Genomic DNA, 253,695 nt, shown 5'->3' with positions numbered 1-253,695 from the left:
AAAAGTTTTTTTTCACTTCTGCCTAGAACTAAAGAAACTTCTTGGATGAGAAGCGAAACGTTTTCAAGGAAAACAAAAAAAACCCAAGAAAGTCCAGTTGCATTTTGAATAGCACCTTTGGGACAACTATGACCTGGATGATTGAAAATCTATATTTTCTTAATTTACGTTTCATTTCAAGTAGAAAATGTGGAATTTGTAATACTTAAAAGTCTGTGAAGCAGAAGTCCGGCAATATAAAAATCCTGGGTTTCCGAAATGTTTTACTATGTTTTAATTTTCACTTCTTCTCTAAAGCCCTCCACCACCCACCCCCACCGCCCCTTTACACAGTTCCCATCCTGATGGTGTTCATGGCTCTACAAGCATTGTTCTCCCAGGCCTTGAGATGGGGTGGATGGAACCCCCCTCCCTTTTTAAAGATGACTGACATGTTTTGTTTTTGTGTTGATGTTTTTTTGTTTTTTCCACTGATGTTCCTTATTAAAAAAATTTAATTCTTTATTTTTGATATATTTGTATTGAAGGGTTCTGGAACAAAGCGAAATTGTTTAGTCTAACTTGCTTTCTAGATTTTTGTAATCAGCTTTTGCATCGGGGAAATCTCATGCAAGCGTGGGAAACGTACATGGATGCGATGAACTGAAGGAGGGAATAAGGGAGTGTACAGGAATGATTTGATGTCTTCCTTATGATGTAATGGCTCTGTTGTCTGATTTTCATTGGCTAACAAAGTTTATAAAGCAATGCTACTAACTTTCTAAGGTGTGGCACTTCTGGATGTAACTGCCAGCGTTCCAGATTGTTTGCCATCCAGCTGCTTAATTTGATCAAATAAAGTGCTGCTTGATCAAGAAGTCTCCGCTTATCTGATTAGATTGATATGATATCTCAAGTTCAGTCCCTTACTGTATTCTGCTTATATTAATCTTGCTAACCTCCTAGCCCAGGGGTCAGCAACCTGAAACAGTGAAAGAGCCACTTGGAACCGGTTCCCTCACAAAAGGAAAAACTGGGAGCCGCAAAAAAATGTGTGCGCATGCGCGTACATGCACACATGCGCAGAACAGGGTTTGATTGAAGAGTGGAGCCAAGGCAAAATATGCACCTACCCTGCATATTTGAATTGATTGGTTGAAATTTTTTAGTCCCGCCTTTTTTGGGGGGGGGACTGCACATGGCAGAGAACTGGGAGCCGCGGGAGATGGCTGAAAGAGCCGCATGCGGCTCCGGAGCCGCGGGTTGCAGACCTGTGTCCTAGCCTTTTGAATTTTGAATTTGTTTTTTACTTTTACTTGTAAATTTAACCTGTTTTTAAGTCTGCTTTGAATTTATGCTTTTTTCATGCATTTATATGGTTTTATTATGATGTAAACCGCCTAGAGGTGAGATGAGCAACATAGAAATTTAATAGATGCACAGGGTTGTTCTGGTGTCAGGCAGTGCTAAAATCAAATCCAATAATCAACAAATAAAAGCTATTTAAAAATTATTCTGGCAAACTAGGAGTGTGAGTTGAATACTATACAGTAGATCTATTGGGACAGCACATTTAGAAAATACAAAGTACAGTAATGCGATTTTTTTACAACAAAATGTACACACTTTAGGCCAATTTGCAGGATTGCAACAGACCAATCCAGGATACCTTTGAAAATTGTTACATTATTCTTCATTGCTGTTTTAGGTAGACTTAATCTTTAGTGCTCCAGAAACTCTCCTTGTAAGGATTGTTTTGGGTTCATCATGATAGATTTCCATCCACTTCAATTCTGAAAACTGGAGTAGTCAGAGAGGGGTCTTTGAAAACCTGATGGTGTAGTAGTAATATTAAGGCAACTTCAGCAGGGACCTGTAGTTGTTTTAAATTATTCTATCACTAGCCATTTCTGTGGCTAAAGGAACAGCTAACAAAATGAATTGTCCTCATTCGTTTGTTTGTTTTTATCCCATCTTTATTATTTTTATAAACAACTCAAAGCAGCAAACATACATAATACTCCTTCCTCCTCCTATTTCCCCCACAACAACAGCCCTGTGAGATGTCTTGGATTGGGAGAGCATGACTGGCCCAAACGTCACCCAGCTGGCTTTCATGCCCAAGGCAGGACTAAAGTCAGTTTTCTGGTTTGTAGCCTGGCACCTTAACCACTACATACATCGACATCATACATATCTGAAAAGCTGGATAGCTATTCTGTAAGTAAACCATATCCAAATAACATCTTTTTTAGGCTTTCATTCATAATTTATATCTTCACTGCATGTATTCATCAACTCACTCCACAAGATCAGATCATCTTCATTCAAATTGACTATATTGTTTCTCTTCATCTCAGACACATAACATTTATTTTTTTTCTCTTATTGCATTTGTTAATTTATGTTCTTTAATATTAAGCCATAATCTTCCATGTGCCATAACCATTACTGATACTGGTTTACACTGCCCATCATGGCTTGGTCAATTCAATCTTTCACATAACACTGTAGTAATATAGATAGAATTTTAAATTAGGTTATCAGCTTATTTGTACTGTTCATTATACCTGAAACATGCTTATATTATTCTATGCAAACTAGGAATGAGAGGCTACCTTTCAAGACAAACATACTGCTTCTTGCTTCCTGCCACATAGTAGGTATATACAATATAATGCAGTTCATCTGTGTTAGATTGCATTGTTTAGTAGTTTATTTTCCTGTTGCACAGATAACATACCCAGCATAGAATTTATTTTTAAATTTAGAGTGTGAACATTAACAGAAGAAATATATATATTCAAGATAGAAGACCATGATAAAACAAAAGCATCAGAATGAATTCATATAGTATGCCAAGTTATAATAGCAGCAGAAATAGCAATAGCACTTAGACTTATAAATCTCTCTATGGTGCTTTAGAGTATTCTCTTAGTGGTTTACAAATGTCAGCATATTGTCCCCAACAATCTCTGTCCTCATTTTACTGACTTCAGAAGGCTGAGTCAACCTTGAGCCAGTCAGGATCAAACTCCTGGTTATGGGCAGAGTTAGCTTGCAATATTGCATTCTAAACACTGCACCACAGTAGCTTCCATAATGTGCTTTGACTGGTTTTAGCTTTAGTGTACTTGGTGAACAGTTAACGTTCCATTATGACCAGTGAAAACATGGGTCCAACTGACACAACACATCCAACCAGGTTAACTATTTTTGGTCCCTGTCCCAGATAATTAGACTAATCAGGAATAGTGCTACAGTTTGTAGAATCCAGAATCCAACCCATCCTTCTGCCCTGCTCACCTCTACCCTCCTATGTTCCTTGGAATACTGACAAAGCTTCAGGAAGATGTAAATCATCCCTTCCTTTTTGGCCAGGCTTGCACTAGTGTGGGGAGGGGGAAGCTATAAAATTACTCTGAGCATTAAGAAACACCAAAATGTGTAACATCCACACACTGTCCACATTTCCTGTTTTCTTCCAATTGATAGCACCCTTTTTATTATTTCACTTCCATTTGTTACCCCACCTCTTCTCTCTCATCTGTACCTACCCACAGTATATATATTTTTCCTTCATTCCAACCCCCACTCCCTTAAACCCATCCCTTGCAGATGGTATTCAAGGCTCTCTTCAGCCATTTCCTTTGATCTGGGCAGAAAAACAAAACAGAAAAGGACAGCCACACCTTGGAAGATACAAAGCTTCTTTACTGACAAGAAGCAAGGGAGGTAACTTTCCTGCTTGGTTCAAACCTTACATGAGGGAAGAGGAGGAGGGGGGAACATGGGAGGATGAGTAGAATAATAAGGACACATGCTAGCAACCTGTAGGAGACTGTGGGACAGCTGAGAAAGTAACAGGAAAAAAGTTGGATGTAGACAACCAAAAGACAGGAGAGAAGTTAATTAATAGCTATTCTCATAAATGGCAGCCCAGTCCAGGTTTCAAAAAGTTAAGGAAAGAGATTCGAAACAAAGGGCTCCTGCTTATTGAATTAGATTGGAGACTCCTATCACGATTGGTAGAGGACAGGAAGGCTTGGAGGAACGTTGTCCATAGGGTCGCGATGGGTCGGACACGACTTCGCAACTAACAACAACAACAACATCACGATTTTCAAGATTCTGTACTTGCTTGCTTTTTTAAAAAAAAATGAATATTTTAAATTTTCTTTCTTCATTGTGCTCTGCTGTGAGAGGTTTCATACAGTACATCTCAGGACACATTGATGCTCTATTCAACACATAACTGAATTAGCGGGGTTACGTGTTAAATAGCATAGCATAGCATTGGCAGTCCATGCCCACATATCCTAAATACTAAATCTATACAAGCAAAATGTAGATTGCATTGGTTAGAAGTTATTGTAGCTTGACACTGAAGACAAGGCACTCAGTGAAGCTTAAATGTTCACTCTAGTACCAGGTCCTGTGACAATTGTTGGAGGTCCCTTGCTCCCACATACTATATATAGGTAGCCACAGATACTATTTTCATTCCAGAACACCAGAATTTCACATGTTCACCTGGCCATCCTTGACTAGAGCATCAAGCTTAGGAGAGTAGCAAAACGCACATTTGGCAGTTCATGACTATCTCCAATTATACATCCTTAAGAATTAGTACTTTTCTGGAATGCCTTCTTGCATCCATCAAGCCTGTAGCAACATGCAATATCTGTAGGGCCAATATCTGTTATACATTCAGGACCATACTTTTCTGAGGCCAAGGCACAGCACACTTCCTGTTAACTGAAAGCCTTCTTCTGGAGCATACATCCTTTTCATGCCCTACTTTGACATTATCTCATGCTGTACTTTGAATCATAACATTCAAGTTGTATATAATCTTACAGAAGATCTAATAGGAAGTGTATTCATGCCAAATGGCTGCTTAGGAGAAGGTGGTAGTTGTAGTAGCAATAGCACTAGTAATAATAATGCATTGTGGTCGATCATTTACTCTTTCTGTGTGGTTCATGAGAAGGGGCATCCAAAAAAATTTTTCCCTGGAAAGTCTAGGTTTTCCTGTTTGTAATCTTTGTACCCAAATAGCTTCTAGTTATACAAAGGACTAATACTTCTCATAATTAGTTGATTTTTGGTGGTCTCAGCAGTAACCTCTGAATAACTCCATTAAAAGATGGGAATACTCATTAACAAAGGGTTAACCTTGCATGCTGACTGTGAAGATAGTTGGGAATTGTTCACATTCCATCAATGTGTTATGTATTCTAAGAGCGAAGCAAATCTGACATTTCACTGCATTTCTCGCTCACAAGGGTTATGTTCTTCAGGATAATGATTGATCAGGATTCCCAACGTAACACTGATGTCACCTGCTAACCTTGCCTGAGTGTAGAGAAAGATGTGTCAGGGAAAGATACAGCTGGAAAATATACAGTACCCATGGCAACCTCTACTGAGGAATATGGAGATAACCTTGAGGAAGAAATGTAAAAATGGTTAAGTAAAGATTGTCATAGTTTTGGGAAACAAAACAGGTGAGGGGGAAAAAAACCCTGCCTTGATTCTCTGATGTAAGAGCGGGCAAATTCTCAGGCTTTCAAAATTCTCTTTACAGTATATCCTATAAGCATAGTGTTCCAGTATCTGGCTTCCCTTGAAGGACTGAACACCTGAAAGAAATGTGTGTTCTCATCAGCCTCCAAAGGACAGTTCTGGGGATCTGGCAGAAAATTAGCCATTATTCCTGAATGCTCAGGAACTGGGTCCCAACTAAAGTAAAGAGTAAGAGGAGATCAGTTACAAACCATCCACGGTGATTGGTTATCAGAATCATATATTTAGAGATGTGATCCAAACCGTATTCAGAATGCTTAAAACAGTACCACCTCTATTAGTTTCATGTATAATAGCTCAGAGATCAAAATAATCAAGCCATCAGTCTTAGCCAATCCTTTCTATGAATCTTATTGAAGTACAGTAGCTGCAGGCCATCTGCATTCTGGCTAGGAAATCATCCATTAGCTAAAGGAGTTTCAGTAGGCAATTGGATCAACACTATCCATACGGAAGAGTGCATTGGCAAGGGCCTCCTCAGTCAGATTAATTGCTTGGTAAATGCATGTAGTAGGTTCACTGCAAAGAAAAGGAAGTATTGAGCACAAAAAAACAAGTATCCCCAACATCCCAAATCCATACAGCTTGCAGGGTGTTCTCCTCAGTGCCAGATATTTTCACCATTGCTTCCTGGTAGTCAAGTAATGTGTAAAATCACAGGAATATATATACAATAAGTGGGGAGTCTTATCCTAGGGCTGGTCATCTAAGACACTTCCAAAAGGGTTCTCTCTTCCTCAGCTTTGTCCTCAATGCTCAGAAATCTATGGCATCTCTGACAGAACACTGCAATGTACCAGGTGGCTAGTGAATCCAAGTCATGAACCTGGAACCTTGAGACTTTCTTTATAGCTTTGTGTGTTACAGTGGAGCAGCATAATGTTCCAGCTTGGATGTTCTGGGCATGAATGGATAATCAGACTCAATTTAAGAATTTATTTTTAGCTCATCTAACATGTCATCACATCACAGTGTCAGTCTTACCTTTCAATGCTGTATTCTTCTTACTTTTCCAAATGTGTAATTCCCCCAAAAGAAATAAAGCAAAAGAGTTACCATCAGTTCTTACCAGAATTTGAAAGATTATGCTGAACTGCTATCCAAAGAATGAAGACTACTTATACACAATTGTTCTTGAAAGAACTGTGGACCTCAGCCAGAGCCATTTAGGTATTCTATGGCTTGCTAGTTTATGCACACTGGGTTGATTCCACTCTCTGCTCCATTTATTATTGCTACTCTGTACATCATGTTCAGTCTTGGCAAGAAGCAACATTTGTCAATTTTGCTTCCCAAGGACAGTGATTTTAACTTGGCAGAAAAGGCTATAATACTTATGCCAAGTTGGAGGAAAAGAAGAAAAAGTCAGTAGCAGACAATCTTAAGAATCTGTCACTAATGGCACATAAAATTCTACTTTCAATTGCAGTGACATATCAGGATCAAAGTCCTAGATAACAAGAGAGAAAAACCTTTCATTCTTTTTCCTCCCTTCAATCTGAAAGGATTTGAGAATCCCTCAGCTGGTACAGTTTTAGAGTCTTATTTAAATAAATCATTCTGTTCAACCACTTATTTCTGCTAAATATGCTTAAAACTACTGCTCAAGGACTGATCTTTCTGCCCATTCTTACAACATCCATCTTGGTATCTTTGAGATGTTCATAATCTGTGCAGGAAGGGTACAATATTTGTTATGATACTACAGGAATATTATAATAATAATAATAATAATAATAATAATAATAATAATAATAATAATAATAATAATAATAATAATAATAATAAGAAGAAGAAGAAGAAGAAGAAGAAGAAGAAGAAGAAGAAGAAGAAGAAGAAGAAGAAGTTGGAAGGGACATTGGAGGTCATCTAGTCCAACCCCCTGCTCAGGCAGGAAACCCTATACCATTTCAGACAAGTGGCTGGCCAGTCTCTTCTTAAAAACTTCCAGTGTTGGAGCATTCACCACTTCTGGAGGCAGGTTGTTCCACTGGTTAATTGTTCTAACTGTCAGGAAGTTTCTCCTTAGTTCTAGGTTGCTTCTCTCCTTGACTAGTTTCCATCCATTGCTTCTTGTCCTGCTTTCAGGTGCTTTGGAGAATAGCTTGACTCCTTCTTCTTTGGGGCAGCCCCTGAGATATTGGAAGACTGCTATCATGTCACCCCTCACCCTTCTCTTCATTAAACTACACATACCCAATTCCAGCAACCGTTCCCTATATGTTTTAGCCTCCAGTCCCCCAATCATCTTTGTTGCTCTTCTCTGTACTCTTTCTAGAGTCTCGACATCTTTTTTACATTGTGGTGACCAAAACTGGATGCAGTATTCCAGGTGTGGCCTTACCAAGGCATTGTAAAGTGTTATTAGTACTTCACGCGATCTTGATTCTATCCCTCTGTTAATGCAGCCTAGCACTGTGTTGGCTTTTTTGGCAGCTGCAGCACACTGCTGGCTGATATTGAAGTGATTGTCCACTAGGACTCCGAGATCTCTCACACAGTTGCTACTATTGAGCAAGGTACCACCTATACTATACCTGTGCATTTGATTTTTCCAGCCTAAATGTAGAACCTTACTTTTGTCACAATTGAATTTCATTTCATAGTGCCCAGTGTTCGAGTCTGTCCAGATCCTCCTGTATCTTAAGCCAATCTTCTGGAGTATTGTCTATTCCTGCCAGCTTGGTGTCGTCTGCAAATTTGATGAGTTCCCCATCTATCCCCTCATCCAAATCGTTGATGAAGATGTTGAAGAGCACTGGGCCCAGAACAGAGCCCTGGGGCACCCCACTACACACTTCCTTCCATGTAGATGCAGTTCCATTGAGGACCACACGCTGAGGACAGCCTGTCAGCCAGCTACGAATCCATCTGGTGGTGATGCTATCTTAACCCACATTTTTCTATCTTATCAAGTAATAGATTGTGATCTACTTTATCAAATGCCTTACTGAAGTCCAAGTAAATTATATATACAGCATTCCTCTGGTCCACTAGTTTTGTCACTTGGTCAATGAAGAATGAAGGCTACTGCTAAGCTTGTAAGCCGCCCCGAGTCTTCGGAGAAGGGCGGGATATAAATGGAATTAAAATAAATAATAATAATAATAATAATAAAAGAATGCAATAAGATTTGTCTGGCATGATCTGTTTTTGACAAACCCATGTTGGCTTTTAGTGATAACTTTGTTCGCATCAAGGTGTTCGCTGATTTGTTGTTTGATTATCTTTTCCAGAATCTTCCCAGGTATTGAGGTCAGGCTGATAGGTCTGTAGTTTCCTGTTGATGATCATAACATTTTTGTGGGTTTATCTAGTCAAATAGCTATTGCTATGAATCCTTTTAAACTGGCATTGTATACTTATGTTTTGGGGAGTATATTCTATTAAATATTATAAAATGCACTATTTATTACATACATTGTTAATCCCAGTGACAGATTTTATTTTCCTGGGCTCCAAGATCACCGCAGATGGGGACTGCAGCCAAGAAATTAAGACGCTTGCTCCTGGGGAGGAAAGCTATGGCAAATCTAGACAGCATACTAAAAAGCAGAGACATCACCCTGCCAACAAAAGTGCATATAGTCAAGGCCATGGTTTTCCCAGTTGCAATGTATGGCTGTGAAAGTTGGACCTTAAGAAAGGCTGAGCGCCAAAAAATTGAGGCCTTTGAACTATGGTGCTGGAGAAGACTACTGCAAGTCCCTTGGACTACAAGGTGTTCAAACCGGTCAGTCCTAGACGAGATCAACCCTGACTGCTCCTTAGAAGGCCAGATCCTGAAGTTGAAACTCAAATACTTTGGCCACATAATGAGAAGGAAGGATTCACTGGAGAAGAGTCTAATGCTGGGAAAGATTGAGGGCAATAGAAGAAGGGGATGACAGAGAATGAGGTGGCTGGATGGAGTTACTGAAGCAGTAAGCGTGAGAAGATGCTGGAGGACAAGAAGGGCTAGGCCCTAGAGGAACGTTGTGTATGGGGTCACGATGGGTCAGACACGACTTCGCAACTAACAACAACACTGTTAATCCAGTGTATTTTTACTTTTTAGTTTGAAATAAATTCAGGTGAACTCAGTATAGGTAACATCATAAACTGCATATACACTCATTTTAGAAGAAAGGGAAAATAGCTTTCCAAGATTGTAATATTTATAAATCTTTACCATGTTTCTTCTCAAACTGTTTTTAATATTTCAATCTATTATTTTTCACTATAATTTCTATACAGCCCATCTAAAGACAAGATATTTAACTGACCTAATCGTGTTGATGAAAAAGTCACTGACTAGCTTGGTAAAATTGTATTCGCTGGAACATTTATGATTTGGTTCTGTTTACTTAACACGTTTTATCACACAACTTTATTCAGTAAATAATAACACTTGATACAACACATTTTTCATGATGTGTGAATAATTCTTTCAAGTATAGATATACTTTTTCCATAACAGCCAAATTCTATTTAATTTTATATTGTCTTTTCTTCAATGAGTATGAGATCCATAATGCCACCAAGGATGCTTCAAATTTCAGCCTTGTTTTCATTTTCAGCCCAATGAAAACCAAAGTCTAATACAAACCAAACTGTGTAAATTCAGCCTGGATGACGTTTATTGAACCCTACACTAAAAAAAGTGAATTTTTTTTTTTCATTGGGTATGATACAAACTAGTTAATTTCTTATAAATTTCCACGAAATTTAAACTTACTTCACTCTAATTTTAGTCTCCATAATATAATTTTCAATTAGCATTGTATCAAAGAATAGCTTTAGGATACTTTTGTTTTCATGTTTGTAGGAAATTATGTCATAGTGTCAACAAATCAGTAATATCAAAACACCAGGAGTCGCGAGATAACTAAGAACATATATTAACATCATTTTTTTTAAAAAATGCAAGCAAAATTAACTGCAATGCAGTTGTCATTCTTCCGAGTAGCTTCCTGACAAATTTCTCCGTGAAATTTTCTCTATTGGGCTGTTTCTCCTTGACAATGACACAGAAAACCTGCGTTACATTGTACCGATAGTCCCATATTTCACAAACGATTCCCGTACACATTTCACGCGCCCCTTCCAATTTCTTTAAAGCAGGAATGGCGACCCAGATGTATATTCTGCCAATCCCGACACAGCCCAAAGCCGCCGAGCATTTTGTGCGACCCCCCAATCACAATTGCTTTTGCAAACTGGCCAACCTCTCCCATTCACTCCCGCCTCTTTCCTGTCCTTCAAAAAACCGCTGAGATACGCACCCAATTAGAAAATTCGAAGTGATCGCCTCTGGCCAGTGAGATAAAAGCGACGAAACAGTTGTCGGGCAGTTTTGGGGCAGCAGGCCCAATCGGGACGCTCTGCCACTCCTGCGCAGAGGGAGGCGGCGACAGTGAGGACAACCGAGAGAGGAGGCCGAGCCGGCGGGAGAGGCCGAGCGGGTCAGCTCGTAGTTCTTTAAGATCCGGGATGCCCTACAAGCTGAAAAAAGAGAAGGTGAGGGGAGCAAGCGGGTATGCCGGGAAAATTCTCTGTTTAGGCAGACCAAAATGTAGTGCAAAAACATGCCCGGGCCTGGCAACGACCGAGCTCGGGGCCTCCGCCGGGAGAGGAACCTCCCCACCCGCGCGTCAGGGGCTGAAGCCGCAGGCTGGCAGGGCGGGTACAGGGGCTGCTGCAGCACTTTTTATTTGCAAGAGTCATAGCCCTTTCGGGCGACGCGGGATCCGTGTCGTGCAACAGTTCCAGGAAGCGATCGAGGCACCCCCGCGTGCAAGCAGACTTAGGTTTGCCACATGCAAACGTCGCTGCTACTGACACTCACGGTGCAGACAATGCAGTTTAGGTTACCTCCGGCAAAGGCCTTTCTTTGGTGGTGGGGTTGTAGTGCGAGAGGTTTAGAGGGAAAGCCGGCTTTACAGCCGCCGTCATTTTTCGTGCACTCTCGTATGGGGATCTCCGCAGAAGAAAAGCGAATTGGAAGTTGTGCGTTTCGCTGGCCTGGTCATAAATAAAAAGTCAACGGATGTGCCTGCATCGCAGGATGGAAAATGCCAGTACTCGTATGATTACAGCTCAAGATTCAGAATATGCAAGCTCCAAAAGCGGGGCGAAGGGGAGGGGTGAACTGCACGATGCATAGACAATTGCGGAGGTGGGGAAGAGAGAAGGAGGTTGGTTGCAGAAACAGGAGAGAGGATTTAGTAGAGATTGTCTCTGTGTAGATCATGCTACAAGAGTAAAAATGAACACGTCCCACTTTGGTAGTTCAGATTTTAATATGCAGGTAGTTGCAAAGCACTGTTCTTTGTTAGACGTGTATCCACTAGTCTTCCACATCCATGCAGATTTTTGTATGCAGATGGACACTATGACATAGGCCTTCCATACATCTGTAGGGAAGATACTGTAGATAGGCTTAAAGAGAGTCTGCCCTCTTATCCAGCATTACGCTTACTTACAAAGTTGTAGAATACATTGGATCCATTGTTGCCATTCTTACTATATTGTGCAATACCTAAATATAGACAAAACTCTGCATTTGTTCCAAAAACATTGCTAAGTAAGCAGTTGGAGGTTAAGCAAATTCAAGGCCTGTGCATGTGCAGGCTGACATAATTCTCCAATGGTGCATGTACTTGATCAGTATACAAAAAGTTAGAAGTGTGTGGACATGTATATCCATTCCTAAGTTTGTGTGTTTGAGAAAGGAGCACTTTGAACAGATTTTCTACGCCATATGTGCAGATGCAAAATATATTGTATAATACTGAGGATAGTGGGGCACAGTACAAGTGGACCTTAAGGTATGACCACAGTTAGGACTTGAATTTCCATCACAAAACAATGTGGTTGTTTAGTGAGTCACACCTGATTTTACAACCTTTTTTGCTGTGGTCTTTAAGTGAATTTGTCTTCCCTCCTAACTTTGCTTGTTGGAAACCCCTTGAGAAGGTTGCAGATAATGATCATGTGATCCCAGATGCTGCAACCATCATAAATGTAACTCACTTTTTCCAGCGCTGTTGTAATGTTGAATGGCTGTTAAATGGTTGTAAGTTGAGGAGTACCTGTAGTTTTTAAATAGGCACGTCTACAAAATCATGTCATTGACATTACTTATACAGTTGTGTATAGCTACAAACAGATGGTAGGCTTTGCTTCTCTAGGTTGCAGAAATCTACAAAAAGTACACCAGGAAAACTCAGAGTATAAGCACAGATCTGATCAAATAATAAAAAGGGCACACCAATAATTCACGTTTTAGTGGAATGTAAGTTAATATATATGTGAAGTTCATGAATGCATATGCAGTACATGATATAAATACATGGATCAATTTCAGAAAAAAGATAACTCTTGTACAGTACATAGACATGCTGAGTCTAAGATTGAGAAATATGGCATGTCCAGTAATGGAAAATGGTCATGCTTTCCTTGCAGATTTCAGGTTCATGTCTAAGTACAATAGCTCTGTCTAGATCTAACAATAGTGCTGTCTAGGTTGTAAAAACCTCAGTGTGTCCTAGATAGCAACAAATATGTCTTTGTATTATTTAGAGGTCAGCTGTGTTTTTGTATTCTAGCTTGGAAAGAGAGGTGTTTAAAACCTGGAAAACTGCATCTTAGCAGTGTAGAAGAGACTATTTTAAGTTACAGGCATCAAGAGTTTGAGCTGGCAAAAAATTGCTTGCTTCAACCTACGATATACCTTTCTTTGACTTTGTATGTAAAACATTTTAAATTCAAACTTATCTGATATCATTTAAAGTGCTTTGAGTGCTGAATGGCCATTTTAACTTCAAAGTAGGTTGGAATAGTTCTGGTAGGATTGGAAAAGCTTGTTTCAAACTTCAAACAGGTATTTCGAGCTCAATACATTTTGCATGTATTCAGTCTTGACACATTTACTTTTAGTCTTTACACATTTTTACAACTATGCTCAAGCAAGGCTTATGTCTGAGAAGACCTCTGTAGGTTTCATCTGCTAGTGTATTGTGTGTGTCCTAGAGTTTTCTTTCTCCTGCATCTTATATTTTTCATCTTTTAAATATGGTTCTAAACTTTGTACGCTTTTGTACAGTCCTAACATAAGATGGGTGCATCCTACTATAGAAGAAGAATACTGGACGTTTAAATTGTAACTAAGGAAAAAAGACATAGTTCATAGTGCCTGAATGACATACTTGCAGTTTAACCCACCAGTAGGGTATGTTGTAGTCTGCAATGTGAAACACAATATTCTGAATTTTTGAACAAAATACAGTAACGTTATCTTTAAAATACTTAATAGAATTGTGCTGTTGCCATTTTTTAAAAATCATTTTTTTAAAAATAGTGGTGTACATCTGATGATGTGTTTAAAGTACTTAGAGGGCAGCTGGAAACTTTTTTACCTTTGCTTGGAATGATGGTAGTTATACTTTGCTTTTTTCTTGTCATAAAAGTAGAAGTGTGTCTATTCTAGTTTCTCTATATCCACAGCAACCAGTAGTAGCAATTCTTGTGTTATATATGTTCAGTTTATACTATTGCTATTTTCATTGCATTGCTCTGTTTGGCAGCCAAACCTATCACATCTCTTCTGGCAATACGTCTAACAGATTTATTATGGACTAAATTTTTGTAGATTGTAGTTTACTTCAGAATTTGCATCTGTTATTTACCTTGTGAGATTTAGAGGTGACAAACTTGATAAATGTGTTGATCTTTTAACTGCCGCAAATTTCTCTCTCTTAATTTTTTGCTTTCTAGGAAAATACAATTATCCCTCTGAAAATATCAGCTAAATTCACTTGTCTTAGCAGAGCCCAGCAAAGACTCCACAGTTTATTCTAAACTACAGTCAAACAGGCGTTTTTACAGGTGGGGTAGAGGGCAGGGCTTAACAAAATTGGGTGACCATTCTAAAAGGAGAAGAATAAATCATTCTGGGGAACTGCTTCGACAGTGGTTTGCTTTGGACAGATCTTTCTCCTATGCTGGGAAACAGATTTCAATTTGCAAGAGCTTGTGCAATATGGTATAGCAATTTTATTTATAGGAAAGTATGTTTCAGTTGCGTGGTACCTATCTTGAGGACAGTCTTGTACATCACTGCATCTAAATAAATGCTTTGTTGGTTCTGCATTTGTATCTTTCATTTCTTTTGCCTTTCTTCTAGGAGCCCCCAAAATCTACTAAAAGCACTACAAAAGCTAGCAGCAGCAGTGGAAAGGATGGAGGTAATGCAACAGAGAATTCAGAAGAGGTAATGGATTGAATTAATGTCTTTTTTTATTTTCTAGGTTTATTTTGTGACTACTGCAATTTTATTTTCTTATTTAAGGATAAACCATATTTGTTAAGATAAAAATTGAGAGAATTTGGCAATAATTCCACAGCATATTTACCTATGGTTAAGGTAATTGTAGATTGTTTGTATCATTTTTTTCAGTTTATATTACATTCTGAACATTAAATTAACCACATTGCCTCAGTTTGCACAAGACACTAAAGGACACATGATATCACGTGTTATACAAACTCAGCCTCTGATAAGGATGGGAAATTGATTGAGAGAGAGGGAAAATGACAACTATTCATTTTCTTATGAGTTTGTCTTGATAAGGTTCTAACCTACCTTTCCCTAAATTAAAACTTCTATCTTAGCTGCCTACTTTGCTTCTTGAGCAACAATGTGGCTTGTATGGACAGCATGGCTGTATATTGGATTGGTTGTTGTTTTTAATTAAAGCAAAGAATGAGTCCAGTTTTCAAATAGCCAGCAAAAATGGCATTGTTTTAATGCTGTTTTAATATTTTAATGCTGGTTCTAGAAGTAAAGTTTTACTGCATGATCTCTAAACATATATTAAGCAGTTATGAACATTCTGTATAACTGATAAGCTTTAAACTGGAACTTTAAGAAAATTATAAAAGAAAAAAAATGAATATAAAACTGGCTCAATATTTAACTTATTATATCTAGATCATATAGACACAGCTATTCAGATAGGAGTTGCACCCATTGTTTTCTGCAAGTAGAGGTTAATTGTTTCTGGTGTAGAATATTTAAAGTTTTTAGATCTGTCCTCCAGGACTTTTTTACAGTTGTTATTTTATGAAATCTATAATATTTCATAGCTAAAGTTGGGGTTATCAGACGTAATCTTGCTAGCATGATCTCACTTTAAAGCAATGATTGAAGCAGAAATGGAGGTATTCGGTCTATATGAACTATGGCACACTTCAGAACACTAGAACCACTTTGGCTGTTGGAACAAAGGCCAATGTCAAGGCAAGAACATTCGATGTTAGCAGCGTTGACATCGGCCTTTATTTTCTACATTCTCTCCAGTTTTTCCTTCAGTTTCTCATACTGTTACTTGGCATCACTACATCTATAACTACCACTGTCTTTTGGTCCTAGTCTGGTTGATTGGCCAATGCTTACTTGTTTTGCTGGATCTTAGCTTTCTTATTTTTCATTATCATTTGTGGGATCTTTCATCTAGATTTAGGAAGGTCTAGCCCATATTCTGTACAGATATTCCTGTACACAATACCAGCTACTTGATTATGCCGTTCAGTGTATGCTGTTCCAACCTGCATCTCACACCCTGCTACTATATGTTGAACTATCTCTGAGGCTTGTCTGCATAGCCTGCACCTTGAATCCTATGAACCATTGCTTCTGTGGATCTGGTCCTGTCTTTTTAGTCCAGCCTTTTCCAGCCACTGGTAGGATTTCCCAATGTCTGCCACCTCAGCTATCTGTCGATGGTACATTCCATCTTGTCTTGACATGGCACTTCTTCTTCTTGATCTTCCTCCCACATCTGCTGCTGCCTCAGGCATTCTCTCAGCAGCTCATCTTTGGGTGCCATCTTATTGATGTAGTCCTGCATGTTCTGGGTTTCATCTGTGACTGTGGCTTTGACACACAACAGATGGCGAATGTATATATTATAATTTTGATTATAATAGTAAAATCTAATTCTAAAAATAAAGTTTAAAGAAATAATAGAAGGAGTAAAAATGCAGGTAAGAAAGAAAGAGAAGAGTAAGAATATAATAAAGAAAAATATAACGAATGACTTCCAATCTTCATCACAGTGAATTTATTTAAGGCATCTCATTAACCACTATGTGCAACAAAATTCAGCAGGCCTCTTCCATTTCATAATCTAGTGTAAAAAGACACATTTCTTTTTCCAAAATAAAAATGATTCAAGGAAAATAATAGCTGTAACTGTACACTGAGTCATTAAAGGTGTATTTAGCACAATGGTAATTTCAGAATGCTTTGAATTTTAGTGCTTTTTTGAAGATAATGAATGATAACTTTAGAAGGGGACATGTGGCAGCAAAAATCTGGCCTTATAACTTGTTAGTGCATGAAATTGATCCTGCTGATAAAGAGCAGCCAGTGTTTGAAAAGGTTTGGAATAATTTTTCAATTAATATTGGAATATATATTCTTACGACTTTATTTGTTTGGCTGACTGCCGAAAATAGCACAAGCAAGTAAAGAAAGCACTGAAATCTTAGAGTAATTCTAGGGCAGTCTTCCCCAACTTGCTTCCTCCAGGTATGTTTGAAGATTAGAATTCCCAGCCAGCATGGCTGCTGGTACTGGGAAGTGGTAAGGAAGGCAACAAAGGCAGAGCAGTAGCTTGCAAGGTTCTGTTAATATAGCCTTACAAGAAAGTAGAATTAGATCATATTGTCCTCTTTCCTATGTAGTTTACTTAGGAGGGGTGATATCTACATAAAAAGCAAGCATACATTAGTGTCCAACGAAAGCCACGTCAAGCCACGTTAACAGAACCTCGCAAGTCCGAAGGCATAAACTTCCTGTCTCCACTTTTTACTGTTTGAACCATTAGATTGAGTCTTTCCTAAATTTCTTTCTCTTACTGTGAAGTGACTGCAGGCTCTTGCCTCTCGTGACAGAATGTTTCCTAGACTGCCTCTTTTCCCCTAATTTACCATGGTCATGCATAAATTTCATTATATTAGTACATGGTGTGGTTTGCTTATTCATAATTTGTTCATTAATCTGAAACTTACTATGTTCGTGCTGCATGCTAAACTTTTAGAGTCAACGTTCACAAGCTAAGTGCATGAGATTGAATAACACACTAAACCAGAAGCAACAGCTACCTGTTGATTTGAGATAAATAAGCCTAACAGTTATACAGTAGAGTACTATCTGGATACCACCTTTTATTTAAAATAAAACAAAATACTTCCCTGTATTTTCAAAGCATGTATAAGGGTAGGGTAGGGTAAGGCAGGGCCTTATCTCCTTGCCATGACCTTTCTATTGATCAAATCACTGTTGACTGCTTTGCACTGACTTCTGGATAGATCAATCCTGGGATACTCATTTGTTTTTAGGGCAAGTATAGCCAAGGAAAGTTTTTCAGAGCAGAAAAGAAAGCTTGGCTTTTAAAAACAGGTATGGAAAGAACGGTGGATAAAGGCCCAAAGGCACAAGTAAGGGCGAACGTTGAAAAGAAAGTCAAGAGAGCAAAAGCAACTTCAGAGCCAACATTGATAACAAGGCCTTGTTTGTCTTGGACCCCATAAGTGAGAGCAAGATGCTGGTAAAATGTAAAAAGTTAGAAGAAGGAATCCAGCCTCTGCCAGGAGAACGACCATTTCTTACTGATCTGTCAATTACTGCATTCACGGTGCAGTTTTTATTTAGTTCTTTTATGTGGTGCTGGAAATCTTCAACATGACGTTGTACCTCCTTTCCCCAGCAGTGAAAGAATATTCTCAAACAGGAGTGCTGATGAGGATTTTTGACTTTTCTGTTAAAAAGAAATAGTTCCTTTTTCATAAGTTAGGGATAAAGGTGGCATAGGAAATGCCCTCCTGTGTAAAAAGGATTGAAGGATACTCTATCCTCTTTAGCTGCTTAAATTGGGCAGCTTGTGGCCCAAAACGCTCTTGTAAGCCTCTGCCTAACTTCCGATGGCTTCCGTAAAAGATTGGTTTGAAGCTTCTGAAAGCTATTTCTCTCTTCCCTGAAATCTGCTGTTTAGAAGCGATAGAAGAAGGTAACGAAAAACAGGCATTTCCAACCATGTTTGGCTCTGTCTGCACCTGTTGTTTGCATCAGTCCTATGTGCACTACAATCCCCAACAGATTATGTCTAAGGAAGTATGGCCTTTGGAAAAAAAAAAGTTTGTTTACCAAATTAGAACCCGCTCATCTCCCTCACAGAGGGATTGTGTTGTACATTTCTGAGTTGTACATAAATGGTTTTTTTGGAATCCAGAGGCTGTTTACTAGTTGTTTTATCCTGAAATTCTATAGCCATCTTAATTCCTTCCAGCTGCATCATTGCAGAATCATAGAATTGAAAAACATCTCAGAGCTCATCTAGTCTAGTCCTCTGTTCAGTGCAGGATGCTTTCCAGACTTAGTTTTATTGTTAGATGACCTTACAAAAAATAAGCAATATTACATATTTTTTTAAAAATCAGATTATTCTTTACATAACATAAAATGTATTTTATTATAAAATGCTGCACACGTATATGCTGTTCTAATTCATTTTCCTCCTATATAAATCTCTGAGCTTTCGGGGTAGAGTAGTGCAAAAATATTAATTAAAAATATTTAAATATAGTTCTTTTTTATTCTCTATTACTTCCAATTTTTATATGATAGGAGATAGGAAAAAAGAGGAGAGTTCCTTTCCTTCCCTACTTGCCTTGCTGAGAAAGGGGTGGGTTTTTTGTTTTGTTTTGTTTTACTTTTCTCCCCTGTTGTGGCCCTGGCAAAATCCTTCTTCCCCCTTTGCAGCTCCTATTAACTGTGGGCAAAAACTTTCCTTAGTTCCATTGAAATGGACTGTCAGCGTGGTGGGATGCTTGAGGCTGGGAAATTTCAATTCAAATCACCTTCAGCAATGGAAACTCAAGAGAGTGAATTGGTGCTAATCCTAATACACAGGCTGCTGTGAAGAAAAATTGGAAAAGAGAGTGCTATTTACTGTATTTCACCTTGTCCTTGCAGATGAAATGTGGGAAAGAAATCTAACATTTAATTTTAAAAATGAACTATTTCCCCTATGCAATTTATCCTGATTAGAACCAATCCTTCATCGTCATAGAGGGTGAATGAGAGCAATATTCTAATATCTCAGGGGCTGCCACAAAGAAGAGGGAGTCAAGCTATTCTCCAAAGCACCTGAGAGCAGGACAAGAAGCAATGGATGGAAACTAATCAAGGAGAGAAGCAACCTAGAACTAAGGAGAAATTTCCTGACAGTTAGAACAATTAATCAGTGGAACAACCTGCCTCCAGAAGCTGTGAATGCTCCAACACTGGTGGTTTTTAAGAAGAGATTGGACAACATTTGTCTGAAATGGCATGGGGCTTCCTGCCTGAGCAGAGAGTTGGGCTAGAAGACCTCTAAGGTCCCTCCCAACTCTGTTATTCTGTTATTCTCTTATCTGTCTGTTAGTATGTGCTGCTTTTTAAAAGAGAAAGTAGAAGGAGTATAGACAGTTTTTATTTATTTATTTATTTATTTCTTATATTTTTATACCGCCCTTCTCCCAAAGGACTCAGGGCGGTGTACAGGGCAATAAATACAAAACAGGATACAAAAGTTAAAAGCGATTAAATAAATGCCCAAGGTTAAAACAATAATTAAAACGTATTTAAAACCCCAACCCTAACCCATCAGACCAGGTCAGACTGCGCAAATAGATACGTTTTTAGATTGCGCCGGAAGGAGCGAAGGTCGGGGGCCGTCCGGAGCTCAACCGGCAAGTGGTTCCATAGGTCTGGCGCGCCCACAGAGAACGCTCTCCCCCTGGGGGCCACCAATCGACATTCTTTGATTGCACCCTGAGGAGGCCCTCTCTGTGGGAGCGCACTGGACGGAGGGAAGTTGACGCCGGCCACAGGTAATCCGGACCCATGCCATGTAGGGCTTTGTAAGTCATTACTAACACCTTGAATCTCACCCGGAGGGCAACCGGTAGCCAATGCAGCTCGCGGAGCAAAGGTGTAGCATGGGAGTATTGGGAAACCCCCAGCACAACTTGCGCGGCTGCATTCTGCACCAGTTGGAGCCTCCGAGTGGACTTCAAGGGCAGCCCCATGTAGAGAGCATTACAGTAGTCTAGACGAGAAGTCACGAGCGCATGAGTGACTGTACGCAAGGCATCCCGGTCTAGATAGGGTCGCAACTGGCGCACCAGGCGAACCTGGGCAAAGGCCCCCCTAGTCACAGCTCCGATATGCTCTTCTAAAGAGAGCTGTGAATCTAGAAGGACCCCCAAGTTGCCCGCCCTATCTACGGGGGGTAATAGCTCATACCCCATGGCCAAAGATGGGATAATCGGAATTTCCCGGGATGCTGGCACGAACAGCCACTCAATCTTGTCAGGGTTGAGTCGAAGCCTGTTCCTCCCCATCCAGACCCGGACCGCCTCCAGGCAGCGGGACATCACGTCGAGGGCATCACTGGGGTGGTTTGGGGTCGAAATAAAAAGCTGGGTATCATCAGCATATTGATGATACCCAACTCCAAAACCACCATGTGTATCTGTAGCTTTGGTTCAAAAGAGGCCATCCCTTCTATTTCTTGTTCTCAAAATAGGAGTATTTAGCCAACAAACTTTGCAAAAGTGTATTGCTGAGGGAAGTACAGTAATTTACATGAAAACACTTCAAAATATTCTGAACATCTCTTAAAAATAATATATCCAATATATGGACTGATTGTATCAGAAATTCTCTGGTGAGGTCATATTAGTAATGATATTCTAGATGTTAACTGTTTTGACATTTTGACTGCTTAAACCAACACAGTGTTTCTCTCCCTTTTTAATGCACTTTGCTCAAGTTTCTGGAATTGAAAAAGTGGCACAAGACCTCTTTGGATTTATAATGAATTGGCTGTGGTGAATCTTGTTAATATGCAGTGGACAGCCCTGTAGACTGGCAAGCTGCCCTATTGTCCTTGGAAAAGGAGAGCAAGTATTATGCAGGAAAAAAAATGTCCCTGGAAAGTATCCTTTTGTGTCAATTGTTCCCCACAGTATTTTCTAGTCTAGGGAATCAGTATGTCCACCCCCACCACCACCACTTTTTCTTATACCTATTTTTCATTCTAGTTCCTAACCATGTGGACTCTATGAAGACTTCTCTGCTATCCATTGTGGGAGTGTTTATAGGGACAGCTGCTTCTATTTGAAATTTCTTTATTGTACTGCTTTGAATTAGCCACCAAGTTGCTAAGGGATAGATTTGTTAGGGGGAAAAATGAAGTCAGAGCCATGGGCATAATTCCAATAGATGTTTTGTCAGCGTTGGTCACTGAGTCTCTGTTGCAAAATGAGGGCAGCCTTTGGGAATAGGTCCAGTTGAATTCTTTTTCATTTGGTGCTGGTATTTTTCGTCTCCTCAGTTTCCATGTGCCTGTCACTTTCAGCTTTTTCTTTTATGGATGTACAGGTAGTCCTAGACTTGCAACTATAATTGATCCAAATTTTTCTGTTGCTAAGCAAGATAGTTGATAAGTGAGTTTTGCCCCAATTTGCAACCTTTCTTCCCAGTTTTTAAGTGAATTGCTGCAGTTGTTAAGTTAGTAACACTAATTGCTTTCCTATTAACTTGGTTTGTCAGAAGGTCACAAAGGATGATCGAATGACCTCAGGACACTGAAACCATCATAAATACATGCTAATTTCCAAGTACGGAACTTTGATCACGCGACTGTGGGAATGCTGCAATGGTCTAAGTGTGAAAAATGGTCATAAGTCTATGCTGTTGTAACTTTAAGCACTCAATAAATGAATGGTTGTAAGTCAAGGACTACCTGTAATTGTTATGCCAAGTCCTCTTTAATTCCCTTGATTTGGCAAGATTTTGAAAAAGTTGTGTGGCAGTCATACCTATTTCTACATAGAGTTTCATGTTGATAATTCCCTTGTGTCATTTTATTAGTTTATGTGTTCTTGGTGTGAACTAAAAATTAAATTACAATCTTCTCCAATATTCTTCCAAGAAAAACCAAATAGATACTCACATCCTGGACAATGTCTGTAGGATTCTGGAATACAAGTCCCATTAATGAGAAGGTATCCAACAAATCTGCTATGGAAGAGCATAGGACTGTGATAAGTGGCACTGTGTGTGTTTATGTGTGGGGCTGATGTGATTGGGTTGCTTTGTCCAAAGGCAAAAGGAAATATGCTGCTGAAAATATATATTTGCTATTGATACAAGGAAAGTCAGAACCATATCAGAGCGAAAATGCTAGGACTGAATGCTGAAGTTCTAGAAATCGGTTAACTCCAATGGGTCACTTCAAAACAGAAGAGCATCTACTGTGGATATTAAAATTGTGGAAGCAACAATAAATGTCATGATTAATAAACAAGTGTTAGAGTCAATGAGAGAATTATGTTTAATACTTTGGATATTACAGTGATTTAGGTCTGTGATCTAACTGCAGGTGAAAGTGATGTACAACGGTTCTATGCTCATTTATGGTATCAAAAGAAAACATAAGTAGTGCTTGATTTGTGACCATAATTGAGCCTAGAATTGCCGTCATAAGTTGAGGCATCACATGACTGGATCCAATTTTTTGGCTTTTTTTTCTCCTGGCAATTGTTAAGCAAAAGTGACAGTTGTTAAACAAATCTGTTATACTCAATGGGCCTTTTTTGCCAGAAACTGGAAGTAGGTGCCAGAAACTGGCAAAAAAGTAAAAAATTGCCATCATGTAACTGCAGGACACTGTAAATAGCCGTAAAGGTGAGCCAATACCCAAAATATGATCACATGCCAAAACTCGCGTTCATTTCTTACTGAATGAATTAAGCAGATTCAAGAAGAGTATGAACTCTTTTCCCCCCAGAATATGAGACTGAAGGACTAACCATCCTCTTCCCAAATAAAGCATTGAAACTTCTGTTTGCTTGTCTTTATTTATGTTTTATGTTATTGTTCATGTGCTAAGTCATGTCCGACTCTTTGCGACCCCATGGCCCGTAGCACTGCAGGTTCTTCTTCCTTCATTGTCTTCCAAAGTTTGTCCAAATTCATGTTCGTTGTGTCGTTGACACTAACCAATTAATGTTTTAACTGTTTATTTCCTGGTCCTCTATTGCAGTATCAGGTCCAAGCTAGAACCAGATATTTTAGAACATATATTTATTTATTAGATTTATACATTGCCCATGTCACTATACAAGTGACTCTGGGCAGCTTAATTTGAAATTAAGTGAGCCCCGGAAAATATTGGTATTCAGTAAGTTGCAAGAGTTTATAGAATTCCAGTACAACAAGATTTCATTCATTCATTCATTCACTCATTCAATCAATTTCTTTGGCTGTCCATCTGAGTCAATGACTTTGGGCAACTCTTGATATTGCTCTTGAAATGCTGCTTGCAGTTTGTAAAGAATGGAAAACACAGAAGTGGTCAAAGGGCTAGGAAATTAAAATAGTCCACTACCAAAAATAGAATGCTTAAACTTTTGAATAATTGCATTTATCTCATGCTTAAAGTTTTAGAGTCCAGATTTCACCAATATATCAAGAACTACTGGAGGTATAAGCTGGATTCAAAAGGTGCAGATCACCTAGAATCACATTGCAGACCATCCTATGGGTAATGGAAAAGACAAGAGAATTCCAAAACATACTTCTTTTTGCTTCATCGATTATACTAAAAATTGGAGTGTTTAGACAACAAAAATTGTAGATTGCATTTTAAGACAAGGATGCATACTGTTACTCATCTGCATACTGAACAATTCATATTCTCACCAAACAGAACAGAATATGGAGAGACTCAGTGGTTCAAAATTAGAAAAGAAACATGTCAAAGATACACAGTGTCATCATATCTATTTAGCTTATATGCAGAACATACCGGCAAAACTGGAGGAGAAAATCGAAAATTGAAATTAAAATTACTGGAAATAGTACTAAGATATATTGTTGATATTATTTGGGTGGCTGTGAGGAAGACTTAAAGAATCTTATAGAAGGTGAAAGATGGATGTGCAAAAGTGCTGTTATGCTCTGTAATGATATTAATTTTTGAAAGCCAATGTTATAACAACTACTAGTGCCAATCCCATGCAAATTAGTGAAGAGGTACTGTGGTAAAACTAATACTCAAAAATCTATGGAGATTATGACTTTAACCATGAAACAAAGATACTGTTACTTGGGATAAAGACTGACAAATCAAGACAAAATATTGAAGATCATAATGCCAACAAGATTATTATTACTATTAACTACATGGTCTTGGTTATAACATACTGTATGTCTGCAAAAAGCTAAATGAAGAAAAATCAATGCCTTTGAACTGTGATGCTGAAGAAAACAGAACAATTTCCATAGTAAGAAGAACAAACCAATCATTACTGGATACACTAAAATCAGAATAACTCACTAGAAGCACTATTGATGACAAATGATGCTGAAGCAAGCCTTTAGAGATGCTCCTGATGCTTAGAAGAATTGAAGACAATAGGAAAAAGACTTGCAGAAGACAAAATGGCTAGATATATTCAGTGATATCACAAAGTTGAACTTAGAGGAACTCAAAAAAGTAGTTACTGATGAGTAAGCCTGATGAAATGTTCATTGGTTCACAAAGATCAGAAGTAATTGACTACTCAATATTCTGTAACTAGAATGCCAAGTTTGTGTTTTTGTTTGATTTGTAATACATTTTCAAAAGTATCTGTCTTGGAAGACTTCTTTATGAAGTGTCAATTGAATTTTCAGTAGAAATTTATAAGAAGAATTGAGAGGTTGTTGAGAGTGTGGTGGCGCATCAGCTTCCTCAAGTCCTGGATGAAGCAGATTATCTAGACCCGTGCCAATCGGGTTTCAGGCCGGGCTACAGCACGGAGACGGCATTGGTCGCTCAGATGAATGATCTCTGGAGGGCCCGGGACAGGGGACATTCCTCTGTCATAGTCTTATTAGACCTCTCGGCGGCTTTCGATACCATCGACCATGGTATCTTGCTGCGGCGCCTCAGGGGACTGGGAGTGGGAGGCACGGTTCTTCGGTGGTTCTCCTCCTTTCTCCTGGGACGCTCGCAGTCGGTGTTGGCAGGGGGACAGAGGTCGACCCCGAGGTCTCTCATTTGTGGAGTTCCTCAGGGGTCGGTCCTCTCGCCTCTCCTGTTCAACATCTACATGAAACCGCTGGGTGAGATCATTCGTGGTTTTGGAGTAGGATACCATCAGTACGCTGATGACACCCAGCTTTTCATCTCGACTCCAAACCACATCAGTGATGCCCTCGACGTGATGTCCCGTTGCCTGGAAGCGGTCCGGGAATGGATGGGGAGGAACAGGCTTCAACTCAACCCGGACAAGACTGAATGGCTATACATACCGGCATGCCAGGATACTCAGAGTATTCCATCCCTTAATGTAGGGGGTGAGTTATTGCCCCCCGTTGATAGGGCCCGCAACCTGGGTGTCCTCCTAGATTCACAACTCTCCTTAGAAGATCACATAGGAGCTGTGACCAGGGGGGCCTTCACTCGGGTTCGCCTGGTGCGCCAGCTACGACCCTACCTGGACCTGGATGCCTTGTGTACAGTCACCCATGCACTTGTGACCTCTCGCCTTGACTACTGCAACGCTCTTTACATGGGGCTGCCCTTGAGAGCCACTCGGAAGCTTCAGCTGGTACAGAGTGCAGCTGCACGAACACTCTTGGGGGCTTCCCGATACTCCCATATTACACCTCTCCTCCGTGAGCTGCACTGGCTTCCAGTTGCCTTCCGAGTGAAATTCAAGGTGCTAGTGATGACATACAAAGCCCTACATGGCATGGGTCCGGATTACCTGCGGGAGCACCTACTGCCAGCCTCAACACCCCTCCGTCCTGTGCGCTGCCACAGAGAGGGCCTCCTCAGGGTGCCACCGGTCAGAGAATGCCGGCTGGTGGCCCCCAGGGGGAGAGCATTCTCGGTGGGTGCGCCAACCCTTTGGAACTGCTTGCCTGCCGAAATCCGGATGGCCCCCAACCTTCGTACCTTCCGGCGTGACTTAAAAACCTACCTATTCCAGCAAGCTGGCCTGGCCTGATAGATTCTGGGGTTTCATTTGTTTTACTATTGTTTTACTGTACACTTACCTTGCTCTGTACACCGCCCCGAGTCCTTCGGGAGAAGGGCGGTATATAAAAACAAATAATAAATAAATAAATAAATAAATAAATAAATAAATAAATAAATAAATACATAAATAAATAACATAGTCAACACACTTTAATACTCAGTGATCTGACATGAAGGCCCTGCATTCATACTTTTGCAAAATTCAGTGTAAACTGCTATGTTAGCTTTTTGTCCAAGGTCCTGGAGTCACTTCTGGACATTTCCAACCAGAGCTGGGAATTTGTGGCTGAGACTCAGGAAACCTAATATCAGTCAGTATAGAGATAATGTTAGATAGTGATCTTGTACAGTTTAAGATAGCTAGCTTCCTAGATAGAGTTTGGTCAGCTCTGCTCTTACTATGATGTCAGACGCTGGTTTTGCAATTTGACCTATATAATTCCTTGGAGAATCAATACGAAAATCTTATTCTCTGTGTAGATACTTGGGTTTTTATTTACACTTCTCACAGCTGACAACTCTTATAGCAAAAAGAACTTCAAAATTTATATTGTCTGTGCAATATAGTTCTCTTTTTCCACTATATCTTTTCTATTTTTGGTGTCATTTGATATGAAATTAATTTCTCAGATAAGAGACTGCTTATTAATAATCAGCAAGGAGGAACTTAACACATCATGGCTGAGTCATGTATGGGATGCTTGCCATTACATTTCTGTTATTTTGATGACTTTCAGTTGGATGCATGAATTGCCTTTTGAAGCACTGTATTTGAATTTATCTGGAACTCTTTCTATAAAAATCTGCTAATACATATATGCATCAAATAATGGTATGTTGTTTTAGATAAGAAATAGGGATATGCAAATTTGAACCAACTATAAAGAAAAAATACAGAACATGTTGACCTTTTGGTGAAGGGTATTATTCTTGCCTAATCTTTTCCAAAAATGCTGGTGTATTTAAAAATTCTTTTTAGTAGATTGATTATTGTAATATTTTAAAATGAAATACAGTTCTTAAAGAGAGTGCAGGAAGATGAGCTCATCTTAAATTACCCTCCCATGCATATTTCAACATTATAACACGAAACACAGGAAAGTCAAGTAGGTAATGTGTTTTCTGATTTCCTTCCCCCCCCCCATAGGTAGCACCATATGAGCTTCTTTAGAGGTGGGGTTTCTTAGTGTTGAATAAATAAGGTAATGTAGAGTAGGCAATTCTGGATTATAGAATAATGTAATACATGAACTTTGGCCGTATGCTATAGAAATTGTAGTTCAAAACATTGGAAGGTACTAGATTTTTATCCTTAATTTAGAAACTCAAATGTCCACATTGAATATTTGCTGCACAAAAAAAGAGGGTGTAAGTTGAATAAATAAATCCAGAGCATGCTTTGAAATAATTTTGTTTTTATTATCTGTAGTGACAGGAAATCAAACCTTATTAAATGTAACGTGACTGAATATAACCAGAATTCCAAATTAATTAGCACATTTCTCATGTGTTGTGGGCACACCTTGATAAACATCATATAATGGAACTACATGTAATAAATATAATGTCATGGGTCCGATAAATGAGACAGTTCAAACAAATTTCAAGCATTGTTTATCTGCAAACGACGTATAATTTCACTGATCATTTTTATAAAAGTATTGTTTTGAGACTAGTACGCTTCTTGTTTGTATAAATTGCTCTTTGCTGTACAAGATAAAGCAAAGGCATTAGTCTTAATACTATTCTTTCCAATTTATTCCCTCATATATTTTAGAATGTATGTATTTTACTTTCAAGAGATCAATAGGCCAAGTAAATGGTATTTTTGATGAGACTGCTAACTTTCTCTCATCTTCATTGATAGGAGTAAGTACAGATGCAGATGTTCAAGCAAGGTACATAGTATCACCTTAGACTTGGAATTCCAGCAAGTATCACACCAGGCTGCAGCAGAAGGAAAGATGGATATAGGTCTTGTCTGTTGGCTCTGCTGAGAGACCAGTTTCATTTACTGTACTTCTTTTCTATATTGTTTCTATATAGTAGTAACTGTGAGATGGATCTCTGAGTCCTGGTGGACAATCACTTAAATATGAGCCAGCAGTGTGCTGCAGCTGCCAAAAAAGCCAAAACAGTGGTAGGCTGCAAGAAATAGAATCAAGAATAGAATCAAGATCACGTAAAGTATTAATATCACTTTACAATGCCTTGGTAAGGCCACACTTGGAATACTGCATCCAGTTTTAGTCACCACAATGTAAAAAAGATGTTGAGACTCTAGAAAGAGTACAGAGAAGAGCAACAAAGATGATTGGGGGACTGGAGGCTAAAACATATAAGGAATGGTTACTGGAATTGGGTATCTCTAGTTTAATGAAGAGGAGGACGAGGGGGGACATGAGAGCAGTGTTCCAATATCTCAGGGGCTGCCACAAAGAAGAGGGAGCCAAGCTATTCTCCAAAGCTCCTGAAGACAGGACAAGAAGCAACAGATGAAAACTAACCAAAGAGAGAAGCAACCTAGAACTAAGGAGAAACTTCCTGATAGTTAGAACAATAAACCAGTGGAACCACTTGCTTCCAGAAGTGGTGAATGCTCCAACACTGGAAGTTTTTAAGAAGAGACTGGACAGCCATTTGTCCGAAATGGTATAGGGTTTCCTGCCTGAGCAGGGGGTTGGACTAGATGACCTCCAAGGTCCCTCCCAACTTTATTATTATTGTTGTTGTTAGCAATGAAACTAGAAAGCTTCAAATTAACTATTGTTTCCCATTTTATCTAAACTATAAGTCTATGTTTACTAGCATTGGATCATACTATTTTATTAAACCAACTTCAAATTCTATGTTACTGCCTTCCTTTGTTCCCAAGCTGGTACTGTAACTATATTTTTTTGTTTGTTTGAGCAGGATAAGAATCAGTGCTTAATTAAATCACATACAGATAGTCTTTGGTTAATGACTGGTCAAAGTTTCTACAACATTGAACAACTAGTATTTATAGTCCAATGCCTGTAAAGTTAATTTTGCAGCTCTCTTGCAGTCATATTAGTCAAATGTCAGAATTTGGGCCTCTACTTCAGATCCAGTGCTGGTTGTGCCACCATTTTGATTTAGGAGTGCTACCTCAGTCATTGTGTCACAGCCAGCCATTACAATTCCACAGTGCCAGCCCAAGTCAACTCTGCTGCCCTGCACTTTGCCAGCCCATCCTCCCTAAATGACCTTCAACTGTTTGTTCTTCTCTTTGCTGATAAGGTGCACCTGGCCCAGCCCTATGAAAGACAATTGCTGGCCACACCAGGCCTTCTGCTGTTCCCCATATTATACACCCATGCAGTCTTCTTTGTGATGCTTTGAAGGCCTCAGAAACCTCGTGAAGCACCACAAAGAGGCGGTACACAATTTGGAGAAGTACATGCAGCTTGGTGAAGGTCTGTTGGGGTGGCAGGGCCAGTGGAGTGCAGAGCAGCAAAAGTGGCTAAGCTTTGCTCTGGGATGGCTGGCTTGAGGTGGCACTCTTTGTTAGCACTGGAATTGAAATAAAGGCCTCAGGATGGCAGCAAATGGCTGAGATTGCTGAAAGCTCTGGACCTCTGCCTCAGCCCCAGTGCTGCTGCCATTGCCACCAAGGAGTGCTGCTATGTAGGGTGATCAAAAGGGCAGAGATGAGGGGGGAGTTCAAAAGGAGGCAGTCTCCTACCTTATTAGGCTCAGGGCTGGGACAGATGAAGCTAGGAATGGCTTGGATTGGGATTGGTCCTCACCTAACAACTGCTCACGTTTGATTAATTATGGCAAGAGAGACTGTAATTATGGCAAGAGAGACTGCCAGGATTGTTCTTGTTATGTGGTGTGATCACGTGATGATGTGATTTATGACCACATTGCTTAGCAACTGAAATTTTGGTCCTAATCACCGTTGTTAGCTGAGGACTGCGTGAATAGAAGAAAAAGGTGATTTTCATGTGAGAAGCAGTGGTCAGACGGATTTTACTACAAATCACAGATTCTTTGATTGACCCTAGACCAGGGGTGTGAAACTGCTGGCCTGCGGGCTGGACGCATTATGCGGAAGTTGCGCCCACCCCATTGCCAGCAATGGCAAAACCGTCCCGATATGTTGTGTGACGTCACGTGTTTGACGTCTGCCCTAGACTGTTCCTACATTTTTCACATATGTCTATCTACGTGAGTTGTAGTTTTGTACATCTCACAATTGCAGTATAAAACAAGTAAGCTGGGAAATTTGTCTTTGATTTAGAATCTTTCTAGTATGATTGCTTGAACTATGAAAAGAGAAATGAATACATATATAAACAGAAGACATACTTAATAATACCAATACTATCTGGACTGGGCCTCTGAGCAGTGTTGCCATCTAGATAGGAATAATACTGAGCCCTTTTGGGGGTTGGTAAAATTAGTACTGTATTGTAGGCACTATATATATCTAAAATTAAAACAACTCCAAAGTTGAGCTGACCTCTCCTCAAAGAAGAATACATAAGAAAGATACATAAGAATACAATCCAGCCGAAGCCACCTTTTAGTAAATATGTGTGTGAGAGACACAGCTATATATGTGCTTATAAATGTATTTTTTCTATATATCTGCTAGAAACTACATTAAAAACTGGCAGCGCTAGGCAAAAAGCCCCTGCTAGTTAAATTTAGTTATCGATATGCTGCAATTCAGTAACACAATATAACAATAACACAAATCAAATATACAGCACCAGGGAATTATGGCTTAACTGTCAGTTTATGGGGTGGATCACAGCTCTCAAATCAAGCTTGAAGTGGTTCCCTGTGGAAACCAGATCTTAATGGCTTTTCCAAATGCCAACAGGGCCGATGCTGATGTAATCTTAGGGAATGCTGTTACACAGAAGGAGATAATAATTGAGAGACACATCTTCATGTCTGCAGAAGTTAATGCGCTCTTAGAGGGACCTGAGCCCTCCCTTCCAGATTTATTTTATCAGCAATGGGTGTTTCTGAAAGGCACTACTCCATACTGTGTGAGGACCTTCCAGTGGATCATTCTCCAGGAGATTTAATTCCAGGCTTTGAACCCCAAGTGGCTACTCCTGGATGTTCCACAAAGTAAATAGTTTTGAAATCGTAGTGATATAATTTGGATATTTTTTTTAAAAAATGTACAGGTTAAAGAAAGCCTGCATTCTGTGTTTTTCTTCAGATCCAGCAGCAACAGCAGCAGCAACAGCAGCAGCAGACCTCAAATAAGCGTCCCAGCAACAGTACCCCTCCACCGACCCAGCTGAATAAGATCAAGTACTCGGGGGGACCCCAGATTGTAAAGAAAGAACGACGGCAAAGTTCCTCTCGTTTCAACTTAAGCAAAAACCGGGAGCTTCAGAAGCTTCCTGCCCTTAAAGGTGAGAACAGATCTTCTGGGCAATGGCAATGGGTTGTTAGGAAGATTTCAGCAGAGAGACAAATGGCTTTAACAGCCATGCTAATTTGAGTGGTTGCAGTAAGAAAGGGAAATACTTCTTAAGTCTGGCAAGATACCACATTGCATTAAATTTTCCAGGGATCTCTCATTTAGAAGATATAAATAATTGTAGTTATTCTCTCATGAGGTTAAGGAATTTACAAGCAGGGCATGGATGAGACAATCGGTCACAAAGCTGAGGTTATGAAGTTGTTAAGATAAGGTTTAAGGTTTAAATCCCCAGTCAGTAATGCAGCTCATTGCATGATTTGGGGTCAGACATTCTTAGTCCATTGTTTTCACAAAGTTATGAGGATAAAATGAGGGGAATTTCCTATATGGATCACTTCAAGCTCATAAGGAAAAGGATGGTCATAAATAGACTATATTATGGATTAGCCAGATTCCATACTCAGCACTGGTTGCTTCCATATATTTGCTGAGAAATAAAGTAGTAAAGTGTGTGAAAGATTTGGATGTCAGAGACATTTTGTTTTGGGAAATCCCTGGAAATCTCTATGCAGAAGATACTAGGACCTTGAATGGAGATGTCTCATGCCTGGGATGTCATACGGGTTTTGTATTTGCAGGGCATCATATTCCCAAACAGGAGACAGACTGTAATGCCTAGTTGTATAAAAGTGACTAAATACTTCTAAGAGGTAGACCACATAGCTCACAGGAACTTCATAAAGATTGCTTAGTATTTTGTGTGAGCTCTTAGTGCGGAGGTTCTGTATCTTCTGCAAGTATAATTTCCTTGCCATGAGTTCATTTGGTTTATCTGAAAGATCATTTTCACAACCAGAATACTGAGTCCATGCCAGTGTTATCTGATGATTGTGAAAGAAATCACAAATAGTACTGCTTTAATTATTTACTAAGATTTAAGGTATGGTTCTGAAGGAAACACGGAAGATTTAAGGTGTGGTTCTGAAGGAAATTCATGGAGGATAGGGAAATGAATTGAAAGAGAACTATTGAAAAAATTGTTGATTAGACAGATGGACAATTGAACTGACTTGAGAGAACAGCTCTTTTGATGAGAAATAGAACAGATAAGTGATACATTTATTATTTGAAGCATTACAATTGTTTTATTTGCTCTTGCTACTATTAGCTTATATTTCATGGCTGTTTAGCCTATTTTTTCAAGACTATTTATTTCTCTGTTAGATAAGAGAGGAGCTGGGTGTAGGAGACAAAACTTAAATTCCCACATGGTTGATAACTGAAGAGCAATATGAACATCTATCACAACAGTATTGTCAGTGAGCCTGTGGAAAACAGAAGAGACCTTATAATGGTACAAGGAAGGAGGAAAAAAAGCTGGTGTGTGGTCTATTTGGATATTGGAACATCAACATACTTAGAGCAGAAAGGAAATATTTTTGCCTTTTATCTTCTCCCTCAGATGCTCCTCCTCATGAACGGGAAGACCTCTTCATACAGAAGTTACGACAGTGCTGTGTCCTCTTTGACTTTGTTTCTGATCCACTCAGTGACTTGAAATTCAAAGAGGTCAAACGAGCAGGACTCAATGAAATGGTGGAATATATTACTCATAATCGGGATGTTGTCACAGAAGCTATTTATCCTGAAGCAGTTATCATGGTACATATTGATTTACTTCTGGCTGCTATTCCTAGTAAAGCAGCTTAAAAGAGGGATGGGCAACTTTTTTTCAACTTGAGGATACCACTGTGCTTTCTGATTTAAGGCACCTAAAACAGATAAAACAGATGCAATAAAAGATGATAAGGGACCAAAAACTAAGACTTATAAGAACAAGCTAAGGGAACTGGATAGCTAAGTTTTGAGAACAAATATAATAGCATGTAATAATAACTTGGGAATCTAAAAATACTTGGCAAGTTCTTGAAGGACTGTTACCCAGAAAGAGGCCAAATCTGTTCATCCCAAACCACAGGACAAGATCTTGAATTACAGGAAGGTGGTTATCAGTTGAAAAATAAGAAATTCTTAACAGTAATAACAATTCAATATGAGAAGTAGTGAACTACCGTTTTCTTGATGTGTTCAAGCAGAAGCTAAGCAGAACTTTCATTGGGAAGCTTTAATTTGGATTTCTATGGTAAAAGGGAAGATATTGATGGCATAATGGCCCTCTCCTGTTTTAATTCTGTGAGGTCCAAAAACTTATGTTCTGGTGGTTCATTTTAGCTCTTTTTATCTGGCTTTTTGAAGTGTGAAAAGAAAATAACCCCCCTTTCCACTTCTGACTTCTGGGCAGGGAGATATGAAATGGTATTGCAGCTAAGTTTGGTTGAATGAAGTTATAGTGCTTCTTTGATGCTGTTTCTTATAATAGTTGTCAGATACTTCTGAAATAAGAAATTCTGAGCATTAGAAAATTCTCTGTTTGGCATAGAGCATCATACAGATGGTCCTCAAATTACAGTCATTTGCAATACATTTATGTCCATTTGAAATGACAACAACGCTGAAAAAAGTGACTTACAACCAGTCCTCTCACTTCTATTTGAGTGCTTGGCAATTGGTATGTACTTATTATGGTTGCAATACCCCAGGGTCATGTGATCGCCATTTGCAACCTTCTCAGCCTGCTTCGGACCAGCAAAGTCAATGGGGAAAGCCAGCTTTGCTTAAGGACTGCCTGATTCAATTAACAACTGCAGTGATTTATTTAATAATCATGTCCTAAAAGATCATAAAATCAGGTGTCACTCGCTTAACTGCCTTGCTTAGCAACGGAAATTCTGGTCCCGATAGTGATCATAAGTTGAGAACTATCTGTATTCTGCTATATGTCAGTGAGAAATCATCGTATTGGGCAGAAGAATGGACAATTTATGGTATCCGTAGTGGGACAGATTTTAGGAAATCAGTGCAGTAAATAATTTTAGCCTCTTCAGTTTAAACCTCACTGGAGGGTTGTCTTTTAGACCAAAGTCTCTCAACTTGGCAACTTGAAGATATGTGGGCTTCACCTCCCAGAATTCCCTGGCCAGCTATATTGGCTGGAGAATTCTGGGAGTCCACAAACCTTCAAGTTGACATGGTTGAGAAACCCTGTTTTAGATATTAATGGATGCTACTTCTGTTCACTTGACTGGATTTTTTAAAATTTTTATTCTTACTCAGATGATGTCACTACTTCCAATGGTCAAACTTAGCAATGTTGAAAAACTGCAAAATGCCAGGGAGAAACAACTTGGATAGCAGGCAACTCCAAATGGCTTGATGTGCCTTAGTAGCGTGAGAGATGGGTACACAGTAAGGCTTAAAAATAAATAGCAGTAAATCATGGAACACTGAGAAGAATGTCTCTCATTATAGACTTAGAAGCTTTTTGTATTTTTAATCAAGCTTTCTCCTTCCTGGAACTGGGGAGAGTGTGTGCCTCTGGAGAAAATTAATATTTGGTTAGCAATTTCCTAATAAGGGATTGCACTGAGTCATTGAGTCAGTCTGCAGAAACATCTCAATTTTATTGTCACATTTCTCAGTTTTCAGTGAATCTCTTCCGGACACTTCCACCATCATCTAATCCTACAGGAGCAGAATTTGATCCTGAAGAAGATGAACCTACGCTAGAAGCTGCTTGGCCTCATCTCCAGGTATTAAAATAGTTTTTTTGCTATGTTACTGTTTTTTCTCCTAATGGAAATGTATAAGCAACAACTTGAGCTAGAAATTTGATGTTTAGAAAAGTTGCTAGCTCATATGAATTTAAACCACAATGGTCAATCTGAAGATTGCCTCATATTGCTGGCCTTCTACCCAAGTGTTTTGGCCTTTTTGCCCAGGAACGGCCAAGTTTTTCAATACGTTTATGCCCATTTATTTGAGATTAGCTGTTAGCTTACAAAAAGCTATTCACCTTACTTTAGACCTATCTGCTTCTTGGATCAGTTGAGAACTAGCTTAGATAAGAAACTATGCAGTTTTATTCCGTCAGCTGTGGTGTAGCATCAATTTAGTTCTAAAAGGAGAGGATAGACCGTGTTACAATCAATATGGAAGATAGACCATGTCACAATCAATATTATTTGTTGGATTTATAAAGCTGCCAAATCAAGGCACTCTGGGGAACATGCAGAATTTAAAAAGTGTATTTGCATACTTTTAGCAGCAAACATATTTTATTAGGAGTATATCTTAAAGAAAGAATAAAAATCCTTCATTATATTTGTTAAAGAGAACCAGACCTTTATAAAACACTGTATAAAAATGCAACTAAAAATTAAACATATTATACAATGTATGGGAGGAAAAATACAGATAAATCTTAGCTCCCCAGCCAGGATCACAAATTATAAAGATGCTAAAGAAATTGCAAGTTATAATACATATTGTAAGGATGTTCCTGCCTTTTTTATGGCTCATGAAGATACATTCTAATAATAATTGGTGAAAATTGGTGGCATCATTTTTAGTACTTAATACTGAATCAACTGAATTTACTCAAACATACTGAGGGGGAAAAAGGGATGCCCTGCCCATGGATGTGATTCAGCTTTACTAATTTTTACTAAATCACCCAACCCACTGCAGTTCCCTCCCCACCCAAAAATTCCTCAGACCTGCTTGGGGGAGTGGAGAAAATACTTTAATAATTGTCATAAGAACTAGTCACTCAGTACTTTTGTCCTGTACTTTTGGCTATTTAGGGAGGTAGAACTGTGATTGTCACAAAAACTGGTCAAGCTATACATACCGTAGGTTTTTTCTTCTAAAAAGATAAAGTTTTTCTAGGGTGTAATTTAGAAAGTGTAATTGGAAAGTGTAAATTGGAAAGTGTAAATTAGTTCCGAAAGGAGAATCGTGACTCCATAATGGATTAATGTTGTATACTTACATCTTCAGCCTAAATCAAGAGACCTTCTTAAGCACACACCACTTAGGCATTTGTTCAGGGAAGGTTTTCCATTTTCAGATGCAATTATCTTTGTACTATGGAAACACAACTCTCAGGGCTTCGACTAGAGACAATGAATATCCATTGATATGAGGTAGAATACGACTTTTATACTGAATCCAAAATTCTGTCAGATACTCTTGGGTGGGTCCTAGTACCTGAACTTTGATTTTGATATCTCATTTGCTAACTGAAAAATTGATGACAAGCAGCAAATCCCCAAGCTGCCTTAATCTGATTTAAAAAGCAAGGATGGACAGATGGTTAATACTTAGATGGGAGACCACCAGGAAATCTCAAGGCTAGTCTGGAAAGTTGAGAAAATATCCTAGAAAATAGCAAATCTCTTCAAGAAAACAAAACAAATGCCTCTGTGAAGTACACATGAATCAAACTCACAAGTCATACTTGACATGAAAAAGATATTGTAAAAATCCCTTTTGTGTCTCATTCCTTTTTAGCTGGTATATGAATTCTTTCTGAGGTTCTTAGAGTCTCCAGACTTTCAACCAAACATAGCCAAGAAATATATTGACCAGAAGTTTGTATTGTCAGTAAGTAATCATCATTTCCTTCTTCCTTTTAACTCCAATTTATTTTGCACCACAATTGAAATAGAAGTGGTGAGGAGAGTGCAGAGAAGCAGGCAGAAACTCTCTTGGGAATCCTATAGCAGATAATTTTGTAGCTACCGATCCTATAGCAGATAATTTTTGGATTATACGGCTGAGTTGCTTATTTTTCAGTTTAGCAATAATTGATATAAAAATGTAGGTCCTCCATGATTATTTTCTTTTGTTCTTTGTTTTACAAGTAATTTACCTTGATAGTGATATGTATTGTTTCCTAATTATTTTTGTTGTTGCACAGTCAACTAAATGTTTAGACTGGATTGCTCATTTTTATCCACTTATTAAGTCCTTCCCAAGAACCTGGGATAGGCAGATATTGTTGCTTGATTTTCTAATTATAATTGGTGTATCATTATTATTATTTAATTAAACTTGTATGCTGCCTTAAGTTGTTTATGACAAAGAAATTACAATAAAACCAATACAAGTTTAAAAGGTTATAATTTTTCTTGTTAAATGAACTCTCTCCCAGCATAACATGATTCAGTGTATTTTAAATTTTACCCAAACTGGGAAAAATGGTTTAAATTAATGAAATAATTACCAACAAAATATGTGTACTTATTTAAAAAATCTGTGAAAATATAACTATAAATTCATTTGTCTTTCCAGAGGGCAAGTGAATGCAGATTGCCTGTGAGAATACAATTGTGAAATTATATAAAAATATAGTTATATAACAGGGACGCGGTGGCTCAGTGGGTTAGGACGCTGAGCTTGTCGATCAGAAGGTCGGCAGTTTGGCGGGTCGAATCCCGAGTGCCGCGTAACAGAGTGAGCGCCTGTTACTCGTCCCAGCTTCTGCCCACCTAGCAGTTCGAAAGCACGTAAAAATGCAAGTAGAAAAATAGGGACCACTATGGTGGGAAGGTAACAGCGTTCCGTGCGCCTTTGGCGTCTAGTCATGCCGGCCACATGACCACGGAGACGTCCTCGGACAAGCGCTGGCTCTTCGGCTATGAAACGGAGATGAGCACCGGCCCCTAGAGTCGGAAACGACTAGCACGCATGTGCGGGGGAACCTTTACCTTTACCTTATAGTTATATAAAAAAAACTTTTCTTAATTGTTTGAGCTGTTTGTGAATGAAAATATCTGAATTTTGATCTGTAGGGTTCTTCTTTATTGTTTTAACGTTTTCCTGTTTTATATGGTTTTTTAATTGTATGACTGTAAGCCACTTAGAGTCATCTCTGTGAGATGGGTGGCAAGTCTAATAAAAAATAAATAATAAAAAATAGATGATTATTTTGTCATAAGAAAAGGACAAAGGAAGCTAGAGATACAAGAGACTTGTTGATGTATTTCTCAATTTGTGATCCATCAGAGTTTTAAGTAAAGTTACTTCATAAGAGTTGCAGTGTGTGCACTATTGGAGTCTTTTGAAAAGTTTCACAGCTAGTTTTCTGGATAGTTTACGAAACTTCATGGGGCTAAAGATGTTGCTGCCTCCTTACGTTGGCACCTTTCAGCTGTGTTTATCTATGGATTGTTAACCCAGCACAAGATGAGTAGTCTGGAGTAGGCTGGGATAATGGATTTTATTCAATCCTCCTTTTGCAGTTGCTGGACTTATTTGATAGTGAAGATCCCAGAGAACGAGACTTTCTGAAGACAATTTTGCATAGGATTTATGGGAAGTTTTTGGGCCTCCGTGCATATATAAGGAGGCAAATAAACAACATATTTTATAGGTAAGTAGTAATAATAGATAATCATTTACTTACTAATTAGATTAAACATCTATCTAGAATGAGAGGGTGAGTTAAATTTATTTGGGATCCTTTTTAATTAGCTCCATAAGTTAAATGAGAAGGTAAAAACCTGTTGAATAAGCTGACCTTTGGTAGGGATAAGCAAACTGAAATTCCCATAGCCCTGTGTTATTGGTTATTCTGGCTGTATTGGGGGATGAAGGAATAAGTTACTTATGCCTAGAGAAATGTGGCAATATAATTTTTAAATAGAATTTTTTAAAAAAGCATACTGACACCCGCCAGGAATGATGTAGTCTAGTTTGTGGGAATTGGTTGGGGCAGTGTAATTTTAAATTGGATACAGAATCATATACCAAATAAGTCTTTCATCTTGAGGTAACATTCGCTTTTGTTGTCTATTTATATACTGCATTTCTGTTCAAAAGATAGCTTCTCATCCTTATGTGAGATTTTACCGATTTTCAATCATCAACTTTCAGTTATAGGAGTAACCGAGCTCTTGAACCATCTTATGGGATCATATGATAGGACCCTAAAGTTGTTCACCTATATTCCTGTAAGAGCAGATAAGTGAAAAAAGTGTCACTTACTTCACTTACTGTATGGAGCATCTTCTTAGAAAAATCTCTAAATCACAGCTTCAAATAAAAAATCTTCAAATAGTTGGGCAGAACTTGACACAAGAGTGAGGAGCGGAGCTAGATTTTATTAGAGTTCAGCTTTTCAAAGTTCAGTGCATTTTCCATCGCCCCACCTGGTTCTTTTTGCCCCTTTTAACATCCTGTCTCTGGGTCTTCTTGTCTTAATTCCTTGTCTAAACATAAACACGTCCTTATATATCTCTGCATTGGAAACATAAGGAAGTCAGCAGATGTATGCACGTGTATTTATGCAATTTGGGTTTTCTGCACTAGAAAATGAGAATCATATCTACTGTATTTCCCTGAAACCTGCTTCTTAGTAGCCTAACACATGCCTCCTCTATATTCCAGGTTTATTTATGAGACAGAACATCACAATGGGATTGCAGAATTGCTAGAGATTTTAGGAAGGTAAGATAACTCTGTGTTACTCTATTTTTTATCAGTACTTTTTTTTGTAATTTTATGATTACTGCCAGGCAGTTATGTGAGTTTTCTGTTTTTCATGCTGCAAGAGTCTCTCCCTCCTGCACACCATGAATAATGCCCGGAATTCTTGGGGAATTGTGTATATATTTTCTATAGGATATCCTAATGATGAGGCAAGAGCATGGTGGGAGTTGGGAACAGTTGCTAATAGGTACATATACACAGTTGCACACAAGCCCTTGATATTCATGATTCTTTCCTTTCTCAGTATAATCAATGGATTTGCTTTGCCCTTGAAAGAAGAGCACAAAATGTTCCTCATCCGGGTCTTGTTACCATTACACAAAGTGAAATCTTTGAGTGTCTATCACCCTCAGGTAAGGCATTACATTCTGTAAGTGCTCTGAAATGACAGGTAGATTTGGTCCTGTTTGCCTGTCTTTAAGTTTTGGAAGCATTGTTTCTAAACCTTTTGGGCTTTCTGTAAAGTAGCAGTTTGAACTTTGTCCAGAACATCTGCTTTTGTTTTTCCAAAACAAAAGCCGAACTTCCTCAGGCTCTCCAGGTGGCTTGTCAACTCCTAATGTTATTTCAGTTGATGTGATTACATTAGAACTGTAAGATGAGACCTGTTGGATTAGATCAGACATGTCAAACACAAGGCCCGGGGGCCGGATCCGGCCCGTGAAGTGGTTTCACGTGGCCCGCAAAGCCATCCTGGAAACAGTGAGGGAACGGCCCCCACTGCCTTGGCTCTGGCCCAGAGACCCTCCTTCTGCCAGAGACCCTCAGATCTGTCCCACTCCTGCCCAAGGCACCCATAGGCACCCTTGATGCGAACGATGTAGAGCTGGCCACGCCCACCCAGCAGGCCATACACACTCTAGCCACGCCCATCCAGTAGGCCACGCCCACCCAGGCCATACCCACCCGGCCCCCTGAGGGCAACTGCAATGCCGATGCGGCCCTCAATGAAATTGAGTTTGACACCCCTGAATTAGATTAAAGGTCTATCTAAGTGCTATCTTGCTTCCCATTAGAAAAATATATGCATTCATTCTACAGATGCCATATAATCTTGATAACTGGTAGATATTTTTTATCCTTACACTTCATGGATTTATTTAACTTTTTTTATAGATGTAAGTCAATGTCTGTTATTCTGACACTGGATTCCGTACTTTGGGTCCAGACCTAATCTTTAGTAAACATAAGAACTATCTAAAAGAATGACCATGATCCAGTGATATGTCTCCTGAAGGTGGAAGGCAGAGATTTTCTTTGAATTTTTAATATTAGTTACTTCTTGGCTGCTCTAAAGGATCCTCAAACTTTCTGATCCTCAAACTTTTTATTGGCAATGGTTGAGAGTGATCTACATCAGATCTGGGATCTATTAATGTATATGATTAATAGATCCAAAAGTATTAGGTTAACAGATGTTTAGCAGTCAATGTCAATAAATAATTAATACAAAGTCAATCATAGGAGATAATTTTTTTAAAAAAAATCTTTCAATTTTATCTGTTGAATGATGAGAACTTCAACAATTGTACAGGTGAAACTCGAAAAATTAGAATATCGTGCAAAAGTTCATTTATTTCAGTAATGCAACTTAAAAGGGGAAACTAATATATGAGATAGACTCATTACATGCAAAGCAAGATAGTTCAAGCCGTGATTTGTCATAATTGTGATGATTATGGCTTACAGCTCATGAAAACCCCAAATCCACAATCTCAGAAAATTAGAATATTGTGAAAAGGTGCAATATTCTAGGCTCAAAGTGTCCCACTCTAATCAGTTAATTAAGCCATAACACCTGCAAAGGGTTCCTGAGCCTTTAAATGGTCTCTCAGTCTGGTTCAGTAGGAATCACAATCATGGGAAAGACTGCTGACCTGACAGTTGTGCAGAAAAGCATCATTGACACCCTCCATAAGGAGGGAAAGCCTCAAAAGGTAATTGCAAAAGAAGTTGGATGTTCCCAAAGTGCTGTATCAAAGCACATTAATAGAAAGTTATGTGGAAGGGAAAAGTGTGGAAGAAAAAGGTGCACAAGCTGCAGGGATGACCGCAGCCTGGAGAGGATTGTCAGGAAAAGGCCATTCAAAAGTGTTGGGGACTTTCACAAGGAGTGGACTGAGGCTGGAGTCAGTGCATCAAGAGCCACCACACACAGACGAATCCTGGACATGGGCTTCAAATGTTGTATTCCTCTTGTCAAGCCGCACCTGAACAACAAACAACGTCAGAAGCGTCTTACCTGGGCTAAAGAAAAAAAGACCTGGTCTGTTGCTCAGTGGTCCAAAGTCCTCTTTTCTGATGAGAGCAACTTTTGCATCTCATTTGGAAACCAAGGACCCAGAGTCTGGAGAAAGAATGGAGAGGCACACACTGAAAGATGCTTGAAGTCCAGTGTGAAGTTTCCACAGTCTGTGTTGATTTGGGGAGCCATGTCATCAGCTGGTCTTGGTCCACTGTGCTTCATTAAGTCCAGGGTCAACGCAGCCGTCTACCAGGAGATTTTGGAGCACTTCATGCTTCTTTCCACAGACGAGCTTTATGGGGATGCTGACTTCATTTTCCAGCAGGACTTGGCACCTGCCCACACTGCCAAAAGCACCAAAACCTGGTTCAATGACCGTGGGATTACTGTACTTGATTGGCCAGCAAACTCGCCTGACCTGAACCCCATAGAGAATCTATGGGGCATTGCCAAGAGAAAGATGAGAGACATGAGACCGAACAATGCAGAAGAGCTGAAGGCTGCTATTGAAGCATCCTGGTCTTCCACAACACCTCAGCAGTGCCACAGGCTGATAACTTCCATGCCACGCCACATTGAGGCAGTAATTGCTGCAAAAGGGGCCCAAACCAAGTACTGAGTACATATGCATGCTTATACTTTTCAGATGTCCGATATTATTCTATGTACACTCCTTGTTTTATTGATTGCATGTAATATTCTAATTTTCTGAGATTGTGGATTTGGGGTTTTCATGAGCTGTAAGCCATAATCATCACAATTATGACAAATCACGGCTTGAACTATCTTGCTTTGCATGTAATGAGTCTATCTCATATATTAGTTTCCCCTTTTAAGTTGCATTACTGAAATAAATGAACTTTTACACGATATTCTAATTTTTCGAGTTTCACCTGTATGATCTCTGTCTTATTTTGGATTACCCTGGCTTAACAGAGAAGCAAGACCAGATTCTTTATGGCTGGAACCACATTCAGAACCTTACTGCTGAGAAGACTATGATAGTATAGTTTAATTTAACAATTTAGAAGCTGTGCAATTCCACAAGACTCTGGGCAACTTTACAACAAAAAACACTAATAAAAGAACATAGATCATAGACGACTGGGGGTAAACATTACAGATAAAACATTCTATAAGAGGTCAACATTTACCCACCTCAGGGCCTGGGAGAATAACCTGGTTTTCAGAAAATTCCTGAATATTATTGGAATGGGAATAATATGGATCTCTGGAGGGGGGAGTGCTGTTCTGGCAAGTAGGTGCTGTAATGCACATTTCAAAAGTCCTACTAAATGACATTGTTTAATCAAAAGGACCTGGAGGAAGCCCACTCTAGCTGACCTTACAGAACAGGTGGAATCTCTTGGAGATACGTAATTGTTTAAATGACCAGGCCTTATGCTGTGAAGGGCTTTTACAGCTGAAACCAAATGGTAATCAGTGCAGCTTCAGGAGCAGTGACATCCTATACTGCCCTTGCTGCCACAATTTAGACCACAGGTGTCAAACCCGTTCACGTCACATGATGTATTGTGACATATTGCAGCATTTTTTTGCCTTTGCGGAGCTGGGGTGGGCGTGGCCTGTTTGTGATGCATCCAGCCTGTGGGTCACCAGTTTGAAACCCTTGATTTAAACCATCTGTAGCTTGCAAGTGAACTTTGAGGACAGCCCAACCTAGAGTGTATTGCAATAATCCATTCATGACTAGGGCATGAATGACCCTTTGGAAGGCCTTGTGAGCCAACAATGAATGCAATTGGTGACACTATATGATTTTGTCAACCCTCTTTGGGTCAGGGTTGTTACTTATTCTTCAAGCAGAAGCTCTGAGCCCAAAAAGACTCCCAGATTGTTCCCTAGTCTTAAATGGGTAATTGCTACCCCCTCCAAGACTAGAGATAGAAAGTTTCCCAGACCAGGGACTGGAAACTACAGATGGTCAAATATCCATAATCATTTGGTCTTGTTAGGATTAAGCTTGAGTTTGTACTTTTACATCCAGACTTGCATATCATCTAAAGAGTGGAATAGGGCATCCACAGCATCACCTGACAAAGATTGAGTTGCCTTGAACTGGGCAAATGCAAAAAGGGCAAAGAAATAATGATGTTTTGCTGGCCTTATTGTCATAATATAATATAATCCTGAATCATATTTATTCCTTATCTTCCTCCAGTGGAACTCCAGGCATCTTTTTGACTGTTTGGAGCTTCTCAGAAAAATAAGGGCATTATAGGATCAGTTTAGAGGGAGACACTGCAATAATGCAATCCAAGGCCTCTGTTGTCAGCCTATTCAAGACTGTGGCCTAAAGCCTTGGCAAAACTACCTATCCAGTCCTGTGGGAAACCCCCAAGTTCCCTATGGAATCCAAGATGATTTGTTAAGCTGTCAGTCTAATTGACCCTGTCTGATCAAACTTCTTTTAGTAAGCTGCAATATGTATTTTTCTAAAGTACTGTGTCCTTTTTCTCCTCCAAACCCATCCACCCACCATATCATCCTTTTGAACATTGTCCACCTCGTTAGCCAAAAAATTAATTAGTTCCCAGATTAAATGCCAAAATTATTCTTAGTACAGAACCGTCTCCAATTGCTTATCCATCTGGCTATAAATGCAGGCCTTCTGAAAAACAGTCAGTGGCTGGATAACTAACCCAGAGAATTCTCAACTATTTCAGAGCTGGTAAGCAATCAGGCTTCTACCTTGAGGCCAAACAGGCTGCAATCCAAGGAGCCTTGGTGGAGCAGTGGGCTAATGCCTCCTTAAGTAACACCAGCTGCCTGCAGTTAGTGCAGGTTCGCATCCCACCAGGCTCAAGGTTGACTCAGCCTTCCATCCTTCCGAGGTAGGTAAAATGAGGACCCAGATTGTTGGGGGCAATAAGCTGACTTTGTAATAATGCCACTGGGGGGGGCGCGAAAGCCCTAATAAGCAGGCATATACACAGAATGAAGGCTATTGCTAAGCACATTGGTTTGTGCTTAAATTGTAAGCTGCCCTGAGTCTTCGGAGAAGGGCGGGATATAAATGGGATTAAAAAAAAAGTGGTTTGGAGGAAGGAGCAGAAGTAAAAATAGAGAAATCTACTTTGCTGGTGTTTCCCATTGCACCTACTTCTTTCTTCTGCTGGATAGGTTTTATGCAGAAATGAGATCCAGGTAAATGTATATAGAATTGCAGCCTTAGCGGGCTAGGAGACATAGGATTGCTAGGAACAGATTTAATTTGTAGTTTAACACACACAAAAAATTATAAATAACATATATTTATATCACAATACTTATAAGTTGTCCCTGGCCATTCATTTTCACAATACTTGAATACTGTGTTCTTTCTGCAGTTGGCATATTGTGTTGTGCAGTTCTTGGAAAAAGACAGCAGTCTGACTGAACCGGTAAGCTTTTCTGTGTGATGCTGAGATGGTTGTAATATTATACTTTGTAGATTTTAATGGATATTCAGGAAAATACAGTTCAGAAAAAATTATATAAATTAATGTTATTTTTTTAAAAATTTTCCATTAATGAATAATAGAATGGAACACTTTGGAAACAGGCACGAAGGTCCTATCTACTTCTTGAAGCCGCTTCTTGAGACATTTGTCTGTTTTTCAAAATTTCTGAAAGTTTTATTAAAACAATTTCTTTGAAATAAGTATTTGATGTATAATCTTTCTGTATTATTTGGCTTAATGGTTCTACACCTGCTGTTTTGTTAGGGTGTTTTTTTTTTGCTAATCTTTAATCGTTTGATATCACTGTTTTTAATATGTTGCTTTTTAGAAATTCTAAGCATAAGTGACAGAAAAAAGCAAATATTTTGTACATAGTTAAATTAGTTCTTTGATGATCAGGCAAAAATCATTTCCAAAATTATCAATTAATATTTGACTAACAAATTCATGCACAATTTTGTTCCATTTCTGAAGAAGAATAAGGGGATGGGGAAATGCTCTACTTTAGACACCTTGGAAAATTTCTGTCAGTAGGTTAGATAAATCTATTTTTAATGTTCTTTTAGACTCCTGTTTGTCAATCGGGTAATCTATTGGTTATTCATGCTGAGATAAATTCTATTCCTATGTAGCTTGATAATGTTTGTGTACACTGCTGCTAAAATTCATAGTGTAAAAGAAATTGTAATCTTTTTTTGTTCTCGGATTGCTGTCTCTAGCTGGAAACTTTGAAAATTAAACTAGTAAAAAGAATTGAGGCTTGGCCATTATTTATATTTTTCACGTAATGATGAGTGAGGAGAGAGAGTGAGAGCAAACCAGTGTTTTCTAATAAAATTCAATAGGAGAAAAAGGCAAGAAAGTAACTAGAGAGGTTGTGTAACCTGAGGGGTTGTATGCTCAGCTGAGAGAGTGAAGGAAAAAAAAGTCTGATTAGTTCCTGATAGGAAGCATTGTGTTCTGAAATTGATGATTGTGTGTTATGGATGACTACTGAAGAAACGACGACTGTAGAAGGATTGTAAAACAACCAGATTTCAGAGAATGAACAGAGAGAACAAATAGATTCCATTTAGGAATCCTTAAGTAAGTTCCCCTCCAGTTACCAGTACTTGCTTAGTTAACCTGAGAGACGGAAAAGAACAAGAAGACAAGTGAAGGTGGTAGATTCTGCGTTCCTGGATGTATTCAAACAGAGGTTGGACAGAATAATTAATAATAATAATAATAATAATAATAATAATAATAATAATAATAATAATAATAATAATAATAATAGAGCCTTGGTGGAGCAGTGGGCTAATGCCTCCTTAAGTAACACCAGCTGCCTGCAATTAGTGCAGGTTCGCATCCCACCAGGCTTAAGGTTGACTCAGCCTTCCATCCTTCCCAGGTAGGTAAAATGAGGACCCAGATTGTTGGGGGCAATAAGCTGACTTTGTAATAATGCCGCTTGGGGTGTGTGTGAAAGCCCTAATAAGCAGGCATATACATCGAATGAAGGCTATTGCTAAGCTTGTAAGCCGCCCTGAGTCTTCGGAGAAGGGCGGGATATAAATGGAATTAAAATAAATAAATAAAATAATAATAATAATAATAATAATAATAATAATAATAATAATAATAATAATAATAATAATAATAATAATTTTATTTATATACCGCCCTTCTCCCGAAGGACTCAGGGTGGATAACCATCAAGGATGCTTTAATTTAGATTTTTGAGCAGTAGATTGGGCTTTATAATTGAAATGGCCTTGACCAATTTCATTATTCTATACTGTAGTTCTCTATTTACTTAGGTGAATAGTTAATTACTTTTTAACAATATACTATTACGTTTAAGTTTATTATTTAAATAAAGTTATGAAATCAATTCCCCAGCCATAGTATACATTGAATTTTGGAGGTATCATAGAAAAGGATTAGAACCTACCATAAGTTACATTAAAGTGTTAGTACCACTTTATAATGCCTGGATAAGACCACTCTTGAAATGCTACATCCAGTTTTAATCACCATGTTGAGAGACTGGAAGGAGTGCAGAGAAAAACCAAGAAAGATGATTAGGGGCCTGGAGGTTAAATTATATGAAGAACAATCGCAGGAATTGGGTATGTTTAGTTTAATGAAAAGAAGGACTATGGGTGACATGGTAGCAGTATTCCAATATCGTAAGGGGCTGCCACAAGAAGGGGGGTCAAGTTATTCTCCAAAGCATTTGAAGGCAGAACAAGAAGCAATGGATGGAAACTAATCAAGAACAGAACCAATCTAGAAATAAGGAGAATTTTCTTTACAGTAAGAACAATTAATCAGTGGAATAGCTTGTCTTTAGAAGTTGTGGATGCTCCATCACTGGAAGTTTTAAAGAAAAGATTGGACAATCAGTTGTCTGAAATTATATAGGCCTTGTGCTTGAGCAGGGGATTGAACTAGAAGACCTCCAAGGTCCCTTCCAACTCTGTTATTTTGTTATATTAAATGAAAGCTACTAATAATGATTGATAGAAAGTTTCTGGGCTTTTTTTTTACCATTAAGGAGTGAATAGATTCTTAGGGTACTATAATGTCCACAAATATCTCCAGTGGTTAAAAATCCTATTCTGTTATATACAGAAGGAGATATACAAGAGGCAGAAATGTTCTATAAATATTGTATACTGTATATATGATATATCATGCTACATGAGATGTGTAAAAATGTTGTAAAGGTTTCTTCAAAATTAAAGGCTTCTAGACTACAAAATTGGTTGTATATAATATATTTAATCTGCTTGCTTTTTTCTTTCAGGTGATAATGGGGTTGCTAAAATTTTGGCCGAAAACACACAGCCCCAAGGAAGTTATGTTTCTGAATGAGCTGGAAGAAATATTGGATGTCATTGAGCCTTCTGAATTCGTAAAAGTTATGGAACCTCTGTTCAGACAGTTGGCCAAATGTGTGTCTAGTCCACACTTCCAGGTGAGTTAAAAGCTAGATGACAACAGGCTTTAGTATATGTACTTGGACAGTAGACAGTTTCAGTTTTTCCTAGGACATTGGGATGAAGCGGATTATCTAGACCCGTGCCAATCGGGCTTCAGGCCGGGCTACAGCACGGAGACGGCATTGGTCGCTCTGATGAATGATCTCTGGAGGGCCCGGGACAGGGGCCATTCCTCTGTCCTAGTCTTATTAGACCTTTCGGTGGCTTTCGATACCATCGACCATGGTATCTTGCTACGGCGCCTCGGGATTGGGAGTGGGAGGCACGGTTCTGCGGTGGTTCTCCTCCTTTCTCCTGGGACGCCCGCAGTCGGTGTTGGCAGGGGGACAGAGGTTGACTCCAAGGCCTCTCGTTTGTGGAGTTCCTCAGGGGTCGGTCCTCTCGCCTCTCCTGTTCAACATCTACATGAAACCGCTAGGTGAGATCATTCGTGGTTTTGGAGTAGGGTACCATCAGTATGCTGATGACACCCAGCTTTTCATCTCGACTCCAAACTGCATCAGTGATGCCCTCGACGTGATGTCCCGTTGCCTGGAAGCGGTTTGGGAATGGATGGGGAGGAACAGGCTTCAACTCAACCCGGACAAGACTGAATGGCTGTACATACCGGCATGCCAGGATACTCAGAGCATTCCATCCCTTAACATCGGGGGTGAGTTATTACCCCCTGTTGATAGGGCCCGCAACCTGGGTGTCCTCCTAGATTCACAGCTATCCTTGGAAGATCACATAGGAGCTGTGACCAGGGGGGCCTTCACTCGGGTTCGACTGGTGTGCCAACTACGACCCTATCTGGACCTGGATGCCTTACGTACAGTCACCCATGCACTTGTGACCTCTCGCCTTGACTACTGCAACACTCTACATGGGGCTGCCCTTGAGAGCCACTTGGAAGCTTCAGCTGGTGCAGAGTGCAGCTGCACGAACACTTTTGGGGGCTTCCCGATACTCCCATATCACACCTCTCCTCCGTGAGCTGCACTGGCTTCCAGTTGCCTTCCGAGTGAAATTCAAGGTGCTAGTGATGACATACAAAGCCCTACATGGCATGGGTCCGGATTACCTGCGGGAGCACCTACTGCCAGCCTCAACACCCCTCCGTCCTGTGCGCTCCCACAGAGAAGGCCTCCTCAGGGTGCCACCGGTCAGAGAATGCCGGCTGGTGGCCCCCAGGGGGAGAGCATTCTCAGTGGGTGCGCCAACCCTCTGGAACTGCTTGCCTACCGAAATCCGGATGGCCCCCGACCTTCGCACCTTCCGGCGTGACTTAAAAACCTACCTGTTCCAGCAGTCCGGCCTGGCCTGATAGCTCTTGGGGTTTCATTTGTTTTTTACTATTGTTTTACTGTATACTTACCTTGCTCTGTACACCGCCCCGAGTCCCTCGGGAGAAGGGCGGTATATAAAAACAAACAAAACAAACAAACAAACAAACAAACAAATAAATAAATAACAAAAAACATATGACTGTTATATATTTAACTGGTATTAGAAAAAGCAGAAAAATAAAACTCTTTTCCACTTACCGTAGTTTCCTATTCTGATTTGTTAGCAGATGAAATTTCAGTTATAAGCCAAGCTAACAAAATCTCACATAAATAGATTGAATGTTAATTTTGATAAGTATCTACTAGCTGTTTGTGTTATTTAAAAATTAGGTCAAATTCAGGTGCCTACTTTATGATGTGCAACATTAAGAATGTAAAGAATGCCTATTTTTTTCTATTTTTAACTAAGTCATATTTTCATTATTTATACAGGTGGCAGAGAGGGCATTGTATTATTGGAATAATGAGTATATCATGAGTTTGATCAGTGACAATGCAGCCAAAATCCTCCCTATCATGTTTCCAGCACTCTACAAAAATTCCAAAAGTCATTGGAACAAGTAGGTATTTCAGTGTGGCTTGGGAGGAGTGAAATTTTAAATTAGGGATGATTGCCCTTCTGTCAAGAATTATTGATGATAGGGTGATAATATTGCTATATTTAGTTTAGGCTCCTACATTTTCATCATGGGAGGAAAAAGAGAAGAGTATCAATGGCAGTAATTGGAAATATGCAAGTTAAATTCCCAAAGAGAAAAAAATATGTTGCCTTTGTCCTATTTGCCTAACTGCATTTTTTCTTGGGTTAATGGGATATGAGTTTGTACACACTAGCTTTGGAGGTAATTTGTAAGTATATGTGCTAGGAATTTAGAGTATGGAACTTCCTGTTTTCCTCAGAGGGTGTTTTTAATCTTTGCCAAAGTGTGTTGGAGACATTTTAAATAATTTATCATAATTTCTGTCTTCTGCAGGACAATCCATGGGTTGATCTACAATGCGCTGAAGCTGTTTATGGAGATGAACCAAAAGCTATTTGATGATTGCACACAACAGTACAAGGCAGAGAAGCAAAAGTAAGTGTTTTTGCTGAGAAGTAGATTGATAGTAGCTAATCTATGAGGGCTGAGATTCTCCTTCTTGAAATAGAAGTTAATAACCAGAATGAAAAATCTGTAGTCTGCTTAAAACTCTGCAAATAAGACATGCCACTTATTCTTATGGAACAGGAGAAAAGATGGGCTGGAACAAAATATAGATCAAGAAGCCAATAATTAAAATATTTGATAAATTTAATCAGTTATAAAAAGTTGTGTGAACATGGGTTGTTTGGAAGTATAAAAGAAGCTACTAAAGACTTAAAAAAATAAAGTTTTTTAAATGTAGATCTTAACTATAAATCTAAAAATATCCCAAAACATTGTTAAACAACAGCATAATATTATTTATGTTTGTTTATTTATTAGACTTGTATTCCACCATCTTGCCTAGAGGCGATTCTGGGCAGCTTAGAAACATTAAAACAACATCTTATGCCCTGCGGCGATACCTCTAGCACCATCAAATATCAACATCTGCCTTTCCGAGGTCCTTGGGAAGAAATCGATAGGTAGATAAAAATGCCAAATCCACATCTGACTGACTTGTGTGACAAACCATAATAATAATTTATAATTTAAAGACAGGGAGAAAGGGAGCAAGATGTACACGGGGAGGTGTGGGGACGTATCTTAATCTGGTAGCCACCTCCAGATTGATGTACTCCTTTATACTAGCTGTAATTCCAGTTGAATGATGTCCATATTAATACATTAAATCAATTTCAAATTTGTACTACCAAAATGTTTGTTTGTTTATATCTCGCCTTTATTATTATTTATACAAATAACTCAAGACAGCCAACATATCCAACACACATTCCTCCTCCTATTTTTCCCACAACAAAACCCCTGTGAGGTTATTGGGCTGAGAGAAAGCAACTGTCCCAGGGTCACTCAGCTGACTTTCATGCCTACAGCAGGACTAGAACTCACATTCTCACCAGGTTTCTTAACCACTAGTGACTAGACTAAACTGGCTGCCATTTTATTTTAAATGAAAATATCATTTAAAAACTGCTGTCCGGGGGGAAAAAATTGGCCCTCTTGGAAAACCTGTAAAATGAAAATCCATTTGCAAATTAATAAGAAAGGGATTCCACAGTGAGAACTATGTTTGAGATGGCCTTCTCTTTCATAACTACTGTCCTAGTTGATCTTTATAACAGACCTTCACACATAGCTTCAACATTAAATATGTAGATGGAAGATTGTTTAAACATTCAAGATATTTATATATGAATGAACGCAGCATCTCCAGGGTCTTGTGATTTACATTCAGATGCTTGGCAACTGATTCATATTTATGATGGTCACAGTGTCCCAGGGTCATGTGAAGTCACCAAAGCCTGCTGCAACCACCCAGCATATGGGGGAGAATAATAACCAAATACCCCCCACCCCACCCTACCACCGCTGCCAATCCTCAACAGAAATGATCACAACAATGAAAACCTCGGACAGGAGGAAGAGCGCCGCCGGGCAGGCAGATGTCTTACTCGGCTGTGGCTTGGGGGGGCACTTTTTTCAGTGCCATTGTAACTTCGAACAGTCACTAAGTGAACTGTTGTAAGTCAAGGACTGCCTGTACTTCATCACTTTTTTCCTTTTTTTTTTGGTCATCACGTTTTTGACACCTTGCTAGGTGACTGGTGGTACTCAGATGTTGCCATATCCTAAAAGTGGTACAATGGGTGAAAAAGTTGAAAAGCCCTGATCTAGAGAAGTCTCTGGTTCTGTGGAAACCCCAGGCATGGTCATATGACCAGGTTTTAAGGATCTTTCAGAATATTAAATGTGATGGGGCCAGTCTAATTTCAGGGGGAAGGATGTTCCATAAGATGGGCGCCATGGCAGAAAGGGCACAATTTTCTGGGACCTACCAAAAATAGGTTCCCAGCTAATGATATCCACAGCATGCCTTCTCTTTGAGATCTAATAGAACAGACTGAAGTAATTGGGGAGAGGCAGTCCCTCAGATAGCGCCATCCCATGCTGCGAAGGGCTTTAAAAGTTAAAACCAACATTGAATTGGACCTGGAAGCAACTGGCAACCAATGCAGCTTATATAGCAGAGTAGCAACATGTGCTATTCGAGGAGCACATACAGTTGCCCCTGCGGCTGCATTCTGTACCAGCTGAAGCTTCCAGATATTCTTCAAGGGCAGCTCCATGTAGAGTAGTTAAATCTGGAGGTGACTAGAGCATGAGTGACCTAAGCAGGGCCTCCTGATCCAGGAACAGGCATAACTAACATTTTCCTATCTGGTAGTGCCTTGAATTATGTTGTACTTCTCAACCTCAAACAAATTCCATATACCTGATTCCCTTGAAACCTTTGAACAGGTATCTGGTAGCAATTTTGCAGTTGCAAAAATAGCATATAAATGTTTTAAAAAAGAAAAATAGAGGCAGCACCCCATGAATCGGAGCATGCGCGCGCGCACACACACACACACACACACACACACACACACACACACACCTAGAAGCAGGTCTTTAAAACCTCCAGAAATTGTTATCAATATTTTATAATATGATATATAGTGAAAATTATTAGTGATATGGCTGGAGCCCAATCATATTTACTATATTTAATTTCATTTTAAAGGTAACTGAAAATTAAATAAAACCTAGTTATAGTTTTTCCTCTGTGTAGTATGTTCTGGAGAGAGCATCTCCTAACATAATATTCAAAATTCAAGTAAAGCCTTTGATTAAACAAAAAGTTGTGTATCTCTGCCATAAGCAGAAGATCATGGAAACAGAACAGACATTTTCCAGCATTGCCTTTTATGACTATCTCTCCAGAAAGGACAGAAAGACTACTTTTTCAGCTGAGCCTGTTATGGTAGTACAGAAGGCTTTACGGATGGTATGGAAAGCAGTGAGAATAACCTACAAGATTGTAATCCATCTGAGCGAGCAAATTAAGAAGAACAAATACAAATAAGCAGTTTGGTGTGGGAATTCAGTTTAGGAAAGAAGCAAGAAAAGCTAAGGAGGGTACTAATAATTGCTCACTGTGTGATTGGACACACACACACTTGGTCAATAAAGAATTCTGTTCTGTTCTGTTCTGTTCTTGTTCGTTACTTAAACTAGCTCAGGCAACTTTAGGGAACGTACAAAGAAGCGAGTTTCCAGAGAGTGAACTTTATTTGATCAAGCAAAAAGGAATTTGGTGGGAAAAGCATAAAAAAACCTCCATGTTTTCTCTAGTAATCTAGCAACTAGGGACAGTGTGTGAGCATTTTATAGATCATTGTGCAGAGGATTCTACAAAGCTAGGTTTTCCCCCCTTTTGTTCAGCTGAGGCATATGGGAGACGGAGTTAATTACATTCTGCAGGGAATATTTGTTACACATGCGCGCACACTGGTTGGTTTCGTGTAAGAGGAAGTGAACAGAGGTAAACGTGTCTATATCCCTTCGGTTATCAGGAAAAATGATTAGATTAAACAAAAGAAGTGCTTGCAAGACTGAGAGATGGGTGAATGTAACTCAAGGAAACCAAGTTTATATAGATTTTTTTCCCTTTGGAATTTCAGAGTAGATTCCACAGTCTCTCTGTTGTTGCAGTTTCAGGACCATGAATGAAGAGCAGCTACCACAAGCCACAGAGACAGGAAAAGGATTTTATAGGCCCTTCAAATGGAAGGATTCCTGTCTCTGCCTTGAAGAAGTGGAGAGGGAGAGGAGGAGGACTAGTGACTCCTTGCTAAGAGGGACCAAAGCAGTAGTCCAGTAGTCTGTCAAGAGATGAGTACCTTCCTGGGGTTCATATTTGGCATAGTATGGAAAGACTTTCAAGATCTTTTCTGTGGGAAAAATGACACAGCCAGATCCTGTGAGCAAGCAGGAGAATGAAGGAGCTGGAGCCACAGATGGTGTTTTCTTCACTCTTTCCTATCAAAGGAAATGGCTCTGGAAGAAAGAAGAATTTTGGAAACAGGATCTGCAGATGGTTTCAACAGGAATGGTTGGGATTTTTTGATTATAGGATAGATTTCTGCTGTGAGATGGGCTATGCTTCATCAGAGCTGGGAAGAACATATTTGTAAGATATCTTATAAACTTGATCAAAATTGAAACTGAATTCTGTGGGGACCCCAGAAATAGTTTTGACACCAAGTACTGGGAATGAAACAGAGGTGTATCCTCATGGTGAAAGCATCCAATAATGAGAGCATAAATACAGTAAAAATAGGCTTAAGGATATAACCCAAGGTTTACAGAGTCTACATACACAAATTCACAGAGTGAATGGGGAACAACAGAAATAACTAGAAATGTTAACACAGGGAAACAAATATTTACTAGGTATCACTGAAGCCTAGTGCTACAAGCAGAATATGTGGATTGGGAGAGATAGAGGGATCCCCCCAAAATGAGCATGGGGCCCAATCAGGGGTATTGAGAAAGAAGAGAAAGAAGAGAAAATGAAGCAGCATTTGTTGGAATGTGCTGTATTAGATCACCAAACCAGATGAGCCATATTACTGCTTTCAGGGAAGAGGTAATAATAGGAAACTGCTCAGATAAGTTGAAAAATCAACTTGGGCAGAATTGTGATATCCCAATATTTTCTCAGTGGTCTTGCTGACAGTTTCATTTTCCAGAAGGTTGAAGAAATAGATCTCTCCTAGTTCAGAACCTAGCCAATAGCAAAACCTGGTTGAAGATATGCAAGCAGTAGGACCTCTACTTCCCCTCAGGAGGAAGTAACAAACCATCTTAAGGTAAAGGTAAAGGTAAAGGTGCACATGCTTGCTAGTCGTTTCCAACTCTAGGGGCCGGTGCTCATCTCCGTTTCAAAGCCGAAGAGCCAGCGCTTGTCCGAGGACGACTCCGTGTCATGTGGCCGGCTGTTACCTTCCCACCGTAGTGGTCCCTATTTTTCTACTTGCATTTTTACGTGCTTTTGGACTGCTAGGTTGGCAGAAGCTGGGACGAGTAACAAGCCCTCACTCTGTTACGTGGCACTTGGGATTCAATCCGCCAAACGTCCATCTGATCAACAAGCTCAGCGTCCTAACCCACTGAGCCACCGCATCCCTAACAAACCATCTTAATTTCAGCCAGTTTAATTAATCTTGGAGAATTATTAGGCAGGCAAAAGGAATGTTTGGGATGTCTCAAAAACAAAGTACTAAAATATAGCTGTACGCTATTATACTGAGACAAAACATGATATATAGGGAGATTTTGGTTGAACCAAAAGTTAAGAGGGACAGATTTAGGAAATGAAATGAAGATATGTGAGAATGGCCTTGGGAGAAGGGGAAAAGCCACAGTCAGAGGGACAGTTGGATAAGATGCAGAAGGAATGTGGGCACGATAAAAGTTTCAGAAGAGTCCCTTTCTAGTTTCTTGAGCTGTCAAGGCAACGGGAGAAACATATTTAACTTGCAAGATTCTGTTACTGTAACCTTACAATAAAGTAGAATTAGTTCATCTGGGTGTGCTTCCTGTCTGGACTACCTTGCAAGACTGGCAGAGGACCAAGAAAGCACATCAGCAAGTTGCTAATGTTTACAGAAAGGCTAAAACTCAAAAGGAACTTAGATTTGCAAGTTGCAAGTAACAACATAACTTTTTTGGTTATGTCAGTAGAAAAAGGAAAGGGTGGGCCCGCTGCTTGGATAAGATAGCAGGATGGTAACAAACTACGGGGAGAGGGCAGAGCTCCTCAATTCCTCCTTTGCTTTGGTCTTTTTCTCAAAGGGGAACTGTGTTCAAATGGACCTAAGCAGAACAGTTGACACAAGAAGGGAGTGGCAACCCAAGGTAAGTAGAGATAGTTAGGGAGCACCTGACTAACATGAATTTATTTTCAGAGCCTGATTAATTCCGCATAAGAGTCTTAAAGACCTTGTGGATGTTATCTTGGAAGTCATTTTTGCGATCTTTGAGACATCATAAAGAATGAGTACAGTGCCAGTGGACTGGAGAAGGGCAAAGAGGACATATCTATTAACCAATTAGTTTGTCATTATTACCTGGCAAATTCTGGAATAATTTATAGTTTGCATTTGGCAAAAAAGTTATTGTTTTGCTGTAGCCACTATGGATTTACCAAGAACAAATAATGCCAAACCAATCTGATCTCCTTTTTTTAAATAGAGTCACTAATTTAGTAGACCATAAGAATGAAGTGGACACAGTGTATTTTGGCTTCAGGGTCTCTCATGAATACTAGTAGAGAAAATAGCCAAATATGGACAGGACCATGCTGTTATTGTGTGGATACAAAAATGGTTGAATAATCATACTCAATGAGAGGCCTCTGGGTCTCTGCACTCTGGAAGGAAACATTGAGTAGCAAACTGAAGGGCTTTTTTCTATATGATTCAGTGTTCTATAAATGACTTGGATCAAATATGTGGATAACAATGCTAAGAGGACAGCAATTACTTTATAGAGAACAATGTTAGGATTCACAACTAATGGTTTTTTGTTGGTCAGAAGCCACATTTAGATTGGTTCATTTAGTTGGGAATACCACAGTTTAGGGAAGGACATTGATACATTGGAATGTGGCAAGAGCAAACCGCCAAGATGATAAGGGGCTGCAAGGAAAAAAATTGTGAGAAAACAAGCTGTCATCTAATATCTGAAGAGCTACCATGGAGAGGTTGGGGTAGACTTCTTTAATATATTCTAGAAGTCAAGTCAAGAAAGAATGATCTTACGTTACAAGGTAGCAGTAGCAGATTTCAGTTATTTATTTATTTATTTAATTTCTATTCCACCCATTTCTTCTACAAGGTGACTCTGGGCATCATAACATTTTCTGATGTCAGTTGAACATCAGGAAAATTCCTTCATGGTAAGAGCTCTTCAGCAGTAAAATTGATGCCTTGTGAGGCAGTAGACTTCATTGGAAGTACTAAACAAAAACTTGGTGGCCATTTGTTGGAGGTGGTATGGTAGCAGATATATTCACAAGAGATGGGGTTGAACCAGATAATCTCAAAGATTACTTTGAACTTCTACATTCTATGAATCTAATTTGTCAGTTTTGTTAAGGAATTTGTTGTGCAGAGGTCTCCTTGTGCTACCAAAGAGTTGCACAGACAAGGAAGGGTACTGAGAGCAGTAAGAGTCACACAGTAAACACAAGAGTACACTTGAGTTGTAAAAGCAAAAAGTATTTTACTTTTGAGGTGGTGTAAGAACAAAAAATGCACAGTCAAAAATAAACAGTCCAGGTCATACACAATAGTAACAGTCCAAGGAGTAATCCAAAATACAAAGTCTTCTTACCGGTCCAGAGGTCAATACACAGTTCAGGTTTATCACAGTAACAGAGCAAAAACAGTAATAGTAGAGAGCAGTGAATTCAGAGAGAGAAGCTACGTTACTAGCTCCCTCTTATGGCCATGAGAACACTTACACACCCATTGGCCAATTAACATCTTAAAGACATGGAAATCTTACACACATAAAGTATGCCAGTTTTCATTGCTGCTTCATATTCTGCATGTTTGGGCAGAGTTCCTCAACTCAAGTAAGAGGAATAGGGAAAGAATGGGTGCTTCACTTTGCAGACTGGAAATGTATACCAGTATTATAATGTCATCAATAGGTAGCAAGCAAGCAATTCTGTGCAGCCCTTCTTCTGAGTACTGCCCATACTGAGAAGCATAAACTGCAAATCTGAAAGCTGCTTGGGAATAAGAAATATAACAATGTTCAATCAGCACTTTAAAACAATTTAGAAGTTTATATTTATTGTAGTGTAAGTTTTTAAAGCTAATTTTTTACTTCCAAGTAAATTTCTATTTAAATTTCTGGATTTATTAGCTTCATGGTCTTTGGCCTGCTCAATTCCATAACACTACTACATCTAAATGAGCATTTGATCTGTGAGCTTTTTTGAAATCTGGGATAAGAAGTTCCTCCAAGAGGGAAACCCAAAGATGAGGAGAGATGGAGGTTAATGTCTCTTACCTGCTGAAGAATTGAGTTAATAGGATTGGGTGAAATGAGTGAACTGCTTTTGGGGGGGGGAGGATGGATTTGTGGCCACTCTGAAACCTGGGGTGAAAGTAGAAAAGGGGTTACTTTATGACATACGTGGGAAGGATTTTACATTTTTCTAAGTTATTTATAAGTGAGGGAGGGAAAAGGGAGGGAAAGAGGTATTTAAAATTGAATCAATGTAGCATGGGATATTCTAATGCCTTTCGGGCTTTGTATTTAGAATGGTGTAACATGGTCTGACCTCTAGAGAAAGGATAAACTACTAGAAGTTTTAATACCAAAAAGTAAATTTCTTTCCATCTTCAGAGGGCGGTTCAGATCGAAGGAAAGAGAAGAGATGTGGCACAAGATTGAGGAGTTAGCTCGACAGAATCCTCAGGTAATGATTATTATAATCAGATGAAAGGTTTCGAAATACCCTCATTTTCCTCTGTTTTTAGGTAATACTGCTGAACACTCTTACCATGCAGAAAAACTTTTCAGGGGCAATGCTGAACTAAAGCCTGTGTTAAATCTGACTGTGCCTTTAGTGTGTGGTGCAATAAATGTTACTATCAGCTTCTGTTTGCCACGTATAAAATAGAAGTATAAGCATCAAATGGTGTTAATAGTGATCACATGAGCTTTATCTGATGATATTTTGGAACTGTTTATGATGATGATGATAACTTTATTGTCACTTTGAATGTACACCAATTGGCATACATCAAAATGAAATTTCGTTGCATACAGCTCTCAAAGGGTCACCACCTCCGATATATACTCCTTGTTCGGGGCCCGCTCAAATTTCACATTGTCCATTTTAGTCTCTAGGGAGTGAACGATAGCAAACAGGACAGATGGAAATGGGGCTCTAAGCAGTTGCCAAAACAAACTAAACTAGTTTAGTTTTTCTGGGTGAACCAAGTACCCATCATAGCTCTGTTTATTCACTTAGTCTGGCACTAGATGAGTGTTTCATAAGTTACTACATCAAAGTCTATGGAGATTCTCAGTCATCCAGGTCATAGTTATCCCAAAGATGTTTTTTCACGCGGGAACTGGATTTTCTTGTTTTCTCTTTGAAGATGTTTTGCTTCTCATCCAAGAAGCTTCTTCACCTCTGACTGAATAGTTGGGGAATAGAAGGATTTATACTCCTTGCAGGCAGCTGGTAATTTGCATTCTTTTAGAGAGTCATTGATGCCACCTGGAGGTTTATCTGTGTTGTGAGGGTCACCCAAGTAGTGCAAATGGGTGTGGAGCCTTCTTGGAACTGTTGAAAGGATTGTGTTGTAGACTGAAGATAGATGATGTCGTACCCCTCCCCCTCTGTTGAGAGAGGGCTGTTCAGTTTTGACATAGATGGTCTCTTTGACCCCTCTTTCAAACCAGCAGTCCTCTCTGTCCAAAATGTGGACTTTGCTGTCTTCGAAAGAGTGGCCTTTGTCTTTTAAATGCAGATGGACTGCTGAATCTTGTCCTGATGGGATTTGTTCTCTTATATTGTGCCATGTGTTTGTGAAGTGGTTGTTTTGTTTCTGCAATGTACAGATTTGCAAATGGCTCACTGCATTGTACTGCATATACCACATTGCTCAGTTTTTGTCTGGGTGCTTTATCCTTGGAGTGGACAAGCTTAGTGTATTTGTGTTCCAGTGGGTGGTGACAATAAAAATGTAAATATCAATCTGTGTGTGTGGGTTTTCAGTAAACTTCAGTGTTAAGGCTTCTGTCTTTCTTAATGTATACTGCACAGTCCAGGAAGGCTAGAGTATTTTCCTTAACATCTTCACATGTGAATTTGATGTATCTGTCCACTGAGTTGATATGTTTAGTGAATGCTTCCATTTCCTGTGTTTTGATCTTGACCTAAGTATTGTCCACATACCTATACCAGTGAGTGGGTGGAATTCTTGTGAAGGAATATAGGGCTTTGGTTTCTACCTCTTCCATGTAGAGATTGGCCACAATGGGGAACACAGGTGAACCCATGGCGCAGCCGTGTTTTTGTCTGTAGAAACCTTCACTGTATTTAAAATAGGTAGTGGTCAGGCAGAGGTCCAGCATGGCGCGTATGTGGTCTGGGCTGAAGTTGGTTCTGTCACCTAAGGTGACAGGCTGCACCAGGGGTTCACCTTAACACTGAAGTTTACAGAAAACCCACACACATAGATCAATATTTGGATTTGATTCTCACAACCCACTGGAACACAAAATGGGAGATCAGAATCCTACACCACCGAGCTGAAGGCCTGCTTACCAGCAAAGATGGGAAAGAAAAAGAACTAAAAAAACCTCAAGGAAGCCCTCAGAATGTGTGGCTATCCCAAGTGGGCCTTCATTAACCCCCACCCCCAAAATGACCCAGCAGGAGCTCCTCCATAACAGACAAACAAGAAGACAATAAACAAAGCAACATAGTCATTACACACATTGCAGGAATATTGGAAAAGCTCAGGAGAATGTTCAGCCAACATAACATAGGTGCACACTTCAAACCCACAAATACACTAAGGCAGAAGCTTGTCCACCCCCAGGATAAAACACCCAGACACAAACTGAGCAACATGGTATATGCAGTACAGTGCAATGAGACATGTGCAGACCTGTACATTGGAGAAACAAGACCATCACTTCATAAACGCATGACACAACATATGCCAGGACAAGATTCAGCAGTCCATCTGTATTCAAAAGACAAAGGCCACTTTTTGGAAGAGATTTTGGACAGAGAGGACCACTGGTTTGAAAGAGGGGTCAAAGAGGCCATCTATGTCAAAACTGAACAGCCCTCCCTCAACAGAGGGGGATGGATACGACATCATGTATCTTCAGTCTATAACACAATCCTTTCAACAGTTCAACAATTCCAAGAAGGCTCCACACCCATTTGCACTATTCAGGTGACCCTGATGACACAGATAAATCTCCTGGTTGCATCAACGAGACTCTAAAAGAATGCAATGACCAGCTGCCTTCAAGGAGTATAAATCCTTCCATTCGCCCACCAGCCAGTCAGAGCTTAAAAAGCTTCTTGGATGAGAAGCAAAATGTCTTCAAAGAAAAACAAGAAAGTCCAGTTGCCTCGTGAAAAAGTATCTTTGGGATACTACTTCAAAGGGATAAATGTCAGAAACCTCTTTTGTACATCGACTGTTTCTGCTAACAACAGGGTTTGTAAGATTTCTTAGATAGTTTCTAGGGACAAAACCTGAATTTCTACATATAGCGTGTGATTAATCACTGAGTTACTACTCTTCCCCAGAATACCGAGCTGCTAAACAGCAGATATCATTGCTTGCTGATAACTTGGTTTTGCAAGTTACTGCTTCTCCAAGTTTGACTCCCACAGAACCGGGGCAATATATACCACGTTTCCCCGAAAATAAGACCCAGTGTTATATATATTTTTTTGCCTCCAAAAGTGGCACTCATTTTCGTGGGATGTCTTGTGTATGCTAGGACTGCGGCCACCAGGCTGTTCTGACCCAGCCTTCAAAAGTAATGGGAAACCATTTGTGAGTAAAACAAAACCCCTTTTATTAAAACAAGGCAGGAACAATCTTTGTTCACATTGGGTAGACAAAACCAAAAAGAAGTAGTCACAAAGAAACGTCTTTTCCCCTTCTGACACAGGCAAGAACAGTCTCTGTTCACTTGAGAACTCCAGACAGGAAGTCTTTCAAGGATTAAGCCAAGCAGACACAGTCCCTGTTCATACTGGCTGAGGCAAATTCACTACCTATCAGTTCCCAGCAGGGAGACTCAGTTGGCACCTCAAATACAGAGCAAGTAGTCCCGATAAACCTGGTTCTGGCAAAGGAATCTGATTTGATTGATGTATCCTGGAAAATGAACGGTTGTCTGTGACAACGGGCCACTCCCAAACCCCTACTATTTATTTCCCAGCCAGGGAGGGGCGGCTAGCATCTATGTCTTCTTTTCCCTGAGAGCCGGCTTATTACCTTTGGTTGCTCTCCTCTCTACGCATACGTGCATATGGGATGGGCCCCATCTGTTCCTCTCCCTCACTCAGGTTAGGCCCCAAAGAAAGCTCCCTCTCCTTCTGGGCGTGGACAGATGGCCCTGGCTCTGCATCTGCCTCTGATTCTGCTTCCTCATCAGAGCCTTCCAAAGGCTCCAAACTCGACCCAGCCTCCCCCTCCCCCTCCTTCTCCTCATCTCATCTCACTCTGCTGCTAGGTCTGCTGGAAGCCGATGGACCACAGCACAGACCTCCCAGGCCCCGACACCTGTCGTGCCGCTGCCTGAGTTCTTCTGCAGCCACATGGCACATTCGCACCGCTGCTGCCACTCACACCAGGAGGATGTGTGGCTTGTCATTCTAATTGCGCTGCTGTTGCTCACGGCAGGACGCCACACAGCTCATCATGCCGCTGCCACCCCTTGCAGCAGGAGGCCTTGTGGCTCGTTGTGCCAATCACCGCTGCCCCTGGCAGGAGGCTGTGTGGCTTGTTGTGTTGTGGCACACGCAAGTGGTGGCCCTGGTGCGATGTGCCATGCAGCCTCCTGCCATGAGTGGCAGCAATGGCACGATGCGATGTTACACGTGTTGTGCAGCTGCAAGCAGCCACAGAAGAACTCAGGCAGTAGCGCAACAGGTGTCAGGGTGTGGGAGGCCTGGCTGCAGCGGTCCTAAGGTAAGTGGGTGTGGGGCGCATGAGACAGTTCCACCACGACCCTCGCCCTAGCTTGATTTTTACCCATGGGCCTTGCCCCAAAATAGGGCTTATTTTGGGGGCAGGGCTTATATTAGGTGCACATGTAAAAAATAAGCTAGTGTTTATTTTTGGCGTAGGTCTTATTTTCTGGGAAACACAGTAGATGACACTTCTCTGTCCATTACTTGAAAGACAAGAATAGCTATCTTTATAGGAAAACCTTATATATAACTATGGAGTACCACATTTCAGATGAACCTGTTTAAAAACATTTTTCATAATCCAACTTAATTTTAAAGAGACATAAAATTGTTTCAAGGATAATATTATAGTATTACTCCTATATCATTTGACCACTATGTGAAATATAATCCATCCCCCAGTGTTAATTCTTGTATAAATTCATATTTTGAATATTGAATAAAATACAAGTTTTGAATAGGTAATAGCTGCATAACAACAATTGCGTTGTTAGCTTTTTGTTAGGGTTGGATCTTATGTCTTGACACTTTTCATTATTTTGTTTAATTGGGATTTTCGCCCGTGCAACAAAAGAATGAATCAATCCCCTTTAGTGTAAGGGGATATCTGAATTAAGAATGAAAGTTTCCAGTCACTTTTATATCCCCAAATCTATTTCACAAACGGGATCACGAATTGTAATTGAAAACATTCACATTATATCCTTTTTTTCTTTTTTGGATCTGTGTATATGTGTAAACATTTGATGTTCTAGTACTTGAGTTGCTGAGCTTGCATTCCCATTTTTCTGTGTGCTATGTTCCTGCAGTACCCCATGTATTGCGCACCCCCACCTTTGCCTCCTATTTATTGCATGGAGACGGAGACCCCCACTACAGAGGACATACAGCTACTGAAGAAAACGATGGAAACAGAGGCTGTACAGGTGATTTAATTATATAAACCCAGTTGATCCAGAGTCTTTCTGTAGCATGTAGTTCCTGGTAACTAGTTTCTCTTTTAAGCAAGCAAGCAAATTTTGACAGACCCTTACTTGGCTCAAAAGCAAGCTAATCATAAATGATTGGCACATGATTTCTCTGTGGAAAGGCAGAATGGTGGAAAATAATCCTTAATTCTCAAATGTATGCCTAGGAAATGTATGCAAAGGATTTGTGGGCTACCAAAGCTTAAAATAGAGGGACAGTGGTTTTTAAACCTCATACTGGGTGCATTTCTGACTACTGCAGGTTTATAAACTAATCCGTAGTTACTGAGCTCCAAAAACAAAACACCATGTCACAAAACCTTTTCAGTTCGTTCTTCTACCCGCACTCTTTTTACTGGTTTGTTTGTTTTACATGGCTTTTTGCAAACAAATATATAATTATTCTAGTAACTATGAAATGAGTCACTTGGGTGCACTTAGGACTAAATAAGTACCGATAGGTAACTGGAACACTATTTTGTAAGTTAATTTCATTTTGCATGAAAGGATAAAATCAATAGTTCAAGAGGAGGCATAAAGGAAATCTCATAGCATTTGGGATGGTTATGTTACATACTTAACATTTTAACAAAAGTACTTCTTCCTCATGGTGATGCTCCTTGGATTATGTAGGTCTGTGACACAACTCCAGTGTTGATACACTTCAAGTTAGTCGTAATTGCACTTGGCTATATTTCATACTGGAGAGTATAACTTTTTATTTCTTCGCTACTTTTTGTACTTCCTCTGTTTCCTTTTAATTTTGCCTCTCATTAGCATACTGTCAGCTATTTTTCTCCTATCTGAATTTGTAGTACCAAATTTGAAAGCTGTTTGAAAGAGTTTGTATCATACCTTCCCTGTCAGGAAATAGTTTTAAAAAATTGTTTGCTCACAGATTAAATAGTATACTTTATTGATTAGTCAATTGATCATATCAAAGCATGAACATCAGCCCAGTAAGTTACAATGAAAAATGATACAGTGAAATGCAATGAATACAGTGCAATACAGTGAAATGTTAACAGCGAGATAAAATAAACTTAAGATATGCCCACAGTTCTCTGTTGTCACAGAAAGTAAACAGAAGTAGAGTTCAAAAACAGCATTCTCTAATACTATGAGTCAGAGGCAGAGTTCCTTTTCTTTCCTATGACATATATTTCGGAGCCTCAGTGGTCCTATTTTGCAAAAGATAAGTTAAAACAGCCACACAATATGTGGTTGTATTTAAATTACTGTATCAAGACCCTCTGACTGGTATTTCTGCTTGCTTCTTAGTTTCCATGTTGTTGATTTGTAAACTAGAGCATTGTCTAGATTATTTCATGTTGAACTTCATTATCATTGTAGTGTGTGTGTGTATTGATCTATAATCATTGACTCAGCTTAACCTACTTCAATTATTAGCTTGCTGCACACTTTGTTAATACTTAATTTCAGACTGTGGTACTTCTGTTGTTATCTTGTTTGTGTGACATTGTGCCTGATTATTATTAATTGAAGGCTGGTGCCTTAAAGGAAAATGAAATAGCTAAATATCTTAGTCAGGGATTTAATTGGTGGCCTTCCAAAAATTGCTAGAACATAGTTTCCCGTCATCTTTGATAACTGTTACCAAAGTTGAGAGGTTTTAAATTCAGTATCATATGAAAAATCAGACTGTCCTGTCCTGCTTGCTTAGTAATTTCTACATTGATTTTTAGTTTAAGAGTTGTAGAATTTAGTGGCATCATAGATTTAGTGGCATCTGTCTATGTAATCACCTGAAAACAGAGATTGGATACAGTGGGCAAATAGATATTCTGTGGACTTGCGAGATGGGCCTTATTAAACCCAACTTGGCCATGATTTAGTAAACTATATATAATACCAAAGAGAAGAGAGCAAGTTAGCTCTTGGGAGAAATTTGCAGATCCTAAAAACTATCTCTAATTATTTGCTATGTGTTTGTGTTTAGATGTTGAAAGATATAAAGAAGGAGAAGGTTTTGCTCCGTCGGAAATCAGAGCTTCCTCAGGATGTCTACACCATAAAGGCTTTGGAAGCACACAAGAGAGCAGAAGAATTTCTCACCTCAAGCCAGGAGGCACTCTGACGGGCTAGGGGGACCCTGGAGGGTACACAGAAATGCACTTTGTTCTAACATATAGCTAGGGAATGAACATGGTGACCTGTGCCTGTCCTCCACTCCATTCTCATTCTTTCAGGTTCAATTTGATTTTACATTGTACCTCATATCCCACCACACTTTCACTTACTCCTGCTTTAAATATTTTTAAGGCTGTGTTTTGTGTGCACGTGTGATGGGAGCCTAGGAACCTGTGAGAATATCATTCCATTGCAAGGAACATCCTACGTTCCTGAATTTGTAAAAAAGAATTCTGCAGTCCCAGGACCAAGGCATTGGGAAATTATCTGTTTTATCAGTCATCCAGAGCCCTTGACTGATGTCCTCTTTCCACCTATCACACAACCGTGTGGGTCTGCATAGTGTAAATTTTATGTTCTATTGACTAAACAGGTCATTATAGGCCATTTTCTCTTGGGAATAATGTGATATATCCCTCCCATAACACTTAGAATAAATAGCTAATCCGATGGAGACTGCAGCTGTGTTTGGTCATTATGAGTAAGGGTGATAATGTACATCCCCCTCCCTGAAATTGTGTTTGCATTACCAGCCATGCATAATTCCAAATCCAGTGAATTTAGATAATGCTTTCAAGGAATTTCATCTTCCAAATAGAGGCTTGCAGTTGATCTATGTGCCTGGCAGCTACTGTGCAGCTGCTGCATGAATGTGTTATTTGAGTCTTGCTTTCTGCCTATCTTTGTTAGAACTGGAGGGAGAGTCACTGTTAAGCACATTCTCTACTAATGCCAACTTTCCTTTCAGCTGTTGGGTTTTAGGCTCTGGCAAATCTTAGATAGCTTTATGCATTTTGCATATTGAGAATCATAGGCAAAATTAAATAAATAATGCAGGAAACTCCAATTTCCATTTATCAACTGAGCTAGTCTTTCCCAATTAACTCCTCTCCCTGTTGCTAAATTTCTACTCCCAGTCTCTCAGCTAGCATGGTTTTATTTCAGTGTTTACATGGTTTCCAGCTGTTCTGGCCCCATTCGTCAGTTCAAAAAACCCGACATCAAGAAGTAGCAGAAATTCACTTTAGGGAATGCAGAAATTTGAAGTATTCAGATTTCTTTTAAGTATGGGTAACCAGAATATAATAGTTACATTTATTTAATAGCTTCTCATAGTTGAAAAGCTGCTGTCTTAATTTGGATCATGGAAATCACAGAAGGGGAAGCCTTCGCTATCCTTTGATTAGAGATCTTGTGCTCTACCTTTAGAAAAATTGTTTCTAATGAAATTTTTCCCCAGATTTGGGGTTTTATCCATATATTGCTCATTTAAAGGCCCCATTATTGGGAAGCGGTGGAATATCAGAAAATAATTATTTTGAATTGGACTGTGAGGCTTTTTTCATGTTCTTGTTTAAATCTCCATGTTTGTGATGTAATTTTGACTTGTCTACTTACTTATACCATTCTGTTTCCACTGTAACTTTTAGGACTTGATTGAAGTTTATTTGTAGCACATTTCATTTCAATATTCACCGATTTTACCTCTTCAGAAATATCTTTTAACTCTTAAAAAACTGAAATTAAAAAAGTGGACATTTGCCAATTTTCCATACTGATACTCAAGCCACAGGCTGGGTACCTATATCATGCTATTCTTTTAAACCATGGATTATTGAATAAATCACAGTGCCTGGGCTTACCCATCATTCAAGCCAAACAAATTTCAGTCTGATACGTTCCTCTTCAGTATTCTTCTCTGTGGAATTCTTCATTTTTCCACCATTTTTGTCCCTTTACTAACAGTCCATCAGCATTCCGTGATCATTAAGCATGCCCAAGCTTCACTGGCCTATTTCTGGAGTTCTCACAAGCTTTTTTCCCTCCCCTGGAGCATTATTACTTTGACAACCCTTATTTTGTGCATGGTAGTATTTTAACTACATGAGGACAGGCACTTTTGAGACCAACATTAGAATATATGATGATGCTAACCTCCACTGTCTGCTGTCAAAATACTTTCAATATCTGTTGTTCAAGATGCTCTGTCTGGCTGTAGTTTCTCATACTAATAGGAACATCTTGTAATCCTCCTGCAAGGTACCAGTGGAAGAAAGTTAAACAGGAACTTATAACTGATTTGCAAGATGTCCCTGATGGTTCAGTGACAGAATCAAACAAAAACAGGGCTTCACTTAGTAGCTTGCACATTCAGCCACTGGTTTTCCAAAGTGTGGTTTAGCTGTGGGAGGAACAAAAGAAAAGCTGGAGCTCCTTAGCACCAAGATGTGGTTGTCTGCTTATCTATTCCTTTCAAGGTTGGGCTCTGTAAATGAGAAGGACCGTACAAAATTATCCTTCATTACCCATATGTATGCTACACAGCACTTCTATGCCTGTTACAGTTTTGCATAGGTGAAGCAGGGCTGTAATTGAGCATCATATGCTGTACACTTAGATGTAAATATAGGCTTTGTCTAATCTTTGGGATCAGGGAACTTGTGTTTGGGACCTAATATTAAAATTTAGTTTGCTGCCAATTCATTTGAGTGTCCTATATATCTATCAGAGAAGCTGTATGTAAAGAGGTAAAAAAAATCACACTTCAAACCAAATGAGCACCTCAGCTACACAACTTCCAGTTATGCTCTACCTTAATCTAGCTCTACTTAAAACCCTTGCGTTTGTCCCCATTTCAGCTTTTACCTTCCCTTACTTTTACATGGATAGGGAAGGAGCTGCCTCTTTTGTGTCTTATACAGCCCTTCCCAAGAGGGAGGGGGAAAGCAACTAAATGATGCATTCACTCCCTGGACACAAGTATTAAGCTGCTTTACAATTCATTATGTACATATGGTGTACTTTATTTTCAGTAGAGTATTACATAGTATGACAGTGTTGGATTTTGTACAGATGTCCCTGTATGTACAGAACTAAATAAAATGGATCTCTTGAAAAGATGATACACTGGACTGCACCTCATGGCCACATTTAGCTCTTTAGCCCATGTCTCACAATAGATAGTGGGGAAGAGGAGAAAGAACAGACTAAACACATATCCAAAAGGCTTTCTTCTTCTCCGTTTTAAGAAAACAGCCTCATACTAACCACCACTAAGCATTTACAACTATGTATTACAGACAACTGATGAATTTTTTTCAGTTGTACCAAATGAATGGATAGGTTTAGTGCTGAAGAAAGATGAAATAACTACCTAACCACTTTAGAAAAAGATAGTTTAAAGTAGATTAGCTCCAGTTAAGCTGTTTTCTTTGTAGGCAAGAAGCTCATTTCCATTCAGGCTTGAAGCCATTCTGACTTTGTCTGTCTTGCAGTGTTCGTTGCACCATATCCTGCCACTGCTCATCTGATATCTCATTGGCCCATGCAGGAATGCTCAGTGTAGGCAGCTTGATTCCAGCCATGGTCCGTTTCACTAATTCCACATGTTCTAGAATAAAAAAAAAGGCAGAGAATGAGAAATAATCCCCAAGTATGACCGTCCTTGAGATTGTTCATATAGTTTCAATCTAAATGGATAAAGGAGTAAATCACCCACACTGTCAAGCAAAAAAAAGGTTTTTTTTATTATTTTACTATGCATCAAACATATATGTCTCAAAAAACCATACACCATCCTGAATGGAATGTTCTTCAGTTTAAAATTCTGTCATTCAACATAAATTAAATAAACTAGTATGAGGAACTGGAGGGCCAGTGATCTTAAAAGAGCAAAATAGTTATACAGTATAACACGAATAAGCAGCCTGTTGTTTGCATGCTGCTATGAAAACACTATTTATTCTGCTAGTTACAATAATCTCAATTGCTAAAGGATTTGAACAGCTGGAAATGAAGTGACATAACAGCATACAAGACAATTTGCTTACGTTAAACCCCATATTATAGTTGGGTTAGGATGGTATACAATCCTATTCTGTGGCTGACCTCAAGGCAAGGGAAAGGAATTCTTATCCTGTTAATGGCTATGGTTTCCATAGGCCTGCGGTGGCAAACCTATGGCACGCTTGCCATAGGTGGCACGCAGAGCCCTGTCTGTGGGCACGTGCACCGTCGCCCCAGTCCTAGGCCTTCAGCTGGGTTTTATAAAACCTTTTCACTGTAGGCCTCTGCCACTGTGTGCAAAAAAAAAGGTTCAATCAATCAATTTCAACTTCTCACGGAAAAAAAAAGATCTCGCAAAGTTGGAATTGATTGAACTTTTTAGCCCCACCCAGTCTGCCATTACCACAGCCACGCCCACCCAATTGGCCACACCCACCCAATGGGTCACGCTCACCCAGCACCCGACGATACATAAGTGGGTTTTGGGTTGCAGTTTGAGCACTTGGTCTCTAAAAGGTTTGCCATTACTGCCATAGGCTATTAAGCCTGTAATTTTGTTTCCAAATCAAACAAATAATAATAGATGGCAAGCCACCACAAAAGTAGATGGGTTATACACTGGATAGTAGCTTCACATATATCAACATGGCATAGTTTATTTTTAGTACTGGACAACTACAATTAACTATATTAACAGACAATCCTACAAAGCACGTGGCAGAGTTTTTAGACCATCCTAAACTAAAACTTAAAACACTACAGCTTAATGTGACACACAAACATACCAACACTGCAGGATGAAGTGAGAAGAAATCAGGTTTACCCATGGACTAGTTCTAGATTGATAATGTCTACATTTAATTTACAGAATTGTAGAGACGGAGTTCCTCTTGGCTGGAGAGGAAAAACTGATAGGTGATACTGATGAAGTAAGAACTGCAGCTTTTTATATGCACGGAGATAAAATACTAAAATGTGGCAGACTATCTGCATCAAATGTCTTAAATAAAGTTAGAAACATCCCTATACAATCTATCAGCTCAGAAGGTTGGAGGTTTTGTTATATTACCTGGATCCATAGGTATGGAGTTGTGACTGCTTTGAGCTACAAGTCTCTCCTCTTCTTCATTATCACTTTCAATGGGTGGGTCAGGCAGATGTAGTCTCATTGCCTGCATGATACACAGAACCATTAAAATCAATCAAAATGTAAAGATACATGCATTAATTTTCTCCTGGTAGCATTACTCCCATATAGTGTGTTTGAAACAAAACTGCCACCTGAAGTCGCTGATTGATGTCAAGGGCTGGCTCTGTGCTAGTTGCTGTTAATTCATGTGTTGTTGGTCCCTGATCCGGTTCTTGGTTCAGTGGCTGATATACATAGCCATTATTGATACCCTCTTCCTCCTCCTCTGGTTCTTCACTACTCCATTCGCCAACAGGATCAAGAATTCCATCAGATGATTCTTGAAGCCCCAGCTCCTCATGCTCATTTGGACAGATCCTCTCTGGACCCATTCTCTGTGTAACTACTGTCTCTAAGGCCATGCAACTGGATCTGTACCGAAGAAAGAAACTTGATCTCAGCACCTGGCATCACAAAAGTAGTGAATGTAAAAAACAAAACTAGGAAAGAGTGTAGGGAACCAAGAGATGTCAAATTTTGTCCCAGCAGATTCCATTCTAAATTACCGCACATAATTATTATGCTTAAGTACTACTTGGTACAGTAGGTATTTAGCATTATTTTCAGAAACTCTGCTTCTGTCATTGGTGAAACTTTTACTTTGTTACCTATGACAATTTTACACATGCAAAGCTATAGCAGTTAACCATTGTTTATTTAATAAATTGCAATAAGCAAGGTTCACATATACCAGACATGTCAAACTCGCGACATCATGTGACGTTGCGCAATGTACCAGGACAGTTTTGCCATTGCCGGCAATGGAGTGGGAGCGGCTTCCGCATGACACATCTGGCCCGCGGGCCAGCAGTTTGACACCCCTGACATAGGCCAATGCAAAACCAAATAAACCACATTATAGCTTCATGCAGCATATGATTGCAGCCTCTAATAAAATCAATAGTCCTGCCAAACCTGTGATACCATTCTAAGCAAACTCTTGATCAGAATATCAAAGTTTAGTTTTTCAGTTGACGGAATGTAACCATTACAGATAATTTATTAAGTTTCAGATTTTAATCTATGAGAAAATAAGTACACATGAATAGGGACAGAATAAAACCTGTCCTATTTACTATGGTAACTAGAGTAGCACCTATGTCAATATCTCTCAATCTACTGTATTTTCCTATTCCATGTTAGAAAATAGGTGCAAATCATCCTGTAGAAAAATGGTGAAAACCCCAGATAAAAGACACTGATCAGCATAAAATTTTCTTAAAACCTCAGCAGTAGCTAGCAAAGCCAAAAGAATTTTAAAATACATCTATATAAAATTATTGCATAAAATATCCTGCAAATTCAAAGCAGCAAAATCCATAGTTACCATGTAATTATAAAATAGACTCAGTTTACTCCGTTCTATATTTTAATATGCTAAAGATATAATTAACTTTTCAATACATTAATATTTCTCTCCTTGTTCTCAGCAACCTTGTTTAGCCTACAAGGGTAGAACTAGACCAAAGCCTATTTCTAGCAGCTAATGGACGTCCACAAGCACCATTTAAACGAAAAAATCCCTACCTAAAAATAGAATAAAGATGCTGGACCAGCATTTTACCACTGACAGTCTCCTTTCCCACAACTTATTCATTTTTAATAGCAGCCAAACCGATTGCAATTATTGCAGCCTATGGAGATTTCTTTAGTTTAACTATAGGCAGTGTGAAGTCATTTATTTGGATGTCCTCGAATTCAGCTTAACTGATTATTCCGAATTAAATGGGCAAGAGAAAGCCACAAATCGAACCCATGATACGCAGTTTTATACCTCTTTACTCGCTCTTTTTATCTTAATCAAAGAGTCTAATCTACCTTTCAGGGTTGCTCTAGTTATTAAAACAAGGTCACACACGAGAGAATATTTTTGATATTTAAAATTGCCCTCTATATTCCCTTAGGATAACCTCCATTTACAACATCTCCTGCTCGTCCCATTTCACGCTGTACAAACAGGCGACATAAATACTCCCTTGCACCTGCTAGGAAGTGCTGTCAGCAATCACCATTACCACCACTACAGAATCTTCTATCCTCACCAAGACAAATTGCACCCTCGTTATAAAACCGAACTAAAAGATCTTCCACGGCCTCACCCCCCGGAAGCAAGACTCATCCGGCCATGGAGAAAATCGTCATAGCTAAGCGCGGCTGGAGAGTTCGTAACTATGACGACGCAAGCCAACGCTGCACGATGAAGAGACTTGACAACGTCCTTCACCAGGTCTAGCTCCGCCCTTCTCACGACAGTGTAGCCTGCAAAAATTCTCCGATAGGTGCTTTACCTCTAATCAGTGCTGCAGAAAAGAAATTTTTTTTAAAAAAAAAAACATCTCCGCTAAGTCTGTATAGCAGCTAGTCTGTATTAGATGCCCAGGGCAAATTATTTCCCGAGATCACATTGGAAAGATGAATTATTTAGCTTCCCTTTTCCCTGATGAAAAACATAAGCTTTGTGCTGCAAAACATAACTGTTCTTTTAAAGCAGGGGTCTTCAAACTTGGCCCTTTTATGACTTGTGGACTTCAACTCCCAGAATTCCTCAGCCAGCATGCTGGCTGAGGAATTCTGGGAGTTGAAGTCCACAAGTCATAAAAGGGCCAAGTTTGAAGACCCCTGTTTTAAAGGCACCAGAGGGGAAGCTTTATGATTCAGCTGCCAGCTTGGGAGGCAGAACCTGTGCATCAGACCACAAGGCACGGGTTGTTGGCCTATGATCATTTCAATAGGCTACATAAATTTCAAAGTGTATTTGATTTGGAACTCTATTATTAGGTACTACTATCTTATTTATCACTGAGAAAAAGTAAAGGGGGCTTATTTTTCAGCCACCTTAAAAGTATACATCTCTCAAAATAATTACGTAATAATACCTTGGTGCTATAATAGTGACACAACAACAAAAATAAATTTTAAAAACCCTAGTTAATAACATCCAGTCCAGATGTTAGTAAAATTAATGCAAAGCTGCAAATGGTTAAGGCCTAGGCCAGGGGTAGGCAACCTCGGCTCTTTTATGACTCATGGACTTCAACTCCCAGAATTCCTGAGCCAGCCAAGCTGGCTCAGGAATTCTGGGAGTTGAGGTCCATGAGTCATAAAAGAGCCGAGGTTGCCTACCCCTGGCCTAGGCCCATGTTCAACAGCAACATATGCATAATATTGTTGTAGATTTGTCAATAAGGACAAATAAAAATCCCACGTTTCTACTCTCACTTAAAACAAAATTAAACTGGATTAAAATGTCAGCTTCTCTTTCATCAGTTCTTAACCATTATATTTGTGCAACACATCCACTGCCTAATTTTGTGTGACTAATCCATATTAAATGCCCAAACTAGAAATGTATACAATTGTAATGTTTAAATGGGAAGGGATATTACAAGTAATATAATGTCTCTACCCTTTCACAGGAATCTATTAAAACAAGATTAGACAAATCAGTTGGCTACCGCCTCCCCCTCTTTTAAAATCTCAAGGGAAGAGGGAAGGTCCAACGCTCACTGTTCTAAGTCTAATTGTTCTTTTGCTTAACAATTTCATTGGTTGAAGATCATCTTCATTCAATGATGACAGTTAAAGAGCGAGAAGTGGGTGGATTCCCCATCTTTTCAAATAGCATATGTGAGGAGAGAAACATCTCTCTCCCGCCCCTCCCCCGCACCATATGCGCTTGAAATCTTCTCTCGCGCAACCTTTACACTTCAAACTACGCGCAAAAGTAGAACACTACATTTCCCAAGCTCCCTTAGCGAGTGGGACAACCCTCCCGCGCTTACGCGCCGATGCTGGACTCAGGCTGGGCCTGGATGAGGGAGAGGGAAAAGACAAGAGATTGAGTCGCCTGAGGAGAAAACTGGACTTATCCGGGCCGTTAGAGCGGGTATGACCCTTCGGGGCCGCAGGTCGGCCCCGCTTCCCTCTCTCCCGGGCAGGTAATGAGCGAGAATGAGCTCCTTCCGAGCCGCTGCTGAGGAGAACGCGGGTCCACCAGGGTTCTGCCGCGGGGCAGGTGGGCAAGAGGCGCGTTGGGGGGCGCTGGGCATTGGAGGGGCAATCAGAGATCGTGGCTACGCTCGGCGGGATGTGAGGACAGCCGAATCCTCGTGGCCGTCAGGTACTGGGCTGGCGGTGGAGGCCCGCCTCCAGGGAAAAAGAACACGCATGCCGATATAAAAGGGACACCAGACCACTGAGGGGTGTGACAGGACAGGCACCCTTTGTGAGCACTGAGAATCCTAAACTGGAGTCTTAAAGGAGGCATCTTGGCCTTATTTTTCCTGGCCCTTTCCAGATAGCCCGAACTGGAGCTCCCCGGCCTGTGCCCTCGAGGGTCACGTGTCCTGGCTGAGGTGGAATATCAAACATCCCCTCATAAATCAAGGTATGAAGTACCCAACGTCGGAATTATTTTACGAAATAGAATATGGAAATACTTCATACACACAAAGACGAATAAAATAACGATAAAAGAAAATCACTGTTGGCCAGTGATGTCAGCTATAGGAGATGCCTGTTGTGGGGGAAATCAGTTCTTAGATGAGTGGAATCAGTTAAATCCAGTTTGATATACAGAGATATAAGGTTAGTTTTTTTTTATCTTATTACAACAATCCCATAGATTTATTTAGAATTTGTGTACGTACATAGGCAATGTTTTCCTTTTGGCATCTGACATTCCCAAACTACCACCTCCTCTTGATTTAAGGGAGATGTTTTCTTCCCTGTTTTATTTTTTCCCCCTTTATTCCTCCCTTTTGGTTTCCGAAGGAGGACAGGCACAGGAAGTATGAACTCCATTACCTATATTAGTAACTTGAGTTCCTTTATGAGTATGTATGCGTTACCTATAGTAACTTGAGATCCTTCGCCTATGAATATGTAAGCTTACGTTATCTGTTACTTATGCATTAGTCTCTCCTGCCCTTCTGAGATGTATGATTATGAGAAAATCTGCTCTTTTACGTCATATAAATATTTTGTACATTCTCAGACAAAGCAGGTCTGCAAACCTAGATGTTTAAGTATCTTATTAATTTTCTGAAATTTGGGAATGGGCTACAGTGATAAAGCTATACATATGTAATGTCCATGTAAGTGCAAGTGCAGATGAACAAATATAAAAATTGGTTCACAGTTTGCAGTTTAAGAAAAACCGAACGATGCGTGTGAAAATTATTGCTATATTTCTAGCTGAAGCCAAATAACATATCTAATATAAATATTTGCACTTCTTTATTTTTTTTTATTTAAATGAAAGCATAAATTGATTTCCATTACCTGTGGAAAACAGAATCCAAGAACAGTGTTTTGGATATCTTAGTTTGTTTTGCTGAAAGTAGAATTCCTTGAAAGACGTTCTTCTAGAAAGTATTTTATTAATTTCCATTTTCCCCTGAGATTTTTTCTGTTCATTATAATCTGCTGTGGAGCTAATAATAACATTAATACATTTTTATTTCATGCTGTGTAGTAGTTTGTTTATAATTGTGGAACTTTTGACTATATTTACATCTGGTTTTCCCTGCTTCTTATTGTACGTTTGTGTGATACATTGTTAAGGAAAATTGCAATATAGTTGAAATGCCAAACTATTCATCCTAGTGCTTTGCTGAGTTGGATTTGAATGAGAATTTGGGACAAAAAGTACTTTTAGAATAAGAATGTTTCTTTAGTAAGCCATATATGTGTTTGTATATACATATATATATCCACATACATACATACACACTTCCACTAAGAATTGTTGTACAAAGTAGTCAAGAATTTTTCATTGAGAAATTTCAGTGCAGAAATATAGAATCAGTTGACATTCTTATTTTATTTGGTTTTTTTAATCTAAATGAAATGTTAATATATATTGCAAGTCCATGTATGATATGCCATACACTAAATTAATAATCAGTTGACTGTATATGTTCTCATTTAATAACCATTCAGCAACTGTTTGAACAAGAGAGACGACTGGTCTTTATAGTTGCAGCCATTGCAGGGTCCCCATAGTCATGTGACCTTGATTCAGATGCTTAGCAACTGCTTTACAATCACAACATTCCAATATTCTGCAGTCACTTGATCACCATTTGTGACCTTTAGTGCCAGATTCTGAGGTCAAGTTAATGGGGAAGCTGGCAGGACATTGCAAATGGTGACTCCACGATGCCGCAGCCATGTGGGATTCACCTAACAACAGCAACTGAGAATGCTTGAACTGCCTTTTCCAATCATGTTGCTTAGCAATGGAGTTCTCTATCTCAATTATCATTGGTAAGCAAGGACTACCTGTAATAATGTACAGCAATATTGGGAATATTAATGCTGCTTTCTGTGAAAGGTTAGATTGGTCTCGGAAATATTGATTTTTGATCTACAGTATTATAGTCAATCCTCTTCATGGATTATTGCCTTGTTGTGGCAAAGGGACTTGCGTAATTCAATGAAGCTATGAGCTATGCCATGCAGGGCCACCCAAGACGGAGAGATCATAGCAGAGAGTTGCCAATCCACTCCAGTATCTTTGCCATGAAAGCCCCATGGACAGTACCAAAAGGAAAAAAGATACGATGCTGGAAGATGAGCCCCTCAGGTCAGAAAGCGTCCAATATGCTACTGGGGAAGAGCAGAGGGCTAATACTAGTAGCGCCAGAAAGAATGAAACGACTGGGCCAAAGCCGAAAGGATGCTCAGCTGTGGATGTATCTGGTGGTGAAAGGAAAGTCCGATGCTGTAAAGACTTTTTCTCCATAGGAACCTGGAATGTAAGATCCATGAATCAAGGAAAGCTGGATGTGGTCAAACAAGAGATGACAAGACTGAACATCGACATCTTAGGAATCAGCGAACTAAAATGGACAGGAATGGGTGAATTTAATTCAGATGACCATCGGGTATACTACTGCGGGCAAGAATCCCTCAGAAGAAATGGAGTAGCCTTCATAGTCAATAAAAGAGTAGGAAAAGCAATACTGGGATACAATCCCTCAAATGACAGAATGATCTCAGTTCGAATCCAAGGCAAACCATTCAATATCACAGTAGTCCAAGTCTGTGCCCCAACCACCGGTGCTGAAGAGGATGAAATTAACCGGTTCTATGAAGCCCTACAGCACCTTATAGAACTAACACCAAAAAATGATGTCCTTATCATCAGGGGGGATTGGAATGCTAAAGTAGGAAGCCAAAAGATAACTGGAATAACAGGCAAGTTTGGCCTTGGAGTACAAAATGAAGCAGGGCACAGGCTGATAGAATTTTGTCATGAGAATATGATGGTCATAGCAAACACTCTTTTCCAACAACCCAAGAGATGGCTCTACACATGGATATCACCAGATGGTCAACACAGAAATCAGATTGACTATGTGCTGTGCAGCCAAAGATAGAGAAGCTCTATACAGTCAGTAAAAACAAGACCAGGAGCTGACTGTGGCTCAGACCATGAGCTTCTCGTTGTAAAATTTAGGCTTAAACTGAACAAAATAGGGAAAAGCACTAGGCCACTCAGGTATGAACTAAATCATATCCCTGATGAATATACAGTAGAGGTGACAAATAGATTTAAGGAATTAGATCTGATAGACAGAGTGCCTGAAGAAGTATGGATGGAGGTTTGCAACATTGTACAAGAGGTAGCAACTAAAACCATCCCAAAGAAAAGGAAATGCAAGAAAGCAAAATGACTATGAGCAAGCTTTGCAAATAGCTGAGGACAGGAGGGAAGTAAAAGGCAAGGGAGAAAAAGAAAGATACACTGAACTGAATGCAGAATTCCAGAGAATAGCTAGAAGAGATAAGAATGCCTTCTTAAATGAACGGTGCAAAGAAATAGAAGAAAACAATAGAATAGGGAGGACTAGAGATCTCTTCAAGAAAATTGGAGAGATGAAGGGACCGTTTCATGCAAAAATGGGCATGATAAAGGACCAAAATGGCAGGGACCTAACAGAGGCAGAAGAGATTAAGAAGAGGTGGCAAAATTACACAAACGAACTATAGAAGAACGAGCTTAACGTCCCTGATAACCACGATGACGTGGTCACTGACCTCAAACCAGACATCCTAGAATGTGAAGTGAAATGGGCCTTAGGAAAGCTGAGCAACAACAAAGCTAGTAGAGGAGACAGCATTCCAGCTGAGCTATTCAAAATCTTAAAAGACGATGCAGTAAAAGTGCTACACTCAATTTGCCAGCAAATTTGGAAAACTCAACAGTGGCCACAGGATTGGAAAAGATCAGTTTATATTCCAATTCCAAAGAAAGGCAGTGCCAAAGAATGTTCAAACTATCGCACCATTGCACTCATTTCACATGCTAGTAAAGTTATGCTTAAAATCCTACAAGCTAGACTCCAGCAGAATGTGGATCGAGAAGTACCAGAAGTACAGGCAGGATTTCGAAGAAGCAGAGAAACTAGAGATCAAATTGCCAACATACACTGGATCATTGAGAAAGCTAGGGAGTTCCAGAAAAACATCTACTTCTGCTTCATTGACTATGCTAAAGCCTTTGATTGTGTGGATCACAACAAACTGTGGCAAGTTCTTAAAGAGATGGGAGTACTAGACCATCTTATTTGTCTCTTGAGAAACCTATATGCGGGTCAAGAAGCAACAGTGAGAACTGGACACGGAACCACTGATTGGTTCAAAATTGGGAAAGGAGTCCGGCAAGGCTGTATACTGTCACCCTGCCTATTTAACCTATATGCAGAGCACATCATGAGAAAGGCAGGGCTAATGAATCAAAAGTTGGAATTAAGATTGCCAGGAGAAATATCAACAACCTAAGATATGCACATGATACCAATCTAAGGGAAGAAAGTGAAGAAAAACTAAAGAGCCTCTTGTTGCGAGTGAAGGAGAGTGCAAAAGTTGGCTTGAAACTAAACATTAAGAAAACCAAGATCATGGCATCTGGCCCTCTCAATTCCTGGCAAATAGATGGGGAAGAAATGGAGGTAGTGACAGATTTTATTTTCCTGGGCTCCAAGATCACCACAGACGGGGACTGCAGCCAAGAAATTAAAAGACGCTTGCTCCTTGGGAGGAAAGCCATGGCAAATCTAAAAAGCAGAGACATCACCCTGCCAACAAAAGTGCGTATAGTCACGGCTATGGTCTTCCCAGTTGCAATGTATGGCAGTGAAAGTTGGACCATAAGAAAGGCTGAGTGCCAAAGAATTGAAGCCTTTAAACTATGGTGCTGGAGAAGACTCCTGCGAGTTCCTTGGACTGCAAGGCGATCAAACCGGTCAGTCCTAGAGGAGATCAACCTTGACTGCTCTTTAGAAGGCCAGATCCTGAAGTTGAAACTCAAATACGTTGGCCACCTAATGAGAAGGAAGGACTCACTGGAGAAGAGCCTAATGCTGGGAAAGATTGAGGGCAATAGAAGAAAGGGAAGACAGAGAATGAGGTGGCTGGATGGAGCCACTGAAGCAGTAGGCGTGAGCCTAAATGGACTCCAGATGGCCTGGAGGAACCTTGTCCATAGGGTTGCAATGGGTCGGACACGACTTCGCAACTAACAGCAACATTATAGTCAATCTTGTCTATTGAAGAAAATCAGGGTCAGTAATTTGAGACATCAGTATGTTGTCCCTGACTAAATTTTATAAAAATTATGCTGTTTTGAAAAATTCTATATTTTAAAAATTTATGCCAGAAGATATAATGGTAGATAATTTGTACTTTGTGCACCTATGGGCAGCTCAATCTAAAGCTATCTTTTGAAAGTTTTTGCAACCTATTGCCTGGTTAAGCAAAATCATGGTTATATTGGTAGGACTGGAGTGAATTTGAGGGCTATTTTATGAGGAGAGGCAATGGCTAATTGAATTTAAACAAGTGCTTCTATATTTGTCTCAGTGGCAGTGGCTACTTTTTTACACAGTTGTTCAGATAGTGATGTTGAGCAGAGATCCCCAACCTTTTGGGCATCAGGGACCGGTTCAATGAAGAGAGTTTTTTCCACAGACCAGAGGGGCCATGGTTTCATGTTCTACCTGCATCCCGCAGATGGGGGCTTCGCTTGTTTCTGCGGACTGATTTCTGGCATGCCGCAGCCTGGTGCTGGTCCATGGTGCAGGGGTTGAGGATCCTTAATGTAGAGTTTCTAACTTGTTTATTATTTCATTTTATTGAAAATTTTTAGGAAAATGTGTATATATCTGTCTTGTTTTTAATTAAGCAGCTGGATGATATGTAAGCTTAATATATGAATATATAAATATATTTAAATCTATTTAAAATCTATAAGGGGACAGCACTGTATATGGAATAATAATATAATTATAATTATATAATTTGAGATTTTCTGATATAAACCTGATATTCTCATTGAATAAATCAAATATATATAAATTAAATCAGGCCCCAGAATGTCACTTGGCAGTACTTCCAAGCTGAATTCTTTACTGTTTCACACTTATAGATAAAAACTTGCCAGACTGAAGGCTCTGTTACCTGCAACTACAATATACTCTGTGAACTATTACAGGGAGGCTGTTTTCAGTCTCTTTCTCTCACACATTTCTGGGCTGAGTTGCTGTTACTGGAGTGCACCCCTTCCCTCCTGGGGATCCACCTCTTTACTACTTTTCATCACATAGTGCTTGCTTAACAACTGCTGTATTTAGTGACCATTTGAACCTACAATGGCACTGAAAACATAGTTTTGCAGTTGTTCCTCAAACTTACAACAGTCACAGTATCCTGTGGTCACACGATCACCATTTTGCAAGCTTCACAGCTAGCTTTCAACAAGCAAAATCAGTTGAGAAATCAGCAGTAATTTGTAAGTTGTGGTCACATGGTGTTGTACTTCATCACCACAGCAGAACTGACATAAGTCTGTTTCAGTCTTGTGATATTTCAGTTAATGACTGCATCGCTTAGCTACGAAGCTGCCAGTCCCAATTTCATTAGTTAAGTCAGGACGACCTGTTAGCATACTCTACTATCATGACACAATAGCTGAAAGCCAATGACGATATTTTCATCCTATTAAAAGGATATTGGTAGCAGCTAATTCTAACAAGTTATGTGACTATTATATGAGAACCAATTGAAGTTTTTCTGTAATTTTTTTAGAGCAGCCTAATATACAATAGATTGCTGTAATTAAAACTTGATGTTCTGATAGCTTTGAAAATTCCTAGGAAGTTTTTGAGCAATATTCTTCAAACTTGGGAAATTTAAGATTTAAGATGGATTTCAACTTCCATTGACTGGTTGGGGAATGCTGAAAATTGAAGTCCACACAGTTTAAAAAACTGTTCTAGAGCATTCACTTACTGCTGATGACAGAATGACCACATAACAAATAGATAAGAGGCCAAAAAGGGATAAAACCCATAGTTCCATTGCATATATTTGTGTTGTTTAAGGAGAATAAGTATTTGACTGGCAGTTATTAGTATTATATTTTTATCCTCTCTTTTTAAAACATATTTGGTTGTTTCACAATGGCAAACCTCTAAAAAAATCCTGCTTATTATTTTCCTCGTAAAAATAACCCTGTCAGGTTGGTTAGGATCAGAGAGACTAACTGACGCAAAGTCACCCAACCAGCTTTCATGCCTGAGGCTTAGAATTCACTTGCTTTCTAGACTAGTACCTTAACTAGTACATCAAACTGATTCTCTCTTCTCATCGGAAGCTAGAATAACTTTATGAGATAAGAAGTGGCTAGATAGATTTGGTGAAGGCAGCCTGTGAGCATAGCTTGTTGTTAACTCAGCTTATATAACTTGTGGTGTGTGAACTTTCCTTTTGTTTGCCTTTCTGCTTCTGGCATTCTTATTGGGTTTTGACAGTTTTTGTTTTTTGTGATATGCCATTTTAATGATATTTCACTAAAGGGAGACATTGAATCAGAAAAGAGGATTAAAAGACCTGTGATCTGTTGTCATAAAATCTGTCACTTTTCAACCAGTGGCAAAAGGAAATTAAAGGTACTTGCAAGGATAGAACATCAATAATTGTAGAGAGGCCACATGACAGCAGCTGATCTTAGATCTTATTCTGAATGCAATATTGGCAGTATTTGGGGGGAAGTGAAGGCTTTACATTGACAACTTTGTGATGCACTGGTTTCACTTTACAATATGAATGGGGATACAATAGCCAAACAGTCACAAGTCAGGTTGTGCAAACTTTCAGATGCATTTCCAGTGTGGAAACGAGAAATAGTGTTTTATACAAGGAATTAGCTTAATTAGTATATTCAAGAGTGAAAAACTATTGAGGGATCAGAGACTATACTGCAACCACACAATACTTAGAAGTTTGCAAGGAGGCCTTCTGCAGACCATGATTTAACTGAAAGAGAAGCTTTATTTTGTTGTTTGGATTTTAAACTCTGAGAATGGAACTAGAAGGCCTCAAGAAAGCAAACTACTTTTAGTCCTACTTGAAAATCATCTAACTCCTTCTATAAAGACCCAAAACAATACCACAAAAATTCCCAGAAGCCTTCTACTCCCAATTACCCTCACATTTTTCTTTGGAACATTATCTCTGAGAAAACTACAAATGAGGTAACAAATCGCTTGGTTTGTTCTATATGGATATGCTAAAATACTGCAATAATTGTCTTTCCATAGTAGATTTGACAACATGCAAATGATTTTCATAAGCCATCTTAAAACTTAATGGAAATAAAAAAGAAGCATCCCATTCTTAGAACTGTGATATAGTACTCTAATTCAAATATGTGGTGAGCCTATGCTGTCTTCATTTGTAGTTACTGCACTAAAAAGGATATTGTAGAATAAAAATAAAACAAGAAAGCAACCTTTATGATTAGTGGTTTGGAGTAGCTTCTTATGAAGTATATTACAGTAGTTGGAGCTTTTAGCTGGGAATAACAGAATGTGAGATATGTAAAATCATACACGGCATAGGCCAGTGTTGGCAAATTGGGTTCAGCATGTCAAAAGTTCAGAAAATGCCTAACTTGATTCTGCTGACATGTAACCCCCTCCCCCTGAACAAAAGCGAAACATTTATAAATTCATTTATTTTATTTTTTAAAAAAATACAGTCCAATCATGTGTAATCCCCAGGATCTGCAGTGTTCCCTTTCTTTTAACCGGCTTCTGTGACTTATCCAAAGCAACTCTGGGTCACATGAGGCCTTCATTCCTGAAGTGGTTTCAGAGAATGCTCTTCTGCAGCCTTTGCAGCTTCCAAAAACCAGGCGAAAGCATGCTTAATTCTTGCACAATTTTCAGAGGGTTTGGAGGGACTGTGAGAGCACAACCCACTTGTGCAACCTCTGGAGGTTGCACGAGAACACACCCCATTCTCACGTGGCCTCCACAGTGAATGGGGCATACTTTTGTCAAGTGTTGACTAATGCTGCTGTGTCATCCAGAACATTATGGCATGTCACCTTTGATATATGTGTCATATTTTTGCCATCGCTGGTTATACTACAGGTGAGAGAAGAAGAAAAAACTTTTTCTACTAATAAATAAAAGTCTAGAATTTATTGTTAGCAATTCTGCAAACTACAGTATCAGTGTAAGCTAATAAGTGAAAATTATTTAATGTCTCCTGAATCAGTAGTATGCCTTAAATGGATACTTGACTATTGTGTGTCACAGTGCTGGATTAGATCTGCCTATAGCCTACCCCAGGAAGACTGCTCTGATTTTATAAGAGCGATAGCATAAAAGTAAGCCCTTGTTTGTTGTTTCTCAGGAGTCTTCTAGATGTTCACAAATTTTCTTCCTTGCTTTATAAGTGACTTATGCTAGCTAGCTATCCTTCTAAAATTGTTAGAACTGAAACTCATCGCAGATCGTCACTAACTAGGCTTCTGTAGATACTGGCTTCTATCCTGCTCTCTTGAAATAATTAGCCAGAAAATAAATCAGGAGTCAGGAGTGCAAAAAAAGGGATCAGATAGTTATACTTATGAATGTAATAGTGGATTGTGCCTAAAATAGAACAGTCAGCATGGACTGTTTCAACCTGTCTGGAGCTATTTTTAATACTCTAAACCATGTGGTAAAACCACAGCCTTTCACATTTTATATCTGGAACAACTAAGGCAACAGCATGGTAGGGAATTTATATATCACTGAACATAATTGAGAGATTAAGGTATTATAAAGGAGAGGTTTGTTACTGCTGCAAATTATTAATAATATCAAAATTGTTTATCCCCCTGTTGGTCTAAAATATAACTGAGTTAATATTAAATGCTAGAACTGAAAATTTACATGCTTAGAACTTGCCAGACTGTTTAAATTAAGTTACATATTTGTACTTTTACTATGTATTACTTTTATTTTGATTTCTTCTGTATCTTCCTGGAGTTGAAAAATCAATTATAAAATGTAATGATACCAAGTTCATTTTGTTTGGTTTTATTTATTTTGTAGAACTGGGGGGGGGGTTGGTTACAACTTTTAGTGTCTATATTCCTATATACAAAGGTCATTGAAAAAAGTTCCTACCATCTTGTATTTTTTAAAGCATCAAGAATATTGTTGCTACTGTATGACCTGAGAAATATGCTGAGCACTTCAGGTTTGAGTAACATTTCTAAATGTTGCAACAACCAAATTCTTTTTTGGTGTGGGATTATGATGGGTATAGCTGAAAGCAGTTGTGGAAACTTTTCATACTCAATCTTAAATAGAATTAATTTTTCAAACTTACTATGTAACCAAAACTGATTTATTTGTAACATCACTTTCTCTCAATTGAACATGTAATTGAGCATAATTAACATTTATGTTCTCAGGTGGACTAAATAATTAACTTAAATTGTCAGCATTCCAAATAATTTATAATATTGGGGCAATACAGATATTATGATAAATGTACATTTCCTGCTAATTTCCAGTTTTGATCAGGAGAGGCTGAACAAGCTTGGGAATGACATCTACAGTGGGACAAAAAAAGTATTTAGTCAGCCACCATTGTGCAAGTTCTCCCACTTAAAAAGATGAGAGAGGCCTGTAATTTTCATCATAGGTATACCTCAACTATGAGAGACAAAACGGGGGGAAAGAATCCAGGAAATCACATTGTAGGATTTCTAATGAATTAATTCGTACATTCCTCGGTAAAATAAGTATTTGGTCACCTACAAACAAGCAAGATTTCTGGCTCTTACAGACCTGTAACTTCTTCTTTAAGAGGCTCCTCTGTCCTCCACTCGTTACCTGTATGAATGGCACCTGGTTGAACTTGTTATCAGTATAAAAGACACCAGTCCACAACCTCAAACAGTCACACTCCAAATTCCACTATGGCCAAGACCAAAGAGCTGTCAAAGGACACCAGAAACAAAATTGTAGACCTGCACCATGCTGGGAAGACTGAATTTGCAATAGGCAAGCAGCTTGGTGTGAAGAAATCAACTGTGGGAGCAATTATTAGAAAATGAAAGACATACAAGACCACTGATAATCTCCCTCGTTCTGGGGCTCCACGCAAGATCTCACCCTGTGGGGTCAAAATGATCACAAGAACGGTGAGCAAAAATCCCAGAACCACACGGGAGGACCTAGTGAATGACCTGCAGAGAGCTGGGACCAAAGTAACAAAGGCTACCATCAGTAACACACTACGCCGCCAGGGACTCAAATCCTGCAGTGCCAGACGTGTCCCCCTGCTTAAGCCAGTACATGTCCGGGCCTGTCTGAAGTTTGCTAGAGAGCATTTGGATGATCCAGAACAGGATTGGGAGAATGTCATATGGTCAGATGAAACCAAAGTAGAACTTTTTGGTAAACTCGTTGTGTTTGGAGGAGAAAGAATGCTGAGTTACTTCCAAAGAACACCATACCTACTGTGAAGCATGGGGGTGGAAACATCATGCTTTGGGGCTGTTTTTCTGTAAAGGGACCAGGACGACTGATCCGTGTAAAGGAAAGAATGAATGGGGCCATGTGTCGTGAGATTTTGAGTGAAAACCTCCTTCCATCAGCAAGGTCATTGAAGATGAAACGTGGCTGGGTCTTTCAGCATGACAATGATCCCAAACACACTGCCTGGGCAACGAAGGAGTGGCTTCGTAAGAAGCATTTCAAGGTCCTGGAGTGGCCTAGCCAGTCTCCAGATCTCAACCCCATAGAAAACCTTTGGAGGGAGTTGAAAGTCTGTGTTGCCCAGCGACAGCTCCAAAACATCACTGCTCTAGAGAAGATCTGCATGGAGGAATGGGCCAAAATACCAGCAACAGTGTGTGCAAACCTTGTGAAGACTTACAGAAAACGTTTGACCTCTGTCATTGCCAACAAAGGGTATATAACAAAGTATTGAGATGAACTTTTGTTATTGACCAAATATTTATTTTCCACCATAATTTGCAAATAAATTCGTTAGAAATCCTACAATGTGATTTCCTGGATTCTTTCCCCCCATTTTGTCTCTCATAGTTGAGGTATACCTATGATGAAAATTACAGGCCTCTCTCATCTTTTTAAGTGGGAGAACTTGCACAATTGGTGGCTGACTAAATACTTTTTTGTCCCACTGTATGACCCTATGGTTTATATAGCTTTACATCTGCACATACCTGTACAACTTTATCAAAACACGTGTGACCACTCAACCCATTACAGCCCAACCCAACCCAAGCTATAAATAGAATATCACTACCACACATCAAAACATCTCAGAAGTAACCAGCAGACTACTGCAATCACACAGTATCACCATAGTAACAAATCAACTAAAACCCTCCAAAACATCTTAAATAAACTAGAAGACCCAGTAACTCAAGAAGAAAAAACCAGGAATCAAACAGCCACTAGGTAGGATGGGCAGGCATAAGACTAGCAGAGGGCATCCATGAACATCAACTATAGTCAGAAAACATGATAAAAACTACTTAGACACATGGACAGACTCAAACAAAATTTCAACTGGGAAACTTTGAACATCCTATTCCAGGCATGTCAAACTGCCAGCCTGTGGGCCAGATGCATCATACTGAAACCGCGCCCATCCCATTGCCAGCAATGGGGAAAAAGTTGAGATACGTCGTGCGAAGTCATGTGACACCGCGAGTTTGACATGCCTGTCCTAGACCAAGCTAAATCTAAAAACAGTAGGAAATTCCTGGAGGCTTGGCACTTTGATATGTTAGCCTTCAATAGATTATGTGCCATCAAGTTGAAAACAACATTTTTTCCCATGTCAATTAGCCTGCTAGCATGGTGTCAGGGAAGAACAGGCAAAGGGTGACACATGCATCTTGATGTATGTACATAATCACAGGTCTTAATGATTATCGTCCGGTTGCACTTACAGCCATCATTATGAACTGTTTTGAAAGGCTGAAAAAGGACTTTATTGTATCCAGTCTTCCTCCAGCATTTGACTCACTTCAGTTTGCTTATCGTCCAAATTGTTCCACAGAGGATGCTATTTCCTCTGTTCTCCATGTGAGCTTGGCACACTTACAGTAGAGGAAAGAAATACTCATGTGCAAATGCTGTTTGTTGACTTTAGTTCGGCATTTAATACAATCATTCCTCAGCATTCAGTAGATAAACTGGGCCTTTTAGGCTTCAGTACTCCTTTGTGCAACTGGATTCTTGATTTTCTCATTGATAGGCCCCGGTATGTGCGAGTTGGAACTAATATTTCTAACACCATGTTTTTGAGCACAGGTTCTCCTCAGGGCTTTGTCTTAAGTCCACTGTTGTTCACCCTGCTGACCCATGTGCAAGTTTTCCTACCAACCATATTGTGAAGTATGCAGATGATACAACAGTCTTCAGCTTTACACAGGATGATAATGGGGGTGATTACCAGGAGGAGATAGAGGGATTGATGAACTGGTGTAATAAAAACAGCCTGGTTTAAATGTTGGAAAAACAAAAGATATTACTAATTTCAGAAAAGGCAGGCACAGCCATACATCTCTGTATATTAATGATTCAACTGTGGAGGGAGGTAGTAGTGTCAAGTTTCTGGGTGTGCAGCTGACAAGCAGGTTAGCTTGGTTCCTCACTAGTGAGACACTGGTGAAGTGGGCACAGTAGCACCTGCATTTTCTTCTGTTGTTTGAGAAGAGCACATCTTCATTCCTCTATCCTTACCACTTTCTATACAGGGACGGTTGAAAGCATCCTGTCATATTGTATTATTGTATAGCTTGGAAGTATTAGTGTTTTGGACAGGAAGGCTGTGTAGAGAATGGTGAGGATGGCATAAAAGATTATTGGAAGTTCACTTCCTTCTATTCAAGGCATGGCATATAAGTGATGCCTGGCCAGGGTCTGCAGTATTGTCAGGGATGCTACACATCCTTTCCATGACCGGTTTTCTTCATTGCCTTCTGGGAGGAGGCTTCGCAGTATTTGAAGCAGAACAAAGAGATTCTGTAATAGCTTTGTGCCACATTGTTAACTCTCAAGACTCATTTTTATATATAGCATATGTATGTGCACGTAACAATAGAGATTATCTTATAATCATGTGTGATTATGGTATATGTTGTCATTTTGGTGTCATTATAGTTTGTGGCATATGCTTCCACCTTGGAGTGTAAATTGTTTTTAATTGACCCCAGTACTAATGAAAGAAACACATTATGTTCAAAGCAATTGTTTAAAACTTTACCTTGTGTGACAACTGTATTCAGATTCAGACTGAATTTTAAACATTCTGGGGGTTTTTATCTGCAGATTTCTGTGGCTATGAACTAATATGATTAGCCTTATTGGCACTAAAATCTAATGCCCCCACCGATAGCTTGGAAGGATTGAACACTCACAAAAGGGAATGTTACGGTGGACAGTTCATTTAGAAGGTGGGCCTCGAAGAGTAAACCACGCTGCTGTGGCTGTTGGACATAAAGTCTACTCTTTTGGTGGATACTGTTCTGGTGAAGATTATGAGACTCTACGACAGATTGATGTTCATGTATTTAATGCAGGTATGTTGATGAATGTTCAGGTTTATAAAAATAAGACTTAATTATCTTTTATTTTTTTAAAAAATCAAATACATAAGTTTATGTTTATTGAACACTAATTAATATTAGTTTAATATGTCAGCCATCAAACAGATGACAGTACTGAAAATTTAAAAATATTCAGTTATGGGGAAGAGGCAAAGGAATTTTTTGTATTAAAAGTTACATTATTCCTTTTTAGTAAAATTATTTATTTGACAAAAAATTTTCATCGGTTTCAACAGAGCATATGTGAAACAATACCATGTTTTGGAAAAAAATGGAGATGCCAGGTTATTAGTATATTGCAGGAAACCATTTATTGATTTTTAATATCAATTTACTTGTTTACTTGTCAATTATGAACTGTGTAATACATCAGCTTTTATCTCAAGAAAGTCAAAGCTTTCCTTATTATTTATTTAGTAAGAAATCTTAGATAACTTTATAAGAGAATCCTATAGAGTTTCCCATTACAATATAATCCTGAGAGTGCCAGTACTCTGCATATACCTTCTAGTTTATTTATTTATGAAATGTATTTGCTGTCATCTCATGTGCAGCAACTCTGGCTGGCTTACATCATTAAAATACATTAAAATCAACAATCATAGAGCACAGTGGATAAAACCATTAACAGATAAAATAGTTGGTAGAATCCTAGCAACAGTACATTAGTACTGATAAAATAGTCCAAGATTAGTTTCTACAGAATAGTCAGTTTGTCTATGGTACAACTGCTGCCTAAAATGTGTGAAAACTGACTGATACCACAGAAAATGCTACATATAGTGTGGGTACAACTAAGGATGGTAATTTAATCTACCCTAATTCTAACCCTAAATTGAAATGATAGAGCGTGCTGTTTTGTATTGCTCTCTCTACATAGGTGGTCACCAGGAATTTTTAACAACCTTTTCCACTAGCCAGTCTGGTCATTCTGACTTGTGCTATTATAGTACGATTATACTATAATTATAATTATAATTTTATACACACACAGACACAGACACACACACACACACATATAGTACAATTATAGTAAGTTGTTACTATCTGATGAATCTGGTTTCATATCATGGATTACAGCTCAGTACTGAACTCTGTACACTATAATATCTCCTCCAATTTTTCTTTTATACTTTAAAATGTTACATGTTTCTCTTTTTTTAATCTTAATTGTGATTTTTGTTTTTGATCGATTGATTGATTTAATTTTCTGACCTTTTTTCTGATAGTTTCTCTGCGCTGGACCAAACTACCACCAGTGTGGACAAACAGCAGGGACCATGTGAGAGAGGTTCCTTACATGAGATATGGGCATTCTGCGGTGCTGATTGATGACACAATCTACATCTGGGGAGGCCGTAATGATACTGAGGGAGCCTGCAATGTATTATATGCCTTTGATGTCAGTAAGTGGTGTTATCCTGCTTCCATAACTTTCACTATCACATGCTTATAAAGAATGGGCAGGGAGTGCAACTTATTGATATGATTTTGATGGAGTAATGATGGCACATAGCAGTGGCAGCTGTCAAACTGAGTAAGCCAAGTGTGCTAGCTATAAATGAACAGTTATTGTTAATAATTACTACATCTATTATGCTTTTAAACTTCAATTATGTACTTTTCAATATTTATATTTTTACATGTAAACACTCCTAAATTATATACCCAAATTATGCCAATGTATTGCCTGATAATGATAAATACTATATTTACTATTTCCAAATTAAGCATTTAGGAAATATTAATGTAGTTGCTTTCCATTCTATTTCATTTCTGTTCTTACTGTAAAATCAGCTTCATTGATATATTGAAGCAAGTAATTAACATTATTCTTATCTTTACTGAAATTACTTCTTCTAAGTTATAATCAGCTTCATTGATAGTGAGGCTAATAGTAATAATGATTATAAATTAATGAGATTGAAACTATGCTGAAACTCATTTGAAACCAGTGTTCTCTGTGTTTCTCTGTTCTGCATAGTAGTCTCTTTATCTTGACACAGTAGAATTCTATGCCTCCAAAATGTTAACTGCCTCTTTGTAGAAGCTCTAACGAGCAGATCTTTCTGTGAAAACAGCCTCAAGTACACTAGGTACAAATGGAGTACTATGAGTTGTGGAGGAAATGCACATACTGCAGTAACTAATGCATTCTTTGTATATATCAAGGTGTGACTCCTCCAGTATCAGGAAGAGGATAAACAAAACGAGCAAATAAAATTTGTAAATATACAGTAGTGCTTAAAAGTTGGTGAACCCTTTTGAATTTTCAATATCTCTGTATAAATGACTTAAAATATGTTTTGTTTTGTTCTGTTATCTTTACCTAGTCTTACAGCTAGATAAAGTTAACCTAATTAAACAAATGAGTCAAAACATACTTGTTCATTTATTTGTTGTGGAAAATGATCCAAAGATCTTGCTTAAAGGGTTTATTAGAGACAGTTATGTAAGTTCTTCATTAAATAACAAGGGCTGTTTTAGAACCAGGGCTGCTCTAAGTATGACAGACTTTGGCTTACCAGAACAATAGAGTTCTCACCACAGAGATTATGAAGAAATTTCTGAAGACTTCTATAAATCATGATGCAAATAATATGACAAAATTAAAAATCTATTTCTAAAGTTCGGCAATCCCATTAGTTCAGAAAACAGAAAGCATTGAGGACAGTTATGAATGCATTTATCCAAGAGTGCTTTTCTATGAAAGTTACCCTCTTGCCTTGATTAGAGTTAGCAGACACAACTCCATTATCAAAAAATTACTGGGTCAAAATGGGATTCATAAGAGAACAGGAAGGTAAAAGCCATAGCCTTAAGAGGAACATTTATGTTCATCTCAAGCTTGCAAAAAAGAATTTAAATGATTCTTCAGATTTCTATAAAAATGTTGTATGCATAGATGAATTAAAAGTGGAACTTTTGGGGGCACATAGGTATTGTTTTGCCTGATAGAACCCAAATACTGAATTCCTAATAAAAACATATACCAATGGGTAATCATGTAATGGTTTGGGGATATTTGGCTGCCTCAGGAGATAGTCAATTTTTCATTATTGGCAGGAGCACAAATGATGTTTTATATAAGAAAATTTTATAGGAAAACATTTAGTCATTATTTAGATGAATCTGAAATTCAAATGGGTCATGCAACAAGACAGTGATCCCAAACATACAAGTAAGTACAGAACAGATAAAGATAAATAAGATGAATATTTTGGAATGGTGAGGCCAAATTCCAGATTTAATTTATAGAACTATTATCACAGGATCTGAAAGGAGCAGTTCATGCTGAAAATTCAAATGTTACTAAGTTAAAGAAGTTTGTCACAGAGGAATGAGACAAAATTCCTGCATAGTGAAGTGAGAGCCTAATAATCAAGTGTAAGGAACATTTGATTGCAGTTTTTGCTGCTAAAAGTGGTGCAGTAAGTTACTGAATCTAAGGGAGGGCATTTTTTTTCACAGTCAGATTGGATAACTTTATGAAATAAATAAAACAAGCATCAAACTTTGGGGCTATTTTTTTCACTTGCACTACTCTTGTATCAATAAAACTTAAATGAAGCTCAAATAACATAAAAGTTCAGAAAAATCCAAAGTATAAAAAATACTCTCCCAAAGAAGTAAGGTTAAACAAATTATCTGAGCAAATTGTAACAAACAAGAAAATATGTACTAAGTTGATCTTAGTAGCTGGGTACATTGTCTAATATGGAATAGGGAAACATGGAGAAATAAATATAAGTAGAACTCAGTTAGAAAACTGGGAAGAAACATGAGTTCTCTCTATGCAAGAGTGGATGATAAAGGTGATGGAATTAGCGTTGGTGGCAAAATTGTTTTAAAGAAAAGAATATGTCTAGTTTTGTTTCTACTTGGAAATCATTTCTGGACTTTCTTCTTAAAACTAAAAAAGACACTTTGATTTTACATTTTGATAATTAGAGTGATTTTTTATTTTTTATTTATTTTTATCTATTATTTTTTATGCCACTCATTTCCCCTACAAGGTGACTCTGGGCGGCTTTGTAATTTTATAATTCCAGCAATGGCTTGAAATGCTGTGAAATATAAAGCAAAAGATTGAGTTTGTTTGTTTGTTTCTTTGTTTGCATTCTATTGCACTAAAGAAAGCCAGAAGTCATCCCTTCCCCCCCCCCCACTTTTTTGCATTTTTCTCATTTTTCTAACTTTTAATTTTTCTGATATTATTTTATAAGGAAACTTAATAAACAATGTATTAAAAAGAAAAGAATTCAATTAGAACATTTGTGGGTAGCTCTTTTGCAAATGACTGTGGTGTTGAATTTACTGTAAAGGGCTCACATAACAAATTTAATAAATAATAGTAATACTGAGAGTGCTAATATTTCTCTTCTATGTTTTTTGTAAACAGCAGAAATAGTTTCACTATATATTACATTAGACCTGAGATAATGTTCACAAGGAATATTGCAAAGCAACATAGCAACTGTCACAGTTCAAAATCCTCGGCAGCCTTGTACCATTTCCTATCATCCCTGGAAAGCAAATGTTCTAAGCCTACTCTTCTTGAGGGAAAAGAAAAAAAAATCCTATATGAGTCATTCAGGCTAGACAAAGCCCTGAGCCTATTATCCAGGGCACTGTCCTTTGCTGGCTTACAAATGCTATCTAGATTAGATGTCACAGCTCTAATTTCATCTGCTGCACTTGGTAAAGGTCCTTAGGGATAATACTCAACTGAATTTAGAAATCTAAATATGGTATAGGTAGTCCTCAACGTATGACAACAATTGGGATCAGAATTTCTGTTACTAAGCAAGGCAATGGTTAAGGGAATTGTTCCCAATTTTATTACTTTTTTGTCACGGTTGTTAAGCGAATCATTGCAGTGGTTAAATCAGTCATGCAGTCATTAATCAAATCTGGCTTTCCTCATTGACTTTGCATGTTAGAAAATAGCTGCAGATGATAATCACATGACTCCGAGATGCTGCGATCATTGTGAATACATGCAACCAAATTTTGATCAGGATGCTGGGTTTATTGTAAATGCAAGGACCAGTTGTCTATGGAGATTCTCAGTCATCCAGGTCGTAGTTATCCCAAAGATGTTTTTTCACGAGGCAACTGGACTTTCTTGTTTTTTCTTTGAAGACTTTTCGCTTCTCATCCAAGAAGCTTCTTCAGCTCTGATTGGATAGTGGGGGAATGAAAGAATTTATACTCCTTTCAGGTAGCTGGTAATTTGCATTCTTTTAGAGAGTCATGCCACCTGGAGGTTTATCTGTGTTGTGAGGGTCACCCGAGTAGTGCAAATGGGTGTGGAGCCTTCTTGAAACTGTTGAAAGGATTGTGTTGTAGACTGAAGATAGATGATGTTGTACCCATTCCCCTCTGTTGAGAGAGGGCTGTTCAATTTTGACACACATGGCCTCTTTGACCCCTCTCAAACCAGCTGTCCTCTCTGTCCAAAATGTGGATTTTGTTGTCTTTGAAAAAGTAGCCTTTGTCTTTTAAATGCAGATGGACTGCTGAATCTTGTCCTGATGGATTTGTTCTCCTGTGTTAAGACATGCATTTGTGAAGTGGTTGTTTTGTTTCTGCAATTCATAGATCTGCACATGGCTCACTGCATTGTACTGCATATACCATATTGCTCAGTTTTGTCTGGGTATTTTATTCTTGGGGTGGACAAGCTTCATAGTCATTCCATACATTGCAGGAATATCAGAAAAGCTCAGGAGAATCTTCAACCAACACAACATAGGTGCACACTTCAAGCCCATGAATACACTAAGGCAGAAGCTTGTCCACCCCAAGGATAAAACACCCAGACAAAAACTAACCTACATGGTATAGGCAGTACAATGCAGTGAGCCATATGCAGACCTGTACATTGGGGAAACAAAACAACCACTTCATAAACGCATGACACAACATAGAATAGATCCATGAGGACAAGATTCAGCAGTCCATCTGCATTTAAAAAACAAAGGCCACTTTTTGGAAGACAGCAAAGTTCATATTTTGGACAGAGACGGCTGCCAGTTTGAAAGAGGGGTCAAGAGGCCATCTATATCAAAATTGAACAGCCCTCTCTCAACAGAGGGGGATGGTACGACATCATCTATCTTCAGTCTACAACAGGGGTCTTCAAACTCAGCCCTTTTATGACTCATGGACTTCAACTCCCAGAATTCCTCAGCCAGACACACTGGCTGAGGAATTCTGGGAGTTGAAGTTCATGAGTCATAAAAGGGCCGAGTTTGAAGACCTCTGGTCTACAACATAATCCTTTCAACAGTTCAACAGTTTCAAGAAGGTTCCACACCCATTTGCACTACTCAGGTGACCCTGATGACACAGATAAACCTCCAGGTGGCATCAATGACTCTAAAAGAATGCAAATGACCAGTTGCCTGCAAGGAGTATAAATCCTTCCATTCCTCCACCAGCCAGTCAGAGCTGAAGAAGCTTCTTGTATGAGAAGCGAAACGTCTTCAAAGAAAAAACAAGAAAGTCCAGTTGCCTTGTGAAAAGGCATCATTGTGGCAGTTGTAAGTCATTTTTCCAGTGCCATTGCAACTTTGAAGAGTCACTAAACGAATGGTTGTAAGTTGTAGACTACCTGCATATACTCACATAGAACAAGATTTCACTTCCCATTATGAACTTACATTGGGCTGGAGGCCAAGTCTAGTTAGTCTGGTTGAATGGTTATGGTTGAAAGCCAAATTAGAGAGATCCTTGTGGGGCAGAGTTTTTATAGGACAGTCGCTGCTTTCTGGACCAAGAGTAAAAACTGACTGCCAACTATGCTCAAGGAATTTCCTGTGTCTCCAAGGATTATCTGTGCTTTTGGGTGAGGCAAATGGGACTTTTCAGGACAGGTGTTGCCTTAAAATTTACACACTTTTCATTGCTGATGTTCTCAGAATTATATGCACAGGATACTTTTCATTGATGGTGAAAAATACATCATCTCAATTGAGTCACTTACCAAAAGGATTCAAACCTCTCTGTGATATAGTTTGTAGTATTAATCTATAATAACATAATAAAGCCACATAACTAATGGGTTTAGAGAATTTTTCATGAACTATTGTATAGCTTTGGCACATATATTGTTTGGTATGCCTTATACAGACTTTACGTACAGAAAAAGATTGTATATTTTAATTATTTAACTTTCAAGAGTTATGAACTTTTGTCACACATTCTTGAGCATGCCATTCTGTGACCACTAAATATAGTTCATATATATATATACACTTTTTTATTTTTATGTATTAGGCACACACAAGTGGTTCACTCCAAAAGTTTCTGGAATGGTTCCAGGAGCAAGGGATGGACATTCAGCATGTGTCTTGGGAAAGAGCATGTATATTTTTGGAGGATATGAGCAACTGGTAGGTTGTTCTAAAGTTTGTGCCGTTTATATTTCTACTTGCTTTCAATAAATCTGTGAAAAGTAAAGGCAGCTAAAGTTGCTTGTGATAGCCTAATATTGCCACAGTCTGAAAATAATGCTAAATTGCTACTGAAGTAAGAAATAAGACTCAATAAATACAGTAAGATTTATTTCAAAACATGCAACTCTGAATAAAATAATCCATATCTTGGCTTTGAGCTAAAATCTGCTTGTTAATACTCTTGCAAGCTGATCCTACTACTGAAAAACACGAATAACAGTAATAATGGATAACAGATAATTGGTTTGTCTAGTGACATTTCAGGCATCTTTGTCTTTATTGGTCAGAATGTTTTAAATAAAGCCTATTAGGTCCCGTGGCTGTATCCTATATTAAGCCCATATGAATCAAATAATCTGTTGGACCTTTCTTGTGTTTCTAATGACAGTATGATGGATCATAGTTACAGCTAGGTTTAGCAATAGCATTAAAGTTAGAACCATTTTCGATGAATCTGCAGAATTAACCTGCAGAATGCTGTGGTGCCTTCTGAAGGAAAGTGCTGAAACAAAGTAATAATTTAGGATACTAATTTATAAGCCCAAATACTTTGTCTTATTTTGTGGTAATTCTAAATTCCCCAAATCCATGGCAAGGACAGCCAAATTGTATATTTTAAAGATTGGTACTGATTCCTTTCAGAATATTTGGCTTGTGGTTTTTTGGTGGGGAGGGGAGCTAACCTAGCGAGTTCCATTAAACTTGCATTGCTGGGAACAAGTTAGGTTCACCTTTATTATTTTAAATGGCAGTTGATTTAAAGAAAGCATTAAGAACTATGGATATTACTGACAATGGATTTAATAATCCATTGCTTACTTTTGATGTCTGTAGAGTGGAGATAGTTTTATGAAGACAACAATGATAAAGCCCAGCAGCTTGTAATTCTGTATTCATTTTGAGATTTGGATAATCAAACATCTGAACAGGTGCTTTGTTTTTTACTCACTTCTTATAGTTCCCTGAATATATTCTAATTCCACAGGGAAATCTTGAAGAATTAAATTCAAGAGTTTTCTTGTCTGGGAACAAGGTAACCAATATCTCTTTAGGAAACCTAGATTGAGTTGGGAATTGTGTTTTGACATGTCAAGTAGTTTAATCACTGCTTTTTTCTTGTAGGCTGATTGTTTTTCAAATGACATCCACAAACTTGACAGTAGCAACATGATGTGGAGTTTGATCTGCACTAAGGTCGGTATATATGCAAAGAATATATTTTTGCTCATTAAGTGACCCTATTTCTAATTTAACTTCTGTCTGCTATAGGTTAAAATCAACTTGATTATGAATACCCAGATCCCACACCCTTGCACTTCTTGTATTCCAAAAGTTAACTTTCATTTGACTTCCTCTAACAGGAATCTTTTTTTCAGGGCACACCAGCTCGATGGAGAGATTTCCATTCAGCCACAATAATTGGGACAAAGATGTATGTGTTTGGGGGAAGAGCAGATCGCTTTGGGCCATTCCATTCCAACAATGAGATTTACTGTAACCGAATCAAAGTATTTGACACAGACACAAACTCTTGGCTGGATTCTCCTCCCACTCCTCTTCTCCCTGAAGGCCGACGAAGCCACTCAGCATGTAAGCTGTAACACTCCATAGAATATGTCTAAGTGGTATATCAAACAAATGTCTTCTGAAGGTCATATACTGTTCTGTGTTTTTTCTGTCTATATTTTTTCTGTCTTAAAGTGCATCTGTTATGAAGGAAATGCCAAAAGCTCAACTGATTGAAATGAACAGTGAACAAAAAAATAATCAATTATCTTTCTGTCTATCCCTCCTGTTTTTGGAGTTATTCTGACCTGTCTTTCCTCTGATTCTACAGTTGGCTACAATGGAGAATTATATATATTTGGTGGCTATAATGCACGCCTGAACAGACACTTCCATGATCTTTGGAAATTTGATCCAGGTATTAAATGCATTCCTTTCATTGGTACTTGATTGGCAGGAGATTTTAGATTTTTTTAATGATCAGAATTATAATGATTTACTAAGCTGATTACAGGTAGTGCTTGACTTACTACACAATTGGTATCAGAATTTTTGTCATAAGTCATTGTAAGTTGAATCTAATGGAATTTTACGACATTTTTTATGGTGGTCATTAAGCAAATGACGTGATTAAACAAATCACACATAAATCATTAATCAACTCCAACTTCCTCAGTGGTTGTTTTTTGTCAGAAATCAGCAAAAAAATGTTGCAAATTACGACCACAATGACTGCAGGCCTCTGCAACCAGCTGTAAATGCAAGATGGTTGCCAAACACACAAATTGCGATCTTGTAACTGTGACTATGGTGCAATGGTCATAGGTGCAGGTGCAGCTAATAAGCCACTTTTCCTAAGACCATAATTACTTTGAATCATTGTTAAATGGTCATGCGTCAAGGACTACCTGTATATGTTGTATAAAATAAATGGGGGCATATAAATGTAGTTAGAGATTCTGTCAGTGACTAATTCAAATTATTAGCTGTTTTATCATTCATATATGAGTCTTATTCCACAGTGTTCACATTGCACTACTATAGTGAAATATGGTAACTAGGAACTAACATATGCAGTATGCCCTAAGGATTCTTTGAATGTGCAGAAAGGCTGTTTAAAAATGTTAAGGGTTTTTTTGTTAAATGATGTGATCTGTTAAAATGGAATTTGCACAGATGGAAATGTGATTCATAGCTCTTACTAGTTCAGTCTAGTTAACTCAAAATTACTTATAAAATTTCATGTCTGAGAAAAATGTAGAAAAACTATATTGGGATGGATGCATAGAAAAATATACAAGAGAAAATTGTGTATGACAATTGTGGATTTTGGGAGTGTTAAAACTGGATCAATATAAATGTGCAGACCCCAATTATACATTACAGTGGCACACAGATTGTGCAGTGAACAAGATTGCTTATTGCTAGTATTGTCTGCAGGTTGGTCAAAACAAGTAAGATGGCAGTCACAGCATCACAACCAAACTCAAGTGTGCAATGTCAGTATACATTGCTATGACTGAATCTAAGGCAGGGGTCCCCAACCCCTGGTCCATGGACCAGTACCGGGCCACAACATGCCAGCAACCAGTCCAGACAAACAAGCAAAGCCCCATCTGCAACATGCAGGCAGCACATAAAACCACACACCCTCCGGTCCACAGAAAAACCTCTCTCCACGGAACTGGTCCCTGGTGCCCAAAAGGTTGGGGACCTCTGATCTAGGGCATACTGAACTTACAGGCTGTAAAAAAAATTTAGATTCTACTGCAGTAACAACAATGTCAACTTGTAGAACATGTGACTGCATCAAGGATATTTCTGAATGAGAATCAGAACTGTGGAGGTCTAGGAATGATCAGGCAACAGTCTCATTTGCAGTGTGCTTTTGATGGATAAATTAGCTGTATGAATTATGGGATTCTAGTTCTACATTAAGAACATTTTATATGTGATTGTTCCGTTATGGCAGAGAGATATCATCCACCCATGGATTTGAGAAAGAGAAAAAGGAGATTCAAAATTTATTCAGGAAATAAGTTCTTACTTGGTAGTTTAATATTCCAGCAGTTCAGATTTTTTCAAGAATGTATAGCTTCTTTCTTTTGTGAGAGTTGAAATTCAAAATGAAGCTCTTCAGTTGAATACTTTTTTCACATGATCTTACCCATCCTTCCATTTTTCCTGAGTATTTTAACCATGGAAAAGCTGCAACCCATTCTAAAAACCCTTCTCGCACGGGCCTCTATAATCGTACTAAATATTTAAGATGTCTTTTTCTCTTTCTCTGAGGAACATTGCCCGTGTATTGATATTTAATATATTAAATTGAATAGTAGGTGGAACTACAGTTTCAGTTCCCTGCTTAGGCAGACATTCAATAAATTGACTTGATGCATATAATGCTACTTTTTAGCCTCGGTTCAATAAAAACAAGAAGCTTCTTGCATTCTCCACCCCACCCCCACCCCCAGTGGCTCTTCTTGAAACTTTCAATAGCTTTTACTTTTCTCTTTAGTTTTTCCCATGTCACAAGAGATATACACACACAGAGACCGGAAGAGAGACAGAACAGAAGTCAAGTATTCCTTTTCTTCTCATTCTTTTCTCTGTTTATTTAAATATCCATAGCTTTATTTTGATGTACTTAAGGAGGAGGAATATTCCAGCATCCTGGCTGACCTGGACTGACAGGGATTTTAATTATGTTTTCAATTTTTAACTCTAATTTTTAATTTATTTTAATTTTTATTTTTATTTATTCTACAGGGGCCTTTAATTTTAATTTTTATTTAACTTCTGTATTTATTGTACGTTATTGTTGTTAGCTGCCCTGAGTCCTTCGGGAGATAGGGCGGCACATAAGTCCTAATAATAAATAAATAAATAAATAAATAAATAAATACGTATATACTTGAGTATAAGCCGAATTTTTCAGCCCACTTTTTGGGCTGAAAAAATCCACTTCGGCTTATACTCCAGTGAACAAAAAAAAAGAACTTACCGAGGACTTGCGCGCGGCCGAGGCTTTGGTGCTTCCGGGATCGCGCGCACCTCTCCCAAGCCGCCGCCGTCCGGAGACCTGCCGAAGTTTGGGGAGGTTTGGGGAGGTGCGCGCGCACCTCCCCAAACCTCCCCAAACTTCGGCAGGTCTCCGGACCTCCGCGCCCTGCCTGCCTGCTTCTTTCCGCTGCCTGGCTGCCCTACGATGTAACCCGCTTCATGATAGAGTGCGACGCCTCCTAGGACTGGTTTCACGGCAGGTAACACAAAGCGGTCATTCTCACCTTTCCCTCCCCCCCTCGCCCGCCCGCTCGCTTTTTTTTTCCTCTCAAGCATCACTGGACTGGGCCAGGGAAATCAGAGAGAAGCTGGGCGTGCAGCGTCACGGCGACGGCTGGAAGCCTCGCCCAGCTAGAGACAGAGAGGAGGGAGGGAGGGCGTGCGCAGGCAGAGAGGGTTTGGTCAGGGTGGCGGCGGCGGCGGCGGACGCGGGGAGCTGAGGCGCCGTCCAGTAGGTAGAGGCCGTTATGGAAAGGAGGCGGGAGATGGGACGTGTGGGGGAAGTACGGGGGCCGTGTAAACGGAGTACGTGCGGCGCCGCGCGGGTCTGATAGAACTGGGCCGGCAACGGGTGCTTGTGAAGCGGCTGAGGGCTGGCTAGGAAGGGGGCGGCGGCGGCGGCGCTGGCGCTTTGCGGGTGGGACAAGGCTCTCGAGAGAGAACATGGCGGAGGCGGAACCGACCCCGCCGCTCCCTGCAGGGGAGAGAAGCCGGGCAAGCGCTGCTCCAGTCCTCGCTCTTCTTCCCTCTCCCGATTTTGCCTTCCTCTCCAAGATAAGTTCGAGCGGTAGGGGAAAGTTAGAGCCCCTTTCCGAGGCCGCCCCTTACTTGGGATTGTTGGGCGAGAAGGCGACGTGGGCACGGAGGAGGAAGTAAGTCGCGCTTTACTCGTCGCTGCGGGGCGGGGAGAAAAAAAGTTCTTGCCGGCCGGACTTGGATGGCGGCAGCGGCCTCAGCTGGGAGCCGCAGCCCCGCCTAGTCCGGCTGAGCTGAACCAGCTCAACACAAAGCGATCGGGCCTTTCCTCCCCCCCCTTTCCCTCCCCCCTCCCGCTCTAGGGCAGAGATCCCCTTCCTATCGCTCGGGGCCTTTCGTCTCTTTGGCTCGCCAGGGCTGGAGCGGCGAGAGCGAGCGGCAGAGGAGAGATGGTGGGCTCCTGGCTGCCGCTTCTGCTCTGTGCAGTTTTCCAACAGGCCTTTTTGGAGAAGAGGAGGCAGAGGCTTGCGGAGCGCGGATCCAGCCTTTGCCGGCGGCAGAGGCTTGCGGAGCACGGATCCAGCCGGCGGCAGAGGCTTGCGGAGCGCGGATCCAGCCGGCGGCAGAGGCTTGCGGAGCGCGGATCCAGCCTCCGCCGGCGGCAGAGGCTTGCGGAGCGTGGATCCAGCCGGCGGCAGAGGCTTGCGGAGCGCGGATCCAGCCGGCGGCAGAGGCTTGCGGAGCGCGGATCCAGCCGGCGGCAGAGGCTTGCGGAGCGCGGATCCAGCCTCCGCCGGCGGCAGAGGCTTGCGGAGCGCGGATCCAGCCTCCGCCGGCGGCAGAGGCTTGCGGAGCGCGGATCCAGCCTCCGCCGGCGGCAGAGGCTTGCGGAGCGCAGATCCAGCCTCCGCCGCCGACAGGCTCGATCCGCCGTTCTGCAAGCCTCCGCCGCCGGTTAATACCCTGTATTCAGCTCTGGGAAGTGGGGGGAAGGGGGAGAGAGGGGGAGTTTGGGAGGAGGGGGAGGGGGAGCTCCACGATGCAAAAATAAAGCCCTGCCGCTCTTCGCGTTGCTTGCCCGACTGGCTGTCACGGGACCGCACGGATCGCCTCGCTCCCACCGGCAGCTGATTCCTTCGAGTTTGGTCTCGAGCGATTTTGCATTTTCTCCAGTGCTGAAAGCCACTCGGGGAACTTGAGTTACCGGCTCCCCGATCGCTCCACCCTCATCTTCTCTTCGTTCCCGCTTCCCCTTCCGAAGGTTCCTCTCGCCGTCCGTGACTAAAGTCCCACTCCCACCCCCCGCGGCAGGTTGGATCCCCCCCAACTATCTTGAGTACCTCCTAGAGCCCCGCGCTGCCCTCCCCCAGGCCACCGCAGCCGGAGAGGACGGCTCTGAAGTTAGATATTCCGCCCGTAAGTCGCAGAGGGACCCCGGGTGTTCATAATTGATCCATAAAAACCTAATACCGAATAAAAGTACGATACATCAATAAAAAGATCCAATTTGATTTTCCCCCCCGCCACACACACACACACACACAGGTTGGAGACCCTCCGACGTGGCTTGGGCACCCAGAGGCTCCCGCTGCCCCCTTTTCTCCACCGGGCGAGAGAGGCAAAACGTGCACCAGCCCTGCCCCCATCCACCTCCAGTATGGATGGCTCTGCCAAAAGAAAAGCAGCCGAAGCAAGCCTCCCATTGAGAGAATGGGGCAGTGGAGGCTTGCAGAACGGCGGATTGAGCCGAGGCTTGCAGAACGGCGGATCCCAGCCTCGGCTTATACTTGAGTCAAGAACTTTTTCCAGTTTTTGGGGGTAAAATTAGGGGTCTTGGCTTATACTCGAGTCGGCTTATACTCAAGTATATACGTAAATAAATAAATAAATAAATAAATAAATAAATAAATAAATAAATAATAAATAAATAATAAATAAATAAATAAATAAATAAATAAACAAACAAATAAATAAATTGAATGTTATTATTTAGGGACTGAGCCAATAATTTCTAATTATAGCTGAGCCAGTAAGACAGAATATAGAAAACTAATCAGTACTTTGGTAGTCTCAGTAAAAAAGCTCACAATGATTTATAATCCCAAAATACGTAACTTAAATAATTATATCACAGTGTTCTACTTTTGAGACATTTAAGTTCACAACAATCTCAGTACTGTATATTAAACCCAGTTAAAAATAATTGCATCAAAGAGCAAAATTAACTGCCAAAAACTTAGGAAAATAAAATACTTAGCTTATGTAACATACTAAACACCAAGCAGATATTGCTGAACTGAGAATTCTATAATTTAGGGGCCACTATGTAAAAGATAGTTATCATTTACTTTTAAAAAATATACAGTATCAGAAGAGATACAACAATGGTAGACTTAATATTTTTTTATTATCGTTTTTAATTAGGCATAATTTAGGTGGTTTAGTGTCAAAGTAGACTAATAACAGTTGCATGAACAGAACTGTCAGCATTAAGACATTAAAAACAGTAACATAATTTTGCTGGATCCAGTTAAGGTCTGTCTGATTTATTATCCTAAAACCTCATAGCCAAAGACTTTCATAACTCACTTGTCCACTTCTTGGAATAAATAGGTTTTTCTGTTTCCTTTGTTCTCCTTCCCTTGCTGTATTCAAGAAATATAAAGAAAAAATATAAAGAAAAAATAATAGTTATTTTCTTTTAATAATGAAATCGCTGATTGGAAGCAAAATAAAGTACAGTAGCACCAGCATAGTAGATGGGCCCCTACATTTCAAAAAGTACCAAAAAAAGGAAAAAGGACAAGAAACGAACTGCAACCCAAGGAAGACTGCTTAATGGTCATTAAATACTGTTTGTTTGGGGGTTGGGATCAGAAATGTAATACCTGATATATAGGGCTGGAAGATTGAAAAGGAACAGTTTAGTACTCTATACAGCTTTTCCTTCCTTCCTTCCTTCCTTCCTTCCTTCCTTCCTTCCTTCCTTCCTTCCTTCCTTCCTTCCTTCCTCCCTCCCTCCCTCCCTCCCTCCCTCCCTCCCAATTTATTTCACACTGTCATAATCCACTTCAATCACAAAAGACTCTGAATAGTACAGAGCACTGGTGTCAAACATGCCACGTCACGTGCCGTGTCGCAACCTATTGCGACTCTTTTTGCATTGCTGCCAATGGGGTGGGCGTGGCTTCGGTATGATGAAACCGGCTCACGGGCCGGTAGTTTGATAACCCTGGTATAGAGCATCAAATAAATAAACCCATTTGTTTTGAACACATACATTCAGAATAAGAACCAGTTTGATATATTAGTTAAAGGCTCTGCACTAGAAACCAAGAGACTGTGATCTCTAGACTTGTCTTAGGTGCTGTACTGGATGAGTGATTTTGGGCTGGTCACTTTCTCTCACTCTAGAAAGAAGGCAATGGTGAATGGTGTGGATTTGTCTAGGCAATTACCAGGGTTCAACACATCCAAGGTCTACTCCCCCAACCTCCTAAAAATCAGAATACTATCACAAACCAAATTTACCACAAAAAGCAAAGATTAAAATGCCAAATGAACTGTAGGATAGATACTGCAGTCAATCAACCAATTTCTTTAATAGTGTGGTGTAAATCCTTCATTACAGATGCTGTTCCAACACATGCAAATGCAGCACCTCTTTTTGGATGTTTATAATAGCTGTATGAAAATAAATTTTGTATTTTATTATTATTTTTTGTCCCAACTTTTTAATGCGCTTTTGCAAAGAGGATTCCTAATTCAAATGTTTTATGAGAAGAAAAATGTTTTTCCAAGAGTAACATTTATAAAGCTGTTTTTCTTCTCAATTTGCACATTTCTTCCCTCAAACAAAGAGAGTAACAGGCTTCTCTCGTTTCTACACTTCATGTACTTTCCAAGAGATGGCACTATATCTACATGTATTCTTCAAGAAACTATGTATTGTAAGCCTATTTTTGAATATTTTCAAAAGAAGCTGTGTGGATTCTTATTTACCAATTCTCTTTTACCCTCCAAAGCAATTGATGTTTCAAGGATCCTTATGTTGTAAAGATCCATCTAAAATGAATTCAGGGCTAAATGATTTGGAATCTTTGAATTGTGCTATCTGTGACTTCCCAAGGAATTTTATAAGAGCTTGCAGTAGTTTATTTGAAGATATGTAATACAGTGTTAGTTTACACCAGCTTCTAAGACACTGAAGGTATGAAATCTGAATACATTTTCTAAAGATGTTTAGCCCATACCAAGACTAAACAATTGGGGGCTTTCGTATATTGTTGAAACGCAACTTCTAACTGAGCTGTGCATCTACCAATAAACTGTATAATCAGAGAACTAAAAGCTCACAAACATAAAATACTACAAGACCCTGTTTTCTGTGAAACGTATAACGGATCTGGAATCTAGCTGTCCTAAAATAAGTTATTCTGATTATGAAATGAATAAGGAAACCATGGAAGGAAGGATGAGGTGCTTAAGTTTAGGTTCTATATATGACATAAACTCTCTATAACTTGAGATTGTCCCTTTGACTTATTTATAATGAAATACCTTGTACTTTGTATTTCATGGTGTATATGTTTTTTCCAGTCTCTTTTACTTGGAAGAAAATTGAACCCAAAGGGAAAGGGCCATGTCCTCGACGTAGACAGTGCTGCTGTAGGGTAGGGGATAAGATCATCCTCTTTGGGGGAACCAGGTAAATAATATTTCATATTGCCTTTATTAATGTTCTGTTTCCTCTTTAAATTTGAATAAAATGTTTCCTAGTCTTAAATAATGTAAAATTTGTGGCTTTTTTCTATGAAGAGCAAAAAAAAAAAGCTGGATTATTTAAACTTCATTAATCATCTAAAGCAGGCATGTCAAACTGCTGGCCCGCGGGCTGGATGCATCACGCTGAAACCGCGCCCACCCCATTGCTGGCAATGGGAAAAAGTCACGATATGTCATGCAACGTCACGAGTTTGACATGCCTGATCTAAAGCCTCGATCATTCAGTGGTTCTGAACCCCTACCTAGATATCCTAATGCATACAAACTTCTAAGCCAACATTTATCTATATCAGTTGTTCCAACTTCATATCCTCCAGATAGTTAACACTGTATTTCCCATCTTGAAATAGCTGAGTTGGATTGAAACAGTAGTTGTGAAGATCAAGAGAACATTGCATTTAGGAAGGCTGTTTCCTGATGACTTCAGGAACCCCCTGGATGTCAGTTTCAGTAGCTAATTCTTTCTGAAATAATAATTGCTCAAATACCTCTGGGATATATCAGACAGTATTAAAATGTCACTGAGATTGAGTGATGGAATAGTTACCTATCCTGAAATGCCATGATTTATAGACAAACTGAACATTTTTATTTATTTATTCAGACATAGCTTCATTCTATTAATCAAGAATGATTCTTTGGAATCATTTACTTTTTAGTCTGCCGTCCTGTAGCACACATTGTGTTGCTTTTATATAGGACACTGGAGGGAAGGGTTTTTCTCCCTCTAAAGTGCAGTTATCATTGAACTATTACATTGGGGAACAATATTTACTCATCCTACTGGTCAGAACTAATATGAATGTCACACCAGGGATGAACTACAGTATTTTAAATTATTTGGTTATCTTCTGTCTTGAAATAGTGTCCATAGCTTTGTCTTGAGTCATTTCTTAGGCAAATAAGCAATTTCTTCAAGATGGTCTTCCTCTGTTTGAGCTCTCAACTTAACCTTTTAAATGCTTCTTCATTTTTGAATTTTACTGAAAAGGTCAAGTAATCCCAAGTCATTCAATATGCGTTGCATAAGATAGTGGACTCTCATATAGAGTACATGCTTGATGCTGCTCCTCTATCGGCAAACACCTTCTTTCCTATATTGTGGACTGCTTTTGAAAGTTGGGTTAGCATTTCTGGTTCTGTCCTAGGATATTTCAATTAAAGCAAATAACTGTTATTTGCAAAATGGGGGTTTATGACTGCTCTGTTTTTCTATTGCTTTTTTTCTCTTCTTGCCTTACCACACATCCCAGGTCCTGAATTCAGACAAATCCTTGCTTAGAACTGTTTCAAGCTGTTTATTTATTTGATTTCTATAACTGCTGTCTTGATAAATGACTCTGTAGTAGAAAAAAAAATAATCAAGCAATCTTTGACAAACCCAGTCTTCATCTACTTAATCCTGTTTAAAAACAAACTAAAGGTCTTGATTTTGCCAATTTATACAAGTAGTATGCTCTAACTTCTTCACTTAAAACTGTCCAATCTCTGGGTTCATCATTCTGTCCTCCCATAGCAAGAAACCCTTCTAAGTGCATGTCTATGGAGATTCTCTGTCATCCAGGTCATGATGGTCCCAAAGGTGCTTTTTCAGGAGTCAACTGGACTTTCTTGTTTTCCTTTGAAGACATTTCGCTTCTCATTCAAGAAGCTTCTTCAGCTCTGATTGGTGGGGAATGGAAGGATTTATGATTCCTTGCAGATAGCTGGTCATTTGCATTCCTTTAGAGACTTATTGGGGCCATTTGGAGGTTTTCTGTGTCCTCAGGTTCATCTGAGTAGTGCAAATGTGTGTGGAGCCTTCTTGGCTGCAGGATGTTTTTTGCCCTGTATCCCTTCACTGTTGAAGACAGGTGCAGGCTGTTGGGGATGAATCTGTGTTGTCTGCATCTCAAACTCAAGTGCAAATGGTTCCTATAATCTGCAACGTTTTCTGGAAATCCATTCATATTCCTGCACCCTTCAAAGGGTGTTAATACCAAAGTGCATAGCTAAATGTCTGTGGAGATTTTCAGTCATCCCCAACAGCCAGTGTACGGAGATGTGGTACTTCAAGAGGCAAGACATGGCCCTTTTTATAACATATCTTCTGTTGTTCAGTTAGAGAGAGAATTGATTGGCTTATAATTTTCTAATGTCAATTTCAGGTTGATGTGTGTGGTTTGAGGGCTGGAAATGGAATGAAAATGATGCTGTATGGAAGAACCCAGGATGTGGGCCAGATTTATTTTACTCCATTTCTTTCTTTGTATTTGAAAAAAAATGATCCTTTCAAATGAAATTCATTTTGCTTTTCTAAAAAAAATTTGGTAATTTTTAATTTTATTTTATCTAATACATGTGTATAGCTGCCTATCTTCTGACCAACTCTGGGCAGCTCCCAATCAAATTTAAAAAATATACTGTCATTTTCTGAATTACTAGCTTCTGAAATTTTCTTTTGCAAATTTAGAGATGAATATATTTCATAATATTTAGCTGCAAAATGAGGTATAATGTTTTGAATTATGTTCAGTACTGTGAGCTATTCTTTAGATTGGTGCAGTGTTTCTTCTTTTCCATCTCCATTTTTTAAAAAAATAATAATTAATTAATTGTGCTTGAACATTGCCAATACGTGCAACTCATGATGGTTTACACTAAGCCATTTAAATAATAGAATATAATTAAAACCATAAATACTAACATAAAATGTATGCTTACTCTTAAAGAATAGGCAAGTACATTGCTGCAGCTATCAAGCAACACTAATTGTTGAATACCCTGTGGAAAAGTTTTGCCTTGGCAACTTTGGAAAGGGATTCGCACCAACCCATTGTTCAAGAATTGGGTATGTGTAGTTTAACGAAGAGAAGAGTGAGGGGTGACATGATAGCAGTGTTCCAAATATCTAAGGGGCCGCCACAAAGAAGAGGGAGTCAAGCTATTCTCCAAAGCACCTGAAAGCAGGACAAGAAGCAACGGATGGAAACTAGTCAAGGAGAGAAGCAACCTAGAACTAAGGAGAAACTTGCTGACAGTTAGAACAATTAACCAGTGGAACAACCTGCCTCCAGAAGTGGTGAATGCTCCAACACTGGAGGTTTTTAAGAAGAGACTGGACAGCCATTTGCCTGAAATGGTATAAGGTTTCCTGCCTGAGCAGGGGGTTGGACTAGATGACCTCCAAGGTCCCTTCCAAATTATTATTATTATTATTATTATTATTATTATTATTATTATTATTATTATTATTATTATTATTATTATTATTATTATTATTATTATTATTATTATTATTATTATTATTATTAGAGGAAGGCTATTCCACAAGGTAAAGTTCACCAAAGAGAAGTAACAACCTTCCTCCAGAATTGGTGAATGCTCCAACACTGGAAGTTTTTAAGAAGAGACTGGACAGCCATTTGCCTGAAATGGTATAGGGCACAGGTCTGCAACCCGCGGCTCCGGAGCCGCATGCAGCTCTTTCAGCCGTCTCCTGCGGCTCCCAGTCCTCTGCCATGTGCAGTCCAAAAAAAAAGGGACTAAAAAAGTTCAACCAATCAATTCAAATGTGCAGGGTAGGTGCATATTTCGCCTTGGCTCCACTCTTCAGTCAAACCCTGTTCTGCGCATGTGCGCATGTACGCGCATGCGCACACATTTTTTGCGGCTCTCAGTTTTTCCTTTTGTGAGGGAACCAGTTCCGAGTGGTTCTTTCACTGTTTCAGGTTGCTGACCCCTGGTATAGGGTTTCCTGCCTGAGCAGGGGGTTGGACTAGATGATCTCCAAGGTCCCTTCCAATTTATTATTATTATTATCTCTGTCCCTATCCTCCAGTCATTTCTTACTCTTTGTATCTGGAGAACACTCAGTATCTCCTGCCAGAAAAAATATGCAGGATGGGTCATTCCTATCTCATTTCTAAGCCATTTTGCAATACTTGTAAACACCGAGAGTCACACTGCCAGAGTAATTGGCGGTATAAAAATTTGGCAAATATGTAAATAAGAAGAAGGGGTCTAAATGCAAAAAACAGCATTTGGAATCCACCCCAGAAACTATTAGCCAATGTAGCACCTGCAGTATATCTGTCTCATGGTTATAATGATCCTTACTGTCAGCATATAGGAACTACATTCTGCACCATTTGCAGCTTGTAAGTAATCTGCCAAGCAGCAATTCAATGTCAAGGGCATTGTGGTAATCTTCCCTAGTGGTGATTTATTTCTTTATAAAATTTATTGGCTGCCCATCTTACCTCAGGGTAACTCTGAACAGCTTAAAATAATAAATTTCTGTTGCCAGAAATTCCTATTTCAAGGAGAGATGCAGCTGGCAGACTTGCCAAAACTAACCAAAGTTACTATTTTTTTAAACCTCCCCATACTTGTACTTAATATTCATAAATGTTAATTATACCTATACCGCATGGAGCATTGCCTACTAATAATAGCAGTTCACTTTTGAAAATTTTGGCTAGTATGCCATAAGTATAGCCTGAATTCACTTCTATGCCGTACACATTCATGCTATTCTATATAATCTAGGATCTCAAACCTAAAGAATATCTTGTAATCCAGTGTAACGTTGCCCATATCCATCCACTATGAACACAGTGTTCTGAATCATACTTAACAACACATACACACAAAAAAAACTATTTCATAAAAGTAAAATGCAAACTTCAGTGTTTGGTTTTTTCACTCCTCCATATATTTTCTTTTACTCCTTGCTTTAGAGTACCTCTTATTATTTCATTCTAACCTGGCAGGAAGAAAACATTAACTCCTGGAAAAAGAGTACAAATGGGCAATGTAGATAAAGATATGTGGGAAAGGGAAGGTGGTGTTAAATTGCTAAAAAAGCTATGTGGGCTGCAGGGTACTCATATGTAATATAAACACTAGATATCTGTATTCTTGTCTATTTCCTGTGTTGACATTTTTCTCTTTTTGGTGAATGCTATTGCCTGCCTGGGGCTTTTCACACAAGTTGCACATTTCCCATCACTTTAAGGAGTAGCTTTCATTCCAGCTGTAATGGAATCAATGAGTCTCATTTCAGCCTTTATTATATGCTATTCATGTGTTGTAGTGGAATAAGGTACTGCTTTTCAAATATACATATAGATGGTTTTAAAAAAAAACCTAAGAAAACAGTTAACAGTCTACCTATAGCAGGATCTTGACAAAATTTATTGTTTGCTGCTGCAGATTTTAGTCTCGTTTCTCAGAATTTGTGAGGAGAGGAGGTATTTTTATTATTTTCTAAAGAAAAGATGAACAGCTATTTCCACACTTACATCTGGCAGTATTATCTAATCTAGGAAACATCATTGGGTCACAAACGGAAGTTTTGCTCTCACCTCAAATTTTATATAGCATTGCCAAGACAAAAAACAGAAGAAGCTAAGCTTATTAAGGACAACGGCACTTGTTACAGGACAGCTACAGTACTTGGAATACATTATATATGCTATATGTAATGTAAACATAACTAACATAACATATTATTTATAGTGCCTTTCACTATTCTTCATATCCATCTAGTCGTGAATAGCATTCCATAAAGCAACACTGGAGAACAATATTTTCCAAGAACAAAATGTTGAGGATTGAACAGACAGCTGTTTTCTGATTCTAGAATTACATACATATCTACTATATTATAAACAACTTAGAAAGGCACAATCAAGAAACACTTTAGGCTGCATAAGTATAACAGTAATTGTAATCTGCAACTATAAAATAGAGTCCTACCTGAAAGACATAATTACTTTTGTCTTCATAACCAAAGTTATATTTAATTGAAGCATCTAACTAGATAGAAGCCTAGAGTTAGAAGGTTTATTAGTGATAACTCTAGCAAGATATAAGTCAGCTGAAATGGTCAAGATAGTTACCAGCTGCTTAAAACTGGAAAATTTGTGAATGCAATAATACAGGGGTGTCAAAGTCACATACAGGCCACACCCACCTCAGCTTCTCAAAGGCAAAAGTCACAATATGTCACGATACATCACTTGGCGGGATCGAGTTTGACACCCGTGTAATAATAACTTCCTTGCATAAGTTACTGACTAGTACATTTAAATCTATATTCTAAGAGACGAATGTAACAGCTGTGTTCATTAGAAATTAAACAAAACTTTTAAAATATTTTAAGCAATTAAAAATAATAAACACTTCTTGCCTAACACTTAAGCATCTGAAAGCTAAATTAATAAACTTTTAAGAAATTGAAACCAAAGAAATGTCCACTAATTCAGCACAAACTATAAGCCTCAGTTTGGATAATATGTTGGTATGATTTTAAAATGCCCTGTAAACCGCCCTGAGTCCTTCGGGAAAGGGCGGTATATAAATCTAATAAAATAAAAAAATAAAAAAAATATTTCAGGCTTTGTAGATTGTGATTTATGAAGCTGGAAAGATGCTGTATGGTTGCACACTCTTTTATTGTATTCTAACCTCAATGTGCTGTCTTTCATTCTTACTATATTATATTATTTGACTAAATAGCAGTTAACACAATAATATCCCTGATTACTTTTCCAATTTTTCTTATTTAATTTTTGTTCTATTCTGCTAGAAATCTTCCCAGAACAGGTAACCTCCACATAGTTGGGGTGGGGTGGGGGAAACTCTGCCTACAGGTTTATAATCATTCAAAAAGATGTAAAAGAAAAGATAAGAGGTAAAGAAAAGTTCAAGAACAGATACAGTTAGATATTATGGTACTAAGAAATGATTTTGCCAATGAACTTGGAATGTTGGTTACCCCATCAGCTGATTAGTTTGACTGTTGTTGCCAGGAGTTGGTTTATTGGGTTTTATATTGGGGTTTTTATTTCTGTAAGCTGCTCAGAATCACTGTGAGTAGGTTGAGGAGCCATATAAATTTTATTAATAAATAAATAATGTTATTAAAAATATTTAATGAAAATATTCTTTCAGTTGCATTTAATATTTGAGAACTTTGGCTTTTAAGCAATCCACAGAGCCTTCACAACTCATTGGGTATATAGTGGGAGAAATGGTGAAATAGAACTGAGTTTGCCTGTGGTTTATAAAGTTTTGAATGATCATCTAAACACAGCCTATAACTTGTCTTATTAACCTGTCTCTTATCTAGTTTACAAAAAAATAACAACTGCAATCACAAGGAGGAAACTGGGACCATCTGAGATGCAGGATTTCTGGCTAAACAAGTAGATTTGGGCAATTTTGATATAGTACTGTCTGAAGACCCTTCTACAAGAGAATAGATATAGAGTGTATGGGTGTGATAAAGCTTGTGTGTGTGTTGGTTTTTATGTAGAAGTATGTTGTTACTACACACTTACCCAGTTATCTAACTGGAATCATAGGACTCAGCTACAACCATCAGTGTTATTAGAACAAATATTTATTATTACTAAGTTCAAGATTTTCATAAAAACTGATTGCCAGATACTTAAAATTCGTCAACTAATTTTCTTTATCTTAATTTATTCTTAATTGCCCTGGGCTGCTTCCTTCGTCTGCAGCATACTCTACTATCCAGGGTTGGAAGGCGAATATCTTATTTGATGAAATGATCCATTGATAACGATTCTTTTAAAATTGATTGTGTTATTTAGATATTGTTAAATCATAAGATCAGAAAGAATAGGAAGGTTATCTAGTCAAATATCAATTCCTGAAGCACAGTTTTCTATATATGATTGGATTAGCTCTTAGTATGCCTTGCTCATGCACACTAATTCACATGGATGTATATGGCTTACTATTATTAATACTAGTGTATTATTAACTATTAATAGTATATTAAATTATAGAAGAGCTACTGCAAATCTGTAGATGTTGAAAAAGTTTCACATAAAGGAAATGCTTCTGAAAAGTAGATCTATGTAATAAATGCAATATCTAATTGTATCAGTTATATTAATTTACAGGTACAGTCTTGAGAAGTACCTTCATTGTAGTAAAGGCTAATCAAATGTAAAGTGCAGTTATAGTAAATATATCTTTCTTTAAAATATATCTTGCTTCATATGATTATTCATAAACAATCACTCCATGAACTAGATAATTAAGGTTTGTATATTATTGTTATAAAGAAGAAGAGTAGACTTTCAAATCTGTATTTCAGCTTCCTAACAAAGTAATGATAGTTATTTAATAATAGTGACAATAATGATAAAAAACAAAGAAATGGAAAATAAGATAACTATAAAAAGTGAACAGATGAAATACTATATCAAAGAGATGGATTATCAGAATACTAATTTGAAGCATTTATTTTGATTACCACTATTGAAATGTCTCTTACTATTTTTCATTGTGTGCTGCAATTTTCCATATCATTTGTTGATTTGATAGGACTGTTTATTGTGCGGTGACGGATAAGTGGCTTAGAAGAAAGGGGTAGGAGAGCTGGACTCACTTCCTCTGAATAGCTATCAAGTAGGCTCTGGAGCTGGCTAGACTGATAAGATGTTTTCCAGGAAGTTGTTGTAAAAGAAGAGGTTCCTGTGTATTGTATTATCCTGAAAGTGACAGGTCACCAGGAAGTGAGGGGCAAGAGCAAAGCAATAGATAAAACCTCAGCATAGTGTAAGGATTGAAATACTGATGGAAAAGTTACATCCAGCTACTCTTTCATTCGCTTATAAAATGGAACAGAAGCCTGAAAAAGGGGAGAGACCTCTCAGTGCTATTCAGACTTAAAGATATCCTTATTTCTCTTCAGCTGCATTTCACATATATTTTACAGCTCTGTATGCCACATCGTTCAGCTAGAGTAAATCAAATAGAACGTAGAGATTTTAAGAATAAAGACATTAAAAATATGTTTAAAAAAATAATAGTGGAATAAAAATGGGAAATGGTTTTAGGAATTTATCATCTTCATCTCAGGGTGGGAGAAATGCTTTGCAATGTTTTTATTGGATTACCACACTGACAGATTCAGGGTACAGTAGGATCTACCAGTATTGTATATCTCCTAGTCAAAATATTCAATCAGGGCAAGAATATTGATTTAAAGAAAGTGCTGTGGCTTCCATTGTTAAAATCAGTGATCAGTAGCCATTATTAATATTAATTAATTGAACACTTTTATTGAGACTCTGTGTGGCTCTGGTAGCCACTTTGAAAGTTTTGTCAGATCCAGACTAATTCCAGATATAGATACATAAATATATGTCCCGTATAGACTCCTTTGGTGCAATAAATGATTTCATAACTCCCTTTTCTGTACCTTGCTCTGATTAATATACCCATGGTTCTAATGAAAAAAAAGAACTCATAATTTCAAAGTCTGGTGAAAACTGAGATGTATATCATGTTATCCCAAAAGTAAAAAGTTATCAAAAATCTGAATCCTTTTTCTCTTGTAGACCCCAAATTAAATATCACCTCCATGAGTCTTGAAAAATATGTTTATATTTGTACAGAAATTTTTATTGAAGCCTTACCATGGTTGAATTTCTAGCTGGAAAAAATTAGAAAAATTAATTATATTTATCTCTCATCTTTCCATTTGCCAGTGAAAGAAAAAGCTCAATAACACTGTAAAGGTTTACTGTATCCCTATGAAATGGATTGTGCATTCACTTCTTAAACAGAAAATAAGTTTTCATAGAGATAGTGGGAATTTCATTTTTAAGATATTAGTTTTACAATATACAGAATATTAAACAGCAAAAACATTTGAGGCACATGGTGTTGGTAAATTAGTTTTATTAGAGGACATGTTTATCAAATTCTTCCAGAATAAATTCTAAATATGACTGAGTTCAACAAACAAAACCTGAATTCCAATTAATGTTGCATTCTTGCATTTACTGGCTGTAAAATACTTTGCTGCTTTCTCTTGCTTGTAGTCTTACAAACTATTACTCAGAACAAGCAATGTGAAGCTTGCCTCAATGTATGGCTGATAAGAATAGTTGTCTTAAAACAGCCCCCCCCCAACTCCTGGGCCGTGGCCCACTGTTGGGCCGCTTCCTGTTTGAAACTGGACCGTGGGAGAAATGGGCATGCACATGTGCATGAAGCTCAAGACGTGCAAGCAGCAGGCAAGCACACCTGTGTGAAGCTCTGCTCACATGAGCGGAGGCCACTTGCGCTTGTGCACGAAGCTCCACTCACGCAAGCGCCCTCCACTCAAGTGCCCTCTCTTATGCAAGTGGAGCTTTGCGTGCAAGTGCAAGCACCCTCCGCTCCCATGCGAGGCTCCATTCATGCGAGTGTGCTCCTGCCACTCACACCAGTCCTGTGCCGTGCCAGGCCTCCAAGATGGAACTGCTGGGGGCAGCTGCCCTAAAATATTCCTCCCTGAGGTCCTCTCACCCAAGAAGCCTGGTCTTGCTCTTCAGCAGTCAATTTGGCCTTGAACCCTAATATCTCTTGGTCCTGAAAACATGGGGAAAAAATGGTTCCAGGAAACTATCAGCCTGACCTCAATACCTGGCAAGATCTTGGGAAAGATAATCAAGCAGTGAATCAGCGAACACCTAGAGGCAAACAAAGTCATTACCAAAAGCCAACATGGGTTTGTTAAAAACAGATCATGCCAGACAAATCTTATTGCATTCTTTGACAAGGTGACAAAATTAGTGGACCAGAGGAATGCTGTGGATATAATTTACTTGGACTTCAGGAAGGCATTTGATAAAGTAGACCACAACCTACTACTTGATAAGATAGAAAAATGTGGGTTAGACAGCATCACCATCAGATGGATTCGTAGCTGGCTGACTGGCCATATTCAACGTGTGGTCCTCAATGGAACTGCATCTACATGGAGGGAAGTGTATAGTGGGGTGCCCCAGGGCTCTGTTCTGAGCCCATACTCTTCAGTAACTTCATCAATGATTTGGATGAGGTGAGATGCGGAACTTATCAAATTGTAGACGACACCAAGCTGGCAGGAATAGCCAACACTCCAGAAGATAGGCTTAAGATACAGGAGGATATTGACAGACTTGAACATTGGGTGCTATCTAAGAAAATGAAATTCAGTGGTGAAAAAAGTAAGGTTCTACATTTGGGCAAGAAAAACCAAATATACAGGTATAGAATAGGTGACATCTTTCTCAATAGTAGTAACTGTGAGAGGGATCTCGGAGTCTTAGTAGACAATCACTTCAATATGAGCCAGCAGTGTGCTGCAGCTGCCAAAAAAGCCAACACAGTGCTAGGCTGCATTAACAGAGGGACAGAATCAAGATCATGTGAAGTATTAATACCACTTTACAATGCCTTGGAAAGGCCACACTTGGAATACTGCATCCAGTTTTGGTCACCACCATGTAAAAAAGATGTTGAGACTCTAGAAAGAGTACAGAGAAGAGCAACAAAGATGATCAGGGGACTGGAGGCTAAAACATATAAGGAAAGGTTGCTGGAATTGGGTATGCCTAGTTTAATGAAGAGAAGGGTGAGGGGTGACAGGATAGAAGAGGGAGTCAAGCTATTCTTCAAATCACCTGGAGGCAGGACAAGAAGCAAAGGATGGAAACTAACCAAAGAGAGAAGCAACCTAGAACTAAGGAGAAATTTTCTGAAAGTTAGAACAATTAATCAGTGGAACAACCTGCCTCCAGAAGCTGTGAATGTTCCAACACTGGAAGTTTTTAAGAAGAGACTGGTCAGCCATTTGTCTGAAATGGTATAGGGTTTCCTGCCTGAGCAGAGGGTTGGACTAGATGACCTCCAAGGTCCCTTCCAACTCTATTATTATTAATAATATTAATATTATTAATATTATTATTATTCCTGTAATACAGGTAGTCTTTGACTTACAACTATTTGTTTAGTGACTGTTCAAAGTTACAATGCACTGAAAAAAGTGATTTACAACTATTCCTCACACGTATGAGTGTCACAGCATCCCCACAATCAGGTGATCAAAATTTGGGCATTTGGCAACCTGAATGTATTTACAATGGTTGCAGTATCCTGGATTCATTTTATCACCATTTGTGACCTTCCTAGCTGTTTTCTGGCAAGCAAAATCAATGGAGGAAGCCAGATCCACCCTGATGATTCTCTTAACTGCAGTGATTCGCTTAATAACCATGGCAAAAAGGTCATAAAATTGCGCACGACTTGTTTTATAACACTATGTTTGGCAACCAAAATTTTGGTCTCAGTTATGGTCATAACGTGTGGATTACTTCTATGCTACAAATTGCCTTTTTCCCTCCTAACAAAGACAGGAAATGCATTATGGTTTCCTGATTGTTGGTTACAAAATAAGATTAGATTATTCTGCCTAGAAAGCTTCAAAATTGTGGTAGTCTTTGCAAAGGGTTTTTTTATGTACAAGTAAAGGACAAACCTTTGCAAGAAGTATCAACTTTGTCAAAGCTGAAACTATATGGAAAATGGAAATATGTTGTTATTATTACAGTACTATGTTTTTGCTTTTCATGTTAGGAATGATTTAAAGCTTCTGTGCTTTTATTTTCTGGTGAAACAATGAGAATTTTCACCAATGCATATCTTTTATCCAAGACCTAAAACTGAATACTTCTGCTATAAAAGTAAACCTTTATCTACCTTAAATTTAAATGTTAACTTTCAGTCCTGCAGTGCAGTTTCTAAATTGCTTAAAGAATCTATATCATTTGTGGTCCAAAACATCATTTGCCAAGCTATGCTAAGATCAGTGCAGGCAGACTGTTTCTACAATTGACAGTTCCGTAGCCCCTTTTCTTCAAATTCTTGTTTAATCACACTAATTTAATTCAAGTCATGTTGCTCAATAGTTGTTAAAAGATTTTGTGTAAAAGTGTTTACTTTTTATTGCCATTACTTTTACTCCTCCTATTTTGCTAATTATTTAAGCTTCTCCAGTGATTCACCTCATTGCTTTCTTTTCCATTCGTCCCTGGCCTGTGTTGTCTTTCTTTTTTCTGCCTTGAATCCTGTCTTGATTTAATTAAGAGTTGGTGATTGAATGGTAGCAGGATCTATTTCTTCTGAGACTGATTCCAAGGGCCTCTAGAGAATTGAAAATGTGATATTTTTTTCTAATGTTACTGGATTTATGTGAAAATATTCATTAAGCAGTCTAAAGGAGTTGCTGTTTGCTGAACAAGCTAAGATTATAATTTATCAGGTATCAAGAGTGCTGTTTTGTATTTAAAAGTTGCCAAAAATAAGGAACTAAAGAGTAAAAATATGTAGTTCATTGTCTGATGTTAAAGACCAATAGTGACATGTTAAATACTAGGTACACTATTAGATCCAGTGATATATGGAGTGATTATCTGAATATAATAGGTACAATAAATTTCTATTCTGTAAAGACACTTTATTTGACATTGTTATCTGGAACAGTGGTATACTGAGTGGCAGAATTCAATCTTCTAGACCTAGAAAGAAGTCAGAAGGTGCAATAAACTTAAAATAGTTTAGATCAATATGATCCAGGGTTGCCTCAAATTCCTAAATGCAATGCCTATAAGTATACATATGCTACCAACAATTTATATACTGTCCTTCTAAAAGAGTATGAGCTAATTAATTAAAGAAATTGTTATGGAAGGTTGTTTACCCTTTCTCTGTTCTTCAGAGGAGATATTCTTCATGTGGCCTTTTATACATACCATCAATCCCTTTTTACTGAATGCTAAAATTATAAAAAAGCAAATCTTCACTTCAGAGACTAGTTTATGAAATATAAAATTACATTGAGGTGGAAGGAGAGCAACAGCATGGAAAGAGGGAGAACAGAAACTGAACAGCTATGCAGCAGAGCATGGCTCTAGATAGGACCAAACAAAGCAATTGTTTTAATCATATGTTAGAAAAAAATGGCAGCAATAAAGTGATCCCTCTTTCTTACTCTGTGTGAGGTGTAGTGTTGTGTTCATTCACCTATTTGATGGCATCAGTAGTACTGGATTAAGAGGTCTCTGTCTTCTTGCACGAATAGACAAGATCTTGTCCTTTCATCTTATTTTTTATTTAGAAACTATTTTGAAATATGCCACTTTCACACAGCTAATATTTAGTGATCAGTTCCTACAACACTTTCTCAAAATTTGACATGTGTGCAAAATTTTAGAAAGGGTGGTGCCATTTTATACTGTCAATTGTATTTTTATTGATCTGTTTTTAAATTTTATTTAAACATTTAAACGAGTACCGTACATTGAAGTTGGGCAGCCAATAAATTTTAATAATAATTTTAATAAATCAAAGTATGTTTGCATTGGCATAATGAGGATCTTAGGTGCTATTGAGTCAGACTGATTCAATTCCTTTGTGGACCAATATTTTCAATCTCAATCTGACCCGGGCAATAATCCACAGGTACTGCAGGGACATTCTAATGATACTCTTGATCCCATCCTTCTATCTTATCCATTGTTTTTATGTTCTTATACTTTTGAGATATAACATGAAAGTATAAATTTGCTCACTTTTGCTCAACATTATACAGAGTTTGAAAGCATTTTATTTTCATGAAAGCAAGGAAATTTTTTTCACCGTGCCTTCATTAAAATTTTGTATGCCAAATTGTTTTGGACCCAAATCTAGTCATTGGGTGCTACTTTAGTTGGACTTCTTAACCAGAAACTCTAGAAGGGTCTATCTATATACTACTAAAACTCTTGATTCCTCTAATCTTTAACTGAGTGAAACAGTGTACTACGGGGCAAACCCTTTTGAATCTTATGTACCTCAAATGGGCAAATTTACAGAATGCCGCCAACATTCAGGACCCAGGACTCCTTTGGAATTGAAATTTGGCAAATTTTATAAAACAGTTTATGTCATAAACATTATCATAATAGCTCAACATAATTCAAAATGTCATAAAATATTTCCTGCACTGATGTTTGACTCTGCTATATAGGCAGATACATCTTTTCCACTGAAGGTAGTATATTAGGACTTCTGTTATTGTTGAAAGCTTTGAGGAAACCGGTAAGGAAATATCTCTGAAAGGATGACCCAAGGGGTAATGGGTTGTCTAGTAAAGAAATCACATTATACACTAGGTAATTGCTGTTGTTACTCTGAAGGTTAATTTATCCAAACTCACAGCACAATCTAGCTATGTGTCAGCTTCTCTAAGTAAACCAGTCCAAGCAATCTGCTCCACAGGAACATTAAAACTACTTTTATTGAGACAGAATCAGTTTGGTCTAGTCAGGCTAGAAAGCCGGAGACCCTAGGTTCAAATCCTGCCTTAGTCATGAAAGCCAGCTGGGTGACTTTGGACCAGTTACACACTCTCAGCCCAACCCACCTCACAGGTGTGTAGTTGTAGTTGTGGTGGGGAAAAAGGAGGAATTAAATGCATCACATATGTTAGCTGCCTTGAATTATTTGTAAAAATAATAAAGGCGGTATAGAAATAAATAAATAACAGAATTTTGCAAGTCTTCCTGTGCTGTACTTTGCCCTCTTATAGTTCAGTGAATTAGGGAACTGTCTGAGTTGCTTCCAAAATGTTTTACCCCTTTTCGCTTTGGCAGTGGAGCTTTCATATCTCTTCAAGTTCATCTTCATTACTATCTTTATCATGCCAGAAGTGATCATGTATAAGTGGGTATCAGCAAACGGATGACACCAATCCGTCTGGCGTCACATAAAACAGCATCACCCAGCTAGAATCACATATTGAGAAAGGAGCAGTAGAAGCACTCTAAAACAGTGCTTTTGATCTATAAACTCCCAGCAGGCAGTCTAGAAAGATACCATGGCCAGTGATATCAAAGGCTGCTAACCAAGAGGGGTATTCTATCCCTAGCCAAGATTACCAAGTAGAACAACCCAGTCTTGGGCCTATGCCCAGGCCTGAAGCTAGACTGAACCTTGTCTAGATAATCTACTTTGTAGGGTATTTTGTGACTGAATCCCTACCACATGCTCAGTAACATTTCAGAGAAGGTTGGAGACGGACTGATATTTACTAAACTCAACTGGATCCAGAGAAAGGATCTTAAGAATGAGGACGTACCACAGCCTCTTTCAAGACTGAAGGTATAAGAAATGCCAAATACTAATGCTTCAAAGGAGAGTTTCGCAAAATATATTTCCATAGTAGTTACTTAGTATTAAATGTGTATTTTTCCTAAAAGCCTTAAAGTTGATTAACTATAATTTAATTCAGTCTGGCTGTTTCGGTACCTTGAGCTTAGTGCAAGGCAACAAGAAAAAAAAATCTTAACTGCTTTCTTTGCCTGCGATCCTATTTTCTTAATTACTTAACTCTTAAAAATATATATATTTAAAAAGAGTGCCTTGCATATTAAGACTCTTGCTTTAGATCTTATTTGAATTTTTTAAAGAAACAATGTTCTCATATATGAATGAATGATTTCAACTTCAGAGAAGAAAGTAAATGTTCCTGATGCCTGGGAGTAATCTAATAGGATTCCCCCACCCCCACCTTCAAAGTTGGTAGCCTGCTAGGAGTCTCTACGACCTTCTGTGATAATGAAATCTCCAGATGTTGCCAGAACATCCGGTCCTGCCTGTTGTGGGGGTAGTGACGAAAGCTTTATTTGTTTGCTAGGGGAGCAGAGAGGCTGGAGAAATCAAAGTAACAGAAGTGTAAGTGATTCTGTAAACAGATCAAGCTATATATTTCCTTTTTCTGACATGCTTATGCTTCTTCTCTCTTAAACTATGGATGCTGGATCCTCTGCCCTTGCTTATTCTGGGCATTCTTTTGTGTCCATTTAGAAACTTATGAAAAAATATTACATAATCATCTTTCACCTTAATATTACTATTAAGTCTAGTAATATTAACAAAGAACAGAAGAATTCAAATCTCTCTAAAGCTAGAATAAAATAGATATCAGTGGAAAATTCACATATAAATGGTGTGAACAAAGGCTATCGACAAAGCCTTTTCAGGGAAAGATCTGTCTGTACATGAGGGAACACCATGTTGCTAGCTTTCCAAAATGTTGTTCAGTATGGGACATGGCAGACCTACACATGCAGAGAGTAAAGTGTAATATATACTTGGGCTATGCAGTGCTTCAGATTCAGTCTTCAAAAGGTACTTCAGAGTGTGCAGGAGGACAACATACCATCTGTCTGCAATATTTTGAAGCAACTCCCTTTCCCCCCAGGATTGTGCAGCTGTGCAGCCTCAATATCTACTGTATTTAGGGGGGGGGAATCATGAGGCACAAATGCCAGACCTGCAGAAGAAGCAGGAGATGCTAGGAAGGCAATATTAGGTGGGTAACTAAAAGCAAGTAGCGAAGGCCTCAGTAGCTATTTCACATTTAGGATTTTTTTTAACCCATTGTCTAAATATGCTGAAAGTTAAATCCTTAATTCACTCCTGCATTTATTCTTGCCTATTGTTCCCTTGGGAAAACAGAAATTAAAGCATCTTCTCCCATTCTTCCCTTGGGGAATTTTCTATGTAATTAATTTTACAAGCCAGTTTTGTCAAATAATTTGATTTCAATCAGGTTTACTTGATTTCAGAGTTCCATAAATAAAACTGTTATTATCAAACTTTAGAACTCTGTTAACTATAAACATATAGAACTCCCAAGTGTCTACAAGCTATAATTACACCAAAGAACTATTATAAAATTTTTTTGAGGGATAACATACACTGGATATAAACCCCAAGTAAATTCTTTCCAAAATTGATTTTCTATGTTTGGAAATTCTCCAGTACCACATTTGATACTGTGACTTGATGTGGTATGATCAGTAATTTTCCTATTCCACCTTTGTTTTTCTTTGGATTTTTAACAGTTCTGATAATGACTCCTTGGGAATTTAGAATCTTGCAATTATTTAAAAACTCTGTCCTAATAAAAGCACTAGCTTGAAATAGATTTTTTTTTATGTTCCAATTCACAAAACTTTTTCAGTGATTGATAAGATCCTTTTTTTATTTCTACAGCCCATCTCCAGAAGAAGGCATGGGAGATGAATTTGACCTGATGGATCACTCAGATTTGTACATCTTAGACTTCAGTATGTGAATATTTTCTCATTATCAATAACTACCTTGTTCAAATCTCTTGTTTTTTAAAAAAATGTCCGACTCAATGTTGTAGATGATTTAGTTTTTAATTATTGGATATCACGTACTGTGTATTACTCTTTTTTCAGGTCCCAGCTTAAAAACGCTATGTAAACTGGCAGTGATCCAGTACAATTTGGACCAGTCTTGTCTCCCTCATGATATAAGGTAAAATATTTGACCTTATGGAAATACGTTCAGTATCTCTGCTCACAGAGTCTTAGCAGTGTAAGTAGCTGCCCTAGCATAGTGGTGCTCACTGAGAGAAACTCTACAGATGTTCTGACAGATCAAATTTGAGACTTCACATATAAGGCACATACTCTGCAACTTATGCACTTTGCCCACAGACATTTATGGAAGAGGGGAGCAACTGGCTTTCATTGTGACTTTATGAGAAAAATTCTGTAGCTTACATCCTTACTTCCAACAATGGTTTGCATCTTGACACATCTCATCACTATTTTGCCATCATGGTTTATAGCAGGTCTGTGTGCAGTTTACCATGGATGTTTTTAGTGTTATCATTTCTCCATTATTCAGTGATAGTTGGAAAATCTTGCCTGTTGCTCTACTGTATTATGCTTGTATATTAAGTCATGGCTCCTTCTTTAAGGGATGGCCCTTAAAGACCATCCAGAAATTATAACTGATCCAGTTTTGAGCACTCCATGGTTTGCCCATGTAACAGTGGTGCTGTGGGAGCTGTTGGCTTCCAGTTTTTTTCAAGATACAATTTAAGGTACTGAATATCTCACATGAGCTGGCTTACAGGATGTGTGCAAAATCCAAGCTCTATGACTCCTAGGGAACTGAAATTTGGTAAACTTTATAAAACATTTTATGACATAAACATCATAAAACCGTTTATGACATAACATAAAATGATATAAAACATTCCCTGTGCTGATATTTGACTGGGCTATACAGTTCAACGTGAGCTATTTTCAAGGCAGATACATCTCTGAATGTATCTGTTTTTCCAGTGAAGGCAGTATTCTAGAAGCTCTGTTATTGTTGAAGACATCGAAGAATCTGGATAAGGAAATATCTCTGAAAGATAATCCAATTGGACATAGGTTGTCTAATCACCTTTAAAATCCTGAATGGCACAGGATCAGGTTAACTGAGGAACTGTCTCTTCCAGAGGGTATCTGCATGGAGTTTGATAGAGTGGCTCCCTCAGGTCCCTTCCCTTAAATGTTGCCATCTAATAGAACCTAGGTAATATGCTGAGTAACGGTCCTGCCCTTTGAAATACCCTTTTCTCTGAAATCAGGCAAACCTCTACTTTTTTGATCCTCAAAAAAGTCATCAAGTTCTGGCTTTTCCCACCAGCCTTTAGGTAGTATGAAATTGGAGCACAGTAAATTTCTAGCTTTTTTTCTGAATACAGTATGTGGGAATGTGTTGTGCTTGAAGGCATCAGGATGGACTTTTTTATTTGGTTTTTATTGCTTTGTTATTGCTCATGAATACCCAGAGAAATGCTGCAGTAGATGGGGTGGGATGGGGCTCTACTAATCTTATATAAATGAAATAAAATAAATCTGATCTGTTGTCTTTTCAGATGGGAGCTTTCAGCAATGACAACTAACAGCAACATCAGCCGTCCAATTCTTTCTTCCCATGGATAATTTGGTATCATGCTCCTAACTGCCTTCAACTCCTTACCTTGCAAATGTCACCTTCTGTCTTCCTCCCTGTGCATGAAAGTTCAGCTTATTCAAAAAAGGAGCACTATTTCAATACAAATATCTCTTTACTGACCAATGTTGGGAGGCTTCTTGTTGCCTATCCCACTGCCACACTAGTTGCAGCTATAACTTTGCCAAAACCTTGATTTTTAAGGTAGCATGCATGCAGAATCAGATAATGCATACTACAGAAAAGGACGCCAGATGTGTTTTTGCTCTCATAGCTGAAGGTTACATCTGACAGCCATCTACTGGTATAGTATCATTTATTAGAGTCAAAGGAAATATAAATCTCAGGATTGTTACAAGAACAGCATATGTTTCATATGCGCTACAGAATCAAAGGTGAACAAAGCAAGGACTCATCAGAATTCAGCTTCTCTATGTCTCAGCAATTTTGAGTGCCTAGCTCTCAGTATTAATGTAAGAACTGAACTGGTGCCCTATCTTAAGCCATTTTCTTTGCTTCCCTGAGCATAGAAAAAATTGCCTAGTCTTATACATTTGGGGGTTTGACCAGCTTGTTTTCGGCAATGGGCACCTGGACGATCTCCATATGATACTTAAGCACTTGCCACCTTTACAGTGGTACAGATCAGAGTCTTCAGTGGAAGAAAGTAGGATGATGACTATCTGACCAAGCAAGGAGTGGCATCCAACATCCTGTAAGACTGAATCATTTTTTCTCTCTCTGTTATGGGAGTATTCATCACAAGATCTGAAATGCTATCACCCAGTTTGATATGTACAAGCAAAAGCTCTGAATTTATAAATACCAGGGTAGGGAAAGACAGTACTTTATATGCCTAGAGGACAAGTGGTGGACTAATGCAGAGGGTATGAGGATTTAAAGTCTGCAGTCCACAAATTAAGACTCTAATTGAAAAAAAATGTATACATTAGTAGCTAAGGAGTGAGCTGGAGTGTTATCAGTTCAAATCTTGCTGTGGCCATGGACTTGCTAAACATTGCCGGGCAAGCCACACTTGGTTTCAGCCTCACATCAGAAATATAGGAGTAACACGTTCTTGCCATATGGGAATATTGTAATGATTACAATATACAATAAGTGAAATGTTTTGAATATTCAAAAGTGCTATATAAATGCTGCATATTTATTAAAATTGAGTTTCTTCATTACTCTTATTAAACAAGGCTTTTAACCAGTTAGGGTAATCCAAGTGCCTTAAAATTGCCTAATTCAATTGCTCCATGAGATTATTTAACCTGGTATCAAAACAGGACAGTATTTATATTAATCTTTTGGGGGGAGGTTATTTACCACAAGTTTAATTTCATCCATCCTCAAAATAACAGTGTGTGTTGCATTGCATGAAAAAGGTGGCCTTATAAACATAACAGTATAAGAAAAATAAAAATTAATATAGGCAGTGTAGTAAACCTATATACTGTACACATATGCATAGATTAGATTTCTTACAAATGCATGTATATTACATTAAACATGAATATGAATGAGGCCAACACAAAACCATTTCTGCACATGCAACTTGTTCCTCAGTTTTCACTTCTATAAAAAGTATACAAGTTTTATCACCTGATAAAAGAATAAGCTATCATAGAGCTCAGCACCTCAGGATAATATTTATATTATCTTAAAACATAATGCAGCTCATTTGTCCAACTACCACTGAATTTGTCAGAACTAGACAATGTTTATTACAACATGATAAAGAAGGACTGATCCAGATACCCCATTTGATTTTTTTCAGTTTTCTTTTACCATATACCTTTTATTCTTGAATGGACTTGGTTAAACGAAAGCAGAATGTTTGTAGGCTAATTTTTTCCTGTATTAATCATCAGCCGTCTCACACAATTCTTAAGAAGTATTATCCGTTGTTCCTTTCAGATTTAACTAGTAGGAAAAAAAAATGATTTAATATACGGAGACTCCCAAACCTGGTCTGCAAGGCAACCTTGAGATGCTCTTAGTAGTCTTTTCTGAATCAAAAAGAGTTTTTGTATTTGCCCAACAGTCAACAGTTGAGTTAGGATGATAATATTTTTATTATAGGAAACAAACTGGGTTCCTTTTGTTATAATAATAATAATAATAATAATAATAATAATAATAATAATAATAATAATAATAATAATAATAATAATAATAATAATAATAATAATAATAATAATAATAGAAGGGACCTTGGAGGTCATCTAATAATAATTGAAGGGACCTTGGAGGTCATCCAATCCAACCCCCTGCTCAGGCAGGAAATCCTATACCATTTCAGACAAATGGCTGTCCAGTCTCTTCTTAAAAACTTCTAGTGTTGGAGCATTCACAGCTTTTGGAGGCAGGTTGTTCCACTGATTAATTGTTCTGTCAGAAAATTTCTGCTTAGTTCTAGGTTGCTTCTCTCTTTGGTTAGTTTCTATCCGTTGCTTCTTGTCCTGCCTTCAGGTGCTTTGGAGATAGGCTTAAGATACAAAAGGATCTTGACAGACTTGCACATTGGGTGGTATCTAACAAAATGAAATTCAGTGGTGAAAAAAGTAAGGTTTTACACTGAAGGAAGAAAAACCAAATGCACAGGTATAGTATAGGTGGTTTTTCTTGCCTCAGTGTAAAACCTTACTTTTTTCACCATTGAATTTCATTTTGTTAGATAGCACCCAATTTCAAGTCTGTCAAAATCCTTCTGAATCTTAAGCCTATCTTCTGGGGTGTTGGCTATTCCTGCCAGCTTAGTGTCATCTGCACATTTGATGAATTCCCCATCTATCCCCTCATCCAAATCATTGATGAAGATGTTGAAGAGCACTGGGCCCAGAACAGAGCCCTAGGGTACCCCACTACACACTTTCTTCCATGTAGATGCAGTTCCATTGAGGACCACATGCTGAGTTCGGCCGGTCAGCCAACTACGAATCCATCTGGCGGTGATGCTGTCTAACCCACATTTTTCTATCTTATCAAGTAGTAGGTTGTGGTCTATTTTATCAAATGCCTTACTGAAATCCAAGTAAATTAGCATTCCTCTAGTCCACTAAGTTTGTCACCTGGTCAAAGAATGCAATAAGATTTGTCTGGCTTGATCTGTTTTTGACAAACCTATGTTGGCTTTTGGTAATGACTTTGTTTGCCTCTAGGTGTTCTCTGATTCATTGCTTGATTATCTTTTCCAAGATCTTGCCAGGTATTGAGGTCAGGCTGATAGGTCTGTAGTTTCCTGGATCCATTTTCCCCCTTTTTTTGAAGATGGGAACTACATCAGCTCTTTTCCAGTCCTCTGGTAGTTCCCCAGTGCTCCAGGATCTTTGAAAGATAGTTCATCTGCCAGTTCCTTCAGAACCTTGGGGTGTAGTCCATCTGGTCCTAGTGATTTGAACTCGTCTAGGGTGGACAGGTGCTCATTTACTGTTTTCTTACCTATCTTAACTTGTATTTCTAATCTGTTTTTTACAGTACTGTTTTGATAGGTTGGACTGTTTTTTCCCTTTGTGTAAATACAGATGCAAAAATTGAGTTAAGTAGTTCTGCTTTCTCCCTGTTGCTTGTCACCTTCGTGCCACTTTCTCCCACTAGTGGACCAATCGTTTCCTTAACTTTTTTCTTGTTTTTTACATGTTGAAAGAAGCTTTTTTTCTTATTTTTGACTTTTGTTGCATGCCTTAGTTCATTTTGAGCTTCAGCTTTCCTCACTCCTTTGCAGGCTCGGGCTATTTGCTGATATTCTACTTTAGTTATGTGCCCTTCTTTCCACTTTTTATACTTGTCCTTTTTGTCTTTCAATTTATCAGAGAGTTCTTTATGCAGCCATGCTGGTTTCTTTTGAGAGCTGTTAGAGAATCATAAGGAAAATTTTCAGTGGGATTTGGACAACAGTGCATACACTCATAATGTGTTGTTGAATAAAGTTGTCACAACTTTAAAAATAGAATAACTTTGGAGACTTGTGAACACAGCTTGGAAGAGAGTTACCTTTTTTGGCTCTGCTAAAACAAACGTATCGCATATTTACTGGGTTGGGGGAAAAATAAAAACTTACAAAACTTGCTTGCCGCAGGTGAAAGTGGAATGAGCCTCAGAACGCTTCTTCCATGAGACCAATGCCTCAGGTCGAGGGCATTTTTCCTGAGTTCTGGTCTACTGCACATTCTTGCAGAAAGATGCATGCATCATAACCCGCCTCAGGTTTGTGCAATGCAGAACACTGATATATCAATAGTGAAACAAAATCCATTTGCCAAGTCACTTGCTTTTGTAAGTGGGCAGACATTTTGTTCCTTCTCTTTTTTTCACAAAAAAATACATTTTTTAAAAATAGGTAAATACTGGAGAAGTCTGAACTCTGCATCCTTCTTGGGAAAGTTTAAGAAGAGAAAGCTACTCAACATATTCCTAATAAGCAGGAAGGTTTGTGTACATTTTAATTAGCAGTCCTTCCAGTCCATGCAATTTTAAAGATCACTTTCCTAAAACTGAAATTTTCAATATATTCTCCTCACAGTTCTCTGATTAAAATATCCCAACCTGAAACACATTTCTTCTAGGTAGATAATTGAATCAGGATCGAGGAGGCTTGACTAGAATATTGTCTGGTCAAGATACAGAACCCACAGCACTGAGATTCAGGCCATATGAGACTTACCACAAATTATAATTCTAAATAATAATTAGAATTGCTGGTGAAAACTGGCACCCAACCCACATTTCAGTGTCAAAGCTTGAGCATGGAATTTATGAAAAGATTATGAGAAAGAGCTGGACTTTCATTCCTATAAAAGCACCACTTAGAATCAATCCATTGAATGAAGAAATGCCCTATCAGGGTGTCCAGTCCAGTGCTCTGACACATATATTAAACTTATTATCCAGGCGTGGAACCTCAAACACCTTCATACATAATGAGACAGAAAAAAGCACAGGAAATCCCAGAGTTATACATTTGATTTATATTCCATGTTGTGCCAGAGGGTGCCTACAGCAGGTCAGGTTGTAAGACGTAATTGACATCTTTAGAGAAGTAAGCCTAAAAGGAGAGGAAATCTCTCATAATCTTTGAGGAATAAACAGAATGAGTGATGGATGCTTGTTGAGAGAAGAACAAATGACCAGGGGTGAGGGGAATGCAATGGGAGGATCAAGGCAAAAGACAATATGAGAATTTTTAAACAATTTTTAAACGCAGAATTTCTTAAAAAAAACAACAACACTGTTACAATGTATTCTTCCAAAAGAAAATTTGTTTTCTTTGAGCTTATTGCAAGTACCACCTGGGTGACCCAAAATTCTGATACAAAAAAGGGGATATTTGCACTTTCACTTTGCTGCCTCATTCTTAATTTCTTACACTTCCATTACTTTCTTTTCTCCTTAGATCACCTTCTAAGCAAAGCATCACTGAGTTTTGGAAATTAGAATGTTAGGGAAATGTCTGTTGGATGGAATTAATATTAGCCATATCGGTATCTACAATAGTAATTCTTTGTTTTAAGTGGCATTCTATTAAGAAAATATTTTTTATAAACCATAGGGTGAAAATGGCATTAAACCTGGACTCACATTTTATGAAGGAAATCCTGAACCATAGATAATTTTCTTCCCTCAGAAAATTGGATAGACTTTCCCCCTCCTCAACCTCTGGAACATTTCTTTTAGTACAAAGAACTCACCTAAATGTTCACTCAAAAGTTACCAATTAAACCCACTAGATTTGGGCTTGCCCTCTGAGGTAGCTGAATCTAAGTTACCCCAGCCTCTCCTCAAAAGATTTGTTTTCAATATTCTCTGCCCATCTCTGAATTCGTTTCAAATTCTATATATATTAAGGATGGTCAGATTTCACTGTTGTAAAACCTCCTTTTTTACTAGAGTCCTAAAACCAGTTTGTTCTACTAGTTAAAGCATCAGACTAGAAACCAGGAATATATTACTATTAGTCCTGCTGTGGGCATGAAAAACCATCCCTAAAAAACAAGGCTGCTGTGGGGAAAATGGGAAAAGGAGGAATATTAGATATGTTCACCACCTTATTTATAAGGTGGGATTAAAAAGAAATCTAAAAATTTTTTTTAGATGGAGATGTATCCTTTGAATGCTAAACCCATTTACTTTGAGCACCAAAGCCTAATTCCCTATTGGTTCTTTCACACATACATGTTCTCACAACCTGATTATCAGCAGTAGTAAGACAATAAAAAGTGACTATTACCATTGCAAACAACGGAGTCATAAATTCTGGCCTGTCTTAATTCAAATCACCCAGAAACCTACCGATAAGTATCATTCAATCTTCTAACCACCCTTGTTTTATATATTCCTTAGTTCAAAATTGTACCTACAACTAGATGTAGCCTTCTGAGTGAAGAATAAAATGCCATGTTAACATTGCAGAATTTGGAATCTTCCATTCTGTTAATCAGATTAGATTAAATTTTGCTCCAGCAGTATATTCTTTCTCATTCAAGATATACTGTAATTCAGAGTTTATTTCAATTTCGTTGTTCTGTATGGGACAATGACAATAAAGATTATCGTATCGTATCATATCATATTAAAAGCATTTATTACAAATAGTATATAGATAGAATATGGCTCTTTTCGTGCTAATTTGTTGCCCATATGTTGCTTCTCATTTTGGAGATACCTTGTTATAGTTATTTATTACATTTATATCCTGCCATAATCTCACAATTCTCAGTGGCTTTTTTTGTGTCAAGGTGAGATGCCCACCTGTTATGTATCTTGTGTCCAGCATATATGCCTATAAACATCTATATAGTTATTAAAGCACCATGCAGTATTTAGGTAACTACAACTGATGAAGGAAATCTGAAAACCTCAAATGCATTATTGTAGGGTATTACATATTTAACAAATAACAAACGCTTGGCATTTAAAAGAGAAGGGGAGGCCTTTGCAGATTAAATGAATGCAGCAGGCCCAGGATAGCTCCAGCAGTGCATAAATAGCAGAGAAGTTCAGGTAACTATCCTGTCTTTATTCTTATCTGCAAATTTGGAGGATAAGCAGCTGCTGAAGCTTTTCCTATGCTGATGTTTTGTAATGCAGTCTGAGAAACATCTTTCAAATCAACATAATAACCATTGTATGTGATCATGCAGTATTGATTTAAAAAAAAATACTGTGAAATAAAGTCTGGTTGCTAATAGCTCCAGAAGAAAACATGACAAATGAAGCAAATGTCTGAGACCTGTTAAGACTATGCTGCAATTCAGTGTAACATTATTGTTTTTGGAAATTGCTCTTTGAGTTTCTTCCTTGGCAACTATGTTATCAGTCATGCTATTTGATATTGCTCATTTTTCCTAAACAGCATCACCAAGCAGGCAACCTGTTATCAAATAATATTTTGTGTCTCATATCTTCCAGATGCATTAACCACCTTCACACAACAGCAATTATGCTATTATTTTGTGGATTGATTGATTTCACTGTGTTTTCATTTTTTTAAATTTTTTCTACAATGACAGCTTGTTCACAAGGAAAATTATTAAGCTGAAAATTATGTAATACTCATATACACACATTGACAGGCATCATCCTAGCATTCTCTACCCAGGGGTCTTCTAAATGAATTAAAAGACAGGTTATCATGTATATGATTCTCCTCTAGCAGAATGTCCAGTCCAAACACATCTAATAAATTGGAAATTCTGGACAATTCAGACCCAACATATCTGAAAAATGTCTAGACTGGGCAGGCTGCCCTCACCAAACAAAAAGCAAGTGTGTACAAAAAAGGTTGGTTGCTATTTATTACCTGCTGCTAATCTTGTCTGCACTTAAATTGCCTGAGTCTGCACCTTTTGAAGAAGTACATCTTTATCTATGCTACTAGCACTGCAGATAAAGGCCTTGATTCAGAGATGTATTTGCTGTAGTTTTATGTTGTTTTTGGAGACGTCCCTACCCAGGGTTTTTAATTTACTATTATCTAGTTTGCAAAGCCATTCACTACATTAAAAACAGCATGGTTCATTAAAACCCATAAACTTAATGGATTCAAACATAGATCAACAGCAGGGGGAAGAGTTTGCATTGAATCAAGCTCAGTTCCTACCGTGGTAACTTCATGAAGATGTTCTTGCCATTTTCTATGAAATATACAGAAATGATTCTCCGGTGCTGGTTTCCAGGATGCTTTTCAGCTTCCCAGGCTAACCTTCAGGTTTGGAAATCTCCTATTTGAGTATCAATCAGGCCTGATATGAGCAAGGTAAAATTAGTTTTATCTGTTTCCTCCTTGGTCTGGAGTGCAAATGTTGGGTGCAACAAGATGGCAGAAGGAATCTCCTTCTGAAATACTGGGGTGACTCCTCAGAAATTAATTGCATATCCTCAAAAAGAGAAATTCTTGGTAAAAATGTGCCAGTATCTGAGCATAAAACACATTACTCCTTTGAGGGAATGTACTCTGAAAATATTTGAAAATTTAGGCCTTTCGCATTAAAAATGAGGCCTTATAGGCTTATACTGTACATAAAAACATACAGATACCCAGTAAAATTTTTGGAATAATTTCCACTGACTAATCAAAATGCAAGCAGCAGCTTTTGTACCTACTACGCTTTCAGTCTTCAGTGGCATTCCCCATGGAGTGCCTCTCAAGGGTCTTCTGAGAAATTCACCCATATTTATTTTGACTCCAAACAACAATAGAATCCCAGACTGTATGCAGTGTATGTTTTCTTCATACTTTTTTTTAAATTCATGGTCACAAAAAGTTTCCAGAAAGCAGAATTACCTAGGGAGGTTTTTTTTTAGCACAATATTCAAAATATATCAGGAATTCATATCTCAGTTTTAGATGGATAAGAGCCAACGGTTTTACTATCCTGAATAAAAAGAAAATAAAGAACCTTAGGGAATTATAACTTTCCTAGTTTAAGGTGCTGTATACTCTCTTTGTAGAATTTCATTTCCCAGATATGCCTTGGCAGTGATATTTTAGGATGAAATCAGTTTAATGCTGAATGTTTTGTACAAATGTCCTTTAAAAATGGAGTGTCTTTTTTTTTAAATCTGGAAATTGAATTTTCATGGAGATAAAATGGTGGAAATTCATTCCAAAACTCGGAGTAAAGCATAAAATATATAGGATCAGATATTTTTCCTGATTTTTCTTTTCAAGAAGCAAGCCATCTGAAAGGTAAAGATAGCTCTTATCAGAGGCGTGAACTTTTGAAATTAGTTAAGCTCCTGGGCTGCAGGTTACTCATCTCCTGTCTTATATCATCAAGGTGCCAGATACTTTCCTGAGAGGAGTTGAATAATACAAGTTCAAACATTGCACCTTTATTCAAAAGACCTCAAAGTAGTAAGGGGAAGAATAAACTTCCCTGAACTTCCCTCTAAAGAGAATTTGTCAGCCAGAGCAAAGAAATTGGGAGATGAGAGGTGCAAACATTGATAATGACTGCCATATATGATGAAATTTAACTTCAGCAATATTGCTATCTAAATAAAAAAGGAAGGAAATGTAGATTCTGATACAAGCACTAGCAAATAACACAGAACCAATCAATGAAGTTGTCTTCTTGCTTATATTTTGTTGTCTAGATGGAGCTTTCCTTTGTAAAAAAAAATTGCCAGTATACTAATCTTAACATAGATTGCTGAACTTGGTTTTCAACAGCTGAGATATTTTTTAAATCACAAGTTTAATTGGATTTGCACTTTATGCCTGATTTATATAGAATATTATGTCAGATGTGGATAATGATGATAGTTGGATTTGCAAAGGCTAACATAAAACATAAATCACACAAGCCACATTACAAAATAATATGATGGGTGAACTCACTCTATGCAGTAGACCTATTTGCCTCTTCTGTGATGACTGCTTTTAGTTGACTGTGAGATGGAAAGATCTCAGCAGGAGGAAATAAATTTTAAACTTCCCTTATCAGATTCTCATTTTTATTGAGTCAATGAATCAACTATCTTTTGTTCTCTTATCCTTTCCTCCTGCCTCAGCTGCAGAAGAAACTTTGGTTGAATGTATGTTAGGAACAGTAAAAAAAACCTTTCTCAGCCTATAAATAAATGTATATATTTTGTACTGAACCTAAATTCAAAGCTCAAGATTCAAAACACAAAATATCAGTAACAAACAGTAGGAAAAAAATTCAGCTGAATAATTTACAGTTTGCAGGTCTGAGCATTTTTTATATGGAATTTGACATTTCATTGAACAGAATATTGTTCATACATGATCCTAAAGTATGTTTGTGTGTGTGTGTGTGTGTGTGTGTGTGTGTGTGTGTGTGTGTATTTGAATGTTGTTGGATATCAAAATCGTGGGGTCAAATGCAAAGCAACATGGCACTTAGTCTACAGAATTTACTAGCACCTAAACTTTAATATTGTACCCAAGGGTTACTGCAAAAAGTTGGATGTTATTCTGCTATATAATCAGATGATCAAGTTGTTAATACTGTGTTCAACTGATGACACAAGCTTATCACAAATGAAAAAGGAAATTGCACACTGCCAGTTTATGGCACTTTTCCTCATGTATATTAACCTTTCATTATGATAATTCTGAACCACTGTCTGAATATGGAAATGAATGGGCATGTGCTGTTGGTTACAGGGCTTCATCAATTCCAAAACCACCTTTTGAATGAAACAGTATTGAATAGTATTCAAGAGCTAACCTGTGAAGCAGGAAATTCAAATCTTTTATTTATTATAAACATTCTAGACTTAGCATAAATCACTAGTGCACCAATCCACTGCAAAAAGGCTAGAGCATTAGATTAGTCTTTGCTCAGGGACCAATGGACTTGGATGGGTTCCAGAAGGATCTGAGAGTTGTTCCTACTGTTCTGTATGGCCATCCAAAGTCTTGGTGGCCACTTGGAATAAGCTGAGGCTTTGGATTGGTTCACGCCCATACAACCTTTATCCTCTCAGAGAACCCTGCACTGTTTGTGGTTTAAGGAAGAGCTAAGAGAGGGACGCGGTGGCTCAGTGGGTTGGGACGGTCAGCCTGTCGATCAGAAGGTCAGCAGTTTGGCGGGTTGAATCCCGAGTGCCACGTAACAGAGTGAGCGCCTGTTACTCGTCCCAGCTTCTGCCAACCTAGCAGTTCGAAAGCACGTAAAAATGCAAGTAGAAAAATAGGGACCACTCCGGTGGGAAGGTAACAGCGTTCCGTGCGCCTTTGGCGTCTAGTCACTTGACTACGGAGATGTCCTCGGACAAGCGCTGGCTCTTCGGCTTTGAAACGGAGATGAGCACCGGCCCCTAGAGTCAGAAACGACTAGCACGCATGTGCAGGGGAACCTTTACCTTTACCTTAAGAGAGGGAAGAGCTGAGAGAAATGAGAGAAGAGACATGTCACTGGCACTTGATGAATGATGAAACTGACAGAATGTGAGCTAAAGCTGCTATTAAAACCTACCTGGTGGGACTTGAGCCTGGTGGGACTTGAACCTGCACTAATTGCAGTGCTTGAGTGATGGGATTGTTCCTTCACTTCTTATGGAGGCTTTGGTTCACTTCCTCTTTAAGAAGACATTGCTAGATCCTTTTTGTCCAGTATCTAATCTCCCCTTTTGGAGAAAGATGATTGAGAAGGTGACTACACGGCAGCTTAAGAGGGCCTTGGATGAAGCAGATTGTATGGATCCCTTTCAATCAAGATTTAAGTAGCATGGAGTTGTGCTAGTTTGCCTCCTTTTTCAGGCCAATTTCAGTTGGTAGTGATTGGTGAGGAGAGATCCTGTTTTCAGACTCTGCTCCATGGAGTGTTGTAAGGTTTGATATTCTGCCCCCTCCTATTTAACATTGAAATGAGGCTGCTTGGTGAGGTCATCCATTGCCATGGGATGAAGTATCAGTGTGCAGATAATACCCAATTGCACCTCTGTCACCCCTTACAATATCTCTGCCCTGGTGAATTAAGAGATGTTATGAGTACCTTATCTCAGTGTCGGGAGGATGTGAGGGTCTGGATGGGGAACAACAGGCTCCAGCTGAACCCTAACAAGACTGAGTGGCTCTGGCTTTTGGCACCTTCTGGTTCTAGTACTATGCCATCTTTAATGCTGGATAGAGTGGCAATGGCACAGACAGACCCTGTTTGCAATCTGGGGGCCTTCCTGGACTTAGGACCTCTGCTAAAAGAGCAAGTGGACATTGAGTTTAGGAGGCCCTTTGCACAGCTTCATCTTGTGCACTAGTTGTGCCCATTCCTAGATTGGGAGATCTGCTCACTGTTACTCATGCTCTAGTCACCTCTTTTTTTGGATTTCTGTAATGCACTCTACATGGGACTGCCCTTGAAGAGCATCCAGAAGCTTCAACTGGTTCAAAATGAAGCAGTGCAAACAGTTATGTTTGCCCCCTGAGCAGTACATGTTAACACCTCTGGTTCACAAGCTGCATTGGTTGCTAGTCTGCTTCTGAGTCCAGTTCAAGGTGCTGTTTTTCTTTAAAGACCTTCATTGCATGGGGCCGGGTTATGTGCGGGACTGCCTCTCCCCAATTACATCTCTCTGGCCCATCAGGGCTGGCAGATGAAGCATGCTGCAGGTCCCCTCTGCGAGAGAATTACATCTGGGGGGGCTCCCAGAAGGCAGGGTTTCTCTGCCATGACACCCACCCTATAGAATCTTTTCCCCATGGAAGTGAAACTATCTCCATCCCTCTCAACTTTCTCCAACTCCCTCAAGACCTGGCTATGTTATCAAATCTAGAGGTCCTAGGGGACTGGGAAGATTTCTCATGCCTCCCTTACTGTGATTAATATCATCCTCTCCTCTTTTGTGTATCTTTTTAATAGTTATTTTTAATTGTGACTGTTTTATGTATTTTTTAATTAAGTACTATGTGCTGCCCAGAGTTATTTTCATGTGAGTATACAGTACAAATATAAATGAATAAGTCGTGTTTCTGTTATCTTCAGGTTCATTGGTCAGAGGTTTTGGGCCTGTAACTCAGACTAGAAGAAAAAAAATGAAGTGGACTCACTATGGACACCAGTTAAGGGCTTTTTCAATGGTAGATGAGCTGCTGACAGGTAGTCCTGGTGCAAATGACCATTGTTTGCAATTCCTTTTGAGTCACATCTGCTCAGAATGACACACTACATTCCTTTCACATCCTGTCCAGTTTATGGGGGCACCACTGATCAGAGTTTATAAAATCAGTGGCAGTTGCTATATCCACAGGAAGTAGACAAGAGGGGACTAGTTAAAATCTAATTGGGTCTAACTAGATGGGTCCAGGAAGTAGTCATTGCTCCTTTCAGTGAGAGAGATAGGCTATCAGCTTGAAGGAGGCAGACTCTGTCCTTGAACTCTGGAGCTTTGAATAATTATTACTCAGTTGCAAATCTTCCTTTCCTAGGCAAGATGCTTTAAACAGTACTGACCATTTAGCTGCAAGCATGCTTGAAAGAAGCCAGTTAGCTAGAATATTTTCATCCTGTCTTTTCCCTGAATATAGTTCTCTTTTTGCTGGGACAGAGATATGAAGAGTGCTACTATGAAAGTTTTTCTGGATCTCTGAACAGCCTTTGATATTACTGATCACAAGATATTGAAGGAGCATCTGCATGGACTGAGAATTGGAGGCATAACCTTACAAGACACTATTCCTATCTGTGAAACCATCACAATAAAGTATAGTAGTAGCAAGAGATTTCTATTCAGTCCCAAACCTCTTGAATTGGTAGGGAATGTTCCTTAGTAAAACACAGGACACTTCTTGAATATCTGATTTTGAAAACCATGTACCCACAGTCCTTCCATCTTATCTACAGTAGGTTAAGCTTCAGGTTGTTGGTTTCATCGAGTGCCACCTCAAGGCAACTATTGAGCACATGATCCTGATTCAGGTGGAAAAGAGTATCATGGGTATAATGACACTGTACATCAAGTCTCCAATTGACCATTCTTGGTGACTTTAGTGACAGTTTTAGCCTATCTGGTTGTTTATTTAAGATTGTTGTTATTATTCTCTTTTAACCCTCCTGGACTTTGTGAGGGGGGTTGGAATTGAACAGCAAGAACAACACGTTGACTTGTCTGCAGTGCTCAGTTCCCCACAACTGGCCTAATCATTTTGATAGCTGAGGGAATAGACAAAACGGCACTCTTCCCCATTCATATACAGAAGCTGACCAAAAGCAATTCAACCATGTTTCAATGTGACACCCAGGGATAGGGCCTTCTCAGTGGGAGCGCCTGCCCTCTGGAACCAGCTGCCGGTGGAGCTGAGGACTGCCCCCGACCTCCGATCATTCCGCCAGGGCCTGAAGACCTGGCTCTTTGAGCTCTCGGGCCCAGGCTGAGGAGAAAATTATTTTAATTGGGGTTTTTAATAGTACAGGGTTAATTTAATATTTTTTAACTTGGCTTTTAACTTTTGTATGTTTGATTTTTAATTCCCTGTAAACCGCCCTGAGTCCTCAGGGAAAGGGCGGTATATAAATGCAATAAAATAATAAAATAAATGTACACAATGGGGGAGCTTCTAGCACCACACTTGCTAATAGCAAGCCATTTGAAGGGATGCAGGGAAATTACATGGATCTGCCATCTGATCAATCTGCCTTTGATATTTATCTCATTTCCCTCACAGCTTCTATTGCCTGATACAGTCATCTCGTTCAGCTGCATGGTAGGCCCTACCCTGATAATAGTATTTTCTTAACTTTTCAGAACTGTAATAAGGATTACAGAGACAGCCCCCATTAAAGTTTTTCTAACAGCCCCAAAAGATCAACTCTGGCTTCTAAAGTATATGATTTCATGCATCCTTCCGTTCTCTGCCTGAGAGAATGCCTTTCCGAGCCACCTCCTCTAGGGCCCCAGTGCCATCAGGTCAGCATCACCAGCCACATCACTGGGATTAGAAAGCCAAAAGTGACGATAATTCTCTTCCACAAGCAGCAGCTCCCAAGCCATCCCATAACCCTAATTCCCTGCTGAGATAACAAGCCCCTTTTAAACAGCCAGGCCTTTTTTCTTTATTGCTTCCCCTATCAGATTACAGGCACGCTGTAAATGTGTGTGTTGAGGAGAAAGGATGCTATTTTTAGAAGCCCGTTTTCTAAAAATAGTTCAGAGATGTTTACAATTGCGTCACGAGAGGTAATTTTATCCCCTGTTTGGCCCCATAGCCCCCCTTTTCTCACCTCCTCCTCCAGAGGGGGTCATTATAAAAGAAGGAGAGACAGAGGATGTCGGGTCAGCAAGTTCAGACCCAGCCAGACAGCAAAGAGGTAAGAGATTCTTGGGTTGAAGGCGGTGGTGGTGGTGATGGTGGTGGTGACACCTCAGCCTTAAAAAATCAGGGGTTATCTATTATGGGTGGGTAATTTGCATCATTATTATTTCAAAAGCCAAGAACTGTAAGAAATCCAACTACTTTAGGTGTTGGGTTTTTTGGCTCTTAATAACAGGATTTAGCCCGGGGATGGCAATCATTCTAGCTTCTGCCCTAACTCAGAGATGGAGTCAGTAGCTCCAAAGCAATTCTGTCTCAGCAGATCCACCCAGTGGCCAGCAGAAACATTGAAAGGATAGGGTTCGTTGCCTATGGTAGCACCTTGGAAGGAAGGCCGTAATTTGAATCCAATGACCACCAAGTCTAGAAATCCTGATCCATGGAAGGAATAGACATTGCCTTCCTATTTATGCATCAGGACGGGGGTTCGGCTGAATCAACACAAACTATCACTTGGGTGGGCCAGACTGTTGATGCTGTGGGAAATTTTTTGGGCCACAGTTAATTTTTGAAATGGGCAATTATGAGGCTTAAGCGTGTCAGGAAGTAACATCTTTTGTTCTTTTTCCTAATCACAGATAGGCTCCCCACGATCGCTTAAATGTAAAGATGTTCTTTATTACCTCTTCAAATGTTGTAGAGCTAGGTTTTGGATTAAAAGCAATTGTACTGCTGAGCCACGGCATAGATTAATGCTACTCTTGAATGGTGGATTGTCTCAGAAATAGGTGTTCCCTTTACCTAGGATTTCCACATATATTTCTTGTAAGAAACTTTTCCACACCTCTCAGGAGTTCAGTGTCCTTTCCCAAACTCCCAAAGTAGCCCTTTGTTTTTGAATTTTGATGTAAGATTCTGAAGTATGAATCTGATTGAAGCTCCCACCCACCCCCACTTACCTAAAACATCTAGGCAGAAAGAATCTTAGAAATGTGACAATTGCTTATTCCCTAAGAGATTGATACTCACTAACTGGCTACTGAAAATGTAGCATTGGTATCAACACAATATTATAATAACTTGAAATTAATTTTAAAAAAACGTAACTATGCTGAAAAATGTCAGTCAATAGAGAAGAATTATACAGAAACTTTATATTAAATCCCCAGAATAGTAAGGCATAAAGGCCAAACAAGACATAATGCTAAAACAACCCTTGGGAAGTTACATTTAATGTTTATATAGCTGATTGTAGCGTGCACTAAAATTACAGTTTAACATGCTCCTGTTTGGGTGTCATCTTTTTTATAATTGCCCATTCCTTTATCTTGATGGCTTGTCTATCCATCTTCCCTCCCACATCAGCATGCCCCAAATCAATGGTGCATTTCTCTAAGGCAGGAATAGAGTTATTTTATGTATAAACAGAGACTGGGTTTTCAATTAGCTAAGGACAGGCGAGGAGAAGTATTCACACTAGACAGACAGACAGACAGACACAGACACACAAACAGAACAATGTGATCATTACAAATACTGCTCACCTGCTGCTGGCATTTACCCCTCAAGGGATAGGGATTTCATTGATAACAATGAACATTGCACTTCAGTAGTTTTAATAATAGCCATAATATTTATTTGTATGTGCACTTTTCAACAAGATACATAACAGCAACCCATTCAAAGACAATTAAAATATGAGAATGTCAACAGCAACCAATAAATACAAATCATTGCACAGTACAATTACAAAAGGATAACAGCATTACAATTGCCAAAACAACAAAACCAGTTAAACATGAAATCTCACACCTTATCAAAAACTACTAATAAAAAAGCTGAAATAAAGAATCTAAGTGGAGTAATTTTACAAGAGGCTTTATTAACCTGTTGCGTTGAGATTGTAATATCTGGATTCACCTCCAGTATGCCGAGCTGCAAATTTCCTGGTAGTAATTTCAGTACACTTACGAGACAACAGGGTGGAGAAGGCTCACCCAATCTCTAAATACTTAAATCTAGCAGGATTTATAACTGATAATTTGGTCTTGCCATAGGGGAAATTAAATGAAGATGAAACAGTATATTCAATTTGAATTAGTTGTATATGAAGCTAAATTTTTCTTCTGACATGGTTCTGGGTCAGAGGAGTATATTTAACTAGTAGTTTGGAGAGCATCTGTCCATCACAATGGGTGATTTACTTTTTCTATTCTTCTTGACTACAAAACTGTTCCCACTCAAGCTGATTTAAATTCTGCTTAATACCCCCTTTCAATTTTCATCACACTGTGTTAAGGGGGACCTAGGAGAAGCACACTAACAATGACCTCTCCCCTCTGTTGCCCTGGGTGTAGAGGTCAACCCAGTATACTAGAGAATCTGCAATAATCAGGGTCTTTATGACACTGGAAGTCCTTCACTCTTCTACATATGTTGAGCAAAGCAGGGGTTGGGGATGGACAGCTACCACCTGTTCTGCTTAAGTCTACTGTTGCTGATTTTCCAAACACTTGGGGTGTGTGCAGAATAATAGAGTTGGAAGGGACCTTGGAGGTCTTTTAGTCCAACCCTCTGTTCAAACAGGAAACTCTATACCATTTCAGACAAATAGTTGTCCAATCTCTTCTTAAAAACCTCCAGTGTTGGAGCATTCACAACTTCTGGAGGCAAGTCATTCCTGTTCTAATTGTTAAGAAAATTCCCTTAGTTCTAGATCAGTTATTTCCTTGATTAGTTTCCATCCATTGCTTCTTGTCCTGCTTCCAGGTGTTTTGGAGTATAGGTTGACCCCCTCTTCTTTATGGCAACCCCTTAGATATTGGAATATTACTGTTATGTCACTCATAGCCCTTCTTTTTATTAAACTAGACATATCCAATTCCTGCAACCATTCTTCATATGTTTAGCCTCCAGTCCTCTAATCATCTTTGTTGCTTTTCTCTGCACTCTTTTGCGAGGCAGCTTGTTATCTTCTTTCCAGAACAGCTTGATGGATAATCTTTGTTAATCTGGCACCACCCAGATGTGTTGAACTACAGCTGCAATACTCCCTAACTAGTGGTCATGCCAATGGATGGGTGAAAGGAGGATTGTAAATTAGGGGAGGCTCAGCACTTGAGTGCATACATAATTTGAAATGCTATTCCAGCCTTCAGGATTGTGGCTTCCTTTTGGGCAGTCTGATTGTTCTCATTTGCTTCAATAATTTCTGTCCTTTTGCAGAACTATGACGATCTTGTGTGAAAACTGCAACAAGCCAGTCAGAAGGCGAGAACGCCAGGACTCTGCTCCTATATCTGTTCCCAGGCGGAAGCTCTGTACTCCAAGGCCTTTCAGGTCAGTGAGATGATCTTGCAATCCTTTCTTCCCACTGGGAAGAAGAGGGGAGTGATGCTTGTCACAGGACCCCAACAGTGTTCAATTATTATGTTTGGGACACGATGAAATAGTATGAACATTTCATTCTGTGGGTGCCATTGCAATGTACTGTTTCTAAGGCCCATAGTTTGCAATGGTTCTATACTATTAGTTGGTTCAAAACAGAGCTGCTGTGTTGCTAAGTAGGCAGAACACATCCATTTTTCTGGGACCAATTTACTCAGAGAACTGTCTTTTTTATCTATCTCTTAAAATCATCTTCAGAAGCCCTACTCTTCCATGTTTCTATTACTCCTCTTAATTAGAAGAGTTTTTCAATCATGGCAACAGCCTTCATAAAATATTCCCCAACACTATCTTTTTGGCAAGATCATCAACCAACTGAGGTCTATCACATTTATAGGGCACAAAGTTGGAGTAGAGGCATATACTGTATTTTAAACAGTTATTTCATTATCCTACCTCTCACTTTTTAATCCCTTTTTTAGAGTCTCTGTATTCAGAGATAAGTGAATATATTTTCAGTTACCTAGATCTTTTATGTTTAATAGTTCCATTAAGTGTAACATCTCCATTTTTAAAAAGTGTGTGCTTAATTTTAGGGTAACTCTATTATTTATTTTTTGCCATATTTGCCATTACCTTTGACATATAGGATATCATTCCCTTTAAATTTATATTTATCATTTTTGGTGAATTGCCCAAAAGAATGTTCTTATCAGGGAACATTTAAATACCATAAAAAGTGATTATATGCTATAAAGTTAGTTACAGCTGTTAGTGACCACATAGATGGACACTTCTTAGAATGAGTTGTAAATTATATATTTAAAATTTTGTTTATATCAGCTTATTAAATGAATTATCTGAACTAAAAATGAGTGGACACCTGTGGGGCAACTACCATACAACTTTTTAAAATAAAATATATTCAGAATGCTTCTTATTCAGGATATCCTGCTATATCCTGTTTCTTCAAAAAGCCACCTTGATGCTTTTAGCAGTCCACAATCAGAATACAAGGGTAGTAGTTTTCTCTTGCTTTGCTTCCTTGCAACTGGGAATCAAAGACATGGATGGTATCATTACTTTTGGAGAACCAAGAGTTTTGAATATTGCAGAATTAGCACAAGTAAAGAATTACTCTCTGGAAATTAACATGCAGACTGCGTGGACATGCATCAATACTTTTTCATTAAGCTTAGTCAGATTCCTAGAGCAAGGGTGTCAAACTTTCGGCCAGTGGGCCGGTTGCATCATGCGTAGGCTGTGCCCACCCCAGCTCTGGCAATGCAAAAAAAGTTGCATTACGTCACAACATGTCACGTGACACAGCGAGTTTGATACCCATGTCCTAGAGGATCAGCAACCTCTTCAAACAACTAAAATTACTTGGGGCTTTAAAGAGCAACTTTTTATAAAATGAGCATTAGCAGTCAGTGCAACTGAAGGAGAAATGAGACCAGAATTACTGCATCTTGAAGTGTATCATGCAGTACAAACTGTAATTTCTGGGATCTTTTTAAAGGGTGTTTTCTATCTGAGAACATTGTAATAATCTAATCTGGTCTACAGAAAATAGATACACATTTCCAGATAGCAAACACTGTTATAAAGCAGGCATTCTGATCTCTGTGAGGAAAACAGAATTCTGATGCTAAGAGGAAGGCAAAGTAGACGTCATCAATCCTGCATTTATCACATAAAGTCGAAGTATTTTTTGCCTATTTGATCTAATATTCTGTTATATGCAGATATATGGAAGTGCAATATCTCAACCAATCAGCTAAGAGGCTAAGGGGCAGCCTTGACAATAAGTCTCACTAAATGAAGAAGGACCTGCTTCAAAGTAAACCTTTATAGCATTGTGGTAGAAGATTCTCTGCTTTCTAAACCAGCACTCTGTTGTTGCTAGGATTTCTTCAGGGGCCAGATTTTTACGCCCACTAAATAAACACTGCTCATAACAGCTTTATAGGATTAGCACAGCTGTTCCCAAGCCCCTGCAAATCAATTGCTTCCTCTTCTGATAGACAGAGGCATGTGAAGCACTGTATACCAGACGAAGAACAGTGAGTCAGCTATCATGGCTTCACTTTTTAGGACAACGTTACTCAACCTGGTGACTTTTAAGATATGTAGATGAAAACTCCCAGAATTTCCCACCCATGAAACTGACAGAGTACAGTTGCTTTATAAGCTGTGGGTTGTCATGGGAGTAGGTTATGGGCTGAAGTAGATAGTGCAGAATCAAAAATATGAGACTGGTCAGACCTCTAGTGATTACTAAAGGGAATATCCTCAAGGTAGAAAGTTGACTAGTTAATTGGAATTGAGTTTTGGTTACTGTATTAGCATAATCAGCAGTGACTTTTAAAGTACCTCAAATACAAGACGTTCTGGATACCCATGATAGAGCAGAGGCATTTGCTTTCAGGCTTATGATAATAATAATTTGCAGTGTGACCCAGGTCCAGCAAGGACTTGGATTAATTTAGTGGTGCACAATGAGCACTTTGGCTTAAGTACAGGTAGACTTAGGCTCCCCACATTTTTTATTTAACAACAACAAAAAAAAACTGGCTGTAAAGCTGAGCTTACTAAGCCTTACAAGTTCTTTTGATACTTTAAGTTCTTTGCCTCCCATTCCTTACACAAATTAATGGCTGCATGATGGTTGTCATGGGAACATAAGCTACAATGGTGTGTTGCATACTGAATTTTCCCACTGAGTGGCCTGTTTTGGATAACACCAAATCCTCTCAAATCAGTCTGCTCCTTTTCTTGTTTCCCAAATTCTTTGCTGCTGTTGTTTCTTTATTGATCACCATTTTCTAAGGTTTTTTTTTAACTGTTCCCTTATAAAAAGAACTTGTAGAGAAAGTAATGAATATTTGGCTTTCTGAAAATCCAATGCTAGCTTACACCTGGAGGAATGTTTCCTCAACTGAATTGGGGATGACTAGACAATAAGAGGCAGACACTTTTAGCTTTCATGTAGATAAAAGGTAGGTAGCAGATGGTGCCCTTTTTCTGAGCCCTGTGTGAAAGCTGCAAATTCTCCTGCTCATTCATGAAAAGCTTGGGATTCCTTTTGTCCTCCTTTGTGCCTCATTCCCTCTTTTGTCAGACTCCTTTCACATCAGCTGCCATGCTGCAGTTTCCAGCTTGACCAGTTCTCCAGCTTTCAGATGTAGTGGAGCAAATGACCAGCTCTCATCGCCAAGAAAATCCTATAGCGCTCACCGCCTTGATTCCTAATTTACTAACATCTCAATAACACCAGGCAAATTGCCTGGCTTCATGCATCACACAAAGCCAAATATATTTTTATTGTAGCTCACTGTATGACAAGAGTGCCCTGGCAACATTTTGGAGTTTGGTTTTTTTGCTTCTCTTAAAGCTGCACTTTAGCCACCCTTCCCCACAAAATTAGACCTGCCCCCAAGGTGCTGGTTTACTGCAAGCTATTAAAATAGAGCTACTTTGAAGAGCCTCTGAGACATGAATGTCATCAGTTTATAGATCTGTGTGAGTAAGGGTTGATTTACTTGCTTTTCTGTTTTTATTTTATTTTGTTTTGCTGATACTGATGGATATATTGTAAACCTCTGAGGATATTCCTGTTTGCAGCAGGTATAAATCCAATAATAATAAATGCTGCCTTTACGTCAGGCGCAGCCTGTGTGAGACAGTCCTGTGTCATTCTTTGTTGTGCTGCTGTTCAAGTAGCATTTTCTCCTTTATTCTTCCATTCCTTGTGGACTGCCTCAAGACGTATGTCTGTTGGCATTTGCAGTCATTACTTGGAATGAAGTCAGATGGCTACAATAAGAAACCAACAGTGTGGTGAATAGATGGAATAACTAGATAACAGAGTAGACCAGATCCCTCCAGTAGATGGAGTGAAGTCAATGACTATAAGAAAGCCAAACTAGGTGGGATAGGGATCAGTAATGGGACAGAAAAAATTATGCTGGTATAGTTTTCTGCAGACTCAAGGATGGGAGGAAAGCCATTCAAACCTCTTATTCTCTTTCTTCTGTTGAACTCATCTTCATTTGTTCTTCCCTACACTAAGTTGGAACTCAGAATGACTGAATGGCTTATTAGCTGTGTCCACATGATGTGCTTTAACCACAAATCAGGCAATGAATTCACAAAATCCTGAGAACTGAGCAAATTGAGTAAATTGTGTTAACTGCAGGGTGAGCATGTCATGCAAGCCTGTCAATAAAAACCATAATGGGAGAACTTTGCCATCACAAAAAGGAGATGTGAGTCCATGAATCATACTAAGCTAGATGCTTTCTTTGGCCTTAGCTTATTGTGTTAGTGAATCCAGTAACTGTATATTCAGTGAGCTGGCACACTTTGTCCCCTGATCAATCTGAAACCTTATTCCAGAAAAATGTGCAGCTATTTGAAGGTGCTCTGGAGCTCCTTATGAACAGCCCTAATAAACCACACAACTGAAATCCACTGACAGCTTTTTCCATGAATTTATTGAATCCCTTTTTACACCCATAATGACCACAACTATATGTTATAGCAGCAAATCCCACATTACTTTTTGTCTACTCAGAATTTCCCTTTCTGTGGTTCATTCAAAGGCCTCATGGCAACTAGTAATCAACACTGCTAGTCTTCAAACTCTCCCCAAATTACAGCCTATCCCTCCCCATTAAAACAGCCTTACCAATGAGGACTAAACTTCACTGACATATTGTGAGCTTGCTAGGAATGTTTAATTAGGGCACATTGCATTTCACATGCAAAGGTCAGTCTCAAAGAATAAATGTTTTATGACCATACAGAAATTATGTACTGAAAAAAACTTAGAAAGTTCTATGCTGAACCTGCAATTTGATGCAAGTTTACTTTCGAGTAGGTCCTATTTAATGTAAGGAGTTATTTCTGAGTAAAACATGCATTAGATTCTGCTGTTAGGACAGTGATAAGGAAGACTTTCACACTTTTAAGTGAACATAATAATTATTTTAAGGAAAGCCTTTTTAACACATACAGAATAGGAGTTATAATTAACATTCTGGCTTCATTTGTGAAAGCTGAATGACTTGCTTAAGGCCATGCAGCAAACTGATCACAACTAAGTAGTAGTCAGGGTTCTCAGACTACGGAACATTTCAAATGTTAGTGAGTCCCTTGAGGATGCTGTTGAAAAGCTCTTGTATGTGGCAGTTACAGTGGATACAATCATTAAAAACTTCTTCCCACCCAGTAGGTCTGTTAATGGGCAAAGCTTCATAATACCTGGTGACAGAAATACATGGTAGGGGCATGGCCAATCTCTAAAACAGCTTTGTCCCAAAGGTTTTAGGATGATGGCTGTCATTGTTTCATTGGCCATCCAAGCTGAAGCTAATGAGCCTTGCTTACACAGAGAGAACTGCTGGACACATTCCAACATTTTGATCTCAGGTTCCCATTCTAAATTTTGTATTCCCTAACCCCCTCTTCAGCTATTCAGCTGCCATTTATTTGGCAGATATGTATGAAAATTCTTAGCATGCTGATTCTACTCTGATTTACAGTTTGACTGTGATTAACTAAGGTAAGATAATTTCAACTATTACTTCAGGGCTACCCTTATCATTAGGTATAATGACACAGACAACTCAAGCAGCTGATGACAGCAGCCAAGGAGTAGTTATATACCTGCTGTTTCCTGAGGCAGTGGATTGTGTTTGCTCATTTGGACGGAAAAGCTAGGAAACTGAACCCATGGGAAGGTTGCAAATAGGCAAGGGAGGGCAAATAAAGCCTTGCCAGGTCCAAATACACGAGTGTACATGTATCCATCCATGCATGCGCAGTTTCTCCACTTTTCCAATTATCTTTCCAGTCTCTTTTTAATGACTCGTCCTACCCAATTTAAAGAAAAGGAATTATGTGAATGTTTTGCGATCAGGCAAAGTACCAGTCATAAAATTAGTTAATTATCATATCATTCCAAAAGGGGAAACCCATAGTGAAGAAAAGAATAATGTTTAACGAAATGTGCTTTTTACCTTAGAGCTATGCACGAGTTCATAATATAAAAACTGCAGAAGTTGACGATACATAAATCAGATCCTCTTTTCCAGTATTTCTGAATCTCAGCAACTGTAAGATGTGTGAACTTCAATTCCCAGAATTCCTCAGCCAATATTTGGAATACTGAGAATTGAAGTCCACACATCTTAAAGTTGCTGAAATTAAGAAACATTGCTCTAATCTATCATGAGGATCAGGAAACATATTTTAAAGGGATGGAAATAGGAGAAGAAGAGATCTGTGTGGGTCATACTTTGTACTCTTGCAGGTCAACAAAAGGTGCCTCCAAGGCTCGTCGGGATCAGATCAATGTGGAGCTGCAGACTCTTCGGTCTCTTCTGCCCATCTCTGAACAAGAGAAGGAACAACTTTCATATCTCCACACCATGGCTCTAGTCTGCTTCCATATACGAGAGACTCAACTTTTTAATTCTGGTAAAAGAAAAATCCCAAGTCTCTTTCTGTAACTTGTCTAATGAATGCCAGCTTTAGCCATAATCAAATCATACTGTATTTCTCTAAACATCATTTGACCTTTCTATAAAAGTTTGATTAACTGCAGGAAGAAACTGATATTCAAGGAGTACATTCCATATCATATTGTACAATTTTTCACCTACATAGAGACATATATTGAGATGTGACCAGTAGCCATAGAAGCAATTTACCAGTCTGTATTCAGAAACATAGCTAAGATTGTGAAGGGTTCATGTGTTGATTTTGTTTGTGGGAATGGAAGGGAGAACTGACTATGATGAATGTGAATGCATTTTAGGAATTACAGTACAGTACAGGTAAGTAAAGAAGTAATCACTGCTCCTGAAAATAGAAAGTAGTGAGTCATCACGTACTTCAAACTATGATTACCATGTACATCCTGCCATTTCTGTTTCCTGAGAGTCTCAGTCTATCTCATTTCCTGCAGAATTCAGATTTGAAAATGTTCACCTGCAGACACAGAAAACCAGAAAAGTGCAGAGACATTTGTAGTCAAATCTACTGCTGGCCAATCCAGATTTGCTTTGTATGTACCTTATAGGTTCCCTAAACTGTATGTGGATTTCTCTTCGCTTCACACAATTGAATCTGCACTAGCAATAGCACTTAGACATATGTTGCTTCATAGTGCCTAACACCCCTCTCTAAAGGGTTTACAGAGTCAGCAATATTGCCCCCAACAATGGGGGTCTTCATTTTACTGACCTTGGTAGAATGGAAGGCTGAGTCAAACCTGACTTGGTCAGGGTCGAATTGCTGGCAGTTGGCAGAGTTAGCCTGCAATTATACTGCATTCTAACCACTGCACCACCATGGCTCATTATCTCAGATTAGCTGCATATGGAAGGTGCCTAAGACACCCATTCTTTTTCATTTCTGTTTCCAAGACAGGTTTCCTTCCACTTTGGGTGTGTGTGTGAAGTTTTTTGGGGGAGGGATCATATCTAAATATAGGAATGTACATTTACCCCAGTTGAAACTTTATCCAAGCCCTGTCAAAATCAGCTAGCTTCTTGATTCTATCATCTTTTGTAGTTCTCTTGGAGCAACAATTTGATAAGCATTTTCTTCAAACTTCACCCCATGTCTTTGGTCGTTCTGCCCCCAAACACCTGTAAGTCTGCATGTTACTTTAGAATGCTAATCTTTTCTGCCTGCACATATTGACCCAAGTATAAAAATAGCTGTGACTAATCTACAGCACAGTCATTTGACTTCTATTTAATTAGGTTTTCTGGGAGTCCAACCTGATCCAAAGAAATCACAGAGTACTGTGCCTACATTAGATGTCCTGGGACCTAACCACTCAGATAGGATCAACAGGGATCAATATCTACCTACACTAGCTATGCTAACTTTTTTCTTATGAATCCTTGTGATTTATTGTCATTTTATCATAACTGATAACTGAAACAGTTGTATAACAACTGCAGTTATTGTCAACTGAGAGGATTTGTATTTGTACTGCCTTGGGAATCAAAGCCCCTCCCTTTATGCTTTGCCACTGCTATAAAAGAATACAGTTATCCTGACATTATGCAAACCTTAACAGTGGCATTTGCAGCGATGGAAGAGGGAGGGTGGGTTCCCCAGCTGACAAGATAATAGACATTGTCTTGTGATCTAAACCAACCTTGGCATGTACAACATCTTGCCTGTTTTTACTCTGTACTGCCTCTGTCTCCGTATGGACATTTCTATCCTCTAAATCTGTTTTGCGAAGGAGCCTCCAATCTCCACTGATCTGTGGGCTCTTCCTTACAACATATGAGGTTAACTTAAACAATATACTTCATTCCAGACCTTACCTTAGCACTGGATGTTTATCAGGGCTTTTCAACCAGTGGTATGGGTACCACCTTTGGTACCTTGGCACCTGGCAGGTGGTACGCGACCATCCTAGAAAAGTGGTAGCGGGGGAGGGTAATGGCAGCACCACACAAGCCTGAGCAAGAGATGGCTGGAGCTGCAGGGCTGTCAGGGCTCAGCAGAAGCTCCAGGATCAGTGCAGGCCTCCAGCTGGAGCTTGGGGCTGGTCCTGGCGCTTTTGCTGAGCCCAGAAGAAGCGCCGATCAGCTGGAATGTTGCAGCATCTCCAGGGTCTTGTGATTTACATTCAGATGCTTGGCAACTGATTCATATTTATGACGGTCACAGTGTCCCAGGATCATGTGAAGTGACCAAAACCTGCTCCAACCACCCAGCAGATTGGGGGGAATAAAAACCAAACATGCCCCCACCCCACCCCCGCTGCCAATCCTCAACAGAAATGCTCACAACAATGAAAACCTCGGACAGGAGGAAGAGCGCCGCCAGGCAGGCAGGTGTCTTGCTCGGCTGTGGCTTGGGGGGCACTTTTTTCAGTGCCATTGTAACTTCGAACAGTCACTAAGCGAACTGCTGTAAGTCAAGGACTACCTGTACTTCATTTTTTCCTTTTTTTTTTTTTGGTCATCAAGTTTTTGACACCTTGCTAGGCGACTGGTGGTACTTGGATATTGCCATATCCTAAAAGTGGTACAGTGGGTGAAAAGGTTGAAAAGCCCTGGTTTATGTCTATGGGGAGAAACAACTTATAGCCTCTGGATTGCAAGTATGCCTAGTGAGTGTTCTGCAATTCTCTGAGAATTTCACACCCATTCCATACCTCAAATGCTTCACTGACTAGGAAAAGATTTTTTTAACATGTATTATTTTTTCTCTCCACTTTTACATCATAGCTCCATCTACTTTTACAGTTGAGTGCAGATTTCTGGCTGCAAAACGAAATGACTTGCAACATTTGGCTAGTAAAAATGTTCCCGTTATAATCCTTTGGAGGGTTTAAATCTCTTCATACATATTTTTCAGAGCAGTATATTCCAAAGAGAACTCTTTACGGCGTTTTTATTATGTGTTATGGTTTTAAGTCATTCAAATATCACATATGCATCCTACTTACCATAAGTTTGCACTTGCAATTTAAATATATGTGGATGTATGATCAGAAAATGAAAATAGAGAAAAGAACTGATTCCATGTGTTACTAATGTCTGGTGCTGATTTCCCCGCCCCCCCCCCCAAAAAAAAAACTTCAATGAATTTCAAAGATGGATCTGCATTGTGTATAATTTGCATCCTTACTTGGGCTTAAGGGACGCATAGAATAGGCCATAAAACGCAGCCATACTGCATGCAACAGCTGGCATTATCAACTCCGACATATTTTCCATCATATCTTGTTTCCCCAAAGGTATCTTTTACCTGCAGAGCTTTTTCTGTTTTCCCTTTTATTTTGATTTTTTTTTCTTTTGAGGATCAGAGCAGAAGCCAACGGGCCTTTGTATTTTTAATTCTTCTGGTATCTATATTTTTGCAAGACCCTGAGATACCCCGAGAAAGTGAAAGACACAATGACCTTCATATTTTGTCATAATTATATTTGAAGATGGGCAGGCTCTGGGTTTTTGTTTTTTTTTGCTCAATGCATTTCCTGAGAAAAGATTTTTCTCTATCTTAAATATGAGGGAATAGCTCATCTGGCAGAAAACAAGCCAGACTCAATGCATCAGTTTCACTACATCTGATCCTGTGGGGGGGGAAAAATCACTGTACTAGATCAATTAGCAAAACTGACTAGACAATTGATGACTCATCCTGTAAGAGAAATTTTCTTACCTAAACAGAGAAACAGAATTACCATGGCTGGGCAAAAAAAAAAACCAACAATGGGAGCAGGAGTGACTTCCAACTTTCTGCTGGGTTCCCGTTTGACTTCGCTTTTTGGGAACCTGGCAAGGAGCACCGGAAATCATGATCATATGATAACTATGGTGACAATGCTACAACTTTGTGAACACAACCGATGTGAACATCCTTAAAATTCCAGTTACGCAGGAGTAATGGATCCTGAGTTTCATACACATTTTTTAAGTTAGAAGATTTGGATGTACCTTGATTCAAACTTTTTGCAGGATCCAGTCTGAGCCAGTCACCAGGATCAAAGGTTTATTCTTCCAAGCTTTCGGGCTTATGCCAGAAGCCATCATCAGGAAACTTCTCTCTCTCAAGTCTATGCGCACTGGGCTGCTCTGTGCATTGATTTTATATGGTTCCTGGTTGTGTGTAGTTTTTAATTGTTAATTAGCATGTTGATGGCTGGTTGTTGTTTTTTTCCTTGTGCCACAGCTCCTAAGTAAATCAACACTCCTATTGACTGACAAGGGGCCCAATTCCTAGGCTTCAATAATTTCTCTGGCTATTTTTGTCCCTGGTCGACCAACAATTATAGTTGCTGTGAAACTGAATGCATGTCCTTGTGTGTATGAGGGTAGGAAATTGTTGCTTTCTTCCATGTAGAGTTTTACCCAATGATGTGTAGAATCCATGTACCATTCTCTTGTTTTCCCAGGCTCACATCAAATGACATCTGAAGAACCAGCTTATGCTACTGCTGCTATTGCAGATCCAGAACTGGTGCATTCACTTTCTGGGTTCATTCTAGCTCTCACTGCAAAGGGCAAATTGGCCTATCTCTCTGAGAATGTAACACATTTCCTTGGGTTTTCTGTGGTAAGCATCAATATTACAGAAGGTGAGGCACCCCATCATGCCTTATACTTAGCATAGACTTTAGAGATTAGATTTGGCAGGAATATAATGGAACTTTCCTTTCTGCTGCTAGTCCATTTTGTGTAATAGTGGTTTAAGATTGAATGAAAGAACCTTTCTAGCATAGCTACCCAATATTTTTTTAAACAGAAATGGTTCAGATTTTGGCATGCAAACTATGTTTCCTACTGTTAGCAACTATTAAATGTTAGAGCGTCATTTGCTTAAAACCCTGAAGCTTTTGTTAGAGCCCTGCAGGATCTAAATATTCTTTTAAAAATGCTTAACTTTCAGGACCATATTTTCAGACTGAAATATCACTTATTCCTAACAGATTCTTAGAGCAAAAGATCATTGCAAATAAGATATTTTATCATGGTTTTTTTCTAGGTAGAACTCCTAGCACAAGGCAACTCCATCTTCGATCTCCTGAACAGCACAGCAAGCCGGATCATACAAGAAAAACTCTGCTTTGCCCATCAGCATCCAGGCATTGGTGAGGACAAGAAGGGGTTGGCAAAAGGTCTTTCCAGCTAGGGGGAAACTGGATCTTTTTTTCTGAGATAGCAAATTTTTCTAAGTACTGAGTTCAAATGTTCTCCATTTTGAGTTGGCAAAAAACAATGCTGGCATAATGTTTGCTGCCTATTGCCAATCCATATGCTGCTTCTGCTGCATCAATTCTGAGTCTTGATTTGTGTGTTACACTAATAATATGGTCTGTATAATTTTGACTCAGTGCTGGAATTCCTAAACTTGTGGCAAGCAACTTAGAAATAAATCACTAACTCACACTGAACTCTGCTTCCTTCTTTGCTTATGCAAGACAATTGTAGGCTTGCCTAAACTAAGTGGGAATACATTTTGATAGGGCTCTTGCCTTGTATAGGCAATGCGGAAGTGCTGTTAAACCTGAGGTTTGCTCTTTGTTTGCCAGAACAAGCCAGAGTGGGTGGCCAACAATGAGCAGTTGTGCTACCAAAAAGTGTAAGAAACCTTGTTGACAAACATATTGAAATATAATTATTAGTTATCCTACTTTAATCCTAGGGAAAACAATAGTTTTATTTGTGGTGGCTAGCTTTAGGCTAAGGCTGAGTAGACACTGGCCTAGGGCACCAAAACCAATACCACCTCTCCTTCTGAATCATTCTAAAAATGCAAGTCTTTGCATTGATGAGCAAGTTGATATGGTCTAAGAGTGCCATATATCCTTGAGCCAGAGCTAGTTTGGAATGTTAGTTCATTTATATCATTTATCAGGCAGAGTTTTGAGAACCCTGTAGTGTACCGTATGGATCCAAACAACTGAGGGTTATTAATTCGTTTCAGCAAACTGTACCCCTATTTTTGTTTGAAGATCCTTCATTCTTGAAAGACACATCTAAAAGATGCAGTTTCCTCTCCTTCCCAGCCTACAGCGGAAGACAGTTATCTTGAGGTTTTACTGATGCGATATGGAAGTAATCCACCTTCTCCCAAAACCAATATTGCTTTATGCATGTTCAGTATTACTTCTGCTGCAATCAGGGTGATGAAAGGATTGGAATCTTCCCAGCTCCTTTTGACAGCTTTTGGTTATTGTGGACATACCCATTTCTCTCCTACTCCAAGGCCATTTTAGTTTATGCTATATGACATCAGGAGAGGAGTAGCAGTACCCACATTGCTTGCGAAAGTGGTAGACTCCTAGATGCTCTCTAGAGCAAACTGCCTATCAGTTGGGCACTTACAGATCTGGCAGACAGGTTGCACCAGAATTTGTACCGTACTTGTATTGTTATCTCCTCAGCCCCAGCCTTGTTACTTGAGCCAAATGGTGGATATTCTTCCTACAAATTGAAAAAGCTCTGATGATTGTATCTAAATCTGGTGAATGATCTCTGGAGGGCTTGGGACAGGGGATATTCCTCTGTCCTAGTCCTATTAGACCTCTCAGCGGCTTTCGATACCATCGACCATGGTATCCTGCTGCGGCGCCTCAGGGGATTGGGAGTGGGAGGCACGGTCCTTCAGTGGTTCTCCTCCTATCTCCTGGGACGCTCGCAGTCGGTGTTGGCAGGGGGGCAGAGGTCGACTGCGAGGCCTCTCGTTTGTGGAGTCCCTCAGGGGTCGGTCCTCTCGCCTCTCCTGTTCAACATCTACATGAAACCGCTGGGTGAGATCATTCGTGGCTTTGGAGTTGGGTATCATCAGTATGCTGATGATACCCAGCTTTTCATTTCGACCCCAAACCACCCCAGTGATGCCCTCAACGTGATGTCCCGTTGCCTGGAGGCGGTCCGGGTCTGGATGGGGAGGAACAGGCTTCGACTCAACCCTGACAAGACTGAGTGGCTGTGCGTACCGGCATCTCGGGATATTCAGGATATTCCACCCCTCTCTATGGGGAGTGAGTTATTACCCCCTGTAGATAGGGCTCGCAACTTGGGAGTCCTCCTAGATTCACAGCTTTCCCTAGAAGACCATATAGTAGCTGTGACTAGGGGGGCCTTCGCCCAGGTCCACCTGGTGCGCCAGTTGCGGCCCTATCTAGACCGGGATGCCTTACGTACGGTCACTCACGCGCTCGTGACTTCTCGTCTGGACTACTGCAACGCTCTCTACATGGGGCTACCCTTGAAGACCACTCGGAGGCTCCAACTGGTACAGAATGCAGCCACGCGAGTTGTGTTGGGAGTTTCCTGACACTCCCATGTCACACCTTTGCTCCGCGAGCTGCATTGGCTTCCAGTTGTCTTCCGGGTGAGGTTCAAGGTGTTAGTAATGACCTACAAAGCCCTACATGGCATGGGTCCGGAATACCTTGGGGAGCACCTGCAGCCGGCGTCAACTTCCCTCCGCCCAGTACGCTCCCACAGAGAGGGCCTCCTCAGGGTGCCACCGGTCAAAGAATGCCGACTGGTGGCCCCCAGGGGGAGGGCGTTCTCTGTGGGTGCGCCGGATTTATGGAATCATCTTCCGGTTGAGCTCCGGATGGCGCCTGATCTCCGCTCCTTCCGGCGCGATCTTAAAACCTACCTTTTTGAACAAGCTGGCCTGGCCTGAAGGGATGGGGTTGGGTTTTATAAATCGGTCTTAACTTTTAATCTGTACTAATTTATTACGGGCATTGCTGTTTAATTACTTTTTAATAATTTTTAATTTTTGTATCTTGTTTTTATTATGTATTGCCCTGTTCACCGCCCTGAGTCCTTCGGGAGAAGAGCGGTATACAAATTAAATTAATAATAATAATAAATAATAAATAAATGTGTCTAGAATAAACTATTATTTCTGATGCATAAATCTGGTCTATATTTAATCAGAGTGCCTCCAGGAGAGGCAAATATTAAATAGGGTTGCTGTCTTGTTCAAAGAAAAAGGAGAAATCTGCTAAATTTTCTCCATTCTAGTATTCTCCCATTCAGAAATTTTATTTCCACATTTTTGGGTTGCTTATAGAGAAAAAGTTATGGGTATCAGATTTTCATGCTGTTAGAAAGGGGAAATTTCAATTGCAGCTGGGGCAATAAGAAGACATTTCAAATCTTTTTCAATGTACTGCATTATAATACAAGCAATAATAAAAAAGCAAAATATTAAAAGGGATCTGTACATAACTTGCAGTATTTTTCCTCTTACGTTACTACCATAGTTAAAAACTGTTAACCCTGTTTCAGTTTTTTGCTGCCTTAAAAATTTGCAGCATAATCTCATCCAGAGCCATATATACTGTATGAAATGGATAGTTATATAATTTGAATAATAAATAAATAAATAATTTAAAATCACAAAAATTTGGAGCAACACCTTTCTGGAATTACTTTTTCTTATCTGGGCCAACTGTTTGTATGAATCTTTTTTTTGGGGGGGGTGTTTCTGTATATAGGTACAGTACTCAGTAACCAGAATTAAAAAGACTGGGTAAAGTGAAATGCATAGAATTATAGTAAAATTGAAAGCTAATTAGAAAACTATCATAACCTGTTCTTAAGTTGTCAGCCATGAATGTGAGAGAAAAGGTTCAGTTTATAATTTATGCTAAATTGTAACTTGTTTATTGAATAGTCTATGATTGAGTTCACCCAACACATTAAATCAAAAACAAATCACATGACAGTTTACATGATTACACTTTATCAGGCAGTGCAAATTTCAATCTGACATTAAATTGCAAGTATTCTTCTCCATTTTATTCTGCAGAAATTGAGTTCATCACTGAAATGCGTACCTCAAGAGCCTTTCGGGTTAAGTATGGAAGGAACCGTCCAATAGTCATGCGGGGCAGATTCCTCCCACTCGACACACAATTGACTTCCGCCTCTCCTGCTCTGACTTTTGTTGCTTTCTGTGCTCCTGTGCTTCATGGGGTTGAAGAAGGGAACAATATGTCCCAGAACTTCACCTTCCAGAGCCAGCATACATTAGATATGAAGATTGCTGAAATGACTGAAAAGTAAGACCAAATTTTTTGGGTGTGCATCTACCTGGAGATGATATGGATAAAATTGCCAATGTCCAGAAAAGGGTGTTTTAGCTTGCATTCATTAGCAGATAGTTATCTGTAGCATGAAGACTTGGTAATACATGATGATTACAAATTATAAAACCCATAGAATCGAGGCTACATATAGTACAGGTAGTCCTTGATTTATGTCCCTAATGGAGCCCACAATTTCACTCATACGTTATGCTGTTTATAAAGCAGGTCACCATGTGATTACACCCAACTTTATGACCTTTTTAATGGCAGTTGTTAAAGAAACCCATTGTTTGCTGTGGGGTGTTTTTTTTGGCCAGGGACTGGAGGTAAACATGGCAAAAGCTTTGTAAATTGCAGTCATATGACAGGGGGTACTGCAAACAGCTATTAAAAGCTGTGGTGGCACAGTGGTTAGAATGCAGTGTCCCAGGCTAATTCTGCTGACTGCCAGCAGTTCGATTCTCACTGGCTCAAGGTTGACTCCGCCTTCCATCCTTCCGAGGTCAGTAAAATGAGGATCCAGATTGTTGGGGGCAATATGCTGACTGTACACTGCTTAAAGAGGATTATAAAATACTATGAAGTGGTATATACTGTAAGTCTAAGTGTATTGCTATAAAGGAGGACTGGTTGCTGAGCACCCAAAGTGAGGTCATGTGATTTTGGGGGTGCAGACATCAGAACTTTGAATTTAGGTTGTAAGTACCATTTTCGGGGTCTGTCATAACTTTGAGCACTTGCTAAGAGGCTGATCATAAGTCAAGGACAATTGGCAATTCTATTCTGAATAATAGCTTTTCTAAGAATAGATATACACTTGATGTTTATCTATCATAATTGCTCACTTCACAACAGAAATATCACAAGGATATTGTTTATTAAATTAGGTGATACGTGTTCTTTTCTCAATTCAGTGTTGTTTATCACCTTGGTTATAAGAAAGAAGAATTAATTGGTCAGTCTTGGTATTGTTTCCTGCATCCTGAAGATACTGGAAGAGGGGCAGAGATGCACAGAAACCTGAGTGAGTACTGCATTTGGGACAAACTAATATCCTTCATTGGAGTCTGGTGAAGGAATGATTGCACATTTCTGCTGTATTGTAAGTATTTCCAATGAGCAATGTACAGCAGTTTTTACATGGGCCATTAAAAATCCCATTATTCCTAATAATTCATCATATTATCTGAAGACAGCGGGAACCGTTATTCAACAACATATTCTTTGTTAACTATTGGACAGTGTCCCTTATTCTGTTCATTACATCTGTAAACCACCAATGAAACACAAATGTTACAAATAAATAACATTTATGAATGGGTTACAAATTAAAAGCATGTACATGAGACCAATAAAACAGGTCCTATAAAAACAAAATACAACTAACTGTGCAATACTACATAATAAAACCAGCAACCTTTCTCAGCCAGTCATCTTCAAATATATTAGACTCCCATTCCACAGTATATGGCCAGAATGGTCATCCATGCAGCCAAGGATTTTTGGTAGTTTTAATTCAATCTCAACGTTCTGAAGAATTGCCCTAAGGTAATATTTCTCAGACTTGGCAACTTTAAGATGTGAGGATTTCAACTCCCAGTAGCCTGGCTGAGGAATACTGAGAGTTTTTTTTTATTGAAAAGTTTTTCAATACATTTTATCTTTAACAACCCCTCCCCACCCCCCCTTCCCAGCCCCACCCAACCCTCCCCCCCTCCCCTTCCCCCCTCCCCTTCCCCGACTTCCCAGAGCTAAATACAAGGTATAAAAGTAAAAACAATCATAAACAACCATATGCTAACATCAATGAACTATTACGTCTATCACACTTTAGCTCTTATAAAGTGACTACAAGCAATACAAATATCACATCAATACTTATTCAAACGCTAAGTGAAACTTTTTAATCCCATATTTATTCTGGATATAATCAATCCATTTTTTCCACTCCGTAATATAATGTTGTTGCGAGTGGTCTTTCAAATACGCCGAGATCTTTGCCATTTCCGCCAGGTTAGAAACTTTTAAAGTCCATTCTTCTATAGTCGGCAATTCCTCCTTCTTCCAATATTGACCTACTAAAAGTCTTGCTGCCGTAATTAAGTTCAACATCAACTTAGTGTCCACAACAGTAGTGTCAGTAGTAATGCCCAGTAAAAACAATTGCGGACGAAACTTTATCCTTTTCTTAAATATCTTCTGCATATTCCACCAGATCTTAATCCAAAATGCTTTAACCTTTTTACAGGTCCACCATATGTGAAAATACGTTGCATCTTCGCCACCACACCTCCAACATTTAGGCTGATAATTCGGATACATACTTGCAAGCTTTTTAGGATCTAAATGCCACCTATAAAACATTTTATAAAAGTTCTCTCTTAAATTTTGAGCTTGCGTAAATTTTACGTTTCTCACCCAGATCTTTTCCCAAGTATCCATTGTAATAACTTCTTGAATATTCTGAGCCCATTTTATCATACAATCTTTAACAAGTTCTGTTTCTGAGTCAATTTCTATCAATGCAAGATATATCCGTTTGATATGTCCTGGACCCTGATTTCTAATTTGCTTTACCAGATTTTCATCAGTTATTGAAAAACCAATTTTCTGATCTTCTTTCCACCTGGCCTGTAGTTGCCCATATTGAAACCAGGTTTGGACAATCTTCTCTTCTCTTAAAAAGTTATACGGCTTTAAACACCATACATTCCTCTCTAAGCTTAAGATTTCCTTATATGTAATCACATCATGTTTAAACCCAACATTTATGTTTTCTATTGCGTGTTTCGGTATTGCCCATAAAGGTATCTTGTATTTTAACTTATACTTTTTCCAAACTCGCAACAAAGCATGTCTTAAAATATGCACCTTAAACACATTATCTACCTTCTTATCATACAACAAATATGCATGCCAACCAAATAACAAGTCGTGGCCTTCAAGATTTAATAATCGCCCTTGTGTTAAATTAATCCAATCACTTATCACTGACAACGCAGCAGCTTCATAATATAATTTAAAGTTGGGCATTTTAAGACCACCTCTTTCACGCATATCCTGCATAATCTTAAATTTAACTCGTGGCCTTTTCCCTGCCCATACAAATTTATTGATACCCTTTTGCCATTCCTCCAAGTTTGAGTCGTTTTTAAGAATGGGTATCATTTGAAATAAGAACAGAAATTTCGGCAAAACATTCATTTTCACTGCTGCGATTCTTCCCAGTAATGACAATTGTAACTTTTTCCAGCTGTCCAATTCTTTTTGAACTTTAACCCATAACTTTTCATAATTATTTTTATATAACTTTGCATTTGAGGGTGACAAATAAACCCCCAAATATTTAACCCTTTTAACAATTTCAAATCCAGTTAACCCTTCTAAGACAGCCTTTTGTAATACTGTCATGTTTTTAGCCAATATTTTAGTTTTTTGTACATTAACCTTAAATCCAGAAACTTTCCCATATTGCATTATTATCTCCATCAGGTCCACAACAGAGTTTTCTGGCTGGGTCACCGTAACAACCAGATCATCTGCAAACGCCCTCAATCTATAATCCTGATCTCTTATTTGAATTCCCTTAATTTTTTTCCAAATTCCGTATTTTAATCAGTAATATCTCCAATGTTAAAACAAATAATAGAGGTGATAACGGACACCCTTGCCTTGTGCCCTTTTCAATATTACATACTTCAGTCAAACTATTATTAACAATTATACGGGCTGTTTGCTTTTGATATAATGCCCTAATTGGCTGTAAAAATTTATCCCCAAAGTTCATTTTATCTAATACTTTCATCAAGAATTGCCAATCCAGTTGGTCAAAGGCTTTTTCAGCGTCCAGAAAGATCAGCACTGCAGGGATCTGGTTGTTCCTTTCCAAAAATTCCAACAAGTCAACTATATGCCTCACGTTATTTTTCATTTGTCTACCGCTAATAAACCCAGTTTGGTCACCATGAATTATCTGTTGCAGTACCCTCATTAATCCATTAGCTAAGACCTTAGCAAATATCTTGTAGTCCGTATTCAAAAATGATATTGGTCTATAATTTCTTGCTTGAGTGACATCCTGATCTTCCTTCGGGATCAAAGAAATAAAAGCAGTTTTCCAAGACGGAGGCACCCCTCCTCCCTTTTGAATTATCTGAAACAATTCCCTTAGAGGCTTTATCATCTCCGACTATAAATTTTTATAATACACCGCAGTCAATCCATCCGTGCCTGGCGCTTTGCCCACTTTCAATTGTTTAATTGCCAAAAGAATTTCTTCCTCAGTTATCAGTTGATTCATCTCTTCCTTTTGCTCTTGTGTAAGAACCGGAATATTAGCATCCCTCAAATATGCATCAATATCTACTTCATTAATCTTATCTCTAGCATATAATTTAGAATAAAAATCAACAAAAACTTCCTTAATAAGGTTCTGTTGATACACAACCTTACCCTTATGTTCTATTTTGTCTATATTAGAAGCCCTCTGCTTCTTCCTTAACATATAAGCTAACCATCTACCTGGCTTATTGGCATTACAAAAAGTATTATGTCTAGCAAACCGTAAGTTAGTTGCCACCTGATCAGCCATCAACTTAACAAACTGTCCCTTTAATAGATTAATAACCGCTTTAATCTTCGCATCCGATGGATTCAAAGTTAGGGCCTTTTCTTTTTCCTTAATTTCATTCTCTAATTCTTTCCTCCTAGATTCCAAATTACGTCTGTATTTATTGTTCATATATATTAACACCCCTCTCATATAAGCCTTACTAGCATCCCAAACCATATCCATAGAAGTACCCTTATTCATATTAGTTTCAAAAAAACCCTTCATCTGCTTTTTGCATTCTTCCACATTTTCCAGATTTCTAAACAGGTTCTCATTTAGACGCCAAGAGCGCCTATCTCTGTTATCCTTATCGATCTCTAACCAAACTGGACTATGGTCAGACATAGTTCTTGGACAAATCTTTGTCTTCTTAATTCTAGAAAAAATATTGTTAGTGATTAATATAAAGTCAATCCTGGAAAAAGATTGATGTCTATCAGAAAAAAAGGTATAATCCTTTTCTTGTAAATTCCTTTCTCTCCAGATGTCTCGCAACTCCAAATCATCCTTCATCTCAAAAAAGGATTTAGGCAATCTAGCATGACTTGGAGTACTCCTAAAAGAGCTACTCTTGTCCATTTGTACATCCAAGACACCATTCCAGTCTCCCATAAAAATAAAAGATTTATAATCCAACTGAGTAATCTTGCTGTGTAATATTTTTTATTTTTTTTATTTTAATTCCATTTATATCCCGCCCTTCTCTGAAGACTCAGGGCGGCTTTACAAACTTAGCAGTAGCCTTCATTCTATGTATATGCCTGCTTATTAGGGCTTTCACACACACACCCCAAGCGGCATTATTACAAAGTCAGCTTATTGCCCCCAACAATCTGGGTCCTCATTTTACCTACCTCGGAAGGATGGAAGGCTGAGTCAACCTTGAGCCTGGTGGGACGCGAACCTGCACTAATTGCAGGCAGCTGGTGTTACTTAAGGAGGCATTAGCCCACTGCACCGCGGAGCGGACAGCCTGGAGATGGCTGTCTTCGGCATTGCCTCGCCACCCGGAAGCCCAGGAATACTGAGAGTTGAAGTCCCCACATCTTAAAAGTTGCCAAGTTTGAGAAACATGGTGCTAGACTCTACCCCCCCAATTGCTTCTTTCATAATTGTTAGTTTTGTAAAAGTCTGGTTCCTACTTCCATCTCTGCTACACCTACCTAAGATAAATGTTAAGACTTTCACAACATTTCACAAATCTGCACAACACTTGAGGTGATATTGATATGATCTACTTGTTGTTAGTAACCATCTTTTAGTAGGAATCTGGACATAACAAAATGATAATCTTTCATACCTATTACAAGTCACGTTGCCCAAATAATCTTAGGCATGAATCAACTTCAGTATATTTATATGTGGACCTTCTATCATTGGCTTGCCCTACTGAGTTGTAATGGTTGCAGAAAAAATACGTGAACTGATGTGAGAACTTAGAGTCATACCAAATTCCAATCCAAGTATATTTTGGAAGTCTTAAAAGATATATATTTAGAATTCATAACTAAATAAATCCCTTTTGAAATCCTTGGTAATATAGAAAAATGGAAGAGATTTCACTTAATCTAGGCTCCTTCTTTCTTCCTGTTATGTTGCTACATTAAATGGCTTATCTGGGTATTTATTTTAAATGTTTATAGTTTCAGCACAGAGAACTGGGAAAAGCAATCAGCATGTAATCATACGTTTATGCTGCAAGGACCTGAGCTGGGTCTGGGTGCAAGTCACTGCAGCGATGGAGAACGGAAAAGGAAAGCTGATCACTTGCACAAACCACATCCTCAGGTAAAAACATTGACAGCTCAAGTGATATTTAAACCATAGGTCCCCAACTGGCCACCAGGGACCAGTTCTGTGGAGAGAGGTTTTTCCACGGACCGGAGAGTGTGTGGTTTTGTGTGCTGCCTGCATCCCGCGGATGGGGCTTTGCTTGTTTGTGCGGCATGCCACAGCCCGTTACCAGTCCACGGACTGGGGGTTGGGGACCCCTGTGCTAAACCATAATGTGGCTTGTTTCATTTGTGGGTTGAATATTGCATAAACTCAGCTACTTGTCGTCGATTACATGTGCCATGTGGACTACTATTAGACGTTTAGAGTGAAATGGCTGCAACAATCACCTGCATCATACTATCATCCAATCATTATCATCCTGTGTATCCCCATGGTTTGCTGAATAAACCACAACTGACTGGTTTCACACATTTGTGTGAAGTCTTAAACCATGATTTACAAAGCACAGTAGCTGACATCACTAACCCATAAACAAACCACATAATGGTTTAGCAAGATGTAGAGACTTACTATTTGTAAATCATAGTTTTGGGTTGAGCATAAAGTTTGAATCTGTTACTTGTGGCTTATTCAACAAACTGGAGAAAATACAGCAGGACAATAATTGGATGACATGGTAATATGTCAATAAAATCAATAAAAATTCCCCACTAGAGCAGACTTCCTGATCCTATTCATTTTCAGGTCTGCTGGAGGAAGGCAGCTGGCAGAAATGAGATGGGAGGTAAGAAGCAATGGGTGAAATAAGCGATAGCTCTGTTGAAGGAAATAGAAGCATTTATGATTTCTGGTCTGCAATCAGAAATGTCTGTTTAGAGACCTCCAGTCTAACACAGAAATAAATGCTACCACAAATGCCATTAGCTATATGAAAAAAAATTAGATGAAAAGGTTGGATAAAATAACGAAGTGATTTTTCTCAAGTGTCTGTGAAAGCAGGACACTACCTGGACACTACTAGGACGCGGTGGCTCAGTGGGTTAGGACGCTGAGCTTGTCGATCAGAAGGTCGGCAGTTTGGCGGGTCGAATCCCGAGTGCCACGTAACAGAGTGAGTGCCTGTTACTTGTCCCAGCTTCTGCTGACCTAGCAGTTCGAAAGCACATGAAAATGCAAGTAGAAAAATAGGGACCACTACGGTGGGAAGGTAACAGCGTTCCGTGCGCCTTTGGCGTCTAGTCATGCCAGCCACATGACCACGGAGATGTCCTTGGACAAGCGCTGGCTCTTCGGCTTTGAAACGGAGATGAGCACCAGCCCCTAGAGTCGGAAACGACTAGCACGCATGTGCGGGGGAACCTTTACCTAAATCAAAGATAAGCATATTAAACTATTACAATAGTTCTTCAAATCATACTCTCTATTGAATTTAGTATCATTTTATCAAGAATTCTGTTGCTTATATTGATTAACTGAAAAAATAGATCTATGAAAACCTTAAAGTCTCCTATGAATCAATTTGATCTGTGATGACTCTAGGGAGACAGAGAGAGAGAGGGGGGGGGAGAGAGACTAGCTTACAACCCTTCAATTTCATGGTGGTCTATATAACTAAGTCTAATCATCTTTAATTTTTCTAAGATCAGTCAGATTCTGCTAGGTCTCATACAAACTAGGTCAACATCAGAATGCTTTCCAATATAGACCATACTTTCTCAGCCTGGTGTTCTTCAGGCATTTTTAAACTACCATTTCTAAATCTCCCAGTTAATTTTGTCCCTACACAATTATAATTGCTGAAGGAATTGTCAATTCAGATCAAAATATTTTCTGCAAGTGATGCTTGAATTTAGTTTCCAGGCTCCTTATTTTTCTCCTAACAGATTGCTTATGTTTGCAATCTGAGTTAGCTCAGTGTTAGATTGGTTTTACAAATGGCTTCTTTCGCTTCCTATGCTGCATTATTAAGGTTCATAATGATATTTGGGGCATCAACTGTGAAAATGCCCTGAAGCTTGTAGTTCAGTTTTCTTACAGTATATATAATAAATAAAAGCTACATTTAGCCTCGCTGGCGAGGCCTGTGACTTTGTGTGATTTCCAGTGCTGTTCGACTCCATGGAACTGTTTATATTCTCACAGGGACAAAGCAGCTTTCTATATCCAGAACCAAGACTCCTCAGACAGAGGTGTTTTTCCAGCTTCCATAAAACAAAGCCATTGTTTTGGAAACACACTACAGCCACTGAAGCCAAAGGAAGTCAACTTTTTCCTTCAAGAACCAGCCAGGGAAGAGGCACTTGAATATTCTTCTTCTCAACTTCCAGAGGCTTGTAACGTAAAGTTGGTTCCTGCTCCTCTTCAATCTCCATTTCCAATCGGGATGACTGTCCCTAGCAGGAAGATTGAAGCCGTCAGTGCGGAGTTGTCTCAAGAAACCCAATTTCCCTTTCCCTCTGCTGAAGGGCACAAGTATCTCTCATGCCCAGAAACTGAGGATAGGCTGACCTGTTGCAATCCTGGTGGTCTTTGCTCTCCAGAATACACATTTTCCTCTGACAGCAGTTTTTCTATAGACTCTTCTCCTTTATTTGCAGAAAGGCCATCTACAGTATTGTTTCCAGCAATGAATATGAGCCTTGATTCAGACAGATGGGCTATCAGTATGCTAGCTGATCAAATCCGCTCCCTGGCTGAAGTCTTCTCTCAATACACCAAGCAAAGGTCTCAGGAGTCTCTTGGCATTCACTGGCCTGGGCATCCTGCTGAGGCTGCCCCTCTAGGGGCAAGACAGGACTTGGGGGCTAATGGAGCCATTAACTTTTCAGAAGAAATATCAGTGGATGAAGGAACCATCACCAGTATTTTAAGCAATTTCTTAGATCATGATGTCCAGAACCAAGCCAGTTCTGAACAGAGACCAACAGGCCATTTTCACTTAGCGAATACCCAGCTGCAGCTTTCTATGCACCAGACACTTGTACCAGAAACAACTCCTTTGTCTTTCTCTGAAACATCTGATTCCAATCTGCCTGATTCCCAGTGGGATGGAAAATTCTGTAACATATATCAGCAAGGTATGGCTCTGCTTTTATCACAGTAGTACCATTTAAAAAATATACAACCACTGAAGTTAATACGATCCTGCATAGACTTTGTCATGTTTGACTTAGGGTAGCATCTGATTATTTTTTTAGATGAAATCCACTGTGCACACCCATGTGTATACTATCTCTCTCTGTACACACACACACACACACACACACACACACACATCACAGTTTTCTTTTGGGGTAAACAATGTTATGCAAAAATGAAGAAAAGGAATAAGTGATAGTAAGTCAAAGAAATTAAAGTTATAAGAGAAGACAAAGAATGGGGAACAGATCTTATCACTACTCAATGATTTCTATATTTTTATACATTCTCAACAATCAATATGGTATTAGTTCATCTTTTTATATGCTAGCATTTTCATTATTAATTATTTCCTGCAGTTCCATTCCACAAATTCAAATTATCTTCATTCAGTTTACTACATCATTTCCCTTTCACAAGTGACACAACATACCTATCCCAAAGGTGCTTTTTCAAGAGACAACTGGACTTTTCCCCTTTTCTTTGAAGACTTTTCCCTTTCACCCAAGAAGCATCTTCAGCTCTGACTGGATTGTGGGGAATGGAAGAATTTATATTCCTTGCAGACAGTTGGTCATTTGCATTCTTTTAGAGAATTCTGGAGGCCACCTGGAGGTTTATCTGTGTCCTCAGGGTCACCTGAGTAGTGCAAATGGATGTAGAGCCTTCTTGGTACTGCTGAAAGGCCTGTGTTGTAGACTGAAGATAAAAGATGTAATATTCCTCCTCCTTTGTTGAGAGAGGGCTGTTCAGTTTTGACATAAATGGCCTCTTTGACCCCCTCTTTCAAACCAGCGGTCCTCTCTGTCCAAAAAGTGGCCTTTGTGTCTTCAAAAAAGTGGCCTTTGTTTTTTAAATGCAGATGGACTGCTGAATCTTGTCTTGATGGGATTTGTTCTCCTATGCATTGTACTACGTATATCAGTTTGTGTCTGGGTGTTTGTGTCTGGATAAAATCTTGGAGTGGATAAAACACTCAGACAAAAACTGAGCAACGTGGTATATGTGGTACAATGCAGTGAGACATTGGGGAAAGTAAACAACCACTTCATAAATGCATGGCACAACATAGGGGAAAAAATCCATCAGGACACGATTCAGCAGTCCATTTATATTTAAAAGACAAAGGCCACTTTTTTGAAGACAGCAAAGTCCACATTTTGGACAGAGAGGACTGCTGGTTTGAAAGAGGGTTCAAAGAGACCATCTGTCAAAATTGAACAGCCCTCTCTCAACAGAGGTGGAGGGATACAATATCATCTATCTCCAGTCTACAACACACTCCTTTCAGAAGTTCCAAGAAGGCTCCACATCCATTTGCACTACTCAGGTGACCGTGAAGACACAGATAAACCACAGTGGCCTCAAAATTCTCTAAAAGAATGCAAATGACCAGCTGTCTGCAAGGAATATAAATCTTTCCATTCCCCACCATCCAGACAGAGCTGAAGATGCTTCTTGGATGAGAAGCGAAACATCATCAAAGAAAAGCAAGAAAGTCCAGTGGCCTCTTGAAAAAGCACCTTTGGGACAACCATGACCTGGATGACTGAGAATCTCCATAGACATACAGCATACCTATGGGTTTTTTTTTCCATTTCATTAACTCATGCTTTTTATCACTTATTTGACTTACATCCCAAACCACAATCTTCCATACGCCGTAGTCTTTACCACTTAGGCCCATAGATGTTGATTTCTACTGATTAATAGTCTTTCATATAATGCTTTTAGCAAGATAACATGCAGACTAAGTTCCCAGTCTTAATCATACCCATTTCACATTGAGCATTTCCTGCTCATAGTAATAACAGTTTGTTTGTTTTTAATCATTTATTCGTGTCTGACTCTTAGTAACTCTATAGGCAAGTGCTCTCCATGCTATCCTGTCAAGCACTGCTTCTTTCAATTGTTGCATATTCAACTTTGCATCAGGTTTTGATGTTATCAAGTCAGTGTGTTCTTTGCTTGCCCCTTCTTTGTCCACTAGCCATTCCTGGTATCATTGCCTTCTCCAATGAATTCACAAGCATAACATGGCCAATATAATTTAATAATACTGTAATAATACCATAAAAATGTACTGGGTAATTTTGATCTATTTAGCACAAACATGTCCATATTGCTTTAAGCAAGGGGGAATCTCTATTCTAGACACTACCTTAGAAGTGAACATTCCTTAGAAGTGAACATACTGTTGCCCACATCTCATGACACAGGGGTCATATACAGTGTAAATAATGCACATCCAGGATGTTGTATACCTAATTATTGTGATCTGTAAATCATGGTTTATATCATGAAATGTGCAACCTGAAGCCTAGGATTGCAGGTAGCTCATGTCCCCCCCCAACTTTTTTTCTTTTTCTTTGGCAAATTTATGAACACCGTTGCCAAAAACTGGTATTATTTCTGGCCATTTATTCTGTAAAATATCAAAAACTAAAGTTTAAGCCCAAAGTAGGGTTAATACAATTTATAAGCGTGCAAAACCTTGAAATTTCCTCTCCCAGAATCAATGGAAAAGCCAGATTCAGGTAACAAAGGTCTTACACTAATTTAACCGCTGCAGTGATACAATTTGATACAAATGTAGCAAGAAAAGTCAATAAAAATGGGGCAAAACTCACTTAACAAATGTCTCACTTTGCAACATAACATTTAGGCTCAGTTGAGGTTGTAAGTGGAGGACTACCTGTATTCCACCCCAGTCACGCTCCCAACCTCAGGTTTGAAGGGGAGCATCAGAGAAAGAAATTCCCTGTGGACTGTCAGGTAACTCAACAAGCGTGCCCTTTCCTATTCTTCTTCTTCCACTCCACAGGGGCCCAAGCAGAGGAAGCCGCCGCTTTCTGTTGACCTTCCAGAGGTGCCAACGCTTGCACATCAGTCACGCGCGCCTTCCAACACGACTTAGGTCAGGGGTAGGCAACCTCGGCTCTTTTAGGACTCATGGACTTCAACTCCCAGAATTCCCGAGTCAGCATAGCTGACTCGGGAATTCTGGGAGTTGAAGTCCATGAGTCCTAAAAGAGCCGAGGTTGCCTACCCTTGGACCTAGTAGGTGCAACCCATTTCTGTTGGCGTGATTACGAGTAAATCAGTGAACGTGGCACAAGATTCAGAGGAACGGAGCTCCCTGGACCTGGAGGGAGGAAGGATGGAAGGGAATTGGCACCAAATCAAGCCAACGGATAGCCGAACTGCCCGAATTACTTTGCTGTTTATTCCTGATGCTGCGGAGAGCAAAGCGAAACGACTGACTTAACAACCCACTCCTGAGAACAAATAGACGAGGCGGGTGGGAGCTTGTTGCGGGGTTTCTTGCGGGGGAGCGGGCTCGCCCGGTTGTTTGTAAATAAAGGCATTACGGTAAAAAAAAACCAACCCTTTCCAAGCTCTTTCTGTTTATTCGAATGACGTCAAGAGGAAGGGCGGGGTGGAGCCCCGGGGAAGCTGGCTCTCTTCGGGAAAGCTCCTCCTTGCCCTCCCCATCCGGAGTGGTGATTTCTATGCGCGCATGCGCACCTGGGCTGACTCACATGCCCGGCTCTTTGTGACTTCCGCAAACCTCAGCCCCCGCGCCCCAGTCGTGCCGTTGCCAGGAAACGGAAAGGAGCTGCGGCGGCGTGACCTAGCAGCAGGCCGGGGAGATCGCGGAGGCAGGCCGGGGAGAGGGACGGAGTGTGATCGTGTGGGATGAGCCTGGGCAACCCGTCACAGGCAGGTAGAACTCGTGTTTTACAGCCCCCTCCCCGATTGTTCGCATCTCGTTTCCTAGAGACTGCCACTTCCGGTGGAAGACCCTCAACTCCCCTCGAATGGATACCGCTCATCACTTTGTTACCGACTAGCAAGTGGGAAAGGGTAACGTTGGAGGCCTGCAAAATTGGCGGACTAATAGGAATCGTTACTTGGCCTGTCACAGACTTGGTAAAATTGCTGTTTAGCTAAAATCTAAGGCAGGGGTCTTCAAACTTGGCCCTTTTATGACTTGTGGACTTCAACTCCCAGAATTCCTCAGCTAGCGCGCCTGGCTAAGGAATTCCGGGAGTTGAAGTCCACAAGTCATAAAAGGGCCAAGTTTGAAGACTCCTGATGTAAGGCAATACAATGAGACTTCCAAGTTCATAGGCAATACTGTAGTGCAGGGGTAGGCAACCTCGGCTCTTTTATGACTCGTGGACTTCAACTCCCAGAATTCCTGAGCCAGCTTGGCTGGCTCAGGAATTCTGGGAGTTGAAGTCCATGAGTCATAAAAGAGCCGAGGTTGCCTACCCCTGCTGTAGTGTATGCCTTTTCATTTTGGATAATAGGGAAATAACATATTGCTGGTAGTTTCATAGGGGTGAAACCATAAAATATTTTTAAGTGCCTCCTGAAATACTGTATTGTTTTATACACCAGGTTTTTAACTTCCAGGAGATATTTCTATTTCTTCTATATGTCTGACATGTTCTTAATTGATTTTTTAAAAAAAACCTACATGAAACCAATAATGAAGGCTTGGCATTTCTAGGGTTCATTGATAACATTGTTCCATCACAATTTTAGTGAAGCAGTGGCCTGTCTATCCATTTGCTTCATTTAACAAATCACAAAGAGGAAATCCACAGCAAGTACTGCTTTTACAATTTCCCACATTTTATGTGAACCATCTGAAAAGGAGGACATTTGTAATCACCTCCCCCTACATGTTAGAAAAATTCCATCAATGACAAACTGCCATGTTTTTATAGGCACTAACTAGGTCATTGCATGCTAGAGTCCCAAGTAATATTTAAAATTATTTTTTGTGGTGAAATATGAACATTTAATTCTGTGTGTCAGAAACAGCACTTTAAACTTTAGGGCACCTCTTTATAATGGGGGAAGCAATTTTGGACTTCAGCTCTTTTTAGTTCCAGCTAGCAAATACCGGTAACTGTAGAAGTTGTAGTCCAAAACATCTGAATGATGCCAAGCTGCTTGCCTTGTTTTTATTTATTTATTAATGGGACTTATATCCCGCCCTGTCTCCCGAAGGACTCAGGGCGGCTAACAACAATTTTACCTGCTTAAAGCAGAACTTGGTATGAGACATCAGTGTAAAAAGCTGGTCACTCCTGCTATCCTACTTTATCTCTGAGCAATTAAAAGAAGATCCAGCCTTATATACTGTAACTCCATCACAATCAGCCTTACAGCGAATTGCAGAATAGTCTAACCTGCCTCTATCCCAGAAGCAATACATGAACAGCAAAGCTTGATATAGTTACCAAATTTTGACATTGTTAAAATGCTCTAAAATACAACACAATGACCTGTTAATATTTTTCTTCATTAATTAGCTCTTGTATCTAATAATTGTCAATATCCTGCTCTTGAATATTGACAAAGCCTCTTATATCAATATACTAGCCATAGATTTGTCTGTTAACATTGATTTACTTTGAAACTGCCCAGTTAATGCACTTTTAGTAGCAAAGGGATCAGGTCGGAAAATAAACTACTGGATTCTACATATTAGATTTTTTTTCCTTGAAGAACTAAAATTCTTATTCAGAGCACAATTTTGTGGTTGCTTAACTTCACTAAATACCAGCTTTGGGCAGAATAGGTTCCTCTTCCTACAGTGCAATAGAGAGAAATACATTACTGCTCTTCTGTTAGTTATGAATTAGAGTTTGAAACCTGCTTAGAGAAATAGATGGTAATAGCTTAGGAAGGATTCATAGACTCTAGGAAAAGACTGGGCTTGTTTTTTTTGAATATTTTTATTTATAGTTTCCTCTCCTTATTTTAATGTGACTGAAATTAACACTAAAAGGAATTATTAAATCATTTGATGTATGAACTCTGGGTTCCTACCATTTTTTTCTTAAACAGCTGAACATTATACATGTATAAAATGTCTCATATACATATAAAACCTACCTACTCAAGATAGTTAGATCTCTTTCTGGCTCTAGCAAGTAAGATTACTTGGTGAACATTGAGCTGAATTTAGGTTCTTTCAGTTAGCAGAACTTTGGAAGAACTGAACAAGCTACTTCTCTGACACCCACATTGGTTACTTTATTTAAAAGGTTTAGAACACAATGGAAGCAGTGTTCATCTCTTCAGTTTTGTAATGTTTCAAATAGCAGTTGGCATCCATATCTGAAATATAATGTAAAGGAATTGGAGGTGCTGCTAGATGTGTCTGTGATGATATAAAATAGGTTAAAAGAGAAAGAGATATCTGCATTCTTTAATGAAGAATCCTAGTACCACAGATCTTTAGATAAGGAAATATACATCCGAGGCTGGCCAAAAAATTCAACAAGTTATTTTTTCCACAAGTGAAGCAACTTCCATATCTGCTCTTCAAAACAGCCATTTCATTAGCTATTCTGCTGGAAGTGTCTTCTGGGCATGCACATGAATAACCTAGAAGATCTTGGAAGGACTTCTTAAGTAATTGCAGTGATGCTTTGAACAACTCTAGTGACTTCTTACTGTTTCAGGAGCAGATCCAGAAGGGGTATTTCACAAACAAAGCATGTTATCAAATGAGTACAGTGCCATAATTCCTTCCCAGTTTATAAACTCCTAGTTTATTAACTGTTTTAATGCAGCTGTTTTTCATCTGGGAATGTGCATAAGATGATTTCAAATTTGAGAAATATAATTAGACAGCCAATCCCATTTTCTGTTACTGAATTATAATGAAATGAAGGCTAATAGATTTTTTTTCTTACTTGAACTAGTGAGTTGACGCGTACAAAAATACCAGAAGCCTTATGAAGCAGGTGCGTGAGAATAAAGCTGGGGGCCATCCCCAAAAGAAGAATTCCTCCTCTGGTAAGGACAATAAGACTCCAACAGTACAGACTCCGGATATCAGTGGGCAGATCGGTATCTTAAATCGAAAACTCTTAGGCCAAAAACGATCTCTACAAGTTTTGAGCAGCATGGGAGGTGGTGCTGCGGGAAGTGCTGATGATGCCAAAAGACCTAAGCTCTTGCCTGAAGTGAATTCACCTAGCCAAGAATCTGAAGAGGAGTCAGATGACAGTGATTATGAGAGAGTGGAGAGTGATAATGACGTCAGTGATACCACAGAGAGTGATGAAGATGACGGGGATGAAACTGACAGTGATGCATCAGAAAGCAGTAATGAAGACCCTGAAGAAACCGCAGGCCAGCCTTCTTCAAGGCCTGATTTAACAAAAGGTAAACATTGATGCCTAGAAAAATGCAATAAATTGTGCATCTCTGTGTCACTGATCAGCAGTTCTGAGCTTTTTTTCCCCCCCCCTTCTAAACGATTTTGGGATCATGTCAGTGAACATACACTATTTGCTTAATTTAGTTGTCCCCAAACTGTTCTCTTGATTGCGGCTTTGTTATATAACTGTCTTGTTATATCTGTCACTCATTTTGTTAGCATTGGCAGGGATACCCTTTCTGCATGACATACTAACATGCTGCACATCTCTATGTGATGTTGCAAAGATGCCAAGAAAATGGGATAACCAACAGTTTCTTTCAATCACTATATTTAAATGTTTTAAACAAAATGAAATAATAAGGGCTCACAAAAATATGTAACTAGCTTAAATGGTTGCATATATGTTGAATAATAAGAGTGTCCAGACTTATTTTCAGGAATAAATTCAGTATTCCCTGCAAAGCTTATCATTATTATTCTGTTGCAAATTAGAAGACAAAGGAAAGAACATAATGGTTTATTTAATAAAATTAAGTGGGTTTCTTGCAAAATGAGATTTGAATTGAAGATTTCCAGATTCACAATGCTCAAGCTTTGCTGTACCTTGCTTTTCAGTTGGGGCAAACTCAACAGTGTTATAGTTGAAAAGTGTAATAATCTGTAAAGCTGGATATCTTTAGAAAGATAACATTTTTTCATAATGATATGTGAGAAATTTTTTAAACCTGAGTCAAATGAGTGATAGAAAATTGGACAATTTATTTTTCCCTTCATTATTATGATAGTAGGTTAAATTAAAGGAATTAATCCCTACCTACATGTTTACCTAGCATGTTATTCCTTGTGAGGTAAACAACTTTGTACAAAGTGCAGAAAAAGGGTAAGAAGTAGCAAGCAAAAGAAATTAACGGCAGAAGATATAAAAATTAATACCTTTTAAAAATATTAAATATTATTCTGCGTGTTTTATCTGTTCTGTACTGACATAGCCATATGAAATTATGTGCCCCTGGCTACTGACAGGAAAATATGTGACAGTCTTTGATAATCTCCTTTCCCAATATTATTGCTTGTTGAAAATTCAAAGCTTGATGAATAAAACAATATTGGGAAATGAGCATTGATGCTGAAAATAAGCATTTTCATGAATCATATTGACTGCTGCAGTAAGTATCTGTACCTTACAATAAATCAGTTTAGCTACCATATAAAAGCCAACTTTGCCTTTTGATAATTGTATAGATGTTATTTTCATTGTCAGGTCTGTTAAGAATTAACTGCAGTGTAGAGTCATAAATAGATGCTTCAGCTTTCAGCCAAAACTACTACAGGGTCTCCTTCACAGAATGAGCTTATTAGAGCATTGTGAAACTGTTGGCAAGAAGCAGCCTGGAGCGTTAATAAAGAACAAATGAAGCTTTTTCCAACTTGAAAATACATTTCCTAAGTGTAATAAGCAATATGACGTGATCATAAATGTACTTAGGTGAGACTTCCTAAGGCAGGGTTTAAGTTGGTATTTGAATTCTTGTTTGGATATCCAGAAAGATTAGGCTGTGATAAAATCTAGTTGATCAGAATCTGACCTGTCTTTCAAAGCAGTGAGATTAGACGAGAAGACATGCACATTAAATATATTCAAATAATAGTTGATGTCAATCCATGTTGTTTTCACTGTTTTGGAGTTATGCAGCCATGTATTCATAGTTATTATAGGACACAGAAATCTTTTCAAATGAGAATTGAGATTCTTTTATGCTGACAGCCAACTTATGCAAAGTCTAAGAAAAATAGAAGGTGGTGGGGTGGGGGGGATAATTAGTTGTCATGAATAATAGTAATATGTGGCTATAGGCAGCACAGAATCTGGCCATGGCAAAAAAAATCTGTTGCAAGGAATACAGGACATTATTTAAGAACAAAATAAGTACAAATAATTTAGTTTCAGACTTAGATCAGTGAGAAAGAGGTCTGGTGATAGGTTTATATGGTGGATTGATATAAAACATGCTATTGTTTATTTATGTTATTAATACAGAAAATGTGAGAAACAATTTTTGGTTGTGGGACTTGTAAACACCCTGTATCAATATCACCTCTAATATGTGTGAAATATGATCAAAAAGAAGAAAGAAATCAGTATCCTGAACTGAATAAGCTGAGAGTCTAAATTCTGCCATTCTGTGACTGTGAGAGAAGGGTATATAAAAGTCTTGAGAGAAGGGAAAAATGAAGTTACACGTGTTGAAACTGGAGGAATGAAGCAATGAAATATAATAGTTGGATATTTGTGTGAGCTTGTTTCTTCCATTTGTTTTGATATAATTTTATTAAAAGTTTTAATAATTCTTTCTATAATCAATGTAATCAAGAGAAATTGCAAGTTATTTTTTTTTAGTTTCATGCAAAAAGTCTATAAAGGGTTTCCAGTTAGCAATAAACATAAATATTGTCTTTTCTCTGATCAAAGAAGTCAATTTAGCCAACTCAGTAAGTTCCAGTCATGTAACTGCAGGATGCTGCAACCAATCATAAATGCAGGCTGGTTGCCAACCCCCCAAATTATGATCATGTGACTTGAATAGTGCAATGGTTGTAAGTGCAAGAACAAATTGTAAATTGTTTTTTTTTCCAAAGCTGTTGTAATTTTGAATTATCATTAAGCGAACAGTCCTACATTGAGGACTATTTCTTACAGATAGTAATTTGTTCATTTAGATCAGGCATGTCAAACTGCCGGCCCATGGGCCGGATGCATCATACTGAAACTGCGCCCACCCCATTGCCTGCAATGGGGAAAAAGTTGTGAGGTTGACATGCCTGATTTAGATGAAGACTGAATTGTATATACTTGCCTATATAAGGCAATGTTAATGCTGAGAAAGAAGAGAAAATGTGGGATATAGTTTTAGAATATAAATAAAAACTTGATTCAGTGCAATGACTTGTCAAAAAAATGTTTATAGCAGTGAAGCATGGACAAAATTGCCAACTGAGACCCACCTTTGGAATGCTGTTCAAGGCCAAACTTTATAGTGAAAGCTGTGTTGTTATATGGTAACCAAAATCAAGATTTGTCTAGTAACACTCTTTAGACCAGGGGTGTCAAACTCAATTTCATTGAGGGCCGCATCAGCATTGTGGTTGCCCTCGGGGGGCCGGGTGGGCGTGGCCTACTGGGTGGGCATGGCCAGCTCTACATTGTTCGCATCAAGGGTGCCTATGGGGGCCCGGGCAGGAGTGGGACAGATCTGAGGGTCTCTGGCAGGAGGAGGGTATCTGGGCCAGAGCCAAGGCGGTGGGGGCTGTTCCCTCACTGTTTCCAGGATGGCTTCGTGGGCCACATGAAACCACTTCGCGGGCCGGATCCAGCCCCCGGGCCTTGTGTTTGACATGTCTGCTTTAGACTAATATTTTATTAAAAGTCCTAGCTATAGTGTAGGTCAGACTCCTTCTGATTTATAGTTACAAACTGAATCTGAATTCAGTAGAACAAAGTTGCCATTCATAAAATCTTACCAAATGTGAATGAAATGGAAGTCATTATGGTATTTTCTGAGCATTATGGAGAGCATACAGTATAGTGTTTTCTCCTGAGAACTTTCCCATATTAAAGAGGCAAGAGTTGATATGGATAGGTTTAAATTAAGAATACAGGTAACAATATGAGAAACCCTGATTTGAATAATACATTTTTAAACACCTACTTCATTTGTATTAATTTGTGCTGGAAGAGAAACAGATTTTGATAGGTAAACATTTCCATTAAACAAATTGACTTCCTGAACTTGGCACAAAAATTAGTATTTCTTTCTGCTGTTTAGCAAAGGGAACCTATTTTTATTATTATTATTATTATTAGATTTTTATCCCATCTTTTATTACTTTATAAGTAATTCAGGGTGGTAAACATATATAATACTCCTTGATCCTCCTGTTTTTCCCACAACGATAACCCCGTAAAGTGGACTGGACTTAGAGTGACTGGCCCAAAGTTACCCTGTTTTATGTGTTATTTAAGCAATTAAATAATTTTTCAAGGCAATAGAATTATTACTGCAGCATTTTGGTACATGTACATTCAGATATCCAAGAAAATAAAATAGAACGTATTCCAAATAAAGCGTGCACAATATCAAATGTACTTTGTATTTATTTCTGTTACTCAGTTTGGTATGGGAGTTCTTGGTTCCCTTCGTTTAGGTAAGGATCAGACCCAGCTGATGATCGTGACACTCATTGTAGCTTTTGGAGTTGTCACAATTGTCTGGATTTATAATATGTGTAAAACTGAATTTCCTATTATGTTTTGGAATAATTTGATTTTGATACTCATGGACTTCTTTCTAATATATTATGAACTTATTTAATCCATATCGCACATTAAACAGACTTGATCAAAAGAAAATCAGAATTTAAATCAATCTAAAGAAATAGTAATTTCTTTATTTAAAATTAGTTATCTTGTCTTTTTTTCTTCTATCAATGAGTAGAGTACCCGCTGAGATCTTTTGATTTGTATATCCTAGGGCAGTGCAAGCCATTTGGAGGAGTGCTTCATAAAACGCTTTCTGAACTCAACTGTGCAAAGCACTGAAGCATAGTGTTCCTCAATGTAGTTTCCTTAAGGGCCTCCACTTGCTGTCTGGCCACTCATGTCCATGCTTAAGCACCATGTATGCTGCTGAAATGGATACTTTACTTGCCAACTGTCCAGATGCAAGGAGGTGCTTGAGCTAGCTGCGCTGAGCCTTCTAGATCTAGAAAACATAGTACTTTGGGTAGTAGCGAATTGGTGGGACAGTGCCCTCTCCAAATGATTTTGTACAGTCCTTTAAGTATGTGATTATCAGGGTAAAATAATATGTTTAAATTTGTGGGAATAACACTTAACAAGTTACTCTCTCTTATTTTCCTAACTATATAGGTCAATTATGAAACACTTGGCATTTAAAGCTGGGATGTAGACTTGATAGGACAAAATAGCTAAACATGAAAAAAAACAACCCTAACCTGCTACTGAAGCAGATATCAGGGGAAAAGTTAGTGACAATGAGCTAAAATTACTAATTACCAAAGAGAGAAGTAATTTTGAGGATGAGTGATTTGGTATAAAAGAAAAAAAGGAGACGATAGAAGCATGAGAATTTGTAAAAAGCAGAATGTGGGAGGGAAGGAAACTTTAGATTAAAAGGAAATGAAAAGAAGGTGGAAAATGTACACCTGATGGAGAGAAAATGAAAGAAAGATGAATGAAAGCAAGGGAGAATATGAGGTAGTTTACATTCTTTTATAAAATACATTAAAATAGAAAGTGTGTCACAGATGACTGCAACCTAATAGCTTGCATAAAATTGTTATGCATTAGAAATTGTTACAGCAAGTCAGACTAAATCCATCTGAGTGTTGTCTTTTCTTTTGCACCTAAGGGTTATTTCATATATGATTTCTGTGTTAGAGAATGCTTATGCCAACCTTTCTGATCCACATACCTGCAATAAGAAAAAAAGTTCCATTACAGTGTAACTGCTAGCCTTTTTCAATAGGAAACAAAGCAAGATCCCTGGCTATTTAGAGCAGTTTCCTATAGTGCTGTGTATACTTTGTCAAAAGCTTGATATTGATATAAATATTGATGGAGAGATTCATGTTTTTTTTTAACTAGCTGTATAAGGTGTATAGGGGACGCAGTGGCTCAGTGGGTTGGGACGCTGAGCTTGTCGACCAGATGGTCGGCAGTTTGGCGGGTCGAATCCCGAGTGCCGCGTAACAGAGTGAGCGCCTGTTACTCGTCCCAGCTTCTGCCAACCTAGCAGTTCGAAAGCACGTAAAAATGCAAGTAGAAAAATAGGGACCACTACGGTGGGAAGGTAACAGTGCTCCGTGCACCTTAGGCGTCTAGTCATGCCGGCCACATGACCACGGAGACGTCCTTGGACAAGCGCTGGCTCTTCGGCTTTGTGAAACGGAGATGAGCACCGCCCCCTAGAGTCGGAAACGACTAGCACGCATGTGCGGGGGAACCTTTACCTTTACCTTTATAAGGTGTATATGTATACTTCCACAATTATATTGATTTAAACAAATATTTAGGCATGTTTGAAAACTACTTGGGAATTGTTTGGTATGAACTATAAACAGCTTGGGAACTGAATATTTTAAGGATCATTACCTGACATAAGAATTTCCTCTGTTGTTGAGGTGTGAAACAAGTGCTTTTTGGAGTTAAAAAAAACAGTTTGGGACCACAAAGGAGACTTTTTCATAGATTACTCCCTCTTTTGAATATTTTCAACAGACAAAAGAGATGTTTTATCCTAGATTAATATCATTTAGTAAGAATTTTAAGTATTGTTTTTCTTCTTAGTTCTGTTCTTTTGTTACTGTTACTATTTGGCTATTTGTCTCCCTTTAAAGCTTAATTACTGGCTTTGTTTAGTGATATACATGCTTTGTACATTTGTTACGATTTTGTGGATTTTTCTTCAGTTCTGTATAGGTGATCCTCGACTTGCAACCACAATTAAGCCCAAAATTTCTGTTGTTAAGCAAGACATTTGATAAGTGAGTTTTGCTCCATTTTACATCCTTTCTTGCCATGGTTGTTGAGTGAATCATTGGAGTTAAGTTAGTAAAACAGTTGTTAAGTGAATCTGGCTTCCTCATTGACTTTGCTTGTCAGAAGGTCACAAAAGGTGATCACATGATCCCATGACATTGCAACCATCATAAATATGAGTCAGTTGCCTGGCATCTGAATTTTGATCACTTGACCATGATGGTGCAACAATGGTCATACGTGTGAAAAACGGTCATAAGTCATTTTTTTCACTTCCATTGTAACATTGAACGGTCACTAAACACACAGTTGTAAGTCAAGGACTACCTGAATTTGACCTTCGGTAAGGTAAGGCAAAACTCTGAACATGGATGAAATAATTTAGTAGCTTGATAATAGAAATGTTAACATAGGAAAATAAGAATAAACTACAGTTCTTGAGCAAGATAAGAACTGAATCAGAGCTAAGTTTGACTGTTTAAATGTCATAGGGCATTGGCTTTACCCCCAGCAAATTGGGAGCAATAGACTATATCTCTGTGTTAATCATTCCTAACACAGAGATATAACTATTGCTCCCATTATTTTACCGGCACTCAGCCTAGGTATCTAATATTGCAAATTGTCAGTATTAGTGGTCTTTTTTTTTAAATGAGTGCTGAATCTCTCTAACCTTTCAGCTTGTGGAGAAAAGGTACAATACAGCCATATAATAATCTTCATAATGTTTTTTAAATAAAAGTGGGAGCTGTTTTTAAACAATTGCCAGTTTTGAAAAGCAACACAGATGTGTTTAAGATTTGATTAAGAGAAATACTCTTTCATATCCTGACTGTTCCTTAAGACCTTCAGAAAGTTTTGCCTAAACTGTTTTGTCGACTGGCATTGGCCCGTACCACTTGTGCCAGCAGAGGAGGCATGCTGCAGGTCCCATCAGCCTGATTATTCCAGCTGGCGGGTCCAGGAGGACTGCTGTTGCTCCTACTGTCTGGAACATCTTGCCCCCCCCCTTGATGTGAGGTTGGCCCCAACCCTCCTTTCTTTTTGTAAGGGCCTAAAGACATGGCTTTGCCCGTTGGCTTGGGTCTCCAGTGGGGGGATAATGCAATGGAGGTGGTTGTTTGAGCAATAACAGATCCCACCTCCCCACCCCACCTTCCCCACGTGTGTTTGGTTTTATATTTGTGTATGTGTGTGTGTGTGTGTCTTTGGTTATGTATGTATGTATGTATGTGTATGCAGTTCCTAGCATTTGTGTGGGTACAGCTCACAAACATTAAGGAACACAATGATATAATACTTACCAGTATTGCAGTTAATGTTGTGTGCAGTTTATTCATGGGTCTGATAATGGCTTTTATAAGGGATTTTTTATGATTCATAACTAATTTTTTGCCCGAGTTCTTCTGAACTCACATGCTGCTATGTTAATAAATTGGACGCTCAACATCTTCTCTTTCTTCCATTTATTTTGTGACACTTTCATTTCCTTTAGCCTAAACAATTCTTACATATTGATCATCATTTGTCTTTTTCCTCTTTATTAATTTTAAACAGAGAAAATTGAAGGGAAGATCAGCTTGAGAAACATACCATTTATTTATATGATGCATAGGATTTTATTTTCCTTTCCTTTTTTATGAAAATTAAAATAATGTATAACTGCATTATAACTGGACTACTACAACTCCTAGTGTTTTCCTTGAATTGTCACATATAATTCAGCATCTATTAACTTTACTCAGTTTCAGATTTTTCTTCCTTTTGTTTATAATTCTGAATATGCCAACATTATTCCTCATATAGTGTACTGTTTTCTATTCATGTCATTGCTCAGTTCCTATGAGCATTCTACGTGTTTGCAGTTTTTGATTGACTGATTGTATGCTCTCAAATTGATGTCCACTCTCAGTGACCAAATAGATAGATCTCCAAGATGATCTGTTTCCACCCTGGTCCTTCAGGATTCTTGATTTCTTAGCTTTTCATAGTGATCTCAAGAGTCTTCAGCATCAGAGTTCTAAAACATCATTGTTATGTCTAACTTTTGCAAAGTCTAGCTTTCACTTCTATAGAGACCCATGGGAATAACCATTGTCTGCCTGATTCTGATCTGGTCTAGTGATTAAGGCACCCAGCTACAAGCCAGGAAATGGGAGTTCTAGTCCTGCCTTAGTCATGAAAGCCAGCAATTACTCTCTCTCAGCCAGCTCACTTCACGTGGTGGTCGTTGTGGGGAAAATGGGAGGAAGGAGCATTAAGTATGCTTGCCACCTAAAGTTATCTGTTAAATAATAAAGGCAGGATAAAAATGCCTTAAATGTATAAATAAATAAAATATTCCCTTTTTATCATACTGAAAGCCAGCCATCCAAGCAAATTTCTTCCCCCATCCATAGTTTCCTTTCTAAGAATGGAATAAATGATAGATTTGGTAGAATTATTCCTGTCTTCCTGTTGTTTATTTTCTGATCTGTAACCCCATCATAGACACGTGCGCAGAGAGAGGGGATGGAGAGCTAGTTATAGGAAGGCAGTAATTCCCTCTCTTGGAAATGGTGGGCGCCTAAAAGTCAGGAAAATAAGAGGCCAGAGTCGGCTTCTGCCTCTGCCATTAACATTTATACGTATATAGAACCCAAATGTATGTAAGCTACAATAATCATTATCTATTTACAGCAGCCATAGCTATTGGTAGTATCCCCTAGCTATGCTTATAATAGTAGCAAGTGTTGTGACTCAGGGCCAGCCTGTGGTTTCGGCAGCCGGCTCAGATGTGTCGGATGACTCAGATGAGGGGGAGGAGGACCGTGTGGGAGACGAACCGGTTGATGATGGCGTGGAGGCTTGGCAGAGTTCCCAGCCGGGGCCCTCTTCTCAGCTGCGTGAGCCCGATAGTGCGGAAGATGATGACCCACAGCTGGCCCTGTTCAAGGACGCCCGACGCAGGAGGCAGTCGAGCAGGAACAAACAAAGAAAGAATGTGGGACTCCTCGGGAGGAGGCACAGGGAGACCACGCCCTGAGCTCTCTATAAAAGGAGTGTTTGGGGAGGGGCTGGTTGCTGAAAGCAACTTTTCCGCTTGAGAAGACAAGCTCTAGTGTTTTTGTTAACTGCGTAATAAATCTTGGCGGATGCCTTTTAGCCTTGGACGCTCTCCAGTCTCCTCTTTCTAAATAGGGGTTTGCCTTTACAAGGCCAGAAGAGGGCTGGTTCAGAACAGCATGAAAGAAATTCACATTAACACCTCTTTTTCAACCTAGGAGTATCCTTTAATATTTTTCTTGAAGTACATTGACTTTCAGGAGCATTGCCTTTTCTTGATCTCCCACACTGTCTTTCTTCTGATGCAGTCTAGAATTAGATTTGGTTTCTTGGTGTGATACCTCTCTAAGGAAATGGAATAAATATACTTGTATTTTAGTGTTTATGTTAACAGAGATTCATATAAATTATGCTACATAGATAGGAGAAGCAGATAGACACATAATTAGTAGTCATTTCTAATATAAGGTGGCATTTATCTATCAGTTAATTTACTAGGGTATCCTTATACCAGAAATGTTGAATAAGCTAATTTATGCTCAAGTAGAAATTGGTGATTGCTGAAACTCTGGTGTTTCTCAGGGATCTTCTTCCTACATCTTCTTCCTTCGGGAGAAGGGCGGTATACAAATTAAATTAATAAATAATAAATAAATAAATGTCTGGATATAAAAGCACTCAGTAATTCTTGGGCTCTTTAGAGGAACAGGAACCAAGGTATGCTGCTCTAGTTTGTCATCATTAGCACCCATACCAATGTGCAAATTGCTCCCACAGAATTTCTGAAATATTTTGGCAAAAAAATGGTGCTAACCTATGGCATTCCTTCTGATTTGTAGATTATGTTTTTGGAGAGTACTGGTATAATATTTTTATATCTTGGTAGTCCTGGCAATTATGGATCAATAACAGGTTGACTTGGTAAGGAGAAGGCAAAACAAACACAAATAGTCATGTTCATCACCTCTCTTAAAGTCAGGAATGCCCAGCAACCACTCCCTAAATAGCACCGTCAATTTCCATGTATGGTTTTTTTTAAAAAGCCAAAATCACCAGGGACTCAAAATTGGGAAAATATGATCCAAAACTTATATATATTCTATCAATACATTTGAAACATATTCAGTTCAGAGATTCAAACTGGTAGAGAAAGTGTGCATAATAAAACATTTTTTGCCTCATGTAGACTAATTAATACCCTAAATACTTAATTTTTCTTTCTCTTATTTCTTTTTCATTTTTCTGTTTGATAGTCATAAACCTAGTGGAATTTGTAATGTTGTTCCTTTTCTTATTTTAGAAATAAAAGACAACTTACTTTAGGCTGACTAGATCTGAAAGCATCCAAATCAATTTGTAGACCTTTATATATTTGATAACTTTATATATTTATAGCTGTTGCCCTTTAAATAGCAAGCTTTTTTAGTTTGTTATTAGTAACTATTGTATTCACCCTAATTCAACACTCATAAGAACTTCAAATTAATAATTGGGTTTGGCGTGGGAAGCAAATACCAGGGTAGCTATGAGTGGTTATTATTTAGAGTGAGGGAAGAAAAAGGTTCAGTCAAACATGTTGGTGACAAGTATCATTCACTAGTTAGCTGCATAAAAATAAATTGATTTATTTTAGGTTTGTAAATGGCAAATCTTTGACATTGTTTTTTAAATTTAAAAATAAAATAACCATGCAGAAGGAACTTCCGTCAGGAAAAAATGTAACACATATCTTCTCTTCGATCCTTTCATTTTCAGCAGAATGGTTGATTTGATGGATTACAGGTTTGAGCCAATATGCAAATTCCTTGTTGAGATGGAAATTAAATGTATAATTTGTTCTGCATTAGCAGAAGATGTGCAACAAAGGGTACATTTTGTTCTTAATTTTCTGTATGGCATACTATGAGAAACAATGATAATTCCAAACTTTTACTGTAGGATGGAGTTGGTATTGCTGTCTTTAAATATGTAATACCCATACAGCATATTTCACAAAGAAAGTAAGGGAAGTGTAAATGAAGCAAGAGAAGGGAAAAATATATGCTTTTAGCTTCAGTCCAATTATAATCAAATCTCTTTTTGCTCTTCCAAAATTCCTCTTTTCTGTGAAGCCTGGGCATTAGCCATCATCCAGCTGAAACAAAGCCAAATATATTTGTGTGCATAATATATCTGTGGGTGATTGGTAAGTGATTCCATATTAAAATCACATTCTGTTCAGATTACTGGATTTCAATTCTATTGTAGGCATCTTCTCATCACTTGCTAGAATGTCTAGTCAGTTCAGTGCATTGCATACCAGCCAAGTTAATTTAGAGGCCATCCTGATATTCTTCAGTACTGAACTAGTGTGTGTGTATACACAAAGGTATATACATATAGATATATACTACACACACACACACACACACACACACACACACAGGTTTTCCCCTGTTTAGTCGTTTCCGACTCTAGTGGCTGATTTCTGTTTCTTAGCTGAGGGAGCCAGCATTTCCAAAGACATGGCTAGCATGACTACACACTGAAGCACATGGAATACTGTTAATGTCCCACTGAAGTGGTACCTATTTATGTACTCGCATTTGCTTGCTTTCAAACTGCTAGTTGGGCGGGAGCTGGGGCAAGTAATGGCAGTGCTCGGATCTCGAACCCTAGCTGTCAGCTTTCCATCACTGCCCCCATCTCTTTATCTGTCTGCCTGCCTGTCTGTCTATCCTATTTCTAAACTGCCCATTTCCCTCAGAGAGGGAGAATTGTTGAGAATACCTTTGATCATAGAAACAACAGATAATTGTAACGCTAGATGATGTAAAGCCATACTGTTTGTTTAGAAACGCTAAAAGGTGGAATGGAAACAATTGAAGCACCACTTGAACATTATTGGCATTGACAAATTCACCATCAGTCAATTGCCAAAGGCAGCTTTACTCAAAATAGCTTACGTTCTGTGAAGATATCTGTAACACCATCAAACGTCTACATCTGTCCGTCCCACGTCCTGGGGATAGGCAGACAAAAATGCCAAATCCAATCTTAACATGTGGCTGTTCAGCAAACATAATTAACAATTATTGATAAGAAATACAAATATGTTTGGATAATAGATTTGCCAATACCAGAAGCAGCAGAATAGAAGGAAAAAAAACTGGAGTAAATCACAAAATACAAAGGCCTGCAAAAAGAAGAATGACTGTGAAAAAGAAAACAAAGATAGTACTAATACTAATAGGTGCCTTGAATATCATCCCAAAACAACTGGAGCACCACTTGAACACTATTAGCATTGACAAAACCACCATCAGTCAATTGCAGAAGGCAGCTATACTTCGAACAGCTTACAACCTGCAACGATACTTTTATATACTAGCTACTTATTTAATTACATCTTTGCAAGAAAAAAGTGTTATTAAATCTACGAAAAAAGATGGTTTTTTTTGATACAGATGGGTATCCAACTGAGAGGCATAAAATATACATTGAAGTCTTTGCTCAATCAAACTGTAGGTCTGTAATTATGCTTTTTAAATAAAGTCTTTCCAGTGTCCTTCACAAAGGCTTGTATAATTAATTTTGAAAGTTGACAAAGAATTTGATGGCTGTATAAGCGAGTATCCAATCAACCTGTTAAATATTGATTCAAAAACATTGAAAGTAACTCTGCCATGTAGACTATTGATGATACTATATTCAATTATCCATCCTGCACAATCTGGCTTATCAGCTGCTTGGAAGCCTTTTATAATACTAGATTACTAATTGGTATTCTAGATGCACATTCAGAAAACTTAAAAGGAGTGATGGTCTCATTGCAGACAAGGCCCTTGATATGGTTTAGTGGAATTTTTTTTAAAAAATAAAATAAAATGAATAAATATGGAATTCCTACTTGTTGTCTATTGGATAAATGTATGATACTGTAATGCTAGGGATATTACAAACTGATTTATTTCTTCATCGGTTAATGTATTATATTAACTTACTTTAAAAACTGTTCATCGCTTTTTATTTTGGAACAATTGTCCAGTCTTATTAACCAATTACAGTAGTAATAATAATAATATAAAGTTGGAAGGGACCTTGGAGGTCATCTAGTCCAACCCCCTGCTCAGGGAGGAAACCCTATACCATTTCAGGCAAATGGCTGTCCAGTCTCTTCTTAAAAACCTCCAGTGTTGGAGCATTCACCACTTCTGGAGGCAGGTTGTTCCACTGGTTAATTGTTCTAACTGTCAGGAAGTTTCTCCTTAGTTCTAGGTTGCTTCTCTCCTTGACTAGTTTCCATCTGTTGCTTCTTGTCCTGCTTTCAGGTGCTTTGGAGAATAGCTTGACTCCCTCTTCTTTGTGGTAGCCCCTGAGATATTGGAACACTGCTATCATGTCACCCCTCACCCTTCTCTTCATTAAACTACACATACCCAATTCCAGCAACCGTTCCCTATATGTTTTAGCCTCCAGCCCCCTAATCATCTTGGTTGCTCTTCTCTGTACCCTTTCTAGAGTCTCGACATCTTTTTTACATCGTGGTGACCAAAACTGGATGCAGTATTCCAGGTGTGGCCTTACCAAAGCATTGTAAAGTGGTATTAGTACTTCACTTGATCTTGATTCTATCCCTCTGTTAATGCAGCCTAGCACTGTGTTGGCTTTTTTGGCAGCTGCAGCACACTGCTGGCTCATATTGAAGTGATTGTCTACTAAGACTCTGAGATCCCTCTCACAGTTACTACTATTGAGCAAGGTACCACCTATACTATACCTATGCATTTGATTTTTCCTGCCTAAATGTAGAACCTTACTTTTTTCACCATTGAATTTCATTTTGTTAGATAGTGCCCAGTGTTCGAGTCTGTCCAGATCCTTCTGTATCTTAAGCCTATCTTCTGGAGTATTAATACTGTTCAAAATAGTTCTAAAATACTATTTTGAGACCTTCCAGCGTTTGCTGCTGGAGCAGCCTTCCCCTATGCTAAAATCAACAAATATTCCTGAATAATCAGTGAAAGCTAACTATATTAAAATTGTGTATTCCATTGCAGGAACTGTCTTCCCATAAGCCTAAATTAAAAACATACAAACATCCAAGCAATGTGAAATGTGAAACAATGTTAGGTAGCACAAAGCATTATTTTCTATCTATTCCTAACTCAAATCTTTCAGAGGCTCCTTCCAAGGAATTGTTGTGCTGAGATCCCTTGCTCAGTGTATGAAGCTAGAAACTGACTATTCAGACCTTCTCTGCTCTTTCTCTTATGTGGGCTCTTTCCTCATTTAGAAAGAAGAGTTTGCTATTTAAACTACTTTTATGTTCTGTTGGTTGAAAAAAAAACTCCTTTAGTTGGTACACAACACCAGAGAAATTATCTAGAATGCATAAAGCCACTTCAAATGTATTGGAGATATGAACAAGGGATATGCTTGGTGATATGTAAAAAAAAACTTTAAAAAATGGGTTCAAATACATATATTAAATCAGAGGCTTTTGAAGACTAGGACGTTCTATGTGCCTCTGCATATAGTCATGCTGGCCACAGGACCGGAGGTGTCTTCAGACAGCGCTGGATCCCTCGGCTAAGAAACAGGTGACTAACGGCTACCTAGAGTTGGACACGATTGGACAGGGGAAACCTTTGCCTTTACCATTATTCAGCTGAAGCCAGAACTTTTTCTTTTACATTTGATGGATTTATTTATTTATTTAGCATATGGCAAAAATGCTAAAAAGCACATTTTTAACAATTGTTGAGGCAAAGTTTGAAAAGAGTCATGCAAGAATATTTCAATGCATGATTACCACAGCAAGATTATTAACACGCACAGATGCGGAAACACTTGGCATAACCCATTGTAGAGGAATAATTGGCAAAATTAACAGGTCTTGCCAAGATGGATAAATTAGCTACTTTGATTAGAGAAAAGATAGTATCTACATTCATTGATGACTGGAAACCCTTTATGGATTTTTTGCATAAAGATTAAAAAATGAATTTATGATTTATGGTTTTGATGATTAAAAGATAAATATGAAAAGAAGAAAATTATGATATAACTTTAGCAAAAAAGGTTAAGATTATAGTATTTGCTGTGAGGTATATTGGAAGCCAACTTTTTAATGTCTTTATATTTTTCTTTCTAGCTTGCTCCTTTTAAAAATTCCTTTTCTTATTGCACTATTTTTTCTGTTCTTTTTCTTTTAAACCTTTTCTGCTTTGATTTAGTTTGTTATATTCTTATTATTCTTAAAGCTTTAGAAAAATAGTTTAGAATTTTTTCCATTTATATATAAAAAGAAAAGCATTCCCTTAGAACAATGATGGCAAACCTTTTAGAGACCGAGTACCCAAACTGCAACCCAAAACCCACTTATATATCATCGGGTGCCAGGTGGGCGTGGCCCATTGGATGGGTGTGGCCCAATTGGATGGATGTGGCCCATTGGATGGACGTGGCCCATTGGGTGGGCATTGCTGCTGTGGTAACGGCAGACTGGGTGGGACTAAAAAGTTCAATCAATCAATTCCAACTTTGCGAGAACTTTTTTTTCACCGCGAGAAGTTGAAACTGATTGGTTGATTGAATCTTTTTTTTTCTTGCACATGGCAGCGGAGGCCTAAAGCAAAAAGGTTTTATAAAACCTAGCTGAAGGCCTTGGACTGGGGCGATGGCACACGTGCACACAGAGAGGGCTCTGCGTGCCACCTGTGGCACGCGTGCCATAGGTTCGCCACTACAGCCTTAGAATATACTTGTAATACAAAAGTAGCAGTATGAAAAATATGAACTAAGTAATCACTCAGAAGTCTAGTCAAATATAAAAAGTTTTGAATTATTAGAGTGTCTTAACTTCAAAATGCTGCTCTTAAGCTCCAAGTGAAAGGAGGTGCTTGGAGTATAGTAAATATGGACACTACAATATCATTCACTTCAAAGCAACCCAGAGCCCTTTTTAGTACATGTGAATGCAAGAAAAAAGAAGGGCTTACATTCTGAAAGGTTTGAATGATTGTGGAGCATATACCTTACAGTGTCTCTTTCTCTGTTTAATTTTCTTTTGTAAGAAAAGTGCTGTTCAAATAAGTCATGGGAAAGGCACACTAATTATACCTAATTTGCAAGTATGAAATGGCCGTCAAGAGCCCTTTCAGCTGAAGAAGAAAGCAACCAACTTTTTAAAAAGTAGATTCAATTTGTAATCTAGAGATGGAGAAACGCCATAGGTTTGTTTTTTTTTATAGAGGAACAGCATTCTTACATACAGGAAGATCACAAATCGGCTTTTTTAGTTCACAAAATAACCTTGAATGGCAAGAGGCAGGAAATAAACTTACTCTGATTATACAAAAATCTGCCAGTTGATTTAGATAGCACTTGGTAAAACAGGCAGCAGTTTGATTCATTGTAATTCATCTTTACTCTTCTATCTCGAGTATATAATCAATTCTAGTGGTTAATTTCAGCAGAATATTGCATGATCTTGACTAAGAATTACCATTTCATATTTCTCAGAAAAATTGAAAAATATGAGTTAAAACTTCACTCAGCAGGGTAGATAGCAAATCAACTCTCTGCTCAAAATAGGAAACCCAGAAAATATTTTAAAATTTTATCACTTCTGTGTAATGAATCAGGATTTATGAATGCTATCATTAGAAATAGTGTGTTGCCTTAATCAACATTTTTTTCTTTGTCTAAGGTTAACTTGATTCCTGCCATATCTAATTGATGCTGTAATAGTAATCACAAGCTTTGGACCTAGTTTAGAAAAAGTAAGATAATTTTTTCTTCTGAAACACCACCATATAAATAATGTTAATTTTAGAGGAAGGTTGCTCATTATTTTAATCTTTAAGACAAGTGATAAATCCCATAACAATAATATAAATTACTGTTGCCAGTTGGACAAATCATGTGTAAAATAATAATTTAAAAAAATCTTTAAAAGCTATTAAATGACCAGTTTAACAGAATATACTTGATTTGGCACATAAGGCCCGAACATCACAGACTTAATTTTTTTTTAAAAAAAAAATCATTTTTAACTTAAAAGAAAAATCTGCCTTGAGACTATGATCCAATTTCTTGCTGATTTCTAGCCGCTACAGTTATTTCCTTCTAGGGGTACTAAAGGGAAATCATAGCAGCCAAGAAAATATTTTTGAAATAAGAAGTTTTGCATGAAGTTAAGCAAATATAGTTACAGGGTAAGCTCTCTAACCAGGGAACATAACTGGTTTTATTGAGGTGTTACAAATTCTTATGGTGCTATCTTATATGAATACTACAGCTCTGTGCATAGACTTATTCATCTGGCTCTGATGTGAATGGAAAAAATTGCTCTGATTGGCCTAGTGCATAGACATAAGAGTAACTAGGAATAGTTTTTCAAGCAGAAATGCCCAGGTGGACTATGTATCCTGCAGTGCACAGAGATCTGCATCAGCAATACAAACTTACTATTTTTCTAGAGGAGCAGTTTATCCCTGTTGCAATTAAATTGTTTGCAACTAAAGCCCAAGCACAGTTGCTACACGGAGCTCATATATGACTATATAACAGTATGAACAGCCGCCCAGAGTCATCTTGTGGGGGAGATGGGCAGCACAAAAAATTAATAAATAAAAATAAAATAATCACATTCCTCCAAAAGACCTGAACTTGTATGATTTCTCCAGTGATGCCATCTTAACCTTAGAGTTAAGCAAGTTAGATCAGTACAGGCAGTCCTCGACTTACATTAGTTCATTTAGTGACCATTCAAAGTTACAGTGGCACTGAAAAAAGTGGCTTATGACCATTTTTCACACTTGTGACCATTGCACCATCCCCCATGGTCACGTGGTTTACATTCGCATGCTTGACAACTGATTCATATTTATGATGGCTGCAGTGTCCCAGGGTCATGCGATCCCCTTTTGTGGACTTTCGGGCAAGCAAAGTCAATGGGGAAGCCAGATTCACTTAACAACCACGTTACTAATTTAACGATTGTAGTGATTCACTTAACAAATGTGGCAAGGAAAATTGTAAAATGCAGCAAAACTCACTTAACAAATATCTCACTTAACAACATAAATTCTGGGCTCAGTTGTGGCCGTAGGTTGAGGAGTACCTGTACAAAGAATTGTAGATATAGAAGGTCAGGAATTGCTACTTTCACTCACAATATAATTCCTAATAATCAAGTTTTAGTGACTAAACCAGCCCCATGTTTATATCATATCAAATTTCTCAAATTTAGGAGAATTTTATCTTTTAGCTTGATTTAATGTGCTCCCCATAGCTGACCTGGAAGGCAAATATAAGAAAACCCCATTGGGAACCTGACACTGCCTCTGTGATATAGGTATAAAACCCACAGCTCATGTTCTTCTGTACTGCCAGTTCTAAAGGGACATTTGCCACCAGTTGATTACCCCTCTTTTATTTAAATTTCCAAGGCACTTTGATAGCTTTTATCTGCACTATCTGTTTAATATCAAAATACCGGTATATTTATTTCTCTTAAAGTAGCAAACTTTTACTACGTTATGTGTAAGCTTTGCCCACAAATGGTTGATAATAGTTCTTGTTGTTAGGGGATAATTTTGTGTTCTCATTTTACTGATAGTATTTTTATTGATCAGTGACCGGGGAAAAACCTATTTGTATATCTGGAGAACATGGAGGAAGCTATTTTTTTTTCTATTAAAGGAATTGCATCATTCAATATATGTCTGCTTCTCCTGATTTTATCAAGCCATGTTCCGTTTTTGTTTTTATTGCTTATGGTTCTTGTGCAGGTTGTTTTATTCTTTTATAATTGTGTTGATTTTATTTTATTCTTGAGAGTCTCTGGATTGCAGTGGTGTAGAAAATATATAACTAAATTTGTTAATCAGCTTTCTTAACTTGAGTATCCGAGGCAGCATGGTCTGTTGCTGAAAATTCCACATGTTAAATCAGTACATCTGAAAGTGCTTAGATTGCCAAAGATAGGTGTAACTATTTCAGATACTTTGATGTATGTCTGTAGATCTTTGCGTTTTCCTTTCCTTTTCCTTCAGAATTGTCTTCAATGTCTTTTGAGGAGCTGTTACAAGTGAGAAACCAAGTTGGGATGAAGGCTTATCAGCAAATGGCATCTAAGAAAAGGCCACCAGATGTCACAAAAACAAAGAAGAGGCCGTGTTTGAGCAAAAACAGGTAAACACAAATTTCTGCTATGTGAAGTCTATAATACTTTAAATGATGAACATACCTGAGATTGCATTGTATGTCATGTTTCCATTTAGTGCAGAGCTTAGGAATTTTAAATTTACCTTTCAGGACCTGTACATGTATAATACATTCAGCCTAGAAAGGAGAGTACAAGGATGGAGGTTAGCTTTCTCAGCTGGGTGGAGCCTGTAAAGATCTAAAAGTTTAAGTATCCATCAGGCAGTCTGTTTTTTGGGATTTGCTCTAACAATTTCTCCTCTTGTTTATGAACAGCTCTGGTCTTCTTTACGTGGCTGGCTGGTTTCTATTGTATTACAGCTCCTTATGCTTTGGTGCATTTTGTAAATGTTGTTGATCTGAAGAGTAATTTAGACATTAAAGCAGACAAGCATGGAACTAGATCACTTGGTACCTCTTTGAACATCTCCCCTAATCTCTGCACATTTGCTATGTGTCATTAGCCTTTGCTCATAGCTCTGAAGTCGGGTATCAGTCAACACAATTTTTTCCAAGGTGATGTGATCTGATACTTCATCAGTTCTGTCTCATCCATTTCCAAATTTCAATCTGTAAATACACGCTGGTTGCCCAGCACCCAAATTTTGATTATATGACCATGGGGATGCTGCACCCCCATGCGAGGACTGGTCATAAGTCATTTTTTTCCAGTGCTGTTGTAATTTTAAATGGTCACTAAACAAATGATTGTAAGTCGAGGATTAAAAAGGTAAAGGTTCCCCGCACATGCGTGCACCTGTAGCTATTTACTGTCTTATGCCTTCCATTCCCTGGCACCTTTAACAAAATCTTCAGAGCAGAGTAGAAGTTTCTCAGGGCAATGAGAAAATGAAAATTCTTCCATCTTGTTTCTCAGTACCTTCTCACAGGTAACCCCCAGACCTAATTAAGACTTCATAGTGGATACTCACATGATAACTGTGGTCTTGGGAGTAATAGTAAATGAAGACAGGGAAGACAGTCCTGGAGACAGAGAATCTGCAAATAAGTGCACGCAAGGTTCCAGCTATGGCCACAAGGGCTTTCCTTGCCATGTTCATCTTCACTAAGCTTCAACCCTGTGGGGCAAACAGCTGTTCCAATTCATCCCTTGTCTAGAAGATAGGGAACCCACGTAAGGCATGAAAAGCTAGCCAAGTCTCTGCCTTAATGGCAGATACTGGCGAAAACAGTATGCAGTTCTTAGCCAACAGCATTATAGTTAACATAACAGTTTAAGACAGCTGTAGCTGATGAACTGGAAAGTACTCTAAATTAAAATCAGTCTTCATATCAGGCCCATTCAAGGGTAGCAAAGTATTCAGACAGGCCCTAGATAATGTCCTAATGGAGACTAATGATTAAAAGAAAGCTATTCTCCTAACCAACACAAAAATATGATGCCAAAAATAGCAGGAATCAGACTACACCAAACATTTCTTTCAGTTTTTACAGTACTCAGGAAAAATAATTGAGCCACAAGGAGTACAGCTTAGCCTGATGGAACCCCAAATGATTTCAACAGTCTTAATCCCAATGCTGGGGGAATAACTTTTCTCATTATAAGATGGGAGGTGCAAACAACTATCCTCCATATGCATGGGAGTCTAATGGAATTCACCTATCAGTAAGTAGACTCATATCATATGAAGTGCACAGAATTTAAAGAGGGCTACACCATAGAATTCACCAGCCCTAGATTACTTCACTTTATCTTCCAAGTCCAAAGGGGCCAAATGCCATCAAACTTTAAATATTTAATTGTCCACAAGAGGAAAACATAGTGGCACAAGATCGTGGGCATGAAATAAACCAAATAGCCCAAGTGCCAGATAAAAACTCTGTGATAAACTGCGGAGTGTTTCCAGAAAAAGATACTCTGGACTTAACACATGCAGAATCAATTCATCCCACAGCATGTTCCTAAGATGTAATTATTAGGACACCCACTATTTTTTCAAGGCCTCTCTATTCAGCCTGTTTCAGCTTCCAGAGTATTCGCAAAGATGTTGGTGACTGTTGTAGGTCAGATTCCAGGAAATACATACATATATACTTACCTCCATAACCTGTCAATAAAATTATCTTTAATTATGCAAAGGATCCTGGTATAGACATTCCAAGGAGCTGGGCTTTTTGATCAATAGACTAGAGCGTCCTTCAATCAGCAGCTATAGTAGCTGTCACTGTTACGGACAACAAGCTGAAAAAAGGCTTAATCTTCCTGCCAAAGAGAGAAAACAGATCATTCAGCAGCCAGCTATATCAGTTCTACAAATCAGCCATTTGAATTTCATGTTTTTTGGCAGCAGAGAGCTAAATGATCATCTATATAGCCTTAGCATCATGGGCAACAATGCATTTTTGTCCCTTCGGTGGGTATTCCTTCTCAGAATCTGTCTGTCTAAAGATCCCACAGATGCTTTGCAAATTCAGTGAAGCTGAAGAATTTCCTCAGGGAGATCCTAGTTGGGGGAAGTTACATGTATATCTAAGCAACTAAAGCAATTAAGCAACTAAGATGATCAAAGGCCTGGAGACTAAAACATACGAAGAATGGCTGCAGGACTTGGGTTTGGCTAGCTAGTCTAAAGAAAAGAAGAAACGGGTGACATGATAGCAGTATTCCAGTATTTGAGGGGCTGCTACAAAGAAGAGGGCAGCAGAGGACAAGAAACTATGGTTGGAAACTGATCAAGGAGAGAGGCAACCTGGAATTAAGGACAATTAATCAGTGGAATAGCTTGCCTTCAGAAATTGTGGGCATTCCATCACTGGAGGCTTTTAAGAAGAGCTAGACCAGGGGTGTCAAACTGCCAGCCCGCATCATCTGGAAGCTACGCCTACCCCATTGCCAGCAACGGCAAAACTGTCCCGATATGTTGTGCAATGTCACGTGACGTCATGAGTTTGACATGTCGGAGCTAGACAGTCACTTGTCTGAAATAGCGTAGGTTCTCCTGTTTGAGCAGGGGGCTGGACTAGAAGACCTCTAAGGTCCCTTCCAGCTCTATTCTGTTCTATTCTGTTCTGTTCTGTTCTATTAAGACAGATTCAGTTAACTGGGTTACTAACTTATGAACTGCAGTGATTCACAACAACTGAGGCAAGAAAGGTTGTAAAATGGGGCAAAATCACTTAAATGTTTCACTTAACAACCGAAATTTTGGGGTCAATTGTGGTCGTAAGTCAAGGACTGCCTGTATTAGATTTACCATAAAGATTTATTTTCTACAGCAGAGGCAAGGCATCCTGTCCATCCATTATTATTTTGAAAAGGGGGGAAAGATACTTATGGCAAATGATATATAGTTCACAGATAATTCACTTATATATATATATATACCTTTTAGATATCTTTGTCTGAGTTTTCTTTATGACTTGAGCTATATCTCCCTTGTGAAAAAACACCGAATCTAAGCCCTGCTTCTGGAGCGAATGGAAAAGAGATACCCACTGGAACAAGGATTTTTTTAAAATATGTTGGTTAAAAAAATAGATCTAAGACCCCTTAATCAACAGGAAAGGCATGAGTGATGGAAAATTGGCAATAAAATGAAAAATAAAGTGTTTATTATAAAATGCAAAATTAACATTTGCTTTTATGTATAAAAAAAATAACAAACCTTTGAATTTCATAAAGCTTGCGTTATTAATTCCCAAGTGGCCCAGGTGGGTTTAATTTTAAGCTAGTGCACACAAGATGCCACCTTGATGATTAAGCTGGCCTCTTGCAGACACACGCCTGCAGACACACAAATACGGTTTGCAAAATGGGAAGCGAAGAAGGAGAGACTCACTAAAATCGCTCTTGGGTCAAGTTAGAAACACCTGGATTTCTAGCTCTACCTTTAGCTGTCCTGGACTGATGAGGAAATTGTTTGTTGGAGTTTGGAGGCAGGCAAGAAGCTCAATTTTGTGCTTGTCCAGGTAGGAAGAGAGAAAAGTGGAATGAAGGAAAAAGGCAGCCAGAAACTGCTTCACAGACCACTTACAAATGATAGTGATGACAAATACTGATGACATGCAGTCAGTTAGAGAAAAAGAGCAGATGTTTGTCTGTGTCTAGCACCACTGAATTTGAGAGTTCTTTTGCCACTTAGTCCTTCCAGAAATCCATTCAAATCCTTACAGAACCCTAGGATTCTGTGGAACCCAATTTTTTTAAAAAAAAAAACCTCCCCAGAGGACGTTTGTTCTTTGCTGTTAAGAATGGAGTTCACACAAAGTCCAATGTGCTACTATCCTTTATGATTTAATGCCCTCTAAAGCGTTGATGCCTCCTAAATGCACATTTTCCTGAGAGCACAAGCTCAGGAGATGTTCTGACTTCTTTAAAGATTTGGGAGCAGGTGCTGCAAACATCTTATCCGTGCAAAAGCTTTCCTCCTAAATGTGCTAAATGTATGGAAGTCACGCTTACTTGTTTTGAATCTTGAGTGTAGCTTATATAAGTGTCAACTGTGTCATTTGAGTGTAATGTTTTCTGCAAAAAAACTACTTAAATGAATATAAATTCTGATCCAAACATGTTTACTAACGAGTCACATTAAAAAAGAAACCTCTCGCTAAATTTGAAAATCCACCCTTTAATCAGAGGAGTCGCTTCTGTTTGAAATGTTCATCCCTTGTCAGTATGGAGTAGTATCCCCATAATGAGTTACAGATTTTGCCTTTCACTTCTAAGAAAAATGAAATCTTCTCAAGAGATAATGCAGGTGAAAAGAAAAAGGAATGATAAAAGCTTGTAATTAGATTCACAGTCTGAATGCTTTTTATTAGTGTTTTTGTCTGCTCAAAACACTGATTGTATTAATTAATTGGCCACCGAGAATGGAATTGCTGAAATACAATCAGTCTATTTGAATCTAACTATGCCGATAGAATTAAAATAGTTCCTTCAGTTTTCATATGTATATGCTATTATACTTATGTTAACAGAACAACTAAAGAAGAAATGAATGCAGTGGTATCTAAAACAATAGGGCAAGACCAAGAATTAGCCTGTAGTGTCTGCAAAACTTGCCCCCGTAGGAAATTAATAAGAGTTGAAATGATCCCTTGCTTCAGTCCCTCAGTTTCCTTGCCTAGGGAGATGTTGCCAACGATCAGATATATATGCTTCCCAGGAAAGGTAGTATCTGACTAGGATTCTTATTTGGCTAAGGACAGCATAGGGGTTCCCTTTGCTTTCCTTTGATAGGGAGCACTGGAAGATGGGATATGATTTGATGAAGGTCATCTGAGTTCATTTTGCTCCTCTGAAGTATGCTGTAAGTCACAGATGCATAATCTGTTGCTTCAGAGCTGCATTTGGTGTCCTCAAAACTTAGGTGGGACACCTAGAGATCTCGAAAAGCTACTATCCGAATTCTATTTTTAGTACATCAGAAAGTGAAAATAGTTTAGTAGGGAGGAATCATATTAATTGTATTTAATTAAACCTAAATGAAACGAAATCCTAATTCTATTACTAATTTTGCAGTGTGCCATCCAAGGCCTGAAAAACTGTCAGGGAAATTTATTGCATTGTTTGGGTTGTGGGTTAGTAAAAGTGATCGGAATTTACTATACAGTAAATTTGTAGGGTTTCTAAGTTTGCTATATAGTAAGTTTTGAAAGCTCACTAGAATGTACCATATAGAACATACGCTTAACTTTTCATATGTAATTTATGTGGTGGAGCTAATTTTAATCAACAGTGAAAAATATTAGAAATCCATGTCCTTATTTCTTAAGACAATACAATTGTGTTGTGAATAAAAAAAGGAAAATTAAATCATTCCCTTTTGACAATGACAGGGAAACTAAAATTCAGCAGATAATTTGATTGCATTTCCTCTATCATCTCAAAAAGGTTTTGAGATTTTGGTAGATTGTATGCATGCATTTGAATATAATAATCAATAAATAGTTAAAAGGAAGGCCATTTATCAACTGAAATTCTGTAGACTATTGATATGTAGCAAGAGGTTTAGAAAACTGATATACGCTAATTGAATATACAGATATTCTAAGACAATTACTAACAGAGTTGTAACTATAACAGATGGTATCTTCTGAAGCCAGTGAACCTCTTGATGTCATATATACTGTAAGATATTAAAGTCAGACTTACATTAATGGACATTTCTGTTTAATCTCTCCTCCTAGAGTTTTAAGGGACTGGGTATATTCTTCCTTTAAAGCTAGATTTTATTTATTTAAAATATATTTGTCCTGCTCTTTAGTAAATAGAGCCCTAGGTCACCCAAAACAAGGCAACCCATGCTTTTAAACTTAATTTTTAAAATTGGAAAGGATAGAAGAAAAAAAAGCAATTCTGAAGTTCTTATAATGGCCAGCAGGAAAGGAAGACAACTGCTCACACTTTTAAAAAAACTAGATTTATCCATTTTTTTTAGAAGTAACCTTGAAGAGCTAGTCTTCCTGGAAATGGCTGTAATGTAGCTAGGGGTTGTTAGTTTTATATCTTGCAGTCTTAAATTCTGAGATATTATTAGATTTTTCAAGTGTCTCCTCCTTTCTGCAAGGTTCAGGAAATTCCAGCCGACAACCCCATGGACTAGACGCCTTATATAGGACAATTTGTTTTAAAGTTCTTTATGAAGGAGAAGATACGCTTACAGGTAGTTGATGAGAAGTGATTTCAGTGCTGTGGATGCAGCAAGTCCTAAAAGCATATTGAAGGATATAGTTTGGTTTCCCTTTATTAGTCACAGAGTCTTGTCAGCTTTGCCTAAGCTAGAAACTTCTTTGCAAAGCACAGCTGTGTGAGCTTGGAGGAAGCTGTCTGGGCTATTAGGTTACATCAGGCCACTGACTAACAGAACAATTCTTATCTGATCAGTACAAAGCTGCCTCTGTGAAACACATTCTTAAGAGAAGCCTGTATACTCTGGTTATTCAATCCTTCTAAAGCCTAATGAATGGAAGACGTTTGGCTCATAAAAACAATTGCAAGCATATATTTTGTGTCCTGACGGCATACATTGATACTTATTTATTGTATTCAGAGAAGTAGTTTTAAGAATCAAGCCACAAATTTCTAAAATTCCATGCATCTTTTTTTCCACAAAAAAAGATTGTGTTTATTTTCCTGTTCTGCAGGCCTCTGGAAACTTCAGCCAAATTGCCAGTACCTTTTTTGCGGCAAGTCGTGCCTGTTAAGAAAAAGGTGGGTATCCTACAGATCTTTGTAGTTAAAAAAAAAAGAATGAGCGATAAATATACTGGGAGAATATTTGAATATTTGAGCATGAAACTTATTTGGAATAATGAAATGAATATTGATTTCAATATTTGAGAAGCTTTTTAATTTCGAAAGCGAAATGCTGAAGAGGATGAAATGAAGGAAAGGGATATGAACAAACTGGTATCTGAGGACCCAGATTGTTGGGGGCAATTAAGCTGACTTTGTAATAATGCCGCTTGGGGTGTGTGTGAAAGCCCTAATAAGCAGGCACATACATAGAATGAAGGCTACTGCTAAGCTTGTAAGCCGCCCTGAGTCTTCGGAGAAGGGTGGGATATAAATGGAATTAAAATAAAAAATAAAAATAAATAAATCGTGCCCCCCAAATATGGGCTTCCTAGAACCCACAAATATTATTTTTCTGACATTGCTAAGATGCTAGTATTGATCCTATTTCCTCCTCCACAGGTGTCCCGAGATCCTCGTTTTGATGACCTCTCTGGGGAATATAAACCAGAAGTTTTTGAAAAAACATATAGTTTCTTAAATGATGTGAGGAAGAAGGAAAAAGAGGTAATAATGTAACAGTGTCCTGCATTTCTTCCTTCAGAATGAAAACAGATATCCCTAGAGAGTTGGTGTTTTCCTGTTTTGCAGGTTATTCAGAAGCAACTGAAGAAAAGCAAAAATGTGGAAGAGCAGAACAAGTTGCAGCAGCTCCTTAAGCGAATGGTGAGTTGGTGCCAAAGAGAATTTAAACAGCCAGTTTACCTTTCTGAAGCGCAGACAACTGGCAGAAACAAAGCTATAGAGAGAATTGATCATAAAACCACGAGGCAAATTTTTTCTTTCTTGCCCTTCTTTGTTCCTTAGACACAACAGGAAGAAGCACAGAGAAAATACCAGAAGAAGAGAGAAAATTCCCTGGCATTCAAGAGGCAGCAAAGAGAGTTGGCCAAGCAAGGGAAGAAGCCCTTCTTCCTAAAGAAATGTAAGCTTTCCCCACATAGCAGGGGTGTCAAACTCAATTTCATTGAGGGCCGCATCAGCATTACGGTTGCCCTCAAGGGGCCGGGTGGGTGTGGCCTGGGTGGGCGTGGCCTACTGGGTGGGCGTGACTAGAGTGCATATGGCCTACTGGGTGGGCATGGCCAGCTCTACATCATTCGCATCAAGGGTGCCTATGGGGGCCTGGGCAGGAGTGGGACAGATCTGAGGGTCTCTGGCAGAAGGAGGGTCTCTGGGCCAGGGCCAAGGCAGTGGGGGCCATTCCCTCACTGTTTCCAGGATGGCTTCACGGGCCACATGATACCACTTCACGGGCCGGATCCGGCCCCCGGGCCTTGTGTTTGACATGTCTGCCACATAGGATAATAGCTGCTCTACTGACGACCTTAATGTGATCCCCTTCATGTATTAATAATAAATAGTAGGAGACCTATTTGTGCTGGTTGATTGAAGAGTAAGGACTTTATTTGTGTGTATCTTCATCATTGTCACCAAGTCAGTGGAGCCCTTGATGACATTTGTTAAAAAGGCCAGATGGATGGTAGCACTGTTTGTGCTGTAAACAGTGTGTGCGCGTGGCATCCAACATGCCTGCACCGGCAGCGTTTTACTTTCTCTAAATTATTGAATCATTCTCTAAATTACTAAATTATTCTCAACATTTTTGAATGAGGAATGGTTTAGGATAGCCACTGCCAGTACTTAAATTTAAGTTTTTCGATGTTATTTTCATAGCAATTAGTTACTAATGTCTGTGTCACATGATTTATAGGACCAAGTTTGAACGATTATGTTGGCAGGCAAAAACAGTGAAGGGGAAATCAAGCTTAGGTTATGGAAAATAATTGTTTTGGGTATTATGAACACTTATGAATTAAGACTTCCATCCTTTCTTGACATCTACAGCTGAAATGCAGAAAATGGAACTTGCTGAGAAATACAAAGAACTGAAGAAAAGTGGGAAGCTGGAGAGTTTCCTGAACAAGAAGAGGAAAAGGAATGCTGCTAAGGATAAAAGGAAACTCCCTTTTCGGAAGGATAGCTAATGTCACACACACACACACACACACACACACACACACACACACACACACACACATCACACACACCCCTCCCTCACAAGTTGCTACTTTGCCAGTTATACAGGCAACTCTATGAAAGAAGATGACCTGTGTGTTACCAGGCAATGAAGGCGAATAGCCAGGAATCATCCCACAGTTCAAGATACTCTGCCAAGTAATTTATGTCTGCTGAAAAAAATGATTGTTGTGCAAAATTATGTTGCTCCAATTTCACAAGCACCTCTTAAACTTTGAAAAAGGAATCTTTTTAGCAATTTAATTTCCTGCTGCTTGTTCTTCTTTTCCTATCCTATCAATCTGATCTCAGTCCCCTCTGCTTCCTCCTTCTAAGTCTATTTTTTCTACTGTGTGTAGGCTTGGCATTCACCTACCGTTTTTTAAGAATTGCCTTCCTGGAGAGCACTCTTACTTTCCTGCAGCTACCCATTAGTCCTGCTTGATTGTGATTCCAGCTGTTTTATTTGGAGAGCTTAAGAGAATAACAATAACTGATGCTTAACAGAATTTCCCAGTGAACAGCAGCACTGCGCAAGCTAGAATTTTCATTTAAGCACTGTTTGCAGTACTGCAAATGGAAGACTCACAAACAGCATATTGAATTCTAGTCTTGGCATATATATGTATATTTTCCAGCTTCTTAAACTTTGGTTAGGGACAACTGGTTTTTTTGTAATATGAATGCATTTACTTTTACCGCTGAAGTGGACTATGAACAGTCCATGTTTTTAGCAGGTTTTTAGAAAATGTGTGTAAACATAAAGAGTATTATTACAGTATAACACTGGCAATTTTCGTTTTGTCTGAGTTTGTTGGATCACCAATTATCATCACTGTTTCACTGGGTGTATTTTAAAATAATTTTTTTATTTTTATAAAGAAAATAATTGTTGGTACAGCAGACTATAGGAATAATAGATAAATCATCCTAGCAATATCTCATAATCAAGTAAAATGTTTACCATTTTTAAATGTTCTAATTGTGGTTAGACATGGTACGTGCTCTTTCTTGAACTAATTTTGATGTTTAGAGCATAAAGTCCATCTCCTGCATTACATAACTGAGGCATGTTGTAAGCTTTGTCTCATTAACAGTGATCTAGACAAAGGATCCTCCTTCATCTTCTTATAAAGTGTCTGAAATGCATTTGATCAACTAAACCAGAGTTCCCCAACATTTTGGGGTTGGCAGCCTGGAGCGGGGGGAAGGGGAGAAAGAAGGAATGGTTTTGTGGGAGGATGAACACATGCGTGCGCATGCGCACATGAACACCCGTTGCCCGCACAAGCAGGGCCATGAACACTTGCGACACTCGTGCAAGTGGGGGCATGAACACCCGCACAAGTGGGCCCATGAATGCCCACAATGCTCGCGGCAATGCACGAGTGGGGTGTGTGCACATGTGTGCACCAGCCAGCCACTCATGCAGCCCAGTGATCAATAGGCCACAGCCCACGGTTGGGGACCCCTGAACTAAACCACTAAAACAGAATAATCCCTATAGGTACCACCTAATGCCGTGGTGACGAACCTATGGCACACGTGCCACAGGTGGCACGCTGAGCCCTCTGTGGGCACGCATACCGTCGCCCCAGTCCTAGCCCTTCAGCTAGGTTTTATAAAACCTTTTGGCTTTAGGCTTCCACCGCCGTGTGCAAAAAAGAAAAGGTTCAATCAATTTCAACTTCTTGCAGGGAAAAAAAAGATCTCGCAAAGTTAGAATTGATTGATTGAACTTTTTAGTCCCACCCAGTCTGCTCTTACCACTGCAGCCATGCCCACCCAATGGGACACACCCACCCAATGGGCCACGCCCACCTGGCACCCGACGATACATAAGTGGGTTTTGGGTTGCAGTGTGGACACTCGGTCTCTAAAAGGTTTGCCATCACTGACCTAATGTATTCTTAAAAGGAAAGCAAAAGCGCCAAGTTGGTTTGTAGTATTTTCTATAGTATTTTCCTTTCAACAGCCAGATTTCTCTTCTGCGTATATTTGCAAAATAATGCTAAAATATGCTAAAATAAAATTAGCTGTTTTGGTATATGCTCATGAAAATGAATGACCCAGATATAGCTAAGAAAGTTTATTCAGTGAAAAACATATGTGATTAAAGCAACCATTGGGAACTATAAAAAGCAATGAGAACCTTTGTGCACCAGGAAAAGAGGTAGTTAGGAAAAGAGGGATGAACTAAACCTGGTGCATGTGGCAAGCAAAAAGGAAGCAGTATTGCAGTAAATTAAATGTAGAGGTTCAAACCTGGTTCCATTCTATCTGGGTGCTAAGAAAATCCTTAATAATTTACTCTTTTTTTCTTCCACGTTTGTCAATGACTTTTGAATGGATGCAATTTCAGTCTCTTAAAGGCTTCAAATTGACATTTAAGCAGCCAATAATCTGGAAAGGAGGCAAGTCTTTCTCCATTTGTTACAAAAAGCAACTTCGTAAGTCCTCTGCAAATTGATTTACTTCTTATTTCAAATATTTATTAGTCACTTTACAGATAATAGCTCTCAGGATACCATTCAATTTTTATTAAACAAAACCTGTGGAAATCAAAATACCTTAAAAATCAAAGAAAACAAAAAACAGCAAAGAAAAAAGTTTAAAAATCTTAAAAATCAGAGTTATTTTAAAAAGCATTCATATTTCTCTGAAAAGTACCTTTCAAGCCACATTTCAGTGTTGTTTCTTCTATTATGTCCAAATCCTCCTTGAGTGCTTGAAGAATATGTTAACATATGTTAACATTTAATTTCCCTGGATTTGAACAACTTCCCAGACGTTGCAAGAGGCCTGGTTTTATTCTTTTAACAAAGACAGTCCATTTCTCCCAGATCATTACCAGATTCAAGGTGCTGGTAATGACCTACAAAGCCCTTCATGGCATGGGTCCGGAATACCTCAGGGAGCACCTGCGGCCGGCATCAACTTCCCTCCGCCCAGTGCGCTCCCGCAGAGAGGGCCTCCTCAGGGTGCCACCGGTCAAAGAATGTCTACTGGTGGCCCCCAGGGGGAGGGCGTTCTCTGTGGGCGCGCTGGATTTATGGAACCATCTTCCGGTTGAGCTCCAGATGGCGCCCAACCTTCACTCCTTCCGGCGCGATCTAAAGACCTACCTGTTCGAACAAGCCAGCCTGGCCTGATGGGTGATGGGTTTGGGTTTTATTGTTTTTTATGTATTTTAACTTATTGTTATAGTTTTGGGGCATCTTGTTTAATCTCTTTTAACTTTTGTATTCTTGTTTTTTAACATGTATTGCCCTTGTTCACCGCCCTGAGTCCTTCGGGAGAAGTGCGGTATACAAATAAAATTATTATTATTATTATTATTATTATTATTATTATTATTATTATTATTATTATTATTATTATTATTATTATTATTATTATTATTATTATTATTATTATTATTAAAGACCATCCCTCATATAGTTTTGGTGGTTTTATCCATTCTCTAGGGAGCACAAGTGAAAATACCACTAGATCTTTTTCTTCTGTCCGTTGTCTATGTTTCTAAATAATGAAAATATTTTCCTGTGTAAATTAACAGTATGAATTTACAATATAAATAGGAATACTAAAGAAGGGAGAAACAAAACTCCTTTGTGTGAAGGCAAATCATTGGATATCTGGCTCAAATATTTACAAGTGTCCCATTTTATATATTGTAATGGGGTCCATCTGAGGTACTCCGTCAGATTCCCTGTTATTCCTGGGTCACAGGTTGGGAATTATTGCTTTGGGTCCATTGGGCTATAACTTATATCAACTGTGTACAGCAGCAGTTCTGGTTGGAAATGATAGATGTTACAGTGGAACATCCCTACAAGACACCAACCTTTAGGGAGGTTGTGATGGTCCTTGCTTCAGTGAATTTTTACATTTCAGATGAGGGTTGAGGCCCAATGTCTTGGATTACATTGAATGAGCTTTGGGTGAAGCAACTTTAGAAACAAAGATTTCTGACTAGGTCTAATATTTATCTGGAAAGTTTATGGGGTAAAGGGCAGAGTAAAGCCTATTGAGATTATTGGAGGGTAATCTTAGATGTATGTGGGATTGCAGCTTAAACTATATCCTTTATCTCTTCAGAATTTACATGACTGGCTATCTTGTATACTGATCCTAGGTAGCTCATAACAATGAATAAAAACAAGGATAAAAGCAAAACCACCCTTCCTGCAGGCACCAGACCAAAAGACCTCACAGCTGAATCCCCACCCTAGCCACCCAATGTCTGGGGAACAGCCAGTTTGTTCATGGTCTTCCAAAAGAGCAATAAAGTAGGGATCCTTCAGATTATAGGGACTGCAAAGTTATCCTTTTTTAATAGATAGGACTTCATTGCTGCGGGCAAAGACTTACGTACAGTATTAGCCCCATCCATGCATGTACTAACATACCTCATTTTGGCCAACTAGTAAGATGAAAACAGGAATTGTCTTAACACCTAGAATGTCACAGTACAGTTTTCTTCAACCTGGTGCCCTCCAAATATGTAAGCATATAAAGTTCAGAATTCCTAAGCCAGCCTGGTCATTTTCTGGGAGGTGGGAATTCTGGTACTCCCATTACCTTAAGGTGTGCCAAACTGGGGAAAAGCTGAACTATATACTATGCATCAGTTAGAAAAAATATCTGCTTATTTTTTTCTTAGCTGGAAAAGAAGGTTATTTAAGATTTTAGTCCCAAGAATATAGAGGGCACCAGCTTGGAAATTTCAAGTTCGCTGGCAGAATGTACACTTGCAAAGCTATATAGGCATGTACTTTGTCAGAACTGCATAATTATTGTGGCTTGAGGGTCATGCCATGCTTTGTATACTATATCAAGATCATACTCTAAAAATGGTTAGCCTAGGGCCCTTGGAGGAAAATTTTGAGGAATTTAAGCAATAAAATAAATGCTATAAAACACTCAACTAAACCATTTAAACCCACTGAAAAAACACAAATTAGTGCCTGACTTCACTGGCTCCTAGTCTGGAGACCAGGAAAAGAATAAATGCAAACTATACATTTTACTGTATAAAATAAAAGTGCAAGAGATTTAGCTTGTGATGCTAGAATATACATTTGTGGCCATTAAGATGAGGAACAGGAAGCTATATTTCCATTTGGAAGAGAACTATTTATTTGGTTAAATTCCCAGTCGCATTGACTGAATTTCGTCTATATATGTGTCTGCTTGGTTATAGTTATACAGAAATGAAAAAATCCTTAAATTGTCAAAAGTCTGCAGTCATATTCCCAAGTTTCAAATTAAGAAGTCTTATTAAAATTAGGAGAACATAGAAATAACAGAAGACAGCATACAAAGAAACTAGAGAAGACCAACCTGTCTCCATCTCTCAACCTTCTTTTTTAACTGAAAAAAAATTACCAAAGTGGCAAACTAAAAGGAAGAGCAATTCTTGACCACTCCATTTTGGGATGTGTTTGTAGCTCTTCCTTTAAGTTTGTTCATCAAAAACACTAATCCCCGGCTTCCGGTTTGCGCGTGCGGTGCTGGCGGATGCGCGGGAAGGACGCTCTTCTTCCTTGGAGGACCCTGAAAAGGGTTGAAAGTTGCCCGGGAGGGAGTACCACTGTGAGGAGGCCCTCCCTGTGATCGCAGAAGGGCGGCAGCCCTCTGATTTGGAGCAGCTCCTGTGGTCTGAAGAAGAGATCGGCCATCAACATGGCCGATCGTTAAGCCGTTCCTTGCTGAAAGCCAAAATTACCATCAAGCACAACAAAGCAATATGGAGGATTTGGGTGAGATCTTACCTTTCTTATTTCCCTAATTACTTTCCTGTGGGACTCTTTTGAAAATCTCCTCCCCCTCTCTTGAAAGATCGGCGACTGCTTACTTGGGGAACAAAAATTTTAAAGCCTCAAAAGAAATCAAATGACTAAGTTAAATAATTAAGCAACCTTATTTGTACTTTTGAAATTTTTGGGCCACTAAAAAGTTCTTATTTCTGCGGGGACCTACTACCCTATTTACTGCTTAAGCTGTGAAAGAAGGGGAAAAGAAGAAAATGGATTAATTGGATAAAAGCCTCATATTAGTCTGGAAAAAGATTTTACATGTTATTTTACATGCTATTGAGGACATCTTGTGGCGAAACCTGGTATAGCAAGTAAACCTTTTCTTTATCGTGAGATCTGGCTGTAACACAGATTTTTCCTTGACATTATCTTTAAAGATAAGAATTGGGAACACCTGGCACCGAAAACAACCTTTAGGAATAGTGGAGGTGGACATTCACTGACTCTTATCAAAATAGCCGCCACTAAAGACCTATACTATCTGTAAACATCAAAGAAATGGAGGAATATATTCCACCACTTGACTTATACTTGAAACAATCCTGGCAATGACTGAACAAATGAAAGCCAAACTGAAAGACAAATCTGACAGCATAAACTCACCAAATGAGACTCTGACTTCAACTGATGAATTGACAACCCAAAAACTAACAGAAGAGGAGGAAATCAACAACAAAATAGGGGACTCTAAAGAACCACAAGTACAATCTACTGAGAGCCTTGATGCCCAAACTTTGATTTTAACTATAAAACCTACAATTCAACAAACAACAGAAGCTGAAGAAAGCAATACTAAGATGGAGGATGCCAAAGGCCTCCAAATACAGTACATTAAGAATCTAACCAACCAAACAATAACTATAACACCGGACATGACCTCTTACCTAAGCCAGATGGGAGTGGAAGAAGAAGAAGACCAGACTGAATTAATGACAATACTACCCCAAACATGGAGATTTGATTTATTAGAGCGACAATTCAATGACTATAAAGGGGTTGCTCTCTTTGAAAAATTGACAACCGGATGGTCTCCCTGGATTCATACAATGTGTGTAGGAAGAAAGGGAGACACATTTGAGAAGTTAAAAGGCAATGATATGGAAGCCTGCCTGGCACAAAAAGAAAGCTAGTTAGATTTAAAAAATGGGTTTTTTCTTAACATTGGAATTTGTAATAATAAAGCTTAAAATCTCTTTTAATGGGCCAAGGGGAACTGTTAAAAGATATAAACTGATTTTATATTTAGGACCTAGATTTCTAAGGGAATGAAAATTAGCTACTAGAACATAACTTTGTATTATATTATAGAACTTGGAATGACACAACAAAAGATAATTTGTTAATCATTGATGAACTACAAAGATGACAAATAGAATATGTTTTTGAAATAAAACATGAATGCACTTAAATGAACAATGTATGTATTTCAGATATGATAATTACTATATAATGAAATAGGGGAAATGTGGGTTACCTGAAAATTAAAGTTTTTTAGCTCTAATTGACTGTGTTACAACCAGAAATGTATTAATTTGATTTTGATATTGTGACTAAGGGAATTGGAGAAGGAATTTTTGTTGACGTACCCTGAGCTATGTACAAAAAGATTTTGTTATTGGACTTTTGACTATCCAATCACCACATTGCTTCATAAATATTTGGATGTAAAATTAGAAAATTAATAAAACTTGTTTTTTTTTTAAAAAAAAACACTAATCCCCCAAACCCTGCCCACATACCATCACCATATCAATTCCCCATCCCCTGCAGGCCTACCCTTGGTCTAAATAATTTATACAATTTTGAATCTTAAAGGATCCTAGCTAGATGGCAGCACACACCCATCCTTGCTTGATCTTCAAAAACTGAATGTGGCAAGTCCTCTTCAGTACCTGGATGGGAGCCACCAAAAATACCAAGGCTATAGGCTAGATTGTGAAGTCAAAAATCATCCTGGAAGAAAATAATGACAAACAAATTTTAAGAAGCTGCACAAACATTCCTTGAAGTCATCAGAAGTTGAAGTCAACTTAAAGGGAGTCTTTGTTATACGAGTAGTCCTTGACTTACAACTTTGTTTAGTGAGCATTCAATGTTATACAAGCACTGAAAAAAGTGATTTATGACCGTTTTTCAAAGTTATGACCTTTGCAGCATCCCTATGATCATGTAATCAAAATGTGGATGCTTTGGACTTGATTCATATTTATGACAGTTGCAATGTCCTGGAGTCATGTGATCCCCTTTTATGACCTTCTGACAAAGTCAATGGGGAAACCAGATTCACTTAACAACTGGGTTACTAACGTATCAACTGCAGTGATTCACTTAACAACTGTGGCAAGAAAGGTCGTAAGCTGGGGCAAAACTCACTTAACAAATGTCTCATTTAACAACAGAAATTTGGAGCTCAGTTGTGGTCATAAATAGAGGACTGCCTGTATTAAATGAAGCATTTGTATTTAAATAATAGACAATCTTTTATAAGGGGAAAATATTCTGTTCATAAAATTAGGGGATAGGGTTGAATGAAGACTTGGATTCTTCAGCCACATCACCCATATAGCTTGTATACGGAATACCTCTTGAGGCGGAATTTTCACATTTAAAACATAGCAGGATCAGAACCTACACAAAACCTTTCAGGGAAGTGGGTCATTGTGGTTCCTAGCAGTCCAGGAAAGGTAGCTATAAGAAGTGCAATGTCTTATTACACATTGACCCTGGGATATGTGAAGTTCTGCCTGTATTTATGGAAGATAGATGACAGACAATATATTTTGTAAGGGGAAATCTAGGCCATTATGCCAGTTATATTAGATAAAAGACAGGAATTTTATACTCCAATATTTCTCATTTGAATGTTTTTTTTTCTTCACCCCCACTTCTAATTTCCGGCTTTCCTATAAGAAGCATGGCAAACTTACTGAAAAGGTTTTTCCTCATAATGGTAATTCATATGGAACATAAAAATTAGAGAATATTTTTCAGAATCTGTGTGCCCTCAAGGTGTGTGAAACAACTGTTGGAAATCCCAGGCAGCATGGGCAATGGCTAAAACATTCTGGGTTTTTTATGGTGTCCAGGTAAATTTGTTCTGTTGTGTGGGACTCTGTCCCCCAGCAATCGAACACTGTAGTGTGAATTTTTCCTGCCTGAAGGTCTTGACTTCAGGCAGCAAGCTTGTCTATGTGCATTGCTTCATATTATCCCTCTTGAAGTATATCTCCTTGTATCCTTTGTGCCTGCCAAAATACAGTGGCCCTACTGTCTCTCAAGTTGATATTAAATGTGCATTATTCTCATTTTACACCCCACCCCCCTGTTTCTATATTTTTGAGCCTGGGGTCAGACCATTGTGTCATAGCTGTCAGAACTTTTCAGCTTATTCTCCATTTTCTTTCAGCATTTGGTGATGCTCAAATTGTACGATTTTACTTAAAAACAAACATGTTTTTAGATTAAATGCTTACATAACCCTGGCTTCTGAAACATTTACTAAAGCAGCTCTTGCTGGGAGATGCATAATACTGCTCTGAAATAATGCAACCACACTGCTTGGCTTTAGTTTTGCTCTGCTACCTGATGATTCGCTGAAATAGTTCATTCTTCCTCACATGTTCCTTCTCCATGTGCAGAAAGGTTCTTTGCATACTCTTAAGATAAGATTTCCCAACTTTGGCCACTTTAAGGTGTGTGGACTTCAATTCCAAGAATTCCCAAGCCAGTATGCCTGCCCTTAAAGATGAAGTGGTTCTACTCTGCCTAGAAGTAGAACCACTGCCACTTGCCTAACATTTTGTGCTCTGTCTATGAGTTCCCCTGTGGGACTGTGTCTTATCTTTGTTACTGAGTCAGTTTGACATTCCAACAAGCCACAATCAGCTTTCATCATTACCTGATCATCTGCCTGATCCAAGGATTCACCATGGGACTTTCCTTTATGTAGGATACCAAAAGCTACCCCTAATGCCTGATTAGAAAGAATTTATAAACACTGACTCTCTGATCCTTGAACTAGGTCAGGGGTAGGCAACCTTGGCTCTTTTATGACTCATGTACTTCAACTCCCAGAATTCCTGAGCCAGCTATGCTGGCTCAGGAATTCTGGGAGTTAAAGTCCATGACTCATAAAAGAGCCAAGGTTGCCTACCCCTGAACTAGGTCAACCTTGGGATTTGAGCCACAAAGTAGGCTGCAGAGGAAACAGAATCCCAAGACCAGTCAGTCTAAAGGCTAATTGTGTCTCCAATAAATCCCTAGTACTAGGGCTTTATGGGCTGTACCCATTGTTCTGTGATAAGAGATAAGGTCCCCACCTCAGATTATACTTATGCTGCAGAAAGAATATGAACAAGACTCCTAAATGTGCCACCATCTTTCAAGAAAAAGGGAACAATCTTAGTGCAACTAGGAGCCAAAAAATCAGCTTCCTCAATGCCTATTATGTGGATAGCAGGCAGCCTGTGATGGAGGATTTTGTTTTTGTTTTTAATTACATTGCTAGCTGTGGTGGTTATGTTACCCAGGCAAAGAGTGCATTCCCTGCTTTGAAACCTCTGGTGGTTCTGCTGACAAGCAAACTGTCAACTCTACAAATGAGCATGGCTGGCAGCCATTTTCCTTCTCATTCTAAGTTGCCACATAGAACAGAGGGAGGGGGGGTTTGCCCAGGCGCTTCATTAGTCAAAATCTTTTGTCCCATGGGAACCAAGGTTATCGGCTGCTCCTGAGACTAGGGACTGGGAGTTGCATAAAAAGCCCGCCAAATAATCATATTGGGGAATGTAGCTGCTTGCATAGTTTTAGGGGTGGGACATTTAACTTTGTATTGGGAAATTGTTACTTGTGTATTCAGACTTGGTTTCACTCTTGACTGTGCCAATACTTTGTAACTAATAAACATGTTCTTTGAGGAATTTGCAAGCCTTATTGTTCTGCTTTATTCATCTCTGTCTGTCAGAACCATGACACAAACATTACACAGCAGCAGCAAAATGGAGCAGGCAAAACAGATCTTTTTAGCATGACAAGTGAAGTCACAGAGCAAGATGACTTTGAGGCCAAATAGGCTAAGGCACCTGACCTCCTCAAATTTGTGGTTTGCCAGCTAATACCAACTTCCTTCTACCTTTTCTATGTAAGCTCCCATTGCTGCATATCATCACCTGTGTGCTTTAGCCCCCACTTCAAAGCCAAGCAAAAATAATTGGGGTCAATCAGGAAACCAAGCAAAGGAACACCCAATTGGAACCACTGCAGCCATTACTGGAGATCTATTCTAACAGCTCCTGGAATATATAAAAAAGCACAGAAATACAATACACTTACCTAATGTGTGACTTTTCAGAGTTTCTTGCTGTGAATGTGTAGGATCCCATATCTGCTAAATGGGTGCATGTTTACTTTCATATTGTCTATCATCTCTCTCACCATCATCATCTATTCAATTTAATGTGTAATTTGATTTTGCTCCCTTGTCAATTCTGCAAACTCTTTAAGGTCCTGCTTTGCGCTTAGGACAGATGTAATGCAAATTATACTAGGTGATCTGGTTTGGTTTGATATCATGTTTGAAAAACATAACAGCATCTGGTGGCAGATGTAGAAATGCCTTCTGAAAAAAACATGGTCGCATTATTTGAACAAACAATAATTATACGGTTTCAAATCTGGTTGTAGATTTCCCACATTATTCTATCTTTACAGAAAAATGTTGCTCTACCATAGACCTTGCAAATGCTAACAAGCTAAGATGGAGCAACAATTATGTAGGGATTTGCTCTGAATATATATGATGCAGGCAGGTCTGGTCGGGACACCACCTGAGAATCACATGCCCACCCTCAAGTTATCTCAGTGATTTTCAAAACTTTACAATTTTAAAATATGTGGATTTAAAACTCTAAAAAGTTCCCAGTCAGCCTGCTGATTGGGGATTTCTGAGGGTTGAAGTTCATGCATCTTAATATTACTATTTGAAAAACAGTTATACTGTTTTGTTGAAGAAAGACCAGTGGAATGTACCAATTATGGCGAAAATGGAGGAGCGGATGATATAGAAAAGGCTCAGTAAAAAGATAATATTGAAAGCATCCCATCTTCTTTACTGCTATCATGTCACCCCTCACTCTTCTCTAGTTTAACGAAGAGAAGGGTGAGGGGTGACATGATAGCAGTGTTCCAATATCTCAGGGGCTGCCACAAAGAAGAGGGAGTCAAGCTATTCTCCAAAGCACCTGAAAGCAGGACAAGAAGCAACGGATGGAAACTAGTCAAGGAGAGAAGCAACCTAGAACTAAGGAGAAACTTCCTGACAGTTAGAACAATTAACCAGTGGAACAACCTGCCTCCAGAAGTGGTGAATGCTCCAACACTGGAGGTTTTAAAGAAGAGACTGGACAGCCATTTGCCTGAAATGATATAGGGTTTCCTGCCTGAGCAGGGGGTTGGACTAGATGACCTCCAAGGTACCTTCCAACTTCTTCTTCTTCTTCTTCTTCTTCTTCTTCTTCTTCTTCTTCTTCTTCTTCTTCTTCTTCTTCTTCTTCTTCTTCTTCTTCTTCTTCTTCTTCTTCTTCTTCTTCTTCTTCTTCTTCTTATTATTATTATTATTATTATTATTATTATTATTATTATTATTATTATTATTATTAGCCTTAAAAAGAAACAAGCAATCATCTGTCAGTTCTACCTAGAAGCTTTTTTCTTTTAATGCCAGAATCTTCTCAGACTAGGTGCTTTTGTCTTGCAGCAAGGCATTTTTTTTACCCAAAGGCTAGTCTTCCTTCAGCTGCAAATGTAACAGCTGGGGTGATTAATAAAGAGCAATTTCAATAACTAACCAAACAGCTATTTTGTGCGCACATGATACGCACAGGGAGAAAGAGACTCCCGCACTGCAAACTGCAGCAAACGGTTTACTGCTGCTTTTTTTCTGCCCTTCCCAGCAACTTGGCAACAATTGTGCGGCTAGGCTGGTCCAGAGAATAGTGATTGACAGGGCTGTGATTAGTGGGGATGGGATTCCTCACTGGCTAATCAGCTTTCTCATTTCTTTGTCAGAGTTTAATGACTAGCTGCCTTGGGAAGGCGGATACCATGCTTTGCATTCTGCTCAGGAGCTGGGAGTAGCATGGAAAGGGTTTGGGGGGTTGCTAATTGGCAAGATGAATGAGTCTCACGTGGCTGGGCCCTTTGCACCTGTTGCTCAGTCTGGGGCTGCCTTTTCTGTGCTAGTCTTGAGCAGCAATGGCAACTAATGAAAAGGAATTATCCCATAAATCAATCATTTGTGCTACTGTGGCCTCAATCTTGAGGCAGGTCAGATCCTGTTAGAAGATAGGAATCTCCATCCTTTGGGAATAGATGACTATATTTTTAAAAAACCATTTAGCCTGCAGGCAATGGGATGCCTATGGAAACCCACCGGGAGGTTGTGATTCAGGAATTTTGAAGTAAGAAAAAGGATTTGCAGGCCATTTTTCAAATGCGGTTTGTCAAATATTTATAAGTCTCCCCTCAGCTTGAAAGGCAATTGAAGGTACAGGTTATATTAAAGCGCAGCTACAGATTCATTCTCAACCAACTGAAATCTACTTACAAGGTTGAATGTGGTTCACAAAAATGCAGGGATATTACTCAGGTACTCAGTGCATGATTGCAAGCTGAAATGTGCAAAACAGTTTCCATTGAAAAATGTGCTGGCACAGATGTCAAAGTTCTAAACGGTTGCAATTATGTGGTGGGTCCTTCACATGCTGAAGATATAAAAGTCACCCTCCTGTGCTACAATGCAGTCCAAAGCATGTCCATGTAAACCCATAAAGAGTAGGGTTTCAACCAGGAATGTGACTCGCATATGATTGGGTTTTAGTCAAGATATTTTAGGGATGGAGCATATTTCTATTTGGCAATTAAAGAAGGGTGCTAGCTTTAAAATAGACACCCACACACACAGAGACATTTAATTCTTGCCTTCTCCAGGTATCGCTGAGAAAGAATATTTCTGAACCCCTGTAGTCAATGTAGATGGGATGAGTTAAATGGGCCACTAATGTGCTGAACCGAGCAATGCTCATGCTTCAAAAGGCAATTTTTAATATAGATAAATTGACATGAATTTACTATTTTCCTATCTTGGTTTCAAATAATGATTGGAAAATCTGAAAAGTAGCATGTAAGCTAATTAATAGGCAAATAATGCCTCTTTCTCCCCTCACTTGTCCTGTGATAAATATGTTGGTTCTCACCCAGAACAATCAGAGAACTTGGATACACAACTTCCTTGGGCCAGTTAGCCCTTGATTCAGATCTTCTTAGACTAGGTTAAAGAACTGGAAGAGCCTCATAAAGAATTGTAGAAGTTAACTGCAGATTATATTGTTACTGCGCTGAGTGATTTTTCTCTTTTGTCACCATAAAATGACAATTTGGTGGCAACCTTTAGAAAGGGGCTGGCACCCAAATTTTTGTAACTGCTTAGAGTTCTGCACTCCTGCTTTGGACAAATTATCTTTATACATACTTGAAATCAATCCAGGGTTCTAGTTTCAGAGCTTGCTTGTCCCATTTTCCTTTTAAGGCTAGTAAAAATTATAATTTTCTACAGGCAGACTTGATAAAGGTAAAGGTAAAGGTTTCTCCGCACATGCGTGCTAGTTGTTTCCAACTCTAGGGGCCGGTGCTCATCTCCGTTTCAAAGCCGAAGAGCCAGCGCTTGTCCGAGGACGTCTCCGTGGTCATGTGGCCGGCATGACTAGACGCCAAAGGTGCATGGAACGCTGTTACCTTCCCACCGTAGTGGTCCCTATTTTTCTACTTGCATTTTTACGTGCTTTCGAACTGCTAGGTTGGCAGAAGCTGGGATGAGTAACAGGCACTCACTCTGCTACGCGGCACTCGGGATTCGACCCGCCAAACTGCCGACCTTCTGATCGACAAGCTCAGCATCCTAACCCAATGAGCCACCGCGTCCCTTTTGAGCCACCCCTTCCCTTTGCAGACTTGATGGCTGATAGCTAATGGGGCAGTCTTGAATCATGGACATGATGGTGGTGGTGGAGATATTCCACTTGATCACTATTAAGAGCCAGGGTGGCACAGTGCTTAGAATGCAGTACTACAGGTTACTTCTGCTGACTCCAAGCTGCCAGCAGTTTGGCAGTTCAATTCTCACCAGCTCAAGGTTGACTCAGCCTTCCATCCTTCCAAGGTCAGTAAAATGAGGACCCAGATTGTTGGGGGCAATATGGTGACTCTGTAAACCACTTAGAGAGGGCTGTAAAGCACTGTGAAGCGGTATATAAGTCTAAGTACCATTGCTATTAAATCCAGAAATTCAACATGCAGATATTTAGAGAACCATTAGTTAAAATTGATTATATCTCAACATGAGCTGAACTTCATTTTTCCTTAACCACAGCACCTCACTCCTCAGCACCCTGACATAAAGTGATGGAGAGTTGCAGCCAACATCTCTAAGGGACACCAAATTGGAAACAATTGCTCCAAGCTATGGGACTTTTGCAGCAAAAAAGAGCAAACTTCCCAGGAGATGCCAGAAGCTATGAAAGCCACTTATATAAAAACATTCTTACCTGGGCAACTGTGCCCACAGAGAATGTTCTATGGAGTCTAGTTGGTATTGGGCATCAGAAATTTAAATACAGGGAAATTTTACTGTTTTGGGGCTAGAAATAACTGTTGTTTGCAAGCTCCCTGATCCACAAGCTGCTTGGACTGTTTTCTAGTGTAAGCCACCCCACCCATCCCAGAGATAAGCAGTAATGCTGTTGCATTTGAAGCAGATGAGAAAAACTCATCAGTTGGTTATCCATTCCTTGGTGTGTGAATTAGCTCCTCTCCTCTGGGCCGGAGCTGGAATACTTAAGGATTGCTAACCCCTTCCCAAATCTTTCATTCTTTAGCTATGGAGATGAATTAATATTGTTTAAACCCATCCAACATTTGGATTGAAAGTGGGATCCTCCTGGTGATTGTTTTGGCATGAGATGTACATGCAGCAGAAGCTCTAGAGAGAAATTCATTGGCAGTAGATGGCAGCAAGAAGACTTAATCCACTCAGAGCAGTAGATGACTGATTTGGTAACAAGATTAAAGGATAGGAATGACATTTGCCTGGCAGCTTTGAATCAACTCAACAAGAACAAAAGATTTCAAATAAACACTGGCATTAAAGCAAGAAATACAGAAGCATCTAAGAAGGCTGCACTCTTCATATTGCTGCTCAACAATTTCCTCTCTGGATGCATTTGACATTTCTGAACCAACAAAATCTAGCTCCTGCTTCTCCTCAACAGCCTGAGATATGAATTAGCAGAAAAATCTAGGACTTAATGTGTTCCTGGAGGTGGGAAGGAGATAATAATAATAATAATAATAATAATAATAATAATAATAATAATAATAATAATAATAATAATAATAATAATAATAATAAGAAGAAGAAGAAGAAGAAGAAGAAGAAGAAGAAGAAGAAGAAGAAGAAGAAGAAGAAGAAGAAGAAGAAGAAGAAGAAGAAGAAGAAGAAGAAGAAGAAGTAGTAGTTGGAAGGGACCTTGGAGGTCATCTAGTCCAACCCCCTGGCTGTCCAGTCTCTTCTTAAAAACTTCCAGTGTTGGAGCATTCACCACTTCTGGAGGCAGGTTGTTCCACTGATTAATTGTTCTAACTGTCAGGAAATTTCTCCTTAGTTCTAGGTTGCTTCTCTCCTTGACTAGTTTCTGTCCATTGCTTCTTGTCCTGCTCTCAGGTGCTCTGGAGAACAGCCTGGCTCCCTCTTCTTTGTGGCAGCCCCTGAGATATTGTATCACTGCTATCATGTCTCCCCTCGTCCTTCTCTTCATTAAACTAGACATACCCAATTCCAGCAACCGTTCCTCGTATGTTTTAGCCTCCAGACCTCTAATCATCTTTGTTGCTCTTCTCTGCACTCTTTCTAGAGTCTCAACATCTTTTTTACATCGTGGTGACCAAAACTGGATGCAGTATTCCAAGTGTGGCCTTACTTGATTATTCAATCATTTGGAAGGGAGTTAGATGCATCCTTGTAATCAATCCAAGCTACACCTAAGTTGACTTTCCTTCTTTTGCAGTTTTCCAAAATTGTCTTTTCAATTAGGAGCTGATTTTTTTGTCCCTCTGCTGTTTAAGCAGTTCCGTTTCTGCTCATATGGAAAAAGCTTGTTTTCAACTAAAAGCTGTTGGACTGCATCAGCTTCCACACACGAGCTAGTAATCTGAAAGTTAATGGAAGCAGGTAATTGGCCTATAGTTGCCTGGTGCTTCTCCTTTTGTTGGATCTTTAGTTTTTAGTTAGGTTTTGATAGATGTGTAGATCTTCAATTTCATCCTCCTTGCAGAATGTTATTAAACTGCTTGGCAATAAGTGGATGCAGACCAGTTGGACTGTGTTGTAAACTGGAGATAGATGATATCCGATTCTTCCTCCTCTGTTGAGAGAGGGCTGTTCCATGAAAAGGCCATCTACGTTTGAAAGAGGAGTGAAAGAGGCCATCTGTATCAAAATTGAATAGCCCTCTCCCAACAGAGGGGGAGGGATATGACACCATCTATCTCCAGTCTACAACAGGGCTTTTCAATCTCTTCACAGATTGTACCACTTTTAGGACATGACAATATTCAAGTACCACCAGTGCTTAGCAAGGTGTCAAAAACTTGATGACTTAAAAAAGGGGGGGATTTGGGGCTTTATTGGTTAGATTCGTTTATTGTTATAGAAATGGCTAGTTTATAATATTATGGAAAAGTAAAAAGTTGAGATTCAATGTTAAGACTTCCTTCCTACTGCAACAGTGGAACTCAGAAGTCAATGCCTTTTCTTTTTCCCTTCCTCCCCTCACTTCTCCCTTTTTCTCTCACCCTTCGCTCTCAACCCCACCTCACCCTTTGCTAGCAAAAGCCTCTAGCTTGCTCTCATTCAATCACACGTTACTCGCAAAAGCTTCTCTCTTGCTCCATTCACTCACACATTGCTCACAAAAGCCCCTTGCTTGCTCTTTCACTCACCCTTCACTTGCAAAGGCCTCTCGCTCGCTCTCTCCTCAGCGCTTTGGGAACAACAGCCTCTCCTCTCCTCTCCTCTCCTCTCCTCTCCTCTCCTCTCTCTTTCTCCATGTTTTTTTCTCTCCTGCCAAAACCTGCTCCTTTTATAGCTTCTCCTCTCTCTGCTTTCTCCTCCTCCTTTTCTCTTCTGGGTGTGCCAGAAGCTCCAATCAGCATGCAGCTGTGCGTGGATATCCTGAGGCTTCTGCCAAGCCCTGCAGCTCCAGCTGATCTCCTCCAGGTCTGTGTGGCGCCGCTTTAGCTGGTTCCCTCCTCTGCTACCCTTGGCTAGGGGTCACGTACCACCTGCCAGGTGCTAAACTACCACCAGTGGTATGCGTACCACCCGTTGAAAAGCCCTGGTCTACAACACAGTCCTTTCAACAGTTCCAAGAAGGCTTCACACCCATTTGCACTACTCAGGTGACCCTGAAGATACAGATAAGCTTCTAGGTAGCCCTAATGACTCTCTAAAAGAATGCAAATGAACAGCTGTCTGCAAGGAGTATAAATATTTCCATTCCCCACCATCCAGTCAGAGCTGAAGAAGCTTCTTGGATGAGAAGCGAAACATCTTCAAAGAAAAATCCTGGAAGTCCAGTTGCTTCTTGAAAAAGCATCTTTGGGATAATTAGGACCTGGATGACTGACAATCTCCATAGACAACTTTTCTTAAAGTAGATGTGCAGCTGCTGGCCCCAGCTGTTCTGGCAACTGTCCTGAATCCTGTGGCCTACTTACTATCAGATGTCCAGGAACTCCAACCCCTAGTGTGATCCTTGTTGACTTGGGCAATAACTGATCCAAGAGGTTTCCAAAATTATGTCTCACCATATTGTTTACGATAAAGACATTCTTCATCTGGCTCCTTTGATGAGACCTGTCCAGTATGATTAAACCTTTGGCATAGCTCTCATCTTCCCCAGAGCAGATGCGCCCCACAACCTCATCTAAGTAATACTGCACTAGGGTATGGTGATTATGATGATCTGCAAGCTTATCTCCAGTCAGCAAGTCAAAAAAATGTGGGGATAACTGGGAGATACAGTGCAATGCAGGAGTGTCAGAACAGAAATTAACTCAATAATCTTTAAAACACTGTAAAGTTGGGTAGCATTATTTAAGTCAATGCCATTGTTTTGGAAAACATCTTAAGAACAGTTACAATGCCAAAAAGAATTATGTGCCTTTCAGACCAGTAAGTATACTTTAGGGTGCACATTAGTTCAGCTGAGAGCAGTTAACCTGGTCTAATTGTGGTAGTTTAAGTACAAGTGGCTCAGAAGTACTCGACAGTAACACATTTGTGGTAGCTGATACTACTTTAAAAGTTCTGCCTGTGCAGGAGTTAAGTATTCTGTGCTGGCCAGAAAGAAACATACCTTGCAGTTATCCATATAGATGCACATGGGATCTCATAAATAGCTCTGTCTTTGATCTAATAATTCTCACCATCCACTTTTCACCATCTTATTGGCACAGTGAAGACTTTACTTATTAGGAGTTGTCTTCTAGTTATCTTCTAAAAATGAGAAAAAGATTTGGCTTGCACAAACAAGGAATTGTAGAGCTGCAGTCACATATCCATCTCTTATTTTTGTAGATGTGCATATTCTCTCAGAGTATAACACAAGCCATTGAAATTATCTGGCAGATGTTCTTCTAGATTGTAACTGCCTGAGGTTCTGCTGATGTCTGTCTTAGCACCTTATTTGAACATACCCTGAAGAAGATCTATCTTATTCCTTGCAGCCCTGTTGGGAATTTGTCTTTTTAAAGTGATATTGTCACACAGGTTCCACTCCCTCTTTTAGGAAAGTAGGAAAGTAGCCATTCAGATTTACACACACCCCCCTCACAAGAGAAGGATACTCTGATTACAGCATTTGGAATTGAGCTTTGATTGGACATATGTGTGTGCAGCTGACAGATTTAACTAGTGAATTTCCCTCTCATTTGTGATGCTGCTTTGTCAACACTAAGCTTTTCTGTTTATTTCTAATATGAAATATAGGCTCTGTTTTTCCTACTGTAAACACATTTCTGTGCCACAAAAGATGGGGGGGAATGGTGGATCTCAATACTGTAGAGTTTAAGTATGTCCTTTCTGGTGCCATTTGTTTAAAGTAGGATCATCAGTCCTTGGTTTCATTTACCCCCCTATCCTTCCCATGCAGAGCCCAAACATCTGGATCTCCCAACCAGGGAACCATCAACTCCAATCTTCCTTAGCTTCCCAATTCCAGTACTTCCCTTGGGTCTTGATTTTAAGCTCATTCATCACTCAAAGGTACCAAGTCTACTCCACTGTCTAGAAGGCAGGCCAGGACTCTGCAGAGCCAAAAGGAGCGCCAGAGGCTGTCCTGGGCTGGAGGAACCTGGACTGCATTGGAGTGATCTGTCACCATGTTTCTGTACAGCCAGTCATTAAAGAAAACTGGTACATCAAGCGTCTGCAGTAATTTACTACTGTGCATTAACCCTGGCCATACAAGGGAGAGACTGCTCCATAAATTGTTTTGCCTGTCAGCTGACTCGTGTCTGCAGGCAGCTCTTTGCCCTGTTCTCTGGAAGGGAGCCAGCAGCGGCTGTACAGCAGTTGATTTCACAGGGATCCCTTTTTGTGCCAATACAACAGGGAGTGGCAAAAGTCTCCTAGGAAGAAGACACAGTATGCAGGATACATTCTGGGGTAGACCACCAGTGCCATCCTAATACATTCTTTTAGGATCTACATGCCTAGATAGTTAGAATCTCAAACCAGAGACTACTGCCCAACCATTCACAAATTGCCTGCTGTCAAACATCACACTTCACCTTTCATTCCTGTTTACTCTAAATGTCATCCGTCTTCTACTGATTTTCAAAGCCAAGTGCATGTTTTGTTCATTTGATTGATGTCATCCTCCTCCCTGAAAACATCCCTACGACGGTTTATGTAGTGAACATCCAAATATCGCTCAGCTGCTGCAGTGTGAAATGGTCAATTGACAGCTCCTCATGCTCTTGCATTTATAAGCCTGCGTTTTACACGGCAGCGTACAGGAACTGAGGTCCAGCTTCCAGTGCCTCACTTAGAAGTTTCAGATCCTGCAAAAGCGTTAAGATCACTGATAAATGGAAACTGGCCGGCGAAAAGAAGCAAGGCCTCTTTAAGGAAAAGAAGAGTCAGGATCAGAAAAAGGAAAGAAGGCGAGGTTGTCAGAATACAAGCGAATTTGAGGGCTAATCCACATGGAGCCCCATTTCCATCTGTCCTGATTGCCATCGTTCACTCCCTAGAGACTAAAATGAACAATGTGAAATTTGAGCGGGCCACGAACAAGGAGTATACTGTATATCGGAGGTGGTGACCCTTTGAGAGCTGTATGCAACGAAATTTCATTTTGATGTATGCCGATTGGTGTACATTCAAGGTGACAATAAAGTTATCATCATAAGAATATTTGAAAATATTAAAATATGAATTGAGGCAATTCTGAAAAGGTGAAGAAGGTTGATAATAATAATTTAAAAACCCACAGAATTTACCTTGAATAAGAGACAGTATGATTGTGAGGCAGGATTTCTTAGCATGGTAGGAATACTCTCTTTCCTTTCTTTTACACATTCTCTCTGCCATCCCTTTCCCTTTTTCTCCCTATTCTCTTCCTCCCCACCCAGTAGGTTACTGCAAGCAGGACAAGCCATGATTGCCAGAAGTCCGAACAGATTGTTGCAGAGGACTTTTGAAGTTAGGCCAAGGAATCTGTGAAACTAGGCCAACAGCTCCAGGAGTTCTGTTGCTATAGGCTGCACAGACCACAAAAACTTGTGTATATGTGTTGTATACACAGCAGAAGTTGAAGGGAGAAACAAATACGAGCCATCTGTGCATCTCATGAAAGTGGATGTGCTTTCATTCTGTGATTGTCAAGGATGGAAGCAAAACCCTGACTCCTGGAATTTGCAGCTAGAATTGAAGCCTAACTATGTAATTTCCTACCACCGCCATCAAGAAACCCTGGAAATTGAAATTCAGTGAGGCAAGCAAGAAATACTATCAGAAAACAACAATTAATCCAGTATTAAAGTGTGTGGTTAGAGTGTAAATGAACCCCAAATCTTTGTGCAGGGGCAAGCCTTCAAGCTGTGCCTTTTTTTCTTATAAAAAAAATCAGTCTGTTCACTGAGGCATTGAATCATTCAATTATCTTTCAATAAAATGGACAAATGATGCCACTTTGTAATACAAAAAGAAACAGGTTTTACAATTTAATTAACAAATGCCTCCACATTCAGATATTAGACATATTTAATGCTTTCATTCTTTGTCAGAGTTAGCATCAAATAACCTTTTCCCTCCAGATCAGCAACTGTGCCCTTATCTTGTCCAGCAATTTATCTTTTTAAAATCCCTATATCCATTACTCAGTGCTTTTTTTGTAAAAGAAAAAGGTGCCGAAACTCCCACATGTCATACAACCCGCCCTGCCTACCCTACAAGGTTCCATCCAAAAAAGGTGCCGGAACTCTGTTCTGAGCATTCGATGAGAAAAAAAGCCCTGCCATTACTGAAGCTATAGTTAATGAATCTATCCATTAAAGCTTGCAGCTCTTTATAGGAGATATTGCCTCTTCTTGGAGAGTCAGGAAATCAAGTGGTGGATAGATATTCCAAGATAGTCAAAGGAATCAACAGCCCTTCGATTAGGAAGCTGTTAGTATTTGTTACGTCTCATTTTTCTAACTTGGACTTTACTTTGTACATTTCTGCAACAGGTTGCCATTTAAAATAATGTGAGAATTTGTATAGATGCTTTCAATGGATGCAATTTTGCAAGCCATTTTCAATGATTTTTGTAAATTCTTATTCATATATTTTTCACAAACTTCCTTCTGACAGTTTTAAAATTATCAGTGCAAATCAAATTAATTTCTTCCTGTCCTTGCTTTTGTTGTTCTTAAATAATATTTCACATAACTAATGGGAGTTAGGCATCCAATACCTGAAAGGTTATTGTAAAATAAAATATTTTAGAACTTGCACTTAGGAACCCACCGTTAATTATCTCCTTTCCAGATTCATCCACGAGCTTTTTATGTTAGTTTTGTGTGTATACACACACAGATACATACTTATGCACTCACAGACACACACATACACACAGAGTTGCTAAGTGTGTTTGGAGAGAGCTTCAGTCCCAATAAGCATTGTAAACTGGGTTGGATAAGGAAGAGTTCCATCATGAATAGCCTCAAGTCCATCACACTTTGTAATAGGAAAAGGGAGCAGAAAATAAAATATTGGCTTCTGTGCAGCTCTTGCAAGCACATGATGAGGAAACTGTGAAACAGTCGGTCTCTTAAACAAAGAAGTGTTTCTAAACTGACAAATGGATGTGCCTACACTGAGCTTTCATAATGAAAACAAGCATTCTCCGGGCCATTCTGTCTCCTGCTGTGTTCTAGGAGAACCCAATTCTTCTTTCCCAATGCAAGTATTAGCGAGAGGGGCTGAGCAATCAGAAATTCACTCAGAGATGTCAGTTTACACCAAAGGATATTTCTTTGAGAGTAGGTCTCATGCTTCTATTTTCACCATGTAATTTCCAAGCCAACCCCCTGATTGAATCTATGACCCTTGGCATAACAGATGGCAGATTCGCTTTCTTGCCAGTCTTGAGAAAAATTCAAGTGCTTTGCTGTGTTTTGCAGAATGGTGCCATTGGAGTTTAGGCTTAACAACATCTGACCTTGGGACTTGCAACAGTATGTGGGAAACACCTTGGGAGACCGAGCAGAGACACTGCCAAGTGAATGGCCAGATAACAGACAGCAACTGGACAGTAGGTGGGGCAAGAGACCCTTTTTTCAGGCTGTAAAGGAGGCAGAGGGGCAGAATCATACTTTCATACTTGCAAAATTCTGTCAATGTAGTTTTAAAATAAAGTAGAACTAGCTCATGTATACACTTGCTGGTGGATGCAGCTTGATCCATAGCTCTATTGAAAAAGGCTTAAATTTAACCTTTCTGTATTCACTTCACTTCAGCTGCCTGACACTAGTTTAAAGAAATATTACTTGACTTTATTGGGATGAAACATGAGGAGCTACAGGTCTCTGAATGCAAAGTTTTATTAAAAGGTTGGTGGAATGCTGGCAAGACACATCAGTTTGGATGATCTGTGCAGTGTATGCCTCCCAGAATACACAAAGGACAGCACAGCAGGAGGCTGATGGTGCAGATCAGCAGAGGGGTTGGACAGCTCTGGGCGTTAACTGCTCACTCAGGATAAGCCTAATGAGTTAAGCTGTTGACAGCCCCAGGCAAGGTCAGCCTGGTGGGAAGCCAGGATCTACACCCATTGTCACCTGCACTGGCAGGAAGCCCAGGTTTGAACTGATTGGATGCCATCCACCTGGGCAGGTACAAATAGACGCCAGGCTCCCCTGTTTCCCCAGTTCGTTCTGTTCAGTATAAACTCATCTTTACCCCAGCTCTGTGTCCGTCTCTATGTGAAGCACGCGACTTTACAATCTGGATGGGATTTGGCAACTTCCTCTTACATTGCTGGTTTGACTAATTAATGCAGGAAGACAGTGAGGACTTGCCTGTAACCTTTGTTGGCTTCAGTGCGTTGCTTCTCAGTGGCATCTGCTCACACAGCTAGCAACAGTAATTCAAAATGCAGCAAGTGAATGAAGAGGAGTCCAGATGACAGCATCCCTGACCAGCACAGGATGGTGTTTTTACAATGACAGTTCCTAGAGGTTTATATTCCAGCCACAGAAATGTACACCTTAATTGCCTCATAGCATGATTTCACTTGTCTCCACACATTGGGCTTATCCAGTATCACCTATCTGCATTTTAGTTGTAATATTACATCTCCAGAGTGAGCTGCTTCTCAGTGGCATGCTATCCAGTACAGCTGTCCACATCCTGGTATTTTTCACATCTGCCACAATTGCGCATAAATTCTGGTGATTGTAGCCCTTTGATCCACGTTGGAGAAAGCTGATCTAATACCTACATTATATCTAAAGGAAGAGTTTGCAGTAGTGACCAGAGTCAGTTCTAGGCCTCTTACTGTCCCCGGCATCTGTATCTTTTTGTGTGCCTCTTCTTAATTTACCTTTAATGCAGTGTGATCCTTAGCTAGCAACGGAGGATTGAAAAAGGGCATCCGTATAAGAACTGAAATAGAATAGTTGGGGAAACAGGGACTGGAGCAGCCTGTTATGGGGTTCTGTTGAAAAGCTTGGGGTTTGTTTGTTTTTTTGTAAAAGATGGAGGTGAAACTAGTAAAGAAGCAGCTTTTTGGTTTTTTGTCTTGACTACTATTGGTGTCAATAGAAGAGAATATCTGCACCTCAGAGGTGCACTGTTGAGTCTTTGCCGCTGAGCGTGGTTATTTGTCTGCAGACATTTCATTACCCAACTAGATAATGTCATCAGTGCCCTGTGCATGAGTTATTTAGTTGATAATGAAATGTCTGCAAGCAAACCCTCAAACTCCAAGAACACAAGGACTCAATGGTACAGGTATTTCTTTAAAGTTTTCTCCTTGCAAACTGAAACCAGGGGTGTTAAGAGTTTCAGTAGGGTATGGAGGTCAACTTTTCCTGGCAGCTGATAAGTCTTTAACATCTGGGTCTTAAGTGGGCAGAATAATAATGGGAGATATTTTGTCTATTTTGAGGGGGCAGTTTGGGAGAGGTCGAACACATTAAACCTATTTTAAGATTTACAATGGATTCTTGGGTAGAAATCATGGTGATAAATTTCCACAAATCTGGAGAAAGGGGTTTCAGAAGCCCCCAAATCTTTAATAGCCACTTGAGGAGAAGTCTGGATCCTTAGGTTACCAACTTTCGCAGTTTATCATTGAGATCTGTGTGCAAGATTTTCTGACACTGATTAACAAATGTCAGTAACACAACATACACACACCCAAACATCAATGGCACGTGCTCTGGACAAACACAGGTCAGAGAGCTCTGCAAAGTATTGCTGGTGAGAGAATGACTTCTTGACCAATGGAAATGATATATTGCCCTTTGAGCATAGAGGCAATTTGAGGAGCGGAGAGCTGAAACTCCCTCCCAATCTTCCAGAGGGCTGCAGGAGGCCCAGTGGTATCACTAGAAGGGAGGAGGATAATTTTCTGGGCCCCTCTGGTAGGAGAGGGATTCAAGATGGCAGCTATATGGGAACATGAGGGTTTCTTTGAGAGAAGCCAATATGCATGCTGTACTCTGGACTTGTCACGCTGGGATAAACAGTGTGACACAAGTTAGACTTGGGAGCAGAAAGAGACTGAAGAGCAAACCAATAAAAAGAATTATTTCCAGTGAGTGCTCTTAAAATGTTTTGAAAGGAATTGCTACCTTCCGTGTGGGAGATGGGTAGTTTTAAAAATTTGATAAATAAATAAATGTCTTTTTATAATATACATGAGATACATTTAGTATTGAAAAAAAATCATTGACTGAAATGTAAATGTTATACCAGAGGGAAGAGAAGTTAATTTGCATGAATGTTGATTCATGTTTGTGTGTTTACCAGACCAATGAACAGTTAAGCTCTAGCAGCTGTTCACTAAATAGAGCCAATGACAATAAGTTCTAGCCAAAAGTAGACAACTGGATGTCCTCCAGAGGTTTTGGACTTCAGTTCCCATTGACCACAGCAGCAAACAAGAGAGCTGTAATTTTTGGAGACACCTCGGTTGTCCGGCCATCCCCCCAGACTTACATTAACTACTAAGATGAGATGACTGGAATGAGTCATATGTAGTTCTATGGAGCATATATTGCATCAAGTGCATATCATTAAGGAATTCTTCTGGAGTCCTAGGAACCTCTTAGTGTTAACTGCAAAAGGAGAAAGGGGTATGTTAAAGATTAGATTTAGGTTCATTGGCACTAGTTACTGGAAGCAATCCATAAAATTTGGGACTACCTGTCAAATAAAAAGAAATACGAATCTGCATCAATCATCTCTTTTTGTTTGCACACTCTATTTTGTTTATTAAATTTACAGTAAACATCCACAGACTAAGTTTATGCAATAGGCTAAGCTAATTGAACCCAGCCTGCAATCCCAATATTATTAGTAGTCCATGAGGATATGTCAGGGGTCCCTGGTGCAGGTGCCAAAATAAAAAACCCAGACTTGTAAGATTGCTAAGTGTGACAAAATTCTGTCACATACAAATGGAGATGCCAATATTTCATGAGTTTGACAATCTTCTGAGATCTTAGCCATTAAACATTTATAATGCAATTTCTCAGGTTGGAAATTTATACAGTACTTGTATGAATTGTAAAATGCTACATTGTTATGACAAAAGAAGAAAGATTGAGATTAAACAGTTGCAGCAGATATGAACATTTAGTATATCCATGGTCCAACGAGCAGATATTCCATTCATGGTGGAACACCTGCATTTGGGAGCATCTGTCTTTGTTCCCAATCTAAAAAAGAACCTGGCAAACAGGAAATGGGCCTGCAAGAGGTTTTACCTAAGATATGGAGACCTTGACTCTCATGGCGGAGACCACTGGAAACAATGACACTAACATGACTTTCCCAATCTTCCAAATTAACTAGGAGATATTATTTATTAACATTATATCATTAGCCATTATAACATTAGCCATACGTCATGCTGATTGGAGATAGTGGGATCTGAAAGTTATCAAAATAGAGAAATCTGGACCAAAGATCTGGTTTTGATAAAAATCCACATTTTACTTTCACAAGCTATATTTGACACCCTTCAGAAATCACCCAAAAAGAGTATCTTACTCAAAAAATATGGAAGAACAATTGCCTTAGGAAAAGTAATGTTTTAATATTCAAATGCATTTTCTCAAAATGGATGTTTCTTGCACAAAAGGGGCCAAAGTACAAGATTCACTTTTCTTTGCATTTGACTCTTACATCCAATAGAAGTCCAATATAAATAGTAGGCAGCGTGCAGCAATAAGTTTTTCATGATCAGGATTTACTAATTCCTCAAAGGCATGAGTCATAAACGCAAAACCATTTTTTTGGTGTGATGTTATGATATCTAACTCAAAAAAAACCCACTGAGGATACTTGCCATTTTCTTAATTACTTTGTTTCCAAAGACCTTGATAGTTTTCTCAACCTTTCAGGATTAACTTCACAGCAAGGGTTCCAACACGATCCCAAGATTCTTTGCACTCTTACAGTATTTAATTACTCATAACAGAGGTGACCAAGTTCCTGGTTGGGAAAAAATGGATTGTCTTGTAATTCCTCTCTTTTTGTGTGTGTGTCTGTGTCTGTGTGTGCGTGTGTGTGTGTGTGTGTGAAAGAGAGAGAGGGGAAAGGGAGAGGGAGGGAGATAGAGAGAGGTTGGACATGTGTATGTGAGCCTTGGAAGGACACCCTGGGGCAGGCTGATGGGCAGAGGGTGATATGGCAGAAATCTGAAATGCGTCAAACTTGGGGACACTGGGCCTGCTGCTGGAAAGCAGTACCATTGTCTAGTCCTTGGTGTCTACCCTCAGAGCCTGATAACTGGATCTTGGTGACCCTTGTTGCTTGGTCTCCCATTGCATCTGTCTGGCCACTTCAATCTTGAAGGGTTGGTATTGGGTTATTTTGATTAAACAATGTCATCCAACATGCCATCTCTGTAGCAGCACCTGCCCTCTGCAACTAGGCTCCCCCTGAGACATGGATGTTCCCCACTCTGCTGTTGTTCAGAAGAGTCTTGAAGATCTGGCTTATTATCCAGGCTTTTTGCCCAGAATGGGACCCTTAGTCTACTTCATTCTGAGTGGTCTGTTGTTCTTAAAATTTTATCAATGTAATTGTGATTTCTTTTGATTGTGAGCCATCCAGCATTGTCAGGCAGATGAACGTTTCATAAATACCTTGACACCGGTTAAGACACTACCTTGACATGGTTAATTATGGTTTTCAACTTTTTTTTATCTCATGGCATACATCTTACAGGTGGGACATACAGTTGATGAAACAACTGAATACCTGTGGACCTTTTGTGGAACAAAAATGTCTTGTGGCACACTAGTTGACAACCGCTGCTCTAGAAAATTACTAGATGGCAGCAAAGTTTAGTCTCTATTGTCATCTAATAGCTCCATAATCCAGATGATAAATTTACTTTTCACTCTTTTTACTTTACCCATTTTAAGATGTTACTATTTTTCTTTCTTTCCAATGTAATTTAATTAAAGGCATAAATAATAAAGTTACAATTTATAATATGAATCCAAAAAATGAGGAGAAGAACACTGCAGATTTTGGCTGGCCAGTTCAAAATTTCCTCTGAAGGAAATTTTGTGTGTGGAGACACAAAAAAACAATGGAAAAATCTAACAGTTTGGTTTTCATAAGCTAGATCTCCTAGATGCAGTTTTCTAATTAAGTGTTCATTTGTACCTAGGTGTTTACTAAAAAGACCAACTTTTTCTCCTGGAGAATATACATATAGTCTCTGAATTTTCTTTTTATTTATAATTTCTGGTTTTGGCATACAACACTGAAAATGGTTCCAAACCAATTAAAAAACTGAGTAAAGATTTGTAATTATAAAGAAAGAGAATGAGCTGTATTCCAGTTAATTAAACTTCTGACTACAAATCCTAAGAGATACATATGTGGGAGTAAATGCCACTGACCCCAGTGGGAGTTTCTTAAGACTAAGCTGCAAGTCACAGAGGGTGTTTCTGAACAGAAAGCCTCTTAGCAGCAGCAAAGTAAGTTTCTCGTGTCTAATTGTAAGCTGCACATGATTTTATAAAAAATCTGCTGGACTTTTTCTTGAAGAGGAAGGGCTAGACTGCACTAATACTTCCACTGAAGAAATCAAGAAGGATAGACGGTCTTTTAGTTTGCTCTCTCTCTTTATTTAATCCACCTATATTGCAGGTTGACCTTCTAAAATGGTAGCAGTGGAAATACGTGTCCAAATGTTACCTTACAAAAAAAAATCAAGTATCTTTCAATGCTCTCTCCCTTTCTTTTGGCTTAAATGAACAAAAAATAAAGATAATTAGTCCCCTCTTACTTCTTAGTCCAGAGGTTCCTAAAATGTAGGTACTAGAGGGCACCCCTTCCTGGACATTCATGAGATATTTGAGGGGAACTGCATTTGCACCACTCTATCTGGACAAAGGCGGCCTTCATTGGTCTGCTGGTGCTGAGTAGATTGCAGCTGTCTTTCAATGGCGCTTGCACAATGTCTGTCAAATGATACCCCTGATCCTGGAGTGTATTTTAACCATGATTCAGCTTTAGGTCTTAAAGGCTGGCTTGCACACACACCGAAAAGGAGCCTGTCAGAGTAATATTCAGGAGGGCAGATAATAATTAGATAATTCATGATTTTAGAGGAATATAGTGCTATAAAGTTGGAGACCCTATGCCTTACCCCAAATGTTTTTTTTCAATGCTTTAGTTTAACTTCTCTTGTGGTATATTTAAATCCAGGTAATTAACAACCAACACTGTTCATGTTCTCGCTTTATTTAAGGAAGAGAAAGGTTCTTCCCCAGAGCAGGAAACAGCTGTTGTTCTCAGTCTTTTCTCAGCTTTGTATTATAAAAACAAAAGCAGCTTGACAACTTTAATTTCTGCAGAAAGCCCTCATTTGGCAGAAAGTACACATATCCGAAGGGCTACACAGGTTTTCTGGCAGTCTATTAGTGAGGGAGAGAAATAGTGTGGGGAGAGCTTGGAAGAAGATAAAGATGTGCCCCAGAGAACAGGACAACTCATCATGGTCAACCCGGCGTGGCCATCTTGCCATGGCCCTTTCACCACAGGACAACTTGCCGCAGCCAACATACTGCGGGACAATTCATTGTGGGACAATTCAATGTGGGATAACTCAACATGATAAATATCCGCCACTGTTTCTTCGACATCATTGCCACTGACAAAAATGGAAATAATGTAGAAAAACAGTGGCAGATAACATTTATCACATTGAGTTATCCCATGTGGATTGTCCCGTGGTGAGTTGTTCCGCAATGAGTTGGCCATTGTGAGTTGTCTGACAGAGAGTCGGTTGTGGCAAAATGGCCTCAGCAAGGTGGCTGTGCTGGCTTAGTTACGGCAAAATGGCCATGGCGAGTTGGACAGGGTGAGATGGCTGCAGTGAGATGATTGTGGCGAGTTGTCCTAGGCACCACAGAGAAGGCGTGAACTCTTTGAGTTTGGACCTGCCTGCTTATCACTTCCCCACTTCCCCCCAGCATGTGACGGGGCCACCACAGAGCATTCTTCTGGGTGTTTAAAGGTTAAAGGTAAAGGTTCCCCCGCACATGCGTGCTAGTCGTTTCTGACTCTAGGGGCTGGTGCTCATCTCCGTTTCAAAGCCGAAGAGCCAGCGCTTGTCCGAGGACGTCTCCGTGGTCATGTGGCCGGCATGACTAGACGCCAAAGGCACACGGAACGCTGTTACCTTCCCACCATAGTGGTCCCTATTTTTCTACTTGCATTTTTACGTGCTTTCGAACTGCTAGGTTGGCAGAAGCTGGGATGAGTAACAGGCACTCACTCTGTTACGCGGGATTCGACCCGCCAAACTGCCGACCTTCTGATCGACAAGCTCAGCGTCCTAACCCACTGAGCCACCGCGTCCCTGTTTAGACCTTTGTAAAACAAAAGTTGTCACTAATGGACAAGGTGAGTTCTTAAATCTTTGTGGAACGGTCATTTGAGTGAAGACAGCTCACCTGGTAGACAAGGGAGGAAGGTGCTATCTGTCAACATTCTCTCCTATTGCACAATTAAAAGAATTCCTGGCCTGGAGGCAGGTAGGAAGTTATTAGTAGTCTATAATGGAGAATAAGGCCCATTATGGATTTTTGTTTTAAAACCCTAAATATTCAGAGAATCTGTCTTGTATGTAAAATTCTATAGGAGCCTGATACAACACAAAAACGAGAAGGTCTGTCATCCACTTCCCCATGGATGCAATAAAGCTGAATACTCTTACATCTGGAAAAGGAGATCACCCTAAAGATTTTATGTTTATTCTTCCTGTCTGACACATCTAGACTCTAGAGCTGTCTCTGCACAATTACCGTCAGGGTGACAATATTGCTTGACAAGTATAGCTGCACCTGCAGCTCCATGATCCAGTAAGAAAATATTTTCAATGCCAATCGCAACAAATTTTCAATGTATAGTTTGAAACTGTATGTTAGGTGGATTTTAAGAGGAGATTTAACAACATGGGACCTAAGAAACGAAGTGGGTAGTGTTTTGTGTCTTTCTCTCCTCTTGGTTTCCTGCAATTACTTGTAACCTTCTTATCCTTCAAGACAATATCAAGCATAAACATTAACCTGATCACTGAAAGATGTTGCAAGGCACCTGCACAGGGAAATGGGACAAACCTTCAAGCTTGGTCTTCATTTTATTGAAAGAGAAAAATATCTATGAAAAGAAGCATGGGAAAAGGATCATAAGCCAGCATGTTTCCACAGGAAAGAGAACATGGCCCTGGAACCACTACATACCTGAGCATCCCACCCCCAGAAAATTAAATAGGCAGGCGGGCACAGATGCCGAGTCTTTCAACCATCCCAAAAAGGAAGGTCACATTTCAAATGTTATGTGCCCTGTAGGTGAAAATATACTTTCCTCATATTCACAGATGTATTCTATGCAACAGAGTTGGCCACATGCCCAAACAGCTTTCATTACAGAATGATTGACTATAGGAAAGGCACAGGAGGGAATTAATAACTTGCTGCTGACTCCTGTCCACTGGCAGATTATTGATTCAGTGGTTCATACTTTCCCAGAGATCTGCCCATCTGTTTCTTGCTAGCTTGCTCCTTGGCAGTAGGGCTGGGTTTTGTTTTGGATCATTCCTGAAATGACCTTATTTCAACTGAGGTCATTGTTAGCAGTACATCTGTGTAAGGAAGGAAGGGGTGGGAGCACTCACTGATAAACTTTCAAGGTGGACCAGCACTGGCTTGGTGGGGCCTGATACATTTGGTTCTTCTTTGCTTTTGATCTTAATGATCATAGACGTAAGATGTTCCTTGCCACAAGGCATGTGGATGCACAGCATGTCATGTATTTTCCTGGGCCAATTCCTCAGGGCAGGGAGTCTGGTTCTGGGGCTTTAGTAGATGCATGACAGGCTGTGGTTGGGAAGAAACATTATGTTGTGGGTCTACTGTGCCATGTCCTGCTGCTGTGTGATACAAATGTTTCTTGTACTGCACAAACATGCAGACCTTAAGAACAATGGCCAGCACATTCTTCCCCATGAAGATACCAGAGACACGAATGTCCCGGAAGAATAACATATTACTTCCCCTGATGAAGATTGTGGTGATATTGATTGTAAGCATGCTCAGAATTGGGTACAGCATCATGCGGTGCGGCACAATACTGATTCCTTGCATACTAATTTCACACAGCGAAACACAAGGCAGAATCAAGAGGAGGATGTAGCAGTAGAAGAACATCAGGCCTTCGGCCCAGATAGGTAACCCTTTCTTCTGAGGCTCCCAGAGATTGGCCTGAATGTCCAGCACATCCAGCATGTCGACAATGACCCAGAAGAGACGATTGCGAAGGTCCTCCTTTTTCTTGAACGTCCTGACGTACTCCATATGCTCTGTAGCCACCAAAAGCACATAGAGGGCTGGGATGCAGATTGACAGCAGAAGGGTCAATGCTTTGCGGGCCATGAGGTCCAAACTTTTCCTGTCAGCCTTATAGTTCTGATAAATGAAGTAGACTTTGATTTCCAGCACGAAGACATAGAGGAACCAAAGGATCATGGCATAGCCTCGCTTAGCAGTCCTTACTTCAGCCCCAACCCAAACAGCGACATACCTGAGCACCACCAGGAAGCAGATGTCTCCAACTGAGACCATGATGCAAATAGCCAATTTCCTCGAACCCTGGTTCTGTTCCACCAGATAAGCATCCATCAGCACCATGCTGCTCATGATGAGTGTAGTGGATAGGCAGACATGGGGTTTGTTAATAGGAGGGGGAGGAACCATTCTGAAACACACAGTACACGTATTATTAGTCCAACAGAATTTCTGTGCAGCCATGGCCCTTCTCTATGCTCATTGTTAGCACTGTGTACTCTACAGCTTCAGCATGTGTGGGGTGTCGACTAACTGTATCTCTTCATCTAATATCCCTATAGTTGAATAACACACCTTAATATGTGTTTATTTCCCAAAGAAACTGTATAGATATAACATTCAAGCAATAGAAACTGAACATGGACCTTTAATTCAAGGTTTAATGCATGTAGTAAACACACACTCTATGCCAAACTTTCACATATGAACATAGTAGTATTGTGCTTTCAGTACTTAGAAAATATTTATTGTAAGCTTCTTTTTCCCTCTGTGCAATATGGGAAAAATATGGATATCACTGATTTTCCTTCTATCACTGTATTCCCAAAGGCGTCCCATCCATCTGGACAAACTTTGGGAATTCCATGGGGAGAAGCTATCAGTGAAAATGGTCTGATCCCTTTTCTAGCCACCATATAAATTTGAATTTCACTGAGAGATCACTCTCTTCAGTAAAGCCTTGATCGTGATCCAAACCTTTGATTTTAATAAAAACATGTTCTAGTGATGGATGGATCCCTGATTGAGATTACATTTTATGGAGATGTTTTTCAGAATCAATGACGTCCAATTCTCAAGTTGCTAGCACAAGTTGTTAATTCTACTGTGGCCTCAGAAACGTGCTTTACAGAACAGATAGTGAATAAAATTCAAGTTCTTATGTTACATGTGCCACCAAATTCAGTTTATTGGCCCTCATTCACACCCTGTCAAGACACACAGATCTTGTAAACCCTCCCCTTGCTTTCTCCAAATGGGTGCAGCGAGAGCAGACAAGATACACACCCCCAGTCAACAGCTGGGAAATAACTAGGGACAAATCCAAATCTGTTTCAACCAAACACTAAGGCAAATCAGGTTCTTTGGAATATACAGAGACCTGGTGAATTTAAAGAAATAGCAAAACTTTACTGGTTACAAGGTACACTCACTCTTTCTCACACGTACATACAACTCATTCATGCTTACCTACATCCTTTTCAACTACGGTAGGCTGCCAGGCACTAGCTAAGAGGGATGGAAACTGCCAAGTTTGATTCCAAAATAATTCTCAAGGAGTCGGTGGGCTTGTGGACCTCTTTTTGTCTCCAAGGATTCTTGCTTTATTGACTAGCTGGAATGGGATGGGGACCCCGTTTCATATGTTCAGGCACAGCTTCCTTTGTCTGGTTCAGGTGACATTTTTTTTCCTTTGTTCTCTTAACAATTTGATTCCTTCTTATTTACTCCTGTAATGGACCTTGTAGTCAAGATTCCTGGCTTTTTTGTCCTCTCTGCTTACATGCCTGTTTCCTTTTTACAGGTAGTCCTCAACTTACAACAGCTCACTTAACAGTAGTTCAAAGTTACGACTGCCTTATGATCCATCCTCAGAGTTAAGACCATCACACAACCCCTATGGGATTGCAGCTTGGACACTTGGCAACCAGTTTGCATTTACAAGAATTGCAGCATCTGGCAGTCATATGATCATAATTAGCAACCTTCCCAGTCAGTTTCTGACCAGGAAAGTCAATTGGGGAAGCTGTGTTTGCTTAATGACCATGGTAAAAATGGTTGTAAAATCAGGTCCAGTCACATGAGTGACTCAGTTACTGACCACATCACTTAGCAACGAAAATTCTGGTCTTAATTATGGTCATGAATCAAAGGCTACCTGTAGTTGTGGCAGCTTCTGACTAATCCCACACATTTCTACTATCGTGTGTGTGAGCACTGTATCCAAATATTGGAAAGAGATTGAAAATGAATTAAAGGCCAGGAAGAGGCCCAACAGGTCTAAACTAGATCAAGCTCAAGAACAGCCTTTCCTAACCAACTGTCCTGCAAAAGGCCTGGGTTAGGTCTTCCAGAATTCCCAGATAGGTTACATGCCCAACATGCAGCTGAGCCATTTCCTTGTTCTTTCTTACTATAGAATGTGCGGTCCTGATTCAGACCGGGTCTATAGTAGGTGCTAAAAATCTTTCCTCTCCTGTACATTTCATTTCCAAAATTCTGGAAAGAACCTCCTGAACTGTGGTGGCTCAGTGGTTAGAGTGCAGTATTACAGGCTAACTCTGTTCACACACCAGACCTTTGATCCTGACCGGCTCAAGTTGACTCAGCCTTCCATCATCCTTCTGAGGTCGGTAAAATGAGGACCACAGTGTTGGGAGCAATATGCTGACTCTGTAAACCACTTAGAGAGGGCTGTAAAGCACTGGGAAGTGGTATATAAGTTTAAGTTTGTTCAGTAAATATATTCCTATGACCACACAGGCAGTATCTGCTTTTCCTGGCCCTCTACCACTCACATGTTTATTGATTTCATATGCTATTGGCAAAGCTGGAACAATTAGGCTAGTGCTAAATTAATTTTCAAAAGGCTTACAAGCTTTTGCTGCTTTGAGAGATTCTTGTCAAAGTAACATCAGAAGGAAGAGGGAAAAGCTGAGGCCGTATCATAATGATGATCACCAGAGCAGGGAATGAGACCCACTGAATGAAAAACAGGGGTGGTGGTGAAAAAGACCAGGAATTTTGAAATAAAAATGGAACAGAAATGCAGATGTAAAAACAAGGATATCAGATAGCACAGCTTGCAGGCTCTTCTATGACCTTGGGTGGCCCTGAGTTTTTCTTCCAATGCAATTGACAAGAAACTGGAAACCCATTATCCTACTTATATCCAACCCACCCTCTGTCCAAGCCATTCTGCTGATGAGACTCATTACTTACATTCAGAACACTTGTCTTTCTGTCATTTTGCTTTCTTGTTACGGAGAATTCAGCTAATTGTAATACCACACAAAGCTCTAAACTGCACAAACTCTATATAGGCACCCTTCTTAGGCCTCAAACCCAAGAATAACACATGGTGGAGTTTTTTATTGTTTCTACACCTACAGACAGAATCTTGCCAGACTATCTGCTCTACTATCTGAACCTACCATATACTCTGAAAACTATTAGGGAGGGATTGTCTTGAACATCTTTCTCCCAACATAAAATATCCAGATTGAGTTGTCTCTTATTCCTCTGGAAGGCACTCCCTTCCTCCTGGGAATCTAGCCTACTACACTCCATCACACCCCACCTACTCCTACATGTAATTATTTGCTGGCTAAGATCTAGTAAAGATGCTCTCTTAAAGCTGCTGCATCGGGAATGGGACAACTTGCCACAGCCAACTTGTTGTGGCCAATTCGTCACAGCCAACTCACCACGGCCAACTTGCCACAGGACAACTTGCCACAGCCAACTTGCCATGGGACAACTCACTGTGGAACAATTTAACAATTCTATTTAATTATTTAAAATAAAGAATTATTTTATTTTTTGTCGATTACCTTTCATTCTGTCCCTTCTTTTGCATCCTTTCTTTAATGATTCTATTCCACCATTTCTTTGTTATTAGTGTAACTTTTGCCTAGCAACGAGTTGTCCTGTGGTGAGTTGGCCGTGGCAAGGTGTCCTGCAGCAAGTTGGCCATGCTAAGTTGGCCAAGGCGAGTTGGCTATGGAGAATTATCATAGACGCGCTGCATCTGCTGGAAATTTGCAGTGTGATGACTCAAATGGAAATGCTCAGAACACAGATGCTCTGGTCATGGAACCCCTCCTTGTTCCATTAGAGTTGGCCACAATACTTTTAATCTTCTGGTTAAACTAATGTCTGGTACTCCTATCTCTCATCCAAGAGTTTTTGAAAGCAATTGAAGATACCTAACATGCTTTTTAGTTTTTTTCCTTTTAATTATTTTAAACTATTATCATTTAAGAACAATGTTTCTTTTAAGAATCTGTACCCTGTTTATGGATTGTAATGCTACTTAAGTGTAACGTTATTTAAACTTAAACTGAATTAAATTAAATTCAGTACACTTAAATTATTCCTCTCTGTTTAATCGTTTTCTCCTCCTGTCACCTTCAGAATTATATTACTTTTGGAGGAACTCCAGAGCCAGCCCTAGAGATGGGAACGGGCATTGCTCACCTCCAGTGAAAAGAAGAGCGCTCATTCATTCTAATTTAGAGATGGTTGGATTGGGGCTGTGGTGTGATCTGTTTGGCCATTAGACAGCTGCTTTTTAGGCTGAACAGCATCACATTTTAAGCAACATCACTCCATCTCCTTACTGTGAAGTGATTTAGAGTTTGAAGCATATGCCTTGTGCATACTTCCTTACAATTCTAAATTGACATCTTGACTCTATTAGCTCAGTGATACAATAGAATTAGATTTGTATAGCTCAATAACGGATAATAATAATAATTTACTGGAATCCATTAATCAGTGTATGAGGACATGAATGGTAAATCAGTAAATACTGGATAAAAATGAATGATCCAACCAGTATTCAGCACTTTTAATAAATCCTGTTTATTTTAAAGGAAAAGATTTATAAGTGTTTCACTGACTAGATTCCATCTACATATAAATAATATATGACAGTAAAAACTGAGGTTGCTGTATCTCTTCTCTAAACAGTTACACAGAGAGACAATTTTAGTGTATATACACATATTATATTAGTATTGTCTTGTGAACATTTTTGCAAAAGGCAAGTTACTCTAGGAAATGTTAGTGCATTCTATTTATACAGTGATTTATGAGTAATTCAAATACCCTTTATTTTATTGTACAAAAAACAGATATTCAGAGTTTCTAATAGATATGTATATATATTGTTCAAAACCAGAACAAAACTGAACCATTTAAATGAAGAACAAAGAAGGCAAAGAAACATTGTAGATATGTTCTACTTCCCCTAAGGTTAGTTTTGGCTTGGAATGTTTTGTGAATGGAATCAATTACGTTTATAGCTCAGTGTGATATATGAACCCAGCTAATTATGGATTCCTGTGACTTAGTCAGGAAATCAGTTAAGTATGACTTAGCCCTACTTTTCACAACCAGAGATCTGGGAATTGCATTTCCAACATAGGGAAAGTATGCAGAGATTGCCAAGCATGTTTAGTGTGATGTGTTAAGCCTTGCTTAAGGATACCCTGTAATTTTTTTCCCCAGTAGTTTAGATTAAAAGTCAGTCTCATGCAGTGCAATTTACATATGGTTGGGGAGTTGATTTCCCAGGGGAGATAAGGAAGTTTATGTCTGAGTATATAGGCTGAGCCTATTGATTACTAAAGTAGTGCAAGCTCTCAGGACTCATAGTTAGCAATTGGGTTACGGTCTTTGAAGGCAGAATTGAGGATTTGCTCAGTATTGCACTTCAGAAGGTTACTCATGGGATTCAAAACTGCAGATGTGGGAAACTGTGAGAACTACCCAAAAAGAAGAAGAAGAAAAAAAACAAGAAAAGAAGCAGCTGAGACTACAGACAATGAAGACAGCCAAGCACATACAAACAGAACTAAGATTGAAGCTGCTAGTAAGCCTGACTGGGGAGGAAAAATGCCAGCAGATAAGCCGGTGAAGAAAGACACGCTTACAATGTGATGCTTTTCTTCCAGGTTTCTGTGCAAGAAAAACACATGCAAATATGAATATAAATTTTCTTTTCCTAGTCTGCCCACTGATCCTTCCTATGATTAATCCTCGCTGCTGTTTATATAAATCTATGGAGAAAGTTGCCAGAAGCCACAAGTAAAAGCATGAATTTATGCTTCTTTCATGTGTAACTGGTTTTTAAGAGCAACTTGTTAGGCAATACTGTATCACAACATTAAGTAGGAAGTAGTGAAATACTGTCGCAGGCCTTGACCTTATGTAGTTGAACTAATACACTTCTCTAGCTCAGAGACAGGCCCAGGTTAATTAGCTGTAAAGGAAAAATGTAGACTAACATTGCCCCATGTATTTACAAACAGGTTAAGACGGTTTGGAACTGGAATAGAAGCTAGATACTACTAATATTATCCCACAAAAAAAGAGCAGTGCTTCACACAGTTGCAGCTGCCCTTTTGCCTTTCTTAAGCCCCCTTGGCAGACCTCACTGCTCCGTAGTCTGCTCTACTGGTTGAGTATCTAGGACCAGTTTAGGATTATGTGAAAGAGAATCATTTATTTGGAAGCAATAAGTACCTAAGAAAGTAAAAGAAGCAGAAAAATGTATCATTACACACACACACAGAGAGAGAGAGAGAGAGAGAGAGAGAGAGAGAGAGAGAGAGAGAGAGAGAGAGAGAGAGAGAGAGAGAGAGAGAGAGAGAGAGAGAGAGAGAGAAAGAGAGAGAGACTTTGCTAGGTTGTACAGCATCCACCCACGCTCTGGAAGGACACTCTCATTTACCCTAACAAGTAAATCCTCTTCTCTGGCTTCACAAAGGCTACTTTAGCACAGGATTCAACACAATGAGGTATATTATAAGCTACAAAACAAGACTTTTGCTTTTTTTAAAAAAAATTGACTTCCTTTGATTTAGAAGGAAGTGGCAGCAGAAATCAATTTAAACTTTGGAACCATAATTTATGCCAAGATGGAAAAGAGGCCATGTTAAAAAAGATTGGTCTGAGGCATTAGTCTAGAGAACTCCAGAAGCTCCACAGGTAGTACTTTAATAGGATGAAGACTTTTGATCAAAAACAAGGGACATAATGTTTATAGGTGTCTTAAATCTAATGGCAGACTGTCTGGATTCCATTAAACCAGAGCCAAGAGAAAATTAAGTATCCGACAAAGAAAGATGGGTCCAAGATATAGTATCATCATTTGGCAAAGGCAATACCACTTTTTTCATGTAAAATAAGGTTTCTATATCTATGGGTCAAATCCATTGTTCATAATCATTAGATTAATAACATTGGGATTACAAACCCATGCTTATTATCCACCACCTAAAGTCATTTTTGTGGCTAGGCATATAAATTTTGTAGATAAACAAATAAATACATAATATACTGCATGGAATTAAGAATGTGTGTAATATGAATGTAGAATAAAATAGAATAGAATAAAAATATTTCTCCCAAAATGTCAGCAGTTCTCTCTTGTCACTGGTAACTTTGAAGCTGCTGAATATAAGCAGCTTCATCGTCCATTTCATGGTATATCTAGTTTCTGGATTTATTAAACTAGTTTCTAATTTATTAAAGCAGCATCATTAAAATATGTGTAGCCAGTAAGTAGATTTTTTTTTCTTATTTTTAAGCATTTCTTTCCTACACTTAGGCTGGAATATAGGCTTTCATAGTCCACCTGATGGTAAATCTAGTTTCTGGATTTATTAAACTAGTTGTTAATGTATTAAGCAACATGATTAAGAAATGTGCAGCCAGTACGCAGGGTTTCCCCCCCCCTTATTTTTAAGCATTTTTATCAAAAAGTCTTCTTTTGGCTATGGTCACCCAACATGCAAAACCATAGTTTGCCTTAACACAATTTATTAAATGAATCATAACTGGTTGAGTCCACAGAACTCAAATTATAAAGCACAATTTACAAATGATTATGTCTGGGTTAAACGAACACAACTGCAGAGGAAAAAATCACCCAGAACCTGGGCTGAACATTACATCACTACAGGGATCAATATTTAGAGCCAAATTTCCACCCTCCCATGTGAATGACACACTTGATCAAGTGCCAATCCACGCAGTGAGATCTACTACTAAGCAATATGCTAAGCATAAAAATAAAAATGCCTGGCAGTTTTTCCCTGGCAGGCTACAAATTATTCATTTTAACCTTTAAAGCCCATCAACAATTTAGGACTTGATCTTCTGAGGGGTCCCATATTTCAAAATGAACTTGCCTGGGTGTTAGGTGCAGGGGGTCTCACTTTATGAGGTCTGTTTGTTGGGCATATAGGAGAAGAATTTCTTCTATATGGCTCACATCCATGGACATCTGGAAGGGACAAGGGAAAAGTGATATCATACATGGCATAATGGAACTGATATAAATGTTGTCAACATAATATCATGATTGGTACAACTCTTGAGAAAAAGGAAGTAAGTCTTTCTTCTTCAGCTATGCCTTTGTAATCTGAGTTAGCTTTCATACCGGGTTAATTATTTCAATGACATTTTAACTCTAGTTATGTTTTGTATTGTTAGCTGTCTTGATTGCTCCGTGGGCAGAAAGACAGACTATAATTAAAATAAATCTCTATACACATATTAGTCTAGCTTAACTCACAGGAAACAGAGAGGCTTCACAGGACATGCCTTAAGGCAATGTACTACTTCCTCCTTCAGCTGTATGTCTTATAATTTCATCAAACTAATCAAGGCTTATCAGCTTTCTCTCATCTGATGCCTGCCCAGAATTTCCATGCAGGTTGCCCGTCTACCTTCTACCCAACAGAGTAGAAACAAGTTCCACTCGCTAGTTCTTATAACCCCATACATATGCTTAATTGTAAACTGGATGGCAAAACTTCAGCCACAGAATGGGATCCACTAAAAAGATTCCAGTGTTGCTTATCCTGAAACATGTCAATAATACTCTAAACAAAGTATGCACTTCCTCATCTTTTTCAATTTTTTATGTCTTAGGTGTAGTTGAAGGACTTAATTTAGAGCTTTTTTAATTGAGTACATTAGCTGCCAAAAAGGCAATGTTGCAAGCAGAGGACAAATAGTCCATTTTTTCATATAGATCTCACTTCTTCTTTCAGCAGCATGTGCACAACACTCTGTCTGTCTCTCCTCAGTTTTCCATCTAGCAAAACTCATTCATGTCTTTTGTGGAGGCTGAGCTTACCCTTCATATGAATTATGGCTGTCCAGTCTACCTGCTAAGCATGGATCACCTTTTGTTGTTCAATCCTAACTTGAGATTTTGGAGGTTTGGTGGAGCATTTGTGAAAGAGTATAGAAAAAAGGGGTGTATCAGCCTCAGTTTTGCACATGGCAGAGAAACTGTTATCTGTCTATCTGCAGCAGAAAAAAAAGTTAAACAGGTTGGCTGGTTTTTGGGTCGTGCAGAAAGAAGAGGATTGCTGCATTTTTTTCACAAGGGGCTTCCTGGCTACAATCAATGGAATTTATAATGTAGCACATCTGGAAAGTGACAGTTTGAGAAAAGTTCTTTACACAACCTATCTTTTTGTGCACTCCCTATTAACCATATTGAGTTTGCATGTGTGAGAGATGCCTATCTACATAGAAATATTATAATTAATGCTTTTCAGGAGTAAAAGATTATGATACAGAAAGTCTCTGCCTGGTTCTTTCATGCTTTCTTATTTTATCCTGGAGAGATGTAAGCTAGACGGCGGAATCAATCTGGCTAGCTTAGGGAAAGGAAATAGAAGGAAAATAGAAGGAAAAAGGCACTTAGCCCCATCCAGATCCTTCTTCCCTGGCAGAGTTGCTGTCTGTTAAATCAATTTTGGTGAAATATCTTATCAATTACAGTTAGACCATAAACATTTTAGTGAATATATTGTATATTGAATAATAATGCTGATTGTCAGTATTCACATGAGAATTTCGGCAATCTCAGGATAATTTTGTCACTCCTTGGAGTCTCCGCAAGCATATAATCATATTTTCCCCACCTCTGGGACACATACAACTACATCTCAGCGATTGCCAACATTCAGAAGAGTTGTTTTTTTTTCCTGTAGGGCAGAACAGGATCGTAAAGCTTCATGAGCAAACGACACGTTTTCTTAAGGTTCACACTTTCACCCTAACATATTCAGCCACCCGTTCACTGCAGCATCAATTTGTTCTTTGGCTGCTTTCCAAAGAAACCCAAGAGCAAAACCAAAACCAAGGCTGGTTTAACGAAGGATTATTTTAGACAATAATAACCATAATTAATAGTAGCAGTAGTTCAGTATTACCTAGTGCTGGTCTTGAAAGCCCCGGGACTTTTCTCCGGCTCACAACCGGGGGGATGGTTTAGTGCCGAAAGACGGAGGGATCTTGAAGCGATCCAGTCAGTTCATCAACTGAGTTAGGGACAAGAGCGAGATCCCCGGCAAAGAGCGAGGCCGTCCTTCGCAGCCAATGAATGCTCAGCAAGTTCTGCGCGTGGATTTCAGGCTGGTGAACAGCTCCCAGTCCTGGAGGGGCAGCCGCACCGACGACCGTCCTGCCTTCCACGCCCGGAGCTGCTCAGGCTGACTCTTGCAAGGGAGCCCCCCCCACCCCACCCCCCCACCCACCCCCGCGTGCTAATCGCTACGGTCAGATCCGAATTCTCCCTCCGCACCGCCTCCACCCGCCCTCCGCGTCCCGACCGCCTCGCTCTTCGAGGACCCCCACGCCGGTTCCTTCCCGCCGCTCCAGGGGGCTCCCTTCCGGCTGTTGGAGCCTACTGTAGACCGACGCCGGGAGCGCTCCGCGCCGCTCGGTTGGCCGCTTCTTCCCCGCAGATGCCTCCTCTCCGGTAGAGGTGACGTGCAGCCGTTGGCCCGTAGCCCAGCAGCACCATCCCTCGCAAGGCCACCCGGGCAAGCAAGCCTCTCCTCCTTCCCGCGGGAAGCGAAGGTCGAGAGCGATTTTTTGCTTTTTTTTTGCAAGCGGCGGTGGCCCACGGGTTTTGCAGTCCCTCCACCCACGAGCGCGGAGCGTTAGGGCAGGGGGCGGGGCTGAGAACTGGGAAAAAGCGGCACCCGCACACAAACCTCACACACACACACACAAACGCACACACAAACGCACATCCGCAAAAGTCCTCGAGGTGCCCGAGAAAAGCAGGACTTGGACTCCGCTCGGCTGCCCTCCAGCCCGGCCTCCGCCCTTCTCTGGCTCTTGCCCGCCTCGGATCGAGAGCGGGAAAGCGCTCCCCCGACCGGGGGTGGGGTGGGGGATCCAGCCACACGAGCTGCGGCCGGGGGCGGGAGCTCCTTGCCCCTGGCTGGGCAGCGGGCGGCGGCGCCTTCTGCAGTCTGGCAAGCGCCCGGCTCGGCGAGGCTGGGAGCGCCGCTGAGATCAAGCGCGCCTCTGCTGAGCTGAGCGAAGCAGTGAATGAAAGTGAGTAAGTCAGGCGGCAGGTTGGCAGCATGGCCGCTCCCTCCAGAGAGCCAGGCGGACGGAGGCAGGCGAGGAGGGAGGAAGGAGCGGACAGCCGAGGGGCAAATGGAGTGTTTGTCATATTGGAGAGTCTTACCGGAGGAGGAGGAGGCTACGCCGGGACGGTCCCGAGGGATGTGCCGGTGCTTGGTGTTGTGCAAAACAACCCTTCTTTGTTAAATTCCAGATGTTTAATTCCAGACGAGGGCAGCCATCTATGTATATAAATGCGCGTCCGCCCCGGTGCGCTCTTGCTCAAACCATCCTTCTCATCCCAGAAAGTGCTCCGCATCCCTCAGTCTTCTCCTATGTAAATGCTTC

General features: G+C 39.2%; 6 protein-coding genes across 14 annotated transcripts; 4 read left to right on the top strand and 2 right to left on the bottom strand.

The window, feature by feature from the left end:
- The first annotated feature begins 10,959 nt into the window (after positions 1-10,959).
- On the top strand, positions 10,960-69,364 carry PPP2R5D (protein phosphatase 2 regulatory subunit B'delta). Of its 2 annotated transcripts, XM_081326110.1 has the most exons (16): positions 10,960-11,067; positions 14,735-14,821; positions 31,903-32,101; positions 33,575-33,774; positions 35,652-35,762; positions 37,525-37,617; positions 39,258-39,388; positions 40,405-40,464; positions 40,751-40,859; positions 46,102-46,155; positions 49,010-49,180; positions 50,966-51,093; positions 51,508-51,609; positions 59,926-59,998; positions 65,074-65,190; positions 67,193-69,364. In XM_081326110.1, exons 1-16 carry the CDS (start codon positions 11,041-11,043, stop codon positions 67,328-67,330), a joined length of 1,800 nt encoding a protein of 599 aa, XP_081182236.1. In that variant the 5' UTR covers positions 10,960-11,040; the 3' UTR covers positions 67,331-69,364. The 2 variants fall into 2 exon arrangements, with proteins under 2 accessions (XP_081182236.1, XP_081182237.1); XM_081326111.1 differs by lacking the exons at positions 59,926-59,998; positions 65,074-65,190; positions 67,193-69,364 and adding an exon at positions 52,000-52,414.
- Positions 67,350-74,495, bottom strand: MEA1 (male-enhanced antigen 1). 4 transcript variants are annotated; one of them, XM_081326133.1, is made up of 4 exons: positions 74,401-74,495; positions 72,451-72,730; positions 72,239-72,341; positions 67,350-70,774 (listed from the first exon to the last, which is right to left on the bottom strand). In XM_081326133.1, the coding sequence occupies exons 2-4, from the start codon at positions 72,718-72,720 to the stop codon at positions 70,611-70,613; spliced, it is 537 nt and encodes a 178-aa protein (XP_081182259.1). In that variant the 5' UTR covers positions 72,721-72,730; positions 74,401-74,495; the 3' UTR covers positions 67,350-70,610. The 4 variants fall into 4 exon arrangements, with proteins under 4 accessions (XP_081182259.1, XP_081182258.1, XP_081182257.1 ...); XM_081326132.1 differs by having other exon boundaries at positions 74,341-74,478; XM_081326131.1 differs by having other exon boundaries at positions 69,588-70,774; positions 74,458-74,492.
- Positions 74,496-76,165: 1,670 nt separating this feature from the next.
- On the top strand, positions 76,166-130,350 carry KLHDC3 (kelch domain containing 3). Of its 4 annotated transcripts, none has more exons than XM_081314706.1 (11): positions 76,166-76,296; positions 91,021-91,271; positions 92,528-92,704; positions 98,583-98,698; positions 99,884-99,955; positions 100,138-100,351; positions 100,599-100,685; positions 108,626-108,734; positions 126,686-126,759; positions 126,898-126,976; positions 128,379-130,350. In XM_081314706.1, exons 2-11 carry the CDS (start codon positions 91,118-91,120, stop codon positions 128,443-128,445), a joined length of 1,149 nt encoding a protein of 382 aa, XP_081170832.1. In that variant the 5' UTR covers positions 76,166-76,296; positions 91,021-91,117; the 3' UTR covers positions 128,446-130,350. The 4 variants fall into 4 exon arrangements, with proteins under 4 accessions (XP_081170832.1, XP_081170833.1, XP_081170835.1 ...); XM_081314707.1 differs by having other exon boundaries at positions 76,188-76,745; XM_081314709.1 differs by lacking the exon at positions 76,166-76,296 and adding an exon at positions 76,762-76,945.
- A 16,547-nt stretch (positions 130,351-146,897) lies between these two features.
- On the top strand, positions 146,898-175,524 carry LOC308665257 (neuronal PAS domain-containing protein 4-like). The gene is made up of 9 exons (XM_081323057.1): positions 146,898-147,020; positions 153,388-153,554; positions 158,008-158,168; positions 158,598-158,703; positions 162,393-162,645; positions 163,587-163,696; positions 168,928-169,072; positions 171,164-172,098; positions 174,984-175,524. The coding sequence occupies exons 1-9, from the start codon at positions 146,911-146,913 to the stop codon at positions 175,016-175,018; spliced, it is 2,022 nt and encodes a 673-aa protein (XP_081179183.1). The 5' UTR covers positions 146,898-146,910; the 3' UTR covers positions 175,019-175,524.
- A 172-nt stretch (positions 175,525-175,696) lies between these two features.
- RRP36 (ribosomal RNA processing 36) lies at positions 175,697-209,272 on the top strand. 2 transcript variants are annotated; one of them, XM_081324696.1, is made up of 8 exons: positions 175,697-175,886; positions 178,895-179,356; positions 199,002-199,140; positions 206,263-206,329; positions 206,816-206,920; positions 207,005-207,079; positions 207,221-207,338; positions 208,262-209,272. In XM_081324696.1, the coding sequence occupies exons 1-8, from the start codon at positions 175,859-175,861 to the stop codon at positions 208,399-208,401; spliced, it is 1,134 nt and encodes a 377-aa protein (XP_081180822.1). In that variant the 5' UTR covers positions 175,697-175,858; the 3' UTR covers positions 208,402-209,272. The 2 variants fall into 2 exon arrangements, with proteins under 2 accessions (XP_081180822.1, XP_081180823.1); XM_081324697.1 differs by having other exon boundaries at positions 175,770-175,886; positions 178,891-179,356.
- Positions 209,273-240,795: 31,523 nt separating this feature from the next.
- Positions 240,796-242,367, bottom strand: LOC308667451 (transmembrane protein 121-like; the record flags this gene model as incomplete). Its single annotated transcript, XM_081326669.1, has 1 exon — positions 240,796-242,367. One exon carries the CDS (start codon positions 242,365-242,367, stop codon positions 241,420-241,422), a length of 948 nt encoding a protein of 315 aa, XP_081182795.1. The 3' UTR covers positions 240,796-241,419.
- Between the last annotated feature and the right edge of the window lie 11,328 nt (positions 242,368-253,695).

Source organism: Vipera berus, assembly GCF_964194415.1.
Source record: "Vipera berus genome assembly, chromosome: 1".
NCBI lineage: Eukaryota > Metazoa > Chordata > Lepidosauria > Squamata > Viperidae > Vipera > Vipera berus.
The sequence above is the reverse complement of the archived record's forward strand: the minus strand, read 5'-3'. Positions and strand labels throughout refer to the sequence as shown.

Excerpts from the sequence above, each read along its gene's own strand:
- KLHDC3 (XM_081314706.1), top strand. The coding sequence starts at position 91,118 with ATGTTACGGTGGACAGTTCATTTAGAAGGTGGGCCTCGAAGAGTAAAC. Across the intron at positions 91,272-92,527 it reads TGTTCATGTATTTAATGCAG|TTTCTCTGCGCTGGACCAAA; the intron begins GTATGTTGATGA and ends TTTTTCTGATAG. Across the intron at positions 126,977-128,378 it reads TGTCTCCCTCATGATATAAG|ATGGGAGCTTTCAGCAATGA; the intron begins GTAAAATATTTG and ends TTGTCTTTTCAG.
- LOC308665257 (XM_081323057.1), top strand. The coding sequence starts at position 146,911 with ATGACGATCTTGTGTGAAAACTGCAACAAGCCAGTCAGAAGGCGAGAA. Across the intron at positions 153,555-158,007 it reads GACTCAACTTTTTAATTCTG|GCTCACATCAAATGACATCT; the intron begins GTAAAAGAAAAA and ends TTGTTTTCCCAG. Across the intron at positions 169,073-171,163 it reads TGCACAAACCACATCCTCAG|GGACAAAGCAGCTTTCTATA; the intron begins GTAAAAACATTG and ends ATATTCTCACAG.
- PPP2R5D (XM_081326110.1), top strand. The coding sequence starts at position 11,041 with ATGCCCTACAAGCTGAAAAAAGAGAAG. Across the intron at positions 32,102-33,574 it reads GAAGCTTCCTGCCCTTAAAG|ATGCTCCTCCTCATGAACGG; the intron begins GTGAGAACAGAT and ends CTTCTCCCTCAG. Across the intron at positions 46,156-49,009 it reads ACAGCAGTCTGACTGAACCG|GTGATAATGGGGTTGCTAAA; the intron begins GTAAGCTTTTCT and ends TTTTTCTTTCAG.
- RRP36 (XM_081324696.1), top strand. The coding sequence starts at position 175,859 with ATGAGCCTGGGCAACCCGTCACAGGCAG. Across the intron at positions 175,887-178,894 it reads GGGCAACCCGTCACAGGCAG|TTGACGCGTACAAAAATACC; the intron begins GTAGAACTCGTG and ends TGAACTAGTGAG. Across the intron at positions 206,921-207,004 it reads TGAGGAAGAAGGAAAAAGAG|GTTATTCAGAAGCAACTGAA; the intron begins GTAATAATGTAA and ends CCTGTTTTGCAG.
- MEA1 (XM_081326131.1), bottom strand. The coding sequence starts at position 74,477 with ATGAGTCTTGCTTCCGGGGG. Across the intron at positions 72,731-74,457 it reads ATGAGTCTTGCTTCCGGGGG|ATCCAGTTGCATGGCCTTAG; the intron begins GTGAGGCCGTGG and ends TCTTCGGTACAG. Across the intron at positions 70,775-72,238 it reads CTCCATACCTATGGATCCAG|AACATGTGGAATTAGTGAAA; the intron begins GTAATATAACAA and ends TTTTTATTCTAG.